The sequence below is a fragment of the Trachinotus anak genome, unplaced genomic scaffold (genome assembly GCF_046630095.1).
Source record: "Trachinotus anak isolate AG129_WGS33_773 ecotype Australia unplaced genomic scaffold, CSIRO_AGI_Tana_v1 ptg000018l, whole genome shotgun sequence".
NCBI classification, from domain to species: Eukaryota; Metazoa; Chordata; class Actinopteri; order Carangiformes; family Carangidae; genus Trachinotus; species Trachinotus anak.
The window spans coordinates 3,070,001-3,326,713 of NW_027273869.1; the positions used below are offsets into that span (position 1 = coordinate 3,070,001).

At 41.4% G+C, this 256,713-nt stretch overlaps 7 protein-coding genes across 12 annotated transcripts; 4 read left to right on the forward strand and 3 right to left on the reverse strand.

Moving 5' to 3' along the window:
• Positions 1 to 50,744: 50,744 nt before the first annotated feature.
• Positions 50,745 to 169,365, reverse strand: kcnc2 (potassium voltage-gated channel, Shaw-related subfamily, member 2). 5 transcript variants are annotated; one of them, XM_071503058.1, is made up of 7 exons: positions 164,410 to 169,365; positions 163,004 to 163,107; positions 153,437 to 154,414; positions 63,400 to 64,333; positions 60,411 to 60,581; positions 53,534 to 53,629; positions 50,745 to 52,530 (listed from the first exon to the last, which is right to left on the reverse strand). In XM_071503058.1, the coding sequence occupies exons 3-6, from the start codon at positions 153,989 to 153,991 to the stop codon at positions 53,568 to 53,570; spliced, it is 1,722 nt and encodes a 573-aa protein (XP_071359159.1). In that variant the 5' UTR covers positions 153,992 to 154,414; positions 163,004 to 163,107; positions 164,410 to 169,365; the 3' UTR covers positions 50,745 to 52,530; positions 53,534 to 53,567. The 5 variants fall into 5 exon arrangements, with proteins under 5 accessions (XP_071359159.1, XP_071359158.1, XP_071359157.1 ...); XM_071503056.1 differs by lacking the exons at positions 50,745 to 52,530; positions 53,534 to 53,629 and adding exons at positions 54,207 to 54,775; positions 155,059 to 155,135; XM_071503057.1 differs by having other exon boundaries at positions 50,745 to 53,629.
• Positions 169,362 to 174,545, reverse strand: LOC139635579 (coiled-coil domain-containing protein 107). Its single transcript, XM_071503048.1, has 6 exons — positions 174,404 to 174,545; positions 172,523 to 172,731; positions 172,306 to 172,375; positions 172,083 to 172,173; positions 171,163 to 171,272; positions 169,362 to 169,729 (listed from the first exon to the last, which is right to left on the reverse strand). Exons 1-6 carry the CDS (start codon positions 174,543 to 174,545, stop codon positions 169,362 to 169,364), a joined length of 990 nt encoding a protein of 329 aa, XP_071359149.1.
• A 2,467-nt stretch (positions 174,546 to 177,012) lies between these two features.
• On the forward strand, positions 177,013 to 180,241 carry glipr1a (GLI pathogenesis-related 1a). Its single transcript, XM_071502357.1, has 6 exons — positions 177,013 to 177,276; positions 178,254 to 178,502; positions 178,652 to 178,764; positions 179,394 to 179,479; positions 179,831 to 179,857; positions 179,945 to 180,241. The coding sequence occupies exons 1-6, from the start codon at positions 177,106 to 177,108 to the stop codon at positions 180,100 to 180,102; spliced, it is 804 nt and encodes a 267-aa protein (XP_071358458.1). The 5' UTR covers positions 177,013 to 177,105; the 3' UTR covers positions 180,103 to 180,241.
• A 1,312-nt stretch (positions 180,242 to 181,553) lies between these two features.
• On the reverse strand, positions 181,554 to 188,690 carry krr1 (KRR1 small subunit processome component homolog). Of its 2 annotated transcripts, none has more exons than XM_071502355.1 (10): positions 188,543 to 188,690; positions 187,770 to 187,945; positions 186,995 to 187,129; positions 186,665 to 186,790; positions 185,694 to 185,777; positions 184,269 to 184,325; positions 182,864 to 183,034; positions 182,575 to 182,652; positions 182,132 to 182,228; positions 181,554 to 182,033 (listed from the first exon to the last, which is right to left on the reverse strand). In XM_071502355.1, exons 1-10 carry the CDS (start codon positions 188,616 to 188,618, stop codon positions 181,882 to 181,884), a joined length of 1,152 nt encoding a protein of 383 aa, XP_071358456.1. In that variant the 5' UTR covers positions 188,619 to 188,690; the 3' UTR covers positions 181,554 to 181,881. The 2 variants fall into 2 exon arrangements, with proteins under 2 accessions (XP_071358456.1, XP_071358457.1); XM_071502356.1 differs by lacking the exon at positions 188,543 to 188,690 and adding an exon at positions 188,152 to 188,273 and having other exon boundaries at positions 181,740 to 182,033.
• Positions 188,691 to 203,248: 14,558 nt separating this feature from the next.
• LOC139635580 (golgin subfamily A member 6-like protein 1) lies at positions 203,249 to 204,939 on the forward strand (the record flags this gene model as incomplete). The annotated part of the gene is made up of 1 exon (XM_071503049.1): positions 203,249 to 204,939. A coding segment is annotated over one exon (1,146 nt), but the record flags the coding sequence as incomplete, so codon positions are not given.
• Positions 204,940 to 227,096: 22,157 nt separating this feature from the next.
• Positions 227,097 to 229,123, forward strand: LOC139635311 (uncharacterized). Its single transcript, XM_071502499.1, has 4 exons — positions 227,097 to 227,475; positions 227,736 to 227,907; positions 227,990 to 228,138; positions 228,256 to 229,123. Exons 1-4 carry the CDS (start codon positions 227,313 to 227,315, stop codon positions 228,420 to 228,422), a joined length of 651 nt encoding a protein of 216 aa, XP_071358600.1. The 5' UTR covers positions 227,097 to 227,312; the 3' UTR covers positions 228,423 to 229,123.
• An 8,269-nt stretch (positions 229,124 to 237,392) lies between these two features.
• Positions 237,393 to 254,930, forward strand: LOC139635423 (cAMP-regulated D2 protein). Its single transcript, XM_071502761.1, has 8 exons — positions 237,393 to 238,086; positions 239,158 to 239,359; positions 239,741 to 239,874; positions 241,979 to 242,106; positions 242,341 to 242,459; positions 242,951 to 243,091; positions 244,303 to 244,475; positions 253,507 to 254,930. Exons 1-8 carry the CDS (start codon positions 237,601 to 237,603, stop codon positions 253,957 to 253,959), a joined length of 1,836 nt encoding a protein of 611 aa, XP_071358862.1. The 5' UTR covers positions 237,393 to 237,600; the 3' UTR covers positions 253,960 to 254,930.
• Positions 254,931 to 256,713: the final 1,783 nt, after the last annotated feature.

Consider the following 256,713-nt stretch of genomic DNA (forward strand, 5'->3'; position numbering starts at 1 on the left):
ACACACACACACACACACACACACACACACACACACACACACACACACACACACACACATACACATAAATATATATTCATATAGATTCAAAATTCTACATGCTCATATATGTTTTCATGTATGCTTTTCTTATTCATTTCTCATTAATTTTAAACATGTCTCTCTCTGCATATATGTATGTATACTGTATGTATGTATACGATATCAACATATACTATCAGTCTATATATTTATGTATAGTAATATGTCTATAATATGAGCATAGATATAGAAACATTCATATTTGTATGGAGACATACATCTCAATATATGAAATTTTTAATAGGATTCATATGTAATTTTTATATATACATTTTTATTTTATATGTACATGTTCATATATTGAAAATAAATATATTTAAATTTATTACATTTCCATACGAGTTTCTTTTTTGGTTCTGTGTCTTTATTTTTCGTAAAATAAGCTTTTATTCAAACATGACTATCTGTCTATGTACTGTATAGCCTATAGGTGGAATCTGGCTTAAGGATGCTGGTTCCAATGCTCCCATTTCAATAATATTAATTTACCTTCACCTTCAACATCACCAGGATAAGTGAAAGAAAATAAAACATAACAGATCTGTGAAATGACTGTGTAAGAAATGAATAACAACAGGCCACACATTGATTTTCCCCCTGCAGACCTCCTGCTGCTCTCCTAAACACAATGTTTGGCCTGGGCCGACGTCACCACGCTCCAGCTGTAATGTGAAAACAGTCAGCGGAGTAATAGTGGAGGCAGCCACTGGAACGGAGCGGCTGCTAAATGTTGCGCAGCAAACTGTTTAGGGATAATAATGATCTATTGGACTTGGTCGTCACATGAAAGCTCCAGGTAATGAAGTAGAGAGATTTAAAGAAGACCTTCAGATGACTTCCACAGCAGGACACGTGCTCTAATGGAGCTAGATTGAGTAATAAAAGAAAAGATTGTGCAGTGTGCACATACACATGTATGTGTGTGTCTGATGATTGCTCCTCAGAGTAATCGCAGTTACTGCACTTGAGGCTACAACATTACAGAACCAAGATAGTTTTGAACAGTTTTTTAAAAAAATACTTAGATTTTTGACATTAGAAGAAGTAGGCCAAAGACAGAGCATCCATTTAGATGATTATATGCATTAATTGAGAGACAAGAGATTGTTAAATAGATCTCTGTAGAGCTTGTGAAGACAGATAAACAAACAGAGAAGGAAAGAATACTCTCATCTGCCAGAAGAATCATACACAGTCAGTCAAACAAGCATGCAGAACAAAATAAGAAAGAAGAGAAAAAGAGAGAAGAGAAAGAAAAAAAAAACCCTGGGTGGAGTAACCATGATATCAGTAGCATACCAGACATAAAGGCTTACATGGAGTACAGTAGCATAGTACAATAGCAACACTCAGAGTTTAGGTAGTTAGGTCTCAACCATTGTCAAAAAAGACTTCCAGACCTGCAGGAGAAACATCTGGGAGTTGCGTTCACAATAATCTCCAACAACAGTTTAGCAACAGAAAACATCTCGTTGAGCCACCTCTAAAACATGGAGCGGATGGAGATTTCCAGTTTAGCAAAATTATTTTTTTAGCTGCAACCATGCCAGCTTTTGGCAGGAGGGAAGGGCCCTTGTTCTGTCAGAACAACCACAGAGAGCCATGGTGCAGTCGGGCTGAATGTAAGTTCCACGCTGTTTAGAAAACCAATTAAATCTCTCACACCAGAAGTTGCTTAGAATCGGATGGCTCCAAAATAAGTGAGATAGTGATCCTTCAGCCGTGCCACATCTGTGACATATTGGAGAAACTGATTCAAAAATCTTACTAAGTTTAGTTTTAGAATAGTGCAGTCTGTGTAAAACCTGGAGTTAGATTCATCTATAGCTAGAATTGATGGAACAACTCTGTTTTTAACAGTTTTAACCCTACACAGGCAGCTACAGGTGTGTGCGCATGTGTAGGGAATAAAGAAAAGAAATGATCATGATCATACAGATGATTTAGAAAAGTGGGAAGTAGGATTTAAAACAGTGTTTCTCAATCTTTTTCAGACGGAGGACCACTTAACTCCCAGGCATCCTCAAAAGCAACAGGGCCACTGCTTCAGTAATGTTGTGGTGACTGAGGGAGGGATGGATGCAGTGAAGAGGCCCTTAAAGAAAAAAACCCGAGTCTGGGAAGTGAGTTCAGCCTTCAGCACGACAATGACCTGAAGCAAACAGCTAAGACAACATTGAAGCCGGTTCAAGATAAGTCTCTGACTGTCCTTGAATGGCTCAGCCGAAGCCCAGGTTTTAACTACTGAACATCTGTGGAGAGAGATTGAGTGGAGACTGATGGGCAGACACTCACAGTTGAATTTAAATTCTTTTAATCACCTGTAAAGCACTGCACGCCTACACGGCTACATATCAGAGTCACTATGTCCACTGATGACAGATCACTGAGGTCTACTGACCAGCACGTCCTTGCTGCACCAAAGTAGAGGCTAAAAACCACGGGGGGCTGCACCTTTGCAGTCGTGGCCCACACCCTATGGAAAATCGTCTTCCTCTAGCAGTAAAAAATGCCCAGTCGACTGTTTTAAGAAGCTGGTAAAAACTCACCTGATGCACTTTATGTACTGTGTGACTGCCCACTGTGCAACTTTTATTGTTTTTATTATTTTTCTCTAATTGTTTTTATTTTATCTCATGTTTTATGCATTTGTTAAATGTTTTATATTGTACAGCACCTTGTCACCCAGGTTCTGAAAGGTGCACAATAAATAAAGTTTTACTTACAAAACACAGCACAATAAAGTGAAGGGGTCTGAATATGTAGATACAGGTGGATTTCCACTGCCTCATAGCACTAAATTCATCTAATAGGATAAATACATTATTTCAAGTAGCACGTCAACATCTGCCGGGTGTGAGTGATTAATTGTTTTCAAATCTAAATCATAATTTGACAGAGTGTAATTTTCTAATCACAAGACCAGCAATTTTGATCGTAACTTACATAATTAACCGTATCTTCAGCTGTAGGAGGTTAAAGGTTTAGTCGGCGATCACTGGCGATAATTACAGCTCTTGCTTGCAAATTTACTCAACTGTACTTTATTAACATCAAAACTGTGAGTTGGCAAAACAACAGAAAAGAAACTGTGGCTGACATCTGGTTAACACGCTCTCTGCAGAGCAGCGTCTGTATTTTTACACTTGTGAACGCTTTGTTGAACAAGACCTTGTTCAAAACCTCCCAACAGAACAGTGTCTCTAGTTTAGGTAAACCCTAGATCAGCGGTTCCCAGCCTTTTCCAACTCAGGGCCCACTTAAAAATCTCTAAAATGTTAAGGGGCCCACATCCAACCCCATAACAATATGGAGGCCAAATAATACGTTCTCAGAGTGCTGCAGACAGAGATATTAAAGAACTATATGATGTGCCAACAACATAAAAGTTCCTATCGTTGGCTCATCACAGTGACAGGGCTTCATACCAGAAGAAAAAACAAAAATTTCAGTTTTTTATTTTTTATGTTTTTAAATGTAATTTCTTTGTAAAACATTTAAAAACATGATACAATATTAAATATTTATTGTTAACATATAAGGTTGCAACATGTTATAGTATCATATAGAAATTTCTTCATATGCATATTCTGAATATACACACATACAAATGCACACATACAATTTTTACTATGGGTATTTCATCTATGTTATAACCTTATATCTTCATATATCCAGAGGATGTATATATGTGATAATAATATATCGCCTTATAGGGGACTTATATGGCAACATCACACTTGACATAGAGACATATGTCATATATTACATTTCTGTATTCTGTTGATAATCCTAGGTAAGTTTTTAGATGTTTAAAACTAAAATAGCCACTTTCATATTACGCCTTTAAAACCCATCTATAGAGACCAAAGTAAAATGGGGTGTTGTGGGTCAGTGTCAGTCAAGTGTCAGACGACACTGAGGACCTGGATGGATGCTAATCAGGTTGTATAACACTCACAAGGAGAAAGTTCTTTTCTCTAATCACAAACAAAGTCACACAACAAGATTAGATAATAAGACAATTACCGTGCCAGAGGAGGCCACACACCAACTATAGCTCTACACACAGATAGGCAGTCTTTCACCTTTTTGTCCTCAAGCAGAGGACACGTTACAGGGCCTTATCACACCTAGTGACATTTCAAAGAGCTCCTCTTTTTCTCAGCTATCCAACAAAGTTCCACCATGTCATTTAAACCTACTTTCTTTGTTTCTGTGTCTGGTCTCTCACTGGATCCAGGGCCTTGTCAGAAGGTGGCACTGTTTAGATTTTAATCCATGATCATCAAATAGGTGTAAAACAAATGAAGTCAGGATTTTGCTGATTTTGCTTATAAGCTACTTACATTACCAAATCCTCTTTTTAGTGTCATGAAGTCGGTGTCGTGGGCTGAATCAGTGTTAAACCACCTGTAATCTGAGCCTGTATAGTCCTCTAACTAAAGTGCAGTGTCATACTATTCTGTCTCTGTCAACAAGCAACTGCATGACCAGAAAAAGTGGGTTGATTCTAGGCACTGAATTATGATAAAAAGCTAAAGGCTAATGCATTGCTATGACATTATGAGTAACAGAGTGTGGCTGCAGAAGGGAAGACTGTAGCATTTAATCCACTCTGGGTTGGATTCTTTGGCTTCTCCACTGGTAAACAAAAGGACACCATGTTACATCTTTATATTATTATAGCACCAAAGTTCAGTTCACATTATTATGATGTGGGAAATATGATACATTTCAACCAAATCCATTATCTCAATCTTGATTGAACTAAGCCTTGGTTGAAAGTTTTTGTTTTGATTGACAACAACAAATATGGACAGAGGACAATAGAGAGGTATCATACTCTGAATGTCAAACTGAAAATGGCTTCATTTGAAGGCAAAGGACAGCGAGCCTTTTTTCTGCTCTGGTGACTGGGAGATGTTTCGTATGATTATTGTTTTACTACTCTGCTCGGTCATGAGCCACCCCTCGGATTCTATCTGTTCCGGTCAGCAGAGGTCAGACTGATAAGGTGGCTGCTGAATAAATTTGTCACGAATCTCAGTTTTAATCCTGAGGGTTTATTTGTTGTCCTTACGAGGGCAGGTGGTTGTTCTTCATCCAGATAGAGACGGGAATTTCTCAGTCCAAACCCAACAGGGCACGACTTCTCTAAGCTTTCTTAAAGCTGCAGTAATCAATATTTTGTATGGACAATCAACCAAATTACTATGTGTAATATGAAAAGTGTTGCTTCGTGAAAAACCTACAGAGAATTAGCAGCAACTCTACACAGCATTTCATTGTCTGGTTTAGGTTTTGGTTTACAGCCGACATACCTTTCAAATGAAAGAACAAAGACATTGTTGGACCTAAAAATGATCTGATGCAATTATCAAAGGATGGCATCATTGTTTCAAAAATTACATTTCCTGATATTAAATTTAGACTTGGTTTGGTTGGGGGAAATGTCAAAGTTAAAATAACTATTTGGTTAAGGTCAGGAAAACATTGTGGTTTAAATTACAATTACTCATCATGATTACAGTTAGAAACACTTGGTTATGGTTAGGAAGCGATGACGGTCATGGTTAAAAGAAACCAGCGTTGACTGTCAGTAAGAAATGAAAAACAAGAAGTTAATGTCCACACTACTACATTTTAGTTTTAAAACACATCTTTTTTGCTACTTTTAGTTTGAAAACTCAGAGCTTGCATTGTAGTCTGGACGAGCAGAAACACTGTCGCTTCCTGATTGGGTCTCATCGGCCTCGACTACCAGTGGTGAAGGCAGCGTGGACGCTGACCTTGTTGTCTTTGCTAGCAGCTGTTGTGCAGTTGAATTCTGCATTTTAACGCTACAACTACCTCTGTTGTTCCTAGTTCACAGTATTTTGTGCAACTAATCAACTGCAGAGTAGTTCCTGTTTACACAGGCTCGCACATGCTCAGTGTACATGATTGGTCACATCTACATACATTTTCAGGTGTGATAATATGGACAGAAATCATGTCTTTTTTTCTTCTTTTTTGGGCATTTTATACCATTATTAGACAGGACAGTGCAGAGAGAGAGGAAATGACAGGCAGCAGAGAGTCATGACTCAAACCAGGGAGTCGGCTATTGGGTCACACTACAGAGACTGGTTCTGATATGGTCGTCTGGATGGAGATTGTTTTAGTTTTAAAATAAAAAAGGTATTAGTGAGGATGTAGCCTTAGTGGATTTTGTTGCTCATCCAACTTCCTCCTTTGCTCCTTACTGACAAGAGTCTGCTGTAACAGACCAAACTATTTTTAATACTAGTTTTAACGGCAAGTGATGAATACAGTAAAAATTCCAGCCTTGGGTTTTTAGCCTACCTCAGTAAATACTGTGGTAGATGTGATGGTCGACTCTGGTACAACATTTTTCAGAAAGATGGAAGCTCTAAGACAGATGGCTGAAAGAAGCTGGGAGAAAAGGTCGCTGAGGAATTTGGAGTAACAAAGAGATGATTATTTTGGTACAGAGGGGAGAAATGAAAGAAACAGCACTGATGACAGTACCACTGCTACAAAACCAACCATTATCTCCATTAAATCCTCCCAGTGTGACCCGCTGTGTGAGCAGCGAACAGCTGGCGTGGTTACAGGCTCACACAGAGAGGAGAGGAGATAGCAGTGACATCGTGCCGACCATTTGCCTTCTGGAAAGCCCCTGCAGCCCTAACGCCTGATCGGTTCGGTTGGCCCCTGGAGGCACGGCTCATTGGGTGCACAATGCGCCCACTCCCACTTTTCTGCCTCTACCTGTCATCATTTACATTTTGATAGGTCTCTGCCTGTGATGAATACTGATTTCTCTCAAGGTCAAAGCTGCAACTCCTGAAGGAAGAGAGAGGCAGAGAGGAAGAGAAGGAATGAGCGGTGATTGTGATGGAGGTGGAGGAGGAGGATGGGAGGGGACACAGATAGAGGCGCTGGTTGAATGGCTGAAAGGACCACGATATGTCTGATTGGATGACCACAATCGAGAATGAACAGAGACAGGAGGAGGTGAAGGAGAGAGGTAAATGAGTGGGAGGGAGCGAACGCTGGGTCCACACTGTGTGCACTCTGAGGACTATTGTGACAAATAATGGCATGTGATTGAGAAAGACTCACTGTATAATTTGTGATGATTCAGACGATGGAGGAACTGATGCTACATCTGAGGTGTGTGGGTCGTGACCGGGACTGCTGCACTCCACTTTGTTCCAATTAGCAAGACAAACTCTCCACGAGAGAGCAATTTTGAAAAGCAACACCTATTCAAAAAAATATAAGAATTAAAATTTAAATTGATTGATATAGAAAGTCTGAAGAGAGGGTAAAAGAAACAAACACAATTTCTTAGATAAAATATCCGTACTTTCTAGTCGGTATTTTTATAATGATATTGGTAAAGCTGGATGAATTCGATTTCTGAAGTAAACCCTTGACAAATTTCAATAAATATGTCTTTTGAAGGCTGTTACTGGTAAGTAAGTCAGATACTCTTTCATCTGTTGACTATCTATAGTAACTGGTTATACATTAACATAGGGTGGAAAAGGCCCTTCTCTTTGAGGAAGCTCTTGAGGAATCCAAGAGTGGCAACTAAGTTTCGGCTCAGAGAATTATTCCCTCCTAATAAACATACGTGAAAATAAATCTAACTAAAACTTTAGGAGGTTGGGCTGGTGGAGGGAGCTGAAACAGGAAATTGCATTGGTTTGAAGGTATCAGCAGTGAACTAGTGTGATGGGTTTAATGGCTGCGCTGTACACCTACATGAATGTGACTGGATGTTACAAGTCAGCTGGGGGCCAAGCAGCTGTAAATGAGCCAGTGATGGTGAAGCATGGGTGAAACATGACTAATGCAAACATGTCTTCAGAGCTCTGATTCATGTTATTTTTTAGATCACTGTCCCTTAGTAGCAAGTATTTTTTGTTGTGCATTGGCGACAGCCAGAGCCGAAGGCATATCGCTTTTAGGTTGTCTGTCCCTCCCATTCTCATAGATGCAATATCTCCGTAATACCTTCAGGGAATTTCTTCAAAATTTGGTACAAAGGTTCACCTGGACTCAAGGACAAACTGATTCGATTTTGGTGGTCAAAGGTCAAAAGTCAAGGTCAGTGTGACATCACAAAACCCTTTTTTAGCCATTAGTTAAGACTTCACACAGCAATTATGACAAAATTTCACACAAATGGTTAATATTTAATATGACTCTGGATAAACAGGGATGTAGTCTGAAAGCAGCCTGAGGGGTGATCCACTCATCAATATTTTTTTATAAAATTAACCCTGAGTCTAACTACATGTAATGTGAGTGGTGTTGCTTGTAAATTTGAATCCAGTTAGCGACAATGTCTATGAGCTTGGTTTGAAATCATCTAGTGACCACAAATCTATCTGCATCTGTGTCTTTGAGCACAAGTACAGCAGAATATATCAGAAACCTCATTAACTATGTAATCACATAATACAGGGGAAAACACAGAAGGCATGAAATGAGAGAGACACCGATCCGTGACCGTCATTGGATGACCTTGATCCAGAGTGAGAGTCCAGGAAGAGCTGTCGACAGGCATTGGCAGTGATATATGGCCCTACTCACATTGTACACATACAGACACGCACATAGACACAGACATACATCACACAAATATCTGACATCTCACCCTGCAGCAAATATGTTATGCTGTGGTGCACTGTTGCACTTATCTCCAAGAAACACACACACACACACACACACAGCTGTGAGTGTGCGTCGTCTCTTGAGGACAACATACTCCTGTGATCAGCATCACAACATCTGATATGCAATAAAATAATGTACAGGCACAGACATGACTGTTGTTGACATTTTGTCATGCATGGATACTCATTAATAATCCATTCAACACTGTAAATAAAAGCAAGCGTCATCTGCATATGTGATTACTTTCATCTGTCAGCACTGATCTACAGTAAATGACTTTTCTCTGTAGGCAAAAACTCTCTGTGTCTCTGGCTCTACTAAACCATTTCATTACATTTTAAAGATGTGAATGTTGTAGTCCACATTAATTCTCTTTACAGTGAAACCCACTGAGACACAGTTTTTTTTCAGGGGCAGAAAGAGACGCATCTGTTTTGGATAGTGAGTCATCAAAACTAAACCTTTATTGCCTATTTATATTTTTCCTGACATAGAACCTGATACACCTCAATATTCAATGGTGGCACCAAATACCAATACCACAAAAGCTTATAACACTTTTTTTTTTTTAATGTAGTTCTAATTTGTATGTATTATGTTATGTATGACAAGGTGTAATATAAAAATGAGATTAAAACTCTTAATGATTTTCAGTCATCCAGGTCACAGAAGGCAACTCGATGATTTACATCCTGAAGATGTTTTGTCTCTTATCCTAAAGGTTTCAGCTGAGAACTTCAACTTGCTTTCAGCTTCTTCATGTGTGTTTAAAATCCAACTTTTCTCATGTCAGAAATCTCACTTATGCCGGGAAATAAGGAAGTAGGACTGGAATGATCAGTGAGTGAATCTATTAGCCAGTCAACAGTCAGTCCACAGGAATGTTGATACACAATTGATCTTTAGCATGTTTCTCTTGCAGTTTCACAAATATCTGAATGAGCTTAGTTGTATATAGCTGTACTTGAGATATTTTGGGATTTTAGACAATTGATGAGATAAATAAAGAATCTAAAGACATGACCTTGGATGTTTGAAATGATGGACATTTTTAATATTGTCTGACATTTTAAAGTAAAAGAAGTTAATTGAGAAACTAATTAAAAGATTGATCAATTATGACAAAGGAGTTCAAACTGAGATAGAAACAGAAAATATCAGCTGGCTGGTTTCTGTTTGTTGGGTAAGTGAGAGATGAGGTGTGACACCTTCATCAACTGCTTTATCTTGGATTTAATTGTGATGCATCTCTGCATAGACACACAAACCTAGTCCATTACATTTACATTAACTCAGATGCTTTTATTCAAAGCAGTACAAAGAAATACAAGCTCAATTTGATAAGTGTAAGGATATCAGGTAAAGAAGTGCAGTGAAAGTGCACAGTAAGTGCCAGTTTGACAGGTTTGGGTGTTAGTTGTAATGAGACTTCAAAAGATTCTTGATGTGAGAGAGGGACGCCCCTGCTCTGATAGACTTCAGAAGCTTGTTCCACCATCAGGGAACCACAGACGCGAACAGTCTGGACATTGGCTGCCTTGTGTGCAGGGAGGGCAATGCCAGACGACACTCCTTGGAAGAACACAGTGGGCGAGAAGGAGCATAAGCTGTATGACTGAGTTCGAGTAGATGGGTGCAGACCCAGAAGGTACTCTGGAGGCAAGCAGTGATCGAAGACCAGACGGGTCGCCGCATTCTGGACCATCTGTAAGGATTTCACTGTGTCTGAAGGAAGGCCCGCCAGAACAGCTTTGCAGTAGTGGAGGCGAGAGATAATCATGGCCTGGACCAGGAGCTGGGTGGCGTACTGACTCAGCACAGAGCCATTAAGTCCACTTTGGCCCATTCACTGCTTTCAAATTAAATGATACTCATATTTAAAGTTCTCTTGGCTCCTCACTAATTCAGATGAGTTCAACAATCAAATGATGAAGGCAGAGTTTGGCGCCTACATCATCATCACTAAGTGCTACAGAGGAAGGCTGTTAACATGTTAAGTGCTAATATACAGCCCCACTATTTTAATCAGTTACCACACACTCACTCATACACACACACCTACCAGGTGAGAATGAGCTGCACAGTCTCTGAGGTTTTCCACCTTGGTTTATGTGTGTGTTTTATTTTGTTGTAGCGCCTCCAGTGTGTTTAATCATTTATCATTCCCTGCTGCACTTGATCGAAGACCCACAATTATGTTTGTCAGGAGTGAATTTTAATACCAAAACCCACTTTCATCTAAATTTCTCTTACATAATCCTTTTCATATCCGCTGCTTTGTCCTGAGAGTGTGCCCTGTTGCCATGGTGATGTATGAGGGGATGGATGCTGTTTGAAGGGCAAATTGGGAGGGGGGTGCGGGTGGGAGGGTGGGGTGAAAGAGCCTGAATTAGGAACACAGCTGACTGTATCCCTGTAGAGATCGGCCCCGCAGCTCTCCTTCTGTCTTCCCCTTCCTCTCTCTCTCTCTCTCACACACACTGAGTCGTCCAAAATACACCTTCATGGTCCTAAAATAGAGACACCTACTTGGGTGATGGAGAAACAAAGAGAGGCATCTGAGAGCAGCTTCTCGCTGAAGACGAATCACCCCTCTCTGTGGAGAAAAAGGAGGCCAGGCAAGATAAGGACGAGGTAAGCCCGGTCATCCCCGCCCTCCCTCCTCCCTCCTCCCTCCCACGTCCTCTCCGATGTTGACTGAGGCTGAAGACTCTCAATGGTGCACTCAAACTTCACCTCCAGGGTGGAAAAACACAGCAAACTTAGCCGTTGTTTTATAAAGTATTATTACTGTAGGTTTTGTTTTCCAGACAAACTTTTTTATTTTTTCGTTTGATTTGTTAAATTGAGTTTTTTTAAATATGAAAACTAAAGCTGCATTCATGTTGGTGTAACCGAAAGAACAGCCATTTGATTATATGGCATTTGCCTGCAGTAAACGTTACTCACTACAAAAGCAGTCGCAGTATACCACCACCAATGTTGACACACTTCATCCATCCATGACAGTAAATTAGAGATATCGTTGTTATGTTTATGCTCTAGGTGTAATTACTCAATAGTTGTTGTCTTCCCTCAGCTGACAACTTGTAAATGGTCTGCACTTACTTAGCATTTTTCTAGTCTTGGAGACAATTCAAAGCGCTTCACAATATTTATATACAATACAATAGTGGACACAGCCAGCCATTATTGTGACTGAAATTAGCACAGAATAACATCAACACTAGATCCTGATTGGTTGACAGCAACAGGAAATCAGGATCAATATAGCAGCAGTGAAGCAGCACTACAGCACTGCACTACAGCGTAGCCTTTAGCCAGCATCATAACACTGGTTATTTTGCCTTCAGACTGTCCCGGAGCTTCAAGCCCTTTAAGAACTGTGGGACCCTATTGAAACATAACACTGACATACCATAAAACTTGATAGCCTGCGCTTCAGTCACTGAATTCAACCTATATTTGGGACAGGCGTCTACACGGGACAGGCCTTTAATACCTTTTAATACCCGTGCACAGCAAAGACGGGAAATGTTATCAAATTGAGTATTGAAACCAGTATGCATATTACTTGTATAAATATTACCAGGCTATCAAATAACATTATCAATCATCCATTTGATCTAGCTCTGAGAGACAGCGCATCTAGGCAGAGAGAGAGAGAGAGAGAGAGAGAGAGATCCATATCAATTTAATATGATAACTGACAGTTAAAATATCACATTGTACCTTTTTCCTCTTTGTTTTTGAACGTGGGCTACCCTTGTCTGCACGGCGTTCGGTGCTGGTTTTGCAGCTAAGAAAAGGTTTTTCAAGCTTTATCAGTAAAAAGAGCTGCCTCCAACACTGTGAGAGGGATGAAAGTGAACTAAAGCAGTAAAGTTGGCGGCTGTAAAACCAAAACAATGAGCTGACAGATGCTAAAAACAACTGAGAAACTGAAACTGTATTTTCTGCCCTTTTGCCACTATGTTCAACCCCTTTGATGTTACTCATAGTCATCTGAAATAAAAAATACTGATTGTAGCAGCTTTAAACTACCCATCACTTCTGCACATTAAGCCTGTGCAGGCAGCAGACACGTGGCGTCATGGATGGATCATCTTGACCACGGGCTCTGGACGTAAAACTGGCCCCGGCAGCAGGCGGCCACTCTCCATGCACACACAGATTGCTTGTCAAGAAACAGCATCACTTTGAAATTATATTTGTTATTTTGATATTTTACATGAACAACATTTCACCACCTTCTGTCTGAGCCTCATCCGTCACCCGTAGGAGGCAGTGCTGCTCCGCCCTTACCAAACTTCTCATTGCCGTCTCCGTTTCGCTGTTGCTGCCCTGCTGCTTTGCCAGTGTCAATGAATTCAAATGAGGAAAACCTGCAAACAGAGGCTTTCTACATATAATGCTGCGAACTGATTACAACTAGGCTTGATGAATTTACAGGACTGTGTATGACTGAATAAATGTGTTTCTGTGCAGTTACTTAGGATTTAAGCACTCAACACAATCACGCTTCAAAGACGTCTTCATCGATCACACATACAGTGCGTGCATACGAGCAGAAAACAGGGCTCCTTTAAATTCTGCAGCAGGAGGAAGTACAGTTGTGTTGGGGGAGACCAGACAAAACCATCTGCTACGTTTTATTTTTCACATACTGACCTGGTGTGTGGGCTTTACTCAAGCACAATGTTTACTCAGCAGTCATAAACACCACCTGCTAAGCTGGTGCCCATCATAATTCTCCCTCTGCTGAGAGCAAGGGCGTGAGTTTGCATATGGACAGCGGGACATGTCCCTACCAATATTTTGGGAGGACAGAGTTGTCCCTAGCAATATTTGAGTGAACCCGTTCAGGCCGTTTAGAGTGAAGTCATCAGATAATTCCTATGTGCCTTCTCAGAGGCTACGTCTCCAAGACAACTGATTTAGGTATGCTTGGATGTGATTGGCTGAAAGGGCGGGGACTATCTGGAGGCTCACATCATGTACACATATTACACTTACTGACAGACACAGGGGAGGCAAGAGCGGATCAGTGTGCTGACAACAGTCACTTATCAGTGCTGTCAGTCCAGACCTCACAAGCATTTAGTATTTCAGACGACCCCCTTTCTTCTGTTGTCGCACTGCACAGCACACACAACTTGTGATGAACTGCTACGGAAAAACACCTGTGTTTTCACACTGGCTGCATGTCTGCTGCGTGTCCATCTGTCTACATAGAGTTTACAGGATACTTGAATGTTGGATTTCTCTTCATTATAAATTCATGTCCGATTTTTTTCTGACAGAAAATGTCACTGTCTCCACAGACAGCTGCTAAAATGGATAAAGAATCTATTTATATTTTTTCATGTCTACGTCAGATTCAGATTCAACGATAGTGGAAGGTGTCAGTTTTGTGTAATATTGCTGGTATGATGTCAATATGACATCATCAGGTCTTTTCTCTGTCTATTTATGCTGCAAGACGTGCACTTGACGTGAAAAACAGGCGAGACGCCAAATCTCTAGATCATGCGATCCAGCCACGAGGCGTGTCACGTAGGCAGAGTGCACGCTCTAATCCATTCTCATGGGGAATGGTGAGATGAAAACAAGACGTTCTACAGCTGCCATGCACACGATGCATCCAGTGTGCCAGAGCCCTTCGATTTTGTCCATGGCAACACGTTTTGTACTTTGCAGATATCATACCACCGACAAAGAGACGTCAGGAGCTTTTTCACCACCCAGAGCGTCAGTAAGAGTAGAAGCTACATTGACTTAAATGAAAACCTGTTAGCTACCTAATGTCACCGGCCTTACATTGTAAGATAGTTAACATTGATGCATCCCTAGATTAGCAGCATTTTACTGATGTAGCTGGTCATGGTGGAGCTAGTTTTACATGTGAAATCAAGAGGAAAAGGGAAACTGCAGCACTGGCAGGGCACTGAATATAAACATGTTGACGCTGGATACAAAAATATTGTTTAATGTTTCTCTCTTTTTTCTCTGTTGCCGAATGTGGTTCGTTGCCAGGAGCCAGCGGTGGTGTTTGACAGCTGACAGGAGCTTCAGCTGGCTGGCTACAAAGCAAGAGGTTATAATACACCCTGAGCAGCGCTACGTCTTCCGGGCAGATTGGAGCCTGCAGTGAGTTGGAAAGTGACAAAGGTTAACGTTGGTGTGGATTTCCACTGCTGGAGACAGATGTAAAGGACTGAAGTGTGATGCTGAACTCACAATGTTTCCTTTAGACTGGTAAGTAAACATCTGGTAATGCTAATGTTAGCTATGTAGCAATAGCAAAACTTACAAACAGCTCATTTAATGAACCATTTGGTTGAGAGCATTAAATAGTTGTTGTGTCTCCACCAATGTTGAGACCAAACCCACGCCCCTGGATCAGACCGTGCTTGTATCAGCACCTTTTACCCGACTGTGTGACCTTCCTCACCAGGATAAATTCCTCCTTCCTGTGTTTAGTCAATGGTTTGTTTGTGCAGGGTCTACACTCACACACTCAGAAATATATGTCGGGCATGGTTGCCCATGTATATAACAGAATTACATTAAAGAACTGAGTGCAGCTGAATGGAAGGAAGTGCAGGATGAAGGATCGTATAACCTCTGCACACCATTCTTCAAACTGAAAAATGCCTTTCAGTCTGCTGTGTGTGTTTCTGAAGTTATGTGTGCAGGTGTACAGTCTGTGTGTGGGTTTGATGTGAAAACACTAACACACTACAAGCACAGTATTATTTTGTGATATGAACCCATACTTGGACTCGAACGTCATCTCTGGCCCTGGTATTTTGCCACAACATGGCCAGGAACCCAAAGTGAGGATTAAGATGTTTACCAGGGGGAGAGGAGACTCCGTGGTAACACTCCGCTGCTGGAGATCAGTGTGTGTTTGTGTGTGTTCAGGGAATAGGCAAGTGATGCTCTTCAGTCTCTCCTTTTGCACAACCCTCTTCATTTATCTGTTTGGAACAAATAATGTTAGAGATGATTGTTATTTATATTATAAACTAAAGCAGACCTTACTTTAATTGGTTTAACCCAAATGATGACTATGTCTCACACACAGATACACACAGCTGCTGTGTGTGTGTGTGTGTGTGTGTGTGTGTGTGTGTGTGTGTGTGTGTGTGCGCACGTGTGCGCACGTGTGCGCACTTGTACTTGCTACATAGTAAGGACCAAAAAAAGTATTTTACTAACAGAGTGAGGACATTTTGGGAAAGTGAGGACATTTTGGCCGGTCCTCACTTTTTGAGACACCTTCAAATCACATGTTGAGGGTTAGACTTGGTTTTAGAGTTATGGTTAGAATTAGGTTTAGGTTAAGCTTAGGGTCAGGGTTAGGGTTAGGCACTCAGTTGTGATGGTTAAGGTTAGGGTAAAGGGCTAGGGAATGCATTATGTCAATGAGTGTCCTCACAAAGATAGAAGTACAAGTGTGTGTGTGTGTGTGTTTTCAGTCTGCAGAGGAAAACCTTCCTTTTTGACCATTTTACATTTTAATTTCTAGCATTTCTAGTGGCGTTAATAGGAGAGAGAGGACAGAGTATCAACAGTACTGTCAATTGGAGCAGGATGATTCACTTCATGCAACCAGGTAATTGTGTATAGTGTCTAGGAAGTGCAAAAAACATGATTTTTTAAAGAAATAAGTTAATAATAATAATGGCATTTGACAAATCACAAAACACTACAAAGGTACATCGAAAAGCCATGTTGTCATGTTGAAATTCACTGGATGTTTTCAGTGACAGCATCTTCAAACTGGGAGCCTGGGTAACATCTCTCAGAGAAACACTGTGCTCCAGACGTCACTGACTACATCTGATTTGTGCAGCAATTCAGATCTCTGGTGCTTCCAGGCTATTTTAGTCAGCTGCAAAAAAAAAACAAAAAAAAAAAACTGTCGACCAATCAGGGTCTAGCAGCTGTTTGGCTCAGTTTTTTTCTGTGGGCTGGGGCCCAACAGCGGGCTGCAAAGGTATTGCAAGTGGGCCAACAAGTAATTTGTAAAACAGTACAATTTTGGTGAAAATATGTAATTATAAAATATGTACAGTACCAGTCAAAAGTTAGGACAAACTTGAGATTTGCACCTCAGTCAGACTCAGACTAAGATAAGGAGTTTGTTGTGCACAAAAACTGGCGACTAGCAGACATATCAGAACGGTGAGCGTAGTTATTTGTTTATGTTGTTTGTTAGCTTGTAACTGGCAGTGGCTGACACAGTGTTCATACGTTTTCTGTACCGACAAGGGTTCAGGTTTATTCAGCCCCACCTGTTCCTCAGGTTTGTGACATATGAATCTCACTGCAGTTGCAATGTGGAAAAACTCAGTCATGATGTTGACAGATTTTGCTAATGATATGTCTTGTGTTATTAAAAAAACATGGTATAGACCAACAAGGTTAAAAAAAAAAAAAAAAACTAACAAAGTAAAAACTTGATTTTCATTGGAGGGGGTCTTTAAATTCATAAAATCAAATGGAGATCAATGGCTGCCTCAAAGGGTTAGGATCAGCAGTAAGTACAGTTTACTTAACCTGAAATAAATCGACTGTGACATGCAAAGCAGGTACAGGTGGGGTGAAGCGGCAACAATGAAAAATATGTGTCCACACTAAATGTTTACCCAGGATATGAAAAAAACCAAAACATCTTGTGTGCAATAAATGTGAGGACTCGCCAGCAAACATTAAGCCAGATGGTTTCCTCCTGATGCATAACTTACCCATATGCCAATCCACAGTAATGACTCCCATCAGGTTTGTAGAAGGAAGAAGTGTGATGCACTCAGCGACACCACCACAGATCCGCCTGCAAAAGTCCGATCTGAGAGACACTGTGAGATTGATATTTGGATGATTGGGCCCTGGATTGTGTTTTAGTCATTTGATCATTATAATTACGCCTGAAATGCTGAAATGATTTTCCATCGGCTTGACATTAACGAGGAAGGGATTTGAAAATTAAAATGTTCATACAATTAATGACACCAAATATAGAGATACATGAAAATCATTCACCTGCAGGTTGTCAGAGGAGGTGCTGAATGATATTTCTCCCTTTTGAATGACAAATTATGACTAATGACGCTGTCCTTTATCTGATTGATCAGCTCAGGTCAAATGTTTGAGTGTCTCATTCGTCATTCCCAGTGGCAGCTGAGGACGGTTATTTGTCCTGTGTTTCATTCGAGCTCCACTGCCGGCAGCTATTTGGCTTCAAAATGTCCGATTTACACCATGAGTGTAAGTTTGCATTGGAGGACGACTGGAAGGACTTCCATTCAGCCGCTCGCTGCAGATGAGATGAAAAGACAGAATTTTCTATGGCTGAAGTTCTGCCGAAGGCTCCAAGGACGAATCTTTGTGCTGCGAGAGAAAATCTCAGCACATTCAACGAAAGGTTAACAACTCAAATTCAATATGTCACAGTCTCCATGGAGGCAAGATAAAGACTGATTTTCTTTTCTTTTTTTTTTTTTTTTTTTTTTTTTATAAATTAAAAGCACACAGTAGCTTCACTCTGACTGCAGCCTATTTTCCCAAGCAGCTTTTCACTCTGGTAGATTGTCATTTGGAGGAGAAAAGAATTCAGAAACCCTGCATTTGATGTTTTTTTTGATGAGACTGTTTTTATTCTATTGGAGTAAATCAACACAAAATAATGTGATTTTTCAAAGGAGTCAAAAGAAACAGAGCATGCTGTCATGAAGCTGTTTTACCACCTCTCACAGCTTGCTCAGTTCTGCAGGGACTGTGGAAAACAAATCATTTCCATTAAAATTGAAATGATATCAGGAACTAAATAGCAAAATCTGACACTGAATCACTGTCGAATACTCAGTGTGAAGGAAAGTTCACTTTGTTTTCTGTCTGAACACCTTCACATGTGCCACCTTACGCACTCCACAGTCTGTGCACACCCACAGCCATGAGACCAGGTCTGATCAAGCAAAGTTAGTGAAAACACCTGTGTGGGTGGTGCATGGCTGTGGAGGGGCTTTAGAAACCAGCAGCTCCTGCCTTTCACTGGACAAATTTGACTTGAAAAAAAACTCCATTGTCCATTGTAAGTGACACAGATTCAAGCTGACTACAGCTGCAGTCAGTGTGGTAATAAGATCTTTTAAGCATTCAAGCTTTAGTCTGAATGTTGTCTTGCAAATTAAATAATCAGGTGGCAACACCTAACATGACACACTCTCTCCCCTTTTAATTCCATGGATGGAAGAAAAGAAAGATAGTAGTGTGATGGAAATTCTTTGTGAGCTGGAGAAAAAGATGATCACCAGGAGTTATGTATATTATTTTCAGGTCTCACACAGTTGGAACATTTACCACACCTTACTCCAAATAAGGTTAAAATACAGTCTAAACATTCATGTGAAGATGCTATTGGACACCAAAATCCACATCATCACATGTTCTTACCTAATTAATATTACATGTGTCTTGTCCTTTCACCTACTTAGCTCATCCTTGACACTGGATTTGAACAATATCTTCAAAGTCTATGCTTTCCTTCTACCTCCTTATTTATAAGACCTTGGGTACCCCAGCTATGGAGGATAACAGTGGCTCCATCTAAACACAGTCAGTCACAATAGAAGCCAAACAGTGAAAGGTTGTTGAAGGTTGTTGTGGCCTGAACTCTCAGAGAGTGAGTGAGTGAGGTCCAGGAAAACAAGAGGAACACTGAAAGCGAAGAAAATTCTCTTCACAAGTATGTGTTGTGTGTGAGAGAGAGTGAGTTGTAGAGAAGAAGGAGGAAAAAAAAACAAAAAACAGACTGTTCTCACAAGAAGCTCCATGTTTGAGGATGAGCAAAGAGCAGATGCTGAGTAAGTTCAATGCAGGTGGATCACAGACTGTTCAATATGTAGATGCATGGTCCATGATACCAAAACAAAATCATAACAATACAGTACACTGGGGTTCAAAGCTGTTCTAACGGTGAAGGATTTAATATTCTTATGCTTTTTTAATGATATAAGTTGGACCAAAAGAATTTTTTCATCTATCTTTATTTCAAATACTGGACTAGAAATGCACCACAGTTGCCTACTGCATAAACAACAGAAAAGATGAGCAGTGCTGCACGATGGTTTTCGGCCCGTCTCTGAATTTGGTACTTTCAATAACACAGTTTGGACATATGTCTCAATAAAACAGCACATGTCCTCAGTGAACAGTTAGAGGCCGGTAGCATTAGCTCCTCTTTGTGACTTTCCTGTTAGTTGCCTTCTTTAAGGTTCCCTGTGGAGTTTCTGACCAGTGCCACTGTGGAGCCGTTTGTTTTGTGAGTGGGTTCCCGTTTTGTTTGTGTCGCACACGCTCACACAGGTGATGAAAGACATTTCGTATTATCTCACTGACCTACCGACGTACGACTGCAAAGGTTTGAAGGAAGAAGACTGAAGCAAACAAACATGGATGTAAACATGTTTCAAATTATTAAAAAAAGACAACAATGAATGCAAAAATAACTTTTATAAGAAAACTGCAGGGCACCTTAAATTTTGTAGTTGAAGTACAAGCATGTATTTTGATACAGCTATGATTTTTGTCATAGCTAATGCAATAACCTGTGACTTGCAGGGCAATGGCTTCACTCCGCCTCAGTATAAATGTGTCAGGTTACAAAACTTTGGCTCAGTTAATATATTCAAAACTCTCAAGCTGCTCTCATAACTACATGCAGGGCAGATCAGAAACCTGCACTCCAGCCAAAATGCATGGGTCTGATAAAAAAAAAAAAAAAAGTAATCTCCTTCATTCATTTTTCATTTTCTGTCACAAGCCGGAGTCTTCGCAGCATTTAGAGTCAAACTGTTTCAGCAGTGGGGAGCTACTTTGTGTCACTGTGTCTTTCCCTCTTTTTCCAGTCCTTCACTGCAGAGTCATCACTGAGCAGAGAGCTTGGTTTTTCTGCTTTTGAGATGCCACCATTTTAGCACTGCGATTCACCTCTGTGCCTGTTGCCAAGCAACTCCTGACACTTTGGGGATGTGGAGTGAATGCAGGGCTGAGCTGCCGTGGTATCTCCACGTCGTTTTGCACCGTGCACCTTAGGTTTCCATGTCGTGCACACTCACTACAACATGCTGGGCCTTCAGACGTGGAGACTGGATGTACTGGAAGAACAGCGGTAAAATGACTGGAGCTGGAGATGCTTGAACACGGGAGGTGGAGATGATGCAAACAGAATGTAGACCAGTGGTTCCCAATCTGTGGTCCAGGGCCTGCTGGAGGGCCGCGATGGTATTGCAAGTGGGCCGACAAATCAGTACAATTTTGGTGAAAAGATGTAATAATAAAATAAAATATGAATGTTTTAAAAAGTTCCAAACAAAATGGTCTTTAAAAATATTAACAGTGTTTAAAACTCCTTTTGTTTTTTTTTTCTTTCATGTATTCCAGCCGATTACTGTTATTAGCCAACAGTAGCTGCAGGGACACATCGTGTTCTTGTTTGCTATCTCAGTCTGATTGTGCGCTAAAAGATTAAATGCATGGCAAAAACTGGAGGATCAAAAGTGATAGCTGGTTAGCAACAGGAAGAATTAAAAGTTAATACATACTGTACATTCATACAGATGAAAAGAAAAAACCTTTTTAAAATTACCCTGAACTGACTGGTATCTGAGAATATTTAATCCACAATAATAGTTTATAACTTGTACTAATATGGCCAAAAATAAAACTGAGACAAGGAAAATAAAATGTTTCCAAAATTGTAACACTTGTCTATAAAGAAACTGGTGATCTTTGGCTTCCCTAGAGCTGCAAAGCCTTTTCCTATTTGACCGTTTGTGTTTGTGAGAGAGAAAAATGTTTTGATTTGCTTGTTGTCCACTCATGGCGCAAGAGCACTTGTCATTTCCTCCTAATAACAACAACAACAATATTGCCATTACCAAAGCAGCCCACATCCAAATGCAGTATGAACAAGAATTAGATCCTGCTTTCAGTTATCTGATACAGATTTAATTGTTTCTCGACAAATGTGCGCGCGTGCACACACACACACACACACTGAACTTCAAAAAGCAAACATCTCTCTCGTGCAAACACACAAACACACTGAGGGCAGTTTGCCATCTGTCAGCAGCAGCTCAATTACTTCAGAACAGAGCTGGCTAATGTTCACATGTGAATTGTTGCATCAATTCCTTCATTTGCAGTGAACAAGCTCTCTTCTGATTGGCTGACTGACCTGTTGTTACTAGAGCTCCAGAGAGAAGCCTGAGAGAGGAGATGTTAAACTACACTGAGATGGTTTTTGGTGCTTTAAACCACAAAAAAAAAAAAGAACACACAGGAGAAATGTAAAACATGGGACCTTTAAGGTTTGGAGTTATGTATAATTGAGGGTGCTGCTTTGAGTGACAGGTGCGAGCGTATGTTTGCCACCAACATGCACCGAAGTCTCAGCTCAACACTCGCCCCACCTCACTGCCCATTTTTCAATTAAGCAGAGTCAGGCTCTGCCAAGATGGAGCTTCAAAACTGGTCTATGATTGTAATATTTCTACACCACCTCAAACATGTCTTTGGCATTCAGTAGTAAAATTTCTTGCCACCATTTGGCTGATGCTCGATAAAGCATATCTGCAACTAGCTAATGATTAGTCAGTATATTGACCTGGCTCCGTTTGAAATCACGCAGGCTTCAGATTGGAGCTGCAAGAGTCTTGGATGGAGAGAAATGAGGCATGAAGCTGTGAACAGAGACAGAGAGGGAGAGACAGTCAGTGTCCAGGTGTCTTTTTGGACTGCCAAGGATGGATCATTAACCTCTATAAAATGATGCCAAATATCCTGGTCTACTCCATTATATACTTAAAGTTTTATGTATTTCCACATTGTCCTGATGCACAAACCCAGCCGTCTCAAATCCTACATCCTTCTCCACCTCACCTGCTTCTCCGTATCTACATCCCTCAAAAGGTCACCGTCTCTCTCTACCCTCCCTGTTATGTCCCCGCTCTGGAGTCAGTTGTCGGCCTGGCACCGCGTCACCGTGTAGAACACCGGCTGCCTCCGAGCTGCGTGCGTAGCTGCTGTATTTACTCTCTGTGTCAGCTTGATGGATGTAGCGCAGGCCTGCTGCCGCTTTAAATACTTCAACTACGTCGGCTTGAGAATTCTGCTGGAAAGGATGGACATGCTCCCTGTGCAGTGTGCCCAAGGAAGAGGAGGAGGAAGGGGAGGGGAGGGGAGGGGGGGCTGTTTTAGTCAGTTACACACTCACACACCCTGTCTGCCTTGGTTTTTGTTTTCCTCCTCATTACCTCCAGCTCTGAACTCAGTCGTCTGTTTTGTCTTTGTTCAGACATCACAACATTAAATTACATCTATTTTATTGGCCTAAATCACATTCTAATGGAAGGGCCACAGTAAAACTCTACGAGAGACAAACATGACAAATATATTCAGTCAACCAGGAAAAATGTGATCACCTGCCCAAATCCAGGTGTGCCAAGCCTGTAGAGACCAGGACGACTCAAGAGGCTTCAACAAAGTACTGAATTAAGAGTCTCAATATTTTTGTAAATGAGAGATTTTGGTTTTTAATTTGTGATCAAGATATATTCACTTTAAGGGTTGCTGAGTGCAGAATGAAAAAAGAAGTTCATCTGTCCACCTGTAGTGGACAGAAGAGCAGCATGGACTTGGTGCTGACTGTCTTCCAGAGATTGCTGATAAAAAACTGAGTGCGTATATTTGTGATGTGGTCATGGATCCTGAGTTTGAATGTTCTCTACTACTGTATAATGTCACTGATGAGTCACCTCCCTGCAACTCCGGTTTGAGTGTTTGCCATGTTTTCTCTTTAGCTGAGCTACTAAAGTCTCGTCTTGCAGAGCTGATGACCTCTGCTCTCCAGCAGCCCTCCCAGCCCCTCTCTGATAAACACACAGCGCTGTCTCCCTTTGCGCCTTGAAAGCTGACATTTTGCAGAGAGGAGCTTTCCCTCCGACACCGGCAGGATGTGATGCGTGCCTGAGATATTTCTGAGTCACATTCCTACCACTATCATCCCACTCACAGCCAGACGGACGCTTTCAGTTGTGAGCGTGATGCCAGAGATACTCAGCCCTCGGACACTAGTAATCAAATGATGCTAATGAAACAAAGAGGCCTGCAGCGCCTCGGGCCCAGCAACGGCCCGCTTCAGCTGATAACACAACCCATCACTTCATGACACTTTGAGCAGGCGGGGGCCCTGCAGCCACGAGCAAGACAGGAAATGGGGCAACCAGTAGCCTTGGAAAAGACTTTTGGATCTATTTAATTATTATTACAGCCTTCATTTCCTTTCACTCAGATTTTAATAAAACAAAGCTGAAGACTTTGCCTTCCTTAACTGTACTGGCTATTTAACTTTTTTTAAATCACAGTGCTACACATTCGTACAGGTGAATTAAATACATCTATAACTCCAGTTAAACCACATGAAGCCATGAATTAGCTGTTAGAGAAACCTCATAAGCTCTGGCTGCCACTGTGGTTCAGTTGGTTATTTGCCAGAAAGGACAAGAGCTCTGACAGGCGTACTGAGAGGAACACAACAGGCAGAAATACACTGTGGCCTATGGGTGCAATTTACCCCTGTGTGGTAATGGTCGCATTTACGTCCAGTTAGAATGTGCAAAAGGAAACAGAAACCATGACAACATGACGCTCTTACTGCTGCAAAAAATCTGAAATCAATTCAGAGACAGACACGAGTCTGGTACAAAGTTATACTGTGGATGTGTTAACTCAGACAACTCAGGTCAGATGTAACTGGACCCGTGTGCTTGGAAGACTTTATAATTAACCTGTCTGAGACAAGTTAGATCTGATTTACACCCAGTCACTTAATGTGTGTAGGAATTACCTTGAAAACCTTGTTTAACAAGAAAACTTGAAATCTGATTGTCAACCACTTCAGTAGATGGTCTGAGACATTGTGGAAGTGTAAATGTATCTGTCTGGAATATACTGTAACACATATATCAAAACCAAACGCCCTCCGAACGACACATTCATGTGATGTGTAGCTGTGCAGCAGAAAGTAAGAGTGTAAACATACATAGACACAGTTGGAGCTGCAGCCGGACTATTTTGCATCTTATGCATGTGACATACATGCATCTAGTCTAGAAAGAGTTACATCCACCTAACAAGTGTAAATGCAATGTGGAGACAATGAGACTGATCAACCCAAATATCGTCTTTGCAAGCACCTTATTAAGATGCATATTTATGTTGTATTGTTGGAGGCCTTCTGCTTCCCTGTGGTTCCCAATCACCCAGGAAACCAAGGCCCGGATTCACAAAGCATATGTATATTTATTTATTTATTTATTTATTTTAAACAGCTATGACTGCTGACTCATATGGTTGTGGTTAACAGACTGTCAGATGTTGAATCAACTAACATTGACTTTCAACCCAAAAGCCCAACAGGAGAATGTACATTAGTCATAGATGTGTCAAAAATACCCTCACATCAAAATGTAAGTATCTCATAACTTTATGATGATTTTATTACTGTACTGTTGTGTTATTGATCTTCATTTGCACAGATCCACATTATTTAAACACAACAAACACCACTAATGTTCACATACCTTGTGAATCTTATTTGATATTTTTCCTGTAGAATTTATCTCACTTGTATTGACACTGTTAACACAACACACCACCAGTGACTCACACTTCTAAAAACAACGAAGCCCACAGAGTTGATTTAATACAAATTTATACAAATAACCAGGGCACCAAAATCAAGACTACAGAAAACAAAGTAAGGACACAGCAACCAAAAACAAATAAACCTGAGAGGCTGAGAGGCAGCAGGAACAGCCTCCCCATGCTGCACCTCTGGCTCCTGATGCTGCCACCTGAGCTTTTAAACCTTCCTTCACAGCTCAGGTGCTTCTCGTGGAGGCTTGATAGGAAAGAGCCTGGGTGGAGCCAAAGGGAGACAGGACAAGGAAGAACCCCTCCCCTGAAGACAATGAATAAAAACAAATTGAAATTTCAATGTGGCACATGTCAAAGTTCACAGAGCGGCACTGCACTATTTATTCATTGCAACACATTTTACTTAGTTAGCAGTTACAGACTATGTGCTTACCAAGTCTTCGATGCAACTCCTCAACACACAAACCATAAGCACTCAAGCTATTTAAAAAAACAATGCTGATTGTGCTGAAGTCTGGCGCCAAACATTACTTTACACGAGACACATCTTCAAGCCTCTATCTGAAGCAAACAAAGCACATTTACACACACTGCAGAAGCTGGGGCAAAAAGGTGGTTCAAATAGGGTCAGACACAAAAAGGCCGACTAAATCGCTGCCACTGGATCTTTAGGGATGAGCAGCCAACACACAAGTAGCCATACGACCAGCATACGAACAACCAGCAACACAGGTGACCAACACAAGAGTGGAGTGCAACAGCCACAAACCAAAAGGGTCACAACAAGGAGACCAACTACAGAGCTGCTGCCATTCCACAACAACAACGCACAAAGACCCGACAAAAGTGAACTGTCAGTACCACAACACAAAATGGACACCAGGCAGTTTTGTTAAACACATCCACAAGCGACTGTGGTAACCGGGTCAACCAGCAACACACACACTGACCTGACAGCCTGGGAGGCCAACCCCACTAAGATCCAGTGACCTGTGGAGGGACAACATCCCACACACATGACGGTCTAAACTGTATTTAAACATAAACAGTAACATCCAAGTGGCCAAACCAAGAGTGGCCTTCAACAGCCACAACACAAAATGGACACAACATAGTCAACCACTACCGTACATACAAATGTTGCCACTTACACTTCAACAGCAACCAACAAGTGACCAACAAATGCAGGTACCACAACAAAAGGTCACACATCTCAAGTTACTGCACCCAAAAGTTAGACACAGCAACCAAACAAGGTAGAGCTGTAACAATCAGCTTAAGTTTTAAGCCCAGTTACTAACTGAATTCCAGTGTTGCTGTGCCTTTTTTTTGTTAGAACCTGGTTTATGGTTAGTTTTTGTATGCCTTTAAATCCTCTCAACCCCAAAGCATATGGGAGGGAAACCTTAATGAAGTCTACTACATAAATTCAGTATGGAAACAGAACAAACAACCAAAAATAAATCCACATGGCATGAGTTGAGAGACCCCAGGCCTGTGCCAGAAGACAGTGTTGGGATCTCAAGTCATGAGGTCTGAGAAGAACAATAGAGAGGCCTGCATGCTTTTCCTGAAGCCTGACTCGAGCCATGCCTCGTGGGGAGAACAAAGGAGTGAATCACATTTCCCTCCAGGCTGTGGCCAAAAACCACCCTCACAATTCACACCTATGTGTAAAATTGGAGTTTGAAAGAAAACTCCGCAACGGCATTGGCCGAGGCCAGGCATTCCCAGCGGGGATTCCTGGTGACGTCACTCAGGTGATAAAAGCAGCGCGGTGACTCTCCTCCTGGCTCTTTACCGTGCGTCGAAGTTGCTGCAACAGCTGTAACTCCGATCGCTGAAAGGAAGCACCACACAAACGTTTGGAGAGATTTTGTTTTTCTTTTACCATAGGCCTTTAGTCTTCAACTCGCTGGACGAGTAAACAGACTGCTCACATTCGCTGAATGTACCGGATCCGAAGGAGACAGCCGCATCACGCCCGCTGATCTTTAACTTTGCCTGCAGAAGGACGGAGGATTTTTCCCGTCGGAGGAAACGGACACGTTTTGCCTCCATCGAGTCGACTCTGCTGTTTCTTCCATCGCCCCGAAGAACAGCCGCCGTTATTCCTCACGGAACGAGATAACGGCCCCGCCAGCCTTCAGGACCGCGCTGAAGCCGCAACGGCGGATTTCCACACATCCACTCCAAGTAAGAGGCTTGTGTCTGGGCAGATCGTTAGAAGGTGCAAAAGTTTATTATCATTGATCGGACTCTCGGATATAAATTGAATCAGGACCGCTGCGTCCCATGCTGTTTGTTTTGTAATTAATATTACTCGTTGTTCTTATGGTTTACTGTTGTTTTATTGTTGATGAACATTAGCCGCTAGTACCGGAACAGTCTGTGTCGTTCTGCTGAAGTAGGACGTGCTATTGTGCTTGTGTTCATCTTGGGTGATCGGAGCGAAGCTGCCGCATCTGGACACTTCGGTGTCGCTGCACAGCCTCGCTACCGCGAGTGAGCCAGTGGACTCCCTCTTCACCGGTTAAAGGACCAGTCTCAGGCCAGACGAGTGTTAGCTCGATGCCCTGTGACTGTGTGGTGAAGAAAGAGTTTACTGGACCTCTCGACGACTCACAGAACCCTGCGGCACGGGTTCTGTATCTTTCTTTTCTTTCCTCCCTTTACTGCCCCCAATTTACACGTACACACACATACACACACACACACACACGTCTACCCCCATACACGTAAAGCCTTTGTGCTCAGGTCGCGTGATACCACGCGGACGGCGTCCACGCCACCTTTCCACTGAAAGCACGTGGGAGGTCATACCTGGACCCTTTTGTTCCTCAGTCTTTGTTTAAATCTGGCGCCATCTTAGACTCCACCTACGTGGTCTTGGCCGCCATCTTTCCACACCCAAACACACAGACACTCCCACACACATAGACACTCCCACATACACAGATACTCCCACACACACAGACCACTCATGTAGAGACACACACACACATACACACACACACCTATACATATACTCACATACACGAACGGACATACAAACTTCACATCATATACCTGTTATTTGCCTTGGTTGTAGATATAGCATTAGTAGTTTAGCGTAGCTGTAATGAGAATTTGTTGATGTATAGTAGCATTAATTGCCATTGATGTTGCAATTGTTAATAAATTTCTCTTTACTTTAAGCGGTCGTTGCCTGTGATTATTGGTGCATGTGTGCAGTGATAACAGCTGGTTGGGATGGTCAGTGCTCGGAACTCAACCTTCAGCGTTTAACTCATAAGTGCTAATATGTCCAACATTGGCACTTATGAGTAAGTGCCTTTGAGACTGAACTCATAGTTTGACTGTCAGTCCCTGGTTACAGGGTGGTGCCCCGATATTATTACATCTTAATAATAATTTAATTAAAAAGTAATAATTACTTCAGTAATTATTAATTACTAGCTGACAACCAAACATTTGCTCCTACTATTCCCAACAACAGCAACTCATTAAACCCCACTGATGGTCCCAAACAGCCCATTGTCCATTTCCCATTCAATAAATCCAAAAACAAAAATGGAATTTAAATCCACCCTTCAAAATGTAAAAATTTGAATCTCGGAACAGCAATGCATTGCTAAAAAAGAAAAAAGAAGAAGAAAGAAAAAAAGGATCCAAAAGGCGTCAAACTCACCAGATGCAGCCCTGTGGTTTAGTAATCCGGCCTAGAGTTGACCTCTGGTCCTCAGCCTCAGGAGACAAAGTCCTTCACTCACAGCAGCCCCACATCCTCCATGTGCATGAGGCTTTTCCTCACAAAAGGGATGAATTGCCTTCTCCCCAACTCTTTGACTCTGAACTGTCAACATTTTCTGAGCTGCGCTGTCCACCTCCAGAAGCATTTTTCCCCCTTTGTTCACCACCCCCCAAAACCTTTCACAATTCCTTTGTTCTCTAAGCCCCACCCCCTTCACCTGGGAGCTAGGATACTACTTGTGGTCTGGAACAGGAAATTAACTTTGGCCTACACAGTAAAAGCATAGGTTTAACATAGAGTTTAACTTTGCAAGGGTTTCTCTAATATTAAACTCTTTACTTTACATATCTACTTTCCTGTCCCCTAATACACAGAGTCAACCCACACAAAAGGTCTCAACTAAGCTGGTGTGCAAAGTGCAAAATGACACCAGAAACAAGCTGTAGAGAGGCGCCACCGACCCCTATCTGCTTAACAGGGTGGCTAACTAGCCTAGCTAGTCTTCAGTGGTGCCAGGAGGCTTCTTTAAACGTTCAACTCAAAGTCTGCAGTGGACCCAAGACAAGGCCCACTGTCACACTCAGACAACGTACCCACAGCCGGGTATACTACCAAAAATAAACAGGGCAAAATAATGAAGTGGCAAGACTCAGTAGCATGGGAGATGACCACTACATAAAAGCAAGGAACACAAACATGTTATGTTGTGATGTGATGTTACACTTACACCTACATTTGACATTAAAATATTCAAAAATTGTACATATGTCTTCATATTTACTCTTGATATGATAAACAACATGTCTGCTCTCACATTGAAATAATCTTAGTATTTAATATGACACAGTCAACATACATGTCAACTATAAACCATCATCAACAGGAATACAAAACCAAACAATCTGAATAAAGGTAAGGTTCAAACATACAACATACATCTGCAAAAACCATTACAGAACATTTATCTTCATTAAAGAAGTGGCTACACGTCAGCAACACAAAACGACAAAAAATACGACTAAACCTACGAGAGCATTTTCACTTATTCATTTGACAGTTTGTTCTTGAAGGTTTAAATGTACTGCTTATCATCTTCTATTGCTGACCTGTATCCACTCCTCCCACTATTCAAATTCTTCCATCCATCTTCCATCAAAATTAATTTTCCGATGTCCATAATCAAACAATCATGTTTCAACCTCACCTGTATATAAATGTTTAATCTACCACTGTTTCTTTTGCTAATGAGAATTTATAAGTGCAAAGCATTCATTAATTGTCAAATATTAAATAATAAAAGAGAGGTTTAGAGCCTCTCTTCTGATTGGCTGACTGTTTTCTGAGTAAACCAATCAAAATATAGTAGGTTTCAGAGAAGCCAAATCCTGTAAGGCTGGATGGTGGGTCCAAGTTGTTGTTGTGACATCACAAAGTTCCAGAAATCCTGACGGCTGGTTTTAAGTCTCAGTTCTGAATACAGGCTGTGTGCATTTCTCTGTGGACTGAGGCTTTGATACTTTCACAGTATTAATATAGAACCTAGACCTGCTTTATAATCAGAACACACATGGACATCTACCTTTATACAACATGGGACCTTTAAAGCCAAGGGGAGCTTCAGATACATAGCTTTCACATTGTCATTCGATAACCCTAGCTACCTATACATTAGCCATAAGCTACAGGTCATACCAGACTAAGTAGGGCTGTACAAGCAAAAAAAAAAAAACCTGAGTGCAGTGAACTGAGCAAGGGTGCATTTCATCTCTTACTATTTCATTCAGAAACCATATTTTATTCAGAAGGAGATGATTGTGTTATTTATGAGTTCACGTAGTAGCAGTTTAAAGATTTATTTCAACCTTTCTTACCTTGCTCTTGGCTGCCTTTGTACAGTATATTTACTGTATTCGGTTGTACAGTATAGTGTTGTTTTTTTTTAACTAACTACATGTTGTCAAGTGTGTAACATTATTACCTTTGTGTTGATGATGGTTCATGAGGCCAGATAATAGTTAACAGAAAATCTCAAGGACATTATAAGCCGTGTGCGTGTCCCCTCGTGTTCTGTAGGTGCAGAGCAGAGGGTGTTGCCTGAAACACCTCGAGCTCTCCACAGAAACCCATGTGACAAATCCAGTAAGAGCTCCAAGGCTAAAAACACATCAACAGCAAAAATGTTAACCGGATTACCACCAGCCGACAGCCGTGAGATGTGAAGGCTGCAGGTGATAGACCTGTCATCTGCCTCAGCCACACACTGAACACAGAGTGAGGGACTGATGTTGGGAGGGTCAGTCGTTCACTGAGACACCAGTGTTGTAAAGTGCTTTGGATAAAAGTGATGTTATTGTGAAAATCACGTGATGCACAGTGTGCACCTCTTGACCAGCAGAATAAGTAGCATGACTGCGTGTTGGCAAAAACACTGAGAGGATAAATCAATCTCCTCATCATGGCGGAGTGAGATGAGAGCTGCACCTGCCACCAATCAGACTAATAGTAGGACAAGCAGAGACAATAGAGCTTGCTCAATCACAATCAGGTGTGTATGTGTGAGGAAAAAAATCCTGCACTGCAGCTCGGACACCAGGCTGATGTTCATTTGAAAATTATAAGCTGGAGACAAGACTCTGTGTCAAGTTGATGTTAGTTTAAAGGTGGCGCTGACAGCCCCCGCGAACCAGTTTCCTGGGGAAACCTTGGCTCCGGTCGTGAGTTCCACATACATCTCGAGTGATCCCATCTCACTTCTCCACGCTATACAAATAAACAAAAATGTGTTGTTTCTAACTAGTCTGACAATGACAGACAGGTTTATTGTCCATGTGTTTGTGTGTGAGAGAGAGAGAGAGCAGGAGAGGGGCAAGGAGGGGTTGAGCGAATCACTGCACTGCTCATAGCTCTACAGTGAAATACAGTACATACAGGCTCAGAACCTCTCTTCTGATTGGCTGACTGTTTTCTGAGTGATTTAATAAAAATATGGCAGATTTCAGGAAAACACTTGGATAGTGGGTCCAGGTGGGCGGGGCTTGGGGCGTGGCTGAGAGCGGTGAGTGCTTTGTGACATCACAAAGTTCCAGAAGTCCTGACGGCTGGTTTTAAGGCTCAGTGTCTGAATACAGGCTGTGTGCATTTCTCTGTGGACTGAGGCTTTGATACTTTCACAGTATTAATACAGAACCTGGACCTGCTTTATAATCACAAACACATGGACATCTACCTTTAGACTGTCAGAATGATGATGTGGTAAGACAAACCAACATTGCCAGTGTTGCTGCGAGGCCATGGAAGATTGTTTTTTGGTGACTTATGACTTTTAGTTTGGTTTCTTAATAATTTACAGTGTTAGAGAAAATATATACAGCTTGGTTCAATAGAGAGACAAGGGTCAAGTCAGAAATCACTCCTCCTGCCCACTTGGTTTTTATGTGAAGCGCAGAAAATAAAAGCTTTGCTCAAGTAAAACAGTAGACCTGTGCATTTTTCTGTCTTAATTAAAAACCAAACTTAGGAGATATTTTAATTAACTTTGGTTACACAACAGAAAGTTTCCTCTGACTTGAAACTAAGTTGGGTGTTTGAGGGCAGTGACCCTGTCTGACTGTTCTTTGAAGCGAATCAGAAAATAGAGTCGTGCTCAACGAATGTCACCAGCTGATAACGGGACAGGTGATATTCCTTTTGTTAAACAGGACCCCGGAGGTCCTCAGCACTTAATTACATGTGGATTAATAAACTGATAAGCTTAATGAATCTTGACTATTGGAGTAGGTGAAAAGGGGCTAATGGAAGTAATTACCTTGCCTGAACTGTCCGTTGGAGGGCGAGCCGGCCTTAATCCAGATGATAAAACAAGGGATAAAACCCACTCTGAGGAATGGAAATGAAATTTGTCATTTGTTAAACTTTAGCCTCATGACGCATTAGCTGCATGGCTAAGTGAGAGGTGTATGAGGCACTGAGTGGGGATGAGCAATTCGACTTTGAAAACATCAGGGGTCGGGGGTTTTTTTTCTTTTTTTTTGCTGACCTCATCTGTTTCAATGACTCTAAGCAAAGGGTTCAGGTATCTACTGACACACAACATTACACATTTAGATAATAATAAAGTGTTGACCAGTTGGTTCGCCAATATTTATTTGACCTACTTGAGCATCCCTGATGTCCACTTCAGATCAATCCTCAGCCTATAAAGGGCCTCGTTAACTGCATGGCTCACTTGATTTTGTTGTCACGTTGAACAGAAACCTAATTCATGAATGTGTGTGTGTGTGTGTGTATGTGTGTGTGTGAGTGGGCTGTCCCAGTAGAGTTCAACAATGAATAAGTTTTCCATCAGAAATCATGTCCTTCACTGCCCTTCAGTCAGACTGTAATTGAAACACATTGCGAGGCGCAGCTGAGCGCCAACAGAAGGACTCGGGGGATTCTGCGTTTTCCTTTTGCTGGTCAACTGATATTTGAAAGACGTGAGTGGGTGACAGCTTAGCACCTCGGACACGAGCAGTGGCTGGTTGAACTCAATGGCTGGAAAGGCACTTTAGTCCCAGAACAGAAATCAGGAGTTTGTCCCTGCATTATGAATGAAAGGTTAATACACAGCAGTGCATCCAGTCACATACATCACGACGTACTCTGAATTTTATTTTTACTGCAAAGTTTTGCACCTTGTGTGCCCCCCCCCCTTTGCCGTCTGAAGCTGGAATCATTTTGTGAACCTGTGGATTTTGTCCACACCCACCTCTTCCCACTTACATCACACCTGTCTCCATTCACAGACCTTTAAAGCTTTAAAGCTCTGACTTCACATAAAAACATATGATATTTTAACCATTTTTAATCTTTTGAGGATGTGAAGTTGTTACCTTACAGGACCAGTTTACATGGAAAACACTACTAATAATCTGCATTTTATATTCACAGGGTTATTATATAAGAAATACCTGAACAGTCAGAGAGGAACTTTATAAATTTATCAAAATCATAACTTTTTGAACAACTTGTCAGCAGAGGACCAAAGGAGCTGCGGAGCATCATCAGCCGTGCAAACTGCCTCACACTTGTGTTATGGAAGGCGGGCGAAATGTTGCTGGTGAGGGAAATGAACGGCGCAGCTGGAGGTTGATAAATGGACAGATTGGTAACTCTTTGACAACAACACGTCTAAAAGCACTCGATTCTCAGCTGCGTCAACAGCCCGTGTCGACACAGCAAAGTGGACGGAGGGGAATTAAACTGATGGATATGCTAAGTACAGAGCACTGAGATGGAGATTAGAAGTGTTTAACTTGTAGCCACTAAGCCAGAAATCACAGAGGAGTCATTGTGATATATCTGTCAGGAATCATTAAGAAAACTACACTTTAGTTAGATTAGGTGTAACTCATTTAAATCAGAACTAAGAATGACCTGCTGCCATGAATTTTTTTTTTTTTTTTTTTTTTTTGCAGCATTGGGTGAATGTAGGAGCTCCAATCATGGAGAACAACAAGACCTCAGTCACTTCCTCACACTGCAGCAGAGTCTGAAAAAAAAAAAATGTATCCAGAATAACCTTTAATGCAGGTTCACGCTGCTGTTTTTTCTGAAACCTGACATAAGCAACCAGGCAGCATGGTGACAAGCTGGATTACAAAATCCTTTGTATCTGTTTTAGGCAGGAGAAAATGCCACTTGACATTAACCAGTCAGTGTGGTGAAACCACAGATGATTCTCATGAAGGTGGAGATCTCTCCAGATGAGTCAAATGTAAGCAGTGGGTGGATAAGTCATGTTTGAATGAAACTGTTCGTCCTCTAGTTCCTGCAGAGCACAGTTTTGTGTAATGTTATGGCCTCATCGTGTTGTAAGTGCAGATGAGATTTCACACTGTATTGACACTGGAGAAATTGTTTCTGTGTGGAAAGTTTACTGATGACAGGTCCTGTGATAATCTGACTGACATACCTGCTCTCATCCACCCTCTGTCCTCTAACACCTGCTCAGTCTGTAGGTGCTCACAAGCTGTGGGTGAGTGTTTTATGAGCTCAATAGCCAATAACATTGTTTGGAAGGCAGGCTTTTTACTTTCCTTATGTTATTTTTAGGGACACCACTCTGTGGCTAAGCTGTAATTTTATGGGGGTTAGGTATTGTCGAAACTGACATGAAACACTGCAGGTGAATTCTATGTTTAAATTTAGACTAGACATGTAGTCTAAAGGTAGATGTCCATGAGTTTGTGATTATAAAGCAGGTCTAGGTTCTATATTAATACTGTGAACGTGTCAAAGCCTCAGTCCACAGAGAAATGCACACAGCCTGTATTCAGAAACTGAGCCTTAAAACCAGCCGTCAGGACTTCTGGGACTTTGTGATGTCACAACAAAGCAGTCAACGCCCTCTGCCACACCCCAAGCCCCGCCCACCTGGACCCACCATTCAACCTTGCAGGATTTGGTTTCTCTGAGTGGTTACCTGAAAACTGCTATATTTTTATTGGATCACTCAGAAAACAGTCAGCCAATCAGAAGAGAGAAAAGAGCAGAACTTGGTGACAGTGGAGAGGAAAAACTCCTTTATCAAGGATCTTTTAACAGGAAGAGACCTCCAACAGATCCAGACTCAGAGTGGGTTTGACAGGAGAAGGGGGCGGGGCAAGAGAGACCAGGAACAGCTGTATGTACTGATATCATGAGCGACTTGTAGTATTTGGAAACAGACGTAGCTGTCTGGTTTTAGCAGTTCAGCATAAATGACATTCAAGTCCACAACAGGATGAGCTAATCTCAGTGTGTATAAACCTGAGTAAATCACAAGATACTACACAAGTTACAAACCATGCAGATACTACAGAAAGACCTTTTTTGTTTTGGGTGAACTACATCTTTAAACCCACACTTCAAAAGCACAATCTCAGTCTTCATCATCTCCATTTTTTCCTCTCAGCAACATCATCTGCTTTTTCACTTGTTAGCTGGCGAAACACTAATTAAATGCAGCTTGCAATTTGTTGTTGAAGTTTGTGTTGCATAGCAACAACAGCGATGGAGAGCTCCCTGCAGCCTTTGGGCTTCTCAAAGTTTCTAATGACGCCAGTTTTGCTTTGTGCTTGAGCAGGAAATAAAGCCTCCGATCAGAGCGCAGCTTTATCAGTAAACGAGACCCTGCATCTAAATGATGTCTATGAATTCATTTTTTACCAGGGAACAGAGAAAACAACTCCCTCTCCTCTAATAAGGACTAGAAAGCAGGGGAAGCAGAGGAATAGTTGTTGTGTATATATCAGATCAGATAAAAACCCAGCTGTGCATCGCTCGCTGTGCTCTGCACCCCACCAGCAACAATAGATGGCTAAAAGACTGCTAAACTGCTCAGTGATTGCTTTTTCGCTCCACTGTCCTTTTCCATAAATGAGGTGGAAGCGTTCAGTGACACATAACTGCAGCTCCACCTGACAGTTGTGGTCAATCCTCGGGCTCCCGCTGGCTTTTCCTCCTTCTCCTTCCTGATTTTCTGTTTGCTCAGCCAGCAGCTGACACAGAGGGTAAATGCCAGTTGGGCTAATATCTCTCTACATCTGTCTCTGTGTCTCTCAAACTTTATCTTTGTTTGCACATTTCTCTTCTCCGTCATTGTCTTCAAGCTTCCAGTGGACCGAGGCTGGAGGATTTATGACATTAGGAGCTTAAAAGTTTTTGAAAAACTTCAGTATCCCTCATGTCTAGACATCAGGTCATCATTGACCAGAGCTGAGCATGTCTGTAGAACAAAATATCTCAAACTGCCAATTACAGTTTGGTAATGAATACTTGAATTATAGTTAAATTCATATTCTCCTTGACTTATGTTTTGTAAAGTGTACACAGTGTTTTATTCAGGGAAAGCTCCTGAATGGATGCTTGTATTCAATGGTTTTGTAGAAGAAACATGTTTCTATACTATAAACTGTTTAAATATTATTGCAATATTGTTACCAAAACTAGCACAAGCATATAACTTGATCTAAATGTTAAAACTATTGTGTTTAAATTTGTATGTTAGGGCTGTAACTGACTGTTATTTCATTACTGATTAATCTGCAGACTATTTTTTTTCAAGTAATTGATCATTTTGTCAGTTAAAGGAGCTATTAGTAAGTTTTGCTATTGCTACATAGTCAATGTTAGCATTAACAGCTGTTTACTCACCCCGTCCAGAGGAAACGTTGCGAGTTCAGCATCAAACATCATTTCTTTATTTGCGAAGAGCTGTCTCCAGTGGTTCAAAGCAGAACTCTTGTTTTGCTTTCACTGTTTCTACTGAAGTTAGCATGCGAACCAGCTGGCTCCGTCCGATTGGTTCGTCTTTCCGATACTGAGTCACTATTGTCAAGTCTGCCCTGAAGAAGTACCGCTGCTCAGAGGACATATATTAACTCCTTGTAGTGTAAACACATGGATGACTGAAGCAAGACTGGTAAGTAAACAGCTGTTAATGCTAACATTGGGTATGTAGCAATGGCAAAACTTGCTATATTAAAGGTGAGGGATGAGTCACTGAACTGTGACATCACTGCTGGGCATGGCCAGAGTGAAACACACTAAACACATTCAACTCTAGAGGGCACTGAAATAATCCTTTATTCTTTCAAAATTTGAGTTTGTTTTTTTTTGTACTTACCTTTTAGCCAAAAACAGTGAGCTATTCAACAATACATTCAACAAAATATATTGAAATGAGTTTTTCAAAGTCACTGAAACTTTGCCAGACAGACTTAAATCCAACCACAGAGCCAGGGCCACATCCCAGAGCCAGTTCAGAGCCACAAAATTTCACCAGGAGTTTTCACTTCCGTCGTATTGTATTTCTCTGTTTCTTTCCCCCTTTCCCATCTTCACACACACACACACACACACACACACACACACACACACACACACACACACACACAAAGCCTGACTCAGTGCCAACTGGAAAAGGCCCAGATTATCTGAAGGCTCTCTGTGAGGCAAAGTTGCCACTCTCAAAGCGATTATGTGTCATTACAGTGGAAATAGGAGAACAGGGTTTCCTGGCGCCTAAGGATCAATAACCCCACCTCCCCCTTGTCATCACACACTCACTCACTCACTCACTCACACACACACACACACACACACACACATACAAATACAGCTGCTTTACTTTCATGTCTGGCTACTTGATAGTCTGTTTATGAAAAAGCTAAATCTCCTCAGAGGAGAGAGGAAGATGATTATTGTTTACTCTTCGCTGATATTTATGTGTATTCGTCATCTCTTTTCATTTGCATTACTCATGTACTGATTTAATTTGTGACTCCTGTGTATCCGTTGTCTTGTCATTAGGAGCCGCAGGCATGAATGTGTTTTGTATGTGTGGATGGAGGCAGAGTTGCCTTGTTGATCCAAAGGGCCGCAGTGACTCAGCGTTTGTTTGGTTGCTGCTTGCATCTCATTCTGTTTGTACTGACTGTAGGATGTAAGCTGTATGTAATGCCAAAATCAGAATCCACTGGGGAAAACATTTGCATAATACATTCAAACATACGTGACATCTGCCTTTGAAGTTCCAACAAAATCAGGTTTTCAGTGAAATTAAGCAGGTCAGCACAATGCAAAATCCACAACACAAATGCAAAAGCCACAACAAGAATGTAAAACCAACAACATGAATGTAAAATCAACAATACAAATACAAAAGCCACAGCACGATTACAAAAACCGCAACACAAATACAAAAGCCACATTTGTGTTATGGTTTTTCGCATTGTCTCGGTCACTGTGATTTTTTCCACTTAATGTGATCGATTTGAAAGAAAATTCTCACCTATAAGGTGAAAAAAGTGGTTAAATGAGACAAGTGGGATCAATACATAAGGTCTGTACTGTAACTTGGCCACATGAACAGGCTTCCAGTTTATGGTTGTTTGTCTGCACAGTCATCTCAATTATTCACTGTTCCGGAGGTTGGGGGTGGCGAGGGTGTGCTTCTCTGCTGTAATTAGTACTGTTCTTTAACCCAGCATCAGGCTTCAACCACTGTTGAGTATATTAGAATTTATCTCTGCGACTGCTTCTGGCAGAAATCCAGCAGATAATTAACAGCACTAAAAGATGGATTCTCTCACACCTTTAAATCTATATTAAACATCCTTTTTTCGTGCACTTTATTTCGCGGACATGAGCTGACTAATGACCGCTGCTGAACTGAGAGCCTGTGAACTGTATCTGAAAGCACAAAGTGTGACGCTACATGAATGTGGCACTTTATTGTGTCATGTCCACAATAGGTTGCTGAAAGGATGTTTTGAAACTTTAATTTGGGTTAAGTGCACACCATCTTTTTAGTGAAGACCGTGACAGGCTGAGACGTCTGTCAATCAAGCAAAGACACCCACAAACGTGAGTCTTCGTAATGACAAAACCACTTTTATTTTCACTGAGATCACATTAAAAATTGAAAAAAGGATCTTAATCTATGCAGTGGGACCACATATCATATTTGATTTAATATTTCATATTTTTTTATTCTTCTTCCTCATGAAAACCTGATGCTGGTATTCTGGTACCCAGAATGCAACTCGACTGGTCAGTTGGAGATTCAGGTGTGTTATGCTTGTAGCAGCACATGTAGCTACTCTCAAGCAGAGATGAGGAGTGGGCTACAGAGGTCTGATAAGCTCTTCTTTCAAACTTTACACCGTCAGAATTTCTTCATTTTTGACGTTGAGTCGAGTCACATCACTTAGGGGGAGATTTATCACATTTTGCATCACTCTCTATATGTGAAGATATGTGAACTTTTTTCCCACATATATTGTATATGACCTGAAAGTGTTTTTGTAGAACAACACAGAGGTCACCCTGATGGTGACACTCTCATCAAGGGTAAAAAGAGATGCCATGACTTAACTTAAATACAGCATCTTGACATAATGGATTCAAATCCCAAGATAAAAGCTGCTCAACTCTCTTACAACTGACTATTTCATTGGTTACAGCTCTGGGGAAAAAGCTGTTCCATAGCCTGTTAGTCCGGGTTTTTAAGGTGCAGTATCTCTTCCCCGATGGAAGGGGGACAACCAGAGGATGTCCTGGGTGAGTTTTATCCACACTGATGGACCTTGCCTTCCTCAGGAGGCGGTCAGCATATACACAGTCTAGGGTTGGGAGTGCAGCTTTCACAATTCTCTGAGCAGTCTTCACCACCCGGGTCAGGTCCCTCCTGTTTCACAATAAGCCAACAAACAGTTGTACTGAGGGTTGGTGATATGGCCAAAGATTTTTATTTCTTTCAAGCTTGGGGATAAATCATAATTGTTCTAATCTTTTTTCCTGAGAAGTGTAAGAAGACTAATACATGATTTATGTTTTGTTTTTTTTCTGACTTGTGTGAATCTCTTGAGCAAGAATAGTTTGGACTGACTCTTCCTGTAAGTGACCTCCTCCTGTTCCCCAGTCTCAGCTGGTAAACTCTGCACAGCCTCTCTCTCACCACACCGACAGATTGTAAACACAATGAAACTGTCTCGTAGATATTTTTTCTTTTAAATTTTTAAACAAAGTTTTCAACACTGTGAGCCCTGCTATTATGCAAATGAATGGCTGTTCTCTCTGTTCCTGAATTATTTAAAAAGGCTCTTGTCCTGACACTTTGTAAAATGTTGTCACTTGATCCCACTGATTCTTACAATTTAAGGTCAATTTCCAAGCGCCAGTTTTTACCTATGGTTATAAAAGAGGTAGCAGCAGATCAACTGCTATATTTATTCATGAAAATGATGTTTTAGAGAAATTTCAGTCTGATTTTGGGAAAAGAGGAAACAGTACAGAAACTCCTGTTATTATAAATGACTTATCCAACTTATCTGAAACTCAGCTGTTGGATTTATCTGATACAAGGAAACATGATCCTGGCTTCCTTACACTGGCTCCCTGTTGCTTTTTGAATTATTTCAAATTTTACTTTTAAAGCCCAGAGAAGACACAACCCACAAGTCATATCTCTGACCTTTTATTGCCTCGTGTCGCCTCTGGCTCCCTGTGACCCTCAGATACCCCTCTCCTCGTTGCCAGGTCTAGACTCGAGTAGGACCTCTGTAACCTTTGTGACCTTTGGAGTGACTTCCTCGAGGAGATAAGAACTGCAGCCACTTTTAAAAACCCACTTTTATAAAATTACTTTTCAGTGAATCTTTGTGAGTGTTTTATTGATTTGAATCTTTTTACGTTGGGCCTTACAAGGTTCATGAAATGTAAGAAGTGCCAGGTTACAGGTTGATAAGTTCCTGTAGTGAGTTCATTCACTCTGCTCCTTCATCCTGATTTGTCAACACAAATCCAGTCATGCAGAGAAAGTTCAGTGCTTTTGAAATCTCTCTGAAAGGACATCAAACTTCAATAAATTACACTGGGCCTGAGTCAATGAACATGACCCACGTGTTACTGATTTCATCACATTTCATCACACATTCAATTACAGTTCTCGACTTTGGGAGGGGGACAGATGCCGATACCTGGTTATACTGTAGAGTGACATTCATGTGTGGTCCCTCAGAGGAGCCTCTGTGATGGCTGACGGATTAATTCATGGACTCCATAAACCTTCATGTCATAAATGACATGGCTGAAATCACAAGGGCAGAAGAAAGACAAACATGAAAATAGTGGAGTCAGTCATTTCAAAATCATTCCGTCCATTCAGTATTTTATGCAGATTTATTTTCTCATTCTTTATTTTGATGTAGGCAGCCAATCCCTGCTGTGCATACAGATGAAGGCTCTAGCAGACCATTTTATTCATTGAGATGAGACAGAGGCCATTCTGGTTATTTACCTTCTCATTTCTTTTGAGGGTGGTGGATTTGAAATGATTTCTGTTAATTACTCATCAGCCGAGAGTCAGCGACAGCGAGGAGATAAACTGAGAACGGACGCCATCAAATACTTCGAGTTTTCTCTCAGTCATTTGATTCACCACAGCACAAATAAACAATGAGAATCAGACACTGCTGCTGGTGTTGAATGTTTTACTCCAAATCCATTACGAGGACATCTGACTATATCAGGACATTAGTTAATCTACGATACAACAGTATTCACTGTTAGATCACAACTGATACAGAAGATTTAGCTGCTTTAGATTTGCAAATTTAGTCATTTGTACAAATTAATGTATCTTGTGTAGTCAGTTAATGCGAAGCAGCATATGAAACGCATGCAACACAACAGGATGATATAACACTGTGATATAATAATAATAATAATAAGCTTTATTTGTAGAGCACCTTTCAAAACAGATACAAAGTGCTTTACAAGACAAGATAAAATTGATAAACAATAAAAATAACATTTTAAAACAGTTTAAGACATTGGGGAAGAGATACAGGAGAAAAGTTAGTTTCACTTTCTGAAATAAGTTTAATTAATCGATAAAATAAGTATAAGTATATAATAATAACAGCAGAATGACTTAAAATAATTAATAGATTTAAGAAGTTAGAAGTAGACTCAGACTCTGAGCCTTGAGAAAGCACACCTGTAAAAAATGTGTCTTTAAGAGGAGCTCCTCAGTCTAATCTCCACAGGGAGGTTGTTATAAAGAGTCGGGGGCCTGAACAGAGAAGGCCCAGTCACCCTTGGTCTTCAGCCGAGGTTGTGTAACACAATGACAGAGCTTTGGTTGAGGACCTCTGGTTGCCGCTGAGCACATATTGTCAGTAGATCTGAGATGTACTGAGGTGCAAGTTCAGAGTGGGCCTTAAAAGTCATTAATAAAATCTTAAGAATCAATTCTAAAATTTACCAGAAGCCAATGACGAGAAGCTAAAATTGGAGTAATGTGCTCTCTTTTGGGTTTTGGTGAGAAGTCTGGCTGCATTTTGGATGAGCTGTAATTTATGTAGACTCTGGACCGCTGTAACTCTCTCTATACGTGTCTGAGCCAACGAACAAGAGGGAAAAAAAATGGTTATTTTTGAAGTTTGAAAGTAATATAGATGGAAGCTGCTTGTAAGTGAAGACAAGCCTGTTGACTGCAACATGAATAGTTACAGTCTGTGCAGACTGTTGAGACTCAGGACGGTTAGCTCGCAGTGTCACAGCGAACCCACAGATCGTATCTACGAAAGGCATAGACTCAACAAAGACTGCACACGGATCTGAGCTTTGTCAAGGAGATTTTATCTCTGGCTATGAGACGTGAAGCCGAGGAGGTGGAGTGAGCAGTGTGTGGATTCTGTTCTTGTCCCTGCTGGGTCGCTAGCACTAGCTAACAGCTGTCAACACAAACACTACAGATGAATTAGTGACCAGACTTTCAGTTTGTGTCCTGCCTGTGCTCAAAGTGATCATCAAAGTGGAAATCTTTGGTAAAGCGTTTGCTGCTGATGGTCTGAGCGTAGTTGAATGGACCAGGGCCAGCCCTATAATCTGGGATGTCCCTGACTGACTGACTGAGTGACCATATTTCCACCACTGCTCAGCTGAGTGCCTTGTCACTGTGTTGGAGTTTCTGGCTCCAGCAGGTTCCATTAGTGTGGTGTTTACAGCCTACAGTGTTGCTCAGCACAACTTAGCGCGTTGTCGCTACATTTAGAGACTTTTTTTTAAACAGACATAGAAAACTAACTCATGTCCGGACCATGTATGGATGCCAACCAGGAGCTTAGGGCTACATCTCTTGTTATAGACAGTCTACTGAGCTGCTCTGCTCAGAAACTGCAGGGAAGCGGAGCGCTTCAATACACTGAGCCTCGCCTCCATCACAGCAAATAAACAACTTTCATTACATGTATCATTATTATTAAAGGAGGCAAAGGAATAAATAGACATAAGACACCAAGCAGAGAGAGCAGGAGAGAGGGAGGGAGAGAGAGAAGTCATCAGTAACTGCTAAAGAAACTAGAAGATCTGAATAACATGTAAACAACAGAAACACCAGCAACAGGAAGTGAGACAGTATGCTTACTGAAGCACAGCAATAAAAGGCCTGTGGAGAAATTAAGTGTTTCAGATATGTACTAGGTTTTGACCTAGAATATGCAGAATGATGACACCCTCTGTACGTGGTGCACTTTACACGACATGTGTATTTATCTGATGTAACTGATTTATCTGACGTACAGTCGCTGAATCAACACTATCAAAATGTAAGGTTTTTAGAATATTTTCAGTGTGGACCCACGAGGCAGAACACACAACACTTTTCTTAGTATTCTTATTAACAGTTTGTAATTGAAGAGAGTTTGCAGGTCCGGAGGTTTCCACAGTTGACAAGGCTGATAATCCAAAGAAGACAAACAGGCAGGCGGAGCTGGCCGGGCAGACAAAGGCAGTTACCTGGAGGAAACAAATCACTGCGAGGTCCAAACAAACAGGCAAGCAAATCAAGAGAGAAGTCCCAAGTGCCGCCACAGTGAGTGACAGTACGAGCCGGCCAAGAGTGGAGCACAGAGCTGGTCTTTTATACTGGTAGGCTGTGGAGTTGATGAGGGGATTGCAGTCAGGTGCAGAGGCAGGACCGGAGACCACGCCCAGCTACACAGGCACTCACACACACACACACACACACACGCGAGAAGGCAAACTGGGAACAAACAAACACATGAGGGAAGGGAACACAAGAGGGCCAAACAGGGCCTTAATCCTCACACAAAACTAATCTAATCAAAGTGAATCAAGTCGGGTCCCAACTTCTTTACCTTATTAGCCCTTAAAATGAGGCCTTGTTTACCTGCGACCCCTCATCACATGTTATGTGCCAATTAGTTATGAGCAGTTTCATTTTCCCTTGGACATTTTTAGAGGCCTCATGAGGAACAAGTAGTCCATGCTGGACAAGATGTTTTTGTTGGAATGAGTTCTATCCAGATTCATGATTGTGACCTGAAAGCCTTCCTCAGATTAACATGCCCTGTAAAAAATATGAAGTGAACATAAATACCTTTTGGCTCAAAGTGAACCCCATACAGCCATTTTGAACATTATTAAAATATCAGACAGGTTCACAGGTTTGCTGGCTGCTGTGCAGCAGCTTAACTGTGACATCTGGGGAAATACTCATCAGCCTCCACCACAACAGAAATCCACCACGCTAAATTTAGTTTCCCCTTACGAGTGCCACTCGCAACGCCTGATGCAACGGTGTGCGCAGGCTTACCTTAGCTCGACTGGCTCATTAACACACTGCTGGGCGCACGCAGTGTATGATCTCTCCCCGTGTAATGACACGGAGGCAGCTGAGCTGGATAAGAGGCTTCAGCTGATCAATGGAAATGTCTGAGGTAAAATATTTAATACTCCCCCCACCGTCTGCTTACCATCGAGACTTAGCACGCAAGGTGGTTAACGTCACTGGGAGACTCTGGCTATCTGAAGATGCTGGAAATTGCTCAGTCTCTGAGCTCAGTCTGGCATTTGAAAGTGATTTTGGCAGCAGTGCAGTATAAAAGTGAGACGAGCTCACATTTGAATGAGGTAATCTTCTATCAGCTTGGACACCTGTCTTCATTAAACAGACATTTACCTGAATATCATGTTCTCGTTCTGTCTCTGTCTGTTAATTTGTGACACCTTGGTCAGATCAGAGCTCCACAAAGAAAAACTCTGCATACAAAAGTATAAGCTTTACACAATATAAAACTAATCTGTTTGTAGAATTTGATCCACACTCCCTGGAAAAAAGGCATATAGGTCATTTAAAAACTAATTTGTTGTATGTTTGCATTGTGGTGTAACACAGCAAACTACATATCGGTAAGGCATTTGCTGGCTGATTAGCTAGTTAGAGACTAGCTAAGCTAACAAGCTGGGAATGGTGAGCTAATGCTAATTAGTGCTAAAATATAAATAAAATTATACAAGAACTTCACTACCTCACATTCTGCCAAATTATCTGTCAGTGACTTTTAGCCCTAGAGACCAAAACAGTTTTTGTCTCAGGCTGTAAACATGTTTCTTTCTGCTGTAGAGTTGGACATTTGAACATGGGAGTCTGTGGGGACTGACTCACTGCTGGAGCCAGACTCTAGTGGTCGTTAGAGGAGCTGCAGGTTGTAGCTCTTCACTTTTGGCTTCACTTTTCAGCCCAGGAGGTTGGTGCTTGATGTGGGGTCATGTTTGTTAGTTTAACAGGACTTGTTCTTCAGTGATTGCCAGCTCCATCAGTGTTGCTCTGTGGCTGACCTCTGACCCTCTGCTGACCTCTGTGGGGACTGACAAAAGGAGATGCTCCTTTTGTCATACCACATATATTTAGATTTTAAACAATAAAACAATAATTTTCTTCCATAGAACCAGCTGCATCATACCCAGGTCCCTACCTGTGCTGCTGTAAAATACTGTTAACTTTTATATTGTAGATTTTCAGGGATTATAATAATCTCAGAAAGTTGCAGAGATATGAAGATACAATATTATGAAACATCTTTAATATGGAGAACATTTGCATAGCAGTGCCTCCCTCCATCCCTCTTCCTGCAGCTAAATAAAGGTTGAAAACTCAAAACCATGGAGGAGTACACATCAGTATCCCACATACTTACCGCAGTGAAGTGGTGGACAGGATGGCTGAAGGGCTGCTTTCCTGTGCAGGCGATGTGTGGACTCACTTCCTGCTGCAGGCTGAGTGTCTTTCTAGTGTAATCATCCTCTCATCCCTGCTTTTTGTTTGTTTGTTTGTTTGTTTGTTTTTTTAATTATTATTTGTCTGTCGTCTCTCAGAGCTGACACTGCTATTTAGAGCTGTTGTGTGTCCCGCCACTTAGCGCACGCCACTACACGCTGCCCCTGAGGTTGTCAATAAGGGGCTCCATGTCAGCATGTGAGTAATTTAGAGCATTCCCGTGGTGTTTTGAGTGAGTACCTGGAACAAAGCCTGTAAACGGAGCCCCCTCTCTACCGGCTGACTCACTCTGGCCTCGTCAACGACGCCAGTCTCATTACATGGCACTTATCAGGATTTAAATGCCACACCGCTGTATGACAGCTTCAGGCCTCAGCATCTTGTTTTCATTTAGACAGTGTGTATAAATACACACAGGTGTCATGTCAGGTGTGCTTTTATTAAAACATCTTAAAGGAGCCTCACTGTGATAGTATATATTTTTATCACAAGTTCTCCACTCAGAAATGAACCTTTAATCCTGTTTCATTTTAATAACCACTGTGTTTTCTCCAGGTTGCCTTTTTTGTAAAATTATTAATGTCACGTTGATTTCTGTTTAGTTTTTGTGACTTTATGGGTTTGGGGAGTTTTAGATGACGGCAGAAGTTTAGGGCTGCAAGTAGATTTGTTTTTGCTTACAAAATGTATGTTACAAAAATAATACATTCCTTTAAAAAAGTTTTTCAGTAATGCATGTGGACTGTTGCATGCTGGGAGCTAAGGATAGTGGAGCTGCTTGGTGGATTTGCCATTTAGTCAGCCAACATTAAGTCTACATATATAATAATAATCATGTTGACATGATATTTTCTATGAATATACATGGCCCCTAGTGGGTGTATCTTTATCAGTGTCCCAGTCCCGTACCACATAATTGCATTTTATACTGACAGGAAGTGTTATATTACATGTGCCTGTGCTTGCTACGGCACTTTACAAAGAGACACCAACTTTTCTTTCCTGAGCTTTTAGTGAGTGGAATGAATTTTTCTTTTATTTTGAAAATGTAATAGACCATACAATGTGTTCATCACAGGAGACAAACAAATCACAGCCAACACCTACTGTGAGTCATGTGTTGCTGCATGTTTGAACCGCTCAGTTTGGACCTGTCAGTGTCCTAATGATGGTTACAATAGATAAAGATGAGGCAGAAGAGTCATCAGCACGGTCTCATCTTAAATCCATGTTTGACGTTTTCGAAATAAAGAAAGATTCCTTAAATTTTAGATGTTTGTTGTGTTCACCACAAGCAATCTCAATCACTGCCTCAAAAAAAGACGTACAAAAACAACAATGGCTCCTCCTGTTGATTCAGTTGTGTTTTTATGGTCATTTCTATCATATTTGTATCGTATTCTACAAGCTTTTTATTCTAAAGGTTCAACAGTCAATTATTCAGTGGAGTCACTTCAGAGTCATTAGATTCAGTAAATGTGGAACAATACAACAATGTGTTGACGGTGACCTCCTGACCTTTCATGTAACATCACCACCATCAGACCAAAGTTTCCACCTGGACACACTGAGACGAGGGCAACAGAAATGAATCTATTGTATGTAGAGGAGTTGTTGAAATCAACTAAATCAAAAGCTGTGTTCTACTTTATAAACACAATCCATGAAAAGACAATGAATAAAATGAAAATCAAAACCTACTGTAAGCACAATATGATTTTTTTTTAATATGTTAAAAGGTCAAAACATTGAATCTCATTAGAATAGACATCTGTCTGTCTGTCTTTCTATCTGTCAACCCATGTATCCATCAATCTTTCTGATCTGTTGTATCTGTTTATACACACACCTGTCATTGTGGTCTGGGTGAAATATGTGTTTCTTTTTGTTTCTCCGAGCGAGCAATAAAAAGTTGGAAACAGCCTCTGATCCAATATTCATGTCACGAATTTGGTATTTTGGATTTTCAGCAGCTGGCACAGTATACCCCCCCCCCCACCTCCTCTCACCCACCCTTCCCCAGGCAGCGAGCTGGAGGGTGGGTGGAGAAAGGGGAGGAGAGGGGGCCCTGGCTGTTTACATCTCTTTGGCACGTCTGTGGCTGTTTCCATGGTGATGGGAGTAAAGATAGTTGGGATGTCTCAGAGATTCGTACAGTGCAGTGCTGAGCGCCGCTGATTGCTGGACGTGAGTTGAAGAATGAACAGGGCACACAGGAAGTGGGAGAGGAGGGTGGCGCCTCACGAGCATCTCAGCCTGAACCTGTGGGAGACGTCAACACTGGACGCCAGACACATGCAAATACTGTTTGTAGGCAGCTGCAGTTTTGTTTACTCTTTACTCTCAATAGGAAATGACATGTCCAGCTGCACCAGCCGTGTTGGTCGGGTTAAAACCCACCTGCTTTATTAGACTAAGTGATTAAGTGCAGCTGCAACGATCACCTTAAAGCTGATTGAGATGCTGCACATTACTTCATATTTCACTTGCTGAATTCTGAATCAGAGCAGGAGCAGCATGGGAATGAATGGTCAGAAATCCTGCAGGAGGGTGATGAGTAGCCTGTGAGTAAGAGCTAATTCAGAGGGTCAGTGTGGAGTAACAGAGTCTGATGCTCATGTCTCACTAGAGGAAGGTGATTTTGTCCAGAGAAAGACGAAGATGTATCAACCAAAGAAACATTTTCTCTTTCAAGCCTTCGGTTTCTTTGGCATAAAAAAACAAACACATTCTCAGTTTACCATAATGTCCTTGGTTATAAGGGTGCAGCAGTTCTATGGAAAATGTTGACAATGTTGACTTGGACAACACTGATGGATACTAAATTCTATTAGTTACCAGTGTAACCTTTTTTCATTAGTAACAGAGAACACAGGTCAGCTGAACATGCAGCCATCTCACAATTCAACATACTGAATGTAATGAATTCATCTTCCAATATGCATCTGTTTGTATGCTAGGAAATGGCTTCTGGGAAATTGGGTTAAATTTCCACCATGTTCCAAAACTATGAGATGAAATTCAAGATAATGTGTCTGGTATAAAATTAATTTTAAAACTAAATCCACTTACTGTATTTCATACCCTCCATTAGTCACATGATTACTCTGGACTCAGCCACGGTTAAACACTGGTTGAAAAAGTTAAAGCCTTGAACCTTGTGTTAAAGTTCCCATATTTTACCCTTGTGTTCTCCAAAGTGTTGATATCTATCAGAAGATATACTTATTATTTATTATTAAAAACTATCTCAGTGTAGTTTTACATCTCCCCTCTCAGGCTTCTCTCTGAAGCTCTAGTAACAACAGGTAAGTCAGCCAATCAGAAGAGAGGATCTGAGACTCTTTTCTGACTGACTGTTTGATATATATATTGAGTGATATAATAAAAATGTAGCAGATTTCAGGGAAACACTCAGAGAAACCAAATCCTGGAAGGTTGGATGGTGGGTCCAGGTGGGCAGGGCTTGGAGCATGGCTAAGGGTAGTGACTGCTTTGTTGTGACATCACAAAGTTCCAGAAGTCCTGACGGCTGGTTTTAAGGCTCAGTTTCTGAATACAGGCTGTGTGCATTTCTCTGTGGACTGAGGCTTTGATACTTTCACAGTATTAATATAGAACCTAGACCTGCTTTGTACTCAAAACACATGGACATCTACCTTTAGGCTATATGCAATATTTAAGGTGTTTTTGTGAATATTTAGTAGAATCTGATATTTGTGCTAACAGCTTATCAATCAAACACAGGCAGATACATTTGAAACCATCGCTTTTTTCTAAGATGAACTCTTATTGATACTGTGAGTTGTCGCCTAAAATCACAGTGAGGAAGAAAACAGGTCAGACAAAGTAATAAAAAGGAGAAACAACCAGTTAAAAGATAAATAGTTTATGTGAATCTCTCACATAGCATTTACCTTTACTCTATACACATTGTTTTGACTGTGATATACAGTATGTCTTTTTTTCTTTTCTTTTTTTTTTTTTAGTTTTTTACAATTTGACATGTTTTTTTTTCAGCATGCACTTTAGAATGCCAACAAAAGGCTCCACAAATACAGACTTCAAACTAGAATTTTCCTCACAATAAAACATACAAAACATGAACTCGGATCAAAAGCCTGACAGTTTGAGGACACGATGGAGAAGCACAGCATCAGACTACCATGACTTTTACAGGTAAGAGCAATGTACTCAACAATAAGACACAAAAATACATGTTCTGGATTAAAAAAAATAAACACCTTTTTTTTTTTTTTAAGTTACAACGTCTTCCTAAAAATACACAAAGAACGGTACCCCTTTGTCGATTCAAAGAGTAAAGCAGCGTGTGTACTACACGAGGAGGATTGTGGGTACAGGGTGACACTTGAACAGCAAGCCAACCAACGTGACACACGAGTAGTGCCACCTGCCAGTCCTTTCTATGAGCGTGCACTCGGTTTTCTTTCTGCTCTCTTGTGTTAACAGGCTGCTGAAATCACAGTGTGGATCGGCGCTTTTTGTTTTTGGGTGCTTATTGCGAATCCGATCTGATTGTTTGGGTTCATGGGATTGCTACTGTGCAGACGTAGCCATTCTAGAAGTCCCACTTTTAACTCAGTACACTTCTGCTACAGTTTTGCTCCACAAGTTTGGAAGAATCAAGTTATGCAGTTTTTTTTTTTTTTTTTTTTTTTTTAGCCACCAGGAGTTATGAGGAATAGTCTGGTCAGAATAATTTGGTATGTGAAAAGACAAACATCTGCAGCACTAACGCAGGGTAGTTGCATGTTCAATGCACAGTGGGCGAGGGGGGGTGGGGGAGTGGGGGGGTGGGGGACTTCTACAACGGCGACTGCATCACAGGGGGCGACTCTGTCTCTTTCATTGTGCTAAAAACTAACTAGAAGAGTGACAGCATCAAGTCTCCGCTGACCTGGCCTTTCAAACTGCAGATCTTACCCTGGAGTTTTAGGGAACACACACACACATTAACACACAGCAGAGCAATTAACCTACTGAAAATTACCAAGGGAAACAAAAGCAAAGATGACCATTATGTCACATTTATTCAACTTAGCACGTTTGTCTCTCTATACTGTATATACTGTATGTAGAATTTCATATATGAATACACTCCATTTTTAGAACACAAAGTGCCTCAACTGATACATCTTAATACACTTATTGCGAGGAGGGATACCACAGCAAGAAAAGTGACTCACATTGAGTGTCACGGCGCAACTTAGCAACCAACCACCTTGTTACCTGACTCGCCATCAAAAGACAGATGTGTGGACGGAGCCGCTGTGGCCCAGATGTGCTGTGTCGTTGTTCTATTTACAGGAGCAATATCTATGCAGTAGATAGTCTCTGTTAAGGACGTGTCCAGTTTGCTTTGCTTTCCTTTTTTTTTTTTTCTCCAGAGTTTCAAAAGAGGAAAAAGAGAAATCAGGAGAAGGTAAATGCTTATCAGAGTCCTCAGAGGATAAAGTTGCTTTCCTGCACGCTGAGCCATGAGCCAGGTGGCTGTCAGTCAATGGTTTTTACCTGCGTCCTCGTCCATATTGTCCTGTAGCAGTGGCACTATGGCTCCAAAAGGTGTCCTCCCACTGCAATAGGTCCTCATACTGATGACAGTCATATCCCACCGTCATTCAAATAGGAAATGAATTGTCTAAATAAAATATAAACACATCTCTAAATATCAGAAATGCATCATCTGTCTCTGTTGAGCATCATTTCAGACCACCTTGCCATGCACACACTGGCTATTTTAAATATATGCACAAAAATGAGAACATAGTACAAATCTATGGTGCTCTTTAAGCATATATCCAGAGTTAGAAAAGCTCTCCTGTATATTGCAGTGGTTTCAGTGGGGGTGATTCAATAATTCAGTCTACAGGCAAAGAGAAATGTTTGCAAGAGCTCTTATTTTTAATTGTTTGACTTTTTGCTGTGCTATGTGTAAGATGCATCTTGCTGGGAGCCAGTTGCTAGGCAACCCTCTGCTACTGGTATAGACATACTGTAGGGATGGGTGAGGCACATTGCTGCATGGTTATGTCTGCTTTCCCACACCTGTTGGTGCACGGAGGCAATTTATCCCCATCACAAAAAAAAAACAAAACAATCTCATCGATAATAAATGACGCAGCCTTTCAGAGAAACAAAAAGGCTGCTTCAGTTTAATGAGAGATTTACAGAGGCTGTTCTGAGGGAATTCAGGTCAGTCTGTTTGGTTAGGGGATCTGAGAGCAGCTAATAGCCCTTGGAGACGGCTGATATGAATTGAAACTGTGCAGAAAAAAGTTATGTATCACTTGCATAACAGATAACAAATCTGCTTTTTAGGTGTAAATCATGCAAATTTCCAACTAAATCTGGCAGCACATGATACAAAATGCATCATCAAGGTGGAGTCAGTTTTTTTTTTTTACAGTAATTATACTTAATATTAATGTGCTAGTGATCCATTACAATGCTACAAGCAGCACCTTTAATGGTGCCAGAGTCTATGCTTGTCTCTGCATCCACACAGGTATCTTTTAGGATTATTGAATAACCCCAGTTTTTAGTACACACACACAAAAACACAGAAATAATAATTCTTTACCAAGAGGGTGAGAGGGTTCTGCACTGAAATCTGACCCCCCCACACCCGTTCAGAAAGTTACCTTTCCGCCATGGCGGCGCCTTCCCCCAAAGCCATTAAGATAGAACGCTGCTCTCTGCTTGTGTGAAACCAGTAAAGACAACCTCTTTGCAGTTATCTGTGAGTAAACAACCAGAGACACAACAGCTTTGGTGGCGCTCCATCAAAGAAAAAAAAACATAAAGGAGAGGGGGAGAAAGTTAATCAGAAATAGCAGAAGACAAGCAACAACCCACATGCAGAGAGAAACGAACACCCAGATGGCGTTCTGTGTTTTTAGTCTCCTCGGTGGATTGTTGGTGAAGCCAATGGCAAAATGAGACACAATACAAGTTGTGTGCCCCCCCCCAACCCCAACCCCAACATAATAATGTTAAATTAAAAAATAATCCTTCATATCTACATGTATGAAAGAGTATTTTTTATATAGCCTTAAGTTCTCCTCACTGTCTGCCTCCTCACCACACTGCTCGCAGACGATGGTTACAGGATGATCCATGCAAAAACATGAGCAGGCCCAGCAGCAGGTGAAGAGTGACAGACTGAACGTGAGCTTGTGTGAGTCAAAACACAGTCCCGAACGACAAACTCGTCCGTCCCGACAGCCATCCCTCCGGTCTCCGTCCCAAAAATAAAGTAGCAAAACAAAAGACAAAGTCACAGTTGTATGAGGTTCAAATGAAGTGACATCTCTCTTTCTTTCTTTTTGTTTTTTTTTTTTTGGAAGCACATCTTTTTCATTGTATCTAAATATAGCAACATCTAATATCCCTGATTATTAATATGTCCTTTATTAAATGTTATGGCTGCTACTTCTGAAGCCACCTGTCAGAGTTCTTTTATTGCAAGTCTCAAAGTACGACGATATCTAAAGGGAACTCCAAGTGACACAGGAGAACTGACTAGTTACTTAAGGATGTTAGCTAAGCACATGTGCCTTCAAGGAAAAGGGGAAAGTGAGGAGTTGCTCAGATTGCCCAAGCCACTAACATTAGTCTTAGCTACAAGGTTAAGTACTTATCCACTAGCCACAATATCTAGAACAGTTCAGACATAATATCAAAGGGAGGTGGTTTGGGAGAAGGATGTGGGGCGGTTTAGGCCAAAGAGGCCCAGGGCTGGACGTCTCACAGGATGGAGGGGATAGGGGAGCGAGAGCGCCGCAGCGGGCAGGGCGATCCGTAGGGCGAGGTCACAGGAGACAACCTCAGGGCGTTACCAGCCATGCCCGCTATGTTGTTTAAGCTCCGGGATTTCTCATAGCCTTCAGATGAGGGGGAGGGGCGACAGAGAGGTGGTGGTGGTGGAGGTGGTGGTGGTGGTGGTTGTGCAGGAACAGGACATGAACACACACAGGCAGGCAGGCAGGCGCGCAGGCAGGCAGGCAACGATCCGAGTCCGAGCCAGCCGAGTGAACCGAGACAGGAGACAGGAGTGAGATAGAGCAACAGTAACATACTATGGTGAGTGCATGCACAGCACATCTCACACTGACAGTAAGGCAGATATTTTATAGTTTATAGTTTAGAGTTTAGATGGAGCTGCTCTGGAGGGAGAAAGAGGAGAGGCTGAGCGGGTAGAACCAAAGAACCACAGTTTTCTGGCTTATGATGCATGAACACTGGAAACAAGGTCTTTAAACCATGTCTGATCAGAGAAGATTCATCCGTATCAACACCTACAGCTCTTGTTTATGTTATGTAATTACAACTGGGAGGGTAACTTGTATGGTTTTTCCAATAGACTGTATATAAAAATGGATGTAGACTGTCTAATGACCATCAGGGGGTAGCTCCACTGGTTGCATAAAGAAGTCTGATTGTATTGAAGTCTATGGGAAAACGTTTCCTCATCGTTTTCCTAATGGGTTTATGGTCTCAGTCTCATGTTTCAACACAACATGATGTTCATTTCTCCCTGACAATCAGGAAAAAGTACAGTGCAGGCCAGAAATATTCTGGTTTCAAAAAACCAAGATGGCGACGGCTAAATTGCAAACTCGAGGTTTCAAAATGGCGGTTCATAAACCAATGGGTGACATCACAGTCGGTTGCCACTTGGTTTTTTCCTATCTTGGAATTATAAGCTGATGTGATTTGACATTAGCCACATCAAACTAAAGTAACTATGTCTTTAGCTTAGCTGGACTAAGATAGCTAGCCTATAGTACGGTGGCCCTGACAGCTCAATGCACTGCAACTTAAGAAAACACAAGCAAAGTCAGAAAACATATTCAATTAGACAACACATGCACTGCAAATACTCACAACACAACCAAACTGGAAGTAGCACAGATGACAAAGGAAGTGTTTCCAGGGGACACCAAAAAGTGATGAACCTGGCTGGGAGCAGTTGATGTTTAATGGTTTGCGGCTTTTGAAGTAAAAATCATTGAACAAGTGCAAATGGATGCATTATAACAGGTGGATTCTAATACATTGGTGCAAGTGCGTCCCTTCCAGGTTCATCTGTTTTTGTGTCCCCTGGGAACACTTCCTTTGTGTTGTGAGTATTTGCAGCTTGTTTGTGTATTTGGTTGTGTTGTGAGTGTTAACAGATGTTTTCTGAATTTGCTCTGTGTTTTCTTAAATTGCAGTGCATTGAGCTCTCAGGGCCACCGTCCGAAAGCTAACTAGGTAAGCCAGTTAGCTAATCTCCTGTTGTTCCAGCATAATGAATATCATGGTTATGAATTCATAAAATAATTTCATGACTTTAATTACTTTTAATTAGTTTTTTCTATTTTTCGTCATTTGAAGTTGTCGCTCAGCTAACATGGTTTCTCTGACTCCACCCCCTCACTGAACCACTCAGCTTTAACCTACGCAGCAGCTCCAAGAAATCATTAACATTTCAGTCTGCCCGAGTTAAACCTGCAAAACTATTAGTCAAGTGATAAATATTGTTATTCTTAAACTAGTGGGGTTGGAAAATGAAATAGTACATTAGCAGTTATTCATCTTATGGCATCATGATTAATATTTTCTCTCACCAGAAACTGTCTAAATGTTATAAATATCATGTCTCATTTCTAATAAATGTTAAAAAAAAAAAAAAGTTGGGAATCTTTTCATAAATTTTGCTTTCACATTGTGACACATAGTTCAAATATATAACAGTCATACAGAGGCAAGTGTACGCATTAAGACTACCAATATGTGTTCTGTTTGCGTGTGTGTATGAATCCAGGTTGTAGCCTGCACATAATGATGATGATGAGGATGATTAAAAAAGACCATAATTATTAATGCTTTAATAATCTCTACAACAGCTCAAATGTCTAAAAATGCAGCATGTGATGCATGCTGGCAAATTAGCATTCATCACTTGGTGCAAAATAAACAAGCAAGCCAAAGCAGCCAGATCATTAATGGAGCATGCCAATCAGCTGGCGTAAACACTGATGAGGAACAGCTAATGGAAACGTGGCCTCATTACAACGCTGCATACGGCACCCATTTGTTTCACCGAGTGGAAGGGTGTAAATGAAACCGGGGCTGTTTCAGAACCAGCCGAGCAGGCAGAACAAAGGACGGCCTGGGTCTGTGCCAACAGGTAGCAGGGACTAGAAAGGACCTGATGTTTTATGTATTAGCGTCAGCGACTGCAACCGCTAACTGAAGCAGCAGAGATGGAGGCACAGCTGCTCAGCCGCCTACGTCGCAAAAAACAAGGCTGGTGAGGAGCCTCACTGTGAGAAAGATCACCATGATGTGCTCCCAGGAGAATCTGGACCAGATGTACAGTAGTTTCACCTGCTAGATTATCTCAGTAAAACCATTAACACATTATTTTAATTCCAGAATAAAAGCTCCATGATATTCTATCCTCAGATTCTTCTGAAATGGGAGCCGAAATCTTCAATTTAGAAGTGGCGCTCTGATGGTATGATGGCATTGATTTGCCTGCACCAGAGTGAGTACAGTAGCACTATGGGGCTGTAGAGCAATAGTACTGAGAGCAAGACATTTAGATAGCATCCTGAAGAGGCTGTTAACTTCTGATAGAAGGCAATTAGCCGAGGCTTAACGCTTACACATTACAGTGCAGATTAACACAACATTAATGCCTCAAGATGCTTGAGATAAAATGGAGGAATTAATCTAACAGACATGCTTAAGGCCTTACGTGGTGTCTAAGTCAAACGGAGACTGTAACTGAAAGTATTTTTGAAAACAGCTGTCAAATCAGCTGCAGCTCAACCCCATTTCCACCATGCATTTATACATTTGAATTCATGACCTTTCCTACTTTTGCAATGACGTGGAGCGCCAACAAGGCTCTCTGGAAGTTCAGCAGATGTGAACTTCATGGTGACCTTAAGCCTGGGTCAAAGTGTCTGGAAGGTCGAGCCAGGTCTGAGTCTGGCCGATGCACTGCCACAGGACTGAAGGTGACAACGGACCGTTTGAAGATCTGACAGCAAATTTTGTCTCACTGGAAACAATGTATACTGTTCCAATATCTCGTCAAGATTTATGGGTGATAAACTTTGCCGGAAAAGTTTCATCATCGTCCAATCAGAGACAAGAATCATGTCATCCTGGTGGTGCAACTAGACCCATGGGCAACTCATAAAGTGGGCAAATTGACTTCCTATTAATATAAAAATTCACAGCAACAACTTTATTAAAGTGTTTACAATTGACTGTTTGCTGAATCTTCCCCCAAGCAGCAATTGTTCACTTGTAGAGTAGCAGCCAATAAGCAGGCGGAGCAGGACTGTGAAGCACTAGGTTTCTCTGGATGCTGAGGCAGAGATTATGAGGCTCTGAGTGTTCTATTATCACCTTTATAAAAAACTAAAATACAAGAAGAAAAGTGTAAGGACTGGATTAACCTGTGTGCTAATTTACTAACATTAGCATACCTGGCTGACTAGTTACCTAGGGCATCCATATTTGTTTTGTTGTGCCAAGATGGATATATAGACGCTTTAAAAACAAATTCCAGTCATAATTAAGACTTGGATGTTAATGCTATTCACATTGGAAACTGGTAATTATGGTAACTTTGATATGACATAATGAGATCTTAGCTGGTGAACATCTGGGGCTTATGGGAAATTATGTCTGCTAAAGGCTGCTAGAAACATAAATACTGTAGAAACAATGAAAAACTACCAGCCTTTATCTAAGTACATGAAGTGAGCCACATGACATACTGTAGAGAAAGCTACTGTAGCGTAGTCATTGGCATAGTTAGAAATGTCAGTGGGATTTTGACTGAAAACTTTCTTTGTACAGATGGTGACGAATTAAAGGAAAAATCTGAAGAACGAGTGGAGAAACAGGACGACGAAGCCCCGATCCACTGGAGACGAGGGGGCAGTGAATGGTTTGATGAGTCTGAAGGTGATGTGAATTATATGATGTGACCTTCACAATCACCAGATCTCAACCCAGTCAAACACCTATGGGAGATTTTGGAACTGATGTGTCAGAAAGTGTCTCCAGCACCATCATCAAAAGACCACATGAGGGTCTAACTTTTGGTTCATCCCTCCAGTAGAGTTCAGAGTCACGCTGAAGCTGTTCTCGCTGCTCGTGGTGGAACTGACACCTTACAGAAACACTTCATGTTGTTTTTCCTTTAATTTCTCACCCATCTGTTTGTGTGACCTTGAATCTTTGCCCATTACCTTTTTTATTTTATTTTAATTAATTAATTTTTATTTTATTTTATTTTATTTATTTATCTTTTTATTGTCTCTGTACCGTCCTTTTACTGTTTTAACTGGGTTTGCATGTGTGTTTTTTTGGATCTGCTTCCTCCTTATTTATATAGAAATATATCTATATATCTCCTCTCTGTAACTGTGCTTTGGTCCTGCTTTTGACTACCATATGTCAAAGCACTTTGTAAACCCTGTTTTTAAAGGTGCTATATAAATAAAGTTATTATTATCATTCTTAAACTAGGGTTACTTTAAAGGGTTAAAATCTGAAGAGATGGAATACATGTTACAGATGACAACTTACAACATCAGTAGGCTACAGTAAATGTAAATGAATCCACTGTATTAACTGCTGATTACCTCAGACATTTTTTTCTATGTAGCAACAAACGTTAACCTGCTACGATGTCACAAATGAAGAAGTCAAAATGTTTATGAGTTGATGGGTTTACAGTCTATTACTTTAACCATTTTAATTTCTCTGATTGTGAAATATCTGCTTGTGTATCATCACCTTAGAGGCAGATGATGCACCTGGCAGTTTGTTTGGGAGCTGTAGATGGGCAATGGACCTGGCAACAGCCGCAAAAGTGAGGCACAGGGTCAGAAATTTATTCAAGTGTTTCCAGGCAACAAGACAACATGAATAAATTGTGAAGAAAGCAGAGTTCTGAGTCGGCTGCACGGACACTGATGGCTCAGAATTGCCAAAAAAAAGTTGTGTGGTATGCCCCAACAGCATGGCCACGGGTTACGTTACCTTATCTGACTAGGTCTGAACAAACAGCTTTCCCCCTTCCAGGGATGTTGGTGTCCCAGTTGCTAAGGATACGGATCAGCTGATGAGGATTTTGACTAATGGCTGTGTTTTTAAGATCATGTTCTGACATCTGTATTTTTATAGAAAAATATCTGAAATATGAAGGGCTCTGACTGTTGACATAATTTATTATTAAGACTATTCCACACATATTGTAAAAAACACTAGTGGTCAAGAACTGATGACTTATTAATCAAAAATGAATCAGTATTAATGCACAATAGCAAGCATGAATTCCAGAATGATTCTTTAAGACAAGAAAATAGAGCATGGCTTTTAAAGAAATAAAACTTTTATGAAATGACTGAAATAATAAATTCATCTGTACTTTAAAATATTTATTCAAAAGTTCAATTAAATGATGGGTTAGGGTGAAGTAGCTGAATTTCCCCATGCGGTTACCTGTTTTCCGCATCCCTCCGTCTGCAGGGCAGGTGTAGTCACTAGCAGCAAGCAGGAAGCAGGTACCCCCGCTCCGACGGTCCTGTTCCCTGGTGCTGGACCTTCGCATGGGGACCCTCTCCTCTGGGGACAGGGTCAGGTCACTGCCCCCGCTGCAGTCCGCTGACAGAACTGTGTGAGAGGAAACACGACAGGTTAGACAGCAGTAGACATTACATCTGTTTTTTTTTTTAACTGGTTGCAATAACAAATTTCACATTCAGTTTCTTCTGAAACAATCTGACATAAGTTCTAAGCTTATAAAACTAAATTCAGTAATAAATAAATCTCTCAACAGCAAAAAAGGAAAAAAAGATAGATCCATGTTTAAGGAAAAGTAGCTTTGATGTATGTGCATACTACTAATACACAGTAGCACTAAGATCAAGGAGGAAGCCATATCTCATCATCATGATAACATCATGTAATACCTTCTTTTTTTATTTGCAGACAAATAAAAGTAAGATCAGCTGTGAATTCGTTGAATAATTGTCTACATAAATTAAAAATGCCTTAAATGATTTATTACCTCAATATGCAATTTGTTATATTTAATTATTTCCAGATAATATTTTTGTTCACAGTCAAACAGATCCTCTTAAGTCTATCTACCAACACTAAAAGCTTATTTCTGGGGAAATGTTCTTACCAGTTGTACATTTAGTGGGTAAGGGAGTGGTGGTGGTGGTGGTGGGGGGGGGGGGGGGGGGGTCACAACGAAACAGTCTCCTACATTAAAAGCCATGTCACAAGCACCATCATGCAGCACGACAGAGGTCAAAGGTCAGACAGTATGTGGCTCCAGTGGAAGAGAAAGACACATTGTTTTCTTATGAGCCATAGCGAGTCTTTACTTGTGGGACAACTAGATTTGCTGTACTCAATGGATAATGAGTTTTATTATGTCTAAATACTTATATAGGCACATAAAGAGTCAATCTATAGCATGTGGACAACATAGTCCATCATTACCATGAGGGAGGCCAGTGTAATAGACAGTGTATAGGCCTGGAACTGCTTCCCTAAGCGTTCTCTGTTGGACATGGTGTTACTGACCACAGATTGAATATGCAAATCCATTGTAACACATGTCCATTGTTATGAAAAAGTGATGGAATATGTGATGAATTACATCAGTGTGGCTCTTTCATGTGTTTTTAATATGTTTTTAGATGACAATGGAGGTCTATGGCACTGAGGATTAAGCTGTACCAAACTTAAGCTTAGCAAGCAATACTGAGCATTTCTAAGGCCCTCCTTCATTACTGCTGCTACTCTTATGCAATGGTAACAGAAGCTGATTTACCATCAAAATAATTTCAATGTTGAACCAACAGGTGGACAAAAGCAGCTTGTCATTACTAGGTGATGACCATCGATTTTGAAGAAATGACAACTGTCACTAGCAGATTTTATCAGTAACTAGCTATCTGATTAAGCTAACATTAGCTCTATGAGTTAAAAACGTTGCCTCTGGCTGACTTTTTAATGTTGTCAGCTAAAACTATTTTAAATGACAATCTTATAGAAGGGGTCTTAATAAAGATGCACGTAATGGTTGCATACATTACATTGTGCTCAAAGACTGAAGATGAACTCACTAGTTTATGGTCCATGTAAAAGACTTGATGCTAAATGAAAAAACAGAATTGGTTTTGTATTGCTGTGTAAGGCAACTCAAAGTATGATAAAGTAAAATGGTTAAAAAAAAAAAAAAGTAAAATGAGACTCGTGTTTTCAAACAGTGTGTTTTCACATTTAACATTAGAAGACAAAAAAAAAGACACCATCTTTAAATATCGACCTTAACACACAGAGAAATCAAGAGCTTGTAGGAGCTGCTGTTCCTAGTTATGTTTGTCAAGATGTGATTGGACAATTGCTGTTTGAGGGAGGGGTTTAGCAAATGGTTAATTACATTTAAGAGACAGTGAAATAATACTACATAATAATAAGTATAAAAATGACCATAATACAGCAATAATCATACAGTAATGCCAATGCTACAAGAAATTTCAATTAATAACACTCAATAGATGAAGTTAATTTCTTTGGGTTACTATAAAGGTTTTTAAATGAAAGGTTCAATATTAGTTTTATATAATTTAATCCAAAAACAAGTCCACATATACTAGAACCTAGCATTCCCTGTCACATGTGACTGAAAGGAACATTCAGCATTTGTTAAATCAAATCTTTCACATTGCAACATAAATCATGAGGCAGTCTAAATGACACTGAAGAGGAAAGTAGCCTTGTATACTGTGTGTTTTAAATGAACCACCTAAACCACGCTGACTCTGTTTGTGCTTTCTTTTCAGGCATGAATTTTTCTATGCTTATTAAATATAAGGTTCTGAGACCTAATAAACAAATAGAGTATAGGGAGCCCGGAGTGCACACCTACCCTCAGGAACGTCTGCACTAGAATTCAAAGAAAGTCAGTATATGGAGGTCGACACTAATTTCCATCAATATCAGCTGTGTCAGAGTAAATTAGTGACAAAGACCTAGAGGGAAAAACAGCCACCTACAGTCTTAACAGCAAATGAACAATCCCTGCTGAAAGAAAGACTTGGGCATGAGGACTGTGAATTCTTATCAGCATGAGCTATTTCACACAACCCTCTCCTACTCTCATTGCCTTTTGTGTAGCCATCCTTATCAGTGTGGCATCCAGAGATGAAGGCTATAAGGAAAAAGAGCTCAGTCTTCTGTTAGGGAGCTGCCGTGGTGCTCATGAGTCTCTATAGGGAAAACCATTTTTCAGTCTCATGGGGGAATCTGTCAAATGGCTACTGCTTTCTATCTGAGATGAGGTCTCTTATGGATTCTTCTCGCTGTCACTTCATAAATAATGCCCTTCTGTGTAATCTGAACTTTATTACTGAGATGTGGTTCCTTATAGTTTTCTGCCCTGAATGGCCTTGGTCTGACCATATGGTCTTACCTGAACGGTTGCGTTCTAGAACCCTGCTCCCTTTGACGTGGCACAGGTCACCTTGAGTGCTGTTGCAGGTGGTGTTGAGATCAGCTTTGCAGTAGGTCGGGGACCCTCCCTGCACTGCCTGAGGGATGTGTTTCTTCCTCTTTTTGGGTAGCTTCTGCTTGGCCATGGCCAGGGAGTAGTACATCCCAAAGTTATTGACGATAACCGGCACAGGCATGGCTATCGTTAGCACGCCAGCTAAAGCACATAATGCGCCCACCACCATGCCTGACCAGGTCTCTGGATACATGTCACCATAGCCCAGCGTAGTCATGGTTACCACAGCCCACCAGAAGCCAATGGGGATGTTCTTGAACTTGGTGTGGAGGCTAGCAGTGGGGTCATTGGGCTTGGCACCGATTCGTTCGGCGTAGTAAATCATGGTGGCAAAAATTAACACTCCCAACGCCAGGAAGATAATGAGCAGCAGGAATTCATTGGTGCTGGCCCGCAATGTGTGGCCCAACACCCTTAGCCCCACAAAATGACGTGTTAGCTTGAAGATACGCAGGATACGAACAAAGCGCACCACCCTGAGGAAACCCAGCACATCCTTGGCAGCCTTTGAAGAAAGGCCACTCAGCCCTACCTCCAAATAGAAAGGCAGGATAGCCACAAAGTCGATGATGTTGAGCACGCTCTTAACAAACTCCAACTTGACCGGGCAGAAGGTCACACGCACTAGGAACTCAATGGTGAACCAGAAGACGCAAACACCCTCCACGTAGGTGAGTGCAGGGTCAGTTTCAATCTCATACTGAGGGCCCGACTCCGTCACGCTGCTGTTCCGCATCAGCTCAGTCTTGTTGATGATGGTGTTGAAAGCTTCATGAGTCTCCAAGCAGAAGGTGGTGATGGAGACGAGTATGAAGAACAAAGATGCAAAGGCAATGAACTACAAGAGAAGAAAACAGAAAAGGAGAAAAATGTATGTTACTGTCAATCCATCCCTGAAATTTATGGTAATTTAAATCATGACGTCCAATACACTGGCAGATATACAACACCAAGCTCAATCAGTTCATTTACTCTTGAGAGGGAGATTGAACTCAAACAAGTTTAATTAACTTGCATCAATTTGAATGGACTCCAGAGAGGGGAGCAATCTATTAGCAAGAACAACAAATAAACACACACTTCCCTGTGATACTGTTGGAAATGTGGCATGGGAATGCAGATGCAATCAGATGTAATTTACTGCTGCTGGTATGTTGGGCAGTTGGCAATAAAGTGAGCGGGAAAGTAGTTAAACCAACCAAGCAAACAAACATAAGACTTCAGAAACAGTGGGAAATAGAGAGAAGCTATTCATTTTACGCTTTTGCATTTTGTGCATTTGTGTGTGTTTTACCTTATTAAGTCATGCCACATGTCCTTATAGTTCATTTTATGTAGTATTGGAGTACTGCATTCTTACCTGTTTTTTAAATCTTTTTAAAGCATGTTTTAAAGTACGAGGCGTAGCAATACAAAAATGATGGACCGCATCCCTGTGGATCACTGGTTCACAACCTTTTTTGCATGTGACCTCTTACAATAAAAAGATGTCATGAGAACCCACACTTTAGTGCCAAAATTAGAAAACATGACAGTACTTGTTCTTCCACAGTGCTGAAGGTACCGTAGATGTCATAGGTACCACAAATGTAATTCTCCCAGGAGAGGGCAGCAGAATAACCCCACAAACGATGCAGTCTCACGTCAAAAACACAAAGGGAAGAAGAAAAATGAAGGCAGAGACAATAACAACAATAAGTGGGATGGTGGCAGCAGGTCCACTGTGATTTGTGAACAGGGCAAGAGTTGTTGCCTAAGCACCTCAAAGACATCTGGAATTAAGGAAGAATTAAGGAAGAGTAAGTTTCCACTTTGTCTCAACATCTCATCATAAAGTTGACTTCCAGAATTGTTGCTCTTATTATGTGTGAATTGCTGGCATCTGTCGTAGCAACCATCCACACACAACATACACAAAGGCGTATGTTATCTTGTTTAGGGTAATGTAGCGATAGCTCAAAACATCATTACTGTTCAGTTCCAAAATATAATGTTGACTCTTTGAATAAATATTTTCGCATTATTGGTCTGTCATATCCTGTCCAGGATGCACCCCGTCCTCGCCCAATGTCAGCTGGGATTGGCTAAAGCCCCCGCGACCCGGTTTCGGATAAGCAGTATGGAAAATGAATGACTGACTACATAGAAGGGGTGTGTGTCCATTTTTGCCATGGTATTGAAGTTGGCATTGAGAATTGTGGAATTTTGATGTTATTGGTACCAGCTACCAAATGTCTGGTTGTAACATCCCCATGCTACAGCAATGTGTACTTGTGATTCCTCATTAAAGGTTGCATATGTGTTCTCGTTGTGAACAAGTCAATGAATGAATGATTTTTATGCCTCCACGCCAGCAGCCACCATGGCAGGGGGCAGTATGTTTTCAGGTTCTCCGTCCATTCATCCCATTTCCATGAACAAGATCTCAGAAACTAATTGAGGGAGTTTCTTCAGATTTAGCACAAATGGTCACTTCGACTCAAGAGTGAACTGATTAGATTTTAGTGGTCAAAGGTCAATTAAACTGCAACCCATGACCTTTTGTCAAACTATGATTCCCAAAGTCAAGAATGAACTTCTACGCTCTACATTTTAGGTATTCATTAGCCACTAGCTCTTTATTCATCAAGTGGTAACTTCTTAAAATTACATATAACAGCAATTTTGAATTGTGACAGCTGTACAGAGTTACACAGTGTTGTAGTATTTCATCACAGAGAGTGAGCACAGGCACAACCTTTTATTTAAGATGTCTGACATGTTTTGGTAAGAGATTTGTGGCTTGTCAGTGAATCACAGTAAATCTTCCTCACGCTTTTAAAATTACAATCAGCATTCAATCATCCTTAACACTATCGGCAATCATTTATTTGTGTCTCAATTTATAACACAACAATGTTAAATTGGCTAGAAATGAAAGCCATCTTTTCTCAGCTGTTCCCCTTGTATTCGGGCAGCAGTGTCCAAAGGTAAAGCCAGGCAGAGGTAGTTAGACCTAAATAGTCCTCTTGAGTGCTATTTGCTTGTCCCTTTGTTCATATCTACTGCCAACATGAAGAAATGCATAGAAATAACTACTTTTCATTGCGGTGCTAAATACTCACCAGCTTTAGGCAAGGTGACATCAGAGAATATTCAGTTTGTTAAAATATTATTGGCAGCAAGAGAAAGCAGAGAGATGTGGACTCAGTGGCACTAAGAAATAACAATTACAATTCTACAGCGATGACAATAACACTGATAATAAAGCATAAGGTGCAGAATACATAAATATAAATCACTAACTCCTTTGATTGTTTTTCATTAATAGAAAGTTCTATTAAAAATGTTATTTATTCCTAAATTGTCAAAGTACAGTAACTTCAGTCTTTGGCTGGCAAAATGACAGCATGTTGGTACTATGCATGTGAACGTGTATGGTAACTGTATTAAATGATGAGTCACATACAGGTTTTATTTTGTTTTTTACCCAACAGATCTTGTTTTGTTTTGGTGTTTATGAAGCCACCTGTCAGAGGCAGAGCTGATATTCCACTTCCCTGGAAGAGGCTCAGGCTGAATTTGCAAACATCCACAGCTTTTTCCAAGAGCTAGACTGAGCAGATTTCCACACATGCAGCCTACTATGCTCTTTCTCTACCTTCCTCCCACAACCCATCCACTGGTGTGCTCTGCCTACTGAGCTCTGAAGAAGTCGTTTTACACCCTGCCTTGTTTTTGGATTGCATGACTCACACACTCTTAAAATATTGCCACTATTTGGGTCACCCTGCTCCTGAACTGTGTGCGTGCACTCACTCTACTGCTGGTAGCATGTACACTCTTCATTATGCATGTGTCTTTATCATCCTGCAAGTGCAACTGTCCATCCTGTTCATTCACTGACACTTTTGAATACATGTTAGACAAGGACACCTTCAGACTGATGAGCTTCCCCAGCATCACTCAGCAGTTAAAAAGCACCATCAATGTTCTGCATTCAAGAAGCAGACAGGGATCTTTCCTTTTTTAATTGAATTGAATATACAGTACACTGTAACAGTGCATGTGTGTTCAATCATCTTGTATCACTTGAGGGCTTGTAAGTCATTTTCCTATTCACAAATTGGTCACCCTCTATTTTTCAAGAAAACTTTGTTTTACTTTGCATGTCTTTCTATAAACAACGACATTGTAATTTATTTTACATTTTACCCATTTTTCAGTAGCCTCTTATAATTATGTCTATATGGACTTGGTGGTTGGCAACCTGCAGTAGTGATGCACTAAAAGTTAAAGCATCACAAGAGTAAGATGGAAGATGCAGATGAAAATTAGCTTGTAGCTAAATCTGGTACAGTATTCTGTTCTCTTTTTTGAGATCAGTGTATTTTGCACATGATCCCTGATATAAATAAACTGAAAAATAAAATAAAATAATAGATCCAGGTTTGAATGTTTCCAGCTCTAACACAGCTTGTGAGTGTGCTGTATTTGGTCCAGTGAAGCCGCTAATAGTATAAAAAGGCAGTTGTTTGTATAGAAATCTGAGTCTCATTCCCTCTTTCATAGACTCACCCAGGTTGTAAGTAGCAACAGACAGTATTTCTGCAGCTGCATCTCACTTGTAAACCCAAGCATTAATACTGTTGTACTGTTTTTTTTATTGCTAACAAATATAAGGACAAGATGCTGCAGAACTTGTCAAAACAAAGTCATCAAAAGGCCAATGAAATAAAAGTTATAAGCTGAAACTTTTAGACAAAAGTTTGCTCAGTTTTAATGCACCAGCAAATCACCAAAACCACAGCCAGCAAAAGATGCAAAAAATTTAATTAAGCCATTGCTTCTTCCATTGCCAAATATTACAAGAAAAAAAAAATAGCCTGGTTTCTACTTTCATAATTAATTTGTTTCATTATTCATTTGTCACTGTGTGGAACAACCGCTATGGGAGGGTGCTGATGAAATGAGAGCGCGGCAGCTGAAGTGAATGTGCTGTCAGGAGGTACGCTCCAGTAGACAGTGGCTGAGAAATGCTCATCTCACACCAGATCCAAGCAGCTGTCATTACAGACATGTTTTAGCTGGGTTTACTCTTTCTGCTGTGCTGTGACATTCAGCCCACAAACATCTAGGGCTTATGGGAAATGGTGTTTGTATTTATAAAGTACAAGTGAGACAAATGTCTGATTGTCTTCATGGACTCAAACGGCCACTGCTCCCCACATAGATCTGTGCTTTCTCACCCACACAAATCATTCAGTGGTTGAACTGATCAGGGATCAGATAAACACTGCACAGACCCGAGGCCACATACGTGTAGCCATGGCTGTGGCCATTTTCCTTGTTGCTTTAATGAAACACAGACTGGTGGCTGATCTTAGTGTAAATCTAGCTGCTGAAGAGACAGACCACTGATGTATTCAGAATATCTCACAGACTGCCTACTAACACTGTGGAGTAAAGATTATATCTTGGAGCGATGGATGCATTTATACCTTTTCAACATCTGGCAAGAATGCATCTCAAACCACCTCCAGGGCTGCTGTCAGACTCTCATCCGTCTTTAAAGATCCCATATTGTGTAAGGGTAGATTTCCATGTCTTTTTCTATTATGCAGCAGGTCTAGGTTCTATATTAATACTATGAAAGTATCAAAGCCTCAGTCTACAGAGAAATGCACACAGCCTGTATTCAGAAACTGAGCCTTAAAACCAGCCGTCAGGACTTCTGGAACTTTGTGATGTCACAACAAAGCAGTCACCGTTCCCAGCCATGCCCAAGCCCCGCCCACCTGGACCCACCACCCAACCTTGCAGGATTTGGTTTCTCTGAGCGTTTACCTGAAATCTGCTATATTTTCATTGGATCACTCAGAAGAGAAACTCAGAGCCTCTCTTTTGAGAGACTCAGAGCCTCTCTTCTGATTGGCTGATTGACCTGTTGTAACTAGAGCTCCAGAGAGAAGCCTGAGAGAGGAGATGTAAAACTACACTGAGATGGTTTTTGGTTCTTAAAACCACAAATATATCTTCTGATGGAGATCAACTCTTCAAGAAAACAAAGGAAAAGTGTAAAATATGGGACCTTTAATGATTAAGTCCTGGATGTATTTACACATAGCTTTTTAGGGGATCTTAGACCGTGGCAGTAATAGAGGCATCGCTAGACAGAACAATATACAAGTCTCTGCAAAATGATTATAGAAAACTTTTTCTTAGTCTGCTGAACTAATGCTGCGTTCATGTTGTCAGTTTCTAATTTAGTGTTCATGTCAATGGGAAACCTCTCACATACTCAGCCTGCTATTTAATAAGGAAGGTACCTACAACAAGGGCAAACATGTGCGGATGTCTCATTTCAGTCAAAGGCTTAAGTTAAAATCAAAAGCTATGAATATATTGTTTTACTGTCAATGCACAGCATTGTTTGTCTTTAAATGACCAAGTCTGCAGTCACACCACCGTCTTAAGGTCAGTCATAAACACAGGAATACTCTCCATCTCCACATCAGTCCAACATCATGTAATATGAACATCATTTACCACAAAGGCCTGACTGTTTGTCCAGTTATTGACTTAAAAAAGAAAAAGTACTGCACCTTCAAAAGTAGTGGAGGTGTTATAGGATGGATTTTCCTTTAAAAAGGCCAAAAAAAAAAATGTCCTAATGCAAAAATTCTGCTCCTACTGCCCAGTTCTGCCTTCCTCTCTGTCCCAGCCCTCTCTGTGTCTTTATCTCCATCTCCCTCTTATCATGACACTGGCTGAAGCGAACAGTGGGACTACCTGAGCGGTTTCCTCCGGCTGCTCGGATGCTGCGCCGGCTAATGACAACTGCCATCTCATGCTGGGCAGTAATTTTGAGGTTCACGTCTGCCAGGCGAGGATATATCATCTCCTCCGTGCACACCAGCTTGTAACGGCTGAATCACGTCACATTAAAGTAGCCAGACACCAAACACACATGCATGCACCGTACACTAACATGCAGAGGTGCACACACTGATACCCCTGTTTATACACACACATACACAGGCTCACAAGGTTATTTATGATAGACATTAAAAATGCAAAGTTGCAACCCTGCCATGTGATTGCAACAGGCACATGCTTCTCGACATCCTGATTTCCAGCACACTCACTCTGCATGCTAAATATATACTTCCATAAATTGCTCTGTGCAGGCAGTGCAGCAGGGAGGGTAAAGCACAAACAGTCTATCTCTGAACAACGCTGATCTAATTTACCCTGAGGCCACACCCCATCCTTCAGCCATCTTTTTAATTAGATGTAAAGCTTTTAGCTTTAGCGTTTCTCGCTCATTGGCACAGCTGATAACAGCCAAGGTGGCTGTCACAGAGGTCAAATCTATGACCTTCATGTCTGACTCTCAGCATGTGCTGTGAAGAGCCACGTGCACGCAGGTTTTCATTGGTAAACAATCATTACAGCAGCTGATTTCACTGATTACCACCGGCTGATGTTCAGCTACAGGAGGAGGCAGCGCAATCTGTTATTCACCCATGGAGACGAGTGAAGTAGCTGACAGACGGTGGGCGTGGAGGTGGGTCAGTATTTCTTGCCCTCTTATAAAATCTAAGGGTGGAAATGTTATGTTGGTAGATCTGTGTGACATTTTGGTCCAGAGCATGGTAGACATACTAGTCAGATGGCATTTCAATTTGCTGTGGATATCAGTGGTCCCCTGAGGATGACAGCCTGACAATCAGTTTGAATGATGCTTCGTTTTCCCTGCCAGTGTTGTGAGAGTTCACACGTCACAGGAGCTAGTTCGAAGTTCACTTCACACAGATTAAAATGAACTAGTTCACCCAATAGATCTCAATAGGTACCAAATAAACTTGCACCTTTTTCAATTCAAGCAGTGGAAATGTTTAAATACCACAAGAATGTAGACCTAACTTTAGATTTTTTTTTTTTAAGTGGGTGTGTATGATTATTCTTATTATATTGAGGTGATTTATCTATCGAATTAATTATTGTCTTCTTGTATTGTATTTGTAAGTACTGTATTTGTCAACATTAATTGAGTATACTTTGTGTTTGTTTTAATTACGTAAAACCACCATAAATAAAAAGTAAAAACATTAATTAGCTCACCTTCATTTCCCCAAGGAAAGCCAATGTGAGTATGTGTTTCGCCACTTATATTAAACAATGTGTCATAACTTTGATTTTTTTTTATCTTTGCTTGCTTTTATAATTTTTTTGTACTATGTTTATTGTTACGCACCAAGACACCAAAGCAACTTCATCATATGTGGAAATCTACTTGGTGATAAACCTGATTCTGATTCTGATAAAGCAGGACAACTGTAGCACACCTGAACCAGGCTACATAAAACTGCAATAGCATCTGCAGTCTAGTTTTACTGCTCCTCTTTTTTTTCACTTTCTGCATAATAAAAAAATGTATCTACAGCTGAATTACATTTGTAAACTGATCTGTTTGCGTTGTCCTGTTTTATATAAAGTGGTAAAACATTTAGTGACTTCAGCAGCACCAGCAGTTGTGTTGTTTGAATTTCCAGCACGAGCTCAGTCAGACGTGTGCGGCAAACAGTTTTTCTTCTTCTGATGTTTTTCGGCAGTTGTCGAACAGCTTTTTGTTGAATTGCTGCCACCTACTGCTTGTATTTGCAAATGTTCAGTTCACCATTCACCAAAAACATGACCATGTTCTGTTATGGAGAGCAGCATTATTTTACTGAGTAGTGAGTCATTGTAAATCTACACAGAGGTGTAGAAAATGAAGTATTTTGATTTAAAAGATCATCTCTTCGGTTGGTGATGAAGACTACAGTTTTTTGAAAGACAGCCAGTGGTGACTGGTTAGCTAACAATAGCTAATGCTGTGTTGACAACAGAAACTAATGTGCAACTGTAGCTTGATAGGCTGCCAGATGTAACAGCCCTTTCCTGTTAGGAAAACTGTGGACTTGATTTCCTCACAGAGAACCAGAGTAAATTAGAGGGAAAGATTGACAATACCCAGGCTCACGTCCACACAGTGCACTGACAAACTGACTCCTTTAAATGCAATGTTGGGCTAATACTTTTTAGCTTTAGCACTTTATTTCTTTCCCTCAATTTCTGCCATTGTGGCTTGTACAAAAATATTCCATATTAATTTTTTCAAAGCATGGTTTCCATGAAATGAAATTCAACCTGCACCTCGCTCTTGTTTCTGTAAGTCTACCACTCATTAATCTCACTGATGTGTCTGTGTCGACCTCCTCCACGCTTGTCAACATTTTCCCTTTGGATGGACTCTGGCACAGACACAGGAAGATGACATCACATCCTCATTCCCACCTACAAACCTCTGGTTAGGTCACATGTTTAGACCTGTGGTATCTGATTCACTAACAACATCAGCGATGTGGGTGAAGATGCACAGGTCTGGAACTGGGCCTCCTCACTATTTTATTGACCCCCTGATGTTTCTTTGAATTTCCATGACACAAAATATCTAATATCTTTGAAATGTGTCGAACACATTTGTGCTTCCAACCTCTTTGATTATAATTATGTCATTACTTTTCCTTTAGTGCAGCCCATGACAACATTAACACTTTTTTACCAGTTCTGGTGCAAATTTAACAACAGAATTGTGTGTGAGTTGTTTGATCTGTCCAACACAAACAGTAATTAACACCCTCGTCTTTCAGATATTATACTTGAGTGTTGCTTGTATGACTGAAATATCAAGGATCTTTTTTTCTCACCTATTAAGAAACCATTGCTGTTGTGCATTCTTATTCATGATAAACAACAACTGGCTAAATGTCTCAAAGTAAACACAAGAAATATAAAACGATCATTTTGTCTTGCTGGTGTCTGTCTTAGTGTTATTTCATCGTGGTGAGGTGAATGTTTTCATATCAGTGCTGCATCACATTCCTACCAATCACTCCACACCCACAGGAAGAGTCTTCCAAGAAGAAAATCAATCATTCACATGGTTCCTCATACACGTTATTATCACATCCATGCTGTCTCAGTCCTCGTTAGCCAGGAGAAACTAGGCCGAATGATAGCTAATGACATGCATTTCAAAATAACAGGGAAATATAAAGTAGATGTAGACAACAGTAAAGAGCACATAACTCTAAACGACAGCAAGAGTCTTTCGATGTACTGTACAAACAGAGTGATTTATTAGGAGTTAACAGATTCAGTCAGCAGCCCTGTGACCACCCCAAACACTGATGGGATGTGATCACTGTCACAGTCCTGAAGCAGGGAGCCCTTCCTCATAATCACATCATTTTTCACAAGACTTGTCTACCACTCCCTGGAACTCTGCCTGTCCACGGCCTGTGGAAGAGACATGAGGAAAATGCCAGATCAAAGTGCTTCGATCACACGATCTCCCGGCGGATTACATCTGCCACTTGGCCTGGAGTCGCCGGGGCTGGCAGGCCGCAGCACTGACACTGGAGCTATGCAGCTTCAGGGCATAAACAGTAACTGATACACCGGAGTGGGAGTCACATTATGATGTTAATGGAAAGAAAAACTTGGTGGTTCGTAGGTTACAGTGGAGGAACAGGCCTGTCAACAGTCAGTGATAAATTAAAATGTGCCTGACCAGGGGCCTCTGCACTGTGATAGTACAAATATAAACAGAACCAGTTCATTTATGCTTTAGTTTCTACCACCTATAGTATATGATACAATGAAATCCATAAATAAAGATGGATTAAAGTGGGGTATATGCAACCCCCCAAATATACCCACATATCAAACGTAACATGTACACATTAGATATACTGTGAGATTACACCATCAGTGTGATTTTAACATATTAATATAAAGATAAAAGGTTCAGTGTCAAGTGTTTTTTTTTTTTTTTGCCTCTGAGCTGAACAAGTTTGATTATTTTTCCAACATGAAACTGGATCCAAAATGAAGCCGAGTGCCAGAGCTCTTGACTACCACTGAACCAAGACCAGCTGTTTAACAATTAGGTTTGGGTGATATCCAAAATTTAATATCTTGATACAGTCCACCCCAAATATCGCAATATACAATATTATTGTGTTGGGGGTATGCATTATATAGTATAATCACATTGTTGTATTTTATGCTTCTTGTTTTAATGATACACAATTATATTATTTGTGTTTTATGTTTCAGGTATAAGGTATTTGTCACATGCCAAGGTACAGTGTACAGTAAACAAAGCAGCAAAGCAGGGTAGACTGTGCAAAACTGTTTTTTATATTGTGAAAAATATCACATATTGCAATATTAAATATTATTGAATATTGGCCCAAGCCTATTAATAATCCTAATCTAACTTTAAGATCATTTCAACTTGATACAGACTGTTGGATAAAATGTGCGTCCAGGTAGAAATCAAACTCATGTTCAAATTGGACACTTCAGTCAGTGCAGTTGTATGTAGTACACTGTGTACACAGTATACTGGCGTAGTGCATGAATTCTGACAGGGTAGTGTTGTCCCAAATCGGACTGGAAATGACGCTGCAAAGCAGCCCGGCTAAATTAACGTTAATGTGTTTTTGGAAGCTTTCATATAGAAAAACACCATAGGGGAATATAAATATTGTAATTTCAAATTGTCAATGTGACCGGTCAGTGTCTGGAGTTGTGTGCGTTGTGTTTTGTTGAAGAGGCCCTGGATATCGTTGGAGGCGATCTCTGTTTATTCTGACAAAAGACACGGTAAATTTAAGCTAGCAACAGAGCTCATAAATGTAATCTAACAGAAAGGCTGAAAAATGAAAGTTTCTCTGATGAATGTTGTTGCTCCTCTCTTATGGTGTACCGCAGCAATAAAGGGAGGAGGGGAGAGTTTAAGGCAGGAGACCCCACAGAGGAGCACACAGGGACTCAAACGTAGAGCTAACATGTCAGGCCATAACTATTAACACAGGTTTTGTGTAATTATAATACTACATATTACTGCCACTGCTGTATAAATGACCTTGTTACATTAAAGAGGTGCATACTATAGTACCAGAAATTAGCTGCTAATCTGGAGAGTCAGATTGTAGAGATTGATATCTGCCAGAACGAATCTTACATTTAATCCAACCAGTATCTGAAATATTCTGTGGTAAACCCTGGTAGCTCCAGCACGCCCTCAGAAGGCTAAAAACAGAGCGACCCTCGTGGGTCACACATATTTCCTTACATCCCTTCATCTGTTGGAACAGCAACATGTTGGATGGGCAAACCTTGGCATCCTCCCACTGAAAAATCCCCCCTGCTCACACACAGCCAGTCAACCCACCGCTCTGCTCAGGCTCTGGTTCAGAAACCACCCTGCTGGCTCAACCAATCAGAGCGCTCGCTGCCCCCACCTCCTTGGGACTGCCACCATCTGTTTGACACTATGAGTGGAAGCTGTGCGCTCCGATCTTGGCCTGAGACCACCGTGCACTGACATGCTGCTTCGGCCCTCTGTAAGCCGCCATGACATCATCAGGCTAAGGGGACCCCGGAGGTGCTAACGCAGTCCAAGAAGCTCTCAAACACACACACACACACACACCGACATAATTAAACCTGTGGGGTTTGGGGGTTTGAGCTTGTATGTGGCTTGCCTTCTGTTTCTGCTTGATTGCTCGGTTATAATTTCAATCTGGATTTAGGGCTTTTCCACTGTGTACACACATGAAGTCTGCAGACGTGTTAAACTGCACGTCCACATGAACACAGTCAGCACTGTTCAGTATGCAAAGACAGCACACATGTAATACTGTGTGGAGGCTAAATCCACCCTGAGTCACTTTTTTTTAGGCTAGTACAGATCTTATGATGCTATTTTCTAACAAGGGATAAATACTCAGTACTTTATTATTGATAAATCATTTCCTAATGTTTTAAAGCGATGAATTATTTTCAGGTAGCCAGCCTGTTGGTATTTGTCCTCGTGAAACTTGTTTTGTCCTCAGCTCTCACTTCAGGCTGCACCCATGAACCGTTTGACCACTGACCTTCCGAAAAAGGTCGACAGAGTATCTGGACCATAATCCAGTTATCATTAACATCTTATTAGCATGCATCACTGCAGACTTAATGGACAGTTCTCACTGAGCTGTATAATTGTAGACATTGCATGTAGCTGTAGCTCTTTGATCATGACTTCCCAACAGTTGTTACTGCAGACTTGATAAGTATTTAGCAGTAGTTTAACAATGTTTGATAATGTACAAAAATATTCTCTCAACCCGGTAAGTAATTTCTTTATCAAACATTGAAGGTCCCATATTTTACACTTTTCCTGCGTTTTGTTCAAAGTTTTTGTGGTTTTAAGAACCAAAAACCATCTCAGTGTAGTTTTACATCTCCTCTCTCAGGCTTCTCTCTGGAGCTCTAGTAACAACAGGTCAGTCAGCCAATCAGAGGAGAGGATCTGAGTCTCTCCTCTGATTGGCTGACTGTTTTCGGAGTGATCTAATAAAAATATAGCAGATTTCAGGTGAACACCTCCCAGTTTATTGTTCTGGTTTTACAGCCTGCAGCTCTGCTGTTTTGTATCACTCTCACTGCTCTCGTCAGCCTCGTACGCTACACGTCTCTGAGTAATCGCTGATTTTGTTGTGATGGATGTGTAAATACACAATCGTTTGCTGACTCATTCCTCAACTTTTGATGAAAATATGTCAATGTTGTGTTTACACTTTGTTGCACTGCCCCAAGCAGCCAAACAAACAAATGAATGCAGGTATAAGTCATCAGTTACTGCTAAAACTTTAATTCTCTTTATAATAGAAGCCTTAGTAGAAAGTGACACTGATATTCCTGATATAACCGTTTCTTTATAAGTTTTATCAAACTTTAGTCTCATCATTCTCAGTGTAGAGATAAATGATTTATGTTGCTCGAGGTCACAGATCACCCTTCTTTTAATTTACTGCAGCATATCTGGATATGAATGTATGTGCACACAGTCAGAGCAGTCCTCTCTCTGTCTCTCCCTCAGATACACAGCTCAGCTCCAGCTGGAAGCAGAGACCCCCGGGCAGAGATAACCCTCTGCCTGATGCTCTGACTGTCACTCAGTGGAGTTGTGTCTCCTCAAAGCAACAACCCCCCATCCCCCTGCCCTGCTGCCACCAACCCATGTTACTGAACACACACCAGGGAGCGACACTGATCACCTACTTAATGACAACAGCGTCTCTCTCTCTCTCTCTCTCTCTCTCTCTCTGTATCCATCCCTTTCTTCCTTCCTCCATCTCTCCAAGCAGCCTAGTAACCAATGAACTGGGGCTTTTAAACTTAAGTCAAACAGCTGTTAAGACTCCATTTCTATTAATGTTTTTCATTACTGGAACACTCACGGTTGCTGTTGTTGTAATATACACATAACTCACATACACACACTAATGCTTGTGTTCTTGTTTTGTCTCATGTGAACAAGGTGTGATCTTTTTGAACCACCTCAGATTTCTGAGGTGACACTTTTAGATAAATAGGTGCTTATATTTTACCTGAGTATGATGAAATATAATGATGTCCAATTTTTAGAAAATTGTCCTCTGACCTCATACCATGTTTCATTCGTTTACCCACAATATATGCTCTTGCAATACAATATCTGAAGTAGCATTAACATATAATTATAGTTTTAAGTATCAAAAACCAACTTTTGATACTTACACAGTATTTACCTCGCACTTAGAACTGCTTTATAATCAAATCACACATCTACAATATGAGAGGTTTAAAGGTTCTGTACATGAGATTAAACAATAGCATAGCAACAAAAGGAGTAATGGTGTCCTGAGCAGAGAATGAAGTCACACCCCCTCTGTGTTGTAATCTGAGTTTCTCTGGTCTGTGTTTTGGTGTCTGCTCTGGCAACGCGTGCATGTCCACAAATTCAAGTCCCTTCTGTTAAACCATTGGCCCTCCCCACCTTTACTGACACACAGGGAACGCCCACTGCGTGAAGTACAGTGCAGTACACAGCGTTCGGGTGAAAGCGACCTCACAGAATTTCCTCCGCTGAAGAACTCCACTGGCTGGGGACCACCAGCTCAAATCACAGTCAACTGAAGGACTGTCAAAACATGCACAAAGTTTTTACCAGCTCTGTCAGTGTCGTTACCAGCTCTATCAGTGTCAGTCATGCAGCCGGTCTCAGTGGATAAGTTCCAGACTGAATTTCTTTCCCAGTCCGACCATGAAGCCAATACTGGTCTGGCTTAAATGAGAGGAGAACCCTATGAGCTGCTAAATGGCTCCAACTGACTTCTCCTCTTCTTCATGTGTCAGTAACTTGATGCTACATAATGTTACATGTCTGTTTTCATTAGTGACGGCTACAGTAGCATGATAACGTTAGCTAACTTGCTGTTACCAATATTATTCTGCAAATGTTGCTATTGCTAGCTGGCTAACTGTCAGCATTGTGGAGCACGTCACAGTAATGCTAGTGTGGGCTAATGGTTGTGGTTGGATGGTTTTTGTTGGCTCTCATGCACACAGGGTAACTTTATTCATCTGTGCCTCTTGTGTGTGTAATGACCGCTTCCACTGTGCTCCGTTACACTTTGCTGACTGGGAACGTGAAGGGAGGGGAGGGGGGTGGTGGCCAGGCGGAGGCCGGAGGTGTGGCTGAAGAAGTGCTTATCTTGATCTCAGGTTAGGGTAAGTCTTGGTTTCAAGATTTGAAGCTTGAGTCTCAGTGGTTTATTTTCTTAACATTTAACCAATACAACCATCTTTTCCGAACCACACAGGGAACCCAGGATGTGAACCATGGTCTCCAGAGTGACAGCTCTGCACTTTGCACATCCACCATCCACCCCCACTATGTTCTTATAACTTGTGTGTAGTAGAAATACACACCTCTCCCTTCATTCAAAATGATGCCACCGAACATAATCCAGACAGCAGTCACGTTTCCCTCACAAAGTATTAGGCAAAACACATTATTAGTATTTTACTGCAGTTTCTAACAGGCAGTTCTGACTTATTCAAACATGCTTTAGGTTTGAACGTAGCCTCCTCCCACTCGTTTACACAAAGAAACAGACTGACATCTGTGGTCACATGGCCGTTCCTTCTGTTGTGTTTGTCACCTGCATGTGTCTTACACTGTAAGGAGGAGAAGTGATGAAAGCCACACACACACATACTGACACACACTCACTCTCACACATTTTATTAATAGCTTTACATCCCTGGGGCGACCACTACATACAGTATCTGAACACTGCGTGAATGCAGCTCAGAATCACCAACATTCAACAGTGACACAGAAAAAAAAACATTTTCTCCACCATCAGTGCCATCGGTATACCAGAATGCAAAGCAGCAAGACATGATGGGTTTAACCATTGATGCACGTAGCCTCTGTGATGTCACCCATAGGTTTCTGAGGAGCAGTTTTGAAGCTCAGAGTGAGCTGCTCCACTGTCGCCATCTTTCGAGTGCCTGACTCTGCCCCTAACTCCCAGCTAAGCCATGATGTCGTTCAATGCAAAGGCGTTCGATTTGTGGCAAGCAATCGCTCACCCACCTGTCACTCAAAGAGGCCCCGTCCTCAAATAAGACTTAATAAAAACAAATTTGACCCCTGCATAGTTGTAATGAAGGAGGAAATTAGCTCTAGAGATCAATACTTTTGTACCAGGCTGTAAACATGTTTCTTTCTGCTGTAAAGTTGGACATTTGAACATGGGAGTCTGTGGGGACTGACTCACTGCTGGAGCCAGACTCTAGTGGTCATTAGAGGAGCTGCAGCTTTTGGCTCTATAGCCCCAGAAGTTGCTGCTGTAATTCTCTCTGAATAGGATAATCTGCTAAATAAGTAAATCAGAGACAAGTACAGAAAATTCTGAGGACCATGTTCCCTTCTCAAAGTCAAACATGATGTTTTTAAAAATCTTGAAATCCAGACTGGAATTTAAGCCAAAGTTCTGTGGCTTTGAGTAAAGCTCGTTTACAAAGTGTGCGTTTGAAACGATGAACCTGCTAACAGCTCCTGTGGGGTTTGAGAACCTTTTGATGACTGTCCTCTTAAGAGTCCAGGCCATTAGCTACATGCACATCCAGTGTCTGCTTAGACATGCTGTGTGATAACTGAGCCATCCTGTAGGAGGAGAACAGTGCATGCTGGGAAACAGACATGATGTCTACATTTGCAAGTTCTGTCATATCAAGCTCCCCATTCTAAAATTAAACAGTGGTTAAATCAACATTATGCAGTGTAGTTAGCTGAATGGCTCATTTAAAGACCATCGTAGTGCATACATAATTAAACCACCAAGTAATTGATTTCCATCTCAGCCTTATTCTATAGAGACAAAGCTGGGTGATGTTTCTTTTATTAAATAAAGCCAGATAAAAATAAAGGGAGTGCCTGGGAGGACAGTGATGAGTCCCAGGGAATATCAGAGACAGGGAAGAATAGGAGGCTACTAATGAATTGCCCTACATTACAATGAAGTCCCCAAACAATAGCATGTTTTTGTCATACACAGGGCTGCACTTTTTTTCCTTGATCAGCTGCCGCCATGGAAACAGCACCTTTTCCTTTTTTTTGACAGCTCAAGATGGTGAATTGCACGTGTGAAGAGAGAGAGAGAGAGAGAGAGAGAGAGGTGGTGAGGAGGGAGGAAGAAGGGGAGGCGGAGGAGGAGGCAGCGGAGGGGAAAATGAATGGTTGCGCTCTCTGGCAGGGAAAAGGGTTTCCCCTCTTTCTCACTTCCTGTCTCCTCTTTCCCCCAAACATGATAAAAGAAACACTTTTTTTGTTGTCTTCAGTACAGACAGATGACAAAACAAGAGCAGGGTTGGCTGTCAGTCGCTCCACTGAACGAACGGGTTTCAACAAATAATTTTTATCACTAATTTAGAACCAACAACTGACAGAGGACGGATACAGGCGGGCATCACCGAAAACAGATCCCGACTCCCAACCGAAGGAAGAACAAAAACACAGAGGCACACGTCTCCACATGACAGGAGGATTTGCTGTTCCCCTCGTTCTGTCCGTCACTGTCTCCCCCGCTCACACGCACACACACACACACACGCGCACACACACACACACACGCACACACCTCCTAACCATCCTCATTATACAGCTCGTTGTGACATGGCAGCCAGCTCACTCGGGGAACCCTGCTAAACCCGTAGCTTCTGGCAACCAACCAGATGCTGGAGCTAAAAATAGCCTATCAAAACTTCCCAGGCATCCTAATTTGAATAATTCATTGTCACTTTAAGTGACAGTGAAATCAGTGTCAGAGGGAAGGATGGGGTACCGAGGTACAGACAGATGAATCCATGTCAGCCACTGTTGTCTTCATTTACTCAGAGACTGTAACAGTCAAGAGAAAAACAGGTTTTCCATGACCTGATCCAGGATAGTGGACACAAGTTTAACATTTAGTTTATCTTTTATTAATCGAACTGCATAAGTAATGAATCAGTGTAAACTCATATAATTTGAAAAATGTCCCACAAAATGAAATATATCAGATATCCAGAGGTGGGGACTTGAGTCACATGACTTGACATTTGAGGACTTGAGGCTTAATTGACCAACATTGATGAAAGACTCGACTTAAATCATGAAACCAAGTCAAAGTTGAGACTTGACAGATGACTCAAAAGGACGTGACTTTTTATTGAATTTTGCTAGATGTAGATAAGTTACAATTTGTTTTTGAAACATGATTGGCTGATTTCTAGTGCATTGCCACAAACCTGGCAACCTACTAGGACGCAGTAGATCAGCAGAGGCCAAGCACGAGCTCTCATGAGGAGGGGCTAAGTCCAAAAGTACTAAAATATGGGTTGCAAAGAGAACATAGAACAAGGCAGGTTTCACATTGAGGTGTGTAGTGATTGTAGTAACTACCAGCACTCAGTAGAGTGCGAACATCTGCCGAGGGCAAACAATCCACATGAAAGAAAGTGATAAATAAGTCCCGGATCTTTAACCAGATCTGCATCAGAGTGTAGTGGGTTGATCTCTGGCCCCTCCCCATCTCTCCACCTAGTTTGCAAATCAGTTCAGCACTTTTTGTGTGATCCTGCTGAAATATAAATGCACACAGGTGAAAACATGACCTCCCTGGTGGAGATAATAATAATAATAATAATAATAATAATAATAATAACTGTAGCAGTGAATGGTTGCAGTCAAAATGTCAAATATCAGTCAGATTTATGAGGTGTGAACAGCTGCAACAGTTTTCATTAATGTTCAAGTAAAACTAACTTTTCATTTAAATGTGGAAACCACAGCAGGGACTCCACCTGACTTGATTTGCACCACAGTGGCTTGAGACGTGCTTGTGACTTGAACATGTGTGGCTTACCCCCACTGACATTTCCATAACAGGTATTGGAAGGTAAAGGATAAACTCTGTGTTATGGAGGAAGCTGCAGAATCAATGACTGTATGTGATGAAGCACTGCATCAGGCTCATACTGAGCTGCTGCGTCGTAGGTTTGGGTCAGTTTTACGTGACCATGGATGAGAAACAAAATCATGAGCAGGACCATGATTTTGTTTCATTTAAAGGGGGCTTCCACCATTTTTACACTGTCTTAAACATGAGAAAATAATACTGATGATGTCATCAGGTAGGAGGGGTCTAATCAGGTCCTTTAAATTATTTAAATGCTAGTAATTTTTTGGTTGATGTAACTGCTGTGAAAGTGCCACCACAGAGAAAGGGCTGGTGTAAGTGCTGTGTGAAAGGACTGCAGGGCTTTGACACGAGTCCAGGGGTTCACATGCAAAGTCTCACTGCTGTTTACAGAGCACTTTGTTAAGATTAGGTAGAGATTATAGTCGTGGTTACATCATCACTCATTAAAAAGTCTCGTACTTCAAGTCAGAGTCGACTTTTTCAATATTTAATCAAGACCACAGTCTTTAACTGACTTTAACCAAGTGCTTTTAGAGCCTAAACGTAACCACAGTGTCGTGGAAAAAAGAATGAAACATGATGTGGCTGAACATTTTGTACACATTCACTGGTTTTACTACCCGGAAGGTACATTCATTACAAAAGTTTCTTGTTATCCAGAATGCTGCTCCCAGAGTCCTCACTAACACCAAGAGAGTGGAGCACATCATACAGGTCCCTGAAACACTGATCCACCTTCCTGTGTGTCAGAGGACAGATTTTGAAATCCTACTTCTTGTCTATAAAGCACTAAATGGTCTGGGGCCCAAATACATCTCCAATCTACATGTACAACATGAAGCATCCAGACGTCCAGACTGACCGGGGACAGGTTTACTCAGTGGTCCCAGAATCTGAATCAAACAAGGTGAAGCAGCTTTTATTTTCCTGGACACCTGAGATCTGCTGAAACTGTCAGTTCATTTAAATTAGGGCTCAAAACACCTTACATCCTTTAAATCACATACATAAGATCTTTTTAATATTGTGCATTTGCTTGTTTTAATGCACTTTATCACTGTAGCACTTCTTTTAAAATGATTATTCAAATATTTCTGTTTTATTTATTCAAATTAGTTTTTAATGCTATTTCAATGCCATCTTAAGGTTCTATTTTAATGTATCTCCATGAAGCACTTTGAATTGCCTGAGTGTCTGGATGATGTTATATAACACCACAAATCAAGAATAAACATAAAACACAAGCAAATTCAGAAAACATCATCAATTTGACCACATGTGCTGCTCACAACGCAACTACAATACAAATGTGCTGCAAGTAGCGCAGACGACTACAAAAATGTTTCCAGTGAAAAAGTGCTGCACCACTTGCTTGGCTGTATTATAGTACATCCATGCACACTTGTAGTTCAAAAGTCAGAAAGCGTTAAACAACAACAACGGTGTCCCAGCAGGTTCATCACTTTTCTAGAAACACTTCTGTTGTCGTCTGTGCTACTTGCAGCTCGATTCTGTATTTGGTTGTGTTGTGAGTATTTGCAGCACATGTGTTGTCAAACTGATGAAGATGTGTTCTGAATTTGCTTATGTTTTATCTATTTGTTTTCTTGAGTTGCAGTGTGTTGAGCACTCAGGGCCACCGTAGTATGGGAATCTAGTGTTTTTGAAGCTTGGACCACACTATGGACTAAAAGTCGATTTATCTCAGCCTCTGTTGCTTTGATCTTGATCACTTCACTCCTGTGACTCCCCAAACTGTATGGAAGTGTAATACTAAACTTTAAATTTGGTCCTCAGCTTTTGTGACTGCCACTTTGTGTATAAATATATACCAGGTTTTCTTCTGTCATCTGTATCTGTTTTGCTCCATATCTCTGACTGACAGAAGACATTAGTTATTCAGCCTAAAACTAGCTCCTGAAAGATTTTATTTTCTGATCTGAACACCTGATTTCAGGTTGGTCTACTGTAGGAAAAAAGGAACCATTGCATTGATTAAAATGTATCCAACGATATCTGAATATATTGAGACACATGTTCTTGCTGCATTATCAGTGAAAGCCACTGTAAAAGGATGTGGAGTGGGGAGTGACGGATGAGCATTACTCCCGACTAACAATCCAGAAAATGGGTCTTAAATATCTGTCTCCTGCCTCTGGTCCTGTATCATTCAGAAAACTCCTCAGCTGTTGTGACTGTCAATTCCCCCAAAAACTGCCTGGTGAAGAACAAAGAATTTAAGACAAAGATTAAAGTGAGCAGCAGCTTACCGTAACTTCACTCAAAATAAAACAAAAGCTGTATTCAACCTCTCCAGTCTGACAAAAATAGTCCCGCTTGAAGGTCCCGCGGAGACTGTGATACTAAATATAACCAGCACGCCTCTCTCTCTCTCTGCCTCTCTCTCTCATCTGTTCATCTGCCCATCAATATTTCAGCACTTTGCCTATAGCTCAGATGTGCTGTTGACTCATGAAAGCTGATGTTTATGAAGGGACGTCTGCGGCACGGCAGCATAAATATTCGCGATGACTGTGCTGATGGGCTGAGTGACACTCCATTCATAAACAGTGTGTCACCAGGACATGACAGGCCTGATGGTGGTGAGCAGGCTGTTTGTATGGAGCTCTCGACATGACAAAATGTGGTCGGAGGTCAAGTCCAACATATAACTCAATATATCTTTAATCAAGTTGAGTTCAAAAAGAAATATAAATCTTTATGCGTCAACCCCCAGTCAGTTAAAAAAAAAGTGTTTATTTTTAAATCAAAAATTCATTTATTTTACTATTTTATTTATCTTTTACCAGCTTTTTCACTCCCAACTCCATCAGTATCCTGTTTTTTTAAGTCTTGGCACACATTTAATCATTTGTCTGGTCCCTACTTTACCCATTTTCCTCTCCACATTTATTTCCTTTAACATATTTCCTTTTCCCCTTTTATTTCCTTTTTCCTCACCACATGTCAATTTTCCTGAGGCAAAGATATGGGTTCATTTACACTGAGACACTCTGGGGCTTGATGAACACAGGACACATGCACTGAAGATGAAGCTGAAGACAGACACATGGCGTCTCTGAACTTCCAGCTATTGTGAGATTTGTCAGTGTTAGCTTGTTGGCTAAAATGCTTCAGCTACTATTATAAGAGTTTATACAGTATACAGTTTATTAACATTACATGCACTGACTGGTGTAGTTATATAAAAGTGTGTTCAGACAGAAAGTGAAGCAAATTTTCACCCCGAGTCATTGGCACTAATCTGACCTCAGGGCTGTTTGTGTTGATTCTCCCCAAACAGCAAATGTAACAACTGTACAGATGTTAGCTGTGAGCTAGCACCCATCGTGTATGTGGGAGTTTGTGTGTGGTTGTGTTCAGTTTAGCCACTCAGCAAAATGAAACTTCAAGCCCAACATATGCCTGGGTTCCTGTCCTGAGTCTGGCACATATACTTCCACATCTGGGCAGACTCCAGCTGTTATCCTCCAGTACTGTCAGCCAAAAGATTTTTCAGTGACTGAACTCAGACCTCGACACAAACTCCAGCTCTTTCTTTCATCTCCCTCCAGCCTCTGTCCTCTTTCCTCTCCTCTCTGTATGAAGCACATCAATAAATCTGGATTACATGCTAAATATTTGCTCTCACTGATCACTTTGGACACATATAAATGTCAATTTGTGCAGCGTCTGATTGCATCTTTCTATGAACTTTGTATGCCATTTCACTGCTTCTAAGATTTGTTGCACACTCTATGTGTATGCACAGTAAAGAAAGTTAGCCTCAGCTAGAGTTGCCAGATAAGGCCAGTGGGTCTTCAGATCTTTTCCACCACTATTTCCAGGCTCTTTCTTGGACTTCCTTAAGCAGCTCATCTATCCTAATTTGGCATTGGTCCAAGTGCATTATTTTTACACAATGAGTTCTCATTGGATGCTCCTGGTGTGTGTAGGTTTTTCCTTACAGAATTATCAGAATTATGTTTCTTTACACTTGACACCTGTCTCTGTGTGACTACACAACACACTTAAGGAACACTCAATGTATAGGTCTTAGTTCACTTGTCAGCTCTGACAGCCAGTCAGATATACACATATACATCTTGTAGTTATACATTTTTTGTCGATGACGAAAAATATACCACATAGCCCAGTGGCTCCCAGTGTTTTAACAACCAATTACTCCACTGATGTTACATTCACAAACATGCTAACCTTGGCCCAATGACTGTTTTGAATATACATGGAAATCTCATTATTAATGAATAAGGAAAATTAGCCAGGAAAATTGAGGAAGAAAAGGGGAATAAATAAATGATTACTTTAGCATTCAAGATTCATTTTGGATCAAAACTCAGTTAAATGAAATGAGTCAAACTGCTGTAAATGTTGGACAAATATCTTTTGGATTCCACTAAACTTTAAAACTTTGATATCAACAGACAGGCAGCTTTTATCCCTTCTTTCCTAAATGTCACTTGGTCAATTGGTGCATCCATCCCTGTCCCCAAGCCACCCCAGGATCTAAAGAAAGTTGACATGTCATGCAAATAATCACTAATCTTAATACCCCAAAAGACGCCATTACACACATCCATTTCCCACTGAGGACACTGACTGCCCACGTTCCCAATAACAAACACAGTTTTTTGTTTCCTTATTCAAATCCTGCTCCCAAATCCTCAGAGACTAAATGTGACATTAATCACATTTCAAGGCTGAGACACATCTGAGTGTCCAACACGATAATCTGAAAGAGAGGAGGATCAGAAAGACGAGGCTCAAGTGGACGACGAATAGCTTCATTTGACTAAACAGCCTTGATATTTCTGTGGCCTACGACATGTTTGATTCGGGGTGGCACAGAGCGCTCGGGGCGCGGCTGTCTCTTAAGCTGAGGACGCCCGGTTTGACACCAGGATCAGGAGCTGTTGTGTCGGTCGAGGTGAGGAAAGGCAGACACGCAAAGGTGGTTTTTGCTGTAAATGTGTGAAGCAGGTTTAGTTTGTTTCCATTTTGCCTCATGTGAGTTATTCTAGGTTGATTCAACACTGACTGCTTCTGTCAGGAAAATATTGACAAGCTAAACAACCAGGTGGCTCAGACACACTGCGAAAATCAGACATCCAAGAGGATTGATTTTGGCATAAAATCCCATTTCCCACCACTTTGACTACCTAGTAACAGCAAAACAAACAGAAATAGCTCTGACAGATCTGAGCAAGTGTCTCAACAATTCATGTGGAAGAAGAAATGTGTCTTAAAACACAGACAGACAACAAAAACAGAGACTCATTATCGTCTGAAAATTATGTGGATGAAGCCCACCAGTGCCACTTGATGAAAAAATAAAACTAATCAAGTGATTAACAGATTGACAAACGGGCTTAATCAGTGGACGATGCATTCATGAGCTCTGTTATGAGACCTGACTCAAGACAAAAATCAGGAAGCAAAGGAAAACACACACTCAACACAAGAAGACGACTACACACTCCTGACATTAACAACAGGACAACATCATGTTTTTTCAGATTCTCAGACTGTCTTATCATATTCAGGATCTTAATCACAGAAATATATGGAATAAGAAAGTGTAAATAAGAAAGTGACAGACAATTATTGCAGGCACAACACTTAAATATTATATTATAAGCCCAATGTATTAAAAATTCTTGTTTTCAGCTATTAAAAACCACTATTAACAAAGCTTTGAAAGAGAAAATCTGTCACTGTCAGTTTAATGTTCAGCCTGTAGACACTTGAAAGACTTGCAGCTGACTTGAAATTTGATTTATCAGGACTTGACTCCGACTTGACTTAAAGTGAGAGTTTGGGTAATTTGATGTGGGGCTGTATGAGGTACTTATACACAGTCATTACAGAGCAGATTCAGATCGCTGCCCTCTCAGTTCAGAGAAGCAGCCGGGACCATCCGCTCTGTTTTAGCCACTTTTTAAAAAATGTCCACCGAAAAACAGACAATATTAGTTGAAGTGTACACGTTATCCTGAATATTTTCAGCGCTTTATTCTGCTGATCTGCAGAGTAATACAGTGTATGCTGTAGTTATGCTTGTGCATAGGAATATGTTAGTACAACGGTTGAGGAAATGTAGTTCCACAGGAATGGGCTGTTTGACGGCAAGATAAAGCAGCGCTTTTCCAAACTGGTAGGGCACCAGTCTGAATCCACTGCAGGTAACACACTGACTTGGTATAAGTGCCTCACACAACCCCACATCAAAAAACCTGAATTATCACTTTAAGATTTGCTGTGTTATTGTTGTTGCTTTGAGTTTGGATCAGGTTCAAGTTTGGTTATTTAAAAATGTAAATTATCAAGAACTTCCTTGTCTCTCTGGCTGCTCCAGTCATCTGCATCCATATGTTTTAAATAGGTAAACACTGTCCAGGGGGAAGAGGGTAAGAGACAGGAAGTGCATTGGGCATAGTGACCATATTCAATATCACAGGATCATATGATGCACACTGGCCCAAAAAGGCTTTTTCCCATATACAATCACTACAAAAACTACAGCTGCAAATTCATGAAATGACTCTTTGTATCATCAGAATTTAAGCTACAGGAATGAATTCATGCTGGCCATGTGTTTGCAGAGCCACATCCAGAGGAAGTCTCTAATGCAGCTTGATAGGCCCAAAGACCCAAAGCCCAAGAACACCTGAATAAAGCAAAGCAAATAAATGTGCTGTTATCTTGGACATAGTATTCTGCTCTCTTTATACATCCATTAATGGAGTCAGAGCTTGGGGAATAACAGTCCAGCTCAGTCAGGTCAGGTCAGGTCTTGGGTCTGGCTGGAGTCTCAGTTTAAGGTCTACCCAGATCTCTAAGTCTTGGCATTAAGTCAGGGCCTGGACTTGAATTGTCACCACTGACTTGAGATATGACTGTTACATGGACCAATAAATAATGAGCAATACTAACATCAGCAAACTTCAACCAATGAAAGAACTCACAAATTAAAACATTAAAAAGGCACCTTACATTTTAGCAAGCTTATCTGCAACACACAAACCAAGTGTCTTAGCTAATTCCAGCAGACGCTGTTGTTATTTTCTCACCCAGCGCCCGCGTGGTTTAAATAGCAAATATTCCATCTGTGAGCCCATGGGTGTGTTGGTCTTAAAATGAGGTGTGCATTGTTGATGCACTGCTATCTTGAGATAGTGGAAAGTGACTGACCAACAAAAACCTGGTCTTAAGTCAGTGGCACCAGGAGTGTGTGATGTATATATAGGTGGGCACACAGAGTGCATATACTCACACATACACATACTATACACACACTTTTCCATTCATCACCTAGAGTAAATTGTTCCCACCACAGTTTCATCAGGAAACCGAAAATGTATTTACACGTCTCATCTTATTTGAAGTGTTGACGGTTTTGAAAACCAAAAACTATCTCAATGTAGTTCTCCTCTCTCAGGCTTCTCTCTGGAGCTCTAGTAACAACAGGTCAGTGAGCCAATCAGAAGAGAGGATCTGAGCCTCTCTTCTGATTGGCTGACTGTTTTCTGAGTGATCTAATAAAAATATAGCAGTTTTCAGGTAAACACTGAGAAACCAAATTCTGCAAGGTTGGATGGTGGGTCCAGGTGGGCGGGGCTTGGGACATGGCTGAGAGCAGTGACTGCTTTGTTGTGACATCACAAAGTTCCAGAAGTCCTGACTGCTGGTTTTAAGGCTCAGTTTCTGAATACAGGCTGTGTGCATTTCTCTGTGGACTGAGGCTTTAATACTTTCACAGTATTAATATAGAACCTAAGCCTGATCTATAATCAAAAAATGGACATCTACGTTTATATAATATGGGACCTTTAAAAATACAGGTGAGCTCATTTATATGCCATCATATGCACATATAAGAAAGACAACAGCTTTTGCCACAGTTAAGACTTTGTGCTCATTAAACAAAATGTTGTGAGTCTGTGTCACAAGTGTGTGGAAAAGAACAGGCTGCATGGTTGTGTAGTCAGCTTGGTAAAACACAGACTGGAGTGCTCCTTCCTCCTGTCATCCGTTTGTAGATAAGCAGAGAGGAACATATGATTTGTGTGTGCCTGTGTGTGTGCCTGTGTGTGTGCCTGTGTGTGTGTCTGTGCATGTATTTGCCTCCGTACTGGAGTGTAAAAATTGATGTCAGTATCCGGGCTTTTTTCTGTTGTGATTAAAAGCCTAGTTGGCAGGCATTTGCTCAGCCCTCCCAAGATTTCCTGAATACATGAATACATTATTGTCATTTAAAAGAAACAAACATGCAATTATATGGAGAGTGGGAATAAAAGAGAGAAACAAGCCCAGTCAAACCGCTATACATACCCCCTTGGTGTGTGACTGAGTCCACACACAAGCACGCACACACACACACACACACACACACACACACACACACACACACACACTACCTCCTGCTGAGATCTGCAGCCAGTCCCTTCAATCACTGCTGTACCTTCACCAGTAAATGAGCCTGTTATCTGTCACTATGCTGTTATTTGTGTTCTGATGAGCTTCCTGTTCCAGATTTCATCGACTTAATTTAGCCAAAAGCTGCATCGAAGTGGGTCACACACAAATAGCTGGGCGGGCAGCGTCCGAAGCAGTCCAGGTAAAACGTTCTCTTCTTCATCATGCTACAAGTAGTGCCAGACTGATATTCAAACCCAGTGTTGGCTGTGAAGTTTGCTGTCTTCCAAGTCAAGAGGGACGGTATGGTTTACCTCTAGGCTCTGATAAATAAACTATGGGGTGTGATGTCTCACGCCGGTTCAAGGTCAAAGCTGATGGCGCCTGAGCAGGAAAGCAGTCATGTAATTTTCAGTCTGGACTCATGAATTTTTGTGAAATAAAGCAGAGTTAAACTGTCTTCGCTTGACTAGAAACATAAAGAAGTGTGATTGTGAAACATGGGGGGAAGTAGGGAGGGTGCAGGTCAGGCGGTCGGTGGAGACAGTTATCAACTCTGCCGACCTTTGCTCAACACAAGAGTTTTAACTCTAAGGGCTTTATTTTAATGGTCCAAAGCACACAGGGTAAAGCACATGGCGCAGCTGAATTTAGGGTGTGTCCATGTCACTTTTGCTATTTTAACCACGGAAAAAAACTGTTGCTGCTCCAGGCACATGGTTCGCAAGGGTTGTACCAAGTCTCTTAATTAATCATGGGAGTGTTTTGGGCGTAATATACAATAAACCAATCAGAGTGCAGAGCTTCCATTCCCTTTAAAAGTCAGACACACTTGCACCTTGGTGGATTGCTGTTATAACGGTGCAGTGTTTCAGACAGAATTAGATTCTAATTGTGACCAGTGAGTCCAGTCCTGACACAGGCAGCAGCTCTGTGTGCACTGAGGGGCAAAGACAGGCTGAGTGAAACCTCGTGCTGAGCACAGCTTGACAAAGAAGTAATGGCACAAATCACAACTTTAAATGTCTTTTCCGTTTTATGATGAGACATGTTAATAAAGCTCCGGTTTGTTATGAAAATGTGGCAGAAAGAATTTAGTCTAAGTGATGAATGGAAAACACAGTGGCACACTGTGTATGTACTCTGTGCACCTGCCTATGTATACACATATTACTGTCTTGAAAAATGCAACCTTAAAATAATTGAAATAAAACGAACTGAAATACTGCGCCAGTAACTAAAGACCAGGTTTTTGTTGGTCAGTCACTTTCCACTGTCTCAAGATAGCAGTGCATCAACAATGCACCTGACCTCACCTCATTTTAAGCCCAACACACCCATGGGTGCACTGATGGGCGCAAATAACAACTGTGTCTGCTGGAATTAGCAAAAACAGGTTGGGTTGCTTTGCCAGGTGTAAGATAGAGCTGTAAGAGTTAACTTTCAAGACAATCGAAGAAACACATGTCCATATTTCAACATTTTTTTGACAAAACAATCTCCACTGAATGTCTCTGGTGCTTTCAACTCCTCAGCAGACTGGTCATGTGACAGATCTCATAGTTTACACTGTTTTATCTGAAGTGTTGATCTCCATCAGAAGATATATTTGTGTTTTTAAGAACCAAAAACCATCTCAGTGTAGTTTTACATCTCCTCTCTCAGGCTTCTCTCTGGAGCTGTAGTAACAATGGGTCAGTCAGCCAATCAGAAAAGAGGATCTGGGTCTATCTTCTGATTGGCTGACAGTTTCTGAGTGATCCAATAAAAATATAGCAGATTTCAGGGAAACACTCAGAGAAACCAAATCCTGCAAGGTTGGATGATCGGTCCAGGTGGGCGGGGCTTGGAACATGGTTGAGAGCGGTGACTGCTTTGTTGTGACATCACAAAGTTCCAGAAGTCCTGACGGCTGGTTTTAAGGCTCAGTTTCTGAATACAGGCTGTGTGCATTTCTCTGTGGACTGAGGCTTTGATACTTTCACAGTATTGATATAGAACCTAGACTTGCTTTATAATCAAAAACACATGGACATCTACCCTATAATATGGGACCTTTAAATTGCCATTTAACTTTTTGAGGTTGACAGTTCATTGCTGACAAACTGTCTGACCTCAAGGTTCACTTCAAAGCTTGCTCTAGAGCTTTTGACAGAATCATATGGTTCTCATGAGCTGTTTCCAAGGTGAAAAATGGATCGTGAAACATACTGTATGCCACGGAGGATGAGGTTTGGTTACAATAAAAGTTTTACTTGCTTCAGTTATAACAGAAGTGTCACATAATGTACTTTTTCATGGAGAATTATCAAACCTGTGACTTTATGGATACTCTGTCATCTCTATAACACTAGAAATATAATATATAAAGGATAAAGCAACTGTTGTTATTACCAGTAAGCTAATCCATAAATGTTAGGCAGCACATGTTTATATAAAGTACTAATATCACTGCTTTACTGTTTTAGGATTTGTACATGCACAAGAAAGTTCCTGAGTTCATAACGTGAACTTTTATCTTGTTGCATCCCAAGGCTCCTATCTGTGCATGTGTCATCGTGATTTTCACAACAAAAGCCTTGAGTCACATGTCATCAATCATAAAAGAAGCCTGATGAATATAAATTATTCATGTTGAATGGTGGATCTCTCATTCTGCTCCATTCTCTGACTTCCACAGCAGATCAGCATTATTCACCATCTTCAGGGCCGTGGCTCTCACTGAGACACGAGGTAGGGAAAGCCACTGTTGCTATGGTGACGAAGAACGTGAAAGTGGCGGCTGAGAAGCGCTGTGACAAAAGACAAGGCCAGATCTGACAACGCTGCGCTGATCGGCCCTGAGCTGAATGCTGATGTGTTTTGACAACACAACGTTCTCGAACCAACATTCACGCAGAGACTCGTACCTGGGACACTTTACTCTCATTATGTCTGGCAGCGCTCAGTGCCCATTATAATCACTAAAAGCAAAGAGCATTTAGACAGTCAGACACTGAATGCAGGGTGAGATGACACCCTGCACCAAAATAAAAGTCCAACAAAATAAAAGTCAAGCCCACTGGCACTGCCTGCACTGCTGTGTGAAATTCAATGACAGTGTGAAATTCATAACATGAAAATATTATGTGTGCATTTAAGTTCACATAGGTGCTGATGTTGTATATGCATTTTTGATTCAAATTTTGATTGCTCAAAATTTTCACATTTTCAGATGCAGCTGTGCACATCGTGTTTACCTCTCTGCTATGGCTGAATGCCGTCAGTTCAACAAGTTTTCTTCTGCCTCTAGAGCAAAACCTTGTTTGACTTCAGCCAGCCAGGTTTCGGGAAAATCATCATGTTTAAAATAAATCCTCATTGGCTGTTAGTGAGAGGGGCAACAAACTGCAGTCACTAGTGTCAAAGTCAGACGTGTAACAACATCACGCTACAACTTGCATCTGAGAGATAACAGTCATTCATGCAACCTTAAGACAAACATGGTTATTTTCAGCATGAGATGAAAGAGCTACGTTTGGTGTCCAGCAAACGTCATTTAAGTCCCTTTAAAAAATTGTCACAAGTTGCATCAAACTCATAAGTCTTTTGAGTCATAACTCTTTTCTGCTTCTTTTCCATGTTGAAAATTTTGAATGTTAATCCATCATTAGTACAGCTTTAGTAGATAACTGGTCATCTTTTCACCTGCAAATCTGCAAAACCACTTTAAATGAACAATAAACTCCTCACTTCCGCACCTTGTGAAAATTGTTTCCCTTTGAAACAATCTCATCTCAACTGAAACTTGACTTTTTGCAGAAGTTTTCCAGCTCAAATTCCACTTTTACATGTGTATAAAATGACGTGTTTCTAATCAGGGTGAAAGAAAGCAACAACGGCAGCAAACATTTATTTACTTTACAGCACTTTCACATTCACACTGTGGAGGCTTGACAAAGATGATTATGTTAGGAGGCTGGAACACTGTGCTGTGAATGTCTTCCTGGAGAGACTGTCTGAAAATGTGAGTTGTTATTCCTGTTTTTTTAACAATAGTTGTGCTGAAATTCACCGACTGCATCACAGCGACGCAGCTAGACTGTCCCATTTCAAAAGCTCCTTGAAATGCAGCCTTCTTTTCCTGGGCCATGAAGGCTCCAACGAGTGGATCCTTCGTTGTCCAAGCTATCCCAAGATTAATTGTGCTAGCAATGAAAATAATATGGCAGCAAACAACAGAGAGGATTACACTTTTAATTGTAAGTATTGGGTCTCAGCTCAGTTGAACCACTAACACTACAACTGTTAAAAAAATCAAGTTTTTGTTTAAAAAAAAAAAAAAATTGTCAAGGTTTCTAGGCAACAGGAGCGGTGTTATAACGGCAGGCACAGCTGGTGACACAAGGTAAGAATCCTCCCCAGGCCAGACCGTCTCATTTTGGTTCGGCCTCCACAGCCTAGACCACGTCCTCCAAAGGATGTGGAAGCGAGTACAGGTCTTCCCTCGGAACAGCCAGAGTCTCACTTACTTTTTACTGCAGCCATTCAGATCTGGTATAAACACTTGATATAATGTTCTTTTCTACTATAACCTGGCCCTCACACTAACGTCATTTCCTCCCACAGCTCAGTTTTGAGAGACTGAATAACTTCCACATTAACGTGTTCCAGCTTCATCTGCTGGAGAGCAACTGCCGACCGCTAACAACCTGATGATCCATTTTATCATCGTCAGTGAAAGTGTGTTCGGTACGACTGTGCCACCACAGAGATGACAGGATCACTGGAACGCACAACACATTAAATCAGCTGGTAAATTACCCATAAACCTTTGCTTTCTGAGGTGGTTTCCAGTTTGCTGTTTGACTCCGAACAAACGTCGTCATGTGTGTTGAAAAGGACTGGAAGTTGTGTTTGTGTTTATCTGCTGTTCTCTCATGTGGTCAAATGCCACTTGAAGAAAATGTTGTCAGAATCGAGTCCTTTACCAATCAGGGTGATGAAACCACTCACAGCACCACTTGTGTTATCACCTTGCTCCTCCATGTACCTGTCCCCAGCTGGACAGCAGGGGGGCCCGTCCTGAAGTCTGATTGCAGGGCAGTGCTAGCTTGTGTGTAACCACCTCTCCCACCCCTCAGGCAACTTGAAATTGCAGGTCCCACTTTGCTATTATGCTCAGCAAGATGAGCGCCCACGGGCAAACTGTGAGCGTGTCATATAGAGCAGTCTGGCCACTGATATAATCCTTGGTGGGATTTGCTGTTGACCCACTAAAGGTCACAGAGAATGTAATACAGGCAGAATATAGAGTGTCATGATGGGCTTGAGTTTCAATATTGATGCCTGGGTGAAAATATTGGTCTGAACAACTTCCAACAATCCTGTGTGTGTGTTGATGTGTGATGTGCCTGACTCTCCATGCTGCGCACAGTAACACACCAGAATTAGAACAATGTTCACAGCCAAAAAACTAATAGACACATCGCCATATTAAAAAACGGGACTAGATTTCCATTCTGTCATTACACATCAAACAAACCATTCTCTGATGAGAGCAGGTGCTGGTACAAGATGATTATTATATCAATGACAGTCAGTTTAGAGTCATCACTGAACCTAACCTGAATGTCTTTGGACTGTGGGAGGAAACCAGAGTACCCCACCCACGCAGTCATGGGAAGAACAGGCAAACTCCACACAGGAAGACCAAGACCAGCCGACAGGTTCAAAACCCTCCTGTCAAATCAAACTGCCTTTTTCTCCCTACATCACGTTCCTCTGGTTTATATGTTTGAAAAGTTGGTTTCTGGTTTGTACCAGGAGAGAAATCACAATGAGGAAGTAACATGGTCTTCAAACTGTCTTCATGAACTGTGTCCAACTTCTTAATTTATAAACACATTCAAATTTAGCATCTGAAAGATATGCATAAGGATCAGACCATCAGGATTCTGCCATAAGGTTACATTGTGGTAACTATCCCTGTCTCTGGGTATATTGGGCTATTGTTGGCATATAGTTTGCTGTCTAGAGGAAATGTTGTTGTTTTATTTTTTATATGAATTCATCATCACTGTCATGTCATTGTTTTGAGCTGATATTCAATAATATTGATTGTCACGATATACTGTCATTTCACTGCTTTGCTTACTGTATATGGAACCTTTGCCATGTGACAAATAAAACTTTGAACTGCTGCTCAGTGCCACTGTTGCTTATGCCTGAAACATAAAGGACAACAGATACACCCGCAGTAATGTATATTGGGATATTTGGGCTTGACTTGAGGTGCCTTCCAACAACTCCAAAGCTTCCACACCCACAGTGTCTTCTGTATTTAGACAAATCCTTCTGTCTAAAATACATCATGTGTCATTCCAGCACAAGACGAGAAATCCTCCGTCCTCACAGGGACGCTGCAGGGTTCACCCACCCTCCAACTCTGAACAAAACAAGCTGACCCCTGAATGTAAGCTGTGGCTAATGTTAGCAGGTCAGCTAAAAATGCAAGACGAATAAGTTGAGTTTAATGAGATGTAAGCTTTTTTCACCTCTCCTGTTGTGTAGTTATTGGGATTAATAATCATTCACTTTCAAGTTGTGATCCGTTAATAATAATCAATTTCCTCTAACACTATCTGTTAAAGGTCCTCTTTCAGAGCTCTTAAAGGTCGCTGCTCACCACCAGACACAGCAGCTATAATGACACAACCATTACGATCATCTAAATTTTCACTGTGAACCACCATGAATCACATTTTTCCTCTGAATTGGAATTTGATGTCTCTGCCAAATGAAGACGACCTGGGCTGATTCTACAGGTCTCCTGGGTTTGACGACCTTAACAATGAATAAATTCATCTTACACACTACCCTCTCACCTCCACCAGCCCCAGGGACGTGCTCACACTAACACACAGACATAGGCAGACGGGAAGCTGAGAAACCTGAATGTTAATGCAACTGAAGGTCAAGGCAGTTTTTTTTTTTTTTTTAAATCAGCCCTGTGCTGGTCTGCGATCTGGGCCTGGTGACTGATGAGAAGCCCCAGGCTAAATGTGAAACACCTTCTTTTCAATCTGACACACCTCGTTTCCTGTGTCACAGGGAAATATAGCGTTCAGTTTGTCTCCACCCATGGGAGCTATGTGCAAAATAATTGGCCAAGAGATGAATTATTTATCTGTTGTGGTGGCTTAAGACCTTGCACTGAGGGTATATATCATTACTTCATGGTAGATGTTTTCCATGGGTATTCACCAGTTTATCACCATGTCCTTTTAAGTGCAATGTCTTGGTGATACACGGTGAACACGAAAAAATGTTCTATTGTAAAGACAATAAGAAATGAATTTATTCAGACAGCAATCATTTGAAGACCATAGGGTAATTAAATAACAATGTTGAAAACGCTCATCAGTGCGGTCACAGATCACGCCAGCTCGCTCTGGCGATGTGACCCCCACTCAACAGCGCTGCTGATCTGTAATACTGTTGGATGTCTGATGCAACAACCAGGAGGTTTTTGCAGCTGCTTATTCTACAAAAAGGATCAAAGCCTCATGTCTGTTGCCACTACAGTAAATCTATTTGTGGCTTGCCTGCTGAATTATTCATATCAGATGTGTATTCTGGTCCTGACTGATCACTAAGGAAACACTGTCACGTTGAAGCTTGCACTGAATTGTAGAGGTGCAAAGGTGAATTTCAGGATTTATTTTTAAAAACCTACTATTATATGATTGTTGAGTTATCACTAGAACTTCATCACTTCAATGTCAAAACATATTCCAGCATTTCTACAAACACCTTTTATTTTCAAATGATAATAATAATAATAAAAGTTTTATTATTTTAATATTTTATACTTTTATACATTTTGGATTTAAGTAGAATAATTTACTTATTTATTTGCTTCCAGTTACTGTTCATTAGGAAGTGTCACAAGCAACTGTTGTTACCTCTGCCTATTTGGTTTGTTTCGCAGTTTTTCCATGGGCCAGTTTTTTGTGCAGATCAAGATAATTCAATTCAGTTAAGTTCAGTTCAGTTCAATTCAGTTCAATTCAATTTTATTTGTATAGCGCCAAATCATAACATACATTATATCAAGGCACTTTAATATCAAGACCTTACAATATTATAGAGAGAAACCCAACAGTTCCCACAAAGAGCAGCACTTAGCGACAGTGGGGAGGAAAAACTCCATTTAACAGGAAGAAACCTCCGATAGAACCAAACTCAGGGTGGGAGGCTGTGTCCCTGGACCACTTGGGTTGAGAAGAGAAGGCAGGGTGGGGTGGGGATGTTAATAAGTCTTCATAATAAGGAATACTTTATGTTGTGGTACATAGCTCCTGAACTTTATAGCTCCTAGAAACTGAGACCAAACCCAGCACCTGATCCAGATCTAAAGTATATTCAGCCTGGGCAGGGTCTAGTTGCCTCAGGTCTTGGGTCTACATGTAAAGAGGTATAGCCACAAGGGTACATATGACCTTCATCATCAGCCCAAGTCCGTTGAGATGACATCAACATGCGTAACACACCTGCCTATATGTACATTTGTTATGAACCTGCACAAACCATTCTGCTTTTATGTGCAGGTTTCAGTGCAATTGTGAGGCTTTGCAACCTATAGTTACCCATAACACCCTTCCTGTGAAGGATGAGATGACGTTTGCAGCAGCTTTAGCCATAAAACTGAATTTTCTTTCTATATCTAATTTACGTCTATCAAAAGAAGCCATGCACATTTTTACCAAAAGATTTAGGTAGTTCTTACATACTTTCTACAAATTTGATCAAATTTCCACTTATGCACAACAATACATAAAACAATAAGTAAGTCATGACAAGATTGCATGAAATCAGGTAAGAAACACCATTTTTAAAGTGAGTTGTGCTGCAGTGTTAAAAGACATTAAAATGAGCAAATACAAACATGGCACAAGATTAAAAAGATTTATTGGTATGTATTGGCACCAAATAGTTTTAAGCCCTGATTTAAATGGGCAACAGATCTCTGGCAGAGGGCAGAGACACTGAAAGCTTCTGATTCTGAGAACACTGATTAAACCTGTCCCAGATCACCTGAGGGGTCAGAGATCAGACATATATGGGCCCAAAACCATTTAGTGCTTTATAGACAAGTATTGGGATTTTAAAATCTGTCCTTCGACACACAGGAAGCCAAAGCAGTGATTTAAGGGCCCCTGTGATGTGCTCCAATTTCTTGGAAAAAGCATCTTCAGGACTAAACGTCCACTTGTGAGGCTTTAGACCTCTAATTTTTGGTGTGATGGATCTAAATTTGGAGTAATGCTTTATGGTTACAACAATTTCTGCCTAGGTGTTATGGCAGTGTGCCAAAAAGCTCTCTGGAATAAAATATACCATTAGCACAATAATTACATGTCTGTCAGAGGGCTGATTAGATAAAAACCCTCAGGGAGAAAGAGAAAGAATGAGCCAGAGATAAAGAGACAGCACAAGCAGGAAGGAATAACTACTGATGCTAAAGCGGAGGCAAGAAGAATGGAAGCGTTAAAAATAAAAATAAGAAAAATAAGACAACAGAAATTATGAAAGAAGAGGCAGAGAGAGAGAGAGAGAGAGAGAGAGAGAGAGAAAGAAAGACAGGGAATGATGATAATGAATGAGGCTGCTCGCTGTGGCTCAGATGCTATGATCCTAACCATCCATCCTCCAACCATTCCTTGTTAAATAATACAGATAAGATGGAAAAGCTCTCATCGTCCACATCCATTTAGCCAAATCGCACTCTATTGTAGAAAAAAAAAAATGTGCTTAATGATTCATGAAGCAGCTCCCATTACCATCACACCAACTTACCAAGAAACTGTGAGCAACACATGGGGAAAGAGCCGGACGAGACGCTGAGCTGCAGCAGCTGTGAAGCTCTGACTTTCATTAGAGGGAACAAGGCTGTAGCTCTGGTGGACGGGTGGACTAAGGTGCACGCACCATGCACATGTGCTGGTCATGGACTTGAATCAAATATGTGACCTTCAATCTGTTTCTCCACCATGCTGTCCAACAAAGACCCAGCAGAGACCAACACTGCTGTGTTTTAAAGGTCAGAGGTCAGTGCTGCACCGCAAATGTAATGTCATTTAAATTTCTGGCTGGCAGAGGTGGAAACCGTTCAACTGATGAAGGGCAGCGGACATCAAAGCGTTCCTTCTGATGGTGTGAAGGAGAATTCAACACCCTTAGAGGTGTGGCTGTGATCGGCGCACAACAACAGCAGCACATTCACAACAAAGTATTCCACACAGCAAACACACCATTAAGTAATGTTTGCAAAATATGAACACGCACAAACATTCACTCCATAACAGCAAGTTTGATGCTGAACACGCAACCTTTCTACTAAAAAACTGTTTGTGTTAGCTATGTAGCATTGGCAAAACTTCTAAATAGCTCCTTTAAACTGTGATGAGTTTCATGATCTCAGCAGTTGAGATGGTTCATAGGGGGGAAACACACAGCTCGGTATTTTTGATTACTTGACTTTCAAACTCTGCTGCTCTTTCTACTACTGTTAACCTGACCTCTGACCTCCCTGTGGGGGGTTACTTGTTACTGCGACAGTAATAATGGTTACTTATAATTATAGGTTTTATTATAGGTTATATATATAATCCAATACAAAAACATGGCAAAAACACTTAATTACACTTCATACATCAAAATGTGTTTCAGTTGAGTTTTATTGGATTGTAGGCTATTAAACTAATGCACAAACATAAACACCTGTCTGAAGTTTTGTAAGGAACTTAAATTGACCAAATTGACATTGTTGGCCATCGATCTCCACTCAATAACCCAAGCTGACAAACATGTTTGTAAAAATGCAAATTCATTACAAATGAAAAACTGAAATATTTCATTAACAAAAGTATTCAGACTTTTTGCTGAGGCACTTGAGCATCCTTCATCTACAGCTTAATTTGAGACTACCTGTGATTGACCTGAATGGGGATAGCTTAGAAAAGCACATAAATGTGTATATGGATTATTCAGTGTTGACTTGTGGGCAAAAATGACAAATTTATCCATTTATAATTAAATCCACAAAACAATAAAGTGAGAAAAAGTGAATGAGTCTGAATACTTGTGGAAGCCACTGTATTATTTGATAAAAACAGCAATCACCCTTTGAAAAAACTAAAAAAACTAAAAAAGATCTTTCTTACTTCCTTACTGACTGACAGGAACCTTTTCATGATTTTGTGCCAAACAGACGATTGATTCAGGGCTCAGACTGCAGCAATTACCATAATGTAATTTATTATTTCCAATATTAATCTTACATAATAAGGTTTTGAATTATGATCATCTGGATAGAGAGTGAGCAAATCTTCATCAGTTTCACTACAATGTGGCTTCTCATCAAATTAGCGTGTTCGCTCAACCTCAACCTGCTGCCAGGCAACCTGCGCGGCACAAACTGACATTTGGGAGCAGCCAGCGTTCGGTGTATTAGTGCTGTACCATGCAGACAGCCTGGCACGCAATCGTAGACAGACACACAAACACACATGACATCAAAACCACCCGTAAGCGCACACACACAAACACACAAGGTGCACAGGCAGACATTCATCCCATCGCATTCTCCACTCAGCCCTAAAGACACACACACACGCACGCACGCACACACACACTGAAGAGCAGCCCCCAGCAGATAGATATCAACGCTAGGCATTATGGGTGAACCTATCTGGCGTTTCAGATCGAGTTAGGGCCAATTAGCCTGTAGGGAGTGAGAGGAGCCATCGCATCAGATGCTACTGAGAAGAACAGCACACAGAGGACTGAAGAAGCCCTGCAGCACTGATTAGAACAGAGACACACCACCAGAAACTTAAATCCTCATCGTCTAGCATAAAAAAACTGAAACTAAAAATAAAACTATAACACTCTACAACACTCTCAAATACATGAATGTTCATTTTACAGTTGCAAGCTTTGAACACAGCAGGTATTGAGCTTACATGTAGATCAGATCACCTTTTCTGTTTGCTGATCTAAACAACCAAACACATCAGGTCTTCACTCCCTATAACCCTCTGCTGTTGTCAGACCTGCAGCATCCTCTCCCTGTTTTGTTTGCTCTCAGTATTGGAAGATTCAGGTTCATAGATATCGTTTCTGAGAATCAGAGTTTTTACAAGCTTATCCTCAACATCTCCTCTCTCAGGCTTCTCTCTGGAGCTTTTGGGGCGTGGCTGAGGGCAGTGACTGCTTTGTTGTGACATCACAAAGTTCCAGAAGTCCTGACGGCTGGTTTTAAGGCTCAGTTTCTGAATACAGGCTGTGTGCATTTCTCTGTGGACTGAGGCTTTGATACTTTCACAGTATTAATATAGAACCTAGACCTGCTTTATAAGCAAAACACATGGACATCTGCCTTTATACAACATGGGGACTCATAACCTCAGTATTTCTTCAGTCCTGAGACAGATTTATTTGATTTTAATGATGAACTGATGGAACCTGAAATGCTTCTGTTCATTATTCAAGTTCAGCAACTGCAAATGCAGTGTGTATGTGTCTGCATAGAAATAGGAAAGGATGTTAATGTTGGATGTTAAAGCCATTAGAATAAATGTCCCACTGTCCCATAGAGCATTTCTATAACTACCTCAGTGTTTATTTAAACATAACCACCAGATGAGGTTTTAACATGACGGATTCATGTTATCACATCTGTAACAACCCCTCAGCAGGACAGATACAGTACTTCCCTACCCTTCCTGTACTGCAGCATGAACCAACCAGGCTCAGTGCAGCATGTAGGGATCCACACACTCAGTCAGGTGGAGGTGATCTAAGTGGCGAGGCAGGATGGATATAAACATCATTTGTTTTCCCTGAAGGTGACTGAGATAAGCAGCGCAGCGATGGATGGATGTGTGGAGTGAGAGGGCAGCCCTGCAGATTGATGTTGTGTTAACATGAAATGAATTGCCAGAGGGAGGGAAACTGTATAGTGTTCTGGGATATGATAAAAGATCAAGCAGAGATGGATGCTGTGGGCGTGTGTGTCAGCGTTTGTATGTGTGCGTGTGTGTGGGAACATGTATTGTTTGTGAATGAGCAGCCTGGAGAATGAGTGGCGTGCTGACGTGTAGCAGTGTAATGGTAGTATCAGACTGTATCACTGCTGCGTTTACGTGAAGCTCAAGGGAGGGAAAAGTAGCAACAAAGAGGAGGAAGTTACAAAAAGAAAAAGTGAAGGAGATTCAGAAAGAGAACCAAGAATATTCTCACATCACCACCCTCCATCTGGGATCCTACAGCCATTTTCTTTCTGGCTTTGACTCTCTCTTCCTCCTTTCTTCCTTAATCTTTCTCCTTCTGTCTGTCTGTCTCCTTTCAGTGGGTTTGGGTATCACCTTCTGCAATGAAAGCACACACTTCCCCTGTTCTCACTCCCCAACTTCTAAATGTGGCCTGAGATCTGGCAAGGAAACCATTGACATCCATCCCTCCCTCGACTCTCCAACAGGTTTATGATTTCCAAATTCTCTGCTTCCTCAAGGTCACTGCTATTCATGGCAGGAGGGTGGGGATGGGGTGATTGAGGAGATCTAAGACTAAGGAAGATAGACAGAAGTTAATTGGCTTTCACTAATCTATTCTCCTTCACGTCGATCCAGATCAGGACAAGACCTTTGTTTCCAGTGAAAGAAGAGTTAAAAACAGGAATAGCAGTGCATGAATATTTTACTCCACTTTATTTTATTAAAGCTTTTTCATAATAAATTTATAAAGTAACCCATCTGCAAGACAAAGAGCACCATCCTGCCCAGAGTTCATGTAACAGGATAATCCACGCCAGCTTCATTAACCAGACTGACTAATATACAAAATTTATGGAATAAAAATTGTTTTCAAGTTGGATTATACAGGAAGAAAACAGCATTGCTTTTTAATATCGATTTTATTCCCCCGTCCACTGTAGCAGGCGATGGACTCTGCCTGGGAGCTTTGATCAAACATTACAGATACAGTTAAAAAGTAAAAAAATGAATAAAATAAAAAACATATAAACTTTAGGAGATTTGTGTGATTTAAGTAGCTGTCTGTGGAGCTCACACTGCTCTAAGCACGCCAGACCTGAAGATAAAAAAACAAGGGGAGATGTGTGTTGTGCATCTTTTGTGAGTGCCTTGAAGTCAGTGTGGAAAAATGGAAGTGCATCTGTTCCGTGAGACGACCGAGTGACGGACGTCAACACTACTAAAAACGATATCTGTGGGATTTAGCCTCAAGAGTCTACAGCCACGTTAGCAGTTCAGCTAAATGCAAATGCTTCCTTTGATTCTAAAGCAGGTCTAGGTTCTATATTAATACTGAAAGTATCAAAGCCTCAGTCCACAGAGAAATGCACACAGCCTGTATTCAGAGACTGAGCCTTAAAACCACCCATCAGGACTTCTGGAACTTTGTGATGTCACAACAAAGCAGTCACTGCTCTCAGCCACGCCCCAAGCCCCGCCCACCTGGACCCACCATCCAATCTTGCAGGATTTGGTTTCTCTGGGTGTTTACCTGAAATCTGCTATATTTTTATTTGATAATTTACAAAACTGTCAGCCAATCAGAAGAGAGGCTCAGAGCCTCTCTTCTGATTGGCTCACCGACCTGTTGTTATTAGAGCTCCAGAGAGAAGCCTGAAAGAGGAGATGTAAAACTACACCGAGATGTTTTTTGGTTCTTAAAAGCACAAATATATCTTCTTATGGATATCAACACTTCAGATAAAACAATGCAAAAGTATAAATTATCGGACCTTTAATTTCAAATGATGAAGAAACAGTCATTGTAGTTGTAGCAGTAGCAGTAGTAACAACATAAACCGCAGCAGAAATCTTTGTGACAGTACTAACTGCAGTGGTGATAGTGGAAGTAGGGAGTGACAGAGTTATACCAGAGGACCATCTGTTACAGAAAATAAGGTCTATATCAGTATATAACATGATAAATGACCAGTGACCAATGGGCTTCATGTGTAAATGGTGACCAATGAGGCTGTCTGTTGGTGTGGAGTGGATGCTGCACTTCAGTGCACCTGGAGTTCAAAACACCTGACACATCAACCCCCCTCCACCTCCTCTTCGTTCTCTTCCAATCACGCTCAGCTCTTTAAGCGGAGCTGAAGAGAGCTTCCACATTTATCGTCACGGTGGCAGGTAAACAAAAGAGGAAGGTTTTCACTTGACACGAGGACTCTTTTAATTAGTGCTTCCCTTTGACATTTGACCCACAGGAGGACTGAGGCAGAAAATTGGTCAGTTACCCATAGCAACCAGAGGCTATGTTAGCAGTCACCAGACCTCACAAACATTTCAATGCAAAATAATGACACTCTCAAATGTTAATGGGAAGTGTGAGAAGTGTTCCAGGTGGCATGCATGCACACATTTTTGTAATAATTTATGTCATAATGCTCAGCTCAGCTGCACTCATTCATTTCCTCATCTATTTACACACAGTTGTACATTAAAAACCTACAATTAACTGTTTGCACTGCAGCCTGCTGTGCAGCCCTGCTCCTATGGCCACATCTGGACTCATTCTGATGAGATGATTTCATATTTTCATTAAAATCACAATACAATTCTGTAGCAGATAATCCACATCTAAAACAGTCTTTGTACAGATTGTTTTTCCAATTTACACCAATGTGTAATAAACACATCTGTCAGCCAGTAGCCAAAGATCACAGTTTTGACTAATATTAGCTTAAATATGAAGACCATGATGCTTTGTTGTAACATGTTGACTTTACAGACATCAGAGGTCATTAAGAGAACTACGTGGGTTGAAACAAAGTAGATACACAAAACAGTTGTGTCTGTAACGAGACTTCCTCCCTGTAAAACTTACGGAATATTGTACATCTGAGGCTACATATTTATGTCTCCATGCCAACGACAGCCAGAGTCGAAGGTATTATGCTTTCTGGTTGTCATCCATCCATCTGTACAAAGGTCAAAGTTCAAGGTCACAGTGATCTCACTTTATTGTTAATTCAATATATCAGGAATGCACAGAGGGTATTTCATTACATTTGGCACAAACATTCACTTTCAGGGTTCAAGGGTGAACTGATTAAAATTTGGTGGTCAAAGGTTAAAGGTCACTGTGACCTCACAAAACACAAAAGACTAATTATGACACAATTTAGCTCAAATATCTTTAAAGATGTTCATTATTCAATGTTGTAACTCAGGACAGATTGTGACCATATTTCCTGCAACTTGGCTGCTTGGAGGAGGTAGACAACCGCAATGCTTTGATTCTAGTTTCTCCTATAAAATATTCTGGTGGAAATAGACACAGTGAACAGTAAGTTTATTGGCAGGTACAAAAAAAGTAAAAAATATTTTTAAAAATGCAGTAAGGGGCATGCAATGAGCAATGGCTTCTCAGTGGGCAGTTTGAGCTGCTTGGTGCCTTACAGCGCCTTTAATAATCACTGTTACAGTTGTACATTTAGTTGTGTACAGACCATTTGTGAACGGAATGTTTCCGAAGTAGGATTTTTGCATCAGGAACCATTAGAGTCCAAATACTTCTATGAAAACGTTTTACAGGGAGGTCAACTGTCAATGTTGTAAACTCTGTTGTCCTTCTGGTAAATCAAATTTCATTTACCTCCACTGTACTGTGGTGGAGACAGAAATCTCAGAGAAAGATATCTCGAGCCCTGCACCAATAAAACCAAAACTATTGCATGGCCAGATGCTACAAGATAGAACATGTGTTTTTCCATCATTTGGGTGAACCTCCCCTTAAATGCAACACATTTCTTGACTTGAAAGATTTCATTTGAATTTGAATCTGTTGCCATGGCGCCGCGGATGGCTGCCTCGGTGTTTTGGTGCGCACTTTTTTGCCTTATTTTCTTTGTAAATCCAGTTTTCTGCTTTGGTTTCCGGAGCTCTTTCACCAGAGAAGAGCTCATTAACATCAGAGAAACAACTCCAGTGGATCTTTTTCCCACCTTTCTCGACTCACCTGTGGGATTATTGGACATTTTGGTCAGAGGTCACTGACCGTTGCTCTCGCAGTGAAACGCCGGAGGAGAGGAAAACGTGCCGGTGCGCTTGCGCGTCTCCGCCGGCGCGGACTTCGCACACCGCTCCCAGGTATCTTTCTCTCCAACGTGCGTTCACTGCCCAACAAGCTGGATGAACTTCAGCTACTGGTGCAGAAGAAAAGAGACTTTTCTTCATCTGCCGTTCTGTGCTTCACGGAGACGTGGCTGTGTGGATCGATTCCGGACTCTGCGCTGGAGCTGGCCGGCTTCCAGCTCTTCAGAGCGGATCGCGACACAGAGCTGTCCGGCAAAACGAAAGGTGGAGGAATCTGTTTTTATGCTAACAGTGGCTGGTGCAGAGACGTGACAGTGATCCTGCAGCACTGTTCTCCTGACCTGGAAACTTTCATCATAAACTGCAGGCCCTTCTACTCCCCCCGTGAGTTCACTTCATTCATCCTGGTCGGTGTTTACATCCCACCACAGGCCACAGCAGATACTGAGTGTGGAGCGGACCAACCCGGACTCCTTAGTTATTGTCCTTGGTGACTTTAACAAAGGTAACCTCAGCCACGAACTGCCCAAATACAGACAGTTTGTTAATTGCCCGACCAGAGAGGGGAACACTCTGGACCACTGTTACACCACAATCAGTGGTGCTTATCCCGCCGTCCCCCGGGCTGCACTGGGCCACTCTGACCATGTCATGGTCTACCTGATTCCCACATACAGGCAGAAACTAAAACTGTGTAAACCTGTTGTGAGGACATCGAAGCAGTGGAGCAGTGAAGCCATAGAGGATCTGCGAGGATCTTCCCAGTCAGTGCAGTTTGGACTGCACTGACTGGGAAGTGTTCAGGACTGCTTCCAACAGTCTGGATGAGTTCACAGAGGCTGTGACGTCATACATCAGCTTCTGTGAGGACTGCTGTATCCCATCACGTACAAGGGTGAGTTATAACAATGACAAACCCTGGTTCACAGCTAAGCTCAGTCAGCTCAGGAGGCAAAAGGAGGAAGCTTTCAGGAGTGGGGACAGGGACAGGTTTAGCAAGGCGGTGAGAGAAGCTAAACGCCTGTACTCTGAGAAACTTCAGCTCCAGTTCTCAGCCAACGACTCTGCTTCTGTCTGGAAAGGGCTCAGAAAGATCACAAACTACAAACCTAAACCCCCACACTCCATTAACTACTTCCGTCTGGCCAACGATCTGAATGAGTTCTACTGCCGCTTTGAAAGACAGTGGGACAAGCCTGACACTAACCTTCACATCAGAGCCACATCAGAACCCCCCTCCTCCCCTACCAAAGGAACGTCTCTCTCTATCCTGGAGAGAGATGTCAACAGGCTTTTTAAAAAGCAGAACCCCCACAAAGCAGCCGGTCCTGACTCTGTCTCTCCATCATCCCTGAAGCACTGAGCTGATCAGCTGTCTCCGGTGTTCACGGACATCTTCAACATCTCACTGGAGACCTGCCACATGCCAGCCTGCTTCAAATCCTCCACCATCATCCCTGTCCCCAAAAAACCAAGGCCCACAGGTCTAAATGACTACAGACCCATTGCCCTGACCTCTGTGGTCATGAAATCATTTGAGTGCCTTGTCCTGTCCCACCTCAAATCCATCACTGACCCACTCCTGGACCCCCTGCAGTTCGCCTACAGAGCCAACAGGTCTGTAGACGATGCCGTCAACATGGCTCTCCACTTCATCCTCCAGCACCTGGACTCCTCAGGGACCTATGCCAGGATCCTGTTTGTGGACTTCAGCTCTGCCTTCAACACCATCATCCCGGCTCTGCTGCAGGACAAGCTATCCCAGCTGAGCGTGCCTGACTCGGCAGGCGACACCTGCAGGTGGATCACTGACTTCCTGTCTGACAGGAGGCAGTGAAGCTAGGGAAGCATGTGTCTGACTCCCAGACCATCAGCACTGGATCCCCGCAAGGCTGCGTTCTTTCTCCTCTGCTCTTCTCCCTGTACACCAACACCTGCACCTCCAGCCATCAGTCTGTCAAGCTCCTGAAGTTTGCAGACGACACCACTCTCATTGGACTCATCTCTGATGGCGATGAGTCTGCCTACAGGTGGGAGACTGAGCGTCTGGTGACCTGGTGCAGGCAGAACAACCTAGAGCTAAATGCTCTGAAGACAGTGGAAATGATAGTGGACTTCAGGAAGAGCCCAGCCCCACCCACCCCCATCACCCTGTGCGACTCCCCCGTGGCTACCGTGGAGCATTTCCGCTTCTTGGGAACCACCATCACACAGGATCTCAAATGGGAGCTGAACATCAGCTCCCTCATCAAAAAAGCTCAGCAGAGGATGTATTTCCTGAGGCAGTTGAAGAAGTTCAACCTGCCAAGGACTATGATGGTGAACTTCTACACCTCCATCATTGAGTCCATCCTCACCTCCTCCATCACCATCTGGTACGCTGCTGCCACGGAGAGGGACAATAACAGACTGCAGAGTATCATCCACTCTGCGGAGAAGGTGATTGGCTGCAATCTTCCATCCCTCCAGGACCTGTACACCTCAAGGACTTTGAGGCGTGCAAGGAAGATTGTAGCTGACTCCTCCCACCCTGGACACAAACTCTTTGTGACACTCCCCTCTGGCAGGAGGCTGCGGTCCTTCAGGACCAAAACCTCTCGCCACAAAAATAGCTTCTTCCCGTCTGCTATCAGCCTTATCAACAAGGCTAGAGAGCCCCACTGTTGCTGATCAATTGCACCAATCACCAGAAAAAATTCCTTGTATGTGAAAACATACTTGGCAATAAAACTGATTCTGATTCTGATTCTGAATAAACTGAGCCGGTAGAATACCTGCAAACTGGGGGACAAAGAGGAGAACATGTTTTGCTGGAGGCTCCTTGTACACCATGGGGACTGATGGTACTTTATATACACTATTGTGCAATGCTCATAGGCACTACTATACAGGTGGGAGAGACATGTTCATATGATGGAGAATATTTATGTCTTTGCATTTGGTGGACAGTGCCTTAGGGCCACATGTGACAGGAAATGATGAAGGAGACCCTGGAAGAGATGGAGAGCCTGGCTTCCCGATCTGGCCAGCAAAATACTGCACCCTCTGGTTCCAGTAGATTGGCTTCAGATGACTTGGCATTCCAAACAAAGCTATTTCCGTCTTTCAAGCTGGCTTACTTCACCCTGATGACAAATGACCAGCGTCTGACCTCCCATGGCAGCCATTTTACACCTTAACTCAATTCATTAATGTTCCAAAAATACCCACATTCAAACAACAGCACACCTCCAGGAGTGTGAAGGTGTGAAACAGAGAAGCCACGTGAGCAGAACAGCTTTGCTACACAACAAACACCTGAAAAAAACCACAAAGGATTTCTGGATATACATCCAGGACTCATGCTGAGTGAAGCAGGAAAACACGGCCAAACAGGCACTCTCACAGGGATCTTTGGTGTTTTATGTGTCTGTGTGGCCAGGGAGGGAAGCAGAGCCACGCTGTCTCGTTAAAAACTGTGCAAAAGCTTTTCCTTCAAAGGAGACTCAAGAACAGGCTCTGCCAGCGGGATCAATGCCAAGCAGACTCAGAGCGATATGACCACCCATTTCTTGGTGGGGTGATATGTACCATTTCAGTGGGGATTATACAAGAGATAAAGAACACGAGGGAAGAATAATGAGGAAAGAAGGAAGGACAGAGGAGAGAGCACAAACAAAGTGAATCTACATGTCTGCCAAGAGAATAGTTCAGTGGAAGTTTAAGGGGTACGATGGGTTTTGAATAATATGTTACATTTAAAGCTATTACTGTGCTTACAGACGTTAGTAGATGGAAATGTCAAAACTGCCCTTAAGCACAGAAATATCTCAAATGTATCATTACACAAAATGACCATCATTAGCAGTGATTCACTGATCAGGTCATCAAGTGTCCAGCATGAGCACATCACTTTCACATTGAACAAATACTGCCCTGAAACGCTGCCGTCTGAGAGTAGGAAGACGTGAGAGAGAGAGCTCACATGAACCCAGAAACAAGTGCATGTAAGGTAACTTGAAACTTGGGAAAATTGGGTCCACTTACAGACACACCATGATCTCCACACCCGCACCCCACCCTAAAAATTATATTCTTAGGATAGTCCGCATCTAAGAATATCCTGTTTATGGAAAAAAAGGTTGTGAATGTAGGTCAAAGTCAGTGAGACACCACAGAGAGAATACCAGGAGACTTGCCCAGGCTTGAGCTGGTCCCTGGTGTGTCTGTGTTTTCTGCCCTGGTGTTCTTCCTGTTCCTGACTGATCACCCCTGCTTCCTCTACAGGTAACACTGCCTGCTCCGCTGCTCTCACCGGCACCTGAGCTGGGAATACATTCTAGCTGCGGAGCTGGAGAGCAGAGCAAGTTCTGAGGAACCCAGACAACGTGTGGCTATAACAGGGTACAAGAGAGCAATTGTCCACAGTCATGAGAGAAAGTAGTGGAAATAAAGGATGTGAGAAAGGTCCTCTCTCCAGCCAATTTCCCTCCCAAACTTTAACTTCCCACCGTCTTCCATCATCCTAATGAGTTCTGACAAATCACTTTACTACAGAGCTACTAATGTCTTCCTTGCCATAATTTATTTACATCTCACTTTAACTTCTGTCGTTAATGTCTGCGCCAATTAAAATATCTTGCTGGTGGTTTTGCAGGTTTTAGTCCATTAACTTTAAATCAGGTTTTATTTCCACAACGGGAGATCAATTTTCCAAAAGAGAGCTCCACTACTGTACCTTCCAGACAGGTATTGATTTCACTTCATACCAGTACACAATAAAAAACAAACTGTAGTGAGTTAAAGGATAGCTGTTTGAGACAGGTACTCAAAGACAGCAAGCATGTATTTGATTTGTTGTTTTAATGGTCCCATATTTTACACTTTTTTTAGTTTTATCTGAAGTGTTGATAACCATAAGAAGATATATTTGTGGTTTTAAGAACCAAAAACCATCTCAGTGTAGTTTTACATCTCCTCTCTCAGGCTTCTCTCTGGAGCTGTAGTAACAACAGGTCAGTCAACCAATCAGAAGAGAGGATCTGAGTGGTCAAATAAAATTATAACAGTTTTCTGGTAAACACTCAGAGAAACCAAATCCTGTAAAGTTGGATGGTGGGACCAGGTGGGCAGGGCTTGGGGCATGGCTGAGAGCAGTGACTGCTTTGTTGTGACATCACAAAGTTCCAGAAGTCCTGACAGCTGGTTTTAAGGCTCAGTTTCTGAATACAGGCTGTGTGCATTTCTCTGTGGACTGAGGCTTTAATACTTTCACAGTATCAATATAGAAACTAGATCTGCTTTATAATCAGAACACACATGGTCATATAACTTTATACGGGACCTATAATATGGGACCTTTAAGCAAGTTGAAACTCACACTGTACTGTCTGTGCACCCACATCTCCTGTCTGTATCTCCACTACTGCTGTCAAATGAAGGCAAAAGTGTGCTACTTTTAAACTCACAATTGTTACAGAGTGAAAACAACAGTCACATGATGAAGTCATGAGAAGCCGCTGCTGGTGAGTCTGTGGCTGCTGGAAACCCAAACTCCAGAGAGCTCCAAGTCCAGAGAGGAGATGGTCTCAGTCGCTCTGAGCTCACAGTCCGGATACATCCTCTAAATGTTTACATTCACTGATGAAGTGATGGTGAGGGCTGCAGTCACACTTGGGCCAGACCTAGCAATATAAAACATGCACGACAATGCAATAAATGTAAGGACTGTGCCATTATAGAGCCATAGTTGAGATTGGCATAGGTACAAAAAAACATCTACATCAATTGAACACTAATTTAATGCACCTCCTAAAGTCAGCCGTTCACTTAGAGACTTGTACCTTTAGTGCAGTGAGCACAAGTATTTTGACAGTCCCTGTTGTGACTACAAAGTATGCATTCAGCTCAGCACTGGAAAACAGCCTGAGCAGACTGGATATAGTTTGCATTGAGAGTGAACAAGCAGAGATGTTGAACCTAGAGCAGAGGACTCTGGAGGACTTTGTGTCACACAGCTGACAGGTGAGTACAACAGCAAATGAACCGATGAACTCATTGTCTAGTGAAGAACATCAACACAACCACTGTGTTGCCTGGCAAATAGCGTTTTGTGTGTGCATGTGCAAATGCAAATGCAGATGTGTCCATACTTTTTTATCTATTGCTGGTCATTTTTTATGTTATAGTTTAGGGAAACATAAAAGGCTTTGTCCTGCTTTGTATTGGACTGGAGGGACGTTTAACCAAGATGACTTTGCTGTTGTCAACGGTTTGGCCTCATCCTCGCATTCAATTTTTCATGTACGATGGAAACACGATTTCTGTATTATAATAATATCACATCAGACGCCATGAAATGGATTTTCGTACAAATAAGTATGAAACATTAATAAGTTTAGCAGGAGTTTTCAACCTGCTCGCAAGAGTTAATGTCAGCTAGCTACAGCTACTGCTATTAAAATCTGCCAGCAACAGATGTCATTTGAAAGGGGAAAGTCAACAGTGTCTCAATTCAAGAACCCACTGTTTTAAATATTACTATGAATTTTAAGTGGTACAGGGAATCTGTCACTGTGATCATATGTGCGTGTTTACACATAGATTAGAAAGGTGGATAGGCATAATAACAGTAATTAATGGGAGTGGGCTTAGGGGGCAAAGGTTAATTTGTTGCTGATAAAGTAGGAAATCAAATTTATATCTAATGGACAAAAACTGAAAAAACACAGTATCTTTAGGTTTTCCAATATAAATCAACAGCGCAACAGATGAATAAATGACACTGGCAACATCTTCCCCAAGAACCTGAAAGCAACACGTAAGAACTCCATACACCAAATAATCAATTCCAAACATGCTTGATGCCAGTGATAGAAATTACACCATTAGAGCTGTTTGTTGCATCAAGGTTGGGGCCCACTACCCTGCACACTTATTAATACACACAAAAACATGTACAAGGAGAGGACATCCCAGAATGCTTGGAATGCACCTAGCCTCCTAAATGCCTGAAAAATTCATCTGTCTTGTCACAGCAATGTACATTATTTTCCCATTACATGGCGACAGGTGCCTGTGCCAAATAAAAATTGATACCACTGACAGGTAATCATCTTAGAGCCATGGCTTTCTCTTTGTGACCATTCAACCCTTGTCCTGACTCACTGCGGGAGACGCGTCCCAAGAAACCGTGTAGAGGAAATAATAAACACCATCTTCTTTTTGTTCTTCTCCCTGCAGCAGAGAGAGGTGTTACCACAACAAAGGGAATCATTGGGTTCTACTGTCCTTAACCATTAGTTCCCACTTTAACAGCTATTGATTTGGCCTCTTTTATTGACACAGCTTTATGTTTCCAGAACCAAAAGGCCCAGCTGTTGTTCAGTCAGTCTACTTCAGCAATTAATGGGTTAGGAAATGTTGAAATCTCATCTAAAATACATATTATGGTGTATATACGTCCTTATATCACCGCTGTAAAATCTACAGATCAACATACATTGGGGTCCAAGAGTCTGGTTCTCCCAGTAGAACCCCAAGTCTGTTCATGTTTATTTGAGTTTCTACTGGTTCTTACTACAGGTTGGTAAATCACTCATTACTTAACCCACAATAGGAAAGAATTGTCTGCAGTACTAACACTGTATCTAAATGCTGCCAATGTCGGATTAAACATTAAATGACCCTGAATTAAGTGGAAAGGCCGGAGGGTAAGTTTAGAAGCTGCTGACAGATGAGGATTCCAGGACTGAGATCGGGGTGAAGAAAGAAGTGTTATTTTGTAGTAGCACTTTGTACTTGGCTCAAGTACACAGTGGCTCAGATGTGGATCAGGTCCGAGGCCTGTGGCTACCCTTTTCTGTCCCGTGACAGGAAATTTCTGTGCTCCAACCCCCCACAGGCTTAAACTTCACAGCCCTCTTTATTTGCGCTCCTTGAAATAAGATCGAACTGAATTGACCTCTGATAACACTCACACGTCTTTGAAGAGAGGAGTTTGGTTTCACAGTGATATACACTTGAAAAAAAATAATACCTAAGCAAGAATACAATATCCAAACAAATAAGGGTGTTGTTCTTATTAAAGAAATATAAGTAATCTAATTCCCTGCTTAAGAAAGCGATTGCACAGTGGATATTTTTTTACCGATAGTAAATGAAGGTCAAAAAATCTTCCATCCAAATCCTCCAACCTGAACAACCATACAATATGTTTTCTTCAACCCTCTGATATGACCCATAGCAGTGTCTCCTGAAATAGTGCCCCTACAGCAGCAGGCGTGCTGGACCTTGGTTGTCACAGTTACAATAATAAACATGTGGACTGTACCAACAGTGGCGTACCAATCTTTGTTGCCATGTTTACCACCCTCCTGGCACCAGATGTCAATAAAATGTCTGAAAGATGTTTGACTCTAACCACTCTAACATCAGACCACGAAAATCAGGTTGACTCAAAACCCATCAGTCACTTACTGACATTGTGATGTTCAGGTGAAGTTTAGTAGAGGTTGGGTTTTGCTCACGACTAGAATATCAATGTCTATGTGTCAAGATCACCTTGACATGAGACATTTGGAAGATGTTGGATTTTGGTTACTTAACAAGACAACTTAAAACTAACAAAATATCAACATCAGCTGTTGTCAGTGTTCTATGTCAAATTAACGTTGGAAGTAGACGTAGTCCTGACATTGAATTTTGGTCACTCAATGTCACACCCTACATTCACCCAAATACCAACATCTAATGACGTCAGTGGCCAGCTTCATGCCTGCTGGGTATAATTATTAGGTTTAGGAAAAGATGGTGCTTTGGGTTAAAACATAAGTCTTTGTTGTCATGGTTAAAATAATAACATGATGAACTTTGTTGATTGGTCACTGATAATAGAAACAACATAAACTGCTACTGTCACACAGGAATCGAACACTGCTCTCGTGTGTCATATTCCTGTGTATTGTTGACCCATCCATCCAACCCCAACCTCCTCCTGACGTGGACTTTGTATAAACAACATCACCTCACTTTTCCCTTTGCTCCTGTCATCATTACTACGGGTAACTAGATGTCGATAACTAGATGTTGCCTAGCAGCAAAACATCACCATGGATCATAATAACCTACTGCACAGACGACCTATGGGCTTTTTTTTTTTTTTTTTTACGGTGGACAGTCTCAAATCTTCATATACTGCATCCAACTCCTGAAGAGTTGAAGATGAGATCAGAAGTGCATATCAGTCCACTGACAAATGACAATAAATTATTCTGACTTCCCAATATTTAAGGAATCACAGTTATTGATAATCTGTCTTTGAGGACAAATTTCTTTATGTTGCAGATTTGAACTCCAAACTTGGGGACAGTGATAGAAAACACTGGTTCAGATTTCCTGTCGAGATCCGAAACATAATCTGTGCTTGCTGCCCAACAAGCCAGACAGGCTAATTGCACTGCACCTGAGACACTGGTTGCCTCCACCCAAGTCTGATAACAAAACAGGTTTCTGATAAGAACAGATGCATAACCTGTTAGTCTTGTCACCTGGCTGAAACTAATGCAGTCAAATACAACAGTCCAGCTTCAAAATGTTCAGTTTTAAGAGGTACTGATTCAACTGGATGGTCATTTTGGAGGATGCAGTTTGTGCTGTTGTTGGACTGTAAGCTTTAACCTATTAAAACCGGATGAGATGTACATGCCTAGTGTATGATTTGTCATTTCTAAGACATGTGACTGATTAAATGTATTTTTAATGTATTTTTTGGGGCTTTTTTAGCCCAAAAAAGTTTTAAAAATTTTGTTTCAGACAATGGTTAACAACATCAGTAAGGGGAGCGATTCCAAAGCAGATTACAGCAGTAACATGGAAGAAAACAACAAAGACAATGACGTAGAAGATTCAAACACTGACTGCAACCTGCTAAGCTGCTAACCAAGCTAGTCAAGGTTCAGGGTGAGACATGTTGAAGGAGGAGGAAGATCAGTGAGCCTCTATCACTGCTGGCTGGAGGTAAAGATTCACCTGATGCAACACTGTCACTAAAACCTTTGTTTCTCAGCCTCTGAAGCAGATAGAGACATGAAATAAAAACCAGAGACCTTAAACATTTGGTCTTTATTGTAAATCACAGCCTTTACCCTAATGTTCATCAACATAAAAAAAAGATCAATGAACTTTATAAAAAGTTGAACTGAACTGAAAATTTCGACAAATGGGCTTATATTTTCAACCATATCAGTTTCAAAAGCAAAGCCAATGATTTAGAATAAGAGGCAGTGGTTTAAGCTCTCAGATGGTTCTTATTTCATGTTTCTGCTTCAGAGGCTGAGTAATGAAGGTTTCAGTCCTCAGAAGGTTGTTCTCAAACAACGCTGAGGTTTCAGAGGGAGCCTTATGTATTAATGGGTTAAAGAGATGCCTCTGTTGTTTAGCCTCCCCTCATTGACTTGAATGGGCTGGATAAAATATTAAACACCTGTCTGTATTATGCAATGCAGTTCAACAGCATCACAAAATGACCACACAGTTGAATCCATACCTCTCTAACACAGTTTCACCACTCAACACTGTGACCTTCACGAAGGACTGTTGTATTAAACCGCATCAGTTTTAGTCAGGTGTTCCTAATAAACTGACAACCAACAGTACATTTGAAGCCTTGGCTGTCACAGCAATAAAGGCTGCGTGACTATTATTATGGGAGTATCAGGTTGAGGGGGAACACAAGTCACTGTGGTCAGACAGTAGGTCACTGGATTTGCACCCTCCTCCATAATCACCTCTATTTGGAGGGGTTAAAAGAAGGGCCCATAAAACATGACCTTTTGCGAGGCTCTAATCGTTCTCCTCTGAGCCAGGCGCCTTCCATTTTCAACATGACAGTTTTACACGTCCCTTCTGACACCATTGCTGTGTCCAGGGACAATAAACACACATAACTACAGACTACCAGAGTAAGGGTGGAAAAGGGAGGGAGATACATGAAGGGCAAGAGAAAGTCTTGGCCTATGGTCAAAGTCACTGTCAGGAAGACCAAGAAGGAACCTGAGAACGAGACATCGATAAGCATCAGCTGCGTCCTTTGCTAAGCTTTGATCTCATCATTAAATAAACGATGAGCATTGTAGAGAACACCACGGAAGCTTGTGTATTTATACGAAATATAAATGTTGATATCAACCCTCTGAGCCCGACATTATTTTCATACCTTTGTGTTTTGCCTTATAAATTTGTCATTCTTAAAGGTTTCACTACACAGATTCAGAATCAGTACATCCTGAGCTAAATATACGTGTCACTCAGTAAAGACTTCTGTGCAATTTAATAGGGGATAGAAGTCCATAAAGCAAAACAAAAAAAAAGAAAATTGGACCTTGAATTCTTACATATCTTATAGATAAAAGCACTGCAAACCATTATAACAAAAGAAATCTTCAACACAGAAAGTTGCACATGTTTGTTTGGATTGGCTGAAGGTGATTTGAAGTTTCTATCTTTATCTGTTCATGAATTACGCTCAATCTTTTGAGCAGTATTCATGAAAGAAGCTTGAAGAGCTTGTCATGATATACCCTAATATCTAATAGCAATGTCTCTGCATGTCTCTATTGTGTGCTTGTACTGTATACTGTCCAGAACCTTGGATTTGATCAAATGATGTCCTGAAGAGAGACAGAGACTGATTTAGTAGCTGATTCTGTGTCCATGACAGTATCCAATGATCCCAAATCAGGAAAAGAAGGTAAAAGGGCCAAAAAAGGAGGTGCACTACTTCAGTGAAATAGAGAAAATGATGCAGCAAATGTCACAGAGTGAAAGAAACACAGGAGGAAAGCCTGTTGCCTCGAGTCCTCTGCTCAGGCCTAACTGGGTCTGTGGGTCCTCTTTTCTTACATTAGAGACGTTCCCATTCACCCCTGCAGCGTTCTCCCTGTCCTCTTGAACTACTTTACCATAACCTTTTAGATCTACTCCCAGAAAAGGGTCAGTATAAACAGTTCCTGAACAGACACACACACACACACACACAATCAAACACATAGTCTATCATACTATCTGAAGGACATTAAGCCCTGAGGAAGAAAACTTCCACCTTGCGTTCTGCAACTAACACATACAGCGGCTATGAGCTGTTATGTTCCATGTTAAACTAGAATCTAGTACCGGACCACTGCAAACCCATCAGTCACAGTGACTGACAGCTTCAACAGGGACATGAATGGATGGTGCGACACTAAAAAGCACATTTCCTGAGAGGAAACAGAGTAATATCTATGCAAATTCTGAATAAATTAACATGTGTTCAGCTGAAGTCTCACCTGAATCCTGGTGTTATTTTAACCCAGCGCAGGAAGGTAACCCTCATTTCAAAAGTATGCACTGATAAGAAAGCAGCTGGCAGGTTGGAGGGTTGGAGGGTTGGAGGCCAGTCAGCCTCAGGGTGAAATGAGACTCCTTTGATGGCCATTAGTTTATCCAGAAATCTGAATCATGCCTCCTTGTCGGAGCGTCAGCGGAAGTCTCAGTCCACTGGAGTGTTTCAGATGGAAACCATTAATAGAAAGCACAAATCCAATAAACTGTGTGGGTGTCAGCACCAGTACTGACCTAATTAATGGTAAGTACATGATTTTCTGCATGTGCTTCATTCTGTAGTTTTTTCCCCCACAGTTTTCTGAAACGAGACTTTTTCTGCACATTTTTCCCCAAGAGGCCACTTTGAAGAATTGCATTGACAAAATACACTTTATTATGTCATTGATGAAGCTTTAGCTTTGTTATTTAGCAGATTGGTTTCAGTTGAGGAGTAAAAACAGAGCCAGAGTTGTTTGGTAATCAGGTGCAGATTTATATAATTAGTTAACTGATTTTGAATTCTGGGAGAAAACAGCACTGCTAAGAAGTACTCAGTACTGGACATTACCTTGGGTTTAGGTATCAGATCTGTGTGTGCCTGTATGGAGCTCACACAGAAATCAATGTGAAATACATATAAACTATGTAATAGCTGCAGAAAATGACAGTCAGTAGCAGCACCATAGTGTTTGCCAGTTGGCATCCTATTGGCAGAGCTGAGGAAACTCAACCATGTTGGAGCTGTGAGGTCTTAAAACACCCCTTCATGGTCCCTGACTCACTGGGCTATTGGATGTCAGTGTCCCCAGGCACTTCTCTTTTCCCACCTTCTCCTGAGTAACTTCACTTGTCTCTGCCCATAAGCAAGTCCATAAAGAGCAAATTTCAGAAATCTCTGGACTGTAGATAGTTTGCCCCAAGAAACCTTTGGGGCTACATAAGCAAATAAGCGACTAGGGTTTAAGAGATTTTAAAAAGGGCAACTTGACTCTTCACTTGACTTTTCAAGCATCATTCGAGTTTAAGTAATGTATATGAGATGCTTGAAAAGTGTAAGACTAAGTCTTCTTCTAGAGCTGACTGTACTCTGTTAGTGGTGCCAATGAACCAGGAATAACTGCAGAAACAACTCCAAAATGCCAGGGTTTATAGGTTCACAGAGAGAGATGTTTACATGTGGCAGCCTGCAGTTTGTCACAGTTGGAAAGCTGTGCACCGCAAAACGAGCTGAGGTCAAACAGCAGGCTGGACTGATGCAGATACTCAGAGTAAAGAGGGCAAGGAGTCCATGATACATCACAGAAACAAAGGTTTGTCTGATGTAACTGAGGTACGTGCATGTTCATGTATATGTGTTTATGAGCTCCGGTTCACATGTGATAGCACAGCATGATTCTAATTTATAGGAAAAAAAACGAAAATCAACATAATTTAAAGGTCCCATAATGTATAAAAGTAGATTTCCATGTGTTTTTGATAATATAAGGTTCTATGTTAATACTGTGAGAGTATCAAAGCCTCAGTCCACAGAGAAATGCACAAAGCCTGTATTCAGAAACTGAACCTTAAAACCAGCCGTCAGGACTTCTGGGACTTTGTGATGTCACAACAAAACAGTCACTGCCCTCAGCCATGCCCCAAAAGCTCCAGAGAGAAGCCTGAGAGAGGAGATGTAAAACTACATTGAGATGGTTTTTGGTTCTTAAAACCACAAATTTATCTTCTTATGGAGATCAACACTTCAGATAAAACACAGGAAAAGTATAAGATATGGGACCTTTAATTAAGGATGAGACCAAAAGGCTTCACAAGCTCAACCAAGGGAAAACTCAGATCTGATGCAAAAACACTTCAGGTGACATCATGAGGACAGTGGCGTCTCCTCCAGATGTCTGCTTAACCTCATTTGCATTTGGCAGATAAGAATTTATTTATATGGCTTGTTTGTCTTTGAGGAGGTGTAACAACTCGTGTGGAAATGAGGACTTAAAAGTGTAATATTGATATTTTTAGATTTAAATTGCTGACAGCCATTTTCATGCTGAAGCGCTGTGTGTTTCCTGCAGAACTGTTTTCTTGTCAAGGTGGAAACACCTCCAAGACAGCATTTTGACTATAACGGGACATTAAAACTGAGTCATTCTTTGAGAATTGGCAAGGCACAGATGATGACTCACCGCACACATTCACTGAGAGGAAAACTCTGGGATAGATTACATTTTTTAACACAGAAAAATTGGAGACATTTACAGAAGGAAGGAAAACAACATTTTCATTGCTTGTTTTGCTCATTGCTGGTTGGTTTGAACCCTTTAAGACATAAGGCTCCCTCTAAAACCTCAGCACTGTTCAAAAACAACCTCCTAAAACCTGAGGGATATCTGAAAAACCTGATGCTCGCTCACTAAAACCTTCATTCTCAGCCTCTGAAGCAGATAGAAACAGGAAATAAAACTGAAAGCTTAAACCTTTGACTTTTATTGTAGATCATTGCCTTTGAAACTATATATGGCTGGAAAAATTTGCACTTGTCAATATTCTGAGTTCAGTTCAACTCTTTATAAAAATGTATTGAATTTTTTTTTTAATGCTGATGAACATTAGGGTAAAGGCAATTTACAATAAACACCAAAGGTTTAAGGTCTCAAATGGTTTTATTTCATGTCTCTATCTGCTTCAGAGGCTGAGAAACAAAGGTTTTAGTGACAGTGTTGCATCAGGTGACTCTTTACCTCTAGCCAGCGGTGATAGTGGCTCACCGACCCACCTCCGACATGTCTCACCCTGAGCCTTGGCTAGCTTGGTTAGCAGCAAATTGAAGTCGGTGTCCAAATCTCCTAAATTGTTGTCTTTGTTGTTGTCATCCAAGTAACTGCTGCTGCCTTTGCTAAGGTCTGAAATGTGACTTTAAAAATTTTTTGCAGCTAAAAAAACAAACCAAATACATTTCTCATAATGGATTTTGCCTTCCTGACCCAAATTTCAGCAAATCCCAATGCCTTTCATCAGTCACATGCATACGTTGGATCCAGTCTTAATGGTTCAATGTAGCTGGTCGGGAAGGGATAGCCATAGACGATCACACTGAATATTCAATATTTATTGAAGTACGCACTCCGTGTCTGGAGCCACAAAAGGCTGCAAAGACCAACCTGACAGGCATAATACAATTTCAGACTAATCAAAACCAACAGTGCTTTGTTGTCAAAGGATCCCACATGTAATAACAACTAACCAATATCACATTGTCTTAAAGAGGTTATTTTGAATAGAGCCAGCAGCTACTTGTAGAGAATGACAGTACAGCTCTGATGTACTTTTAAGTGGAGGTCTATGAGATTATCCTGAAGCAGCCTCACACTCTCAGTCATGTGTCCACCGCATCTTCATCTAAACTGGCTGTTATTTAATCATTAACACAGAGCCAGGCTGGAAGTTGGCTTATATAAGCACCTGCCATAAATGTGATTTACATGTACTGTAAATGTGTGTGTGTACTGTATATGCACGCCTGTCTGCTGCTGCGGGCGGTGCAGTGACGTTAGTGTCATCATGTGACGGCGAGCGTGGAGAGCCAGAGCTGCACAGATGGTGTCAAGGCAGGGCTCCTCCAGAGTCGCAGCCCTCCTGCCATCAGCACTCACAGACAGAGAGCAAAAGATCAAAAGGGAGAGCGAGACGCTACACATGATAGAGACACGTACGTGCTCTCAGGTTGATCTTATTACAAAGGTGTTTCCACACCCGCAGCAGATGCAAGGTGGAGATTCAGTCCTGGTGTTTTTGCTGCAAACTGGGTTTTCTTCAAGATCAAGGGCAAAAGATGCAATCAACAGCAAACATTAATTCTTTAATAAAAATAAAACATGATGAAAACAAGATGAAAAAGAAAAACACATCAGGAGAAATTCAGTGTGTTATCCTGAAGACAAAGGATTTTGTTTTCTTTCCATATTGAATGTGGAAGGCTTGAGAATTATCCAACTGGAGTGCAGCTCAAATTGTTTTTATTTGAACCTATTAATGAAAATATCCACTTGCTTTGCTACTTGAACAATGAAGCAGTGACACTGCAAATATGTTCAAACTTCATGAAAGGGAAAATTAGTTTTGGTCAATAAAACTTCTTTCTCTCATGAAGTACAGACTATCTCCATGCAATTACATATTAGCTGCTTTTGCAACCTGGCTGCATTTCAGTTTACTTTATTATTAACAGCCTGTAATGTTAGCCTGCTGCTAAATTGCATTTCACATTATTGAACTGTTGAACCGGGTGATTTTATATTTTATTCTTAAAAAGAAAAAAAATCTTTAATCAAGGTCCCGTTACTAGCTTTTTCTGAAACCCTCAACTAAATCCCGTCTTTATCTACATATGGCGTTTCCTCAGTTGTCATGGAGACGGCTCAAATGTCATATAGAACCTCAGTCATGTGACAACACATTAATAGAGTTTAAAAATATCATGATATATTAATATAATCATTATTAATATAATCAATATAATTCATATAATTGTGACACTAAATTCATTGTCATTTTGTTGATCTACTTGGTAAATTTCCCACACATTTTTTTTAAATTCAGATATTATATTAAGACTTTTATAAGTCTATGTTGAGCACATGTACATACATATACATATTGTATGTATGTCATCACGTGTAAAACCATCACCTTCATGACTGTGTAAAATCAATCAGCTGATGAAGACCATGAGTTGTGACAGAAAGTTTAACAAGTGAACTTTTAATTAACTTTATTTTGTCAAACAAATTCTCTACTAATTTATGCCAAATTCTAACAAGTTCTTATCGTTATCAGTATAAGTATCAGTATCAATGTACTACTATATCTACTGTATTGTAGGTTTCAGGTATCACAGACAGCCGGATAATGTATTGGATAGAAACCAGTCGCCCACCATGAACCCAGCACAAATCTGAGTCATCAGAAATGTGTCAAGACTGAGACCAGAGTCAGCTAGACTGGATCACAGATGCAAATGCATTCACTGCTGCAGAGTGTAATACTGATAGATATTTTGATTTTATTTTGAAATGGTTTTAATAAGCACCTTGTTTTCTTTTTTTTTCTCATTAACTTCTTGCTGTGTTTACATCAAATCTACTGGTTTATCATTCTAAAAACAAACCAGACTTAATGAAGATGTTAATTATCTGACAAGAGAAGAGGAAATGAGGACCTGGAGGAAGCAGACAGGTCTGAATCTTTCCTGTGTGCAGTCTAAACAGGTGCTGAAAGCTGAAGAGGGCAGGAGCTGAATGAGACAAGATGAAGATGGTTCTTCTTCGCCTCTCTCTAACATTAAGATTTCTCAGCATTTGGAAAGCCAATTATACACACTACTATAAGTGTGTGTGTGTATGTGTGTGTGTGTGTGTGAAAAAGAGACCCTCTCCACAGCTCCACTAGCCTCCTCCAGCACGCTGCTTAAGTGACTTCTAATGGGAAGAGAGTCATGGTTTGAGGCAGAGCTTGGCAGAGAGTGAATAGCATAATTGCCTGTGTCTGAGGAGGGCGGGAATACGAGGGTGCTACAGAGGAGAAGGTTATATTTACATGCTGAGTTGTGAGCGCGTGCAGACACACCACGGCATTTAAATCTGACACTGCAGCCGGCACTAAACCTGCAGAACTCACGCAGCGCCTGATTGTTTTTACTTCCATAAACGCTTGCTGCATAAATAGTGGAATTATGTTATGCACTGAATGACACGCACCTTTGTATGCAGCGCCAGCGCGTTAGAAAGGAGGAGAACAGGAGGGGTCCCATCTTGCTCATTTAGTGTGTGGCTCATGTTTTTAGTAAGTGATTGTGCAGGTAAAGGTTTAGCCCTAACTTTATGTATTACATTTGAGTCACAGCTTAGAATCTGATTAAAAACCCTTAACACATCAACTACACTCACTATTATGACCCTTCTTAATACTTGTTGAGAATATAACATCATGGAAAATGGCATCAATATAAACTAAAACAACTGTTAATACATTTTTAAAATGTTGGTTGGCACATTGTGTTCACAGTCCAGTCTTTTGCCATCATCTCAGCTGGGTTCATGACAGACAGACAGCTAACGTTAGGTAAACCCATAATATGTGACAAACACAAATGCTGTGTCCCAGTTCAGAGGCGGCGTCCTTCGGGGGATGCACAGAGGTCACATCTAAATGAGACACTCTGGCCTATGAAGGATTTCTGCTTTGCATCACCAGTTGTGCCCACTCCTAGCAACCTAGAGGCCACTAGTTTTTACAAAAACTTGAGGTTTTAAGGCCCGTGGTTTTTTAAGAATTAGCTGTTCAACTGAGCTGAAACCCAATACTTAAAAAAAGCCACAAAGGATCCAGCCATTGGAGCCTTCATTGCAGAGGAAAAGACGGCGGCATTTGAAGGAGTCTTTGAAATGGGACAGCCTCGTCGCACCGCTGTGACGCAATCAGTCTTCAAATGCAGCCTCCGAAGGATGCAGCCCCTAAATTTGGGACACAACTAAAGAGTGTGCTGATGATTCAGCAGGTGTTAAAATATGCTAATGTTAGCAAGCATGGTTGACTGGCTTCCACTTTCCAGGTGAGTGCTAGTTCCCCAAGCTTGTTGCTATCTACCGTTGTCTGCGTGGAATAGAAACTTAATAAATATTAAATGTTGTAAAGGGGTAGATGTTACTATACAACCAACACTATGGGGCTTTGTCGAAAAGGCGTAATAAAGACTGTACAGTATGTCCTTCTCCAGTCAGTAGCGTGCCACAAAGTACCAGTTAATATGTCTCCTAGTAAGACCTGCTCTCAGATTACTGAGGTTCTAACTGACGCAATGAACCCTGTGACCCTGTGCAGTTTGATAAGCGCAGCATGCTAACTTTCATTTCTGAGCAGTAGTTGTCTAAATACCCCAACGTCCTTGAGATCCAGTCTCAGTGACTGACACTTGAGAATGGCTTAGTCTAGCAAGAGTTCTGGCTTTTTGCTACCGCAAGCTCCAAGTGTAATCCTCCCAAAGTCAAGCTGTTTACCTCAAAATCAGACCCAGTTCAGCATCTGGGTGAATGTGATATCTGAGGTCATTTAGATAAAACTCAAGACACACAGTTACTTCCCCCTTTTTTCCCTTTTTTACATCAGCTTCCCTTCATGCTATCTGTCTGTTTCATCCTCCCTCCCTCTCATCCTTCCTTTTCTCCTCTGTAGTTCTCATAAAATAATCAAGAGGCAGCAGGTATTTCAGAGTGGTGCTTTACAAAACTGACTTCGCTCTAACTTCATCGACTTTGTTCATTACATATGTTCCAAGTAAAGGCAGCAAGACAAACTATCGTCTGAGAGAACAGACATCTGCATCAGTCAAAATGCTGCATCATTAATTTGGACCTCTGCATCACTAAAATGGTCATTTGTAATAAAAATGTTAATTATGTAATGATGAATTGCTGTATATTAAAATAAGATTGTTATCATTATCATTTATATCGTTATCAGATATAGTGTTTAATTGAAATACTTAATCTCCATCCCATTTAGTCTCATATTCAGTTGTTTCTAAAAATGATTACAGAACATATTTCCCATAAGCCTCTATGACTCTTGTTTGAGAGTCAGAGACTCCCAGACTAAAGTCAAATGTATGGACATGCATTATGGGAAGTGTAGGATCCAGGGTTATTAGACCTTGACCAAGTCTAGGGACTAAATATACTAAACCCTATAGTTCTCCTTTACTGCTACAGATAAAACCATGTGGTTGCAGCCAATGATAGTCTTGGGTAATTTCTCATACATCTCAAAATGCATTGATCTCAATGAAGTAATGAAATAATTCAGTTTATACTGAAATGGTTCCTGCAGAGTAAGGTTCTACATTTCTATTTCAACATCGCGCAATGTTGTGTTGTAGCAAAGTGTCATTTATCACTACTTACTCTTATTTGAATTGTGCTTGAGACATGAACTCTTTTCCACAGCTGTGTAAGGTGGAGTCAACCTGCACTGAACTGAACTGTGGAGCGAGGTGGTAATTGAAACAGCCGTTTAGCAGAGACACATGCTGACTTAAAACAATCCTCGTCCCTTATGACACTAAGCAGCAGTGGTAATTTAAGCTACATCACATGCCAGGAGGCATTAGTGGCTGGCACACAGTGGCATGCATCTGCTCATACGAAGACTCTCACACATGCCAGAGTATCATCCCTCTGCAGAGGACAGCATGAGAGAGGCACAGTCGTCCTTGGATAACAGCAGGCGTACCACCGAGAGGCTGCATTTCTCGTGCTCGAGCTGCGCCGAAGTCAAGCTCTTAAAATGGCTCCTCAGCCTGCGGGAGCAGATGCTTGGTTACCCTCCACACCGAGCTCGTCTGATTCCCACAGAATTCAGGTTAACTGTCACAGAACAGTGTTCAAGGAACAGGTGGGCGGGCTTAGACCGGAGGTGAGCGTCACGCTGATGTGTGATGGCCTATGACATGTTTGCATTAGCATTTTAAGCATTTAATAAACCTTCTTACATCTGCAACTTCTGAAAGCTTGTGTTCCTTTTAATTATAATACAAGCAACATGCAGAGGGTAGGGGCTAGAGACCTTCCCAGTACCTGCACGCTGGGAAAAATAAAATTAGTGAAGAAACAGCGTTTAGAACAAGGGTAGGTTTGGTTTCAGGAGCTGGTGAGAAACAAAGTCAAGTGTTTCAACCTAAAAAAAAAAACAACTTAATTTTCTTCAGATACAATGTGAATTTATATCATTTACAACCTAATAAGTCATCAGATTGACAGATAGTTGCAGTAGTGTCTGCAAAAAAAGAACACAAAAAGGATCTGAAAAGTGCAGGGGACATGTTACATGTTATCTTTGCTTGAGACTTGAAACATGCCCATAGGTCGTCTGTGCAGCAGGTTATTACAAACATAGTTACCATAGTTAGGTTTTGTTGCTAGGTGACATCTAGTGTTCATAGTAGTGATGACAGGAGCAAAATGAAAAGCGTGGTGACGTAGTTTATAGAGCGACAAAGTCCACGTCAGGAGGAGGTTGGGGTGGATGGATGAATATGACACAGGAGAGCCGTGTTCGATTCCCATGTGGAAGTAGCAGCTTATGTTGTGAACCCATGACCGACTGACAAAGTTAACCATGTTGTTATTATTGTAACTATGACAACAAAGATCATCAAATGTTAAGGAAGTATTAATTTTAAACCAAATCACAATCAAGCCATGACTGTTATTATAGTAACCATAGCGTAAAGGTAGGTGGCCATTTCAGGAGGCACTTCTATGGTTTGTATTGTTCAGATTGGAGGATTTGTTGCTTCACTTCCACCACCAGGTAAAATCTATCTTATATCACCAGGCAAAAATCACCTAACAAAATAAACAAATCTGCCTTGTCTGTGATGTGATATTTTCTCTGCAGGAAGGTGATTCACTGATTATAAAACCTTCAGCCAGGTGGGACAAATCAGTGAAATGACCTGCAGCAGCCTAGATGTCTCTGTGGCACATGGTCGGACGTCACTGGGTTAGATGGAGACATTTGTACGGTAAATGACTTTTAGAGTATTATCGCCGAACAGATGAGGTTAATTTAAGAGTCATTTATAGAAAGGGCCTGGGGTAATGTTCTCATCCCAGCTTGATTCCTGCAACACTGAAGATTTGTGAGTCAATGACAAAATTGCTGGTGTGGGAGTGAATCAGCATTGTACTTTGACACATGCAAAAAAACAACCTCTCTTCTCTACTTCCCATCACTTTAGGTTGCAAAATATTTATGCTAAGACTAAGATACACTCAAAAGAGCAGTTTTCATAATTCAGTCTACGTGTTTCTCCCACTCATGTTTTGAAATGAATAATTTTACTGATATTAAAGGATGATGTTCATTTTACAGACTAATGAGTCATATCATCACATAAACAGATATATGAGACGTATTAAAGAAAAAAATCACTATTTGGACAGTTCAGTGTTGATACTAGAGTGGTCTGCGTGGTCCCTCCACCTTTTTGCTGCTTTTCCACCTACTGCCTCCAAAAGCTAATGATGTAATAATAGAATTACACACTGCTTTTGGAATTATTGTAAATAAACTCTGGTTCTAATCACTTCTGCTCAGTGGCTCGCTCTGGTACCATCACTCCTGTGGAAGAAGCAGGTCACTTTTTATCACCCAAACTGCTGCTGACCCAATAATGTAGGTTATTTTTGTCACAGGTACGTGCAGTACTGGCTCACAAAATGTGGACGTGGACTCACATGGAATCATAGATCGTCCACTCAGACAAAAACAAATGGTTTATATATCAAAAACCCATCACAAGCTGTTGTAGGAAATGAAACAAGACAGAATGCCTCAGTGTTTTTAAGGAATATTATAAATTAATTCTAGTTCATGACAAGATAGAGCCTTATTTTCATAGTTTCTGCCTTCATCTCTAGATGCAATAATACTGTTCTAATCACCAAGTAAACCGAGAGATCTGGGAATGCAGTGACATCTCTAAAAGGAAGTTATAATACTATAAAACGTAAATGACAGGGATGGTTTTCAACAAGTCCTCTAAACGAAATGACTATATGGGTCACTTGTCCCTATCCTTAGATACGATCCATAGGAGTAAACCAGCAGCAAGCATACTGGACCTTTGTTGTCATGGTAACAATAATAAACATGGTTAACGTTGTGGAACGAACACAGTTTGGTTACTTTTGGGAGAAGATCATGGCTTGGGTGAAGACAACAAAACAACACTCTGGCCAAACTAGTAATTAGCCAGGAGGACAAGATGTGCAAGACACCCTGTAGTTAGCAACCACTGCTAGTATTATTTTCTTTGCTAATATCTTGTAGCCAGCCAGAGAAATTGAAGCACACATGGTTTCAGAAGTACAAGGATTTATTGGATTGTTGTTGCACTTAAAAACAGTAAAACTCAGACTGTTCTTAACTCAAACATGACAGTACTGATCATTTGATCAAAGGCTCAAAACAACCTCTGCAAACACCTTCCTGAAAGTCGACTTCTTGCACTGACCACCTGACTGTCCTCTCTCAGTAGCAAAGGTGGAAGAAGTGCTATGTTGTTATTCTTCCGCAAAAACCTCTTGGGCTTACAAATTGAGCACCTTAGACACCAGAGACCATGATTTGCTTCCAGCATCCAACCATCAGTTAAGGGTGGGTTCTTACAGACATGATATTAACCTGTCTCTGACCTTAACCAAGTCCTTCTTAAAGTCAGGGTATCCTTCAAAACTAGTTCATATCACTGTCACCTGACCTTATCTGACAGCAGAAGTGTTTATAGCCAGCTGTCAGAGAGAGAGAGGAGAGATATGATCATTTGTGAAAATGGGGCATTCATGGTCCTGTGCTCTGATGAGCAGTGACAGAAGTAAACAGGAGCTCAACTGGACGTGAATGTTGGATTCTTGTTTTCCTTTCTCTCTGAAAGTTACAAATTGTTGCACACACGTCAAATCATGGTCCGAGAAGCCTCACCACTGTGGATAAGAACATGAGGGAAATGTGTAAAATGTCTGTCTGCCTTAAGTTGAGAATTGTAGCAAACATAGAGTGAGAAGAGAGATATCTCCTCTGCTGTGGGCCCTTTAACCTCTTCATTCAGAGGCGGGACTCTATCTTTGTAACAGCAAACCCCTCGTGGTTCTTACTGAAGAGCAAACGCACCCAGGCGTGAATATCCTCCTCTGTCTGCGAGCCCAGTAAGGAGGAGGAGGCTGCGAGAGTGGAGGGCTCCTCTGGGTCCCCACGAGCCTGAATCCAGCAGAGAATTACTAATAGGATTGGTTCTGCCAGGTCGGTATCAGTGAACCATAGAAGAAGACTCAGACAAAGACTCCTGTGCTGCACTGGGGATGGGGTCAGCTCGCTTTCACTTCAGTAGGTCCACAAAGAGAACAAAAAATTAATAGTTTTTCTCCTTTTAGAAATGTGATGCCTGGTCTTCTGGTATTAAAGCTGCTATATTCACATCATCTCAGATTTATAGTTGAAATAACCACATAGACCCTTTAAACTGACCTGAGGTAAGGTCATTACTTCCTCTCAAAATGTCATCAAGAAATTGAGCATGTTCTGAGTGTGACTATTAGATGTCCTCCCTAAAATTGTTCCTACTTCCAGCTGAAACCAAAGGCACCGTTGTGCTGCGGCCCCCCACCACAGCTCAGTTTCCCAAGGCTCATAGGGATAGAGAACCATGTCACGCTTGTATTAAAAATAAATCTGAGATATATTCTTTATTTAATATGTTCAGCACACACTGTCCTCAGTCTGCAGACCCTGATCCCCACATGAAGAACTCACTTTTTCTCTCATGTACTGAAGACTTTCAGCCCAGAAAAAGATATCCACCGTTTGAAAAACTCAATTAAACTGGTGCTGGGTTAAAAAAATAAAATACCTGGTTTATTTTTTTTAAATAATGCAGCCAAAATGCACCATCTGGACTGAGACACTTTAAAGTTGCTATAGCTATAATTTCATTAGCAACACATTCAAAACAAAGACTTCAGTGATTGGGTGATTCAATTACCTCTATACAGCTTAAAATTACAGCTCTGCTGCAAAAGCTTAAGAGTCTAAAGAAGCATTGTTTGAATGTTTTTTTTTTCCAGTTGCAGGAAACAGAACAAGCTGTAAACACAATATTGCCATTTTATCACCTTAAAACCTCTAACTGGCAAACAGTTTCGAGCAAACAGCATTTAGCAAATGGTTGCTTATTTACACATCCAGCAGTTATGAGCAGCATTATCATTCATTAGGAGTCGTTTCTGCAGTTTGGAGTTTCTGCAGGACTCCTACAGATGGCCCTGTCTCCTAGAATATAACATTTCTATACCACTGGTTGGGGTAGATGGTGGGTTTTTAAAGCACATAAATGTCACATAAAGGTTCACACCCTGACTGGGTTGCCACCTTGTAGCTGTGATGAGAAGATTTTTTTTGAGAATTCAAAATGCCATACACACTCTTTCATGTGCCCAAAATCACAAAAATACCAAGGGCAGAGGTCGGGACTAGTCCTTATCCTTATGGCATGGGTGCTATCAGACGAGCCACTGCTGCGGCGCACCATTTCTATCTGTAGGAGGCAACCATACATTTGAATTTCCCCAAGGGATTAATAAAGTCTTTTATCTATCCATCTTTCTTACAGCACACAGAGCTTGTCAGTCTACTGCTTGTTAATCTACTTCTCCAATCCACTTGTAGGCCATGACTAGTTTGGTTTACCTTGACATTATTCACAGCACAGATTATGGGACGATCCCGTATTATACGGGATGGGTGATAACCCTACATCCCAAGTCACATCTGTGTTTAGGTTTAGGTAACAAAGGCACTTTGGTTAAGGTTAGGGAAAGATCATGGCTTTTGTTAAATGTACGTAAACACGTTGTGTCCGAAGTCACTGAACCAGACCACCATCTTTCACTAACCTTGAGTTTCTAAGTATAGACATAAAGCTTAATAAAGCTGTTGTCACTACAAATGGATACTGTACTGCAAGTATGTTCAGTATCAATGCATTTGTTACTTGCCAAATATGAAAATTAACAACATATCTTCATTATATATAGAAAACACATTCGGGCCACAATTAGATTTCCTGCAACAGCAAATATGTTGCTAATTTTACAGAAATTCATTTTTAAGAGACAAGGTTGGTTTCTGGCCAATCTAAGTCCAACGTTCACGTTCCTTTTAGCTCTGCTTCGGTTTCCACCAACTGAGGAAAATATCTGACTCTTCTAGCTGCTAAATGCTCCACTGTGTTGCTAACTAGTCGCTGACTTTGTGGGTCTGGTGTTGGATGCTGGGCAGGTGAGTTTTTTTTTATTCCTGTGAGTGAACCAAATCAGTAAAGAAGGAGGACACAAAACCAAAACAATGAACTGAAAAATGCTACAATGTACCACTGCAGAGCTGGTGATCATTCTCTTTGGGTTTGTCACTGCTTAAAAATACATGTTAAATGAAATTGCGAGGTAGTTTTGCATGCTTAGTTAGTGTCCATCAAAAAACATTTTGCTTGAAGAACATTAGGTTGTATCAACTATTACCACAATTTTTTCCTGAAGTTCCTCAATTATTCAAAGTGATAACAAAGGGGATCATCTGTGCAAATTAAATATCAATGACTATTTGGTGAGATATTTTCCCAAGACTGAAACATACAGTGGTATTTAAAAAACAAACTTGATACAGTATAATGTATACCACAACCGACCGCACGTCATAGTGTGAAGGGAGTTTGAAGAGGGCTCTTCAGCAGAGCATCAACCCCGCAATGTTCTCCACTTCAAATAAAACAAGCTGCAAGTCCCACAAGGAAAAGTGTGAAGCAGGCGCAAGTGGAAGAAGTTCACAGGCTGTTAAAAGTTCATCAGCAAAGGCAACTGATGTTTACAGCATCTGAAAGTTTCCTCACCACATACACAAAGATTTAAGTCATAGTTCTACATCTGAGTCGTTATTTACACTTTTGCAATGGTGTCTATCGGCTCAAGAAAACACAAATCCATTCTCTGTCTCCTGCAGATTTGTTCCTCGAGAAAATTTGCAAAGCTACAAAAAGAAACGTTTTCCGGAGCTCCACTTCATGCCTGACTATGTGTTTTTGTGCCAGAGGGCAGAGGCAGTGCACTGACTCTTTGTACAGTTAACTTTTTTTTTTCCAGAGAGACGACCTCCAGGGAGGTTTCTGTTACTGACTGCAGTCGATATCAGGCTGGCAGAGACTGCATTACCATATGTCATCATCATCAGCCAGAGAGACCCCTGACAGCTCGCAGAGAAGTTACATTAAAAGTATTCACAATTACAGTTCCACAGAAAAGAGGCTGCAGTACTTGAGCCTGGTCTCCGAGGCACCTCAGAGAGCTTTGAATTTTTCATGTCGTTTCTCTCTGAGCCACGCTGTCTCTCATGTTCAGCACTTGTCACAGGTCAAGGATGGGAACACATTTTAGTGAGAACAAATAAATGCAAAGGAGACATGACTTCTTATCGAAGAATGCAATGTGTTATTGTTCTGCTTATAATACTACAGCAACAAACAACAAAAGTCATCAGTCCTAAAATTACAACACTGCAAGATAAAGGCATTTAATTGTTGATATGTTTGAAAACACACCAAAAGAAAAGGGAGCCAGAAGGTGTTTTGTTAATTTAAGTTAATTTAATTAGCAAGGCAGCATTTTCCACTCAGGTCTAAACTAGTTCTGGGTGATATGACTTCAAATCAATATCATGATTATTTCAAACCTTTACCACGATTAATAAACAATTACCTTGGAGCTAAATGGGCTCTCTCTTTTTTTATATTTGATATATATTTGTGTTTCAAGTGATTAAACAAATTGGTTGTGTTACCTTTAGTCGCTATCCCTGTTGAATTCACCACTGTCTGGTAGTCCGGGCTGATAAGACTCAATCAGGAGGCTTGTCGTGTGGACGCCAGGAGTAAATGTAGTAAGACTGGTGTGTTTGAAAACTAAAACGTATTAGTGGGGATGTAGCCTGAAGCTCAGTGTTAACACTTGTGTCATCTTTATCATCAGCTTCGCTCTGAGTGAACGCAAGGATGGGACAGAGGAACATGAGGTAGTATGTTTTTAAGGAGGCAGTTCATGAACACACATTGGTAGTATTGGTAGTATTAACTGAATTAAACAACATGAGAAGGATGAAGTCAGTGAGAGGTTCTAGACAAAGTTTTGATACTTTCAGTTAATTGCCAAGCTCCAGTCTGAACTCAGACATACGATCCTTTCAGACAGCAAGCTGCTACCACTACATCACCCCACAGTAATGTTGACGCTCTAGCTGCATCCAGTTCTACTCACTACATGTTGCTACTATCCTACTATAATTTCATCACATATCATAATGGATGTGTTCACAGATTAAAGGATAAGGTTGGCATTATTATACTAATACTTCTGTTCTTTAAGAACAATTCAAACATATAAATAGGCTCAATGATTTCCTAAAACAACTGGGGACTTTAAATTTTAGCAAATATTACACAAACAGGAAGGAACAGTGCATTTGTAAGGGACTATTTTGCTTAGTGGATTACTCCACATTTGGTGCTATAGTGAGGAGCAGGACAGTGTGTGTGGGATTCAGTTAAAGTAAACTGTGAATGACGGTGGTAATGAAAGAACATGTTACCCAGTGCATCATGTGGCTCACTGATGTGTTTTTAATAGTAACAATAGCTCCATAACACAGAGGAATAAGATATATCAGGCTGTAGATACACACAGTACTTATTAGTAGGGTCAATGCATTGTTGGTTTTGGATTTGGTTTTCAAGGGATTTGTTGAAGGTAAGAAAAATAGAATATTACCTGATTTACACAATCTTTTAAAACAGACTAAATAATTAGATGTTATGATGTTATTAATATGGCAAATTCCACCAACCAACCATCAGAAACATGGTTTATTACTGTACCCCAGACCACATCATTGAAGACCACTTGTTTTTTAATAAAAGGTTAATAAAAGCTTGTAGGCCTATCTAGTATTCACTGCTCTTAAATATCAGACATTCAGATACCAGTAAAATCAGCTCCTGCATAAATTTTCCTTGGTGTGGTTTCTGTAGTTGCCATGGTCACAAAACAAGCCACCACGACACACGGTAAAAGTTCAAACCATTGCCATCTCAGGTGGCAGTGGAAAATAACTGTGTGGTACCTTAGCAACCACCGTGCTTACACTGGAAGCAGCAGAGGTAAATGCTCATGGTCTGAAAGCAGATCTATGTAATGTTACAGGCTGATGTTACCAATGTGAACTGTGAAATCAAGGCAGAACATTTATCAATACACATGGCGAGTAAAGCTTAGATTAGGAAGACCCCTTATGTTTAATTTACTATTTTAAACTATTTACCTGTGTTTTATCTGAGGTGTTGATATCCATAAGAAGTTTTACTATCTCCTCCCTCAGGCTTCTCTCTGGAGCTCTAGTAACAACAGGTCAGTCAGCCAATCAGAAGAGAGAGACTCAGAGCCTCTCCTCTGATTGGCTGACTGTTTTCTGAGTGATCTAATAAGAAAATTTCAGGTAAACACAATCTCACTTTATACAAAAAGGGACCTTTAATAATTTGTAAATATTTGACTCTTGTATCTAGCATTTTACACTTTTTCTCTTGTTAGCAGCTCTAACTTGTTACCATTAAAAAAAATATATTTTTCACATAATATTTGTGTCTTTTGGCTTTTTTTATTTTTTTGTGCAGGACCATGCAACCATGATGCTCCTGTGTGATGCACTGGTTGAACACAGGAACAGTAATACTGTAGAGGAGTTGTTATCTTGAATTGCCTCCTTTTTCCCTATTAGTCCCTCAAGCTGTCCACATCTTGCTGTCCACCACTGTTTCTTGGTGTGTGGATCAACATGTCCTCTAATTGAGCCCTGCTCACTCAGATGCGACTGCATTAAACAGTGGATTCTCTTTAAAGCCTCGGTCTTTGAACCGGTGTAAATGATCAGTGGGCAGAGCTGAAAGCCAGGGGTTGACCCAGCGGGGTAACCAGGCACGCAATTAGCATCAGACAAAGATACCAAGAAAACTGCAACATCCAGTTCATTATCATGCCTTGCTGTGCAGGAACACAAAAAAAAAGCTTCAATCGCAACCAAAGCTGTCAAAGAGGGTCAGCCCGCAACTAGTCACCATTATTACAAGATGACAACTCCTTCTGTGCACATCACGCCCCTGTCATCTCTTTGCTGGTGTGACATTTTCCGTATGCAGCCTGATCCTCATCTGAGTTTAGGAGTGAAGTTTCCCACAGTGTTTATTTGGGATCAGGTTTTCAAATCAAAGCTGTGAGGGCAGCTGAGCTGTCTGCTGTCACCCAAGAGCCTACCGTGCTATAAATGTGACTGTAAGATGGAGTATGAACGCCTCTCTAAGAATGTGGCTTGATCTTTGCCTGTCAAGTCTGGAAGGCTCTATGGGTACATTCCTACCAAATGTGAGTTAATCTAAGCAGTGGGAAAGAGTTTCATCAATACTTACTCTGTGGCTTAAAGGAAAAAAAGGTCTGAAGGCTGTGCAGCTTATTAGACTGCAGCAGTCTTCAGTTGCTAAGTGACAGGTTCTCAAACCCTAGACAAAGGCCTTAGACAGACAGACAGATATATATTTTATTTAAGAGAATGTCTAGAACTTTCACTTTTCATCAACAAAGAAAACAATTTGTTTAGCTTGATAAAAACTAACGCCTATTAGAAAATGATTCAATTTCATATACTGACATATGTCTAGCCCATACAAATGTTTATGTGCTTATATTATAGACATATGTTAAATAAATATATATCCATCCCAAAGCCTGTCAGTATATGTTATTATATACAGGTGGGTCCAAAAATCCGAGACCACTTTCCTGGAATGGGAAGATAGACAAGTTATTAAATTAATAAGAAAAACATATATAAGCCTGTAGAATTTTTATGTTGTTTTAATAAACTTGCATATAAATTAAATCTATGTTGTTAACATATATGTTGCAAAATGCAACATATTCCATATAAAATTCATCAGATATATTTAATATATGTACACATACTAATTTTACCATGGGTATTTCATATATTTTATAAACTCATATCTTCATATATCCAGCCCTCATCTTTACAGAGCATTTTAGCATCTTTCAGCTATTAGTTTTGGTTTTTATGACCAGCAACATTAATGTTTTGCTTTTACTGTGACTACTGTTCCATTTCCACCAGTGGCAGGCAGCTGTTTAACGAAAAAAAAATGCTCTACTAAATCAACTATACTCTACATGAGTGGCCAAAAAATAATTAATGCAGATTTAACAAAAGAAGCTGAAGTTCTCAAAGTGTTGAACATTGTTTGAACACAAATAAAATAGTCAAAATTCTTAAAGTTTTTATTTAGATTCTGAACTTCTGATCAAAGATTAAATAAACAAGATTATGAATGTGACCAGACGTTTGACACCAATTTTTAGTTGTTGATACTCTGTGCTACAGACACATTCAGTTGGTACCAAAAAAGTACTGAGCTTCAATACTCTTCCCATGTAAAATACAACAAAAATTTCTTTCAACTTTTCAACTAAATTCAGTCCAGTTTCAACCTTGACTAGATTTCTGACTGTTTCTTGACCTTTACACCTTTAAAAAGTCACAACATCTACAGTTCCTTTAGAAAACTTGATCTGCTGATGAGCAGCTGTTCTATGGTCGATAGCTCCAACACACATAAGTGGAACTGGGAATAAAACTGCTTGACAACTCTTTAGGTGTTAACTAGGAAGGTCTTGTCAAACACTAGGTCAAAAATACAAGGCAATGTGGACAAAATCATAACCAACAAGTTGTTTTCCTGTTGAATAAACAGCAGTAGCAGTAAGAATTGACTCTTGAATCATGAACTCCATTGAGCAAAGTGGAAAATCTAACCGGAGTTATTTAAGAGAATTAAGAGAAATAATCGAAACATGAAGGGTTTGATTATTTCCCACATTTAAACCCACACTTAGCCGGCTTTCACTGAATTCAAACTGTTCTCTGTGAGACGTTACTTGAAAGGACAGCCACAGTCAGCCAACTGGGGCACGGAGTCAAGAAACACAAATCAGCCTGAAAGTCTGATTTATTAATTACCTTTTAATGCGTGAGCCTCAGGGTTGAGCAAATGGTGCCAGAGAAAAGAACTTTCAGTAAATCCATTGTCCTCAGGAAGAGCTCAATCTTTCAGAGTGAATGGATAAGCATTAATTATTCAGCATTCAGACCAAACAAACTGTTACAGCTCACGGAGGCCAGGAACCACATTGGGGCCCCTCCTGGTGGTCGACGGGCAGTGCACAGAAGACAGGAGGAGCACACCTTCAGCATGCATGCCATCACATCCATAAATGCATGATACAGAACTCTTACCTAACCCATTCCTAAGTGCACTTCTGACTGTGAAGTGGAACTACCTACTGTATAATCCAGTATCTTTCAGAGAGTTCTCCAATCTCCTTCTTTGATCCGTTCCAGATTCAGCAGTGCTCCTCACCATCTCCATTCAAGACGACGTAATTTTCAGTTTGTAAATTGAGCAATAAACCTAGTCCAAATTTGGCACACATTAAGTCATTTGTGGAAACCACCCACTGTACCTTCCAGTCTGTGGTGACTGTCACTCTCTTCTCACATGTTTCTAGTACATACATACATTTTAACACTTAATATAATCTGATGACCAACCCTCGTACAGTTACTTTGTTCAGATGTACACCAGTAGAAGCCCGGCCTGGTTGCAGTGGGAAGACTGTGGGTGGGAGTGGGTTAATAAATGCACCACTCATGTGAGGTGCTTTGTTGAATTAACACCCGTAGAAACCTTTAACAAGACAAAGAGGAGTGCTGCCGTCAGGGAAATTCATACATGCACTTTTTTTTCCTCATGCTTTAATCAAAATGCTTCATTCAGAATCAAATGCACATCATGCTGACTGGTGACCAAAGCAGCTGCATTTCTAACAAAAAAACCTTCTGAAGCTGCTTTTCTTCTTTTTTCTTCAACAGCTCTGCATAGCAGTCACTACCCACAATCCATTACTCTTATCCTCCAATAAAAACACAATCATTTATGTATTTACAACAAAAAGATGTTGGTTGGAAGTCAGAGAGAAGATTTTCAGGTATAAAGATTCAGAACAACTTCGAGCTATAAAACAATCCTAAAAAACATTTTTAAAGCAGTTCTCTAATCAAACTGAATATCCTGCAACTGTTGCAAAAACTCAAAAAGGCCACACAAAGAAGAAAGTCAAAGACAGTTTAAGGCCTCGGACTAACACCACCATCATGTATGCCAAATCCAGCACTTTAATCTACTGCGTAATAATTTAAAAGAGAGAGACATGCTCTTCATTTTGATGGAGTGTGTGAATGTGTGTGCGTGGGGGAGTGAAAGAGTAAGACCAACAGACAGACACAGAGAGCAAGGCCTGATGGGATACTGTATATAGCAAGCGATTGCAAGGCAAGGGATCCAATCATGCATGCTGAACGAGTCTCCTTCATTAACTATCCAACAGACCTTTCTCTTTTTCCTGTATGCAAACAAAGACATCTTCCTGCACTTTATCATTTTGTTGATGGTGGATGCTCACTGCATCATCATATGAATAAATATCTATCCTGCTAGTTCTAATTCACCAATTCATCAAATACAACAGTGACAAAGATGATTTAATGATCAATTTGTCATCATTTGTCTTGCCTTTCCTGGGTAAAAATCCACTGGTGCTATTATGTATTTTGACTACAATAAACTGAACAAAAAGAACTGAGGAGTTAGTATGAGCTGCAATTTCTGCAATGGCTAAACCATAACAACCACTGCTGCTGGTTGGTGAAGCCAGTGTGGATGATAATTCCAGTTTATTACTTTCACACTTGTGGCCATCTTTTCTTTTGATTAGATGTGATTTCAATAATACTGGATCAGTGAGTACGTGACTATGTACCGATCCAATACCATTGAATGTATTGATAAAGTTTATAGTTTCAGAGCCAGATAAAAGAGCAGTTTTGACTATGAATTCTTCTTCAACTCAGTGCTAAACTGTAGCCTACACAGTTTTTACAGTCTCCTGTGAACGTGTGAAGCCCTAACTCTGTGTGACCACCCTTCACACATAGAAAGATCTGGTCACATGAGAGACAAAAACATGGCAGATGCGACTCCACTGAAGGCACATATCTAAAAAGCAGATGTGTGGTTACGTTTCAAATTTTAAAAAGAAGAAGATAGAAAAGGAACTCGTGAGTACACACTGTACATTTCAGTACAGTACATTAGCAATGCACATTGCTCACCTATTATTTCTGTGTCTGAACTGTTGGTCACATTAAACAAAGCATTAATGCAACTGCTTTGGGTTCATTTGTAATGTAGATATTCCATTTTTTTATTGATGCATATAATTAATATCTAAGCAAAATTAGTGTTGGAAAAATATCTCTAACTGAATCGATATTGAATGGAATCAGGACCTTGTCGATCAGAAATTAATCAATTCTGGAAAGCTGTGGCAATACCCAGCCCTGCTGCATTCGATATGACTGAGAAACCAGAGACTAAAGTGCACCACCAACTAGTCATCACACTGCACAACTGACACAACTGTGATGAGCACTGACAATATAAATAAAAAAATTCATCTTACATTTAACAGAACCAAAGCTGTTAATGTGAATGTCTTACTCATACTAACCCCCCTCCTAATTACCATGGCTGCAGCCGTCTACACTACTCCTGTACACTGAGCTATTGTAGTCAACAAAAGTAGCACAGGATGATGATTGGCGGGGCATATTAACGTGACTGGCAGTGGCTACAAACATGCCCAGCAGCGTGCCGTCACCGCCCACACTTGGGCAGCTATTTGCCCTGCTCTCCTACCCAGCGTCAGGTCTGCTGCTGTTTACACATCAGACCCTATTTACGCAGCGTGGCCTTGTCGTCTATCAGCCGCATTTCCTACAACCTCAGACTCTGCACAGTGTGATTCAGCAGGGCCTTCTGATGAGCCAGCCAAGCCCTCATGCACCTGTAGCCCTGGTTTGACAGGAACAAAACGTGAGGATGCTGAAATACGTCACCATGTATCACCTCTGACAGCAATAAGAAAGCAGTTAAAGAGACATGCACACATGGATCAGTTGTGTTAGTGATGCTCCGATGCCCTCTTTTTGCATCGCTGCTTCAAGACTAACAAGCTGGCACGCAAGGGGTTACTGAGCAATAAGGGTTCATGGTCGAGCAGGTTTCTGAAATCAATCAGTTTCACAGACCGGACGGATCTCAATGAAAACAGGCCGTGGTGATGAGCGATGATGTTGCCATGACAACAGGCAGGCTGAGCGTGCAGCCTGGCTTTGGTATCTTCAGGCGTGCGGCAGGCGGCACCCAGACGGTTTGGGTTTTTAACCTCTTAAGTGGCAGAAAGCAAGCTGCAGTCTCAGATGGGATCATGGGAGGAAGGGGAGGGGATGCGTGGGTGAGTGGGTGAGGGTGAGGGTCAGGTGTGTGTGTGGGGGGGGGGGCTACGAAGTCAGGCATCAGCTAAAACCTCTGCCTCAGAGCACAGACATGGGAAATGAAGGTGGTGGGTGTTTTTTTTTTTTTCTCTTCTTTTTTGTTACCATCCCAATCCAGTAATGGCCAACTACAGAGACATGAGAGGGACAAAACAGATTAACACATAGAAGAACACACACACACACACACACACACACACACACACACACACACACACACACACACACACACACACATTTTCTTATTCTTTTCAGAAACACAAGCATAAACTTACAGGTAAAAATCAAACAGAAATTCACTCAGACGAGTGAACACACCAACAGCCACTGTTAAAACACACTGCATGCAGATTAAAGAGGCAGCATTGAGAGTGAGGAGAGAACAGGATGGCTACAACAATAGAAACAGCGTGGGGAGCCCAGAGAAACACGCCTGCTACCGCTGACTGCTGGCACATGAACACTCGTGGATGAGCTGGTTAAAGGGACAGATCAGACTTTTGTGTTTTCAGCTTACCTGAAGGAACAAACCTATGAAAGGCTTTCTGACAGCTGAGCTGAGACTGAGCTGTGGTCTGACGTCAGTTATATCAATGTTTAGGAAGCTGCTATATTGAGAGTTGTGATTTCATTAATGTAAACACATGAGACAGTGATGGAGAGGACTGGTGAATGGCCACACTGCTGTTGGTGCTGTTTGCTCTATTGCTTCTCAAAATGAAGGCCACATTTCCCATAAACATGTTACCTTGTAACTGACACTATACATGTTAAATTAAAGAGCAAGTTAGGAGTTGTGTTATTAGCTAGCATTAGAAACACCCTCTTAAATTTTTGTTTCGTTGTAAAGCAAACAAACATCTGCCAAAATCTGACAAGTAGAGTCTTTTTTGTCTTCAAAAGACAATCTAAGTCTTATTAAAAATTTGATGGATCCCCCTGGTGGCCTAGAGTATTTAAGGTGAAGGCCGTGAACTACAACACCAGTGGTTTGTCTGAGCTTAATTTTGTGACTCCCCATATCTCTCTACCCTCATTTCCTCTGATCTCTATAAACAAATCTGGCAGCTGATTTTTGTGTTGTGCTCTTGCCACAACAGAGAACATCTGTAAAAAACAGACAGGAAAATCTTATTTGAACAATTCCACTTAAAGAAAAACTGCAGTTTTCTCTGAAATAAGTTCATACTGACTAAAGAAACTGGCATTGACTATTCTATTCTGTATTTAATAGAGATGATGCTTTTGATGTAACATGTTTCAAATAATAAAACCAAATGGCACAGACAAAATTATTGAGACATTTAACATAATATTTGAGGCACATCCTTTTGAAGTAATCACTGCAACCAAGAGCTTTTGGTAGTTTTCAATGAGACTTACACACTCCTCAGCTCCAGTTCTCAGGTACGATGGGTGCCTTTTTCTAACTGTGAGTTTAAGTTCTTGTTTGACTGGATTAAGATCAGGACTCATAGCAGGCCACTTCTGAACATACATAATAGTTTCTTCTCATCCATACCTGCTGCTTTAAGATGTATGTTTTGGGTCATTATCACCCTGTGCCAGACATAGCAAAGCAGCCCCATAACATAACTGAACCTCCTCCATGTTTCACAGTGGAGATGATGACCTTTCCTCAGAAACTTTCATTTTTTTCTTCTGTGAGCTGATTTGACATTCACATTAATCATAAATCAATGATTTTTAATGGAATATCTACAAACAGTGACAATTTAAAGGAAAAATCTGAATAAATGAGTGGAGAAAAATGAACACAGATCCCTCCACACTCCGCACTGTATGGTACAATGACGCAGTTAACATCCCATCATGCTTTGTGGCATTTATAAAAATGCTGAGCAGGCATGGCTGACTGATTTTGCGACAAGAGGAAAAGATCTAAGTCACTTTGAAAGAGGGTTCATTGCTGGGGCACAAATGGCAGGAGCTTCAGTCACAAAGATGGTCAACTGGCTAAAGCAATATCTGCATTTAGATCGATGGAAAAAAGTCAGTAAACAGTCGCACATTGTGGGCAACAGTGACCAGTTGATGACCGATGACCTTGTGCATTAGTGCGATACGTAAGGAGAAACAGAGGACCAACTCCTCCTCAGGTGACTGAGAATGCCTGTGCAGGACATGATCAGACTGTTCACCAATATCAGTACATCAATGGTTATGTAGAGAGGGATGTTTCAAAGAGTTGCAGAGCATAAACCCCTCATTACATAAAAGAAGGCACAGTCTACAGAGATGTGGTAAAAAAAAGAGATATGGTCAGATGAGTCATCCCTCACCATTTTCTCCACAAATGGCGAGCGCTCCAAGGGAAGGGTACAGGCCTGAATGACTGATTGATTCTCCAAGTCTCTGGACTTGGAGAATCAATGCCAAGGAGCATTGAAGCTGTTCTGGTGGCACCAGGTGACCCAGCACCTGTCTAAGACACTTAATGTTGGTTTTTCCTTTAATTTGTCACCTGTCTGTAGGTGTTCAGGTACCATCACTCCAGATTGTGTTACCTAATGCAATTATCATGATAAAAGGTTAACGGATCATGAGAAAAACACTTGTACAGTTATGTTAGCACAGCTGTTGCGCTGATTAAAGAAACAGTAAATTTGAATTGTTGAGTTTCTGGAGCATCAGCCTTTGTAAGTTTGATTATAGCCTCAAAAGGGCTGAAAAAATTACTTTATAGTGAAGATTACCAGAATAATGTTTTAAGAAATTAATGCTATTCCACAGGAGAAACTGCCAGAAAACCGAACCATGAAACAGTGGAGAACCCACAATATGTCTGAAGAGAGTTAACCTTTTATCTGTAGAATAGATCTGGCCTGCCTCTCTCTTATTTTAGAGAAACACAAACCATATGATATCCCTAGCACCTGCCATAAGACTTGATATAATTTACAGCTTTTCTGCAAACGGTGATTGATTGTTGTACGATGAGCACCGTTTAGAGGACAGGCATGATTCATGCAGCCATCTTTTTATTTACTGCTACATGTTTAATGTCATCTCTGCAGTTAAAAAGCACTTTACAGATAATACTGTCAGCCCCGTGATGTCAGGGTCACTGGTGAACTGTGTAAGAGGACCAATTTCCAGTGGCACGGGTCGGCAAGCTAAAAATCACACCTTTCATTTCCATGGAGGATAATTCCACATTACCCTCTGCTAACGCCTTGTCAGGGGGCGGATTAGTGCCCTATGGGCCATCTTTTAGTCACATGCGCTCGCTTTCACACACTGCATCACTTCTCTTTGTTTCTCTCTCTCTCTCTCCCTCACACACACACACACACACACACACACACACACACACACACACACACACACACACACACACACACACACACACACACACTTGTACTTCTATCTTTGTGAGGACACTCATTGACATAATGCATTCCCTAGGCCCTTACCCTAACATTATAACCATCACAACTGAGTGCCTAACCCTAACCCTGACCCTAACCTTAACCTAAACCTAATTCTAACCATAACTCTAAAACCAAGTTTTAACTATCAAAATGTGATTTTAAGGCGTCTCAAAAAGTGAGGACCGGCCAAAATGTCCTCACTTTCCCAAAATGTCCTCACTCTGTTAGTAAAATACTTTTTTTGGTCCTTACTATGTAGCAAGTACAAGTACGCATGTGGGCGCGCGCACACGCATGCATGCACACACGCACACACACACACACACACACTCCATCAATTGGTTGTGTATTAAAATCAAACCCCAGCTGGCCTTTATTAAAAGAGGAAACATTTAGGCATCAAGGAGGAGGATCGTCACCATCAGGGGACATGGTTCACATGCAGATGACAGAGTTTTGAAGGCACTTACACAAACAGATGCTTCTGTGTGGTACTGATGGCGTGACTTCATTTCTGTGTATGCACACTGGCTGAGTGTTGGTGCAGGGAGACAGATATATGCGCTTTGTAAACACAGGCTTTCAGCTCCATAAACTCCTTCCTGCCAGGGAAGCATTTCTGAAACTGACTCAGTATTGATCTCTGTTACATCCCTGTTAGTTCCTCAGTCAGCAGCATTAACACCAAAACACATTTTCAATAAAATTACTAATGAAATTTGGTGAGAAAGCACATGTAAACGATAGATAAACTGAAATTTGTGGTCTACAGTATCAGTTTAAAGAAAATAGTGACGAGTCCTGACGGCTGGTTTTAAGGCTCAGTTTCTGAATACAGGTTGTGTGCATTTCCCTGTGGACTGAGGCTTTGATACTTTCACAGTATTAATGTAGAACCTAGACCTGATTTGTAATCAAAAAGACATGGATATCTCATTTTATAAAATATGGGACCTTTAAACATAACACTGGGCTAACAAATTTAGCTGTAGAAATTATGTTTATGGGTTTCAGAATTGCCAAGTTTCAGTTTTGCTAAATATCAGACTGTGTGAAGTATCTTCAATTATACCCATATCAGTATTCCTCTGACATAGACAAATCCCTGCCCTCTTCCTCACTGAAGGTTTGCTGAAGGATTGTGAGAGGAGAACAAGTTATACGGGACAAGGACAATGCCAATACCACACACACACACCCATACACACCTTCAGCGCAGTCCCTTCCTTTTAGTTAAAAATGTCAATGGGAGAAAGACTTGATTTGGCTGACAGCAGAAACAATTAAATATTCATTGAATAAACAGGCTAAGCTGATCACTGATGCCGTCACCAATTGCCCCTCTAATCACAAAAATTTGGGAACGATCGAACTCTAGGACGGAAGTTACCACCCAGTTTATAATGGTTTTTGTGGACCTAATTCTTTACATTTTAACATATGAATTTTGTAGCTTTTTTTAAAATGGGAAGATTGGTCACCTGTATACACATATATAACCCTCCAATTAAATATGTAATTGTCTTATCGCAAAAACTAACTGTGCGCTGGTGCGCATATTTTCAAAGTCAAAGTCAAAGTTATCATTCCAACTGAAATCATGACTCATACAGCAATCGCAATATCGGCCTAAATGATCACGATATGATTTTTTTTTTTTTTTGCACATCATGCAGCCCTACTGCACAATGAAGAAGGCAGAGCCATAACTTCTGCGCGTTTTCTCCTGTGCTCATATGCAACACTTCAAGCTAAATAAAAAGCAAATACCTGGTTGATTTGGGTGTTCAAACTTTTTTGTGCTTTGGTATTATTTAAACCACCAACACTGTTTCCTTTCCTCAAACCTCAACCTCATAAAAGTCCATGTAATCCTGTTCACACAAACACCCGTAGACAGTGAGGAGGAGGAGGAATGATGTAATCACAGCACAAATGACACCAATCTTGGTGCTGCTGCTCTTTTCAGCTCTTGGGGGTATGAAGAAAGGTCTACTATTTAATAGTAGAGACACAGAGTTTGGTTTGACAGTAAGTTTGTTTCTAAATCACGAGTGCTAAAAATATTTGGCTGGACTCTCCTACATTTAGAACTAATGGAGGACAAATGAAGAATAAAAGCATGACGGTAACTCCTTATTGTGCACAGCTGAATACAACACTATAGTAGGATAGATGTACAGCATGTTAACTGCATGAAATATTAAGAACTAAAGGGAAGACAAATTAAGAACTTACACTTTCTTCAATTAAACGGGACAATCTGACTGAAACAAAGAAGTCAAAGAGTCAAAGAATTTGCTTTAAATTGTTTTGGCACGTAAATCCCCCTAAAACAGTATTTAAACCATTAAATTATTGTTTAATTGTTCATTTCAAAGAGGATTTTAGAAGCCAGATCTTTTCTAAGTAGATGCTAAAGGGAACAACACAATGCTGTAACTTCAGCTACAGGTCATACCAATATACATAAAGACCAGATATCAGCCTCTGTAGAATACTTCTGGCCAACTAACAATAGCAGGATGCTTTCAGAGCATCATGACCAAACAACACAAAAGGGTTGTGTTGGTGTTAGTTGCTTTGGGTTCTATGCTATTTTGTAAAGTTGACTACCACAGTTGTAATTTCTCCTTCACCTTAATGCTTGTGAGCTTAACAGTATATTAGCACAATACTGGGACAAACTACAAGGTATTCCAACTGATATGTGTGCTTGTAGTTATTTAACACAAAAAGTCAATCAAGCCCAAACTTTTTTTGTCGCACCACCCAGTGTTTGTTTGCTGAAGTCCCCTGCACTGAATGATATTTCATGAGTTTTACATATTGTAAATAAAGCAGACTGCAGCATATCATCAACTCTGCTGAGAGGGTGATTGGCAGCAATCTACCATCTGTCCAGGACCTGTACTTCAGGACCCTGAGGCGTGCAAGACAGAATGTAGCTGACCCCTCCCACCAGAGACACAAACTCTTAGGAGTCACTCCCCTCTGGCAGGAGGCTGCGGTCCTTCAGGACAAAAACCTTGTGCCACAAGAACAATTTCTTCCCATCTGCCATTAGCTGTATCAACAAGGCTACAGACTCCCACTGTCACTGACTGACCCCCCCCCCCCTTTCTCCTATACTTACTAAAACATCCCTTGCATCTTTTTTGTAAATATTTTATTTTAATTGTTAAATTCTTCTATTTAGATTCGAGTGTCTGGTTCTCCCCTTTGTTTATACTTTCTTTCTTATTGTTTACTGTCCTGCACCAACCACCCAAAGAAATTCCTTGTATGTGTAAACCCACTTGACAATAAAACAGATTCTGTTTCTTAAAAAAAATTAAAAAAAATAAAAAAATAATCTGGGGAAATCCAAAATCAAATAACTATTCTTTTTCAAACTGTCAAATCTATAAATACACAAAGACATCACTACAAAATACCAAATACCATAAATGCGAGTCCAATGTCATTTCTAAAATGTGGTAAATTTAATCAAATATACTGAACAGCAACAAATAATTGCTGCACTACTACGTTCTCTCTGGCCACACCCCAATCAGTGATGTCAGAGAAGGAACTTTGCCCTTTACAGCAGGCGTAAAACAATAACTAACAACGTTAGCTTTGATAACTGTGTTGGCTTCAACAGCTGTGTGTTTGCATCAGCTGTCAGGATGACACGGTGCCTGTGACATTGTGAAGTCACTTGAGTAGCTGCTTTGCATTAATATCCATTTACACAACATGACATCATAGCCAGCAGTCATTCATTCCTGCAACATGTCAGCCTGCCGATGAGGGAATGATTGGCTGTCCATTACCCAGAATTCACCAGCAGCCTAAGGTAAGTTTAGCAGAGTCCCTGTCCCTTACAGGTAGTGGCGATCTAAAATGAAAAGTGATCGGCTTACTGATTCAGCAGCCGTTTACCTCAGACTGTGATTTTAACTATACCAACCACTTCTGGTGAACAGCTGAAGTGTTGATTTAAATTATCTGATGATGCTTTATGTATGGTGTTCTTTTCTAACCAACTTATCTAATGCTTTTGAACTGTACTCCACCCAGATAATACCTCATAATCCAGACTTGTCATCTGTCACACAATTTACCATTGTGCATGAGTGTAAAAAAACCTGATGATCCCAAATATGACAAAGATGCCACATGTGGCCTATACAGTGGATTCAGACCCTGTCACTTCTTTCCACATTGTGTTATGTTGCAGTCTAAAATCCTTTAAGTTCATTTTTCCCCTCATGAAAACAGGATTTTAGAAATAGGGCAAACTGAAATATCACACTGACATTAAGTATTCAGACCCTTTCATCAGTACTTAGTTGAAGCACCTTTGGCAGCCATTACAGCTCTGAGTCTTCTTGGGTATGACTCAACAAGCTGATCCTCTCAGGCTCTGTCAGCTTGGATGGGGACCGTCAGAGATATGAGACTGGGTTCAGATCAGGTTTCTGACTGGGCCACCAAGGACATTCAGAGTTGTCCCTAAAGCCACTCCTGCATCGTCTTGGCTGGGTGCTTTGGGTTATTGTCCTATTGGAAGATGAACCTTTGGCCCAGTCTGAGGCCCTGAGCTCTGGACCAGGTTTTCATTCAGGGTATCTCTTTACTTGGCCCCTTTCACTTTTCCCCCAGCCCTGACCAGTCCTCAGGACGAAGCCTCTCCTCAGTGACAAACTCTCTCCCATAAAGCCCAGATGAGTGGAGAGCTGCAGTGATGGTTGTCCTTCTGGAAGTGTCTCCATCTCCACAGTGTATCTCTGGAGGTCAGAGTGACCATCAGGTTCATGGTCACCTCTTACAAAAACCCTTCTCCCCTGACTGCTCAGTTTGTCAGGCAGCCAGCTCTATGAAGAGTCCTGGCTGTTCCAAACTGATGGAGGACACTGAGCTCCTGGGAACCTTCAATGCTGCAGAAGCAGTTTGTAGCGCAATCCTGTCTCTGAGCTCTGCAGGCAGCTCCTTCCTCCTCATGGTTTTACTTTGAGCTGTGAGACCTTATATAGACAGGTAGATGTCTTTCCATGTCACATCCCATCAGCTGAATTTACCACAGGTGGACTCCAATCAAGGTGAAGAAACATCTCAAAGATGATCAAGACAAATGGGAGGAAGCTGAGCTAAATTTTAAGTGTCATAGTGAAGGATCTGAATACTTATGTCAATGCGATATTTCAGTTTTTCCTTTTTGATAAATAAAAAAAAAAAAATCTGAAATTCTGTTTTCACTTTGTCATTGTGGAATATTGAGTGTAAACTGAGGGGAAACAGATTTAACTGATTACAGCACAAGGCTGCAACATAAAATGTGAAAAAATCTGAATACTCTCTGAATGCACTGTAAGTTTACCTCACTCGTACTTACAGCACGCTGTGCTCCACTAATGTTGGACTAGATAAAATCCCCATACATTCCTTTCGTGTTTAGCAGAAATTGAGCAATTAAGTTTTGACCTGAAAGATGCACTGAATAAGATCTAAAGGGATAACTAACACACTGTGACTGCTGAAATGACATTTCTAGAGCTGTGACCCAATAAACAAAGCCTGTGCGACTGGAAAACTAGAGTAAGACAGATATAGGATGCATGGTTAAAATAAATAATATAAGATTGCAACAAATGTAGACAAGAGCCTTTGTTTGGTACAAACCTACACACCTAAAATACAATACTGCTATGAATATCCATCCTGACAGTGTTAACACCTTGTTTGCTCATGACAAGTGGAAAATTCTGCTTATGTTAAAGTGAGATAGTTGCACCTTTTTCTCACATCAGACTCTTAGACAAGAAATTGAAATGAGTCAGAATAAGGCTGATTACTTAAACAGAGAAATAAAATGCATCAACTTCATTCAAACAAAATGATGTGTTGGAAAGCAGTGATCTCACACCACTGGAAGACATTTCACTTTTTAGAGGAAATTAAGGTTTTGAGACTTTACTGACTTATAAATCACTTTTTTAGTTTCTGGAAGAGTTGTGGCCAAGAACAAATGTGCGTTTCTGTGCAAAGACAGGAGGTGTGAAGTGGGGTTATTGTGTGTGCTTGGTGAGCCCCAGACGCAGCTGTGCGCCCTTACCCTCGCCGCCCTGGAGGAGTAGGGATCCTCGAATAGATTCCAGATCACCGGCTGCCACTTCCTCCACAGGCTGACATTACCGTCGGCAGCCACATCCTCAATGCCGAGCCTCTTCCCGATCTCGTCGTCCTCCTCCCCGTTGTCCACGTTGAGCTCGAACACGTCCAGAGCCTCCTCCGCGTCCCGGTGCTGCCGGTATGTCATCCAGCAGCAGGGCTCCACGTCCGTCTCATCGATTCCCCAGAAGGAGAGCTCCTCCTCGAACAGCGGTCCGCACACATCGGCCGGGCAGTGGAGCTTCCCGGTCCGGTAGTAGTTGAGCACATAGGCGAACACACCCGGGTGGCGGTCGAAGAAGTACTCGTTGGTTCGCGCGTTGTACTCGATGAAGCCGGGGACTTGTTGCAGCTGATCCAGCACGGAGTCGATGTCCGAGTCGGAGGCGAGCAGCGCCAGTCGCGTCCCCGGCAGGGTCTTCAGGGTGGTTTTGTAGGTTTCGTGCCTGGTGCCCCCGACGTTGAGGATTATCCTCTCGTTGTCGTCAAACTTGCCCATTGCTCTGTATCAGACATGACTTGATGGAAAGCGGGGGAAGTTGGCGAGTGCAGTCCGGAGGTAACGGCGAGCCCGACGCGCACACACCCACAGTCCTGATCAAAAAAGCTCCAGGATTTTGGCCGTAGTGGGCAGCATCTTCGATTTCACTCATCCGACGCTTTCGTGGATTTGTGGGGGGCAGAGGGGGATTTCCATCGTATGTTTTGGAAGATTTCTGGGAGGTGGGGGTCGTCGATCTGTATCCCTCAATCCGTTCAGACAGTCGGTGCTCTCGGAGTGTTGAATGATCTCAACCGGTGGCTCCAAATAGACTGCGCTGCTGCTGGCGTTGCGCGTCTCCGGCGTCCCTGCCCTCTCCAAGACGCACAGCCGCTCGTCAGCGTCGGGCTCGTTACTCAGAATATGTAACAACCGCGATTCCTTTAAAAAAAAAAGTAAAGTCATCCACTGCACGAATGCTGCTCTGTCTTTCTTTGCTTTAGAAAAACCAGAAGTTATCTTCAGGGAAATGAACTAGCGCTCATCTCCAGCGCTGCCGTCACGATAAAACAAACTAGAGGGGAAATTTCCATCCTGATAAAGTCCTCTCGCTTTAACCTGCTTTAGTGAACTACAACAACAATCACAGAAAGGGGGCTGAGGAAAGACAGGACTGAAAATAATCATTTCAATCTGAACAAATACGATTATTTAACAACGAACTCTAAAGTGTCTAGAAATTAAACTGATAGCAACAATAACAATTAGGCTACCATTTTCTCTTATTGCGAGTCAAGTCTTAGATCCTTCAATAGGTGAGGCAGCTTAATTGGATGAATTTATCATTATCTATGGGGTTTCCCGTGTGTTTTATAGGGGAGGGGTGTTTTTCCTCTCAGAATCACAGAATGAGTTTTGAGCTTTAACATCCTCTGTCCTCCTGCGCAGTAACGGGAATTATGTGTATAAGTGACTGAAACTGAGGCTTAATTACAGTGACTCATTTGGCAGAAGTTTCTATCCGAATTGCCACAAATGAGTTACAATAATTCTTATTACAAACAAGTCTGTGTGTGTGTAAGTACCAGTGATGTTAAGAGCTGCACAGAAAGTTGTAGTATAGGCAATACTCTTATAAGCAGTAGTAGTTCAGTCAGAGCTCCTGTAAGTAGAGGAGTAAAGGATACAGACGTTAGATCTGAGTTAGTTCAGTCATACCAGAAGCTTCGACCCAACAGGGGGAGGTCGGGGCAGTGGAGGGAGCAGCAGTAAGAAACACAACAGTTATCCTGACAATTTCAGTAGTGACAGTGAGAGAAGGGGCAGGCTATAAAGACCATGCTAAACACCTGGATGAACATGACTGAGTGATACAAGTCAACTGGTTGCCAAACAGCTGCTGAATGAGCCACTGGAGGTGAAACATGGATGAAGTAGTTGGTGCCAACACAACCTCAGTGCTCTATAAATACATATAAATGGTTTAAGGAATAATAGCACCAGGCATAGTAACAGTTACATCCCTTACACTCTCAGGCAGCTAAATAGAACCACTCATTGGCCCCACATCACCCTGTTGTTGCATTTCTCCACTGGCTTCCTGTAAAACTGAGAATACACTCCAAGATCCTGCTGATTACCCATTTACATACTTTGAAGTGACTTACTAGTGAAGGATAACACTACAGCTTCAGTCCAGTAGGAGACCTAGGTACTACATATAAGGCACTGCACAACCTCGTCCCCAGCTACATTTCTGATTCCCTCGTTCCTCATTCCACACCGACCACACCGTTCCTGAAATTTCTTGCTTTTATCATCCCTGATTACTGATTTTCTTATGGAATGAAGGCAGATAGTAGAAGTAGCAGTAGAAGTGGCAGTTATGAGAGCAGTAGTGGGTTAGAGGCACCCAGGCCTAATAAACCTGTCAAAGGAGCCAAAAATGAAGTGTGGGCCCCTTTTGACCCCCATTATGTATCCTGTTGCATTTAAAGACTCTGAAAACTTGTTTTCTCAATCAGCTCCTGACAACGATAAGGTCCTACATTAACACTTTATTATTTTTTTTTTAAATTATTTTTAAACAATGATCAATTTAGATTATTTCACATTTGAAAATTGTTGCTTCAATGTACTCCTATTGGTTGGAGGTGGACTGGACTCAGAATTCACATTACTTCTGACTATATATGATTTCACAACGTAAGCATAATATGAAACAAATTATTAATGAGCCTTACTACAAAACAAGCCCTCAAACTACCAGAAAGGTTCCTTACTATTTTACTCATATTGTACTTAAGTCATGCACATTCACAAATAAATTTTCGACTAAGTAATAACCACACTGTGAACTTGGGGTCTTTGGGGGCACAGGAGTAGTAACACAAATAACTATAGTTTTAATAGCAGTAATGGAGGACAATAGCAGAAATATACTAGTATACTAGTAGCACAGTAGGCCTATTACTTAAAGTAGCTAATAAGACTGTAGGGATTGCATCAGTAATACAGGAAAGCAGAAATACACACAGTACTTGTAGTATTACTAGTAAAGGTTGTAGAAGAAGTTGTGTAATATTAGTAGCTGTAGTGCAGGTAATGGAGGCAGCAGCATTAACAGTAATAGTAGCATGTGTAGAGGTAATTGTAAAGTCAGTAGTAGTGCTCAAAATAGTAGCAGAGACAGTTGTAGTAGAATTAGATGTTGAGGCCATAGTGTTAGTAGCAGCATTAGTGGAGTGTGTGTGTGTGTATATATATATATATGTGTGTGTGTGTTTAGTGTATAGTGTCAGTGGTAAAAGGATAATTATGGGTTAACACTGATGAGAAGTTGTTAAAGCCTTGATGGCGCAGACTATAACTATTTATGTACTATTTACTCTACTCCTTTAGAATAATGCTGTTCACATCATTTATTCATCAAGTGTTTGCATCAAGTGGTGTGCATAGGTGATACAAACAAGGTTCATTCCCAACAGTGCTGACCATGCTAAAAACATCTCTGAACTTCTGAAACCAAGAGCTGAGACGCAGCTGTCTACCAGAAGGCGTGTCATCTGACAGTCTCCCCTCTCCACAGCGTACGAGGAGGAAAGAGTGACATCTTTAGGGAGTCTAAGCACAGCTCAATCAGCGAGGAGACACGGCAGGCAGCTCGCTTATAATTACATGCATCATTATTCCCTGATGTAAGGCTGCTTTGTAAAACTGCAACCTCTGAGTAACCTAATTACTTATTTCCCTTCTTGATCAAATCTGCCAAGAAAATGAACAATAACCTACTGACTGACTTAAAAATGTATATCTCACACTGCCTGGTGCCCAGCGGGGGTTTGAAACCAAAAGTATTCATGGTTCTGTCTTAAGAAAGGACTTCAAAACACACACGCACACACCAGTAAATAGAGATGTTCCGATGCCATTTTTGCTTCCTGATATCTGAACTTTGTATTGGCCAATACCGAGTACTTATCCGATATCACAGCATTAAAAAAAAAAATTTAAATGAACAGCTGTATGACCCTGTATGGAGTAATATGACTGCTGTCATTGTTGTATTGTATGGCTCAGGTTAAACCCTTGTTAAAACATGAACAGATACCTGAATCCCATTGAATCTCTCTTTTATTATCTAATTTAAGTGTCAGTCAAAAAAACATAAAGCTAGGGATAAAGGTAGTCAAACAAAAAAAATAGCACTTCATTCACTATTGCCTCTGCTCCAAATTTAAGCCTTACATATTGTACACATTGACTTTTTACTGGTGGGACTTTTCAGAGTAAAATGTTGCCAAATTGCTGACGTTTTACCAGAAAGCAATTCCTCTTCTGCTCTACAACAGCAGAAGTGACTGCATATAAAAATGGACATATACTCCAGGTCTGAAAAGTGAAGCCAATGCTGAAGAGCCTTAACCTGCTCTCTATCTAATGACCATCAGGGAAAGAAGTCAGATTGTATTGAAGTGGAAAATGGCTCTACTACTTATTTGATTTATGACCTCAGTAAACATTTTCCTGATGAGTTCATGGTCTCAGTCTCTAGTTTCAAGTCTTCTTCAATACAACATGATGTTCATTTTTTAAATTATGGTCCATTTAGAGGAAAATAGACCATAAAGCAGGGTCTGCATTAGGGCGGGGCTACTGTGTGATTGACAGACTGATAATCAGGATAGAGGACAGAGCAGGTCAGATTGACCCCTCACACCACTGTAGCTCCACCTTCTCGTCCAAGATTTCAACATAATAAAATCAAACTCAAGGCTCCAAAATGGCAGTTCACATGCCAATGGGTGACGTCACGGTGGGCTGACACTTGGTGGCTGCACAGCACAACTTCCGGTGTAGGCTGCTGTTTTAGAGCGGGTTAGAAGATGTGTGAAACTATAAAGTTTGTTAAGAAATTACATGGTATCTGATTGGTGCATAGACTTGATTGATGCATTTTAGGCAGTATCAGGGTTTTACAATACTAGTATCAGTATCGGAACAATTCTATCAATAATTGTGAAGTTGATCCCAATGTTATCACATTTAAACTTGTCAAACATTTTCCTAATAAATAAGCAGAGTAAAGACACTAAATAGGTGGCCTTAAATGTGTAACACTAACACAGCAGCCAATATCTGCTCCTCATTAAAAGGAGTTCACATCATAGCCATAAACTACAAAAGACAAAGTAGGATTGTCACTGCACAAGATCTATGACCTTCTTTAACCTTTATCTTTGAGTCTGTCAATTAGATAAATCTCTTTTCTCTAAATCTGTGACTTAATTGTGTCAACTGCAGGCCTACCATAGTTTAAGAGACAGGGAGAGGTGGCACTCAGGAGATAAATTAGTATTGAATTGCAAGCTTTTATTTAAACAGTCAGGGATATCTGACAGACCACAAACATGAGCTCATGGAACATAGACAACAATTAGTTGAAATAGGGAGTTTAGTTAGTTTTCATTTTCAAATTAAAAATCCCAAGATTTTCAGTACATGACAGTTAAGTATGAAACAACAACTGTGGCCAGTGGTGGCCCAGGCTGGCAGGATTAAATCTCGGTGGGAAAAGTGACAAATCCTCATCCACACCACTGTGGTGCTCTAGATCAAGGCTCGAAACCATAAAATACTGAGTCAGTACTTTAACTTACGACACTACCATACATGTGAGTAATTATGTTCTAATTTTGACTTACTATTTCATATCATTTTGACTAGCATGAGATCTTTTATTTATTTTCATCAATTCCCCTGAATGAAAAGTTAAAGCCAACTCCTCATACTTTGAGTCATGCAAAAAGAGTAGAAGCATGATTGCCGTGCACCTGGTGGCATCTCCCTGAGGGAACTGCTGCAGATCCCCTGAGAAACTTAATTCTGTTTCTATCACATTTTCAATGAGCTCGACTTCATTGGAATTCTTACAGATCACCGGCAGAGGTTAACTTGGGTCATCCAGGACATGAGCTCTTTCAAAAACATCTACTCTGGTAACATTACTCATTTTCCACGACCTGCTGCTTCCCACTTTGATTTAAAACGAACCAGCTGGTGAATTCAGACGATTGGGATGCAAAGTCCCTTTAATGTTTTACTAATGAGGCTATTCATCACACAAGATGAAGTATTAGGGACTATAGTGGGTCAAGATGGTCCTTGCCTATAAACAGCTACCCTTGTACTGACCAATACAGGAAGAAAATAGCATCCAGAGTTCTCCTCCTTCTCCCTCCCTTTAATATCTTCACTAAAAATAGAGCAGGCAGATTGCTGATCTTTATCGGGAACAAGAGAGTAAAAAAAATAAAAAAATAAAAAAGTCTATTGGAAAGCCAAGGTCCTTGGCTAGTCCATTTTCCCCAAGTAGAGCCACAGTATCAGTCCCAGAGGGGGCTGAAGGCTAGACAGGCAGCCTTGTCTGGGTCTAATTCAGGTTCACAATAACATCAGAGATGCAGGAATGGGGTATGATACGATTATGTTCAGTGTTTTAAGTAGAGGATTTTGTGGAATAGAAAAGCCAGTTCCAGTGTCTCATTTCAAACTGTGTTAAATAGGAAAAATGATGCTCAATAAAATGAAAACATGATCTAGGCCACAGCAGTGGGCAGGATTCTTCATATTCATTACAAGAAGCTGGAAATGGGACAATAGACATTTTGGTCAACAAAATAAAGACAACAAATTAATGATTGTATATGATAGTCTGAGTTTCAGAGAATTGACTGGATGATTATTGATGCTACTGAAATGTATCCCTTGCACTGAGCTACAGAGCAGTGCCCTTGGAGGACGCAGGCAGGGAGATTTTTCAGTCTGAACTTTCTGCACCATCTTGCACAGACTGTCTGCTGGGTTTGTATCTGATGAAGCACAATACCTCTGCCTCCCTCCCAGAAGTCTGACAACACAATCCTGCTGACTTTGAAGACATCTCAGGAGCAAAAGGACAGATCTTTGTCTGAGGGCAAAAATAAAAGCTCTGCTATTTGAAACGTCCCTTCAAATAATAACAAAACCAAAATACTTACATGCTGAGATCCTGTTCTCAGTAAGAGAGAACCATGGCAGGCTCAGTGATCTCTCTTAACATTTTTCCAACAAATAAATCAAGAAAATAGCATGATCGCATCTAGTTATGACCTCCTTCCGTCACAAATCTCTGCATTTGTTTAAAGGGGTACTCCTATATTGCATTACTATGAAGTTAGAAAACTCGCATGAGCCAGAAGAAACAAAGAAAGGTCAAAATCAAAGCAGCAGAGGTTGAGATATCCTTACTTATTTCCTAGTATTGGGCAACCTCCAAAAAAACTCATTTCCTATGATGGGAATCTTTTCTTTACACTACCCCTGTCTGTTAATGTCCACATCTTTTGAACACCACTAGACTACGAAGATGACATTCACCCTGATCACATTGTCAGGTGTTAAATAATTGCATGAATTTAATTTAAATTTTTATACAACTACAGAAATTGAAAACCTACCCTTGTTTTGATTCCCTATTTCATATTCAATGCATTTGCTTCCGCAATAATCATTTGCAAAGTCTATTTTTTCAGTAGTTTGTGATCTGCACGTCCCGTGTCACCAGTTTAATGCTTCTGTGCAGCAGCAGAAGCAAAGTCGAGGTTTCTGATACAACTTCACCTACTTCCAGTGTGCATTGAAAAAGGAAAGTCTAAAGGGGTCAAAACTCAAGCAACACTTGCAGTATACACAAGAATTGTATTATTACTTGTGGCCTGAAGCTAAAACACGTTGGTCTAATAATAAAGCTGTAGCAGTAGGAAACGGTTGGTTGGCATTAGCAGTAACTTAATACACCTCTGATAGAGTTGCAGGAGAGTGAACAGTAAGGCTGATTTCAATTAGGTAAAATTACGCTGGATTACATCGTGAATGGTTTGCAGTGAATCAGTTGTGCGTAGGTAGGTAATCTGAATCACTAGGGAAAGGCAGACTCACTAACAATGAATGCTACTATATAGAGAGGTGATTACATAATGTAAACACACAGAATGGCTATTGCTTACCATAAACAGTATCAAAATATGTGTTTATAGATTACACTATTAACAATTTTCTTCCCTGCCTTTTGTATTGCCTTTCTTGGAGCACGGTGCCTTCACTGAAACTGTAGGTGGGAACGTTATATTATAAACTCCAAAAACTTTCATGAGATTATCTGTGTTTTTTCATATGTCTTAAAGGTCCCAAATTTGACACTTTTCCTGTGTTTTATTTTAAGTGCTGATATCCATCAGAAGATATATTTGTGGTTTTAAGAACCAAAAAGCATCTCAGTGTAGTTTTACATCTCCTCTCTCCGGCTTCTCTCTGGACCATCTTGTAACAACAGGTCAGTCAGCCAATCAGAAGAGAGGAGCTGAGCCTCTCTTCTGATTGGCTGACTGTTTTCTGAGTGATCTAATAAAAATATAGCAGATTTCAAAGAAACCAAATCCTGCAAGGTTGGATGGTAGGGGGCGTGGCTGAGGGCAGTGACTGTTTTGTTGTGACATCACAAAGTTCCAGAAGTCCTGACGGCTGGTTTTAAGGCTCAGTTTCTGAATACAGGCTGTGTGCATTTCTCTGTGGACTGAGGCTTTGATACTTTCACAGTATTAATATAGAACCTAAGTCTGATCTATAATCAAAAAACACATAGCAAGTAGCACAAAGCAAGTCATACAACATCTCTTCATTGTTATTTGCTCAGGTGAAGATAGCAGCCCATCACAGTTAGAGCAGTTAGAGCAGCAAATAATTACCATTACTATCTCATCAGACTGATCAAAAAGCATATGAGTTGTGTCAATAAACACACATTAAGCTCAGCTAAGCGTGCTTTAAACATTGAGTCCTTACACATAAAAACATTTTATATTCACCCTTGAGGATGTTTTTGGTGAGATTAGAAGTCCAGTGTAGCCCTGAAGGGAATGGTGGGAGGAATTAGTTTTTTTTTTTGTTTGTTTGTTTTTTTGCAGCCCATGCCAGCTCCACTACCAACACTTTCAACTCCATTCACAACCATGCAGTAAAATAAAAAACAAATTATCCAGCTAACCACAGGCCCATGGATGGAATTAGGCAGAAATCCCAGTGGAAGAAAATTGAGCTGATTAAATGTTGAGAGAGCCAAGCTAATTTGTGATGAATCCCAGATCTTTTTCCTACGCTGTATGAGAGGAAGTCATTTATAAAGTCTGTATGTCCAATTATAAGTTTTGATTAGAAGAGGGTGGTTTATTTCACCAGGAGACATTTTCAAAATACTTAAGGTTTGTTGGAATTAATGAGGAAGGGAGCGTGTATTACGCTTTGATCTTCATTACTCATTGATATTCAGTGCTCAGTAATGTTCTGTGTTTGACTACCTTTAAATAGGTCTATTTTTAATCCATTTTGCACATGAAATAAATGATGTTTGAATATTTTTTATGTTGACATATGCTACAGAAATAATTAGCCATACCCAAACCAGCAAACAGATGCCCAGAGATTTGATCTTACTGCCTTTGTTGTAACTGTGTTCCTGTGGTGCCATCTGCAGGTAACGGGGGGGAGCGTCGACACCGCCTGTAGCTTGAATCCACCTCAGGAACCACATGCTGAGTCTGTGGATGCAAACAAGAGGACTGAGCTTCCAGATGGAGTGTGATACTGAGCCGATGATGACTGAATTATCCAAGTCTTAATAATTGACCCATTTATTAACATTTATAAAATCCTCTGATGCTGGCCTATGTGGATGGTCCTTCCTATCACAGCTCGAGAACGCAGCTTGACAAATGTACAATTGTATTTAAAGACCCAAAATGTTGATGTTTGACCCCGACAGGTGTTTTCACGTATTTTGCCTAATTAGACCTTTTCTCAAGGCCCATGCTTAATTGGCATGTCCATCTCTCCTAGGTGTTCCTGTAAACGTCAACCTTTTTTCACAGCAGACATTAGGACTGGTCATAAAGCATAGGTGCCATGTTAATGATCCTTTAAATGTCCATGTAAGCTATTCCCTGAGACTGAGGCAGCTAAATGGAATTCAGTCATCATTAGCTAATGTTATTCACACATGTGCTTTTTCCACTGTACTCAAAGGCTTGAAGTCAAGTGGCAGCCATGATAAGTGCTGGCCTACTCCTCTAAATGATAAGGAAAGGAGTGCTTCAGTGCTTCCTTTCTTATCCCTTTCTTATCCCCTTTAGCAAGTTAGTTTCCCTTTCATAATTACTGAACCTTCCTTTATGAGGGGAAAGGGAATGCCATCCCACAACTCCTCACTGCAGCAATATTTAAGTCGTTTTTCCACTGCAGATCCTCATGGAAGTAGAAACAACAGCACGTTTTATAGTTGTGGCAATCCAAAACATTGCCTTTGCTTCAAATCCATAAATATAGATTTCTCTTTCAAATCCAGTTAGGAGTCATCCCAAAGGACAAGCCTATTAAATTATAGTTTACAATATCACAATTACAACAATATTCCATGTACATACATTTTAAATTTCAATGACCCAACTCTTTCTATTTGTGGTATTTCTCTCATGTCCTGAAGGAGTACTTATCGTCATTAAATCTACTAGTTTTTTAGAAAAAAGAAAAAAAAAGGAAAAGGAAAAGAGGAAAGGAGACTTTCTTGACTTTTCTACTGCAGCCCAGCACTTCACTGTGAGTCGCTTCACCTGCCTCTCAGCTCCATGGCGCATTAGTATCTTTCAGTTGATTGGCGTGAAGGCTTCGCACTTCACTAGTGTTTGTTTGTTTGTTTGTTTGTTTGTTTGTGTGTTTCTCCCCCTGATCGCGCCCTTTTGGTCGCAGCAGGTGTTTGTCATACACAAATAAGCTTTAAACCGACTGTATCAAACGAACAAAGTTAAAAACAAGCTAGCTAGCCAGCGCATTAAAATATTTACTACCTCAGAATTGGCGAAGAGGTAAACGGAGCTAGATGTTGATATAATATTGAACTTCCGTCCATCAGGTCGCTGGAAGCATGACTCTACATCTATGCTAATGTTGCTCTGTCCGCTGGACGTGTGTGCAGGTTAACTGCTCGCTAACACTTTAGCTATAGAAACTTACAAGGACTGCAGGCGCCGCTAACGCCTACTTTTATGATGAGTTTAGGGACCTCACACGATTTCCACCAAAGCTCTGCTTAATGCCAGCGATTAGAAAGATTCATTCGGGGTTTAAGTGCCTTGAATGACAGAGTTGAGTTCATGAGTATGTAGCTCTGTGTTATTGGGCGCCAACTTGGATATTATCTCTGAAAAGTTCCCCAATTACACAACTACAACTTGGACACCGCCATGTTGGAAATGACTAATTCTGAAAACTCCTTAATGTTCAGAACGCAGCATTAACGTACGTTTAAGCAGGCGATCAGAGTAAGAGAGAACACCTGTGTGGGCTTCCTCAACCTCCAAAGAGGTTTGCATCGCATCCATCCTCCAACATGTGTATGAAAATTATTCAATTACTTTCCCCAACTACTCACAATCTACCAGGAAACTATATATACATCTATCGTGGTTAAAGCTTAATAACCACTCTGCTTTTAAATGTCATACAAACCAACAGCATCTTCTTTTTTTTTTTGGTTTTATTTCCTACTAAGGCAAGCTGAGGTTTTTCCACCCAGCTCTGACAAAACACACAACAATGAACACAGAAAGGTAACTCTGCTTAAAGGGAAAGAAAACATTTCTAAAACAACTTAAGGCAAAGATTTGCAATAATTTCAATGTGTAAAACTTAAATATCAGAAATGAAGACAGTGAAATATGAGGCAGAGGAAAACATCCCATGCACAAGACCAAATATTTCATTCCTAATAAGGCAATGATTTGTGGGCTGCACATGATAAGACTGGGTCATATATCATTACAAAATAAAGTCTACATTACAGGGACTTTTCATTTTGGCAAAAAATGATAACTACTATTATTTTATTGTGTTTTTTAGCACGCTGTACTACATCAGCATTTGAGCTACTATCGTATACTGCAAAGTTAAATGAAATGACAATATTATCCTGAATTGTGCTCATCATTTTCTCAGCTGTAACACACAGGCACATATGATGTACAGAGATTAATTGGTGCCATTGTAGCCATAATAACAGTCATGAATGCTCATTATTAACTGACATTAGCACACATTACAAGGACCTAAATTTGTTAATTATATTTAGAAATTTAGACACGCAAACTTAAAGCCTCAACACAGTGACCTCCTGCAACATATTTAAATCACAATTTTAAAAGAAAGATTTAAATATAAGGCAAAAGTGACAACTGATTCATTTCTATGGTAATGGTATCCAATAAATATCTAACATACAAACAAACACATCCAAAAGAAATCTTATTAACGAAAGTAATGTAACATTGAAGCTGTAGAAATGCTGAATGTGAATTTATGTTTCAGGCTCATCAGATGATTGTCATTCTCCGTGTGTATGAATAAATGAAAACATCATGCAGTCACATTGTGCAGGCAAAACAGTCATAGGAAATAAAACATGCACAAATATGATTTGACGCATTGACAACATGCCACAAGCCCAAGATTACACTTCTAACATGTACGTTATAATATTCTGCAGTCTGAGTAGGCTCATCACATCCAGCATTAATGTCAATCCCTTTATGATAAAAAAAGAAAACACTTTATATATTCAAAAAAGGGAAATGAACATTTTTATGGTAAAACTTTGATGCTATTTGCAGTTTGACTTATGACTGACACTGGATGCATTGTTGTTATTCCCATAGATACCTTAGGGTGAGAGCGCAGGATGGATGCAACAATGGCAGCATGTTTCCTGCAGACTAACAGACAGAGAAGCTGAGTTTTTAAAAACATCCAAGCTCATGTGGCATTTATCTTGGTGAAATAATGATGTCAACAGACCGTTCTCACAGCAGACACTTCCACTGGTTATAGCAGGAAAAGCAGAAGTTAAACAAACACTAGCGATGTTTTGTTTCAGTAAGACATGTCAGTGAGCCAGCACGCACAGCAGCATCTGGACCTGACGGAATGGAGCCATGTTAGCAGACTCCATTGACCACCACACATTTCAGCATGGATGATACATGCTCTACATGATTGCCGTTTTCTAACCGGTGCAAACCTAAACTGACAGTGACAGTGCGAAGTGTGAATGTGTAACCGAAACTGTACATAAAGCAATTTCATTCCAAAATCAGGCAAGTTTAAAAAGGTGAGAGCTAGTGTTATAAAATGACTGACAACAGTATAGTACAGGACATCAGGGCTCTATGTTCCTGTCAGCACAAAGACTGAATACCTTGTGGTTTGTCTCATGTGTTAGTGTTGTACCCAGTGCAGGAGTGAGAGGAGCAGCAAGACGGGAGGGAGGAGACCCATGCAGATGAGGGTAAAAAAGCTCTTTTCTGAGATCAAGGACCTGGGGGCAGATGTTTGGACAAAAGCAGTTTCCCTCACCTAAACTGGTTATTTCTGATAATCAGAATGTGTGGTGAGAATGTGTGCACATCACACATGCACCTTTTTTTTTTTTTTTTTTTTTAAGAGTGATCTTTTAGAGCAGGGGTTTTCAAAGTCTCTGTGGGGAGCTGAGACTGACAGCGCCCACAAACACACCACAAATAGGAAGTGTGTTGCAGTATGTTGCACTGGTGTCAGTTTTTAGCCTGTATTTGTTGAGGTTTTGGCAAAGTAGCACCATTGAATAGATGCCAAATTAGCCATTTCTGTTTTGTGAACCCATGGTGTGCAGACAACTATGACTGGATAAATGTGATACTGAAGAAAAGATTTGAAGTTTACTAGTGATGGATGATGTAATTACTTGGGATGGACATTGAAAATACTGATCTTCTTGTGAAGTGTAACTCCCACTATGTTTGAAAATGTGTATCATGTCTGTGTGTTCAGTAATATCTCAGAGCAGGAGTGTGATTTCTGATGCAACTATAGTCTTTAATCACCTCCATTAGCTGTAACAGCCACTGCTGCAGCTCAGACTACTGTGTTGATAACAGATCCAATCAGGAGTCATGTTACAATAACCAACTTCCTGTTGTTTTCAGAATGCACCAGCCCCTTTCATCTGGCCCTACACCCTAGCTTTAGCTACTCTCACTCCGTTTGCATGTTCGTGTGGAGGGTCCGCTCCAAACCAAATGACCCTTAAGATGGAGTGGGTGATAAAGCCTCCAACACCAAGTCTGCATCGATGCAGGCTTACAAGCCAGACTCCCTGAGAGGCGCAGGATGGAGGAAATGTCACATTTGACTTGATCATTTGAAGAACTATGACAAAATAAGGATCTAATCAGATTAAGATTCTGATTAAATTAGGATGGCAAATGAAAAAAAATATTCAACAAAAAAGAAATGTGGCTAAAGAAGCATGAGACTGAGTTTTTAAATTATTCAATTAATAATTTTCCTTTCACAAGCTCACTGTGCCGTGAATGTAATGAAGTTGTGTCACTGCACATTAACCAGCATCTTTGTCAGTGTTCTCTTTCAGATTATCTTTTAGATCAATAGTGATTTATGAGTATATCCTATATTTTGGGTAACAATGAATTTCCTGCTTCCATCAGAGAACGGTACTGGTGTATCTGTACCCTCTGCCTTAATAAAGAGTTGCTCCACAGACACAAGTGGGACTCTGCACAGTGTAGGGACCAGATTGGAATTGGACCAGTACCCTTGTGTGTATCCCTGTCTCCTCCACCTGCTCACCCCTGTGGACCCAGGCCACAGTTAGAAAACCTGAGTTTTGTGATGCCTCTGCAGCAGGAAGGTCATTGACGCAGTGTGTGCTGAGCCAGACTAGATTAGTGACATTAATGGGACTTTTACTCATCATCCATCACTGCTACAAATCAAGTTACTACGTGGGCTGCACCACATTATCCTGTATGTCAGTACAAATGAAAATTCAACTTTGATTACAACAACAAAAAGAGGTGATGACGAGTCACCAAATCCATTTCAACAAATCCTTGAGCTCACAGCACCCTGTACCTATATGACCTTGTGTGCATGATCTACAGTTTGTGCTGGTCTTTGTGGCTGAAACAGGAAAATACAGCCCTGTGTGTTTAATTAGACACCTTTCCTTATGAAGTTATTGTTGGTTATTAAAGCGTTAGGGTGTGTGTCCATATAGTGTTTTCTTTTTGAGTGCAAGCTTCTTTTTTCAGTTGTTACCAATGAGGAGAGCGTATGCTGCTGTTCGCTGCTCTCTGCCTTCTTCGTGCAGTCGTTTGTAGCCGCTGGTGTCACTGTAGCTCCTTTTCAGGCAACCAATCAGAAAGGGGTCGGACTTGTCACCCTGGCAACCCAAAAAATGGAGGAGAAGCTTGTTCTGACCGTGTGTGTCCATCCAGAGCTGTATAACATCAGACAGAAAAGACCTGGACTGGACTCCATCTAACAGCAGCTCTTGGACAAGGTGATGACATTCACCACGTTGTCTCCAACGGGTCGTGTCACACGCCCACATCCTCCACTGAGCGGCGTCCAGCTCATCCATGCACAGTATGAGCGCAAGCATCCTCCGGTTGGTGCTCATGGTGAAAAACCAACGTCAAAAAGCAAAGTGGAGATACTAGTTTATCATCTAACAGTGGTGGTGCTATGTTGTCAAGATATTGTTGTCATAGAAACAAAACCCTGGCACAGCATGTCTGTGATGAGGTGCTCCCCAGCTCGCTGCCAGCACTACTCTGCCTGAGGAAAACACTATATGGACACAACCTTATAAGTCGACAGCCTTTTGGAGGGAAAACCTTTCAGATAATAAATATTGATAATGACCTATCACTTCTCTATACAGTGCAGAAGTGCTGCAGTGAGGTCATTCAGGCCTGGTGCGTCGCCTGAGGCCGGATGCAGGCAACACCTCCTCAGTGTTCAGCTCATGAGAGTCCTCTAGTGAAGGCATGAGCTCACTGTCCTCCAACTGTTCCTCCTCCTCCTCCTCCCCTTCTTCCAATGCATCATCTTTCTCCACTTCCCCGTCAGATTCCTCTGGTATGAGCTCCTTCATCTCTTCACCTTCCGTCGCAGCCTCGTCTTTAGCTTCTGAAGGCCTCTGATAGACCTGATCAGAGGCCTCTGCTGCTCCACGGCTCTGCTCGTCCACTGGAGAAGCTTCAGCTGTCGAGGAGTCGCTGGCCCCGAGGGACTCGATGAGGTGGTCCAGATTACGCTCACAGGACGGCTCTGAAAGAGTCAAAACAAGTGACGTTAAGTAAATGATATATTCTGATAAAACTGTGTCATTCTCTACTGAAACCAGTATTTAGGTGCAGTAATGTCCCAGTGAGGCCAGCTGCTAAAAAACGTTACCTGTAGTCTAATAGCTCACACAGTGAAGTCGGTTTAATGCTCATTTCCACTTCACTAGTTTTCATTCACTTACTATTCAAGCTCTATTTGGTTACCATCAATAAAACTTCCTATAGATGTTTCAAAGTTAAAGGCTACTAGGAATGGGAGAAATTGTATCCCTTTTAACTTGAAAAGCTGTACAGGAAGTGTTGCGTTCATTCATCACTATTTTAACTAGAATCCTCCACCAACCAGCCAAGTTGCAGGATATATGGTCAGAATCTCTCCTTCCTGTGTTAGTTTTGAGTAATGGCCAGAGGTATTTTTGCAGAACATTATGACGTCACAATGAAGTTGTTACAAAATGCCATAACTTCATTTTATCCTGATACACATTTGAGTTATTGTGAGTTATGGCCAAAAACGTGTTTGGGAGGTCACAGTGACTTTGACCTTTGACCACCAAAATCTAATTACTGCTAATCCTTGAGTCCAAATTAATGCTTGTGCCAGATTTGAAGAAATTCCCTCAAGGCGTTACTGAGATATCTCATTCACGAGAGTGAGATGGATGAACGTACAACTTGAAAACAGAACGCCTCTGACCGTGGCTGTCGCCAGTGCTGAGCCATAAAAACAGCAAAATGGAAGCAACAGGAAGACATCACACAGTAAACAGTATTTCTGTTAGAAAGTAAAGAAACACACCCCAGTGGTGGGTTTGACATGACTCTGATGGTATTAATACAGTGGAACACTGTGTGCACAAAGTTTGCAGTACACAGTATGCAAATGTGTCTATGCTTTGTGAGAGAGGTCTGGTTTCCTCCCTCTGCACACGCAGCTCAGAGTCGTCCTGCTGTTTTCTCTGCATCAACCGACATGTTTTAATACACAACCTCAGGCTACCAAACCACAGGCTTCATGCAAAACACGTCAGTCCAGCTGCACTGGAGACCAGTCAAACGTCACAGACTCACTTCTTTCTTCTTTCACACCTTTGCTGCAGGTTGTTTTCTGATCTGTTTGCAAATTTGACTTCAACCACGTTCATGAGTGTAAACATGGATGCAAAACACTTGAGATGTGAATCATTGTGGCAGCTCCAGTTGAATTTCAAATCGCAGCTTAACATAACAAGACACGCAACAGCGGAGACATGCTGGGCACTTTGCAAACTGTGAGTGCAGCATTATCAATATCTTGTTATACAGCCTGCAGCCAAGTTAGCATCATTCATGTGCCTGATCTCTGTCAGTGTGCACAGTGATCCTAAACTGGATTAGTCTGCAGTGTGAACACAGTGAGACATCTGATCAGCCCACCGTTGATGTTCAGGGGTGGACAGTCCATCCCTCTCTTCTTCATCAGGTAGCGGATGGTTTGTAGTTGAGACATAATCTCATTTTTCTGGTCCTGAGCCACAGACTTCACACTGCAGAGAGATGACAGGTGAAAACTCATCTCAGATCCTTTAACTGGGGGAGAAATATATTTTATCACAGGAATCAGTTACGTATCCCATTATCAACAACCAGGTGAAGGAGGGAAAATATAAAAATAAAATCTTTTCTACAGAAATCATTTTCAGAAAACAAATAATTTTTTCAGATTTCTGTTATAAACAGTTGAAAACAGTGATATTAGTGAAATCTAAATAATAACAAGTCACATATGTGGGTATTCAGGAAGTAACAGTGACATTCAGAATTTCAGTTGTAAAAATGTCAAACTGTGAAAATATCTGGTGTCATTTTCATTCTACCAAAACAGAAGAACCTTTACTTTAAATGTATTTATTTAAAACCAGCCTACTCCAGGGTAATATGCTGCCATATCATTCCACTAATATCCCACTGAGAAATAATGGTAATGTGTGATCGGGTGGAGGTCTCAAAATCGGGGGAAATCATTTGTTCAGGTGTGTGGCAGGTGGATTATTGAGTCATACACAGGTTCAGATGACATAAGGGCTGACAGCTTATTTTGTGTATTATGAAAAAGCATATTTCCTCAAAATGTTGAACTATTCCTTTAAACTTAATGCGCTTCTTTCACCAACTTCTCATGAAATCCAAATGAATTTTTAGAGAACTGGAAACGATCCATTTTTTTCCCACCTCACTCCCCCCAGTTCCAGTGAATTTACAGTGTTTATATGACAGTGAGGATTATGTTTCAGGGCCACAAATATGTACACAGGGTGCGGTGTGCACACCTGGAGACTGTGACAGCTGACACTCACCAGTTAGTGAGCGGGTCCAGCTGCGTGAGGATGGAGTTGAGCATCCTCTCTGTCTGCGCCAGCCTTTGTTCCAGCTCGTTCAACTGGTTTTCTGCAAAAAAACAAACAAGAAGGATGAAAGCTTCTTAATTAAAATTTTAATTTCTGGTGGTAACCAAATGTGTGTGACCAAAAAGAAAAACACAGGTATGCAAACAGAAACCCCACTGCATTAAACACACACCTGCCTCCACTGATTTTTTGGCCCCTTTTGCAAATTTGTCCCTTTGTGCCTGGTCATCTGCAGACTTGACCTGTGAGTTCAAAACAATGTAGTGATACACATTTTACATTTACTAGTACTACTTTATTTAATATTTGACATTTTATATTTGAACTTTGTCATGTCTCTGCTGTTTGTGAGGTCACACTGGAGTGAGACCTTCATTTCTTTATCTCACCTTCAAAAACTTGTAGGCTGCGAACACTCCGACTCCGATGGCGTAGAGCGGCATCAGTGTGAACACGTAGCCCTTGTTGCTGTTGGATTTGTACTTGTCACTCTTCAGCTCCTGCTCCATCAGCTTCTTCATCTGTTGCATGTTCTCAGGGGTCTGAGGGGAGCCCGGGGCGTTCATGGGCTGGCCCCTGACTGCTCCCGGGCCTGGACCTGTTGCCACAAAAACAAACAGTCTCATTGATTATTCAGCCTGAGTGTGGGTGTCTATGGAAAGTCAGACTTAGCTTCTGTAACTTGAACTACAATTTATCTGCCAGTGTTCAAATGGCTCTTTTTTAGTGTGACAGTGAACATGGTGTGTCCCATCATACTGGTTTCACACATCATCTTTTCAACAGTTTAGCTGTCTACAACATTCAGCCCTCCCTGTCATTCTCATGTCTTGTCACTCCACTGACCGCAGTCTGTGCAGCTGGTGACATTTAGCTGGCGACACTCAGGGGCTTGTGGGAAATGGTATTTGTTACAGAGAACTATATAATAGAAATTAACAATATGGTGGCAGACTGTGATTCTTCATCTTTAAGGGAGCCACTCACTTCTGCTTGTGGAGTGATTGCACTGTACATCAGTAGCTGTACCACCCAGCATGTTTCCTCTTCCAATTTCACATTATGTCTTATTCTGCACACTATTATTCAAATGTAAAGTTATTTTAAAATGTCATTATTTCTGTCATACCATCAAGTTCCTGGCCTCTCCTCTTCTGTCAAATGTATAGGCCTGATTGGAAATGTTGCTATTTAAGAGCCACTAAAAACAGAACTATTGTATAAACGCTATAAACGCTATTAGATCAGATTTTCAGAGTTTCAGACTGGGGGAAATTTAGGTGAACGCCCCACAAAGTCATAACAGCAACTCAGAAAGGCGGTCTAAGTTTTGGTACAAGACTGGCCGAGCTGTTGACGTCAGATACACAGAAACACAGCAGACGAAAGTAAATGTTTGGTTGATGGTAAGAAATATTTGATTAATGCTGCAAATGTACATATTGCATATCAATTTTTCGAACATTTCATTTGTAATATGGTGTTAGGTTGTGACTGTTAGCTGCTGTCCACACTGAGTGGCCTAATGTGGGTACAAAAGTTATTCATTAGCAGGAAACAGCTATTAACATGTTGTTTTAACACTCCAAGCAATGAAATACTGAACATCATCTTTGTAGCGTCCCTGTCTGACTTAAAGCCCATGAACACATCCAAGTCGGAGGAATGATTTCCAAACTTGGGAAATGGGATCGATTTGAGGAGCACATGAATGCAGCATTGCTTCTTCACTTCTACAGGGCAGCTGGTACGCCCACTTTCATGCCAACAGGTCACTAATGGTTTGACATTAGGCAACAGATGCTCCACAGCTGTTAGAGCGCACCTGGCAAGGGAGACCAAACCAGATTAGATGTTCCTTTACTCTGAGTGTGGCTCCCTCTTTGCTGCTTCCTGCTGTGAGACTGAAAAGTACAAATCATCTCAAAGGAAAACACAGAAACACAGGAGACAGGTGTGACTGTCTGTGGATCCTGACGCTGCATCTCTTAAACTGTGCAATGCAGCCTGTGTTTTTACAGTGGATTGTACCTTTAATAGACTTTACAGGACTCCAAAGGTGCAGAGCATCTGTGCCCCATCACACACTGAAGTCCTTCAGCCGTGACCATATCCCTCTGCATACAGTCTTCTGTCAAGACTTTTATTTTGGGAGAACTTATTGGTGCACTCGACGGCTAATGCAGACTGAAGAGACGAGGGGGCTCGAAGCAAAGCGGCACACATGCGGAGGCAGACAGGAGCCCCACTGCAGCCAGCAGACCTCCTACCTTTCCTGGTGTAGCGAGGGTCAAACCGAGTGTCCTTCGTCCCGGTTCCGCCGCCGACGCCAAACAACCTCGGCAGGACGACAAACGTGAAGAGCACGGCCGTGAAAGCCAGGGCGACTTGTTGTGATGTGGACAGAACCATCCTACCGCGGAAGCCACGAACGGCACGACACACCGGCCAGAAAGCGGCCCAGGCGAGCCGCTGAAAGACGAGGCTGAAGAGGCGGGAAACCAGGAGGAGGCGCCGGGCTGTTGGAGTTATTTACAACGAACAACAGCGGGACTTCCGCGGTGTGACAGCAGGCTGCTCGGCCCAGGACAGCTGCGCTCCACCCCGCCGCCACCAAGAGCAGCACTTCCGGGACAGGCGTTTCAGAATAAAAGCCTTCACTGAAAAATTAAACTTGCCTGTGACAGTGCTAATAATTAATAACCTATTCTATATTTATTGTGTTTTATACATTTCATAATTGTAAACAGTAACAATCAGTGCTAAGGTATTTTGAAATAACAATAATAAACAAATGAATAAATAAATAAATAAACAGCAACAATGGAGGAAAGCATGGGGGGGGGGGTCGTATAAACAGTAAAAAGTATCTCTTGAGTCACTGGTTCACAGAGTGGGGTCCGGGGACCCCCTGGGGTTCTTGAGGAGGATGACAGGATGACTATTTTGGTCATGGGTTTCAAACACATTCTATATTAAAACATTTAAAAGCAAAAATCTAATAAGATGGGTGACCGAAAAAAGTGACCAGTACATTCATGTAAAGTAATTAAAAGTAAAAGTTCTGCAATCCTACTTATGTAAATGCACATGAGTATTATCAGGAAATTGTATTGACAGTATCAAAAGTAAAAGCACTTGTTCTATAGAAAAATGGCTCCTGACAGGACATTATACTGATGCATCACGGTATAAGCAGCATTTTGTTGCTGTAGTGCTGTAGCGTGCCTGCAGTTGCTGGAATAAGTTGGACCCTCTAGGGTTTTCCGGGAGTAGTGGGCTCTGTTAATGTCCACTAATGCTTGAAGCTGTGGTTCAGTGGTTTTGATCACACCCCTCTGTCAATACTGGTGCATTATGAGAACCATATTATACTTGAAATATTTTAGTATATTTGTGGTCACAAAGTAAATGTTTAACTTTGTTAAAATCATGAAGGTTTCAATTTCACATAGCAACAGCTATAATGGCAGTTTTGTGTTAGAATATGGACAGAAAACCCCAGGAGCGTGCCTCATTTTTTTCAGGAGTTGCCATTGTAATGGGGTGAGCTGGAGGTTGTGTATGGGTGCCCTTCAAGTGGAAAAAAATGACATTTAGGGTGCCCTTAAGTCTAACACACTGAAGTGCAGGATTGGGTGGTCTTTTAATGAACACAAAACATGGTGAACAGTCGTATAAGGTGAACTGTATGAGAGAAAAACACTGTGAGATGCCCTTCCAGCACAGAACTCGCTTATTTGCTCTGCCACACCCTCTTCAGATTGTTCTATTGTCTCAACTGCATCAATGGAGAGATCGTCCTCCGAACTGGAGCTGATCAGACCCAGCTTAGAAACAAAGAGAGAGACGTCACTGCTGACTATGACAAGGTTATTAACTTTTATGAACTCCTGAACAAAAGAAGGGCTCTCTTTTGGTTTCACCAGTCCAATCAAAACAACTAATTCAGCTTTTCTTTTTATTCCGGATCACAATATGAAATGTTGGTAATGTGGCCTTTTGATAACTGGTGATTTCTCCATGTGACTGCAAAAGTGATGCTAAAAGTAACGCGAGGATGCTTTAAAATAATGCCATGAATATTTTTGTGCACAATTCGGCCGATAAGTTGTTCCAAGCATGTTTGAGAATGTCCTATAGTTCCTCTGTGGATTCAGGCTGCCTCAGTTCTTTCACTTCAGGAAATCCCACACCGACTCACTGATGTTGAGATCTGGGCTCTGTGGGAGCCAGACCATCTGCTGCAGGACTCCTGGTTCGTCTTGCTGCTGAAGATAGTGCTCTGTGACTCTGGCTGTATGTTTGGAGGCTCCTCCTGCAGAATAAATTTGGAGCCCATCAGATGGTACTGTGTGATGGGTAAGAATCTAAACATCTGAAGTGCCGAAAATGTCATGGCAGTCCTGGGAATAGTTATATTTCAGTCTGGACTAAAGCTGACTAGCATTGCCGTCTCTTGAGCCATGATGTTAGCACAGAAAAACAAACACAGGGAAGTAAAAATGATGGTACTGAAAACTGAAAACAAAAACCATACTAGCAACAAATTAATCTGAGCACAAAGAAATTAAATAGAAAAATAGAATTGCACCCTGGTTTGACACATTAAACTGCAAAACAATCTTAATAAATCAATTGGCAAACAACATGTAATGAATATTTGATCTTGTTTCTCAAATTATTTTCCATTTCCTCTTCATTGCATCACATTCCACTCAACTCCGCAGCTTTAATGTGCACATGGTGTGAATAATGCCTGTGGTGCCACTATTCACATTCTTATCACATGCTTTTTTATAATAAACACTGGGTTAGGTATGAGAAATGATGTGTTTCTGCCTCATAACATCTCTGCCAAATACAGCACATCCTGTTCCTCTTGGGTCTGCAATTTCCTGTGTCAGTTTCTGTATGTTTCACAGAGCCACAACTTCTGCGCCTTCGCTCGTGGACTTTTATCCTCAGAAGCATGGGGAGCAGGGTGGACATGTTACTCTGGGCCTGGATCGTCCTGGACTTGGGGGTGTGCTCAACCGCACTGCCAGAAATCACAGACGGGAAGTTCATTGATGAATGTGTGAGGGAACACAACAGGGCGCGGTCATCTGTCAATCCACCTTCGAGTAACATGCTGTACATGGTAGGCAACACAGCCTCACAGGGCCTCCACGAAATCATGTGACCATATCACGGTTAAAGACGTAACATTATCAAAATACTACAGCAGTGTTTGCAGTCAAGACCAGAGTAAAAACTAATGTTTGAATAGAATAGAATTTACAGATGTTTAAAGGGCCAGACTACTCAAATAACAGAACAAATCTATGATGGAATCACTATAATAAGGGGGTTAGCGTGTGGGGGTGAAGTAAATCCACTCATATCTGTTGTATTAAGCTTTAGTCAACTTTGACATATGAATTTGTCCCACTGACCAACAGCAAACATCTTGAAAGTGTGCAGACCTCAGAGGGACCGAAGAGCCAGAGACTGTAAAATAGAGGATGCTATGCTAGCCTGTTAGCCTAATTGTAAAATTAAGTTTAATTTAACTCCCATCTTGCACAAATGATTCACAGACAGATGTCAGTGTTGCTTTTCCTCTTGAAAGAACTGTGTCAAGTTATTGTCCTGTTAGCAAGCAAATTAGCCTCACTGACCCCACCTGCTACTATTTATCTATGGACTATACAAACTGTTTTACACTGGCTGAGCTGTACTTGTTTGTTGACTCTGTGTTTTAATTTTTTTGACTGTGTTGTGTTGCGTTAACACAAATTAAGTTCCTAACAGATGAATAGTTATTTTGACTTTGAGTTTGCTAACTGACTGTTAGCAAGCTAGTACCGAAAACTTTTTTTTTTGGTTCTTTTTACTTGAATTAAATGATATTGAAATCTGAGAACAAAATGCCAGTAGGTATAAATGACATAGTCCAAAGAAAATACAAAAAAACCCCTGTCCACTATTCCTCACAGAGAGGCCTGTGAATCATATAGGACAGAGTTTTTGGAAATACACACTGTGTGTGATGAACTGACAATTAAAAAAAAACAGAATTAAAACAAAGAGTGGCTCATATAAAGGACTGTTGCTTCATATTTTCTGCCTCTCCAGACATGGGATGAGGGCTTGGCCATTACTGCAAGAGCATGGGCAAGGCACTGTGCATTTCAACACAACCCTCGCCTCAAAGACGCCCGCCAAGTGCACCCCACCTTCTCCTCCGTAGGAGAGAACATATGGACAGGCTATCCACCGTCATCATTTGATGTGACAGCAGCCATCAGAAGTTGGGTGGATGAAAAAACAGACTACAACTACGAAAGGAACACTTGCAGTAATATCTGTGGCCACTACACACAGGTATGTGCTCTTTTCACTGTTAATGATGATTGTGCTTATTCTCTGTGTTTCCTCGTTCGTTTTGAAATTGCAAAGCATTTAAGAGGAGAGAGCCAAGAAAAAAGGAGAACCTTTAAACTTACACAATTTAACCCTTTTGTTGTTTCCAGGTTGTGTGGGGAAGCAGCTACAAGGTTGGTTGTGCCGCTCAGCTGTGTCCAAATGGTGTCAGTGCCTTCAGTCCTAGGGAGGGTGTTGTTTTTGTCTGCAACTATGCTACAGCGTAAGTTGGACTCGTCAACAAATAAGACATACGACTCTGAGTCTGGCTCAGTTGTATGTGAACTGATGTTAAAACCTATGAGACTGTGTCACAGTCCAGGCTCAAAGATCTCCAGAGATGTTGGATGACACTCAGAAAGTGGCTCTTCGCTTGTCAACAGTTATTTTAGGTCATGAGTTCATGTGAAAAAGAGGAAGTCGTATAAAACCATGTGTATTCACCACAACCACATAGCGGGGTTCAGCTCAACTAAAAACATGAAAATAACAAAACCAACAATGACTATGTCCTACTAACAAGTTATAGTCCCCAAGAAATGTAACATTTAGTAGATAAAGTATTGAGACAGTGTAACCCATGGCAATCCTAAACGTCAAAGAACCAATTGTTTGGTATATTTATTAGTATTTTTATAGTTTAACTTAAAGTTAAACTTATAGTTTATACGTAAAGCTTCTTTTTTTTTTTTTTTAGATCACCATATCTCAAAGCAAACAATGTCACAGGTACGAATACCTGAAAAAGATGTAGGAGATAAGAAGGTGGAAGGTTCAGAGCAAAGATGACCCCAACATCTGCTACCTGCAACATGGGACAGTGATGTAACTTGGATGATGGTTCCTTTGCAGGGGGAACGTCAATGGAAGGAGACCGTATGAATCTAAAGGGGCAGCTTGCTCTGGATGTGAAGGCACCTGTGTAGACAATGTCTGTCGTGAGTATTCAGTCCCGTTTTTACTGATGCCAATCATCCTTCCTCTCCTTTAGATATAGTAAAAAAAAAAAAAAAGAAAACACTAAAATTTTTGGCTACTTTTGTCAGTTTTCACCCAAACAATCTGCAGAACTGTCAAAGCCCAGTCATTTAAAGTCTGGTTGACTGCCACAAAAACAAAAAAAAAACCCACAGAATCACCATGTTGGCTGTAACAAGTCATTTAGCAAAAGCCTGAGACATAAATATGAGATATTTTTCCCTATATCTGTTCAAGAGGAGGGAAAAAGAAGAACTTCTGTTAGATGTGTTAAAACTGGTATTTCATCCACATCTAATTTGTCTTTGCAGGTGACCAAAAACGGGATTCACCGAGAAGTAAGTGTGATGCCACAACCAGAAAACACAGTTTGAGTTTTAAAATAAATTAAAATGAAATTTCTCCAACTTCTGTTGCGTTTCCAGGCTACAACTGGTCCCCAGAATGGGACCCTGAAGTCAAGGCCACCACTGGCTCCCACTATGTCACTATTCTGGCTGTCCGGCCTGTCGCCCTCATCTTCACCTTCATCACAGCATATGCAGTGCACCACTATTACCCCGATGTCTTCTGCTATGAGTAGATCACTCGTTTTAGACCTTAACAACATGCACTTAATCAGCCAGTGTCAAGACGAAGACACATGTTGAATTAAACCTTTTTATTTTTTTTATTTTTTTTTTGAACAAATCTGACTTGTTCTCCTCCTTTCATCTATCAACAACCGACAACTGGTAAGAGTCGTGTCACATGATGATTTAAGTCCAGTCGGCTACGTCAACATTAAAAACCACCAGCTTTTTTCAGGAAAATGACTGAATGACTCTCGGTTTTACTGCACTGTGGTCTACAGTGACCACATTAGGTTAAAGCTGCACTAATCTTTATCTTCACATGAACAAATACGTCAGTGGACTGTGTGTAATTTGAAAGTAACTTGCAGTGATTGGTTCGGTCTAACTGCTCAGATCAGTTTCATTTTCTGCAGCAGGCCCCTTTTTCAAACTACGGTGGCCCTGACAGCTCAACACAGTGCAGCTTATGAAAACGCAGGCAATTAGACAAAACACAAAGTCACGCTTTCTGCAAATACACACAACAGAGTGTTTCCTGGGGACACAAAAAAGTGAAGCACCCAGCTGGGATGCACTTGCATGGATGTATTATAATACATCTCTTATAATACGTCCACGTGAACTTGCTGTCCAACGCTTTGAACTTCAGAAGTGACCCAGACAACAGCTGTGGCCCAATTCAGGGGCTGTGGACCGCGATGGCCGACCCCAGACGAGACAGTCTGGCCTACAGAGGGTTTTCACTTTGGTTCACCAGCTGCGCACGTGCAACTGTTGCATCGCAAAAACGTGGCTCCTGTCTCCTAGCAACCTTGACAACACATAACTTTTTTTTTCAAAAAACCTTTAAATTTTAAGGGCTTTAACAGTTGTACCGTTAGCTGGTGAACCGAGCTGAAGCCCAATACTGACTGTTGGTGTTGTTTGCTACCTTTATTATCGGCGCACAATGAATCTTGGGATAGGTTGCGCCAAGGGTCCTTTGTTTCCCAGGAAAAGGACACATTTGTCGGCTGCATTTGAAGGAGCCTTCGACATGGGGCAGCCTAATCGCGCCACAAGTGCGTCTCAGCCTGGCTCATCACTTTTTAGCGTCCCCTGGAAACACTTCTTTTGTGTTGTGAGTTATTTGCAGCATGTTGTCAAATTGATGATGTTTTCTCAGTTTTTGTTTGTGCTTTGTCTGTTTGCATGTGTTTTCATGAGTTGCAGTGTGTTGACCTCTCAGGGCCACCGTACCAAACAACAGACTGTGTTAGAAACCAGCTGCTGAAGCAAGTTTTCTTTTCAGGAGCTGGTGGAAACCAACACTGAGCAAAGAGAGTGAATATTGAACTTAGATTCACCATGAAGAGAATACAGCTCTGCACTGCAGTTACTGTTTCTCTACAATGCAGCTGCTGGGAAAAATGATGATGTAAGCCAACGCTACCAAAATAAGAGTCAGGTTGTATCTGAATCTGATCAGTCACACATCAGTGTTTATGAGGGAGAAAAATATATTTTTCAATATATAAATACTGACCATACAAAATCTGGACAATCTTAATCCATAGACAGCGACAGGAGGGACAGATACTGCTGTTCAGCACACCTGGTCTCCAGGTAGAGCGGAATATACAGCAGGAAACAAACAGGAACACAAGTAGTTCAATAAAAACATCAGTGACCGTTTGTATTGGAATTGATTGAGATCCAAGCACACACAGTTTGTCTGACGTCCCATCTGCCCGTGTGCTTCAGAGTCCTTACTCTCACATTAAAACAGCGAGGGGGTTCGTCTGTGGTTAGCCTTTGTTTTTGTTCTTCTTCTTCTTCTTGTCTGTGGTGGTGCTGGAGGGAGGAGCTGGGTTCACTGGCGGAGCCCCCAGTTTCTTTGTTTTGGCTTTTTTCACTTTGTCCTTGATGGCATCGATGTCCAGCTTTCCCTCTGCAGGAGCTGTGACAAAGTCAACACAGGTGGGATGTGGGTTAGTCGTACTATGACAGCACAAAGATCAAATTTTTTCAGATAAATGCTCGTGTCTTCATCGCTACCTTTAGTGGTCTTCTTCATCAGTGGCTTCTCTTTAGGAGGAATGAAAGCTTTGTTCCGCTCTTCCTGCTTCTTGGTCAGTGCCTCTGCTTGTTTGACCTGAGAAAGAGGAACAGTAACATTCATCACTGCTCAGAGTATGATCTCATCTTTCTGTAAGGTTTTAGTTTCTGCAGTGTTTTGCAGCAACTCTGCAGGTTTTGGAAGTGTCAGTTTTTTCTAATGCTCAACCAGCTGCTCTTTAATGAGAGAAGGCAGAGATGTGCTCTCCTGGGGTGCACACCAGAAACATTTTAAACTTTAAAGTGTTTTTTTGACATGAGGTACTTATTTATACTTAAATAACTTAAGTCAATTCAGAATGAAGTTGAGAGTCAAAGCCAATTCCTGGTACAGGCCTCTGGTCTGAAGACAGCTGCTCTTTTGCAGACTCTATCAAACTCACCTTAATCTCCTCCATCTTCTTCCTCCTCTTCACACTTTCACGCAGGAAGAATTCTCCGGTGGCCAGCTCTTTGTCAACCTGCAAACACCAGTTTAAATCAGTGTTAAAATAAATCATGCAGATTATTCCTCAGCCTCAATAACAAGGTTCAGAAACTGGAGGAACTCTCCTTTAACTTGATTGAGTTCCTGCTGTGTTTTCTATACTACACCACACAGTTGTGTGACTATCTGAGGAAATAAAACCCTCAGTTCCACAGACATTTAGTCTCAAACAAACTTGTGCCAACCTTGCTCTCGGGCTGTGCTGGGGGGAACGGCGTGTACTCCTTCTTCATGCTCTTCTTCTTGGGCTCCTTGCGCTTGGACAGGTTCTTGTGGCGGAACTTGGGCAGGAAGCGTTCCCAGCTCTGCACCCGCAGGTCCGGGTCTTTGGACAGCTCCCGTTTGATCATCAGCGTCTGATCAGGCCAACCAGTGAGCGGAGGAAGTGGAAACAGGAGGTGTTGGTGGAGTGAGTGAAATAAACGCAGTAAAAATGTGACACTTTGATGCTGATGCACTAAAATGTAGTTTTTTGTTTTTTTATCGCTGCTGGCTCTTTCTACTGAAGAGCTTTGATTTCGTGTTAATAGTTAAACTTTGACACTTTAAGTCTTAAAAATGACCAGTTCACAGCCTCATGACCTGACAGAACTGGTGCCAGGAGAAAGTTTCTCCGACAGAGCGGCAGCAGAGCAGCAGTCGACTACTAAAAACACAGGTCAGCCCTGTTGACCACTCATCGCGTATACGAGTCTGATTTTAGCCAACATCAGCAGACTGACAGCCGCTAACAGCAATGAACTCACAGTCACAGTTGTTACGAAGCTATTTTTTCTGTCTTGAAATGTAGATAACTTCCTGTCTCCCAACATGTTAATACACACCTCAGTTAATATACATCACTTTTTGTATTGTGAAGTACTTACTTACTTGTATTGATACATATCCTTTAAAAAAAAAAAAGGATGTTGAGAGAGGAAGAGTTGTGGCCATGTTGCTCAGTTGGTGCTGACTTCTGTTACTTGCTATTTCTCTGTATTTGGTGAAATGTTCTCAACTCTTCACTAAATACAGAACTGTAAATAAATACATAAATAAAAAATAAAAATCAAAGCAGAACCATAGATAGAGGTACTCTGAAGCCGTTTCACAGAGAAAAACCTGTCATCATTTATATTTGATATCTATAGTTTTCAAAGCCACATTAAACCCCTCCTTCTGTGAAACATCTATGTGAGCTAACCTGAAGTGGTTCGACGTGATTTACAGTTTGTAGTTTACCTGCAGACTCTGCTCTCAGCTCACTCAGCGCTGTTTGTACAGACTGTGACTGGTCATTTTAACATGTGGCTGTTAGATGTATGAAACACGTCAGACGTGATGGCTGCTGCACAGTCCTGCTAGACTGGAACAGATTTTAAAACCTTGTGTATGGGTCACACTGTTAGTGCTGAAACCAGGATTTTAATCAGAACCGGTGCCTCTGTCGCGCCCTCAGCTCCAGGTTGAGCCGACCTTGGCGTCCAAACCCGGAGAGATTTAGTTCAGTCAGGAGATCGAGAACAAGGATGGAAAACATCTTCATTGGGCATGAAGGCAGCGTTTCAGTCGGTCCAGTGCTACAGCTGTGGAGCTGCAGTCTGAACGTACCTTGATGTTGTAGATGGGGTGGATGTTCTTCATCGTGTCCATCACCACTTTGCGCACCTGACAAACAGAGGAGACATTAACAAAAAGTCACCACCTCGAGGTTTGTTTCCCTCCGTCAACCAGCCAGGCTGCAGGAAATATGGTCACAACCTCCTTCCTGAGTTACAGCACTGAATAATAACCACAGATGTTTTTGCAGAACATTATGATGTCACAGTGAAGTTGACTTTTTTGAAATAAAATGTCATCAGTTCATTTTATCTTTCTACACATTTGAGTTAAATTGTGTCAACATTAGTGAATGAATCTGTGAGTTATGGCCAAAAAACATGTTTTGTGAGGTCACAGTAACTTTGAACTTTGACCACCAAATTTTAAATAGAGCATCCTTGAGTCCAAATGAAAGTTTGTGCCAAATTTGAAGAAATCCCCTCAAGGTGTTACTGAGATATTGTTGTTATTGTTATCGTGCAACTTAAGAAACACAGCCAAACACAGAAACACGCTGCAAGTAGCACAGACAACAACAGAACCTTTTCCAGTGTTTTTTGAGAATGTGCATAAAAACATGTGGATGAGTCTGACCTGCAGTCTGTGCCAATAAACAAGCTCACTAACAACGAGTTAGCCAGCTCAGCTGATAGCATGTGCAGCTCTGTTAAGCTAAATAAAGAGACATGTTACTTCCTGTGTCTGCTATTTAACCAGCAGCTCAATAGTTGATACTGAATTTAGATTTTGACGTTGTTGTTGCTAACAGGAGCTAACCAGCTAAATCTTGAGCTTGCCAGATTAAGATCCAGGGGACATGAGATTGGCTAAAAGGTGAGAGCACAGTGACATCATCACTGTCATAACAGGTGATATCCTTCAACTTATATAATAATAATAATAATAGTAATAATGACCAGAGTTTTAATCATTTCTTAAACAATTTCACAACGTATAGTTTGATTTATACATTTTTTTCTTTAGATTATTTAGTTCATAATCATTTATTTATTTATGACTGAACTTTTTTAGGCTCCTCTCTCTTCACTGGGTCCTGTTGCTATTTGCTGCTGCAAACACCCAGATCTCCCAACAGGCCTCATTAGAGTTTGGCTTCACCTCGATCTCAGCCCAGCAGAGCCTAATTAAACCTGAGGGGAGTCTGTGGTGCACCTTAACACACACACACACACACACACTCTCTCACTCTCACACACTCACGCACTCTCTCACACACTCTCACTCACTCTCTCACACACACCTGAGATGTTGAGGAGCGTAGACACACATTATGCTTCATTAAAAATTATTCTCATGGGCAGAATTTGATTTATAATGAATAAAAGTTCATTTTTCAATTTGCTCCAGTGATGATGTTTGGTTCATCACCTAGTGGAGGACGGTGAACACATAGAGGCTGTGTGAAGTTCTCACCTCCTTCAGGCCGTTGAAGGGGCCCAGGGCCGACACCGTGTTGCCCTGCACCATCACATAGCAGTTGGTCAACAGCTCCAGCGCCTGGAGAGAAGAGACAGGACTTTCAAACATGATCGGTTAGCAGAGCTGCTGTGTGGTTCTGATAATACACACACTCAGATTCTGTGGCTGATCAGGAGCAATGCTGCCACCTGGGGGCATTGACAACAAACTGCACCAGACACAGACCCAGAGCAGTGAACAAACCCAGTGACACAACACTGAGGCTTTGGAGGTCATGTTTCCACCATGTCTGTTTGTTTGTCAGCAGGATTATACTGAAAGTGCTGAAGCAATTTACACTGAACTTGTGAGGGATGGACTGGGGAAGAACCCGGTAGATTCTGAGGCAGGTCCAGATGAATTTGAAGTCTGGTACATCTTGTCTGACAGTGGGCTTGGCGGAGCTCTGTGTTCTCTGAGTGCCTTCTAGTAGCTCAGCTGAACTCTATTCAGATTGATTCCTCTCGTAAGACTCAGGTTTAAAATTTACAATGATTTGGAAACAATACAATATAAACTTTACTCTCAGGTTTTTCCCCTCTCAGTGGCTTGAATGCTCGACTTGTAGCTCAACAAGTTTGTGTTTCATATCACGAGAGAACAGCGGACATCTTCTTTTATGTATTGTGTATAGCTGTGATTCACTTGAATGATTTTTCAGCCTTCTTTGGCAGCTCCAGTAACACTGCAACAAATTCCTGTGGTATAACAATTACATTATATGCTATGTTTGAAGCTCCCATATTTTATACTTTTCATGTGTTTTATTTTTTCTGAAATCTGCTTTTTTTTAATTATTATTCACTCAAAAAACAGTCAGCCAATCAAAAGGAAGGATCAGAGCCTCTCTTTTGCTGACTCAGGTAAACACTCAGAGAAACCAAATCCTGCAAGCCTGGATGGTGGGTCCAGGTGGGTGTACTTACTTTCAGGGTGGAGCCCTTGGGGCCAATCAGTCGCTGTCTTCGCTTCACAAACCGCTCTCTGTTCCTAACCAGGGTCCCGATTTTGATGATGTCACACGCCACATCATCCTGTAATATCCGCACAGCCTGGAAGCAACAAACAGTATGAACATGGATAATCAGAAACCATCACCCTGCTGTCATCAAGCTCAAAGAGTCTGTCAAAGCAAAGCAGCACAAAACAAAATCTGTATTTAATACGTGCTGCAAAATATCCAGGGGAAGTAGAAACAAGACACACAGTCAACCACAAACCTGCAGGACAGCAGTGTCCTGTGTTGTGATGGTTACCTGTTCAAATGGGACGCTCCTGGCCAGCAGCTTGATGAGATCTCTGCCACGTATGATGGCGTACGGGTCAAAGGTTTTCTTAGTGGTGCAAACGCTCATGCTGCCTTCTATCAGGTCCAGAGAGGCTTTAATGTTCTGAGAGAAACACAAGCAACATTACACAACATCACAAAGCAAACACACACTTCTTATCTTCTTTTTACAGTAAAAGATGAAAGAATGGTCAAATGAACTAATGCAAGGTCTCATTTAATGACCTCAATGGATCTGCAAAATCACATTAGGTTTTGTTGATAAAAACAAAACCAGCAGTTAGAAGACATCAACTAGCATCTGGTAAATCTGTGTGTAATGTGACACCTTGTGGCCGAAATGACTGATGAATAAAAAACCATAGTATACTAGAACAGTAGTTAGCTGCAGCTCTAATTAGCACAGTGTTCTTTTCTTTATATCTGTATAAACTGTAGAAGCCAAAATGGACAAAATGAAATAATTAAACTTTTTGTAAACTGTCACAGTCACAACTCAAACCTAGCCTTCAAATACTGACATTTAGAAATGAAGAGAGGAACATGTTCAGTAACTCAGTAAAGTTGTGAAATGAAATGGAATTGGAAACTCTCACTTTCTTTATGGATCTACACACATGACCAATGAAATCAGATTCCTAGTGCATGCAAACGTATTTTATCCAATACAACTGATCTTGATTCTGAAGGTTTGTGGTCTGTTTGTGGTTCAGGGAGAACTTGTCCTGGCTCGGTGAACTTACTGCCTCTCCACAGGCCTTCTCCACGAGCGGCCAGCACTCTTTCAGGTAGGCCTCTCTGTATTTGGGGAAGAGGGTGGCGAAGCTGCTCTCCTCCAGGAGACCACGGGGGTTGTCGTCTCTGGTGAACGCCGGCTCTTTCCATCCATCGGGAACAGTCAAGAGTTCAGATTCATCCACTGCGTGACACAGACATCAGAGCCATCCTCCACATCACTCACTGTCTCCTCCATAATAACATCAGGGACATTCACCAATACAGTATACAGTGTGATTATCCAGCACCCTGCTTCACTGCACTGCGGTCGTTGTGTACAGAGCACTACAGATGAGGAACAGCTGCGGACGGTGGCAAATGACTCATGAAAATATATGACATACTTACTCTATACGGAGACACGGAGAAGTCGACATAAGTAACAACACTAGTATTTCACTTTCTCCTTGCATGAGGTCTTACAACTTTGGAGGTGAGTGACTTAAAGCAGTTACTGTGGATATGATCCATGTTTACTGCTTGAAAAGCTAAAATCAACAGTAACAACAAAACCAAACAACTAGGAGAATCCACACGGTTGGTTTTCTGCCGTCTTCCCTCGGAGTATGGAATAAAACAGCCGGACACAGCTCGCCTGTTAGCTGAACCTATTTCCTGCGTGCTTTTCAACTGCCATGGCAACAGGACAGCTGGCGGACCTCGTTCAGCCACGTCTCACGGTGAACACGTTGCTCTGAGTCCGTTAAAAGTCTCCACCTCGGAGGAACCAATTACTCACCTTGGTTTTTCGTCTTTTTCGGTTTTTTCCCTGTTTGTGCTTCACTCACGCCGTCTCCCGTCGTGGAGGACGCCATTGTTGCCCAGAAGCGGAAGTGACGCAAGGTTTTCTTCTTCGTTTGACTTCTCGGTGCATGGTGGTCGGCACCATAGAGCACCGCATTGCTGCCACCTATCTTGTGGATGTATAATAATTATAACACATAATCATACATTTATGCTTCCACCACGACAAAAAACATTTACTCCGTATTTCGCTATAACGAGAATATTTTTTTCTTAAAAGAGAAACACGTAGTCTAATTTAACATTGAACAGTTTCCCTCTATGTACACTCCCTCAACCTATCTGAACCTCATCCTGACAACACAAGAATTATAAGGACATGTCATTTTGTTGATATTTAATATTGATATTTCGACAAAACGTGATTTTTTCTGTGAATTTTATTCCCCGTTATGATGGTCAGCACAATGTGACTCCATTGATAGTTTCCCTCCCAGCTGCAGTGAGATATATGGACCTAAACCAGTCAAAAGTTTAAGTTTTAATTTTTCCAGTTAATGCAAAACAATTCCTTCAGGTGACCCATCTTCTGTAGATAACTCACGAACCATCTGTCTGTACAAATGCAGTGCTGGAACAAACTATGTTTCTCCAGCCTCTGATGCAGAAGGCAATACTGTACTGCAGCATGTCCTACTGTATATTACTGCCAGAATGGTGACAAAGAAGATGAGAAACAAAGGAAGACAGACTAGTTGCCCAGAGCTTCATCCTACAGCAAGATAATGAACCACAACATTAGAAGAACAGATCCGGACGGAGACTTCACGTGATGAAGACCAGCACAGTCTCCAGACTGAGACCCCATGGAGCTGCTTTGGCGTGAATTGGACAGAAGGTGAAAGAAAGGCAACCTACACATCCAACACATTTGTGGGAACTTCTGCAACAGTGTTGTTACGAACTTTCTGAGCAATGTTTCATTTCCATCGTAGAAAGAACGAGGGTGAATGTGTTCAGCTGCTGGAGAAGAGAAAATTAACATTAAATTTAGGCTTTAAGATCTCATGTTTCCTTTTCAAAAATCTTTATTATTTATTCATTCTATGCTTTAATTTCAGGGTACACTGAGATATTACACTATATAAACTTAGCAACAACTGGAAAAATGGAAGTGCTGTTTTTGACCTTGCTATTCTATACTTAATGTGAAACTGCTTTCTTCAGTGTTTCTACCAGTTTAAACACCTGGTCTGTTTGTTCTGGAGAGGAGGAGACGTCTGTGGATGATTCACTGACGGAATCCAAACCAGGAGAAGCTGATGGCAACGCTGGTGAAGACAACAACTCCCATGATCCCACACACCATATTTTGTCCTTGTTTTGATTGGGAGAGCCCTAGCAGCAGAAGTTACACAGTGTGTGTGTTTAACAGTCTCAACACATTTTAACAACTGAACGTCAGCACCTCCTCTTCTCTTTCTCTCCCTCTTATATCCCACCGTTCAGGGACTGAAGTGAGCTCTAACTTGTCCTGCCAGGATTTTAAATGTCGGGTTGCAGTGATGTCAGAATGAATGAACAGTGTGAGCTGCTGTCAAAGCCTGAGGCTGAAGCTTATAATCAGCTTGTCGACAAAGTCAGCTAAAGAAGATACGTCTCTCTCTGAACCTGATCCTGATGCTGCAGTGTTGGGGAGCGTCCACAGTCTCTCTGCAGGTTTGAACCTCAAGTTTCCTCTGGAGGGAGCGGACAGCTGCCATCAGGTCACAAACTGAATTGTCTTTGCCCTGTAGCTTTTAGAGAAAACGGTGTTGCCTTCTGGCTCTAACATTTGACTCAAAACTCTCAGCAAAGGAAAAAAGAGCCTCTTCCTGTAAGAAGCTCCTGCTCATGATTTTACAGAAACCTCTGTGCAGGTCACCAGTCACTGAGTCGAGCCCTGGAGAGAAGACACATCTTTGAAAGCTGTCCCCTCCGCTCACCAGCTGATGTAGTGATTATGTCATCACAGAGCCTCCACGTCCTCCACCTCTCTCCACACAACCTCAAAAAGGTCTCAGTCCTGTTTTGCTGCAATTAGTCAAGTAATGATTCCACCAGACTGACAGCTGCTGCGAGGTCCAGTGAGGGGGACCGCAGCAGGTCACACACTCAGACTGAGCCAGGACTTTGTTGAAAGTACCCAGGAGTCCAACAACAGGAAAGTCAACCTGCCCTGGTAAACCACGAGCAGCCATAACTCTCAGGTCTGCTGCAGCACACGGTCGACTGCAGGAAGCCTGTCTGACAGGCTGAGTACCTGCAGGCCCCCCCACCTGTAACAAAGCAGCCCACAGGTCATCTGTCAGCAGGGTGTTATGACCCATAGTTAAATTTTGTTGCTAGGCAACATCGAGTGGTCTTAGTAATGATGACAGGACCAAAGGGAAAAGTGCGGTGACGTAGTTTATAGAGCAACAAAGTCCACGTCAGGAGGAGGGTGTGGTGGGTGGATGAATATGACATAGGAGAGCGGTGTTCGATTCCCATGTGACAGTAGCAGCTTATGTTGTTTCTATTATCAATAACCATTGACCAAAGGTAACCACTTTGTTATTGTACCAATGACAAGAAAGATTGTCTAATGTTGAGGAAGAACTTATTTGAACCCAAATCTGAATCGACTTCCCTCTGAAGTTGAAGCCATTTCGTGAGCAAATATGATTGAGACTGATTGAGACTGATTGAAAAGTGTCTGAGGAAGAGAACAAACACAGTCATCCTCAGAGGCTGACCTGACACTACCCACAATCACAGCATTCAAACAATGAGCGTGACAATGCACATAAAATTCATAGTCTGCAACTTCTGATGTTTGCCTCTTTCTCTTGAACTTTCTTTTCCCTCTCTTTATTGATGGAATCTATTACACATGAATTTGTCTGAATAACCATCTGGTGCTGCTTCAATGCAAATGTGGTGCTCTGTGGTGCTCTGATTCAGAGTGGTCTTCAAAGACACCTTCCAGAGGATGGGTCATTTCACTCAGGAGACACTTCATTCAGTCAACAAATACACTTTCATTACCATGTGCAAAACAAGAGAGGAAAAGTGAGAGATGTTAGAGTCTCTGGTCATTAGACCCCATCATGATCAAATGTGAAAAAGAGGTGAGGCGGAGCGACATATAGGAATCCCCCCGGGGTCAAGACCTGGTGGCGATATGAAAAGGAGAGTGCTGGAGATCTGGATGTGATGAGGACTCTGATGTAGATTTTAAAGTTTGACAGTGATTGAGAGAGAGAGAGAGTGAGAGACATTTGTGAATGAAAGAGGCATAAAGAGTCTTCCTGACTGAACTTCGGCTTTGACTGGTGGAGGACTGTAACCACGTGCTGTCATCGTACCATCAATCATTAAACGCCCTCTTCCTGTCCCCGTGCTGGGTCTTGGGGAAGATCCTGAAGTGAGGCTGCACAGGACCCTCTGGTCTGCACTGAGAAATGTCTGAAATGAAACTTATTTAACTCAAATGTGAATGCAGCTCCCTCTCCAACATCCCACTGCCGTCATGACATAAACAAACCTGCAGAACTGTTTGGTGCCTCTGATGGTTCTGGAGACGGTCGATCAAAGTCCCCTGCACCAACCCCAGCCTGGCTATCTTCATCAGAATCTCTGTCATCCAAAAACAAACACACCTCACAGAATCCGTGCTTGTATTCAGCTAAAACCAACTATACAACCACAACTATTAGTAAAGATGTTAATGAAAAGACTGGATGCTTGAAATATTCAGTGAGAGCTCTGGCAGACGTGAGAATTCACTGCTCAGCAAAACAAAAGCATTAAACCTCATCAGCATAAGGAACAAGATCTTTAATCATCTCTCACTCATCTGTGTTTCCTTGTTATACAACATGCAGTTATTCTGACCTCTCGTCGTCATCTTGCTGTGCCTAAATGCTCTCTGACCTGGTGAAGAGGGGCTGGAGCCGCCTGGTCTCGACCTTGGCTGGTTTCTGTTTGACTCCCTTTCTCTCCACTCTCCTTGATCTCACACTGCTCTGCTCACATTCACTTTCACTGGCTGGCAGGCTGGGCGTCTTTATGTCCAAAAACCACTGCATATCTGCCTGTCCCTTTCTTTTGAAGCTGTCTATCTCTGCCAAACGTTATAGTTCACACAAAAATGCTCATTACTCACCACTACAGGGATTAACATCAGTGGTATCTGAGTTCAAAACCATCCTCCTTTTTCAAGAGGGAGATCAGACAGTTCCTGAGATCTGAAGTGTCGAAAACTTATCGACAACTAATGAGAAATGAAAGAGTTAAAACTTATCTACAAACTACACAAAATGAAACTGATCTATTTAGAATAAACTAACAAAGAATTCAAAGTTATCTACAAACAAAACAAGTTGAAACTTATCTACACACCATGAAACGATGAAACAGTTCAACTAAAGCTAAAACAAACAAAACTAAGAGGAAATGAAATGTGATCTAACTGACAGATAACAGTTATCTACCAACTGAAAGAATCTGTTTTTTATTTGATTAAAAAAAAGGAAACTTATCAACAACTAATAATAAATGAAAGAATTCAAACTTATCTATAAACTAAGTGAAAATGAAAGTTTTCTACAAACGAAATGATTTTTTTTAAAAAGGAAACTTATCAACAACTGATAGAAAAAGAAAATTTAACTAAGAGAAAATGTATTTTGTTTTGAAAGGAAACTTATCTATTACTTATCTAAGTTTATCTACAAAAAAGTCAAAAGTTACTTAAAGAACATTTGTGTGTGTGTGTGTGTGGGGCACTGCTACTGGCAGGTCCAGCCATGGAGCTCTTCACCTCTCTCCTCTCTCCTCCCTGCGGTGTGGAGAGTAGTGAGGAGAGTCTCTTACCAAGGCGTTCAACATCCCCATCACTGCATTCACACCAGGACGTGGGCGACCACCGGGGTGGGGGCTGTAGGTGCCGGGCAAGGACATGACGTCGTCCACAGGCTCCTGGAGGAACCTGGGCTGGATCTCCTGCTGCTCTTTCCTGAACATTTCAGAGAGACAGAGTGGAGGAGGAGGAGGAGGAGGAGGAGGAAGGTCCGACTGGTTCAGCTCCACCCTTCAGACTGATGCAGCAGCAGAGAGGGAGAACTGTGTGTGGAGACCATCGAGCTTAGACAGAAGCTTCTGACTGAGAGAAGAACAGGAGGCAGGTGAAAACCAACACTTGTGTGAACATTTGGAGAATCACCTCCAGCTGGACCCCTCCCAGTCTGGCCTGTGAGGCGGAGGTGGAGGGCTGGGGGCTCTGGGGCTCCGGTCTGACGGGTCAGCAGCGGTCTGACAGCGTCTTCTCTCTGGAGGCTGCTCGAGGGTTCTGGAGCTGCTCTCCTGCTCCCTCTGTCTCCTCCTGCTCTCAGCAGCCCGACAGAGAGATGGAGGGAGGGCGGAGGTGAAGGAGCAGGTCAGAAGAGTCCAGTTCTGCTCCTCTCAGGCTGCTGCTGGAACATACGTGGATTCACTCTGTGTTTCCTCTCTGACTCAGTGGATCATTTCATCCACACAGCTTCTGTTGCTGACCTGGGTATCACACTGCTCTGCTTTCATATAAAGCAGGGCCAACAGAGTGTCAACACTCTGGTTACCATGGTTACTTAATGATTACTGTACACAACACTGTCACAGGAAGACAATAACTCTATAATATAAACTGGTAGAAACTGACTGACATTCCCTGAGTATAGAAGAAATAAACAGTGTAACTTCAAATGATATGAAGTTAGTCTCTGGGCTGAAGTGGGAGCCACTGCAGCACATCCCATAATAATCGAATAAATTACAACACTCCAGCACAAACCTCCACCCCACACTTCTGTCCACAGCTGTCATCATACAACCACACCCACCGGTCTCTGAGCAGCAGCAACACGTCAAATCCACTGATCAGACAGAGCGAGGTGGAACCGAACGCACATGAAGACCTGCAGGAAGACAAACAACCAGCGGGTCAGCTGACTGCAGCACATGCAGCCAGAGAGGCTGAGGACTTTATCGTCCTCCCCTGATCACCGATGATGAAAATCTTACCTTTACATGATCTCTCTGCTGAACCAGGTGGAGGGCAGAGAGCTGAAGACACTTCAGTCTTCAGGGTGCACACTTCATGGCAGCAGCTGTTGGACTCTCTCAGGATGGGACACAGAGACAATCTGCCTCCCATGACATCTCCAGAAGAGGGCGCTTCACACTCACATCTAATCCTCCACCACGAAGCCTCACAGCTCAGCAGAGCCTCATCCAGAGGGATGGGGGTTGGAGGCTTTGGCAGATTATCTAATATCTCCACTGTACTCCACAGTAAAACTACAGTTGGTGCCCTTCAGGCTAAATGTAAATAAACTGGTTTATATAGAAACAAAGGAAAGAGTTCACAGTTCACCCTCTGTAGTGACCTTTTCTTCATAGTTAAAATCAAACTTGAAACAAACTTCAAATCAAAAGGCCACTGATGCACCACAGTCAAACAAGTCCAGCGTCCAGACAGCATCTTTATCTTTACTTGAGTCTTATTTAGTAGAAAGAAATCCTGGCTGCTGCTCCCAGGACATGAAACAGACGTGTTTGACCCTGGTGGTGTCGGTGCTGCTCCGGCTCCTGCTGGACTCTCTCCACCAGTAGACCAACCTGCTGAGCTCAGTGATGTTTCACTTTATTGGACAAATCAATTCTCCTCTGGATGTAAATGTCAGTTCCTCTTTAATTTATCTATTAAGTTATGTATTTATTGCTGTAATGTCACATTAAACTTGACAGTACTGACTGTACACTGACAGAAAAGCGATACACTGATTAATAATGTTATGAATGTTTGCTACAACTTGATAACTCTGATAAAGGCATGTAAGTCACCCTCTCTGGGGATACCAAGGTCAGGGGTTCCAAACCCCAGATGGCCTCAGTCCTGCTTCAGGAAAACTTCAACAGCACTTGTTACATGTCGTAATTAAATCCTCACCAGCTGATTAGACTCTGATAACGGTATTTAGTGGTTATATTATTGTTCTGTCTTATTTTTCAGTCACAAAAACTGACACTAATTGTCCAATAGGTGGCGCGTATGCACAACATTTTCTTTTTTTGCTCAGTGTTGGAATCAAATTCACCAAAATATTTGCTCATACTCCCAAATCCACCAGAATGATTTGGGATTTTTTTTCACAACTTCCACACTAACATTTTGACTATTTCAAGTGTTTAAGATGAAACAGGTAAAAACACCCCGGTTTTGCACATGTGACATCATTCCCTCGACTTGTATGAAGGTGTGTGTAGCACAGAGTTACCCAGCAGCACAACCAGTAAGTCACCTTCTCTAGGGATGCAAAGGTCAGGGGTTTGAAACCCCAAATAGCCAAAACCCTTCCTCAGTCCTGGGTTTGCCCAGATAAAGTCTCAATAATAATAATAATAATAGATGTATATGATATTAAAATGTTTTTTATTTCTAACCCTGGGCTCTCATCACATTCCAAACCCTGTTATGAAGTCATACGGAATGTTGTTATGGATCAAAGCCAACAGAACTCTGCTTAGTTCCAACAGGGAAAACATTTCACAGTGGAAACAGACACACAACCGACACGACTACACTGCAAACACAGCTTACTACAACTTCTACTGCAACTCCAACACCGCTGCACTGTGTTCAGCCAAGATGAGAAGAGAGAAGTGCCAACTCAAAGGGCGAGGTCAGTCTTTCTGAGCAGGAGATACTCAGAGAAACCTTTTATTAGTGTTCAATTATTTAGGACAGCTTAGTTTTCATTTTCTATCTTCATCTTTTATCTAAAGCTTCAACAAACACAATTATAATTTCATTTTCTGGAGAGGGGATGAATTTTCAATCAACCACACCATGTCAGTAAGTTTCCCTGTGTTTGCATGACATCAGTTTTAATGGATACTATGCAGCGGGTTAGAGGATATTTCACTTAACTATACTCAGGTATTTACGTGAATCAGTATCTAAATGTATTTGCAGCTAAATCAGTGATAGAGAGGAACTTCATTTTGTTGGTAGTGATGCTCTGGTTGGGGAGCATTTCATTCTGACACACGCATTAAAGGTTTTGGGTGAGTTACAGATTTTTGCAGGTATATGTATATTTCATGTGATGATTAAACTTCATGCTTTGAGAATTTTACTGAGGCGAGATCATGAAATGATGGATAAAAGTTAAGAAGATGCCGACCAGCAACAGGGACGCACTCCAAATAAAACGCTGCACACCCTCCAACGAGCCCTTCTGGACTCAAAGAGGGAAAATGAGGCAGTGGCTGCAGAAAACACTGCTCTGAAGCAGCAGATAGCCAGCAAGGACAGCAGCTGGGAGGAAGAGAAGAAGAAGCTACTGCAGGAGAGGGACTCCTTGGTGTCAACACTAAACATGACAAGAAGCAGTTTGGACAACCTGGCGAAGGATTTCGAGTCCGCAAAAGCCAGAGAGAACCGGTGTGACGCCACTGGGGAGGTGGCGAAAAGGCTAAAAGAAAGGGCAGAGGAAGTCCACGTTTTAGGAGAAAATCTTCATCTGTGGGAGAGTGAGATGGAGAAGATCAAAAGTCACTTGAAGGCAAAGTGTGACCAGGTCAGACAGATGGAGCTCTCCTTCACCAACAGCATTGCACAGGTCAATGCAGCACGGGAGAGCCGGTTGACTGCCAGGGAGGAGAAGGCAGTAGCCAAGCTGAAAGCTCTGCAGACGAGCTGTGACGAGAAGGTGGAGCTCATCATCAGGGAGGAGGATAATTCACCATGGCACTGGTGAAACAAAACCTGGAGCTCCTGACTAGGTTCCACCACAGTAAAACTGAGTGTCAGACAAAGGTTGACGCTGTGGAGGACTGTCTCAGATGTGAAAAGAAAGAAAGCGAGGAGCTGCAGAGGAAGAGCGCAGGTATGGAGGAGAAGTGGCTGGCCAAGGAGCACTGGACAAAACAGGACAGAAGGATGGAGGAGGACATCCAATGCCTCACTCAGGAAAATATTCAGCTTCAGGTACGTCACCTCAGCCAGAATTATGATTTGAATTATAACTTGTTGGATTGTAAGTTTTGGTTTTGGAGAAGAGGGAGAGGGAAGAGGAGGAGGAACAGGAGAAAGATAAAGGAGGAAGAGAGGGGTAAGACCCTTTTCCCTTCAAAAACCCCTCCACCCTCTTATTTTTTAAAATTATTTTTCCCCCCTACGTCCCACTCCCTCCTTCTCCTCTCAAACCCAACAGACCCACTCTGAGTCTGGTTCTGTTGGAGGTTTCTTCCTTTTAAAAGGGAGTTTTTCCTCCCCACTGTCACCAAGTGCTGCTCTTTGTGGGGACTGTTGGGTTCTCCTAACCTCCACCACTCCCCTATCCCATCATCCCTCTCCTGCAACCCTGTCAACCATCCCCTCATCCCAACTCCTCACCCTCTTACACCTGTAACCCCCCTTCCTTGACCCGTTATCCTTCACCTCACCTGTATCCATCCACCCTTCCCTACCTAAAATAAAATATAGATATCTATTTATTAGGGGCGCATCAAATAACTGATATGAATTGGAAATCGGTTTTAATTTAAAAGATAAGAGTGCATCGATTCACGGACCCCTGGATCACTCAAAATGCACCATGAACCGGCCGGTGGCTCGATTACAAAGTTATGAATCGGTTTGATGTTGCTGCTATGCTGCTCAAAGCTCCGTCTGCTCAGTGTCCACAGCTCTCTCGCTCTCTCTCTCTTTGGATTTTACAAGAACGGAACACTAGATAAAATCGTTGCAATATGTAAGGAGTGTAAAACAGCACTAAAGTACAGCAGTGGCACGACTAATCTCAACGCTCAGTGAGAGGATCTGCATCTATACTACCACACCTGAAAACACATACATACATGACCATTCACTGACACTGGGAGCCAGTGTAAACAGGAACCTGATTGTCTACTCTCAGGTCAACTCAGCTGATTAGTTGCAGAAAATACTATGAACAAGGGAAGCAAAGTCAGTTGTAGCGCTAAAATGCAGAATTTAACGAACAACAGCTGCTCGAAAAAACAAGATCAGTAACACTTGTAAATCATTACGCTGGTAGTCGTGGCTGATAAGACCCAATCAGGGAGCGACCCGGTGTGTTTGCATCATCATCATTTTTGCTCCGCTTTTACCAGTCCACACTACAACGCAGCTTTCTCAATGCAACCCTGGAGTTTTCAAATTAAAACAGTGGATCGAATTGAGCCGAAATAAATCGTATCGAATCAAACCAAACTGAATCAAACCGAACCAAATCGAATTGAATCAAACCAAACCGAATCGAATCAAACCGAATCAAATCGAATCAAACCGAACCAAATCAAATCAAACCGAATCGAATCGAATCAAACCGAACCGAATCGTTCCATATTAAAACGGATCGTCCCTGAGTCATATTATACCCCACGTATGTAGATATGTATCAGATCATCTTGTATTGGAGAGATGCGCACCCCTCTATTTATAGAGAATGTATCTCTCTAATTTTATCTCTCTCTCTCTCTATCTATGTCTCTATCTCTCTATCTATCTATTCTTCCTAAACAAAAATAATTGAATTAAAAATAATTCACTCATACTCACGTATTTATGTCTTCATAAGAGATTATAAAAATACACCTAGAACAAGTTGACAGCAAGGTTTTCAGATATGTACAATATTAAACTTGTAAACTTTCTCTAAAAGTCTTTAGAACCTGTGATGTACCAGGTGAGCCATCGGTGCACCACACTACATGGGCCAAAACTAGATTGGTTTTACTTGACATTAAATTATTCACAGCACAGGGAACGGAACAAATTGCATCCCACATAGATACAGGATGCAGCATTTTATCTTCAAATATGGGACGATCCTGTATTATATGGGACGGGTGGCAACTCTAGTGGGAAACCTGAAGGTAGCCTACAAGTGGAAATATAACCCTGCCTGCACCACTCTAATCCACCACAAATCTCAATATTTTGTCTACAAAATATTTGTTGCACTGCATTTTAAAGTTTGTGTGATGATATCTGTGTCTGTCCGTGCATCCTACCATCTGAACAAGTGTTCCTTTTGGTGGCTCTTAAATGCTGTGAATGAAGTTACAGTAAGTCATAAAAAATGACACTAATTGTCCAATAGGTGGCGCCGTGATAATGAAGTAGATATCAAGTATTTCAAACAGTGATTGGATTGGACTAAATGTGAGTCCACAGTGATATTGACAATCTTGATATTATTTGTACTGTATACTCCACGTTTTCTTTTTTGCTCAGTGTTGGATTCAGAGTCTGCAATATATGGATTACTCCCTTTACTTTGTTCTAGAAATACAGTACCGCTTTAATGAAAGTTAAACTGTGTGTTAACTTGTGTTGTTCTTTATTTATTCAGTGTCTTTATTTCAACTAAATCAGTCTTTTCCTCAGTAAGATAAAGGTCATCTGTACATTTCAGCCCAGCATTTCTCTCCCAGAATTACTTTACCACTTCTGATCTGAGACACTCACATCTTTGTGTGTGTGTGTGTGTGTGTGTGTGTGTCTTTCAGCTGCAGGAGCTGCTGAAGGATTTCAATCAGCTGACCTGCGTGGAGCTGGTCACCTTTGAACCTGCAGAGGAGCCAGACAAAACAGAGATTCTGTTTATGTCTTTTGATGCCTCCACAACTGAAGAGGACGGGCCCCTGCCTGGTGAAGATCTGCTGGGCCACATTCACTCCCTGAATGCAGCCAGCGTCACAGTTACAGATGGGATCATTCACTGGGACGGCAGGTGGTGGTAGCTCAGCTTGGCTCCGTGATGTCCTTGTCAGTCTAACCGATCATACATTTAGTCCATTCATCTTCTTCTGTTTTGTGAGATTCGATTTGCTTCGGCTGTTTGTTTTGTTTGGTCACGACCTGTGTGCTTCCTTCAAACACACTTTGTGTCCTTGTGATTCTCTGTGCACCAACACTCGGGGCTCGTTTACTTGTGTGTACCAACATGGACATGATGACGTTGAGCCCTGTCATCCAGCCTGTGGTGGCTTCACATCCAGTCTGCAACAGAATAGTGACGCCTGTATTAACAAAAACTTTATCTAATGAAGTTCAATGGACACACTTATAATACAACAACAGAACAATGTGTCCAATCGATTTCAATCTGGGACATAAGGAAATACAGAGGTCCTGACGGCTCGTTTTCAACATAGAGTATATAACCTGCTGTGAGGGGTTTCAGACACAGAGCAGCTCTGTGTATGATGATGTTATTTCAGTATTAGGGCTCCAACATCATGACTACACATGCTCACCCTGCACCAAATGATCTATTTAGAGAGCAACAGTTTTTATATAAGTATTACATCACAATGAAAGAAACTTTATTTGTATCACGTTGAATCAGAACAAACATTATCTCAAGGCACTTTACAGGGTAAAGTCAAGACCTTAAAATATTATAGAGAGAAGCCCATCAATGCCCACAGTGGAGAGGAAAACTCCCTTTAAACAGGAAGAAACCTAAATAATAATAATAATAATAATAATAATAATAATAATAATAATAATAATAATGATAATAATGAATGTTTTGGCAGACCTGGATCCTGCAGCTTCAGAGTCAGAGATACCTGCAGAATGTGTACAGAGAACTCCTCGGGAGATCATGAATGAACCTAATTTCACTGCGATCCGTCCACCAGTTGTTGATATTTCAGTCTGGATGAAAGTGGTGAACAGACCAACATCCCTAGAACTACGTCATTTATGTGGCTAATACATCAAGTATCAATGCTCTTAGAAATTAATATTCTCATCCAAGTTTTTATTGGTAATTATTATTCAACCAATGTATTATATTCTATACTCAAACACTTTAACCTGAGTAAACTTAACTGTCATTTTGAGTTCAACAGTTGCAACTCTGTTCACCTTTGACAGCAAATCATGAATTAAAGGATCCATCAAAACAAAAAGTCAGTTAAAATGCTTTTATTGAATTTCATTTTATTAAATGGGAAAAACTGGATCAACGAGAGATACTGATGCATAAAGAAGCAAAGGAGCTACAACACAGCTCCAGCTTCCCTCTGACCAGCTCAGAGGGGGCTTAGATTGCTCTCTGGTCGGCCGTAGCTTGACTCAGGATAGAAGCCGTTCTGGCCAAATATAAGGACCTGTGGGTCAGCCAGCTCCTTCTTCATCTCCAGGATAGTATCTATGCTCACACCTGCTTTGTTCTCTTCCTCTGCTTTGTCTTTATCGGCTCTAATTACTCTCTTGTTTCTGAGCTTGTGGTTCAGTTGTCCCATTTTTCTTCTCAGGACAGACCTTTGCTGACATGCCACGTCTTTTTCTGCTTTCATGGTCTTATATCTGACCTCCACACCTTCCAAATCCTGAAGCTCTTTGCTGAGCTTCAGGATTTGGTTGTGCAGAACAGAGATCTCCTGGCTAACGCTCTCTTGAGCTAATTTCATTTCATTACATTGGCTGCTGAAAACTTTTAGTCGTCTGACCTTGTTGTGAAGCTCCTCAAATTCCTGCATAACGGTGGCCTTCTCACTGTCAATGGCCTCCATCTGAGCTTTCATATTATGATATTTGTTGAGCCAAGGTTTTGCATTTTCATATATCTCTTGAAGCTCTTGGACTCTACATTGTAGTTTGTAATTTGAGTCCATCTTGGACCCCTTTTCATCTTTCATTGTTTGATAGTGGGCCCTCATCTTCTCTTCATCCTTCAGTTTGTGGGTCAGTTCCTGAACCTGTCGTTGAAGGCTAACGGTGATCTGACCTAAAGCCTGGTTCTCCTCCTGCTTTCGTTTCTGTTTCTCCTCCAGGTGATCTTGCCTGGAGATTTTCTGCAGGAGGTCCTGAACCTTCTGCTGCAGCACATTATTTTGCTGGCTCAGGGTTTTATTTTCTGCCTTTATGTTGTTATACTTACCCTCCAGTGTCTTCTGATCCTTAAGCTTTTTATTTATCTCCACAACTTCTTGTTGGAGCAGCTCATTGCTTTTGATCAGGTTTTCCTTTTCTTCTTCTGCAGCCCTCCATTTTTCCTCCAAAGCTATTTGAGTCTGGAGTTGACTGCGATACCTCTGCACTTCCTTTTGAAGGCGTTTATTTAAATCGCTGGCTGCTTTTCTTTCAGCTTTGAGCTCTTTGTATTGATCTTGCAAGTCTTGGCTATTAGCAAGTTTATTTTTGAGCTCTTCTATCTGGAGAGTCAAGATGCCATTTTGTTGTTTTATGGCTTCTGTTTCTCCAGTGACCACACAAAACTTGGAGAGAAGACTTTCTTGTCCTTCTTCCTTCCTTTGGAGGAGGGTGTTGTCTCCCTCAAACTCCTGGGGAATGACATGTTTACGTCGAAACATTTTGTGTTTAGTTTGTGTTTACTTCTGTAAACTGTATGAGGAGATAATCCACTATGCAGTGAAACTGCGAACAACCTGATACGTGTGTAGAACAGGAACGAACTGAGCATTAACAGTAACTGTAAGTTCACATCATCGTGTTCTATCCTTTGAAGTGTTCTGTGCTTTGAAGGACAGGAAGTGACATCATACATTTTTGGCTTCGCCCATATTTGGAAGATCCAAACATCGATGACATCACATACACATTGGATCACATTGCATCTTCAAAAATGGGTGGGGCATCTTGACTCTCCAGATAGAAGAGCTCAAAAATAAACTTGCTAATAGCCAAGACTTGCAAGATCAATACAAAGAGCTCAAAGCTGAAAGAAAAGCAGCCAGCGATTTAAATAAACGCCTTCAAAAGGAAGTGCAGAGGTATCGCAGTCAACTCCAGACTCAAATAGCTTTGGAGGAAAAATGGAGGGCTGCAGAAGAAGAAAAGGAAAACCTGATCAAAAGCAATGAGCTGCTCCAACAAGAAGTTGTGGAGATAAATAAAAAGCTTAAGGATCAGAAGACACTGGAGGGTAAGTATGACAACATAAAGGCAGAAAATAAAACCCTGAGCCAGCAAAATAATGTGCTGCAGCAGAAGGTTCAGGACCTCCTGCAGAAAATCTCCAGGCAAGATCACCTGGAGGAGAAACAGAAACGAAAGCAGGAGGAGAACCAGGCTTTAGGTCAGATCACCGTTAGCCTTCAACGACAGGTTCAGGAACTGACCCACAAACTGAAGGATGAAGAGAAGATGAGGGCCCACTATCAAACAATGAAAGATGAAAAGGGGTCCAAGATGGACTCAAATTACAAACTACAATGTAGAGTCCAAGAGCTTCAAGAGATATATGAAAATGCAAAACCTTGGCTCAACAAATATCATAATATGAAAGCTCAGATGGAGGCCATTGACAGTGAGAAGGCCACCGTTATGCAGGAATTTGAGGAGCTTCACAACAAGGTCAGACGACTAAAAGTTTTCAGCAGCCAATGTAATGAAATGAAATTAGCTCAAGAGAGCGTTAGCCAGGAGATCTCTGTTCTGCACAACCAAATCCTGAAGCTCAGCAAAGAGCTTCAGGATTTGGAAGGTGTGGAGGCCAGATATAAGACCATGAAAGCAGAAAAAGACGTGGCATGTCAGCAAAGGTCTGTCCTGAGAAGAAAAATGGGACAACTGAACCACAAGCTCAGAAACAAGAGAGTAATTAGAGCCGATAAAGACAAAGCAGAGGAAGAGAACAAAGCAGGTGTGAGCATAGATACTATCCTGGAGATGAAGAAGGAGCTGGCTGACCCACAGGTCCTTATATTTGGCCAGAACGGCTTCTATCCTGAGTCAAGCTACGGCCGACCAGAGAGCAATCTAAGCCCCCTCTGAGCTGGTCAGAGGGAAGCTGGAGCTGTGTTGTAGCTCCTTTGCTTCTTTATGCATCAGTATCTCTCGTTGATCCAGTTTTTCCCATTTAATAAAATGAAATTCAATAAAAGCATTTTAACTGACTTTTTGTTTTGATGGATCCTTTAATTCATGATTTGCTGTCAAAGGTGAACAGAGTTGCAACTGTTGAACTCAAAATGACAGTTAAGTTTACTCAGGTTAAAGTGTTTGAGTATAGAATATAATACATTGGTTGAATAATAATTACCAATAAAAACTTGGATGAGAATATTAATTTCTAAGAGCATTGATACTTGATGTATTAGCCACATAAATGACGTAGTTCTAGGGATGTTGGTCTGTTCACCACTTTCATCCAGACTGAAATATCAACAACTGGTGGACGGATCGCAGTGAAATTAGGTTCATTCATGATCTCCCGAGGAGTTCTCTGTACACATTCTGCAGGTATCTCTGACTCTGAAGCTGCAGGATCCAGGTCTGCCAAAACATTCATTATTATTATTATTATTATTATTATTATTATTATTATTATTATTATTATTATTATTATTATTATTATTATTATTTAGGTTTCTTCCTGTTTAAAGGGAGTTTTCCTCTCCACTGTGGGCATTGATGGGCTTCTCTCTATAATATTTTAAGGTCTTGACTTTACCCTGTAAAGTGCCTTGAGATAATGTTTGTTCTGATTCAACGTGATACAAATAAAGTTTCTTTCATTGTGATGTAATACTTATATAAAAACTGTTGCTCTCTAAATAGATCATTTGGTGCAGGGTGAGCATGTGTAGTCATGATGTTGGAGCCCTAATACTGAAATAACATCATCATACACAGAGCTGCTCTGTGTCTGAAACCCCTCACAGCAGGTTACATACTCTATGTTGAAAACGAGCCGTCAGGACCTCTGTATTTCCTTATGTCCCAGATTGAAATCGATTGGACACATTGTTCTGTTGTTGTATTATAAGTGTGTCCATTGAACTTCATTAGATAAAGTTTTTGTTAATACAGGCGTCACTATTCTGTTGCAGACTGGATGTGAAGCCACCACAGGCTGGATGACAGGGCTCAACGTCATCATGTCCATGTTGGTACACACAAGTAAACGAGCCCCGAGTGTTGGTGCACAGAGAATCACAAGGACACAAAGTGTGTTTGAAGGAAGCACACAGGTCGTGACCAAACAAAACAAACAGCCGAAGCAAATCGAATCTCACAAAACAGAAGAAGATGAATGGACTAAATGTATGATCGGTTAGACTGACAAGGACATCACGGAGCCAAGCTGAGCTACCACCACCTGCCGTCCCAGTGAATGATCCCATCTGTAACTGTGACGCTGGCTGCATTCAGGGAGTGAATGTGGCCCAGCAGATCTTCACCAGGCAGGGGCCCGTCCTCTTCAGTTGTGGAGGCATCAAAAGACATAAACAGAATCTCTGTTTTGTCTGGCTCCTCTGCAGGTTCAAAGGTGACCAGCTCCACGCAGGTCAGCTGATTGAAATCCTTCAGCAGCTCCTGCAGCTGAAAGACACACACACACACACACACACACAAAGATGTGAGTGTCTCAGATCAGAAGTGGTAAAGTAATTCTGGGAGAGAAATGCTGGGCTGAAATGTACAGATGACCTTTATCTTACTGAGGAAAAGACTGATTTAGTTTAAATAAAGACACTGAATGAATAAAGAACAACACAAGCTAACACACAATTCAACTTTCATTAAAGCTGTACTGTATTTCTAGAATAAGGTAAAGGCAGCCATCCATGAGTGAACCTCACACACTGTCACCTCACGTTCTGTCCTCTATACCCAAACAAAACAGAGTTACAGCCATGCTAGGAGCTCTGTCAGGCTGTACTGGCTAAATGCTAATGTTAGCATGCTAACACGCTCACAATGACATTGTTGACAATCTGATGTTAAGCAGGTATGATGTTTACAGTTGGGAAGAAAATCCCAAATCATTCTGGTGGATTTGGGAATATGATTAAATATTTGGGCGACTCTGAATCCAACACTGAGCAAAAAAGAAAACGTGGAGTATACAGTACAAATAATATCAAGATTGTCAATATCACTGTGGACTCACATTTAGTCCAATCCAATCACTGTTTGAAACACTTGATATCTACTTCATCATCATGGCGCCATCATTAAGACAGAACAATAATATAACCACTAAATACCGTTATCAGAGTCTAAGCAGCTGGTGAGGATTTCATTACCACATGTAACAAGTGCTGTTGAAGTTTTCCTGAAGCAGGACTGAGGCCATCTGGGGTTTGGAACCCCTGAGCTTGGTATCCCCAGAGAGGGTGACTTATGGGAACTGGGTAACCGTGGGCTACAGACACATACACACAAGTTGAGGCTGTGACATCACATGTGCAAAGCCACGGCACTACCTCCACCTGGTTCAGCAGAGAGATCATGTACAGGTAAGACTTTCATCATCAGTGATCAGGGAAGGATGATAAAGGACCATCTGGTATGTGGCCTCACACAGGACAAGACGTCTGTCCACAGGAGATCCAGCTGCTGTCCCTCACGTCCTGTTGGTCCTGTTGTTGAGCAGCTGTAACATCTGTCCTCAGCCTCTCTGGCTGCATGTGCTGCAGTCAGCTGACCCGCTGGTTGTTTGTCTTCCTGCAGGTCTTCATGTGCGTTCGGTTCCACCTCGCTCTGTCTGATCAGTGGATTTGACGTGTTGCTGCTGCTCAGAGACCGGTGGGTGTGGTTGTATGATGACAGCTGTGGACAGAAGTGTGGGGTGGAGGTTTGTGCTGGAGTGTTGTAATTTATTCGATTATTATGGGATGTGCTGCAGTGGCTCCCACTTCAGCCCAGAGACTAACTTCATATCATTTGAAGTTACACTGTTTATTTCTTCTATACTCAGGGAATGTCAGTCAGTTTCTACCAGTTTATATTATAGAGTTATTGTCTTCCTGTGACAGTGTTGTGTACAGTAATCATTAAGTAACCATGGTAACCAGAGTGTTGACACTCTGTTGGCCCTGCTTTATATGAAAGCAGAGCAGTGTGATACCCAGGTCAGCAACAGAAGCTGTGTGGATGAAATGATCCACTGAGTCAGAGAGGAAACACAGAGTGAATCCACGTATGTTCCAGCAGCAGCCTGAGAGGAGCAGAACTGGACTCTTCTGACCTGCTCCTTCACCTCCGCCCTCCCTCCATCTCTCTGTCGGGCTGCTGAGAGCAGGAGGAGACAGAGGGAGCAGGAGAGCAGCTCCAGAACCCTCGAGCAGCCTCCAGAGAGAAGACGCTGTCAGACCGCTGCTGACCCGTCAGACCGGAGCCCCAGAGCCCCCAGCCCTCCACCTCCGCCTCACAGGCCAGACTGGGAGGGGTCCAGCTGGAGGTGATTCTCCAAATGTTCACACAAGTGTTGGTTTTCACCTGCCTCCTGTTCTTCTCTCAGTCAGAAGCTTCTGTCTAAGCTCGATGGTCTCCACACACAGTTCTCCCTCTCTGCTGCTGCATCAGTCTGAAGGGTGGAGCTGAACCAGTCGGACCTTCCTCCTCCTCCTCCTCCTCCTCCTCCACTCTGTCTCTCTGAAATGTTCAGGAAAGAGCAGCAGGAGATCCAGCCCAGGTTCCTCCAGGAGCCTGTGGACGACGTCATGTCCTTGCCCGGCACCTACAGCCCCCACCCCGGTGGTCGCCCACGTCCTGGTGTGAATGCAGTGATGGGGATGTTGAACGCCTTGGTAAGAGACTCTCCTCACTACTCTCCACACCGCAGGGAGGAGAGAGGAGAGAGGTGAAGAGCTCCATGGCTGGACCTGCCAGTAGCAGTGCCCCACACACACACACACACAAATGTTCTTTAAGTAACTTTTGACTTTTTTGTAGATAAACTTAGATAAGTAATAGATAAGTTTCCTTTCAAAACAAAATATATTTTCTCTTAGTTAAATTTTCTTTTTCTATCAGTTGTTGATAAGTTTCCTTTTAAAAAAAAATCATTTCGTTTGTAGAAAACTTTCATTTTCACTTATAGATAAGTTTGAATTCTTTCATTTATTATTAGTTGTTGATAAGTTTCCTTTTTTTTAATCAAATAAAAAACGGATTCTTTCAGTTGGTAGATAACTGTTATCTGTCAGTTAGATCACATTTCATTTCCTCTTAGTTTTGTTTGTTTTAGCTTTAGTTGAACTGTTTCATCGTTTCATGTTGTGTAGATAAGTTTCAACTTGTTTTGTTTGTAGATAACTTTGAATTCTTTGTTAGTTTATTCTAAATAGATCAGTTTCATTTTGTGTAGTTTGTAGATAAGTTTTAACTCTTTCATTTCTCATTAGTTGTCGATAAGTTTTCGACACTTCAGATCTCAGGAACTGTCTGATCTCCCTCTTGAAAAAGGAGGATGGTTTTGAACTCAGATACCACTGATGTTAATCCCTGTAGCAGTGAGTGTAGCAGCCCCTCGGTTCAACCAGTCAAGACGCAGAGGGTTTCAAACGGTGTCTTTAAGTTTATTCTTTCCTCGTGGTTTTCTATAGCACCGTGAAAACTACAGAAGAGTGACACAGAGAAATGTAGTTCTACTTCTTGTAATCAGCTGACTACAGGTGTTTACAGTAACCTTCTAATGAATAAAGACTCTCACATCTCTCACTTTTCCTCTCTTGTTTTTGCAGATGACAATAAAAGTGTATTTGTTATTTGTTTTATGTGCATGATCTTTGTTGTCATGGTTACAATAATAACATCCTGGATGATAGAAACAGCATAAGCTGCTACTGTCACATGGGAATCGAACACCGCTCTCCTGTGTCATATTCATCCATCCACCCCAACCTCCTCCTGACGTGGACTTTGTCGCTCTATAAACTACGTCACCGCACTTTTCCCTTTGCTCCTGTCATCATTACTACGACCACTAGATGTCGCCTAGCAACAAAACCTAACTATGAGTCATAAGAACCTGCTGACAGACGACCTGTGGGCTCCTTTCTTACAGGTGGGGGGGCCTGCAGGTACTCAGCCTGGGGGAGTCTTGTGTGGCCGTCGCTGACACCATCCTGACAGGAGGGCCTTTGTCCACAAGTCGCACTGACGCTCGCTGACATGTCGGCTCATTTACAGAAGTCTGCTGACGATTCACACTTCATTCAGTCTTCATGATTTACAGCCTGAGGTCTTTTTTTCTCTTTTACCTGCTGTGTTTCTATGATTGACTGGCTGACAGTCACCGGCTGACACGTCTATCACCTGAAACTTTCATTCATCTTTGTGACAGTAAACGCTGCAGCTCTGCGTGTCACTGTGACCTATGCTGTCGATATAGCCCTCAACATTTCTGACACACACATCCTTAAACTCGAACACAACAGGCTCTCCCTCCCTCTCATGCAGCTTTCATACTCTTATCTCTGAGTGGGGCCTCTTCTGTGTACGTCTAATCCCTATAGGTACGTTTTTCAGCATGAAGCCGCACCTGTTAAAAAAACGTATTGTAATCCCCTTTTATAATAAAATAACAAGAATTAAACCTACACTGTTGAGGTGTTACCTGAAATAATCCTATTATTGTTGTATATTGTGCTATAATGTGCATAAGGCTTCACCCAATTTATTATTATTTATTCTAGATGGAAAACATTGTAGATCCTCGAAAATGTAGCTGTAAAAATGTAGCATATGTTGAAAAACGTGGGCAGTAGCAGACCAAGAAGTCAAGATCCAATCAAACTAGAGAAAGGATAAAGTGAATATGTCATTGACTACTATTTACTATGTGTACAATTTACCTTAGACTAGTTATTATGAAGTTACAAAGTTTAAGAGACGTTTTGTGTAAATCAAAAAGGTGATGAATATATAATTTTTCCTAGAAAAAGTATTAGTAAATTAAAAAGCTCTCAAATAGTCATATTCTCGTGTAAGTTTTTATTGGGAATTATTTATTCAGCCATTTATTCTATACAGAAACACTTAAACCTAAGTAAACTTAACTATGTCAGTTTATGTTCAACAGTTGCAACTCTGTTCACCCCTGTAAGCAAATCATAAATTAAAGGATCCATCAAAACCTGTTTCCCTACTGACCGGTCACTGGAGAAGCAGAAGCCATAAAACAACAAAATGGCATCTTGACTCTCCAGATAGAAGAGCTCAAAAATAAACTTGCTAATAGCCAAGACTTGCAAGATCAATACAAAGAGCTCAAAGCTGAAAGAAAAGCAGCCAGCGATTTAAATAAACGCCTTCAAAAGGAAGTGCAGAGGTATCGCAGTCAACTCCAGACTCAAATAGCTTTGGAGGAAAAATGGAGGGCTGCAGAAGAAGAAAAGGAAAACCTGATCAAAAGCAATGAGCTGCTCCAACAAGAAGTTGTGGAGATAAATAAAAAGCTTAAGGATCAGAAGACACTGGAGGGTAAGTATAACAACATAAAGGCAGAAAATAAAACCCTGAGCCAGCAAAATAATGTGCTGCAGCAGAAGGTTCAGGACCTCCTGCAGAAAATCTCCAGGCAAGATCACCTGGAGGAGAAACAGAAACGAAAGCAGGAGGAGAACCAGGCTTTAGGTCAGATCACTGTTAGCCTTCAACGACAGGTTCAGGAACTGACCCACAAACTGAAGGATGAAGAGAAGATGAGGGCCCACTATCAAACAATGAAAGATGAAAAGGGGTCCAAGATGGACTCAAATTACAAACTACAATGTAGAGTCCAAGAGCTTCAAGAGATATATGAAAATGCAAAACCTTGGCTCAACAAATATCATAATATGAAAGCTCAGATGGAGGCCATTGACAGTGAGAAGGCCACCGTTATGCAGGAATTTGAGGAGCTTCACAACAAGGTCAGACGACTAAAAGTTTTCAGCAGCCAATGTAATGAAATGAAATTAGCTCAAGAGAGCGTTAGCCAGGAGATCTCTGTTCTGCACAACCAAATCCTGAAGCTCAGCAAAGAGCTTCAGGATTTGGAAGGTGTGGAGGTCAGATATAAGACCATGAAAGCAGAAAAAGACGTGGCATGTCAGCAAAGGTCTGTCCTGAGAAGAAAAATGGGACAACTGAACCACAAGCTCAGAAACAAGGATGTTGAAGCCAAGAAAGAGAAAAAACAGTAGAGTGTCATCATAGATAATGTCGTGCAACAGTGCATTGAGGAGATGAAGAAGAGCTGGCTGACTAACTGGCCAGACAGGAGATGTGCTGGACCAAACTGAGCCCCATCTGAGCTTCTCTGATCTGCAAGCATTTGTTTTCTTAAGGTGATTTAATTTCTCCCATTCAATAAAATAAAATTAAAAGCATTTTAACTGACTTTTTGTTTTGATGGATCCTTTGTAATCTATGATTTGCTGTTATAACTGCTGAGCTCAAAACCTGGCAGTGAAGATTACTCAGGTTAAAGTGTTTATATATGGAAAATAATACATTAGTCGACTCTATAATTACTGAATAAAAACTTGCATAAGAATATGACTTTTCGAGGGCCTTTAATAGTTTTTGATGTTTGATGTCATTCTTAGAATTTTAGTATGGTAATGTTAGCATTTAGTAATTCCTACATACAGCCTCACAAAGGGAGGACAGCGTAAGTCAAAACCTAGTGTATGAGTTTAATATGTAACCATATTACTTTGAAAATCAATAATCAAACATTTTTCATGTGTTTACTTGAATCGTAGTGGGTTGAATATATCAGTTAGGATCTATGGCAGCCAACAGAAAACTCAACAACACTATTAGCATAAAAAAATAAGTAAATAAATAAATAAGCGATGGAAAATTTGATGTTCATTGTTTTTCACTGTCATACATTAACGTTATAACCTTTCATTATGTTCATGTTTTCTGCAATAGCCACTCAGATTATATGACATCTCTCTCTCTTATAGTCATTCACCAACTGCAGGTGTAACCACAAAATTAGAAATACTGACTGTATTTGACACGAGTATTACAAGCGTAGTCTTTTTTTTTTTTTTTTTTTTTACAAAATCTTAGGGCCCACATGCAGTCGTGTAGTAGTTAGCTGGTGGTAGTCACTTTGACCAGAAAAAGATGAGTGAATCTGGGGTTTTAGCCAACGTGGAACCAAATCGAAAATGCAACCTGATGTACAACGCCAAGTTCAACCATAAGGCTGCTACTACTGATCCTGTCAACCTGTACAACGAAGGCTGCTGCCTTCCACTATCCAGCAGTATCTCATCATGCAACTAAACAGACCGGGTTGTATCTTAAAATAGAGGAAATGGTTCTTATTATGACACGATTCATAAAGCAGGAACTGCTATCATAAACTTTGTTTATTGTCTCAGACCAGATAATCAGCTGATGTTGCTCCAACACAGTTTCTCTTCATTGATCTGTTCTCTGATGGTAAAGACACGCGTCACTTAGATCAGTGGTTCCCAACCTGAGGGGCCCGACCCCCCCAAGGGGGGCGCCAAAGATCCAGGGGGGGGTCGTGAAGCCCTCTTGATTTTAAGGGGTTTAATAATTTTTATGTAATTAAAATGTTAAATAAATGAGTAAGCATTTAATTCATATATGTGACAAAATCAACTAAATTCAAGGGCCACATTAAGCATTTATTCGTGTATTTAAATAGATAAACAAATAAGTTATATATATCACGAGGAACAGAGCGTGTGCGACGTGAACACCTCTCGTGCTGCAGCCGTTGCCTAGCAACGTAAACGGAGCTAAGGGAGAAATGGCGAAGCGTCAGGTAGAGGAGACTGCGGAAAATGTCAAAAAGAAAAAGAGGGGCTACCAAGAAAGTTATATTGAGTTTGGCTTCATAGAAGCAATGGGTAAAATTAGAGCTGAATGTATATTTTGCCGTGAGAAACTGGCAAATGAAAGTTTGAAGCCCTGCAAGCTGAAGCGACACCAGACAACTAAACATCCCGAGACTGTGGGTAAGCCCAACGAGTTTTTCATCAGAAAAAGAGAGCTTGTTGTCACTAGCAGGCCCCAAAACATAAAGGAGAGTTTCTTCAGGGCGGGAAGCGACCAGAGGCCGGCAACGGTTGCATCTCTTGAGTGCTCTCTCCTAATTAGTTAATAAGTACAAGTTCTGAAGAAATATGTTGTAATAATACACAGGTTCTCCTCATTGTTCCATGCTGTTATGAAATTACTGAAATATAATAAAGTATATTATATATATATATATATATATATATATATATATATATATATATATATATATACACACAATATAATAAAGTATGTCATGTAAAAGAAGTTATGATGTTCCTTATTTTATTTTATTTAATTTTTTTTACCAAAGTTTACAATGGTAAAAATACGGGTCCCTTAAGAAAAAGGCTGGGAACCACTTGACTTAGATAAGTGTAAAACCACTCCCCTCGCTGTCGTTATTGTGGTGTCCCTGGCCACACAGTAAGCTGTAGCAGCTAGTTGAATACAGTGCAGCGAAAACTGTCATGCACATTCATTAGCTTTCACTTTTTCCATATCTAGGATAAAGTTAGTCGCATGCTAGCTAACCAGCAGCTAGGCTGATGACTGGGAAAGAGGACACTATCAGCTTCTCAGTGTGTCACAGTTGTCCAGATTTGACGACAGACATTTCGAAAACAGAGCAGAGACTTCTTTGCTCCGTGACGGACCCACTCGCTTCTCGGCAAAATTCTGTGATTTGACAACTGTGATATAAATTTGTATTGAAAGGATCCTTAATCAATTTTATCTAATCAAGTAGTAATTATGTTTACATGATAACTCATTCATTTTGCTGCTTCTAATGAATAAATAAATAAAATAATCCACTCATTACATTTGCATCATAGTGAGAGGGTGCTGCTTTGTTTAAAAGAGCTATTTGTAATTTTGCTATTGCTACATAGCCAACGTTAGCATTAGCAGCTATTTAACTACCAGTCTTACCAGGAGCTTAAGCTATTGTTGTGCTTACAGTACATGAAGTTATAATGTGTCCTCTGAGCAGCAAAACTTCATCATGGCAGCCGGCCCCTCAGTGATTCGTTATCAGAAAGCGAAAAGACTAGCTAGCTAGCTGATTAGCATGCTAAATTCAGTAGAAGAAAAGAAGTGATAGAAATAGGAGCAAAACAAATGAGTTGCTTTGCACTGCTGGAGACAAATATTACCAAGTGCAGGACTGATGTTTGATGCTGAGCCTGCAAAGTTTCTTCAAGTCTAGTAAGCTGTTAATGCTAACATTGGCTATGTAGCAATAGCAAAACTTACAAATAGCTAATGGAAATAAAAGAGTAAAGAAATGCAGCAGGTAGATCATCAACGTTTACTTAATTTTTACTCTTTGCAGTTGAGGGTTTTGGTAATTTTTTGTGTTGTTTTGTTATGTGGTTCTTAACTGATTAACTTCTTAAAGGTAAAGTGGACAAGCTAGCATGGCTAGCTAGAGAAACACAGCCTAATGGTTGATACACCTGTTATTTTGACGTTTGAACCTGTCTGGTACGTGTGAAGGAGCTAAACCATAAAGACTATATATGAAAACAAATGCAAGTAGTGTCTCCATTCTGCGCGGGCTATGTAGGCTCAGCCTTCGTAGCCACCGTAGACCGCAAACGCCAAACTGAAATAACACAGTCTGTTCTACTGAGGATTTCATATTTATCCTGGGTCACTATTTTATTTGTGGAGTCTGCCATTTTCTATTCTTATAAATATTGAACTACAGTGTCTCATCATCAGCGCAATGACACTTAGAGTAGGTTGGGCTGCGAAGAATCCAGATTGCTTGGGACACATGTAAAGGAACCTTCGAAGGATGTGTCCTTGTTTGGATGAGGCAGCCAGAGAATCAACACCAGAGAAAACTTGTTGCTAGGTTAACCGACTTTTTTCTTGTGACTTTTTGGACAAACCTTAGCTATTTATTGTCTGTGGAGGAGGGTCACCAGTATCACCCTGCATACGCAAGGTCAGGCTTTCCCTCCGCAGGCACATCTTTCTGTGCTGACATCATGGCCGCTGATGTGAATGAGCGTCTAGCTTTATCTCTGAGTGAGCGGCTTCGAAGGGACTGCTGGTTAACACGTCGTCTTCATGGGCTTTGTTTCAGTCACCATGTCATATTTATTCAGGAACAGATAAACTAATCAATGAGAACAGCTTTATTGGTCATTTAGCTGTATGAAAATACTCTATATGAGAACACAGAGACAAGCAAAGAGATTAAAGGCTGAAACCGGCTCATACTGAGTAGAAAACAAATAGTCTTCAGCACAGTTTAGCATATACTAGGGATGTGATCAGAACCAGCTAACGTCCTGTTGGTGAGCGAGTTACTGTGATTAACAATGCCACACATCATTGTTCGTTGCCATGAAAGGCTTTGAGGAGGAAAATTCATTTTTAAGTGTTTTAATTGTCATGTGCATATCATCTTATTTGCTCTATTCTTGTATTATGCTAGTGAATGATATAAGGGTGAAACCAGTGTGTAATTAGGGTAGAGTTACTGTTCGGCTCTCAGGAGTTGTATATTACATTGGTGGTGACAAATTTGTCGTTTTCTTGCAATGACAATAATGTTTGAGTAGCTGTCACATTTTTATATAAAACAGTGCAGTCCTTAATGTTTATTCCATATCTGTTATAGAGTATTTTAGATTAGAATAGATCAATTTTATTGTTATTGCACTGAGTACTAAGTAATGAGACAACAAAATGCAGTTTAGCATCTAACCATATGTATAGAAGAAGCAGTAAAGTGAATATGCTCAAATATATACACTATGAATAGTATGGAATGTAAATGCTTGTGTGGCTACACTGTAGAAGATAAAACCAGTATAAAGCAGTATAAATATGAATATGACTATTTGACTGGGGGTGAAAAAAATCCAGCGAAATAAATTATTAGATGATGTCTGTGTATGTTTTAAAGGAACTGAAGGCGTTTCACACACGTGTGAGCACTGAGTGAGAAGAAGCCACTATTTCAAACTCAAAGTGGTTTGATACCTGGATCAGCGAAAGAGGAGAGAGAGAGAGAGAGGCCCTAGAGAGAGAGATGAGAGGAGGCAGAGAGAGAGAGAGGAGGAAGAGAGCGAGAGAGAAGGAAGAGAGAGAGAGAGTTGAGCCAAGGAGGACAGATTCATGAAAATGAATGAAATGTTTATGCAAAAAATAAATAGCATCTTTCTGATGGGTTTTGATTTGATCAGACACAGTAATAGTACATAGTGAAATAAACAGAGCAAACAAAGCTCCCTTCTCACCTTGAATCACTGCAAGTAATGTGTGGGTGGCTCCCTGCAGACCCCGGCGTTAACCCCACCACTGGGTAACTATGAAGCAGAACACGTGCTGGGTTGGTTTGACTCAAGTGCTGGGTTTTACCATTTAACCCCGGATGCTGGGTTATTTTATTAGACCCAACCTAGAGGGAAATTAACTGTTTGCTTGTAACTAATTGTCATGCTTTGACATATAATAAATTTAAATTTTACATTTAATAAACTATACAATAATAATAATAATAACATTTTGTATATTTTCCCATAATCATACAAATACATATTATACAAAATACTATTGTACTGTCTTGCATCTTGCAGCTCATCTAGAACAGTTTCTTACAGTTCACAAACATTTCTGTCATTTTTCTCCCTTTCGTTAAAAATTTGGTAGCAAATTTAAAAGTGTTTAATCTGGTAAAGGAAACAAAAAATTATCCCTATTCCTAGTCAAAAGCATGCTTTTACTTTGTTAAGTGAAGCAGAATGAAAAAAAACCCAAGGAGCAACGCAACAAGTATCCTACAGTCAGGACAACTGAATTACACAATGTAATAATCGATTAATCACGTGTTAATTTATGTGAATTGACACAATTATTAACAGACTGAAAACAAATTACGCCCATTCAATAGGCTCAACAGTGCAAATAGTCTAATAAATAAAAGGCAGTATGTCTCAGAACATTAAGTCACCAAACCATATTTGGAGAAGAGGGTGGAGCTGGGGAGGAGCGAGGGGTGGAGCTGACCTGAGAGCCGAGGTCACTATGCCCGTCGACTTAAACTGTCAACCTGACAACGGCATCAATCTTTCGGCTACGCGTCGCTGCTGAATCTGGAGTCATTTTCCGTAAGTCGAGGTAAACTTTATTAACATTAAGTGTTAAAGTACTTTTAATAGTTAATTGCATGCATCTCCACATTTGGAAAATATTGCACACACATGGGTAATGTAATGTTATTGTAACTAAAGTTACTGTGTGTTAGCCTTTTTATATACAGTCGATGGTGTTAGCTTACACACGTGTAAGCATGGATGTAAGCTAACTGTAGTGAAGCATCTTTTGGTAAAACCATAGACTGTTTATACATGGCAAAACTATAATATCGTGTTTTAAAATTGGTTCTGCTAATTAAATATTACGTTGCCTAACTTACTTAGTGTTAACAATGTGGTGGTTGTCGTTGTTAAGTTACAAAACAATAACGTTATTACATTTAACTGTTGGTGTCTGTAGTCTATGCTTAAAACATCGAGACCCAGAAGATCAGTAGAAATTAGCTAATTTACGCTACAGAACAGTGGTATTGATAAATGTATATGCTCCATTTACATGAATGAAGTACAATTGAACGTCATGTGAGCGTGCGTTAATATTAAGTGTGGTTCAGTGTTTTTCCAGTTAATGTCATAGTTGAAAACAGAAGTCAAAACATCTGTTGGAATTATTCTCTCTCTTTCAGAATAAGTAATATTACTGGGAATTGATCATGGCATCTGCACCCGCTCAATGCCACCGAAGTGAGTAGTCGTTTCTATACTATTGTTGTTTATTGTAAAACAGTACAACAGACTTTTTTTTTTTTTTTTACAGCTGAGGGAGTAATGTATTTTCAGATATATGTGTGGAGTTCATCTAATAAAAGTGCTTATTAGTAGCCTTCTCAGTAGCCTACAATATCATACATATCTCACTATTACAATGTTTCTTTCCATCCAGCCAAAGTCTGGATCATTGGGGACAGCTACATCCAGTGTGGAGCCCAGAGAGCGACAGAGACCATGGGGAACAACCTGGGTGTCGATGGTGTCTCCATCCAGTGGTCTGAAGTGGAGGAGCCTTCTCTCCTTTTTCAACCAGTCCCTACGAGGAAGCGCGCTTCCGGATGTCCTCCTCATCCACTGCAGCGGGAATGACCTGGGGGATGTGTCAAGCGTAAACCTCGTCGCAGCAATGAAGGAGGACCTGCACCACCTCCACCTGCTGTACCCAGGCATGAAGATCATCTTCTCTGGTATCACACAGAGATGCAGGTGGAAGGCTGGTGCCAATCCAGGAAAGATAGACAAGGCTCGCAAGTTTGTGAACAGTGTTATGGCTACATATGTTCATTGTTTAAATGGCAGCTTTGTAGACCACCCTACCATAAGGTTTGACACTCCTGGGCTATTTTTGCTTGATGAAGTTCATTTCACCACGAGGGGAAATGATATTTTTTTAAACAGTTTTGCAGAATCCATTAAAGCCCAACTTCAGCAACGATGAAATGTTCATGTGGCTGTTTGTTCGCTGTTGAAGTTGAGTTTTAATGTTTTCCTTTAACAGCCCACAGTGCCATGCCTTATGTGACAAGGGATATTTTTGATATTTTATTTTTTTTAACGCTTGTGGCCATAACACTGTTCACTCTTAACATCTATGCTCTTCCTCGTTCCCTAAACCCTCTTTTATTCCCTCACCGCCCCAAGTCTAAGCACCCCATGTTGTGTGACTCTCTCTGCCTCCAAGCTGGACGTAGCTGTAACAAAATGTAAATAGTTTTTAAAATTTGAGTTTATAGTTCATGTAGTTCATAGTTCTCAATTATTATGCTGTTCTGTCCAGTGTTGTTGATGGATACGGGTATTGTTGAAATTGGTGTTTGTTACATATGCAATAAAAGTATTTATGAATCCCTTGGGCTAAGTTTGTTGATGGTCTTGTGGTATCTATTATATCTGGTATGAATTTTGACAATAGCCACATACACATATTCTAATTATACAAGAACACATTGATGGAGGTTTTGCCAGAGTTTGTAATTAGAGGGCTATTTCTATGTTACCTTCAATAAGAACATAAACCATATAAATATTTATCAGATGTTGATGTCCTAGAACATGGACAATGAAGAATCAAAAGACAGATATATTTTGGTTTGTGCTTTCTGTGTTTTATGTACTACAAATTATCAATTTCAGTGACACTGAAAATACTAATTCATCCCAAGGTGTATGGTAAATTTGGAAAATTGGAAAATACTTTCATCTGTGAAGCGGTGACTAGAGTTGATCCATAGTTTAATATTTATAAATTCTGTTTTTAAAAATGTTACCATCACCTGTTACTATCACCTGTCAACAACAGCAGAAGTCAAAAGGAAGAAACTGAACCTATGAACACTAAGGACAGAGAATATTAAAAAAACTTCCAAAACGCTGGTCTGTCCTTTCATCAGAGGCACCTGACCTGGAAGTGGCTTTCTAGCATCATCATCACCATCCATTTGAGAACTAAGGATGTTGTCCATGCAGCCTCCTCTCTCCACAGCCAGATTGGAAACAAATACTGTGCTCCATACATGAGGTCCTCCTTCTGTTGGCAGTGGTCCTTCCGTTTTCAGCGTGGATACCTTTCAAATCACAGTAAAAGACAGAGACTTTAGTTCAGACATGATGGATCAGTTTATCACATACATAAATCAGCTGTCAGGATAACTGCGTAAATGTCTACTTCAGTTGAGGACTATTGTGTATGCATGAACAGTATTGAATGAATGAATTAACTGCTACATGTTATGTGCTAATGTTATTTTCTATATTGTGCATTATACATAACACACTTCTAACTGTATTGTGATGATAGGTGTTAATGAACATCATTTCTAAATAGTGATTCTAAAGTGTGCCTTTTGTGCAAACTAGGTAGAAGAAACACATCAGCATAACACAGGGCACAGTGCACAGTGTAATACATGAACAACAATGGTTAATTCCAAAGCATAAAATAATGTACTTAATAAAAATTGAATAGATATCTTACTTTGTGACACACTAACATGCTGCCTGATGCTTCATACAGGACCTCTGGGTACAGGACAACTAAAGTCTTCAAGCTATCAAAACACAGGTGTAATGATCAGAGCAAACTTCATCTCCTAAAAAAACACAGAGGTTTTGTTTAAGCCACTGGAAACATTTCTTCCAAGCCTGTCTTAGTTAGAAGCCCACTCACCACGACAAGGTACAGGCCAAGAGTGGGAACACAGGACATAAATGAAAAAATAAGCAATAAAGTAACACCACACAACAAATGAAATTATACACGCACAACAAACATCACACAATATACAACATTACATGTAACAAATGTAAATAAAATAGATAATTTAATGCAAAGAAATACATCACAAAAAAAATCTTAGCACAACCTAACTGACAACATTTTCCCACAACATAAACAAAGGAAGCAAGCCGTGAAAAATAAATGAATCACAGAACTACTTATTAACAATATCAAATTTGCCTTAAAACAACACTCTTCAAATCTCAAGAATATTAATATGTAACACAGGCAACTGAGTTATTGTAAGAAATTTTAATGTTTTTTTGTATATTCACTATTTTTTACATTTTTTTAAATACATTTTTTATAAATTTTTAAGTGCATGTACAAAAAATATTCAACAAGACAAGGGAACTATTTAGAAAAAAGGTGTGACACATGGAGGTGGGATTATTTTTAAATGCTACAAATTGTTCAATATCAACTTGTGCCCCTTTCATGCGGACTCCAAATAATATTGAACTATTTGTTTGAAGGCTAAGTAAAGCATCTGATACTTAGGCCCCATTTATGCAGGCTCTAAGTAAACGGTATGCAATGAAGGTCAGCAATTTCTCTGATCATCCTTACAAAACATTTTCAACAGCTGAGTGAAGAATGAATATGAACATCAGATGGAGGGGGGCAGTATCTGGCTTTTGTGCTGAAAACTACATACTTAGGCCCCTTTGATGCGGGCTCTAAGAAATAATTTCAGCAGAGGCTTAACTGGGGTTTGATTGTGTGTCCATGATTAATACCTGGCCAACGTTAAAAGAGAGTGCATATGCACAAAAGATAGCACATAAAAAGGACACAGATACATGCATAGAACAAAAACACACATTTGTACAGACACATTATGTTGACAAGCGAGACAACATTTATAAACACACATATTCCACATGTATATGTAAATGATGTGCACTGTACTCTCTTAATCACCATAAAGATGAATCAATTTAGTGAGTCGCCTGCGGACCAATTTGCCATCTTTAATTTTGTCTGTCTGCCTTCTTGCCAAATGATTAAGCTGAATTTTACAGAACCAGGCAGATGCCATCTTGACCAGAACATAGACATGGTTTGCTTCAGCGCACATGTCAAACATGTGGCTGTGCAAAGTTGGAAAGAGGTTTCTCTCCAAACACTCTGCAAGGACTTGAGAGACTATTGCTGATGTTGTTCCTCGTCCTTGTGGAGCTTTCCCCCCATTGGTTTTCAACAGCCTCTGAAAGCACTTCTCTGTGGCCTGGCAAACAGCAATAATGCCAGCTGATGGTTTCTGTAGGCCACCTCTGTCCTTTAATGCCAGAAAAGGATGTGTGGAGTCCAGGTCATCAGATGTCAGTGCCTGTGAACAAGGCATGCAGGTTACCTTCTGCTTCAGCTTTGTCACGATGAAGCCTGTGATGTAGCTGATGGCGGCCTCTTTGTACTCTAGGAGGTTGTCTACATCTGGGAGGTCATTGAGGGTGTCTTCTAAAGGCAAAAGCACTTCCACAGGCTCCACATCCACCCTGCGTGCACTGTTGACATTTGCTGGTGTTGAATCGCAAAAAGTGGGTATGCACTATATGCGGCGCATAGGGGCGCCGCGCTAGAGGGGGTGCCAAAGCGATGGGGGAAAAAATATTTTGAGTCGGCATTTTCTGTATTTAACAGCTGTTTGTGCATGTGTAAATGATAGGATCAATAACAGAGAAGCATGTCACAAGTTAGGCGCCCCTCCGCTCCCTCTCCTCCCCTCCTCTCGCCCCCTCCCACACACACACACTAGACGTTCCAGTGCGCACCCCCTCGAGCACACGCTGGAGCCCTTTTTTTTTTCTTTTTCATTTTGAATCGTGTTGTTAGGCTACATCTAATGACAGACGGGAAGCAAAGATGGAGAGGCAGAAGAGACAGCTCTCGGGGGCACAAAACAGAAAGAGGAAGAGGGAGAAGGAGAAAGATTTTTAGGGGATGAAAAAAAGCTTTTCAAAGTGGTTGAAAGACAGTGGGTGAGTTATATCAGTGTATCAAGAGGAGGCTTGTAAACAGTGCTGTTGTGATGTACTGGATCAGATGCAGCGTCCAATCAGTAACTGATTTCTCCAAATCAAATTTCTCCAACTGATTTCCAAACTGATCCAATACGGATATAATTTAAAATTAAAATTTCATGTTTTTTATATGTGGTTTGACTGCTGTATTTTTAAACCTCCTTAACACAAAGTGTGTGATTCAGGTGTGAGGATGGAGAGAAAGAAGAGAAGAAGGGAGAGATAGAATCAGGAGAGACAGGGGAAGACGACAGGTTGGTCTAATATTAGGTGGAAGTGTAGGAACAGCCACTTGATATCAAGTGATTAATTTCTAAATATTATTTATATTGAAAAATTGCATTAGCAAGATGTGTAATTTATTCAAAGCCTGTAATATGTCTGCATACCCCTCAGAAAGTAGGTAGTTGCGCCTGGATGAACGTGTTGTCACGGAGAAGACAGTTGCCTGTGCCCTTCTTCACCTGGTGCCTTACAAGGAGACGCTTGTAGGCCGCACGGAACTGCCTTGCATTGGGGTTGTTGTTAAAACCCCCACGTGCTCTGACTGCTGAGAAGAACAGCTCCAGGTGATCCTGACTCAGCTTGTATGTCAGAAGGTATCTGCATGGTGCACTTGGTCTCTCTACAAGATCTTCATAGATGTTCAGCACACTTCTTCCACAAGCAATGAAGCCACAGATGGGAGTTTTCTTCTGAGTGGTGTGCATATAGACATACTTGTTGCCCTTGGTTTTAACCTTGAGCCCACGGAGACATGTCTCGGCTTGTTCTAGAATAGCCTTGGCACGGCCTTTTGTTGAAGGCTTGCCACACTGCTGCTGAACAGTTGGGCTGCAAGGTGGACCTTCATTTTTTGCTGTTGCCACTGGATGTGTGCCATTTTTAGCTTGTTGCCAAGCCGAAGACCTTCCTTTTCTTGCAGTTTGTGGAGTTCTTCAATGTACTGCCATCTGATCTGTTGCCCATCTTCTGTCTCCAACACCTCAGCTGTAGAAAATGCATTTCGCAGAAGTTTCAACATGTGACATGGATCCAAGAGCACATGCACCTTTTGTGTTGGATCCTCTGGATGGAGAAAATGAGGTCTCATGTCTGTGACATCAAGTTTGCCACCAAGCTCTTGGATCATGGCAAAGTTTTGTGATGGTCCATCACATGTCGGCGAGACAACCTGAACTCCGATAGCATGGAGGCGACGAAGGCTCTCCCGGTTTGATGTTGGCTCTCTCTGCTCCAGTCAAGCTGCTGATGAGGAAGTATGCAATGGGGATCTTCCAAGACTCATTGATGGCTATAGCCATGATGACCAGTGCTTGTGTGGCTACTGTGTTTACTAATTCACCAGCACCGATGTCAATGTAGCCATGAATTTGATCCCCCCCAAACTCAATTTGCTGGTGAATGTACATTTCATCCAACATCAACGAGCAGACAACTTCTTTTCCTTCCTTCCGCTTCTCAGAAACATGGCTTTTTAGAGCAGTGAAAGATGCAACGGTAAATCCAGGATCTGCTGAGATGCTGCTGTACCATTTGCGAATGGTCTGAGGATGTGGCAAGGCAAAATTGAACTTCTCTCTGACGTAATCATATGCCTTTGGGGAGTAGAAGTGTAGTGTAGTCGCAAACTGTTTTAGTTCTTCAGAAAATGTTGCTGACTTCTTCTTCTTTTGGATTCTATGCAGAATACCTCTGGGAACATCATTTGTAGAATCCAGAAGACCTGCACATTCATTTGAGATCAGCAACTTTTCTTGAAGAATCTTTGTCAGATCTTTTAAGGATCAGAGTGTTGATTGCATCCTTCTTGTCTGTTGACACTTTAACCTTAGCTTTTTGCGAGCTACAACAAGCTGATCCTGCACTGCATCGGCTTTACGTTTCAGTGTTCTGGGAGACTCAGAAACAATGTAGCTATGATCAGAGTGCACAGAGTTTTGCTGTTGTGTTGAGCCGAAATAGTCATGATCATGTATAATTGTTTTTGAGTCTCCAGTTGTGGTACACCCAGTAACATCAGTGACGATCTCAACAACATCACTGTGGGCATCAATCATAACAATGTCATCATGAAGGACACTGTCAACAACACTGGTCTCCTCCACAGTGTCTTGTATCACGATGTCATTGTTATGATCAGCAGAAGGATTGCTACCACTGTCTCCATTGTCAGTGTCAGTAATGGCCTCATTGTGGGACACAGAACTGAAATGTGCAACAGCACCATGAGGCTGAGAAAGATAGCTAGGTGACGCCAATGAAGGTACAGATGTGGAAACCAAACTGTCACTTACCTCCATCATCATACTTACCACGCTGGTCCTTGTGGCCCTGATAGGTTTTTTCTTGTTTGTTAGATGTGGTGGAAAGTTGAATATGGTCGGCACAGCGGTCTCCTTCAGCCTCCTCTTGCCCTAATATCAGTAGGCAGATACAAATCATTAAATACCTTCAATTTATGATTCATTTTTAAAATAAATTTTATATTTTGTGAATTCATGATTTCTGAATTAAGTACCTAGATTTTTTTAAGGGAGGTTATCCTACTCAAACATTTTAAGACTTTAAAAGAGAAAGAAATTATAACCCAAAAAAAGAAAATCCTAAATTTTGCAACCATTTATAAGCAAATATTAATCATGTTATACAGGAGCTTTGAAATTATTATTACTCAACTGAATTTTGTTATGTGTAATGAAACTGTGTTGATGTTGGCAAAGATGAAAGAGGTGGTGTCATGATCACAGACATCATCAGAATCAGAATCAGAATCAGTTTTATTGCCAAGTATGCTTTCACATACAAGGAATTTTTTCTGGTGATTGGTGCAATTGATCAGCAACAGTGGGGCTCTCTAGCCTTGTTGATGAGGCTAATAGCAGATGGGAAGAAGCTATTTTTGTGGCGAGAGGTTTTGGTCCTGAAGGACCGCAGCCTCCTGCCAGAGGGGAGTGTCTCAAAGAGTTTGTGTCCAGGGTGGGAGGAGTCAGCTACAATCTTCCCTGCACGCCTCAGAGTCCTTGAGGCGTACAGGTCCTGGAGGGACGGAAGATTGCAGCCAATCACCTTCTCAGCAGAGTGGATGATACGCTGCAGTCTGTTATTGTCCCTCTCCGTGGCAGCAGCGTACCAGATGGTGATGGAGGAGGTGAGGATGGACTCAATGATGGAGGTGTAGAAGTTCACCATCATAGTCCTTGGCAGGTTGAACTTCTTCAATTGCCTCAGGAAATACATCCTCTGCTGAGCTTTTTTGATGAGGGAGCTGATGTTTAGCTCCCATTTGAGATCCTGTGTGATGGTGGTTCCCAAGAAGCGAAAATGCTCCACGGTAGCCACGGGGGAGTCACACAGGGAGATGGGGGTGGGTGGGGCTGGGCTCTTCCTGAAGTCCACTATCATTTCCACTGTCTTCAGAGCGTTTAGCTCTAGGTTGTTCTGCCTGCACCAGGTCACCAGACGCTCAGTCTCCCACCTGTAGGCAGACTCATCGCCATCAGAGATGAGTCCAATGAGAGTGGTGTCGTCTGCAAACTTCAGGAGCTTGACAGACTGATGGCTGGAGGTGCAGGTGTTGGTGTACAGGGAGAAGAGCAGAGGAGAAAGAACGCAGCCTTGTGGGGATCCAGTGCTGATGGTCTGGGAGTCAGACACGTGCTTTCCTAGCTTCACGTGCTGCCTCCTGTCAGACAGGAAGTCGGTGATCCACCTGCAGGTGGAGTCAGGCACGCTCAGCTGGGAGAGCTTGTCCTGCAGCAGAGCCGGGATGATGGTGTTGAAGGCAGAGCTGAAGTCCACAAACAGGATCCTGGCATAGGTCCCTGAGGAGTCCAGGTGCTGGAGGATGAAGTGGAGAGCCATGTTGACGGCGTCGTCTACAGACCTGTTGGCTCTGTAGGCGAACTGCAGGGGGTCCAGGAGTGGGTCAGTGATGGATTTGAGATGGGACAGGACAAGACGCTCAAATGATTTCATGACCACAGAGGTCAGGGCAATGGGTCTATAGTCATTTAGTCCTGTGGGCCTTGGTTTTTTGGGGACAGGGATGATGGTGGAGGATTTGAAGCAGGCTGGCACGTGGCAGATCTCCAGTGAGGTGTTGAAGATGTCTGTGAACACTGGAGACAGCTGATCAGCACAGTGCTTCAGGGATGATGGAGAGACAGAGTCAGGACCGGCTGCTTTGCGGGGGTTCTGCTTCTTAAAAAGCCTGTTGACATCTCTCTCCAGGATAGAGAGAGACGTTCCTTTGGTAGGGGAGGAGGAGGAGAATATAGGGTGAACGATGAATTAATGATGTCCACCTCCACACATTCAGATAAAGTTTTACTCAAAAGTTACCTCATGTTAGATTTCACATCTTAGACACTTTTAGCAATATGTATTGGTAAATCTAAAAAATGTACTGTGTAATAATTGCATAACAAGGTGTCTATCTACCTTCTTGTCTGTGAAGAACTGATCCTCCTCAAAGTGCGAACTGCACAGACGTGATGTACTGCCTGGGATCCAGTTCTTCTCTTCTTTCTCTCCAGAGAAGGTGGAAGTCACTTGTTAACCATCTTCAGGATGTTCACACTAATAATGATCCCATCTTCCCAAAATGTGAACATCCTGACAGTGCGACCACAGACCAGAGCAAGTGCTTGCAGCCAGGTGTGTAATGTACTTGTGTGACAGTGCCACAATTATGACTATGCAATATAGAATTATTCTTTAGGGCTCAAAAAATTAATTTACTGATAAAAGTTCTATGTTAACACCAAGATTATGACTTAAATGTAACTGTTCTCTACACAACATTTGCCAAAATAGAAATCATTTCCATAAATAGATGACATTTCTACTTCTTCCTCTACCTCTAAGATGTTTTAGGTATGTAGTCACTTTATTTTATACTCCCTTTATTCAATCAGGTTCAAAATCTCTGTACAAAGTGGAGAAGGCACTGCTCAACAAGAGAGTTTTGACAGATGTGGGGAAATTAAGCCCCCACCATCAGACTTCATCCTTGGAGGCATTCCACAGTCTCATCCTAGGGTTTGCCCCGAAGAACGTTGTCTTTCCTTTCCTTGGAATGCTGTGCAGGTAAGCTAATTCATAATAACTTACAGTAATGAGCGTGTATGTGTACTTGTAACAATATTTAAACAGATGTCTTTCTTATCAGATTATACCTGGCTGCCATGCATTTAAATGAAAACACTGACTGCCCACAAGCTACCTCAGCCTCAGGAAAGCCAGTGTTCAAAAGAAAGTTCCCCAAGTTCAAGAAGGGTGAATCTGTGATCAAGCCAGTGAAAACAGTGCCCACATACAGTAAGTAAAAAGTAGTAGTATTTATTGTATAAAAGTAGGAAAATATTAATCATGACATATATATGCAACAGAAAAACATATTAACACATTGGTCATATCCGTAAAACATTTTTACAGGCTACACCCAGGAGCTAATGGAGGTGCTCTTCGAACAAGTCTTCCCTGACCCTGCTCCATACGCCGGGATGATGCACAGTATCCCCATCCCTGCCCTGCTGTCCTCCCAATACGACAGGCCCTCCATGGAAGAAGCCGTCGCTGGCTATTTGTCCCGCTTCAGTTGAGGGGGGTCTGAACCCAACGTACCTCCCTGTTGCTTCAGGGAACTCCTGGCGGATTCGCTGCACAACACATGAGGGAATGACCACCCTCACTCTCCTGCCCAGGAAGCCCCAGCACCAGCTGACGAAGCTCCTGTATGCCAGATGCCGATAGCGTCTGTAGGAGGGAGATTAAGTGCCATCAGAGAATATTTGTTATTATTGTTACTGTTACTGATGTATTTCATAAAATATTCATTCTTGAATTTCAGCTCACTGGTGTTTAATATATTTAACATTATGCATTTAACATACACATAAACATGGTAAATTAACTGGGGGATGGTTCAGGGCTCACTTGAGGCATCATTATTATCATTATTATTATTATTATTATTATTATTATCATCACCACCATCGTTATTGTTATTATTACTTATGCCTCCAAGCCTCTTATTCTCAAGCCCCCATAGTCTCCACGGTAAATGTTGTATGCATTTTGGAGCGCATACATATTTAAGCACAACGGTTCAAGGCCAGGATGGTAGGTCATGCAGTCTGGGGGGGGGGCTGAACCTGGTTCATTCTTCTGAGCACCTAATGAACGACAATGTGTAAACTTTATTAAACAGTGATAGAATAATGTAATGATTTTGTTAAGATGAACATAACTTGAAGGTTGCCAGAGATGTTTGTACAGCCCCACTGCTTGCTACGCTTGATTATTTTATTATTACTGTCTCTTGTGTTTGTGCTCCATAACACAGCATGTGGTTGTGAGATAATATAGAATAGAAAATACTTTATCCTTGGAAGGGAAATTCAGATAGTCCAGCAGCTCACATAACAATGATATGATAAAAATGATATAAATAGAAAATGTGTATACCTAACAAAAGATAAAATAAGATATAAAGACAACAATAATAAGATAAAATAAAGTGAAGTGAAAAAAAATACCTGGGGTGTTTCATTGAAACAAATGTTTTCTCTTTCTGTGGACATCGTTGCACAGTTGCCACAGGTACACCTAGAGTAAAAAGAGAAAAAAAAGCAGTCTGTCAACTTGGTAAGTCATGACTACGTGAGCAGAATGTTCATTACCTAGTAACAAGTCTTTGAGCCACCGGTGTCTGTACTAGTCATTTAACAGAAAATGTAGCAGAGTAGGCTATTTGCATCATTACTCAGTGGACACTAGTAACTGAGACTGTAGTTATGACAGTTATGACATTCATTTTTCTAAGAACACGTCCGAGTAGTTACCCGACATTAATATATTGATGAGTGTTATTTCACACTGTATCATTAGGCTACAGGTTACCTTACTCTTGCAATTGTGTGTTGCAACAAATTTAACAAACAAAACTTACCAGTCTGAAACATCTTGCACCACACGGCGCAATTGCGGTGTTTCTGTGTTGGCTGCCATCTCTGTCTCCAGATCCGAGTCCGGCTCAAACATATATGGTCTTATGCCATCCATCGCAGGTGAATTTTTATGAATGCAGCTTAGGTTTCAGTTACTTGCCTGTGATTGGCCCGACCACAGGCCACTCAAAAACAGTCAGCCAATCAGAAGAGAGGTTCTCATTCTCTCTTCTGATTGGCCAAATGGCCTGTGCCTGCTGGAGCTCCAGAAAGAGGCAACAGAAAGCGGCAGTATAAACGATATTAAGCAGATCACAGGTACTCAAAACCAATGATACATCTTGTTAGGGATATCAGCAGGTAAATAAACCCAGAGAAAAGTGCACAGCATGAGGCCTTTAAAAGCTCCTAGACAAAAATTCAACACTACACCCAAGAATACATTTAACACTACACCCAAAAGCAAGTTCACGGCTATTTAAATATCGTTGATTCTGTGAAAAGGGACTGCTCTTGATTGACAAGCCAAAATGTGTCAATCATACGTTAGCCACGCCCCAATGTATACCCTACTTTATCGTCTATTTTAAATTAAATGGGACTATAATTTAAAAAATGAACACCATGTTGTATTGAAGAAGACTTGAAACTAGCGATTAAAACGTTTCCTGGGGTCATAAACCAAGTGAGAAGTAGGGTCATTTTCTCATAGACTTCCATACAATCTGACTTCTTTTTGCAACCAGTGGTGTCGCCCCCTGATGGTCAGTAGACAGAATGCAGGTTTAAGGCACTTCGGCATTGGCTTCATTTTCCGCAGCCAGCGTCGACGTCCATTTTTATATACAGTCTATGGGTATGATTGATATTGAATTCAAAGAATGCCTTATAGCAAACATCGCCAGCTCCTAGCAACGTGTCCGTTTCCATGGCGTTGCCTCCAATGATGGTGAACGCCTCGCATGTCATAATTTCACCCCCAAGGCACAAAATGTGTGGGAATGGTTGATGTGTCTCGATGCAAATACTCTGCCATGTTAGTCCCGACCTGTTAATTATAACAAACTGTCACTTAGTGCTGCAATATAATGGACATTTAAGTTATCGAGCTTATTTTGCATCAAAATGCAAAGAAAAAAAGTAGGCTCACCAAAAACCATTATTTGCAAACATTGTATAAACTGTGCAAAATATGAAAAATGAAGACCTCCTCTCTTATAAATAGACGTGGGAGTGAAGTTGGCAGGATCTTCAGAGCAGTCTCACCTTTTGCAACTTAACAATTTGAGCACAATACATCAGCAGGGGCTGGCCCAGTGATCCTGGATCCTGTCACCGATTGCCTCCAAGTTTTCATAGAGCTTTCCTGCTGCCTCGGCATGCAGCTGATGGAAGTCTTGTGATATCTGATACATTTTGAAAACATGGGAAACAAATGTAAGAGTTTGGAGAAATGATACGGGCTTCCAGGTAGCACTGGTCAAGCTCTACAAACTTTTTTCCTCGCACCAGACAAATGTTCAATACAAGTAATATAAACTAAGCACAAAAAGTAAGGAAATTTCTGTTTGGTAGATTATTTCTTTGTTGTAACAATGCTTCTTGGCAATAAATCTTATACCACTGGAAAGCCTGTTTATTTCCCTTTTAAATGGTGCCACATTTGTAAGGAACATGCATTTGTGGGATGAGCAGCAGAGCTGAGTATGTGGGTTGCATCCATGAGAGATTTGCCAAATCTTCTCTGCCAATGCCAAACAGCTTTTTTTTTTTGCTGTTAACTCTTGTTTTGAGCTTCTGGGACCCCAGGTGCTGACAGTCAGGCACCTGATTGGCCCTGCTGCAGTGATCAGTTGGTGTCTGCTCCAGGAATGGGCATGCCACGTTTGACTGCTCTGGATAGGGCAACTTCAAGCTGGTGTTCTGCAAAACCAAGTTGTAGTTAGCTATTTAATACAATAAAATACAAATAAATATTTTTTAAAAATCCAATTATATATTTACAATGAAATTAATTTAAGCTCCTACTGTTACCACAAATTATTAAAAATATGGGTTAAGTGTCCTGATTAACCTACCATAAAATCCTGCTTGCCCTAGATGAATCAAGAATGTTCCAGAGAGTTTGGAGGAGTGGGAGAATGGATGAACCAGCTGCTGGGTCAGAATAAGCCAACCAGGTGTTTAGCTGCAAAAGAGCCCTTTACAACCCTGTGACCCAACTTGAACAACCCAACCATGTGTTTACAGTACCCCAAACAACCCAGAATCATGACCCAGCATTATTAACCCGACAGTGTTTACAGAAACAACCCAGCATTGTTTTTGAGGGTGCTATACAGCTGTGCAGGAATGTGAAAATTATTGTCAGGAAACATGTGAAATGTAAATAAACTTTACAACAACTATGTACATGTATTCATCAGGGTTTGATGAAAATCAGACAACTCCCTGAGTAAAGGTAAAAACAAGAAGAGAAAATGAACAACAATCATGTGCAGGGATCTGGGCGCTGCAGCTGCAGTGTCTGTTCCCAGACCAGTGGAGTGGCTCATTGACTTGTCACAGTCATCCAAATCATCACCATCACCACCATCGACAAGCTCCAAAACATCCCAAACTCCTGATGCACAGGTGGTGGAGAAAAAGGCAGGCAATAAGAACACAAACTCCACCTTCACCTCTAGCACCTTCAAAAATATCCTCCTGAGACCCGGCCCATTCATTTGTGTCCATTACAGTGGACATTTTGTTCACTTGTATCTCCCTTTTGTATTTGGAGTTACCCTATCAAGTCCTATAGTATTCTGTAGAGGACATCCTGGGCTTTCCAGTGATGTGTCATGTGATGGGTTTGCATGCTGGGAACTTTACTTTTTTTCTCTATCAAGATGGCCGCCATATCAGCAAGCACATTTTATGGAAAGAGGAGAGGTAAGTCAAATATTCTTCATCTATTGCTATTTTTACCATGATAATTATATATATTCTTGTTTATTAACTTGTCAATAACAATATTTTTACATCTGAAAACAGTTTCATTATTTCTGTTTTGAAATAACAGTCATTTAATGAATGTCCATTGTAGTGGACACCAGGACCATTTTAATGTATTTAATGACTGCACATTGTTGTAGGAGAAAGAACTGAAGCAGAGAGGATTCTATACCGGATAATTGAGGGAGATTCAGATTTGGAGCTCTCAGATGAGGAAGAGAATGAGGATGAGTATGAGCCTGTGATAGGGGAAGATGGTGATGAAGGAGAGGAAGAAAATGCTGACAAGACAGAGTCAGAGCCAGAGCCAGAGAGGGAGCAGGAAAGTCGTCGTCCTCTGTGGGCCAGGAGAAACTTGTATGTTTTATTTAGTTGGGCGTAGACCTCTGTGACCGAATGCTGAGCTTCTACCGCATGTCAACCAGGACGAAGAAGTGGACGTCACGTGTGACGCTTGGATCCAGTACAAGTCTGACAGTACAGCGCTGAATCGACCAGCTAAGGACACACAGCAGTACCTGGACTTCAAACTGCACCTGGCTGAAGAGCTGATGGATAGTCCATCATTTGATGACAGCAGTGAAGACAGTGAGGAAGAATATCAGCCACCAACCAAAACAAGAATCCCACAACCAGAGCCATCTGTACGCAGACTTGGAGCCAGACACATGCCGGAGATGATGGACATAAAACATGCAGAAAGATGCAGGAACAAGGGCTGCAATGGCAAGACGTACATGAGGTGCACCAAATGCAAGATGTTCCTCTGCATAACAAAAAAGAAAACATGCTTCCAGGATTATCACCGCTAAAATATCCAGAGGAAGAAGAAATGCAGAATGTTCCATTTCCTATAGTTTGTTGGTGAACAATGGTGTTGATGTTTTTTGTCCATGCAAGCAGCATGAACAGAAGAGTGTTAGAGATTTTTTTTTGGATCAAATTAAATGTGTTCCTAGCTAAATATGAATCTTAAGACATAATTCGTTCATTTTCTTGATTTTCTAAAGTCATTTCTATTTCTAGATCTTTTTTTTGTTGATCAAATCAAATGTGTTCCTAGCTAAATATGAATCTTAAGACATAATTCGTTCATTTTCTTGATTTTCTAAAGTCATTTCTATTTCTAGATTTTTTTTTTTGTTGATCAAATCAAATGTGTTCCTAGCTAAATATGAATCTTAAGACATAATCTGTTCATTTTTTTGATTTTCTAAAGTCATTTCTATTTTCACACAGAAATCGTCCTGTTGTCCTCTACAGTGGACATGCTATGAAATTAAAATTAAAAATATTTTCAAAAAAATTAAAATTGTAAGGTATTTTTTTAGGCCCAAATAGATAGGAAATCACACAAAAAAAGAAATTGCAACACACATTTTTTCTTTGGTTCTCAGGAGGAGCTCCACCTGGTCTTCAGGACCTCAAATGCCCTCTCCACCACACACCCTGGCCTGGGCAGCTGTAGGTCGTCTCTGGCCTCAACAGCATTCAGGACAGACTCGTGAGATGGGGTCATCAAGCAAATGGGTTGAGCCAAACAGGGACACCCCCTGGCACCTATGAGGCACCAGCCTGCAGCTGGCGCACGTAAAAGGTGCTGAACCTGAGCACCCTGGCATCGTGCACACCACAGCAGCAGTGCCAGCCCTTCAATCGTGAATGTCCCTGACTGACTGACTGACTGACTGACTGACTGACTGAGTGATGGTATTTTCACCACTGCTCAGCAGGTCCACAGGCTCTCTGGTTTCCCAGCTGCTTAAGAACAGCTGGGAAACAGAGGAGCGCTTATACACAATACACTGAGCCTCGCCTCCATTACAGCAAAGGAACTACTCATTACATGTCTCATTATTACTAGAGGAGGCAGAGGAATAACTAAACATGAGACACACCGAGCAGAGAGAGCAGGAGAGAGAGAAGTCATCAGTAATGAGGCTTCGTACCAACCGCTATGACCAGTTCTACATATGAAAGACCTGTATTTGTCCTGCTGGCCCCCAGTATGGCCCTCTACTGTGTGTCATTCTCTCTCTCTCTCTCCAATTTTCCCGTCTCTCTCTCACTACAACTGTAATAAATATCTTTACAATTAAAGTGAGCACAGTGCAACAGTCTGTAGACACGCAACAAAAGTGTGTGTGCATGCATACACACAACATCCGAGTGTTTTTCTCTCTATCTTCCTCTCTTTCACACACATTCACCAGTGCACACACACACACACACACACACACACACACACACACACACACACACACACACACACACCAGTCACACAGGAAAGATGGGAGAGATCCAACCCATCCTCAAAAAGATCTCTAGGTGCACACACACACACACACACACACACACGTAGAGGAGAGGCAGCGTGTGGAGGCAGCAGTAGGAGCACTGTGATGGGAGGAGAAGAGTGAAGAGCACCAGGAAACACACTGTCTTCAAAGTCCCTTCAGTCTCCTACACTGTGGTGTAGCAGAGCATTGGTGCATGTCTGTAATCAATCACAACCGATCACATCTTTATACTTTGGTAAGAAAAACCACTAAATACCAACATTCATACATTTTAATTGGAAATGAAAGCAGCAAGATAAAGGAAGTTCCAAATTCCTTTCATATGTCCAAGTAGTTTCTCCAACGTATGTCACAAAAAAGCGCTGTGGAGTAAATGTTACTTATCTTTAATTAACAGCTAATTATTTTCTTAATTGATCAGTTAATTGTTTATTCTATAAAATGTGAGAGAATAGTTAAAAATGTCCATCACAGTTTCCAAGAGCCCATGGTGACATCTTTAAAAAGTATTTTTCTAAACAAAGAGGGTCTTTCTCAGCGTTAGATCATGGAGAGACTAGAGGTTTCTAAGGGGTTGACTGCGTGGACCTCTAAAACACTTTGCAGAAACTGAACCAGTTGTATTCAAAGCACAGTCAAGTGGCCGCGCCATCAGGAGATCAATGCATCAAGCTCAGTTCCCTGAGAGAGAGAAAAGCAGCTTCATCACAGATACAGAATTTTCTAAATAAAGAACACAAGACTCCAATTAGTAAAAGAAGGCTGTGTTGTAGTGGTCTCAGAGGACGAGTGGCAGTCTCTGAGGCACTTCTCAGGAGGGGAAACAAGGCCAAATGCTCGTGGTGGGCCACGAAATACCAGCATTTCACAGTGACTGGAAAAAGGCCTACTTACTGATGAATCCAAGTTTGACATTCATGGCAGTAATAGAGGGGTATATGTAAGGAGATGAACAGAGGAGAGAACGAGCTGTTGTGTATCAAACTAACAGTGAAACACCCTGACTGAGGAGAAGTACCACTCCACCCTCCAGGGACATGCTCCACCCTCTGGTTTTTGCATCTGTGTGGAGATGGATTGACACTGCAGCAGGACAATGAAACACCTTTACAAGAACTACGTGAGGACCTCCACAGTCACCTGACCTAAACGCCATTGAACAACTGGGGCTCTTGAAGCCTGAGAAAGTCAAGCAGTCTGTGACATCACAAGAAGCTCAGCTGTCAAATCATGCTGGGTTAAAGTGATGGTGAAGGGTTATTTGATGCAAGGTTGTGTGAGCTACTTATCTATAGATCAAAAAAAATGTAGCCGCTTAAAAACATGCCCACAGAAAAAAGCTAATATCAATTTAGATGTCCATCAAACAGGCCTTTCCTCTTGAACAACATTTCAGCTGTTGAACTACTGTACTGTTCCTACGCACAAGTGCACCTACACTTAGCTGTGTCTGACTCAAGCAGCAGGTCTGCAGAGAAATGCAGCGTGCACCGTGCACTGTTCACAAACTGCAGATCCAAAAAGAACGGGCTGTCTGACAGCAAGATCAAGCTCTGCAGAGCATGCACCGTTTTATCTTTTCACTCACGTTCATAAAACAATTAGTATTACAGTACAAACAAATGCAAAATGAAAGTATCTTTACAAGCAACACACACACACTCTTACTTCCTGTTCTTGATGGCTCATGCTGGACCAAACTCATACTTGCTTCATTGGTAAATCTGATGCTGGTCACCTAGTGTTCTAGTCTTTATAATACAAGAGGTTATGATGCAGCGTCTGAGCAACGCTACGTCTGGAGGTCGCAGCCAAAGTGACGAGACGGGCTGGTCAAACAGAAGAGTTCACATTTGTGGAAACAGCTGTTGGTGGGTAAAGGAATGAAGTTTGATATTGAACTTGCAACGTTTCTTATAAACAGTAAACAGTTACTAATGCTGAATTAGCTGTGTAGCAATAGCGAAGCCTACAAATAGCATGTGCCCCCTCGTCTGAAGGTTATGGTTTAGGTGCGGACGTGAGTGTCACTTCAGCCTCATCAGCTAAATATATTCAGTGTTTTCTAAGAAAAAAGCCAAACTGATAAAAAGTGATTCTGACACCTCAGAATTAACTTGGGACTTCCTGGGCTCCTCACTCTTATTCTTTCATGAGGCCTGCTGCATGACTTATTCTCATTTACCGTGTGTGTGTGTGTGTGTGTGTGTGTGTGTGTGTGTGTGTGTGTGACTTTGTGATTACATTAAGCAAAGGAAAGACGACTTGTCCTCTATTAGTGGTCCTGCACCAGTGTCCAGCTGTTCAGGGTCTACTGGACGACGCTCAGCGATCGGACAGAGCAGCTTTTGTCTGATATATCTGAACAAGCAAACAGCCAAATTGGAGTCACAAGTGTGCACCGTCTGTGGAGGGTTTCAGGCTGCAGGGTTTGTGGGGGCAGCAACTTTTCTCCCTCAGCTGCGACATAATTCAAGTCGAATCATGATCTGAGCAGCAGGGTCTGGGGAAGTATAAGAGTGTTCTAAGGCAATATGGAGAGCTGGCACTGTTTGCTGCTGCTGTGCTCACTAAGTTTAGTGCTGGCCTCTGGAGAGGGGACGACAAATGATGATGACATCGACCTTGTCAGCTTTCTGAGAAGTATCTACCCCGGGCTGCTGGTGAGAGACGAGCCGTTCCTCACCAACCCACACTTTGAGATAAACTCCCTCAAGGAGCTCGGACGCCTGGAGGTGCACTCAATCACAGAGCAAACCAAGGACAAGCCAGTCAATCAGGATACAAATGGCAGACCTGGACCTCTGGTGTTGACCAAAGACGGCCAGATCAAGGGGATTACGGTGGATAAGGCCCATATATTCTACGGGATACCATATGCAGACCCTCCTGTCGGGGCTTACCGCTGGAAGCCCCCCAGACCTGTGAGTCCTTGGCCGGGGATTTATAATGCCTCCTTCCCCAGGGCGGCATGCATGCAGGCCTGCAGCGGACCTATCACGGAGGAGTGTCCTCGATTAGTAAGGAACTTCTCGCCTTTTTTCCATATTGTCTTCATATTTTTATTCTTTATTTTTTATTATCTGTTCATGAATTGTTTTATTTTGTTTAATTGTTTTCTCTTGAAAATGAGATTCCTATTTCAGTGGGATTCACCAGAATGAATAAAGGTTAATAATAAATCAATTTCACCTTAGGATTTGACAACATGTTTGCATCTATGGTACGACACAGCCCAACATTAAAGATGACACTTGTACTGACAGAAAAAGGCCAAGATTAGAGCTTTGGTTATATAAACTTTCTCAAAGTCAGAGATACTGTGGACACATGTGGACAGTCAATCACTAATGTATTTAAGTGTGTGTGTATTACAGGAACTGGACTGTGGCATCCATTCATTCTAATGAAAGCTGATCTCCAAATCGCATTTCTCTTGCTCCAGTTGTCTGTCACATGCACACTATTGTCCCGCCCTGCAGGGCCGTAGCCAAGAAATACTGAGGCCATGAGTCCAAGTTCCTCTGACACAGCAAAAAGTCTCTAAAATGTGAATTATATATATTAAGTTTTTATTTTGTCTTTGTTGACCTAAACGTACTTTAGTATGTTGATATACAATATATGTTGATCCTTAAGATTCTGTTACCAGCCTATAAGACACTGTGTTTTCAGAGGTAAAATACAGAGGACATGTCTGCAGTGACGTCATTGGTAGCTGTGAACCAGTTTTATGACAATATACACAGAAAGATAACAGAAATTAAAGGTGCAGTACCACAGTTGACCACTGGGAGAAAAGCTGCGTTCACGTCATATCGTTCAAACTGTAATTATGTTTTATATTTTATTTATGATTTATATTTTAATATGATATATAATTCCAAGCCAGAAATATTCAGGATATCTGACAGCATCAATATCACCAACTGACAGTTGGATTTTCTTTTTAAGATTCAGTCACTTATGGATAAGATTTCATATCCAAAAAAAAAAAAATCTGTATAACGATGTATAACGAATAACTGATGAATATTTGTAGCCAGACCTGAATGAAAGATTGCTATTGCTTCGTCTCATGTCTCTCAAAGGTCAGTGAGGACTGTCTCTACCTCAACATCTTTGTCCCCCTGGACGTGAACTTCAGCTCCCCTCTGCGAAGGCCGCTGCCCGTCATGGTCTGGATCCACGGCGGGGATTTTATCGCTGGCTCTGCCTCCAAGCCGCTGTATGATGGACGCTTCATCAGCAACTTCACCCACACTGTTGTAGTGAGCGTGGACTACCGACTGGGTAAGAAAGTTATTTAGTCATTTTATAACGGGCCTCTACCACTGCATATTAAAGCAGGGAAACAGGGACCTTATCTGTGTGTTAACAGTCATTATGTCCTGAACTTTAGCACTGGAGCTGGCTTGGTAAAGGCAACAAACAGGCATCTCATGGAAGTCATTAATCACTTTAGTTAAAATAAGCGAGTGTTTATTGTGGAATGCATGCGTGTGTGTCTGTGTGCGTGAGACTGGATAATGTGTTGGTAATTACTCTGCTTTCCTGCTGGACTGAAAACAGTGGCCGTGATATTTGAACGGTAATTTGAAACTTGGAGGAAATCAATGTCTCGCTGGAGTCAATTATGTGCCGCTGATCATGTGAATTGGTGCGTGACTGAAGGTGCATTTGGGTTCCTCGTGTCGGGCAAAGACCCTCACACCTCGGCCGCAGGGAATTATGGGATCTTGGACCAGCAGGCAGCTCTTGTATGGGTCCAGAGGAACATCGCTGTGTTTGGAGGTGATCCCAGCAAGGCAAGCGCACAGACTGACACACACGTACTTGTACTTCTGTATTTGTGAGGACACTCATTCACATCATGCACTACCAAGCTCCTTACCCTAACCTAAACCTAACCCCACACAGTATGTCAAAGATTTTACAGCACCCCCATTTTTCCAGTTTGTATTGAAATTTCAGCAGTTCAAGTCCAGTGAATAACTTTAAATGGTACAAAGGTAAATGGTTAATTGCCTGAGGTAAAAAAAAAAAAAAAAAGTTTAACTCATCAAACCTGAAAAATCATGTACATTTTAGAAAACATATAAAATGATATATATAAAGTATATAAATAAATAAATCCTTTTCATGGATCAAAAAAATTGAACTTGCAGTTTCCTGGAAGTAAATGAAGCTTTGAAAGTTAACACATTGTACAGGAGCCCCAGCTTTTACCATCTGTCCATGCTGGAACAAACTGTGTTACTACACCTTCTAATGTATATTATGACAATACTATAGGAAGTTGTTTGGTATATTACTGTCAGAATGGATAGAAAAAGGCGAGAAACAAAGGAAGACAGACTGGTTGCTCAGGGCTTCATCCTACAGCAAGATAATGATCCACAACATTAGAGGAAAATCTCCAGACTGAAACCCCATGGAGCTGGTTTGGGATGAAGTGGACATAAGGTGAAAGCAAAGCAACCTGCAAGTGCAACACATTTGTGGGAACTTCTGCAACAGTGAAGCAATGATTCAAGAGGAAGCCAAAAGTGAGTCAAAAAGTTTAGATTAAATGTAGGACTTAAAGATCCCATATTATATAAAGGCAGATGTCCATGCGTTTTTGATTCTAAAGCAGGTCTAAGTTCTATATCAACACTGTGAAAGTATCAAAGCCTCAGTCCACAGAGAAATGCACACAGCCTGTATTCAGAAACTGAGCCTTAAAACCAGCTGTCAGGACTTCTGGAACTTTGTGATGTCACAACAAAGCAGTCACTGCTCTCAGCCACACCCCAAGCCCCGCCCACCTGGACCCACTATCCAACCTTCCAGGAGTTTCTCTGAGTGTTTACCTGAAATCTGCTATATTTTTATTCAATCACTCAGAAACTGTCAGCCAATCAGAAGAGAGACTCAGAGCCTATCTTCTGATTGGCTGACTGACCTGTTGTTAGTAGAGTTCCAGAGAGAAGCCTGACAGAGGAGATGTCAAACTACACTGAGATGGTTTTTGGTTCTTAAAACCACAAATATATCTTCTGATGGAGATCAACACTTCAGTTAAAACACTGGAAAAGTGCAACATATGGGACCTTTAAGATTCCATGACTCTTTGTTTTTTAATCAGTACCTGGAAAAATGGAGGCGTTCTTAAGCTTTTGACTGATGCTTCTGCTTTTACAAAGATAACAATGTTCACTTTGGACTGACTCTATAGAGATATTCATTTAACTATATGTTTAATATTTGAGGGTGTACTGTGCAGTGGTGTTTGTTGAGGGGTGTTTCTAATATTTTGCCGCCCCATACATGATGAGGGGGAAGAATATTAGAAATACGTTTCAATATAATGCAGTCCAACACCACTGCTAACTATGACCTCAGTATTAAACATAAAGTTAAATTAACACCTAGCTATTACATGCTGCTGTTGGGGGATATCCTCGGACAGATTTCATTTTGTCTTTGATTAAATGCTGAAAAGTGGTGATGACCGAGCGGTAACCTTATGTACTGATGACCTACAGTAATTATAAGTTTATTGTTGTGGGTAAATGTTGTTGGGGGCTGGGGAAAAATGCTGCATAAACTGCACCAAGGGTAAAATAATGCATAAAATTATATAACCATACAAGGAACATCCAAGAGAAAGATGAAGCATGATCTCCTGTTAGGCTAACATCACTCACAGCCCTGATAGGAAGTAATCAGGCTGAAGAAGTTAGAGTTGATCAGACAAGAGAAAGATCAGTTACAGGCATAAAGACAACAAGGTTCACCTTCATTACATCCTGTTCTTATAAACTATGACAAAACAATGAATGAAAAATGCAGTTCACTGACATCACCTCACAGGGTATGACATTTGCTCAGAGTAACGGCAAGCCTGTATGTTGTGTTGTCTGTCAGGTGACAATATTTGGAGAGAGTGCAGGTGCTCAGTCAGTGAGTCTTCACCTGATGATCCAGAGCAGCAAGCCTCTGTTCAAACAAGCTGTCCTGCAGAGTCTGCCCTTCTCAATCCCCCTGAAGACCAGGTGAGGGTCGATACCCGTTACTGATGTTTCTATTCCCTCACTGCCTCAGGTGGAAAAAAAAAATGCATTAGTCATTTGTCTGACCTTAGTTTCTAAAGTCAGAGGAGGGTGATACATGTTTTCCTGTCTTTTCCTTAAGCTCTGTGATGATTCAACCCTTCCAGTGGTTTCCCAGCATGCTGAGAGCAAACGTCAGTCTGAAGTGTAATTGTGTTTCCTGCGTCTCGTTCTCAGACATGACGCCCTCAAGCTGGGAAAAAACTTTGCTAAACAGACCAACTGCTCTGCGAGTGACATCGTCTGCCTGCTGTCTCTCACTCCACAGGCCGTCCTGACCGCCCAGATGAAAACAAGTAGGAACGCCACAAACGCCAGCCTACGCTCCCCGAATATAGAGCACCGCTCAGGGCTGCCCACACAGTTACATAAGAAGGCAGGATGTAGTATGCTTATCTGCAAAAGATGATGAAAAACATTATTTTTATCCGAAGCCGTGGCATATTGGAAAACAAAATCACAAAAACAAAGACGCACTGAGCCTCTAAAGGGGCAATTAGAGGGATTTTACTGCCTTGCAAAGGCACAAAATGACTGTAATATATCTGCAGAGTTGACAGGGTTATTGATCAGTATCACTGACTCACTGATTGCGTCATCAGCTCCTGTTTTCTCCTCGTCTGAACTCACTTTCAGCCCCAAAAATCCGGAAGAAAAAGATACTGGTGACTACACATTTCAGCTCTACTGCCTGAAGAAAAGCCAAACAACCTAATCAGAAGCAGGTTTAATAAAACAGTATCCTCTGTGGTATAAAAAAATCTAACTGATGTGTTTTTGATCTTAGGTTCCAAGATTGTGAACCCCTTCAGGTTCCTGGAGGTGTTTGAGACGTGGGGCCCCTATATTGATGGGGATTTAATAAAGGAACAGGCTGTGACTGCTTTCCAGAAGGGCCACTGGCAGAAAGAGAAGCCAGTGCTGTTGGGTAAGACCCATTAAGAGAGAAATGACTGTACTGGTGTGAAGCTGCCTCTGATTTAGTCAAGTGTGCTGCACTTAAGTGTAATTTTGAGATACTTGGTCTTTACTTGAGTGCCTCCATTTTCTGCTCCTTTATACTTCCTGACAAACAGATTTCAGAGGGAAATATTAATAGTATAGTATCATGAAAACGTTCTATGCCTTCACATTTAACACATTCTTGACAGTTTCCTTGCAGATTCAGGTTTTAAAAGGAGCAACGTGGCAAAGAGCAGACGCACACATTGCCACAGAACAAACCACAGTCTGAGCCTGATTAAAGCACTAATGGGCCCCGGGGGCAATTCTGAGCTGTGGGCCCTGAATCAGAACCGCTACACTTCCATTTGTTGGTTAAAGGCTGATTAAATGCTAAATTATTCAAGAATGTGCACCATGAAAGCACAATTTCATCTGTAATGTTGAAGGAATCAACACTGTGGGACGCTGTTTGTCGAGTTAGATGAGTAAATCAATACCTCTCTCAGGCTCCAGGCAGCTACAGGTTAGCTTATCTTAGCATAAAAACCTGAAACAGGGTGAAAGGGCCAGCATGAATAACAAAATCTGCCTGCTAGCACATGTAAAGCTCAGTGATTAGCATGTTGTGTCTGTTTTATCTTGTTAAGCGAGTAAAGGTATTTCCCAAAATGCTGTACTGTCCCTTTAGTAATAATAGGGAAGTTCAATACAGAGATGCTCCTATGTCAGCTTTTCCAAGTTCAAGTCAAGTCTGATGTCTCTTATGGTTGTATCTATGACATCCAGTCAAAAAAAGCATTACCATCACTCCTTTATATATAGTTATGCATGATAATAAAGGAGGGAATGGCATTTCCTTAATGTGCCATAAATTGAAAAATAAAGGTTGTTCAAGGATCCCAAATCTCGAGTCTGAGTCGAATGGGCTTAAGGTGGGTACTCTACAAATTCATTAGAAACATAAAAACGATCTCTAAAATTCAACCCCCCTCCCTCATAAAATGACTTAATCTCATCCTCATGTCTGATTTTACACAAATTACCATCAACATCAGTTCTGGAGTGAAATCGGCCACAGTCATAAAGAAGAAGAAGACAGTCAGATAACAGAGCGGTTGTGAGTCAGAGGAAGGCCACAGACAACACAGAGCCGCTCTTGTATGTTTGACTGACACTGCGTTTCCTTTCCTGCAGGTACAACCTCAGAAGAGGGGGTGATCTTTGTGTATGGTGTCTTCAATAAGCCGGTCTCGGCAGTGGAGTGCACTGTTTACATCACGGCCATCTTTAAACAACACGCCCTGCGGATCCTGCACAAGTACCTGCCCCTGTACAGGGATGCTGACCGCAGGGATATGCTCGCTCAGGTGAGACCAGCTCAGTTTTCGTTTGTGGATTCTTTGTGCGGTACAGCTGATAGCATGTGTGAAACTGCAGGGTCTGAACTGCAGGTGCAGTCAAGCAGACATTTCAGCAGAGGTGAACAAAGTCCACAGCTCCATTACTTGAGTCGAAATATAAATCAAATATTACTCCAATACAAATGAAAGTTGTTCAATCATATTTTACTTTGCTTTACTGTGCCACTAGTATGGCTGTAGACTCTCAGCCCTCGTTTTAGCAGTTTTAGCCAAAGACTGTAAATAAAGCTACGACATCACTCATAACTGTCCAAAGAGCGGTTTTAAGCTCAGAATGAGTTGCTCGGCTGTCGCCATTTTGGCAGTGCCTGACTCCGCCCCTAACTACTGGCTAATCCAAAAATGGGCAAAGAGGTGGGGTGTGTGTGGAGCTGAGACTTCAGTGCACGCTGGTTTGTGGCAAGCATATGCTCACCTACCTGTCACTCAAAGAGACACGCCCTCAATTAAGTCTAACTTTAAGCTTTAATGAAATCAGACAGGTGAGTTATATGAAAATTCAACCCTGTACAGTGTCATGAAGGTGGAAATTAGCTCTAAAGACCAAAAACTATTTTTTGTACCAGGCTGTAAACATGTTTATTTCTGCTGTAGAGTTGGACATTTGAAAATGGGAGTCTATGGGGACTGACTCACTGCTGGAGCCAGACTCTAGTGGAACCATTTCTGTGACTAGCATGTTGGCTTTATTCTTCAGCTCCAGAGGTTGCTGCTTTGTTTTATCACAGCACATTCATGTTCTGAGTTTTTATCAGTGTTGAAATGCACTGTACTGACACGGGAGAGAAAGACAGCCTCCTGCAGTTTTCTCCTCTCAATGCACAGTGAAAGGCGTTGGCCTCAGTGAGTTACAGGGGCCATGGGGTGACACTCTCAGGCATATTTAGTATTCAGTCATAGTTCACGGTGCAGTGGGGAGATGGTGGAGTCACAGCTGCAGCGTGCCCCTCCACACACACACAAACACGCACACACACATGCACGCACACACACACACCTCCTGCATCTCTTTATAAAGGGCACTTCTCCAGAGGACCAGGGGGGTCAGCACAAATGCCACAGAGCACAGCTGCAGACTCTTAGTTGGGAAACTTAAAAAAAATAATTCTTCAGCTTTAAAACTGTTCTGCAATAGGAAATAGGAAGAGTGTTTTTTTATTCCTTATTTATTGAAAGCTCAACCACAAACCTTTCTATACTATACTTGAGTAAAAGCTAATTAGTAAAAGCCAAGTAAGAGCCTGTATTTCCTCTGCTACACTTGGACACTCGAGTTAAAGTAGTTAAAATATGTTAAAGGTCCCATATTTTACACTTTTCCAGTGTTTTATCTGAAGTGTTGATCTCCATCAGAAGATATATTTGTGGTTTTAAGAACCAAAAAACATCTCAGTGTAGTTTTACATCTCCTCTCTCAGGCTTCTCTCTGGAGCTCTAGGAACAACAGGTCAGTCAGCCAATCAGAAGAGAGGATCTGAGCCTCTCTTCTGATTGGCTGACTGTTTTCTCAGTGATCCAATAAAAACACAGCAGATTTCAGGTAAACACTCAGAGAAACCAAATCCTGCAAGGTTGGATGGTGGGTCCAGGTGGGCGGGGCTTGGGGCATGGCTGAGAGCAGTGACTGCTTTGTTGTGACATCACAAAGTTCCAGAAGTCCTGACGGCTGGTTTTAAGGCTCAGTTTCTGAATACAGGCTGTGTGCATTTCTCTGTGGACTGAGGCTTTGATACCTTCACAGTATTAATATAGAACCTGGACCTGCTTTATGATCAAAACAGACATGGAAATCTTCATATAATATGGGACCTTCAAGTTCGTTGAAGAAAAATTCTACTTCACTTCAGATCAGTCTGTGGCAAATTGCATATAATTAATACTCTTCAATTTGAAGTGGCTTTGTCTCCTCATCATCAGCTATCTGGTGGTTGTCAGTGCAGGATGTGCAGAGCATCTCTCCAGAATTAAAGCACCGTCTGCATTCAGAAGCTGTGAAGACGCTTGTGTGAAAAAAGCAAAAGAAAAGGCTGCATTTACACTGTAACCTGCATATGAAGAGATTTGTTTTGTTCCATTTTCTTCTCATAGTCACAGACTGAAAAGCGAATCCTTAGACACAGTTTCACACACACACTCTCACACAAGCACACGCATCAATAACCATCCATTCAGTGGCTGTGTGAGGAAGGTGGTCAAGCGTGGATCGATGCTGCGCCCAGCCGGAGCTCTGTTTGTGACGAGGACCCAGCTGTCTCCTGTGCTCTCTCCAGCCTCTCCACCTTTAATGGGCCTGATGGGAATTGTAAACAATTGTTCCCTTTTGCTGGTGAGATTGGTTCTTTGAAAAAAAAGCCACTTTACAGGCCGATAAAGGAAATTCTGGGTGTAAATATGTGTGGATGCAGCTGTCCAGCATGAGATCCATCATCCTAGTCCATCAAGTCCATAATTCCCCCCACCGTTCAGCAGACTTCACAGACTTCAGTGCTGCCCCTCTTCTTCAAAAACACATCCTATCATTTGCCTACAGAGGGAGCTACAGTTCCAGTTTCTCTTGTTGTGCCCATGACAGACCACACTGCTCTTCCTCTGTCATCATTTGTGTGAGTGAAACATGTGGATCATCTGGAGTCAGGGAGTTTGTCTGTTTGAGATGCAGCCTGACTGCTCCCACTAAGAAACGACTGGTCTCTCATGAACATCTACAGTGACAGGAGATGAAGTACAAGACAGAGAGGGCTGGCAGAGGAGGAAACACTGCCTGGGTGACGTGGCACCGCATTTGTATTAATGAGGGCAGAATGAATATTACAAACTCCCCTCAGTATGAGGTCTTTGAAAGCACCACAGACTACATCCTCTAGAATGGCTGAGAGTCTAAAACTGTTTGAACAGAAACAATAAGATAAGAAACACTTCATTTATCCCTGTAGGGAACAATTACACAATCACAATTGTCCAATAGTTTATTCATGTATTTAGTTAAATTAAGACTGAGCCTGTGTCATTATCCATAGTAGGATTTATTGCAGACCTGTTGTGTTTTAGCAAGGTGGTCTTCATAATTTGGCACCGGACTGTAACATTAAACAGTATCATCAAGATTTAAACATATGTTTAAAGCTGCACACATCAATGTTTTTGCATGACCAACGGGTCTAATGACTATGAGTAATCTCGTCGTGACGAACCCTCATCACCTGACTCTGGAGTTCCTCTCAGGTCTCAATGTTGTAGCATCTTTTAGCTAACTGGCTTTACCGGTTTGGTTTTACAACTCACAACTTCACAGTTTTGGTTCAGTCTTGCTGTTGTCCTCAACTTTGTTTCCTGCAGTACAGGTGCTCAGTACATACATAAACAAATCGGCACTAAATTTTTCACCTATAGTGGTTCCCAGCCTTTTCCAACACATGGCTCCGATCAAAATCTCAAAAATAACAATCCACAGGCCAAATAATACGTTGTGTTTTTATTTTAATGATAACAATCGAACATTTAGGACTGCACACGTCACTCACAGTCTCTCCTGGTGACTAAACTGAAATCAGGAGAATGGGAGAGATCACTTTACCGATTCATCCGCTCTCTCTTGACCCTTTCCTTATACTTCTTCCTCTTGCTAACCAGCTAACCATTTTGATACTCCAGTGTTTGCCATGGATGTGATCTTGTAGCATAAAAGTTCATTAACTTATCCCAGTGACAGGCCATAAGACAAAAAACCACAACAAAACAAAAAACAACAAAAGACATTTTATTATTATTATTTTGTATAATTACATCTTTTTAACAAAATTGTACTGTTGGGCAAATGATCTGTGAGCCCAGTTGCAATACCTTTGTGAACCACCAGTGGGCTGTGGCCCACAGGTTGGGAATCATCATTGTCACAGAGATTATCAGTAGCTTTTTTGCAGTGGAGCTCCACTCCACTGTTGCAGGCACCTGCCTGCTCAGCTGTTAACCTCACAATCAGTGCTTTTACAAACCCAGTATTACCCTGAGTTGAATGTAACAGCTTGAACCAAACTAAGCAAAGCAGGACATAGCAGTGGTATGAACAGTGATGTGTCCACTTTCTGATGAACATGTGAAAGTGATGATCAAACCACATATTCAGTAACTCACTTGAATGATTTGAATCAGCAATTATTTTCAGGGTTAGCAGTGGTTAGCACTGTCGCCTCACAGCACTGACTGCGGCCTTTCTGTGTGGAGTTTGCATGTTCCCCCTGTGTCTGTGTGGGTTCTCTCCTGGTACTCCAGCTTCCCACAGTCCAAAGACGTGCACATTAGGTTAACTGGTGACGCTAAACTGCCTGTAGGTGTGAGTGTGAATGGTTGTTTGTCTCTATATGTCAGCCCTGTGATAGACTGGCGACCTGTCCAAGGTGCACCCCCCCTCGGCCACTGTCATTTAGGATTGCCCCCCCCCAACCTTGTAAGGATAAGCAGTATGGATAATGGATCATTATATCATTATATTATCACCTATATATAGCAGCAGAAAGCTGCTCCACTGTACACTACCTGCCCCACACCAAACAGGGACATTCAAGCCATGTAAAAACATGTAAATATCTCTATATATGTAAAAATCGAAGCCTTTCTCCTCGACAAAAAGCCAATGGGATTCTTACATTGTCTTTTGGATCACTGCAGAAAATAATACTGATGTGTTGTTGAGCAGGATAATCTTCACTAATGACACCACTTTATGATGTTTGAAGCCTAAACACAATCAAAAACACAGAAAAAAACTAATGTTAGGCTATAAAAAAATTGCACCACGGTCACATGACTAAAACATCAGCACCACTAACCTTCAGCTTGTAGTTTGATTTAGCTCTGAGCTCTTCCACAAAAGCCTTTCCTCTGACAGAGTTAGTGACAGTTTGTAGAAACACAACGAGGCTGTAAAGGTGGACTGGTGAGGAGATCGGTTTCCATGTTGGACTGATTACGTTTTACGTCCCAGACAACTTCTGTAGTCTCATTTAGCCACTTGTTAGCAACCGGCCTTTTTTAAGCAACATGAAAGCTTAAAGAAATCAAGACTGGGGTGTTTACTGACAAATTTTATGATGCGGAATAAAACCTGAAAATGTCTTGAGCTTTTGTTAATCGCGAAACTTATTTCAGCCAACTAACCAAAAAGCCATTGACTTCAGGACAAGGGAACAGGACGTGCTAAAATGCTAACTGATTTCCTGGTTGTAGGACTCATTCCTGCGGCACTCTATCATAACGAGACTTTATAAGGTCACATTAAGTAAAACATGTGTGATGTGTAGCTTTTTGTAAAGTCCTGCCCCCATGTGACCAAAAAAGGGATTAATGCAACTTTAGGAGACGTCAAAGAACATTGACCAAAGGGAAAAATAAGAAGTATTTAGGATTCATACCAAGCCAGTAATTAAACTAATCTGAAATCATGACTTAAGAATTTCTGCAGGAAATTAATTTATTTTTGTCTTCACAAGACATAATGGCTGCATAGTACTGCTCTGCTCTCACAGTTCCATGTGTTTTTGTCAGACTTTTGTCTTTTGATCACTGGGAAACTACAGAGGTGGAATGACTCATGATGACACAGCACAGAAGAAGACGACCTCCAACAGTTTTCTCCCAGCATTTCCAATGCAAAATGCAAGAGAGCAGCCTCAGGGTGCTACAGGGGTTCAGGAGGTGACACACCCGCACGTATTTAGTATGCAGTCACAGTTCACAGTGCAGTAGAGAGATGGTGTGTCACAACTGTATGTTGTTTGACCTTCCACACACACACACACACACACACACACACACACACACACACACACACACACACACACCTCCTACATCTCTTCAGAAAGGGCACTTCTCCAGAGGACCACAGGGGTCAGCACAAATGTCAACCAGTTCATCACAGAGGGGGCTGATGTGGAGCTTTAGGTTTGTCATGGTGTGTGTATCCCTGAACACATCCGAAACAACACAGCGAACATCATCTTCTCTACCACCCAACACATCATTCATCAGCTGTATGAGCATGGCTCTATATGGAGTCTCTCTATGACGTGCTTCTGAAAACCATTTCATTTAAATAAAAGCTGAGGAAATGAAAATGATACTCTCAGCTCTCTCTTGCTTGGCTGCTGAGTTTCTGCCTGAGACTGGTTCATTATCTCAGTGAACAGATACATTAATTAGCTGATTTTCTTTGAAAGAAACTGTTCAACTGTTGCAGATTTTATGAAAAAAATGAAAGCCTATTAATTTGTTGGCCTCATGTATGATGATGTTAGCCGGACATGTCGTTCCATCTTGTTTACCTATGCAGTAGCAATGTTGTTCTCTACAGTAACAATTCCTAAAAAAAAAGAAATTCCAATTAAAAGTTTTATTTTAAGACAATATACCTCTCTGACACTAAAGGGTCCTGCAGGGGTAAAGAGCCATTGTTAATGTAAGGTAGTGGTAACTCTTGTGTGTTTGTGTGTTCCAATTAAAACAACTGGCTGTGGGCACACAAGTAGAAAATCAGCCAGGGCTCCTTGTCATTGTTTCTGTGCAGTGAAGGTGGTTGCTGGGGGGGGGGGGGTAGCATCAACCTCCTGTGAAGCTCATTGCTGCCATGTAACAAGGTGCAGCTTGTGAGGCACTGTATGACGGAGGTATAGCACATGTTGATCTGCAGCCTTCCCAAGACAGCAGTAGATTTAGGGTTTTACTCTGCATTTCAAACAACAGTTTCACTAAAACATCAGCTACAACGATCTCCAACCTCCTCATGTTTTATATTACTGGTGACATTTATTCACATATCGTATCAAAACACTCAAACTGATCTGCAAACCAAATCAGACCATTTAACAAGTCGTCAAATATAAATATGCAAAAATCACATTTTGTACCAAAAACACCTGAAACTCACATCAGTGTCAATGTTATTGTCAAAAATCTGAGTCACAGACATGATAACACCATTGCAAACGTCCATAAATCAGCTTAGAAATCAGAGAAAAGGAAGCTCCTCAGTCAGATCTACTGACAGTTAACTTAAAATAGCTAATTCACTTCACTTAATTTTCCAAAATGTAAACAGCCATAGGCTAAAAATCCTGATTCTTAGACAAGTTTGGTTTATTTCAAGATTCATTTGCCAGCATTTTCTTGTGGGGTTTTCAATCAGTTTTCAATTTCAATTGGATCTGATTTATACAGACTTCAACAAACAAGGTATTACATTGTGCCTTTGTGTTGTTCAGCCTTGAATATGGATCGTGCATCATGCCTGATTAGACCTAAAAAGACCTGCTTGTGCTGTTTCTGATAAAGCTGAGAGAATGACACCTGTTTGGTTTCACGCTCCCCCACCTGTGGTGCAGCAAGCTTTCATTGTGCCGTCGTTTGCATTGTCAGTTTTCTCTGTTCGTCCATGGTGGTAAATGTTTAGCTCTGCCTCGGTCCAGCTAAGACCCAGTCATTTATCTTGTCACCAGAAAGAAATCACATTTGTTAAAGTCACTTTTGTAAAAGTTGCATGAACAGGGTGTCTGCCTGATATTCAAATATGTAAAGACGTGTGCCCAACAAGAAAAACAGATTACATGCGCAGCCCTGAAAGCTCAGCCGAACACTGAAATTAAGACATTTATTGCAGTGTTAAAACCCTATTATCTTGTTTCAGCTTTAGTACTCCTCACCTAAAATGTGTTGCCTCAGAAATCAAACGCTTACTGATAAAGACAAGCAGATTATTTTTTCCAGACTCTTGACTTTACCACAGTATGTAATGGAAAAAAAGCGGTTGCATAAGAAAAAGAAGTGGCTGCTGTGGAGTAAAATATGGTGGTTTAGTTTGAAAAGACAAAAAAAAAGAAAAAGGGAGATGTTCTTCCTCGCCCCCTAGATGGGGGAGAGAGAGAGAGAGCAGAGGAAATAACAGAGGAAAAGTTTATTTCCAGAGCGCTATAGTTGAATACGTAGTAGACATTGCATAACTTAATTTCTATCCGTGCTTGTACCCACTCGGATGTGTGTGTGTGTTCGTGAGTCATGACTATCTGTTCAGGTGCAGTATGAGCTTGTTAGCCATTAATACATTTGTGCATGTGCCCATTTGAAACAGACAAATGCATGTGCGCAGTGTGTGTGTGTGTGTGTATGTGTGTGTTTTCAGGTGTCAGATGTGTGGGCGTAGGTTGTGTGCTGCTGAAAAAGACACACTGGTTTCCAGGTAACAGGCAAAAGAAGACCGTCTGCCTTCCTCTTCTTTTGCTTCCTTTTAGCCGACAGGGAACAATACTTTGTTGCTGCTCTGCTTCCAGCCTGTCTCCGTGCTGCTGCCGCGCTAATCAGTTTTATTCATTTTCTGTTACACAAAAACACTGCAGACACTGGGAGATGCACTGTAAAGCATACAGTTTTCTTCAATTAGCAAAGCTGCTTGTTAATAGTTTATTGTCCAAGTTTTACTGCCCCCCCCCAAAAAGCTACATGCAACGCTGCTTAGTTATTGACTTGGACCTGGTAACCTGCACAAGCAACAGTCATGGCTTGGTCATGATTATGTAATCGAATAACATTCTTCCTTTATAAAAGAATACAGGGATAAAAGATACAGAATATCTATTTGCACCCAGGTGAAAATAGTCACAAGGCAGCTTTTGGGACTATTTGCACCCGATGCCCAATGGCTCCCTAAGTGCCTTGTTTATTGTGCCATTAAAAACAGGCAGACAGGACTGCACAAATGTTGCAATGCACCATTTAAAGAGTCAAAGTCATTCGAATTCACCTTCTGGGTACCATATTCTGTTCATGACACATCCATCCAATAGTTGTTGATATTTCAGTCTGGAAAGTGGTGTACTGATCAACTGGCCAGCTGACTGTCCGACCTGCGCTGCACCACTGGAAAAAATTTATTCACATTATTTAAGGAAAAAACTTTACCTTCTCTGACTTTCTCTCTATTATCTGTCTTTAGATCGTCACCGACTATGTCTTCCTGTGTCCATCGCGGAGGTCAGCGCGTGCCGGCACAGCAGTGGGCAGCAAGGTGTGGATGTACGTGTTCGACCACGTGGCATCAGACCACCGTGTCTGGTCAGGTCTGACTTTCTGCTACCAGCACGCCTGCCATGGGGCCGAGCTGCCTTTCCTCTTTGACTCGGCCTCGGTGGCCAACTTCACCCTGTTGCAGTCAGAGAAGCTGCTGTCCAATAGGATGCTGTGCTACTGGGGCTCCTTCGCCCACACCGGTGACCCGTCCTCGCGAGCCCAACAGACAACTTTCTGCCGGGAGCAGCGTCTGCCTGTTTGGCCGCGCTATTCTGACACCAGCGGCTGGCTGGTCATGAACCTGACAGTGCGTTCACACGCGCAAGTGGGAACCAGGAACCATATATGTGACTTCTGGGACCAACTGGGCATTTATTAGTGAGGAGACAGGCCGGGCAGGGGGGTGCTGGGTTGACCAATCATCAATACACGCTTTTCTCTTTGTTCCTGTGGATGTAAATTCAGTCAGAAAATGTTGCAGTGTTTATTATGTAATACAAATTATACATTATCAGTTTTAAATGAACTTTTAGGAACCACTACCAGGCAGCAATTGTTTAAACAAAAAGTACACTTTTAGAAAAAAACTGTCTTTTCTTTCACCTTTCTCCAGAAATATATACTTTACAAAGAGTTAGTTGTTCACGTCAGTTTCTCATTATTGCTTGAATTATCAGCATTCTTTCGCCATCTATTGGGCACCAGTAGCAATAGTTTTTTTTTTGGTTGTTTTTTTTTCATTTTCATTTTTAGACTGAATGTGAATAAATTTCATTTCAAAATAAAGTTAATGGAAAAATGTAAGTTAATGCAGAACGATACATTTGCGGTAAAGTCGGGTGACGATGAGTTCTGTGACTCTACATCATGAACACAGGAGACGTTTATAGTGGAAAATTACAGAGAGGAAAGGTAAGTTTTAAAATCAGACCATGTGACCATGTGACAGATAAACACATAGTCAGCATGTGTTGTTAGTTAGCCAGCTACTCGCTGTTTGAGGTGAATACATTGCAAGTGCCAAAGTAAGGCCTCTGGAGATTCTTCCTAGGACACAGTACATTGTCAGACTGTGTGAACAGTATATAGCTTCAGAAGGTGATGGGACTTTTGCTGTCTATTTGAATATGTGATAAAAATGAGAAAAAAATAACCAAAAATAAAAAACGTTTTTTATTTCCCTGTTTTCCACAGCATTTGTCATATGTAATGGTGAAATCGAACAGTGTGGAAAAAGCTAATGTGGTGTGACTTATGGTCGTCATCTGAGGACTTCAATTTTCAGCTGTGTTAAAAAACATTTTGTAAAAGTAAAGCCAGTCTATTAAATGTGTGCATAATGAAAAGAAAGCTTCCTTTAATTAGGAATATTCTCTTCTAGTTTTGTTTTAATTTTACTGAATCCCAGCACTCATGTACTGTTAATATATTTCTGCAGGTTTGACTTTGATTACTAAAACCACCTCAGCCACGAGAGGGCACAGAGTCATAATTTAACATTTCATTGGTACATAAAAAAAAATGTAGGTTTATAGGGTACTATGATTTTTGCTCACCCCCTCTGAGGAGGATGCAGACTTTGAAGACTTGGGGAAGACTCACTCATGTTGGGCTGTCACGGCTGCCTCATTGTTGCACGGAGGTTGGTGACAGTACCTGTTAACTGGCAGGCTGGGGTGGTGGTTTTAAAAGAGGCACTAGAGGATGTCCTCTAATTATTGGGGTATCACACTGCTCATCCTCTGCTCCACCTGTGGTCCATATGAGTGTCGGACTTCGGATGCACGAGGAGCAATGAAGATTCCTCCTGGTCATGGAACAGTGGACCAAGGGTTGCAGGGTTACCAAACAGGACATGGGAGTACATGTGTTTTGTGGACTTAAGAAAACTTATAACCATGTCCCTTGTTGGGTCTTGTGAGTGGTACTGTAGGACTATGGGGTCCCAGGGTCATTACTGTGAGCCCACTGGTCATTAAATAATTGGACTGAGAGTTGTGTTCGTAGCCTCAACAGGAAGTCAAACACATTGCCTTCTCCCAGGGTTGTTCCGTGTCACCTATCCTGTTTGTAATATTTAATGGATGGTATCTCAAGGCACAACCAGGGGTAGGAGAGTGTCTGGTTTGGGGATGGTTGCGTTGGCTTCATCAGCCCATGACCTCCAGCATTCACTGGGTTCACATCCGAGTGTTAAGCAGCTAGAATGAGAGTCAGCAACTCCAAGTCTGAGGCTTTGGTTCTCTGCTGGAAGATGGTGGATTGTTCCCTTTGGGTTGGGAGTCAGTTGCTGCCCCAAGTGAGGACAGTTGAGGTTTTGTTTGGACATCTGATCAGGATGCTTCCACCATAGGGTTTCTCATCTCATCCAAATTTGTAGAAGACCCAGAACTCACTGAAGAGACCACATCTCTGGCCTGGGAATACCTTGAGAGTTGATAAATGTTGCTGGGAAGAGGGACATCTGGACCAGCTTGCTTAACCAGACTTTACCAGTAAGTACCAGAAAATGGGTTGATGCTGATTAAGGCTTCAAACAACAACTCTGAAGTGAACATTATGTCCAGTTTATTGCACCACTCCGCCCTCCTATTGGTATAGATACAATACACTCCGTCACTCTGGCCAGTGTGTTTCTCATATAGAATAAATCCTTAAAGCTGCACCTATCAGTGTTTTACATCAACAATGGAAAAAAATGACAACATACACAAACTCATAGAGAATCATCAACACTGCAGTTCCCTTCACTTCAACAAGCAGTTCAACTTATGTTTGTGTTTCTTAATCTATAGTTTTACAGCTGTTTTCAGTGAAAAAGCCCTTACAAACCTATCTGACCAACATCAGTCAACAAAGAGATTAAATTAGCAACTGAGCACAGTGAACACAGTTGAGCATTTTGCAGCTAAAGAGCCTGATATATTTCTCATGAGTTGGTGGAGACTATAACATACTGTAACTAAAAGGAGCGAGAATATATTGAATTACAAAGTTGCCAGGAACATGACTACAAATGAATTCTAATGTTGCTCTATATCAGGGAACTGTTGGCTAATGTGTCCACCAAATAAACTTAACTTTACAGCACTTGTGTTGTGTTCACAGCCTGTAAAGCTGCTCTCAATGAAAC

Coding starts and splice junctions, on each gene's coding strand:
- LOC139635579 (XM_071503048.1), bottom strand. CDS start 174,545: ATGGTTCTGTCCACATCACAACAAGTCGCCCTGGCTTTCACGGCCGTG. Junction 171,273..172,082: donor CTGGACCCGCTCACTAACTG/GTGAGTGTCAGC, acceptor ATCTCTCTGCAG/TGTGAAGTCTGTGGCTCAGG. Junction 169,730..171,162: donor TCCACCCCTGAACATCAACG/GTGGGCTGATCA, acceptor TGACTCTTTCAG/AGCCGTCCTGTGAGCGTAAT.
- glipr1a (XM_071502357.1), top strand. CDS start 177,106: ATGGGGAGCAGGGTGGACATGTTACTCTGGGCCTGGATCGTCCTGGAC. Junction 178,765..179,393: donor GTCTGCAACTATGCTACAGC/GTAAGTTGGACT, acceptor GTTCCTTTGCAG/GGGGAACGTCAATGGAAGGA. Junction 179,858..179,944: donor AAAACGGGATTCACCGAGAA/GTAAGTGTGATG, acceptor TTGCGTTTCCAG/GCTACAACTGGTCCCCAGAA.
- LOC139635423 (XM_071502761.1), top strand. CDS start 237,601: ATGGAGAGCTGGCACTGTTTGCTGCTGCTGTGCTCACTAAGTTTAGTG. Junction 239,360..239,740: donor GAGCGTGGACTACCGACTGG/GTAAGAAAGTTA, acceptor GCGTGACTGAAG/GTGCATTTGGGTTCCTCGTG. Junction 239,875..241,978: donor TTGGAGGTGATCCCAGCAAG/GCAAGCGCACAG, acceptor GTTGTCTGTCAG/GTGACAATATTTGGAGAGAG.
- LOC139635311 (XM_071502499.1), top strand. CDS start 227,313: ATGTACTGCCTGGGATCCAGTTCTTCTCTTCTTTCTCTCCAGAGAAGG. Junction 227,908..227,989: donor TTCCTTGGAATGCTGTGCAG/GTAAGCTAATTC, acceptor CTTTCTTATCAG/ATTATACCTGGCTGCCATGC. Junction 228,139..228,255: donor GAAAACAGTGCCCACATACA/GTAAGTAAAAAG, acceptor ACATTTTTACAG/GCTACACCCAGGAGCTAATG.
- krr1 (XM_071502355.1), bottom strand. CDS start 188,618: ATGGCGTCCTCCACGACGGGAGACGGCGTGAGTGAAGCACAAACAGGG. Junction 186,791..186,994: donor GGAGCGTCCCATTTGAACAG/GTAACCATCACA, acceptor TGTTGCTTCCAG/GCTGTGCGGATATTACAGGA. Junction 182,034..182,131: donor GATGAAGAAGACCACTAAAG/GTAGCGATGAAG, acceptor ACTTTGTCACAG/CTCCTGCAGAGGGAAAGCTG.
- kcnc2 (XM_071503055.1), bottom strand. CDS start 153,991: ATGGGCAAGTTTGACGACAACGAGAGGATAATCCTCAACGTCGGGGGC. Junction 64,334..153,436: donor ACTCCTCCAGGGCGGCGAGG/GTAAGGGCGCAC, acceptor CTTCTCTTGTAG/TTCATTGCCTTTGCATCTTT. Junction 54,776..60,410: donor CGGAGGGATGCGGAAAACAG/GTAACCGCATGG, acceptor CCTCATCTGAAG/GCTATGAGAAATCCCGGAGC.